We start from the raw sequence: 288,358 nt of genomic DNA, 5'->3' as shown, positions 1-288,358 counted from the left end.
TTCTAAATATGTGTTTGGGTTTTCTTTCTTTTAAAGTCACATCTTGCTTCTTCTAAATAGCCGATTTATTTTTCTTGCCCAATGGCTTGATGATGAAATCAAGAATGTGGTAAATGTTTGGGCTTTTTTCATCATATAATGTAATTAGGAGTCAAACCTGGCAAATATTTACTTGTCAGTCGGTATTCGCCTTTGGACTCATACAACCAAACACCAAAGCAAAGCAAGTGTCCCTCTTCTGGTGTCCCAGGGACAATGGAGGGAGAGGACAATCAGAGAGAGCTTGTCAACTAGGGCTGGTTTTTTTTTTTTCTTCATAGAAATCTAGGTTTGGTCACGGCCAGCTCGGCTGGCGTCTTCTCCCATTATCTGACCTCAAGATGGGGTCTTCCCTTAGCTTAAGCCCCACAGCATGAGCATGGTGAAACTCAGCACACACAGGCCTAAAGAGGATTAAGAGGATGAATGCAGTGGCGTTAAGGCAAATTTTCAGAGATTGTTATTCTAACCCCAGAAAATAGGACCTAGAGCAATGGCTCTAGTATCCCTTAAGACTGCTGGGATTCCTTGGCTCTAGCTTGGAACCTGCACTGGCAAGTGAGAACCGTCATAAAGTTTTTGGGCTGAAGACTTGTAAGACTACACATGTGCTCCGGGCACCGTGGCTCACACTGGTAATCCCAGCACTTAGGGAAGCCAAGATGGGCAGATCACTTGAGCCCAGGAGTTTGAGACCAGCCTGGCCCATAGTGAACCCCTGTCTCTACCAAAAATACAAAAATTAGCTGGGCCTGGTGGTGTGCACCTGTAGTCCCAGCTACTCTGGAGACTGAGACAGGAGAATTGCTTGAACCAAGCAATGAGCCAAGATCGCACCACTGCATTCCAGCCAGGGCAACAGAGTGAGACTCTGTCTCCAAAAAATAAAACAAAATAAAATAGAACCCAGGAGTCCATACTAATACAAATGAATAAATGAATGAATGAATGAGGGCCAAGGAAAAACTTTTCCTTGCAGTAGGATTCTAGCAACCTCATGCGCCTCCTGATATCATGCCCTGAAAAGGACACTACACCACTGCTGTGCTGTGCTGTGCTGTGCTGTGTCTGTGCTAAAGACTCAGAACTTCAATTTAACCACAAGAAAACATCCAACAAACCCAAATCTAGGGCTGTTCTTCAAAATAACTGACCAACACTCTTCAAAAGTGTCAAGGTCCTAAAAGACAAAGACAGACAGAAAAATTATTCCAGATTAAAGGAAACTGAAGAGACATGACAACTACATCTGTTTGAATCTGAATCGGCTCTTGAGCCAGATGAAGGACATTGGTGGGTAATTGACAAAATTTGAATAAGGTCTGTAGATTAGTTACTAGTATTGTTTTAATGTTAATTTTCTGATATCGTAACTACTATAGTTCTGAAAGAGTGTGTTCTTGTTTTTAGGAAATACATACTGAAGTATTTAGGGTTGAGCGAAAGAGAGAGAAATTGAAATTCTAGTTTCAGCTTTATTAGCTAGGGCATCTAGGACAACTTATTTAAACTCTCTGGGCCTCGGTTTTTTCATTTGCACTGGCTTAGTGGTCTTCAAAGTGTGGTGCTTCTAAAACAACATCATCTGGGAAGTTGTTAGGAATGCAAATTGCGCATGCCTCACCCAGACCTTAATCAGATACTGGGAATGGAGCCCATGTTTTAGCAAGCCCTTCGAAAGATCTTGATGCATACTCAAGTTTGAGAACCGTTGCCCTGGTTGATTTCTAAGGTCCCTTTTAGCCTTAATGCTCTGTGGTTCTCATTTGTCTCTCCTGCTGAGGACAACCCTTTCCCAAAAAGGGCACCCCTCCCCCAAGTCATTCATCATTTCTCTGGTGCTGACAAAGGGCTGGCCAGGAAGCTGGGAGTGCTGGAACTTTGGAGGAACAGTTCTCCTGGGCATTCAGACTCAACCTCTGCTTGCAATAGGTACAGATTAAATGTAGAACATTTAATAACCCCACTTAGCTCAGGAAACATCAGAGAAACCAAGTGATGCATAATTAAGTTCCACACAGTGGCTTATCTGCTTTGACTTCTTACTAAAATGCTGGAGCCAGTTGCTTCTAGGAGGAATGAGGCTGTGAATCACTCTGGCATGTTTCTGTTACTAGCTATAGAAAGGTTTACCTCAGACTTCTCTGCAGGATAAATGTTTCCTGGATTACTGGGTGGCGAGAAGCTCTCCTAGTGCCTTCTAAATCATCTGCAAACTCAGTTAACTCTTGTTTGTTAAGAGTCTAAGCCCTGGCCCAGCAGAGTATTAAGCTTGCTTCTGATTGGCTGATTAAAAACAAAAACAAGCAAAACCTCTCCCATCTTGGTGCCTGGATTACCACTGTGTCCGGGCTCCTAGAGCTTCCCATTCACACCTGCTCTCTTGTCTTCAACACCGCCTGACTCCCAAACCTACATTTTCAGTCCTGACTGTTCCTTAACTTTCATTTCTGATTATTTTATTTTTAAATTTTTATTTGTTAAACAATACACCCATATGATTCAAAACTCAAAAAATGCAAAAGGCTATTTAGTGCAAATCTATATGCACTATTCCCTTTCTTGCCCTGACTGTAACCCCTCCCCCACGTCGTCCTCCAACTTCAATTTCTAATTTTTTACCATCCTGGAGATCTACTTTTATGTGTGTTTGTTTGTTTATTTATTTTTTTATTTAAAGAGGCAGGGTCACATTCTGTTACCCAGGCTGGAGCGCAGTGGCACGATCATAGCTCACTGCAGTCTCGAACTTCTAGGCTCAAGAGATCCTCCCACCTCAGCCTCCTGAGAAGCTGGGACTACAGGCACAAGCCACCATGCCCTGGTGATTTTTTAGAAAATTTTTGTAGAGATGGGGGTCTGGCTATGTTGCCCAGGATGGTCTTGAACTCCTGACCTCAAGCAATCCTCTCATCCTCAGCCTCCCAAAGTGTTGAGATTACAAGCATGAGTCATTGCACCCCCACCAGGATTCCCTCTTAGAACTGACGTCCCTTGAAAGTCACTGTGTCCTGGAATGAACCCATCATCTTCCCTACTACCCGGAACCCACTTTCTTTAAGTCTCTTTGTTTTCACCAGTAAAGTGGGATAATAATAGCACTTTCTTCCTAGGGTGTTGTGTATGTTCCGCATAGAGCCAATACGTGTAAGCTTTTCACATTGCTGGAAACATAGGAAGTACTCAGTAAAAATTCACTATTGCTAATGCAGTAATAATACCGAAAATTTATCCCAAAATGGAATATTTATGTATGGGTTTTCCCCACTCCTTCCCCTCCCCACCTACCGTTCCCCAGTCTTCCAAACTGGCAAGCTCTGGAGTTCTTTTTTTTTTTTTTTTCTTCCTCTTTTCCTTCTCTGTTCCAGATGTTTGGCCTCATCTATCTGTATAGTGTCCCCTTCTCGATGGGACTTGGAAGGGGCAAGAAGAATTAGGAGGAAATTCCCTGGGAAGCTGCCCTTTTCTCGCAAGGGCTCTTGGACTGAGCTGCTGAGGAGACTTCTCAGCTCAAGGGTCACATGCCTTTGCCCCACGCCCCTCCCAGCGTGGACTCGCCCAGTCTCTCTGCTGGGATGTTGCTGGTAATTAGTAGTTCATTCCTGACATCGCTATTTCCCCCCGGGCCAAATGACCAAGATAGATATGTTTAAAAATACAAGGTTTCCCGGCTGTCTTTAGTGCATCGAATCTTTCTACCATAGCTTACATTTCCCTACCTTCCCTTGGACTTCCACAAACAAATGCACAATTATATTCACAGTAAAATAAATAAATATCTATGAGAACGAAACCTTCCGTCTGTCAAGTATTCTAGTCCTTAAACATAAAGGACCTCTGTGTTGACATCGGGGAGCAAAGGAGGGACGATGAATGACTGCCTCACTGACGACAGTCAGAAGTTGAAGGAAAACAAAGGTGCCGATGCTGCCATTTCTGCATTCCAATCTGTATTTTCTCAACTGTCTTCTCTCCCACCCCACCTTAGCCAATGAGGTGTTCCACACCAAGGACTGCATCAGACCTAAATGTATGAGCCATTAAAAATTACTCCGTCCCAAAAAACAAAAACAAAAAAAAAGTTTGTATAGTGTAGCCCTCGAGTTAAGAATATCTTTCACAGCCTGAGCAATGTAGTGAGACCTTGTCTGTACTTTAAAAAAAAAAAAAAAAATGCTGGGAATGGTGGCTCACGCCTGTAATCCCAGCACTTTGGGAGGCCGAGGCAGGCAGATCACGAGGTCAAAAGATCGAGAGCATCCTGGCCAACATGGTGAAACCCCCTCTCTACTAAAAATACAAAAAAAAAAAAAAAAAAAAAAAATTACCTGGGCATGATGGCATGCACCTGTAGTCCCAGCTACTCAGGAGGCTGAGGCAGGAGAATTACTTGAACCCAGGAGGCGGAGGTTGCAGTGAGCCAAGATCATGCTGCTGCACTCCAGCCTGGCGCCTGGTGACAGAGTGAGACTCTGTCTCAAAAAAAAAAATTAGCTGAGCGTGGTGGTGCAGACTGGGGAGGCTGAGGTCGGAGGATTGCTTGAGCCCAGGAGTTGGAGAGCAGCCTGGGCAACATAGGGAGACTCCATCTCTACAAAAAATTTAAAAACTACCTGGGCATGATGGTACTCACCTGTAGTCCCAGCTACTTAGGAGGCTGAGGTGGGAAGCTCGCTTGAGCCCAGGAGATGGAGGCTGCAATGAGCCACGATCATGCCACTGCACTTCAGCCTTGGTGACAGAGTGAGACCCTCTCTCTCTCAAAATTTAAAAAAAAAAAAAAAATTCTTTCTTATCCTTGTAATAACTTGGAAATGAGTACATGGATCTCTGACTGCTCTCTATTAAGCCATATTTAAGCTTGGCGGAGCAACATCTCAGCAGAAACTGCAGTCGATTAGCACATAGTAATCTTGCCAAACAAAGTGATTCAAAGAGAAATACCTTCTTAACCAAAGCTAAAACATCTGCAACCTGGTTGTAACATTTAATGTTTTATTTCGAGGAACATTAGATTTATTATGTCACATACTTCAATTTTGCAATGGATGCTTCCTCTGCACGAATATATTGGGCTCAGACGTTTCTACCTCCAGGAATCCTTTCTTCACGCTGCCTTCCATTCACTGGCCTCAGTTATTTTCCCTGGGTTCCCATAACCAATAAACAGTATTGTTCAGCTTTGGGTCCTGTGTTTTTAGGAGGCCTCTCTCTGACCACCTCCGCCCGCCTTTTTTTTTTTTTTTTTTTTTTTTTTTTTTTTTTGAGATGGAGTTTCACTCTGTCACCCAGGCTGGAGTGCAATGGTGCAATCTTGGCTCACTGCAACCTCCGCCTCCTGGGTTCAAGTGATTCTCCTGCCTCAGCCTCCTAAGTAGCTGGAATTACAAGCATATGCCACCACGCCTGGCTAATTTTTGTATTTTTAGTAGAGACGGGGTTTCCCCATGTTGGTCAGGCTGGTCTTGAACTCCTGACCTCATGATCCCCCCACCTTGGCCTCCCAAAGCGCTGGGATTACAGGCATGAGCCACCGCATCCGGCCGACTCTCTTTTTACTTGACCCTCCTTACAGGACAAATAGTTCATGGACCAAGGGGACATGCCCACCCAGAGCCCATGCCCTCCCTTTTGGCCCATACTCTAGGTACCCAACACCCCAGAATACCCTCTTCAAACAGCCCAGAGCCCTCTTCTGTAGGTCCATCCTGAAAGTGGCCCACACAGCTGGTGAAAACACCTCTGGAGGACTGAAGACGGCCCAGGCCAAAGCCATCTGCTGCCAGAGGGCTTGGCTCTGCAGTCCGAGGAGTCCACATGCGCCTGCCGCTGTGGAACAGGATGGAGCTGGAGACAGGAAAGCCCCAACGGGCTGAGCTAGGGAATATCTGATTATCTGACAAGGTAGGAGGAGAGGACATATTTCAGTGATAGTTTGTTAGCTTGGTTTATAACTTTTAAATACTTAGACATATAGTCCACGGGCCTCTCTTTATACTCTTGCCCTGGGCCCTGCAAATATTAAATGCGGGCCTGCTCCTAATACCCTGGGAATAGCTCTAGGTTTGCAGTGCTAACATTGTATTTAATATACATCTGTTTTCATGACTGGCAGTTGCTACATACTCCCCCCGACCGCGGGGCCCTTGCACACACTTTTCCCTTACCTGGAATGCTCTTTCCCACCGATCCCTTTAGCCTAGGAAACTTTTAATGTGTCTATCAGATCTCAGCTCAAATACCATTTTTCCTGAAAAGTCTTTCCCGACTTCCTAGATAAGATCAGGACCTCTGGTTTTCACTCTCACATCTGCCTCTGATAAACACTGAGGAGAAAATACAACAGTCACATAATACCAGTGGTAATGGTAAAGGCAGTCATCGATACTAAGGGCCAGACATTATGATAGGTGCTTTACTTACGTTACTTCATGTATTCTCCATAAGAAGCCTAATAAATTAACTACTATTATATCCCCATTTTACAGATGAAGAAGCTGAGGCTTGGAATATATAACAGGTTATTATGCTGATGGTTCCCAAATGAATGAGGCTTCCCAGAATTCACATCCTCATGCAGCCCCCTCCTACATTGATTCCTGGCTTACCCAGGTGATTTGCTTTGGCCAATGGCACATCACCAAACAGGACTTAAGTGGTAGCTTCATAAATTCTTCCTTTTGGAAGCTAGACACCATTTAAGAATCCTGGACCAGGGCCAGGCATGATGGTTGATGCCTGTAATCCCAGCACTGTGGGAGGCCGAGGTGGGCGGATCACTTGAGAACAGGAGTTAAAGACCAGCCTGGCCCATGTGGTGAAACCCTGTCTCTACTAAAAATACAAAAAAGTAGCTGGGCCTGGTGATGGGTGCCTGTAATCCCAGCTTCTCAGGAGGCTGAGGCAGGAAAATCACTTGAACCCAGTGGATGGAGGTTGCAGCGAGCTGAGGTTGCACCTCTGCCCTCCAGTCTGGGCAAAAGAGCAAGACTCTGTCTCAAAAAAAAAAAAAAAAAAAAAAAGAAGAATCCCAGACCAAACTGATGACTAAAAGAAGCCTATGGTGAGAGAAGCCCAGCTGGCCCAGCATCTGAGCCCCCTCCACTTTGCCTGGGTATGCAGCCACTTAGGAGAGGACAGTAGAAGAACCACAGTCAGCAACTATAGAAGTATTGTTGTAAGTCACTAAGTTTTAGGACAGCAATAATAGTACATGTATACTATGAAATAGACATAGTAATAGATAACTGATACAGAGAAGGTAAGTAATTGGCACGAGAACACAGAGCTTATAAATGATACATATGAATATATCAACAGTACTATGTTCGCACAGTGTACATTCCTGTCCAGCTATCTTCTGGATACTGGTGGGTATTGTGACTGGATTTCCACTTTCTGGGCTCCTCTCCTGAACTATACTGCTATGCTCGCCCCCTCCTCCTCAACCTGGCTTCCTCTGGCTTCCTGTTGTCTTGAGCATGTCCTGGATGAGACAGGACCATTGACAGCAGCAAAAGTCCCTGAGTAAGATGGGCAGATTCTCATCACAGTGTGAGATTTCTCCCTGGGCCTGCGTGCCCACCGCAGCCCCTGGGCTCCTCCCAAAGGGAATCTCGTAGGCACCAAACCAGCCCCTTCCTTTCCCTAGGTCTCTAGGGCACTCACTCCTCAGGCCTCCACTCAGCCCTTTCGCATTCCTCAGGCCAGATTTACCCCACAATGGACTTAAAAATAAGCTTGTCTTGCTCCCAGGAAGATTTTTTTCATCAGCAGCCTGCAGAATTGGCCCTTCCCATTCCAGGAAGCAGAGGGTGGACTAGGGAACAAAAGTGCTGATCCTTTCTCTCTCAAGTACCAACCAGGATTATAAATCTTTACTAGCTCCAAGCCGGAAACTAGAAGGGAAGAATACCTTCGAAAGAGAGAAAGACTGTGAAGATAGCTGACACCCAGAGATTGGTTCAGATCTTAAAAATCCCTTATCATGTGCAGGGTTTCTAAGGGCCCTTAGAGGGCTTGCTGGTTCCCAAAAGATGTGCATTACTTTCTTTTTTAAAATAGCATTATCGAAGGATATTACTTTCCATTTCAGTTGTATAATTCACTGATTTTTACTTTACCAAATGGCACAGCCATCTCTTTAAATCGGTCTTAGAACATTTATCTTCCTTGTAAGGTCCCACATGCCCTCATCCCTATTCTCATCCTAGCCCTAGGCAATCACTGTCACTGTCATTATAAATGTGCTTTTTCCAGATGTTTCATGCAAATGGAATCATACAATATGTGGTCTCTTGTGTCTAACTTATTTTACTGACTGTAATGTTTCTGAGGTTCAAATAACATAGCGTGTGCCAGTAGTTTATTCCTTTTCCATTTCTGAGTAGTATTCCATTACATGAGTATAGCACATTTTATGTACCGATTTACCAGATGACGGACATTCTGTTTCCAGCTTTTGCTGATTATGAATAACTGCTATGAACATTCTCATGACAGTCTTTGTGTGGTCATATTTCATTTCTCTTTTTTCAATGTTTTTGTTAATTTTTTTTGAGACGGAGTTTCACTCTTGTTACCCAGGCTGGAGTGCAATGGCGCGATCTCGGCTCACCACAACCTCCGCCTCCCAGGTTCAGGCAATTCTCCTGCCTCAGCCTCCTGAGTAGCTGGGATTACAGGCATGCGCCGCCATGCCCAGCTAATTTTTTGTATTTTTAGTAGAAACGGGGTTTCACCATGTCGACCAAGATGGTCTCGATCTCTTGACCTCGTGATCCACCCGCCTCAGCCTCCCAAAGTGCTGGGATTACAGGCTTGAGCCACCGCGCCCGGCTTGTTAATTTTTTAAAGACCAGGTCTCACCATATTGGTCAGGCTGGTCTCAAACTCCTGATCTCAGGTGATCCACCCACCTCGGCCTCCCAAAGTGCTGGCATTACAGGCGTGAGCCACCGCGCCCGGCCCATATTTCATTTCTCTTAGGAAATTTGGGAGTAGAATTGCCAGGTCACTTTATGTAATTTTCAACTGTAAACTGCCAAACTGTTTTCCAAAGTGGCTTTATCGTCTTACATTCCCACCAGAAACTGTGGGTTACTTCTCCTCCCTAAGTCATAAGGCAGGTATCCGCTAATCTTTCATCCACTTCCAGTTGTTTTGCTGTAAGATTTAATGAGGTTACTGAGAATGTTTCAGCTATGTTCTCCTGGGTTGAATGATGCTTTTATTCTCTGCAGTTACCTTGAGTAGTCATTTATGAAGTGTACACTCAATATACACACGTGTAATGACACACGCTTATTTAAAACACCTCGTCCGGTTGACTCCAGCAACCATTTGATTTTTAACTGTCTCAGGGGATGGTCATGCAAAGGTATTTATGCAAACTCTGAGGCAAACAACAGTGTACAGCTCAGAAGATTTCCCAGGACACTGAACTCCTCCAAAGTAGATTTCATGAGTGTAACCTCAGGTGGTATTTTCAATGAGAGTACATTGGTTCCAAATGTGTCTACATGAAACTCATTAAGGTGAAAATTTAGTACAAAGGGCATGTATTTAGAAAACCTCAGAGACTAGAGGAAACAAGTTTAGGGAAAAGCAAAACAAGTGTAGGGTTAAAAGAAGGTATACACAACACATTGCACAAATTTACCTTAGAATGTTTTGTAACTATGCAACTGTAGTTAAAGAAACTGGTCAGAGATCCTAGCCTTTTCAAAAAGCCTTTTAGACTGTTTTCACACGATAGCAAGAATATACATTTAAAAATTTTTGCCAAATGACAAAAAATATTAAGATTCAGAAATAAAGCCCAAGATAATTAGAGTCTAAAAATTGCCATTGAGGCCTTGGGAATATTAAATATGTTAAACAGAGAAGGAGGTTGATGAGGTCACAACTATTGTCCCTGGGGTCATTTGCATAAGTTGGCTGGACTAAGATTTGTATTATAACACTGAGAATAGAGTATATAAAGAAAATCACTGGTTATTCAGGAATAGCATGATGAAGTTTCCTCATGTCTTGATTGTGGAGTTGGTTTCTCAATCTACACATGTGCTAAAATGTCAGAGAATGTCCCCATCACACACACAGTGAATGTGAAAACTAGTGATATCTGTATCGTCTGCACCTGAGTGAATATCATCCCATTGTAATGGATGATAGGTTTTGAACCTGCACTATGATATGTGAATTATTTTCACTAGGGGAAGCTGGTTGAAGTGTACATGAGAACTTTCTATACTATTTTCGAGACTTCTTTTAAGTCCTTAATACTTTAAAATAAGTCATTTGAAAGAGAGAAGGAAAAAAAAAAAAAAAGGAAGAAAACTACATTTAAAACGTATGTTTTGGTGGGGAGCTGTGGCTAACGCCTGTAATCCCAGCACTTTGGAAGGCTGAAGTGGGTGAATTATTGGAGGTCAGGAGTTCGAGACCAGCCTGGCCAACATGGGGAACCCCTGTCTCTACTAAAAATACAAAAATTAGCTGGATGTGATGATGGGCACCTGTAATCCCAGCTGCTTGGGAGGCTGAGGCAGGAGAATCGCTTGAACCCCAGGAGGCAGAGGTTGTGGTGGGCTGAGATAGCGCCACTGCGCTCCAGCCTGGGCGACAAGAGCAAAACTCCGTCTCAAAAAAAAAAAAAAAAAAAAAAAATCTTATGTCTTACACTATTTTAAAATAAAATGTATTTGAAATACCTCAAAATAAAAGAAGGGGAGGGGAGGATAGAGGTAGGAAACACCAGGGATTATTTTCTCCCTTTTGTAATCCATGTAGGGTAAAGATACCTGACAGCAATAACTTAAGCACACCCTTAGAATGACCCTGTATGGCAGATGCAGCCAATGGGTGTTCTGAGCTAGAGAATCCAGCTGTGGCCAACTCGAGGCTTTATTTGTGGTCTATGAGGACTATCTGAGCCCTGCCTGTCCCCGCCCTGACCACTGTTCCGTCCTGTGAAACCCAGGCCGTACAGGAGATGGAGGCCCCAAGTTTGGGTTGCATGAAGGTTGCCAGGTGGAGGTTGTTAGGGAAAGGGTGCTAAGTGAAAACACTACCTCAATTACATGCCTTTTGCAAGCGGTTGTGGTTCTTTTGCCTGGCCTGCCCCCACTGGGTCCTGGGGTTGTCTTGTCCACCACTGGACTCTCTCCCTTGTGTGTCAGTAAAACTCCACATGTCTCGTTTCTGGCTCTGTGTCTCTTCTTTGGCCTCTTGAACCTGGTGCCTTCTCTGTTGAGGTTAACAGGGCATAAGCACAGCAGTTGGGATGGACTAGAGGAAGCGAAGAGGTGGGCACAGTAAGGTACTTCCTAAAGTTGAAGACATATATCCCTTCTGAGAAGGAAATTATGAAACATCAACACAACTAACCCACCTTAAACTGGAATCTGTATGTGGCTGACATTTCCTAATGGAAGAGCCTCAGTGTAGCATGAGGAAATTAACACGTCTAAACGTGGGGTCCTACTGTTTCCACTGTAACTTTCTTTGGCAAAAGTGGTAACAGAAGGAGTTAGCCTTCACTGCATCCTCAAGCACAAACACCAAGAATTGTTCACAGGAAAGGGCCTGGACTGGCTGTTCCAGCATCCTTGGCAGGACTTATCCTCCACAGCGGAGACGATGCAGCAGACTATCAAAGCTTGGCGACGAGAGCCATTAAGACCGTTCTCGAATTCCCTCCTGTGTGATTCCATCCTCACTTTTAATTGTGCTTTGGCGGTCTGTGTAGCTTTTGCACAGCAAGATAATGAGTGATCAGCCAATGCAAGGATTTTAGTCCATTTGACATTATTTCTTCTTCATAAATTAGTAATTTGGCATTCTGGTTCATATATCGATATCGTGTGGGTTTTGTAAGTATGACTGAGCAACTAGAGAGGAGTTCTTAACCTGGAAACCGAGGGTGGGCTTCGAGAGATCCATTAAGCCCTAAGATTCTGTGCATATGTGTGTGTGTGTGTGCCCTTACGGTGTGCATTTATCAAGGAGAGAGGGTGATAGCTTTCACCAGATTCTCATAGAGAGTTTCAAGTCTGGATGCACTGGCAAAATGGTATTTCTGGGCTTATAAAACTGAAGTAATCTCAGTAAGATAGTATGCTGCAGTGTGCTGTAAAACAATGCCTATCAGGCAGGAGTACGCTTTTGTTGTTCTCACTCTAACTATAATATCTTAAATTGAGGGCATTATTCATAACGTGGTTTCGTTTTTCTTTTCACAGAATACCGTGGGAATATTTTCTTGTGCTATTCTTCTTTTATGACACCATTTTAAATAACTTCACAGAATTCAGTGGCTCAAATTCATCTTATGAGAAATATTTTAAAAGCTTATTCACTAATAACCCCTAAGAGGCTTACTGTTTATGCGAAATGTAGACTTGTTTTATTAATAGATACCCAAGTGTGAGAACTAATTACAATCACTATTATTGACAGCTAATATTTTTGACACTCCAGCTCCATACCAGGCAATGTGCTAACTGCTTTGCATATGAAATCTGGCTGTGAGCTTTACAACAGCCCTGGGAAGTAGGTCTTATTATTTTCACTCAAAAACTGAGAAAACTGAGATAGGGAAGAGTCAAAAGAACTTACCCAGGTCACATTGCACTCGACAGTGGAGCCGAGCTGCCAGGTCACACGTGGCTGCCCTTCCCCCTCACCATGATGCTCAATGCCTTTATCCTCTCAGCTCCGTTTGGACGCACTTCAGCCTTGAAGCTTTATTCTCACTCAAAGTCATTTCTTCCTTTATGGAAGTCCTCTGGTTCTTCAGCTGGCTCCAAATCACCCCCCCTTAGCACCCTTAGAGATGATCTAACTCACGGGTAAGCAAACTTTTGCTGTAAAGGACTAGATTGTAAATATTTTAGGTTTTGTGACCCATATGGTCTCCGTCACAATTACTCCACTCCGCTGCCCACTGTAGCATGAAAGTGGCCACAGACAATTAGTAAATTAGTGAGTGTGGCTGTGTGCCAATAAAATCTTGTTTGTGGACATTGAAATTTGAATTTCATAGAATTTTCACGTTATCATAAAATTTGTTCTTCTTTTGATTTTTTTCAACCATTTAAAAAATAAAATATCCTTAACTCATGATATGCAGCAAAACCAGGTGGTCAACTGGATTTGACCCATAGGCCAAAGGTTGCCACCTGTTCAGACTGCGTCCTGTGTGTTTTTATTCGCCACAACTGCGTAGAACGTCTTTGAGCTTAAACACTGTATCTTAACCTTTTCTCACTCTCCACAGAATCTGTATGCAGGGTTAGACTCACAATTAAGTACTCAACAAATATGTGATTAGTAGTATTGATGTTTTTCACCCTCAGAGTCGTATCTAGGTAGAAATAAGTCCGTTTCAAAACATGCGGCATCTTTATTTTCTTCACCTTTTTCCCTCCGTAATGAATTCTGTATCTCTAAAATATCACAGCAATTTTTTGGTTCCGAGTGCTGATAAGTAATACCCACGTGCTTGGTTAGCTTAAAGGTCGGATGGCATCCTGGCCAGGGGCCAAGGAATACAGCTGGTGAAAATTCAAGCTGTCACACACTTGTTGCTAGCCTGGATTTCTAGTTCCTTCATCATCAATTATTAGATTGTTCATCATAATGATTTGCTGCATGAACAATCACTTTTAAAACCATAATCCCCAACCAGGAGAGATGTCATGACTCGATGGGCTACATTTAGGACCATGAGAATCCCGGGGCAGGACCGGCCGCCATGCATCTTCTGTGGGTCTTCATCTGTCAGTGGAGGCTGATCATGGGCATCGTGAGGCTGGGCTGATTGGGAACGACTCTGCACATACAGCGGTGATCGTTGTCTGAAGCAGTGCCAGGGAATGGTAGTGTAAGACAGAGAAATGTGCTGTACCCCGTTATGTGTAGAAATGAAAACCTCTGCTTTTAAATTTGCCTTAAGGCCATGACAACAAGCTGTGGAATCAAGCTGATATTTACTACTAAGTACACAGTTAGAAATTATGCAACACATGCCAATGAGCTTTTTCTTTTATCATCTCAGAATGAAGTTGCTGAAACCAGGAACTGTAATTACGGGAGTCTTTTGCTGTCCCGATGCTGGTCAAATGTCACTCCGCTGAATAGCATAGGAAAATGATTCGTATTGTATTTTTTTAAGAATGGCCCGTGACATGGTTTTCAGGATAGAATTTTGCAAATGCTTCTGAGTAACGAGTAAAATTCTAGGTTTTGGAGGAGTCAGCTGTGCCGCAGGGCTTGAATGTTATTCTGATTTATTTCTAAAAGTTTAAGGTGTTTTTTTTCTTTTTCACTGGAGTTAGTTTTCACCCACTTTACAAATGCCTTAAAATAATCTGGTGTTGAAAACTCTTCCAACAGCTGCCACCTCGCTTATGGGGTGAGGAGGCAGCTCTCCCAAGGGGAACAAATGTTTAAAATTTGTCGAAGACAGAAGACAAAGGAAAGCTTTATCGCTTGCTTGTTAACTGCAGCAAGGAGAAACTTTCCACTTAGAAACCCCTCAACATTCTTCAGCAGATTGATGGCTTACTGCTCCCAAGCAGACAGCAATCTCATACATGGTATGTAGTAAGAGGTGAAAAATAAATTGACTCACAAAGGATGTTCTTTCAAACCTCAAACTGCAATTACCATGGAGAAGGGAGGGGAGGAGGCATTTGGCTTTGTAACTGGGGCCTCAATAATAGGCCGGGGCTCAGAGGTAGCAGCTGCTTCTGCCCCCACATGCTGCCTCATTCCACAGACGGGTCAGGTGGCATCTAGGCACACAGAGTTTGTGACATTTGTTGGTGCTTAGAGTGCCTGGATGAAGGATGCTTGTAGGAATGTTGGCAATTGCTAATTATTACTATAATAATAATATTGTGGATAGGAGGTCGGTTGACCTTATATAAATATCCTGCTTTGATGTAACAAGCTCCCAAGCACCAGTGGTTGACATAATTTTGTTTGGGAAATCTTGCACTCAGCTGTGGTCATTATGGTGTCTCCTCTATTGTAAGCCCAAAGAGTAGCTCACATATTTCTCTGTGGGTTAGTCACTGGATCATTAATAAACCAAGAATGTACGGCTGATGGGGCAGATCTTGTTGCCATTACTAACATGCTGGACATGCTAGTGCATCCTCTCTCTACCTTCACTGACAGTCTCAGGGTAGAGAAGAAAATATTCTTCCCTAAATTTAAATGCATACTACTTGAAATTGAGAAGTTCATATACTATTACTATCAAAACCTTTAGAGGCAAGATGCGGTGGCTCACGCCTGTACTCCTAGCACTTTGGTAGTCTGAGGCTGGCAGATCACCTGGGGCCAGGAGTTCAAGACCAGCCTGGCCAACATGGCAAAACCTCGTCTCTAATAAAAATATGAAAATTAGCCAGTGTGGTGGTGGGCGCCTGTAGTCGCAGCTACTTGGGAGGCTGAGGCAGGAGAATTGACTGAACCTGGGAGGTAGAGGTTGCAGTCAGCTGAGATTGCATCATTGCACTCCAGCCTGGGTGACAGAGCAGGAGAAAGAAAGGACGAGAGAGAGAGAGAGAGAGAGAAAGAGAGAGAGAGAGAGACAGAGAGAGAGAGAGAGAGAGAGAGAGAGACAGAGAGACAGAGAGACAGAGAAAGAAAGAGAAAGGGAGAAAGGAAGGAAGGCAAGAGGGAGGGAGGGAAGGGAGGAAGGAAGGAAGAAGAGGGAGGGAGAGAGAGAAGGGAGGAAGGGGGAAGGAATGGAGGAAGAGAGGAGAAGGAAGGAGGAGGGAAGAGAGGAAGGAAGGAAGGAAAGAGGGAGGGAGGGAAGAAGGGAGGGAGGAGGGAAAGGAGGGAGGGCCAGAAGGGAGGGAGAAAGAAAGGGAGGGAGGGAGGAAAGGAGGAAGGAAGGAAAGAGGAAGGAAGGAAGGGAGGGAGCAAGAAAGGGAGGGAAGGAGGGAAGAAATGGAGGAAGGGAGGAAAGGAGGAAGGAAGGGAGGGAGGAAGGGAGGAAACCTTTAGTGAACCTAGAAGTAAAAATGGAAGGGAAGGGAAGAAATAATGGTTTGGGGAAGTCTGAGGTTAATTTGATTATTTTTAACAGTTCTTGAGCCTCCTTTCTGCCAGACACTGGAGATGGACACAGACAGAGCTGACGTCTGCAGGCTGGGAGGGACGCACGGATGAACCGACGAGTGCCATGAAGAGCTGTGTGCGGAGCGGCGCATGCTCTAAGATCAGTCGAGGCACAAGGGAGAAAAGGCCTTTTCTTTCTGGAGGGGAGTGAGCTGGTCAGAAAATCCAGAGCAAAAGACACGAGCTAAGTTCTTGAAAAATGGATGCAATGCATCCTCCAAGCTCACAAACTGCCCACATTCCAGGCAGAAGCAGCAGAAAGGCCTAAATCCCGTGAGTTTCTGTTGAGGAAGGCTTCTGGCTCCTTTGAATGTCTGTAGCAGTATTACTGTTGGTGTCATTTCTCTAGCACTCCCATCCCATTTCCCACCCTTCCTATTTCACTGTGCTCTCACTGCCCTCTTTGTGAGTAACCTGAGGGCAAGGATTGAGTCTTGTAAAAGAGCACAGTACCTTAAGCTTATTATTATCCCATAATCACTGGACTTGATTTGAATCGAACTGCTCAGTTTGATTCACTGTGGTCCGTGTACACAGAGATCCATAGTAGATACATTTTTCTGTTTTTCTGTTTTTATTTCTTATTTTTTTGAGATGGAGTTTCACTCTTGTCACCTAGGCTGGAGTGCAGTGGCGTGATCTTGACTCACTGCAACCTCTGCCTCCCAGGTTCAAGCAATTCTTGTGCCTCAGCCTCCCGAGTAGCTGGGATTACAGGTGCCCACCACGACGTCCAGCTAATTTTGGTATTTTTAGTAGAGACAGGGTTTTACTGTGTTGGCCAGGCTGGACTCAAACTCCTGACCTCAGGTGATCCACCCACCTCAGCCTCCCAAAGTGCTGGGATTACGGGTGTAAGCCACCACTCCCGGGCTATGTATTTTTTGAAATTTAGAAATTATGGAAAAATTGTAAAAATAATACTTGGAGTTCCAAATACTCCAAGCACTGGTGTTCACCCAGATTACCAATTGTGACCATTTAATCACATCTGCCTTATACTTTCTAATAAACACACACACACACACACACACACACACTAAAGTTATTTTTGTTTTTTCCTGGACCATTTGAGAAAAAGTTACTAACATGATGCCCCCTTACCCTTTAAATCCTTACAGTGTGTATTTCCTGTAAACAAGGACATTTTCTTACACATTCACATCATCAGTTAACATTGACAATGAACAAATCAGAACATTAACACTGATCCAACTTTACCGCATAATTCACAGACCCCATTCAAATTTCTCCTATTATTGTAATAATATCCTGTACAGGTACAGGCCTTTTATAGTTATCATTTGTCTTTACTGTCCTTCATTTTGGACCAGTTTCTCAGTTTTTCTTTCTCTTTCACGACCTTGACATTTTTTTGAAGTGCGTGCTTTGTAGAACGTCCTGCAATGTGGGTGTGTCTGATGTTTCCTCATGAATTATGTGTTTATAGCAAGAGCACCTCGGAAGCAATGCCTCGTTCTTCTCAGTGCATCTATCAGGAGGCACGTAATGCTGAATTGTCCCATCGCTGGTTTTGGAAAAGATGGTGTCTCATGGGTCTCTCCAGAGTCATCCCTAAGTATTTTATGAGGAGATTCGTTAAGACTTCTTTAATCAGACAGAGGTTTTCTTTCTTCTCCGTTTATGCATTTAATTTTCAGCAATGTAGATTCATAGATTCCCGTTTTATTCAAAGGGCTAAAAATCAGTAACTATCATTCATTGGAATACTCAAATTGCCCAGACTTGACCATCGGGGGCTCTTTGAAGGCAGATCTTGTGACGTTTTGGTACGTCCCTCCCATGCTTTGGACACTTCCTTACTTTGTAGTACAAGGCGTCCCTGTCTCATCTTTTATTTTATGTTCTTCCACCCTAGAGTCAACCACTTCTCTAAGCAACCGTGGTTCCTTTAAATGGAGAATAATATTTAGAAGCCAAGCCCTGTAAGCTAGGCATACTCATTGCTACCAGGTATCTTTCCTTCCAGCCCTCACACCACGTGGAACCAGGAAACATATATGTATATATCTATTTATATATTTGTATGAGTGGATACATGTATGTGTATATGTAGCTCTGTGAGTATACAGTAGTCCCTCCTTATCTGTGGGAAATGTGTTCCAAGACCCCCGGTAGTTGCCTGGAACCATGAATAGTACCCATTGTGATTGCTGTTGAACTCACTTCTGTCCGTGTCCTCCCTCCACAAATTTAATGCCGTCTCCGTTGTAACTAAACAACGTGGCTGTAACTTTTGCAGTTTGAGTTGTGATAGCAAAACTAGCAGTTTCTTTTTCCTTTTTCACGGTTTCACAGATGGAAGAGTCATCCTTACTATGGATCTCAGCAGTCTCACCATACAATTTTCTTTCCCTATTAAGGAGAACTTTCACTTTTTGCTCAAAAGCACTTTATAGCTTCTCCTTGGCATACCCCAGCTGCCAGCATTGCCACTCTGGTGCTTTGGGGCCGCTATTAAGTAAAATGAGGGTTACTTGAAGACAAGCACGACGATACCCGACATTCAATCTGAAAACCGACACAGCTGCTAAGTGGCTAAACGGCAGGAGTGTAGCCAGCGTGGATGTGTTGGACAAAGGGAAGATTCACATCCTAGGCAGGACAGAGCAGGATGGCGCACAATTTGAAACTCGTTAATTGTTTATTTCTGGAATTGTCCATTTAATATTTTTGGACCAAGGTTGACCACAGGTAACTGAAATTGAGGAAAGTGAAACCACAGATAAGGGAATATGCACACACTGGTACCTATGTCAATATCTATGTCTATGTCTGCATAAAGGTATGAGTTCACATTGGTTCCTCTTCTTCCGATCTAATACCACAAAGTTTATTCTAGCCATTCCCCTTTCAGTATTTATAACTCCCTTCTGACAGTGAGAAATGTGACTCTCATCATACTCAATGTATTTACCTCTTGGCTCAATCATCCCTCTATGTCATCAGTCATGGCTGCGATGGCAAAAGCTTGGCCCCTTACCATGGGGACAGGCAAACAGGCAAGTCCCTCTCCCCTACCGTGGTGGGGACTGAATGAACAATGACTGCAGTGATCAGAATGAACACTCTGAGGGAATTCTGCCCACTTCTGCCACTGCCTGGACTCTGAGAATTGGTGGAGAAGGATCACAAGACTGAGTTTTCCTGTTGTTGCTTAGCAGAGTGAATGTTGTTTTCTGCTTTGCCGTGGCAGTGACCCCTTTAAACGTGGAATTTTTTTTTTCTGTTTGCTCCTCTCTACTTCTCTGATTACTCATGGGACAGTAAAAGGATTAACTGAATCCATTCAAAGTTATGTCCTGCTCCAAGTTTCTCCCAGGAAGAGCACATGATAAATATTATATAGCTGTAAAAAACTGAGCTGGAGGCCAGAGGTCAGCTGATCCCTCCTCACAGCTGCCAGATGGTTGCCTCTTCTAGTACATTCTCAGGACCACCAGCTCACTTCCTAGATACACATCTCTAAGTCATCTTCCACTCCTCTGGCCTCCACCCCACTGCGTCCCCCGCCCCATGTCAAATTGTAACCTTGGAGGCAGCCAGCTCCTTCGAACTGCAGCTGCTGCATCAGTTTCTCCTTGACCAATTTGCTGTGGCCCTTGGGAATGACCCCTTTACAATGTCCTGCCTGTTCTTGTGGGCTGGGGAAATCCTTTTCTATGAGCTAAATCCTCCCAACTCATTTAGATGTTTCTTTACAGAGTGTTCAAAACCAGACAGTATGTGTCACACCATGTTCCCCAAATGAAGTTGAAAATCCAATTTATAAGACCAATTTCTGCTCTCTCACAATTTATATTATTAGGGAAAATGGATAATAATGAAGCCCACAGATTTTCACTCCAGAACCGACTTTGCTGTAGGGAAGCAAGGAGAGCTGCCTGGCAACACAGCGCATCGCTGTGCATGAACTTTGTTTACAGCCAAGGCTGGAGTAAAGGAACAGATGGCAAGAAAATCGGATTTAAAGAAAGGAAGGATGTGCCTGCATCTGGGAGCTCGGTAAATCTCCTGGCTTCTGGTGTGCATACAAGGGTGACGTCTAGCTACCCCGGCAGTCGCGTCCCAGTTTACTGTTGATTTTTGCCTGTTTGGATCTGTCTCTGAGGATGGTTAATACATCTTATTACAAGCATTTATCTCATCCCTCCCACAGGAAATGTGTTTTCCCAGGGATTTGTATGTTCCCTAACCTTTTATGGAAAGCAGTTTCTTGATCATCCATGCGATTGTGTATCTAAAATTTCGAGAATATTTAAGCTGTTAATCCTGCTTATCTGTAGAAGATAGGATTATATTTCTATGATCTGGTAAATATTTACAATGAGTGTGTATAACAAGGAGAAATAAGCGTAAGCATTTATGCTTGACACATTCGTAAGCATGCTTGTACACACAACAAAGCTTCATGCTTTATTGCCTCTCTTTGGTGCTTCTCTCTGAAGGCAAAACCATTTTAAGCAGCTGATTCTCCCAATATATGAAATAGCTATTATCAAGACTCACAGTAAAGCTGCCCAAGGCTTGCTTACCCCTCCCTCCTGAAGGAAAGTGTAAGTTACTCTTCGGGTAAGATATACATCTGCTCCCTTTGGAAGGTAAAGGGAGAGAATATATACATTTTATCCCAATGATGGAAACTTGCACTTAACAGCCCCAACTGTTCAATGCTGGCAACAAGTTATAAGCATTTTTATTTCAAAATAACCCCATCTACATTTATAGCAAGTCTAGGACCTTCATAGTTACCCATAATCAATCCCCTACAGAAACATGCACCATGCCAAGAAACTCCACCCCGCTCCTGCATGTTAGCAACCCGTCGTCACTCCCGAGCAACATCCAGTCTGTTGAAAGTCACTTCTTCGAATTCATTCCGAGCTGAAGATGAAATTACTTAAGCAAAAAATACCATATATTATAAAAATAGTTCTTTACAAAATAGTCACCAGTTAAAAAGCAAAGCATCTTCTAGGATTGACTGGCAACCACCACTGGTTTAAGTGGTTTAAGTAGCACTGTTAGAACTGGTTTGACCTGACTCATTGCCTCCTGGTCTGTGCCAGGCCACTTGCAACTGTTAGGCATAAGAGGGATTCTTTGGGTGGCACACAGCTTATCCTCTTCAAATAAACTCTCTGGGTATACCTCACCAGACCCCTGGAGTGCATCTGGGGCCACACTCTGGAACTTCCAGGCAGCCCTAGTGGCCAATGACCAGTGCAGTCCCCTTCAGCAACCTCTAGAAAGGCAACTGTGGGTTCAGAGGTCTATGGCCTGCTGGTACTCCCAAATCTCTCATATTTCTTGGGTTCTGGCTTCCTCAACCTACTGGCAGAGGGCACAGAGGGGGCTTGGTACAAAGGCCAAGCTGGGCACAGGGTACTTAGTGACAAGGTATCACTCTTTGTTGAGTCATGTTCTCTTACTTTACATAGCCTCTGAGTTGGCCACCACCTTAGATCCTCTACCTTCAACCCACTGCAGTAACTAAGTCAAGAGAAAAGTTCTACTAAGAAATCCCGGAAGAATCCACTATGACAGTTCACAAATGATCCCTGTATACCCCAGGTGGTTCCCGGTAGGGCGGTGGAAGAGTTCAGTGGAGGGACAAGGAACCAAGGCTGTGACCAATCCCATTTAAGTATCTTTAATTTCTGACATTTGGGGGTCCCACTGGCTTAGGAATGTTGCTATTCTTGATTCCGGTGTGCCAGGAACCACTAATAGATGTGCAGCTGTAGCTTTAACCAACCGCAGCCACCACCCAGGAGGCAACTCATCTCTCTCTCTTTGGTATTCTTTTTCTGACTGATGCGAATATACCCTTGGTTCTGTGGGGGTACATAAGATCACCTAGGATGCTTTTTCAAAATGCGGACTCCTGGGTCTCCCTTGCCTCAACCTTCTAGGTTCAATCGGCCCAGGGTAGGACCTGAGAACAACAGGTTCCACAAGTCAATCTGATGATGGTGGATTTGGGGGAAAGGCCCTGGGTAGTAACCTTTGTCTTCTTGTCTTTTCACTGAACACAATCCCCCTTCCCACTTGTTTTAATTACCTGGAGCTTTAATTATCACCTATATGTCAAGGGCTTCTAAGTCTCTAAACCTACAGCCTTAACCTCTCTATTGAATGCTAGGTTTAAATTTCCATTAGCCAGCAGATAAATCTCCCTTAATATACTATGGATAATTTCAAAAACACTTTCAAAATATAACTGTGAGAACTTATTTCCTCCTAAGACACTTGTAATTAGTTGTTACTCTTTGAGGTCTGCATAGGTAATGAAAGGCCAGTGTTGACCAAAACATGAAATCCACTCAGGATAAAGAAACATTTTGTTTAAATTTTTTGCAAAGTTAAAAAAAAGAAAAAGAAAAAAATGTTGCTAATGGCTGAATAACCCATAATACTCAGACCAGAAAGCAGTTTGCTTCCACAGTCTAAGTTTTTTTTTTTTTTTTTTTTTTTTGCTGTTTGATTTTCATTCATTTATTTATTTATTGCATTTTATGTTTTGGGGTACATGTGAAGAGCATGCAAGATTGTTGCATAGGTACACACGTGGCAGTGTGGTTTGCTGCCTTCCTCCCCTTCACCTATATCTGACGTTTCTCCCCATGCTCTCTCTCCCCACCTCCCCACTTCCATCCCTCCCCCATTTCCCCCCAACAGACCCCAGTGTGTGATGCTCCCCTCCCTGTGTCCATGTGTTCTCATTGTTCAACACTCGCCTATGAGTGAGAACATGCGGTGTTTGATTTTGTGCTCTTGTGTCAGTTTGCTGAGAATGACGGTTTCCAGGTTCATCCATGTCCCTCTTCTGTGGCAGATGTGAACAGTAATGCAAATATTTCATCCACTTTTTCCTTGTTTCCCTAAGACAACTAACAGCTCTGTAAAGGCAGTATTGGATAACTGTGAATACATATTGTCTGGTGATGTGATTCTTTATTGCTTTTCAAATCAAGGTGGCAAAGATTCCAACTTGGGAATCTTGAGTTGTTGTATTTACGTGAGGATGCAGTTCTGCAGGAATCCGGCTCCTTTCGTTGCAGGGAGCAGAAGGCCACTCGCTTTATCTCAGGTGATGGAGATTATTGTAAGGCTGCATTGCAAAGTGAAGAACACAGGTGTCATAGCCGCTGAGGAGAGCTGGACGCCTTTAGAGCACTGTGATAGCTCTGGCAATAATGGCTCTTGCACACGAAGGGCTTCTGCGGGCCAACCACAGCTCTGAGCACTGCCTGTGCTCGCTCAGTCTTCACAACAGCTGTGTAAGAGTGGGACTATCATTATCCCGGCTTTGCATTGCAGACATCGGGGCATGGAGCAGTAAAGGAATGCACCCCACCCCCCGCCAGTCTGGCTCCAGAGCCCATGTTCTCTCCCACGATGTGATGCAGCAGCTCTGTTGGTTGTACCCCAGAGACAGACCACCTGGGGTCCTTTGTGGAGGTGACTCGGCAGCTCCTCACTTGGCTTTTCCTGATCACGCTGCTGCCAGCTGACTCCATGTCCTCTTCCCGAAGGTCTTCACTCACTCACTTCCTCTGAACGTGTGTTTCCAGTGCAATTTCCTGACAGTGGCGAGCAGGACATATTTGGCAGGTACGGGAGGCAGCATTGGTACCTGTGATGATTCATTTTAGGGATCAACTTGACTGGCCTAAGAGACTCCTAGGTAGCTGGCAAAACATATTTTGGGGTGTGTCTGTGAGGATGTTTCAGAGAGATGAGCATTAGAATTGTTAGCCTGAGTAAAGATCTGCCCTCCCTAGTGTGGGTGGGCAATATCCAATCCATTAAGGGCCCGAATAGAACACAAAGGCAGAGGAAGGGTAAATTTGCGGTCTCTGCTTAAACTTGGGGTGTCCATCTGCTCTTGCCCCCGACCCTTGCCATCAGCCCTGCTGGCTTTCTCGCCTTTGGACTTGGACTGGGACTTTGCACCATTGGCTCCCTGGGTTCTTAGGCCTTCAGGTTTGGACTGGAACCAAACCACACCACCATCTTTCCTGGGCCTCCTGCTTGCACATGGCAGATCGTGGGACTCCTCAGCTTCTACTCTCATGGGAGCCAATCCCTCACAATAAATCTCTTTCCATATCTCTATATATCCTGTTGGTTCTGTTTCTCTGGAGAATGCCGAACAATACAGTACCTTTTGGGGGTGTGTGTAGAATTTTTGGCATCACTGAAGCTGATAGAAACATGGAGAGATCACCAGAGCATGGCAGCACAGAAGAGAAGATCACCAGCCAGAGGACAGCAAAGCAGCAGAAGCAAACACTCTCTCGTAGCCACCACTGGGAAGGCAGAAGGGACATCCCCAGGGGCTCTTAGAACCAGGTGGGGAGAAATTCGAAGGGGCTGAAAATACTATGTGGGAGGTGGGGGATTCAGGGAACCAAAGAAATGTTGCTTTTTACTATTTTGGCTTCAGTTTTTAATTAGTTTATTTATTTTTGAGACAGAGTCTCTCTGTGTTGCCCAGGCTGGTGTGCAATGGCGCGATCTTGGCTCACTGCAATCTCCGCCTCCCGGGTTCAAGCTATTCTCCTGCCTCAGCCTCCCAAGTAGCTGGGATTGCAGGCGCATGCCATGACACCCAGCTAATATTTGTATTTCTAGTAGAGACAAAGTTTTGCCATGTTGGCCAAGCTGGTTTCACACTCCTGACCTCAAGAGATCCACCCACCTCAGCCTCCCAAAGTACTGGGATTACAGGCATGAATTGCCATCCTCGGCCTATTTATTTTTTTAATTGAAAAATTGCATACTTTTTACTATTGTTTTATTCTCATTTTTCTTTCCAGGCTGGTATGCATTAAGTAAACATGGATTATATATTTCCAGCTCTCATAAATATAGCCCTAGAGCACCCCCCGCCCCGTTTAAATGTTCGTTATGTTTTTATTTGGTTTCTTTTTCTTTCCTTATCACGTCAAGACTAGGGCCTAAATTATTACCACCTTCTCCTCAAAGCACTGCCCTTATAACCCTGCAGAGTTACTAAGACCCTAGTATGTGTCAAGTTCTATTCTAAGCACTGAAGATACAACAGTGAATAAAAGAGACAAGGTCCCTACTGTCACATTTGGATTAAAACATACAGCACCAGTGGGAAGGTGCCTCGGAGAGCATCTAGTGTAGACCTCACCCAAGGCAGGAGTCCTTCCTGCTCAAGGCCTCAGCAGCGGGCAGCCAGCCTCTGCTACTCATTTCCAGTGACAGGCCACTCTATCAGTAGTCAGCAGTAATGCTGAGAAAGCTCTCGCCTAAATGTTGTAAAAAATCTGTTCTCCTGCTTTATTTATTGACCTTGGTTTCGCCTTCTGGAGCTAGACATCAATTGAATTTCCTTTCATCTGACAGCCCTTCAAATATTGGTCCATCTACACGCTCCTCATCCTCACACCTGCTCCCTCCTATCTCTCTGTCATCCTCCCTCTTCTCTACCAAGCACAGCTCAACCTCCTTCCCTATCTCTCCCCAGCCCCTGCTTTCCCTTCTCTCAGCCTCGTGATCTGACACTTTTGCACTTCTCTAACTTAGTCTTGATTGCTTCTTCAGTCTGTATCTTCCTCTCTTCCACTGCTATCTTAGCACCGAGCTTTAAGCCTATTGTTTCAACCTCTGTGCTTGTTTATTGTGTTCGTTTATTGCATCCTGGGCAATTGGAAGTGGACAGATCGTGGCAAGTAGGAGTTGCATGGAGGTGGCCAGTCTGCTCTTTCTTTTGAGGTTGGTTTTGCCTTTGGCTGGGTCTATTATCTGTTTAAATATAGATTACTATCATGCAGAATTATTCAAGAATCTGGGTCAGGGAATCCATATGTAGTCATTCTTCTGACTACTAAAATAAAATTTAATAAAACATATCTACCTGCAAACCCTTCTACAAAGAGCAAGCAGAGAATGCGTAAATGAATGAATGGATAGAGATTTTCCTGTCCAGAAGTCTTAGAACCAGTGTTGTCCATTTTTAGTTTGTTCCTACTCATACCAAAAGATATATAAGGCCAGGCACGGTGGCTCACGCCTGTCATCCCAGCACTTTGGGGGCTGAGGTAGGTGGATCACCTGAGGTCAGGAGGTTGACCAGCCTGGCTAACATGGCAAAACCCCATCTCTACTAAAAATAAAAAAGTTAGCCAGATGTGATGGCAGGTGCCCGTAATCCCAGCTACTTGGGAGGCTGAGGCAAGAGAATCTTGTGAACCTGGGAGGTGGAGGTTACAGTGAGCTGAGATTATGCACCTCAGCCAGGGAGATAGAGCAAAACTCTGTCTCAAAAAAAAAAGATAAATAAGATGAATGGGTTTTGAAATCAAAGTAACTAAGTTTCAGTCACTACCATTGCTAGTTTATTTATATTTAATAAATATATAATCCCATCACACTGTGCAACATAATTAGCGAGTATTGATGCTGTTGAATCGTGACCCAGTTTCCTGAAGACATCTGTTTTCTAAAAGGATTTTTTTTCAAACTGAGATTAAAAGGCACCACTTAAGTAGGGTTGCCAGAGAGAACACGGGACACTCACTTAAGTTTGAATTTCAGATAAATAGTAAATAATTTTTCAGCATAAGTATGTCTTAGACATGCAAGGGACATACTTTACTAAGAAATTATTCATTGTTTATCTGAAATTCAAACTTAATTGGGCATCTTGTATTTTTTCTTTCTTTCTTTCTTTTTTCTAAATCTGGACAACCCATCCTCCACCCCGTTTACTTATTTTTCTTTCTCTTCATGAAAAAGGCTAAGATTTCCATTCTCCTCAGTGTAATGCCTCAATTCTCTTTCAAATGGTTTTTAGATCTTTTTTCTTCTTCGACAATATTAAACAGGTGTGTCACCTTTGTTGATTTCTATTGTGTGATTTTAAAACGTGTATAAGGGCTGGGCACAGTGGCTCATGCCTGTAATCCCAGCACTTCAGGAGGCCAAGGCGGGCAGATCACCTGAGGTCAGGAGTTTGAGACCAGACTAGCCAACATAGTGAAACCCCATCTCTCCAAAAAAAAAAAAAAAAAAAAAAAAAAAAAAAAAAAAAAAAAAAATTAGCTGGATATGGTAGCACACACCTGTAATCCCAGCTACTCGGGAGGCTGAGGCAGGAGAATTGCTTAAACCTGGGAGGCGGGGGTTATTAGTGAGCCGAGATGGTGCCACTGCACTCCAGCCTGGGTAACAGAGTGAGACAAAGTCTCAAAAACATATAAATAAATAAAAAGTGTATAAGATAAACTGCTGGCAAAATCAGCTTAAGTAACCTCTGAACTGATGACTAATAGTTTAACAGCTGCAAACAGGTGAAACCAGTCTCTTTGTGCAAATAATGCAAATTCAAGCACCATTCTGGGTGGAGAGCTGTGACAGTAAAACCCGATTTCTTGTCAACACAAAGGAATTTGCTTAATGTTATCTCCTGTGATCTAAACGCCTCGGATATTCAGCATGTGTCTATTTTTCAACTGATAACTGGATTTATTTTCTTTCTTTTTTAAAAAAAAAAATACTCCTTCATTTCCCTTTCACCCCATAAGCTCTTGAAGGTCAGCAGAGAATAATCTCTGAGCGCTCTGGGACATCCCATGTATCAAAAGGCTGCATCTTTACTAGGCTGAAAAGTGCAAAGCTGAGACATGTCAGAGTACCACCTCCTCCCAGCCAGCAAGGCAAATTACCACCATGGAGTCATGCAAACTACTGCACTGGCCATAGGATTGATCTATTTCATTATTGTTTATGGATCTCAGTAGGCAAATGTGTCCAATAGTAAACACAGGGGAAAAAAGACACATTATTCTTCTTGAGAGTAGGGTGCAACAATGTCCATAATTGTTAGGTATTTATTGTCAACATATTAGACAAGGCAAGCTGGTTTAATGTGTGATCATATGCTTTACCTCTCAAAATGACAAACTGTGCAGTCAGTTGTTACCTATGTTTAACAAAATACTACCAAGAATAATTTACTTAAACATGGTTACTTAGAGATGTTAAAAAAAAAAAAAAAAAGTATAGCAAATATTAAGATTTTCCTGAGCTTCAAAGAACAAACTTGAGATCCAGTGAGACTTCAGTTCTCAAGCTTTCATATACAGTACACAAAAATGCTCCCAGAAATTTTTCTGAATACAGACTGCTACTCCTCCTGTGCCCCGTGTCCAGCGATTCTGTTTCAGCGGCTACATAGCATTGCGGTTGGGAGCGTGGAACTAGACTCATCTGCCCCTTTGCTGCCTATGGAATGCTTTCATGTCTGTTTCCTCATCTGTAAATTGTTGATAATATGACTATTGCATGGAGTCATTCTGAGGATTAAGAGTTGTCATTTGTAAAGCGCTTAATAGATAACCCAGGTACATATATATATATGTATATATGTGTATATATATTTATATATGTATTTTTAAGCAGCACTCCAGGTGACTGAGATGCTGGCAATCCTCAGTCCGTAGCTTAATAAACACTGCAGTGTGGCCTCAGGCTAGCTGTTGACTCAGTTTAAGCCGGGCATAAATCAATTCATCTCTCTGTGCATCAGTTCACTGCCAGGAAATGCATGGTAAACAGGGACTGGACCTTTAGCCCTGCTCTCGTGGAGAAATACGAGTGGTCTCAGGAAGTTCGCAGCCTTGGTTTTCATGATAAGTCTGGTGCACGTGAAACTATTAGCCCACCACACAACACCATGGCTGTGTCGAAACATGTGGGGTACCTCAAGGGCCACATGTTTGGAGTTTCCTTTCTAGCTCCTCCTTCCTAACCTCTAAATGCTGGTGGGCTCCGGGGTTCTGGCCTCTTCTTAATTTACATTCTCATCCCTAAGCTTAAATGAATTTCCAGCTTGTATCTCTAGCCAGACCACTCCTTGGGCTTCAAACTCTTACATATCCCACTGTCTACTCAATACCTACACTTGGATGTCTCAAGGGCTCTCAAATTCACATGTCCGAAGGGAAATTCTTGTTTCCAGATTCAGTAACCCCATGCAAATCTGCATTCACTTCCTTCCCCAAGCTTTCCCCGCCAGGGCTTGGCAACATCATCGATCCAGGTACTTAGACCTAACTTTAAGAACGTGCTCTTTGTTTTGTTTTTGAGACGGTGACTCTCCCTGTCGCCCAGGCTGGAGTGCAATGGCGCAATCTGGGCTCACTGCAACCTCCGCCTCGTGGGTTCAAGCCATTCTCCTGTCTCAGGCTCTTGAGTAGCTGGGATTACAGGCACCCACCACCACGAATAGCAAATTTTTGTATTTTTAGTAGAGATGGGGTTTCACCATGTCGGCCAGGCTGGTCTCAAACTCCTGACCTCAGGTTTTCTGCCTGCCTCAGCCTCTCACAGTGCTGGGATTATAGGCGTGAGTCACCGCACCCGGCCAGTTTATGGCTGATTTCTTCTCACAATTTAAGTCTCTCCTCAAATGCAAATATCTCCTCCTCAAAGAGGCCTTTCCCTAGATCACCACATGGAAAAAGATCTCATTCCTATGGTTGCACACTAGCCGTTACTCTGCCTTTTAATTTTTTTCTCACAACACTTGTTTCAGTCTGTTATACTACTTACTAATTTACTGCCCGACTGTCTGTCTGCTGTACTGGAATAAAATCTCCAAGAGGACAAAGACTGTCTTACTCTGCATGGCATCCTGAGTTCTAGAATGGTCACTAACTGTATTAGTTCTTGTGTTGCTATAAAGAAATACATGAGACTAGGTAATTTATAAGAAAAGTGGTTTAATTGGCTCATGGTTCTGCAGCCTTTACAGGAAGTATGGTGCTGGCATTGCTTGGTTTCAGGGAGGCCTCAGGAAGTTCACAATCACAGCAGAAGGTGAAGGCGGAGCAGGTGTCTCGCATGGTGGGACCAGGTGCAAGAGAGTGGGGGAGTTGCCACACACTTTTAAATGACCAGATCACTCACTTCCTCTCACGAAGACAGCACCAATCCATAAGGGATCTGCCCACATGTCCCAAACACCCCCCACCAGGCCCCACCTTCAGCAATGGGGAATCTGATCCACCATGAGAGTTAGACAGGGAAAATATCCAAACCATATCACTCATAGTGGATTCTTAGTAAACATTTGTTGCAAGAATGAAAGGACAAACGAGGAATGGATATCATCTATTAATAGCAAAGGGGTTTTGGGAATCAGAAGAATAGTGAGTGTTAGTACACTCAAAACAAAACAAAGCAAAACAAAGATTCTATGCAGGCCTTGAAGGGCTGGAAAGATTTGAGTAGGTGAAAAAAAGAAGAAAAGGCGTAGCATAAATTAGGTGGGGAAACCACAAGATTTGTGTGGCAATAAAAATAAACTGATCCAGGAGAGGCAGACAGAAAATGACAGATGCAAAAAGGAACTGAGGTTGAGCAGGTTAAAAAGGGTCAGATCAAAGCAAATGTTGAATGTGTCACATAGAGGAGTTACTTGATGGGGACGTGACTTTTTCCAGCGGGGCGGCAAGGTGTCAAGGATGAGTGTGGTGTCACGTCGTGATTGAAGCTGGGAATAAAGGAATGTTCTGCTGCCAGCAAAATACTCAGGCAAAGTACCGTGGCAACAGATAAAGGGTGCTACAGTTAGATTTCCCCACAGCCTAAGTAGAAATCCCAAGGAGAACCCCCTTTGTTCTTAGAAAAGTCTCAGAAGCTTAAAGGTCACGGCAGAACCTGGGAATGGGCCCAGCCAGGAGGACCTCACATACTGGTTAGAAATAATCGTTTGCTGCTACAGAATCCTGCAAGTATTGGTCCTGGGGTGAAGGTGTGGGACTGGGGGCTTTCCGAAAGCACCTTGGAGATATTGTTGCAAAAATGGTCGGTTTTTAGTCACCAAAAAATGATCGCAATTGAATTTCAAGTAAATCGTTTCCTTAGTTTCGCTGTAGCTGCCTTAAAAACATCCTTGCTTTTGGAAGTGGAATATTCATTATGATTCAAAGTGATACTTTGTAGCCTTGCTCTAACGATGCACACACATGACCTTTTGAGAAATCCAGATGTTGCTGATGTTCCAGCTGTGTAAAACTGATTTACTAGACTACTGCAAATGACCCAGATAAGCACAGCAAAACCCAAAGGACTCACTCATTTTTTTCCATTAAGATCAAGTGACTAATTAGATGCTTAAACCTGTTATAGTTCCCTGGCTTCCACCTCTCCTCAAAGATGAGAAAGGCATCTCATTATGCAGCACCAAAGCGACATTTTAAAGAGTGCTTCAGCATTGACTTTATTCCCAAGCTTGCAACTAGGCCATTTATTGCATTTGAAAAAAGAAAATGCTTCCATTGTGCCTCTTACTGTGTCATACACCACAGCATCGCCATGGGCGACGGGAACACAGAGCAGTGCCATCTTCCTCCACGCTGGCCTCAATACCCCTCCTATTTTCTGAGGCACTAGGAAGAAGATTTATATCTAGCAGCTGTTACATCCCTGGGTACCCACCTCTCTGCTGGGTGCTCAGTGAATCTTCACATGTGCAGGAGATAACATCACGCCTATGTTACATATGAAGAAAGTAAACTTCAGAGAACATTTACCCTCCACCATCTGTTTGTTTCAGCTAAGTAATATACTGACTTTTGGGGCTCTCATTTCCGGACCCCAAACTTTTGCGGTAAGAACAGCTTTGTCCGCTGGGCGTGATGGCTCACGCCTGTAATCCCAGCACTTGGGGTGGCTGAGGCAGGTGTATCACTCGAAGTCAGGAATTTGAGACCAGTCTGGCCAACATGGTGAAAACCTGTCTCTACTAAAAATACACAAACTAGACCAGCATGGTGGTGCATGCCTGTATTCCCAGCTAATAGGGAGACTCAGGCACGAGAATCACTTGAGCCCAGGAGATGGAGGTTGCAGTGAGCCAAGATCATGCCACTGCACTCCAGCGTGGGTGACAGAGTGAGACTAGGACACACACGCGTGCGCGCACACACACACACACACACACCCCCTAATAGCTCTGCCTAGTCACAAAGAAACCTTTGTAAAAAAAAAAAAAATTGCTGTATAACTTAGAAATGGTTAATTCTTACTTCTTTCAAGAAAAAACAGAAAAAATTCCAGGACAACAAAAGAATATGCAAAGGAACAAAACAAATGATCCCTTTCTCCTCTGGACAGAGGCCACATCTTCTTTGTCACTCTGTCCACAGTGCCTAGAATAAAGAGGAAATTGAGATGGTTCTGTGGGCCAAGTGAATTCATATGGTGACTTTCAGACCTGGCATTATCGAGTCTGGACTAAAAGATTCCTTCAAAGTCACTCTGGACCAGGTCGGCTGCTTCCAGGCACGTTTCCATCCAAAGTAAGCAACAGAAGGATCTGATCTCCCTCCCTAAGGCCTAGAACACAATACAGATAGACAATAGGAACAGCAAAGCAGGTTTAAAATAAACACGATCCCCTTTGCATTCTTGTCTTCTTTTCTTGTCTTTTCTAGCTGTGTGTGTGTGTGTTTAACAGGAATCTGTTGGTGGGAGAATTCCTGGATGTTTCCTACAAGCAGATGGCAATGTTCTCTTAGTCTCATAGGAACCAGACAAGAGAAGGGGATGGTGGAAAAAGGACTGATAGGAACAGAAGGAGACAAAGCACTTCTGGCCAATCAGTCACCCGCTAGTTCTAAAGACTTTTGAAAACAACAGTGTTAGTGAGAATTACTTAACACGATGATGACACTATCATTATAATCAGGGAGTGGGCTGATGAGAGATTTCATCTTCATTCATTATTTCAACAACTGTTTGGTCAGTGCCTAGCAGCCAAGCACTGGGCCAGTTTGTTTTACAAAGATGAACCACCTTAAAATTTTCTCCAAAACTGCAATGAAATCTTGTCTCTTCCGATTCTACTGAACTTTCACATACACAGTTTCTATTCCCCGCCCCCCACCCAACATTTCCAAGGAGAATCAAGCATGGGTCATAATGCCTCAGGGGAGATGTGGTATTCTGCTTTTCCTCCCCACCACAGTCACCAGACCAACTCCCTGAACCACACCTAGTGCTCCAACCATAGTCTTTGAGTTGGACTAGACTGGCCAAGCAGGACACTCATGTTACATGGCTGCGGCCCTCCTGTGCAAAGGTTGTCATGCTCCGTATCTCATGACCCCCGCAACTGCCCGGCCAGGAGGAAGATGGCAGCCGCAGCCATCACAAACACACACACGGAAGAGGAAGCAGAAACCCTAAGAAAACAGAAGCTATGAGCAAGCTGAAGACAAGAGGAAGAGAGGACTGGATGGAGAAATTAGTTGGTAGCAGCAGAAGCCAAGAGTAGTTGAGAAACTGAAAGAGCAGAACACGAGAAACAGGTGTAGTTGCCAACTTCTGTTCATAGGGACAAGGTACCCAAGTCAGCTGTGATGAATCCTGCGTTCTCCTCCATTCCCCTGGTGACACTGGACGCTCTGCGTGGACCAGCTTTTCATAGATTCTTCTTTCTCCCTAAGGCCTATGTATCATAAATCACATTTTTCTCTTGCTTCCTTTCTCTTGTACTTAAAATAAAATAACTTACAGAAAAGTTGCAAGAATATTGCAGAGAACTCATACCCTTTACCCAGATTCACCGATTTTTAACATTTTGCCACATTTCCTTTCTTTCTCTCTTTCTTGTGTTTTTTCTGAAGCATTTGAGACTAGGATGTATATATCACCACTTTTTCTCTTAATATTTCAGTGTGTATTTCCTTAGATTTTTTTTTTACACAATCATATTACACAAACCCAATTCAGGAAATTTTACATTGATAATGATACTTCAATGTTGAACTCCACATTTCTACTCCAATGTTCATAGCAGCACTATTCACAACAGCCAAAAGGTACAAATGACCCAAATGTTCATCAGCAGGTGATTGAGTAAACAAAATGTAGCCAGGAGTGGTGGCTCAGGCCTGTAATCCCAGCACTTTGAGAGGCTGAGGCAGACAGATCACCTGAGGTCAGGAGTTTGAAACCAGCCTGGCCAACATGTGAAACCCCATCTCTACTAAAAATACAAAAATTACGCAGGTGTATTGGCTAGCGCCTGTAATCCCAGCTACTCAGGAGGCTGAGGAAGAAGAATCACTTGAACCTGAGAGGTGAAGGTTGTGAGCCAAGGTTGTGCCACTGCACTCTAGCCTGGAAGACAGAGTGATAGTTCATCTCAATAAATAAATAAATAAATAAATAAATAAATAAATAAATAAATAAAAAATGTGGTATGTACATACAATGGAAAATGATTCAGCCTTAAAAAGGAATGAAATTCTGGCACAAGCTGTAACATAAATAGACCTTGAAAATATTATGCTAAGTGAAATAAACTGGATACAAAAGGACAAATACTGTTTGATTCCACCTACATGAGATACCTAGAATAGGCAAACTCCTAGAGACAGAAGTAGAATAGTGGTGTCCGGGCACTGGGAGGAGAAAATGGGAAGTTATCATTTGATGAATATAGAGTTTATGTATGGAAAGATAAAAACATTCTGTCCCATGCAACAGCTAGAAAAAAAAAGAAAAAAAAACATTCTGGAGATGGATATGATGATGGTTGCACAATATTGTGAATGCACTTAATGCCACGGAGCTGTACATCTAAGAAGAGTTCAAATAGTACGTTTCATGGTTTGTGTACTTTACCATATAAAAAACAGCAGCTTTTTAAATTGATGTTCTAATTCTGTGAATTATCCCAATAATGTACTCATAGCATTTTTTTCACTCCAATCCGCAATCCAGCTGAGAATCACATGTTTTATATATTGCATTTAATGATTATGCCTCCTCAGCAGGATGATCAAGCCATCAGTTCAGAGTAAACCTGTTTGCCCAGACCTTCTCCATTTTAGCACTGAAAGTCCTTCATCCTGGAGAACTACTCAGCCCTCGGTGAATGGGGACAGTTGGTCACCCTACTCTTCAGCCTCCTTTAATCTGGAACCGTTGCTCAGCCTTTCAATGTTACGTCTTTTGTAACATTGCCATTTTTAAAGAATTCAAGTCAGATACTTTACTGAACATCCCTCAATTTGATATTACCTAATATTCTCTCAGGTTATGCATTTCTGGTTGGAATACTACATTAGTGATGTTGTGTCCTTTTTGAAGTATCGCAATTGGAGGCACAGATGTCCGTCTATCCTGCACTGATAATGTTAATTTTTATCATGATCAAATTGTGGTCTAGTTTCATAATCATGTGCTTACGGTTTTCTTCCACATATATGCTTATAATAAACTTCTGTTACAGTATATGCATTCCTTGCTACCTGAAAGAGCCTAAGCAGAAGCTCAATAAATTATAGGAAACATCTGATAGCATCCTTGCACTTGACAAAAGAAAGCATTTCAAAACCCCTTTTCCATTGTCATTGCAGAGTGTAATAAAGCACTGTGTTCCTCACCTCTTCTGTCCTTGGCCACTTTAGGTTTTGAGGTGAAAGACTTTTCAAAATGCATATATTTCTGTATAATTCTTTCTTTTATTAAAACATCACATTTTTAGTGAAAAAAGCATGGCTTTCTGTTTCAATTATGTGTCTTGACACTTATTCTCAAAGAGACTATTGTCTGGGGAAAACTCATTATGTGCAGCAAGGACCATTACACTTTTTAATTGACAGCCCCAACTGCCATCAGTATTTGTTGTGTATTTAGTTGTCATATAGATCCGTTCAAAAGAACACGTTTTCTTTATTAATTACTCAGTCAGGTAACCAGTTGATAGGCTTTGGCTGTGTGCCCACTCAAATCTCAACTTTGATTGTATCTCCCAGAATTCCCGCTTGTAGTGGGAGGGACCCAGGGGAAGGTAATTGAATCATGGGACTGCTCTTTCCCATGCTATTCTCGTGATAGTGAGTAAGTCTCACGAGATCTGATGGGTTTATCAGGAGTTTCCGCTTCTGCTCCTTGCTCTTTTCTCTGTTGCTGCTACCGCCGAAGAAGTGCCTTTCACCTCCCGCCGTAATTCTGAGGCCTCCCCAGGCATGTGGAACTGTAAGTCCGATTAAATCTCTTTTTATTCCCAGTTTTGGGTATGTCTTTATCAGCAGCATGAAAACGAACTACTAACACACCAGTGAACTCTCCAAGTTCACTGAGTCTTCGAAGGTGGGACTTGGGAGGTGGGAGATAAGCAAGGGTCTCTGGACTATTTGAAAGATTCAGAAGCCTTCACATGCGGGGCACGCTGTGCCGCAGGACCTAACTGTAGCTTTTGGCACCTGCTAACATGCCACCTAATTTATTTATTTATTTACTATGTTTACTCTTCGTCTTCTGCCTCTCTTTGCTAGAATGAAGAAAGCTCCATGAAACCAGGGATCTTTGTTTTTAAGATCAGATAATATGCCTGCCCTATAGCATACACTCAACTGAGATATGTTGAATGAATGAATAAATGAACTTGTTATGAATGTAATTAATGCCACTGACTTGTATACTTAAAAATTATTAAGATAGGAAATGCTATGATATGTATATTTTACCACACACAAAATAAGTTTGTAAAAACAACAGCTAGTCCTGGATTGCGGCTGTATTTGAAATAATCTCAGTAGATCTACTCTGCTGAGGAATTGGCCCACACCAATTTCTCACCCCAAGAACTGATGGAGGATCAGTCCATTTCAAAACTCCTTGGTTCAAGTGTTGTTGAAGTTTTTAGTTTTTGGTGGGGTGATGAAAGGAAGTCATCCATTTGGTTTTAACATTTCCTGCCATGGTTTCCCTTATAGCAGAGATTAAAAGTGGATTTCATGCAGTTGAACTCATTTTTTTTTTTAAAAAAGGAGATTTAAAAAGTGGAGTCTCAGCCGGCCGCAGTGGCTCATGCCTGTAATCCTAGCACTTTGGGAGGCTGAGACGCACGGATCATGAGGTCAAGAGATCGAGACCATCCTGGCCATGGTGAAACCCTGTCTCTACTAAAATACAAAAAATTAGCTGGGCATGATGGTGCGCACCTGTAGTCCCAGCTACTCAGGAAGCTGATATGAAAATTGCTTGAACCCAGGAGGCTTGGGTTGCAGTGAGCAGAGACCACGCTACTGCACTGCAGCCTGGGCAACAGAGTGAGACTCTATTTCACACACACACACACACACACACACACACACACAGAGAAAGAAAAAGAGAGAGAGAGAGAAAGAAACAGATAAAAGAAAGAACTGGGTGCAGTGGCTCATGCCTGTAATAGGAGGCTGAGGTGGGCAGATCACCTGAGGTCAGGAGTTCGAGACCAGCTTGATCAACATGGCAAAACCCCATCTCTACTAAAAATACAACAATTAGCCGAGTGTGGTGGCTCACGCCTGTAATTCCAGCTACTCGGGAGGCTGAGGCAAGAGAATTGCTTGAACGCAGGAGACAGAGGTTCTAGTGAGCTGAGATTGTGTTACTGCATTCCAGCCTGGGCAACAGAGCAAGACTCTATCAAAAAAAGAGGCCAGGTGCGGTGGCTCACACCTGTAATCCCAATACTTTGGGAGGCTAAGGCGGGCAGATCATGAGGTTGGGAGTTCAAGACCAGCCTGACCCACATGGTAAAACCCCATCTCTACTAAAAACACAAAAATTAGCTGGGCACAGTGGCATGCACCTGTAGTCCCAGGTACTCAGGAGGCTGAGGCAGGAAAATCACTTGGACCCAGGAGGTGGAGGTTGCAGTAAGCTGAGATTACGCCACTGCACTCCAGGCTAGGCAACAGAGGGAGATTCTGTCTCAAAAAAAAAAAAAAAGAGAAGGGAGGGAGGAAAGAAGAAGGAAGGGAGTGGGCAGGAGGGAGAAACTGCCCTTCGAGTAGCATGGCATGTACTGCTTTTCCTGTATTCAGTGAGATCCTCCTCCTTCCACGTAAGAGTCTATTCTTACCACTGCTGACATCTGAAGAGCATAGAAGCAAGAATTACAGCTTAGAGAAGTTCTGCAAGATAGAAGTAACAAGGAAAGACATAAGATTGTCTACTCTGGGGAGTTTTCTGCTTTAGTGTTCACAAAACATTTCATAATCTGCAGATAAATGTGCAGGCTCTGCAAAATAGAACATGCAAATGGTTCTTGGTAAAATCACTGGATCAAAGCTCTTTCTCTTTGCCCTTCAGATGATCTAGTTTGCTTTTTAAATATTTGAACATTTTCATATAAGTTGCGACAATGACACAAGTTTAAACACACCATGCCCTTTATAAATAGATCCTGACCTGAAATAGCTTCCACCCTGACTCTTGTCTGAGGTTTGAGAGGAAAAGAGAGATTTAAAGGGAAGCTAATTAATACAAATATTTTAAAACATATGTGAGGTGAGGAATATATTGAGTGCTTAATTAAAAATCAATGTTCTACTGGATTTAACACCTAAGTCAATGAATTCATATCAGCTGAGGAAGTAGTCACAAAAGAGGTTTTGTAAATACAGGCAGAATTGATGAGTGCTACAGTTCACAAGTATTCTACCATCCATTCAGATTTATTTAGATTCAAATGAAGATCCAACTAACAGGGGTTGGACTTGTACTTTGTGCCACGTTACGTGTTTTAACACATTTGATTTCCTTTAATTTACAGCCATAACACTACAGATTAGAAAATCACTGCAGATTTCTTGAGGCAAATACTTTGGTTCTCAGCTAAGAAATTTTCTTTTCTCTTATTCTCTCTCTCTCTCTCTCTTTTTCTTTTTTAAAACTTTTTTCTTTTCCTTTTTTTTTTTTTTTTTGGTTGTAGTGTGGGTCATTGCTGAATTACAGAACAAGAGGCCATTCTTACTTTATTTTAGTATGCTATTTCAAAGACTCAGATACTTTGAGGATTTGTCTAACAAACAGAAAAATTATGTTTTTGTTAAAGACCATAAAGTTAATTCTATCAACTCAAAGCCAGTATTTTTATAAGTATATTTTATTATAACTATATATTTTAGTTATAATGTCACTGCTGTATTTAGCTTATTTGTACATTTTGATTCTGTATTGAAACATAAATTCTGGGTTTGAGCTAAAACTGTCATAGGATTGAGCAGAAAAATTACAAAAGAAGTCAAGATGACAAATACCTACTGGGAATTAGGCTGTTAGAAAAATGGAATATCTGATTTACTCCCTCACCTCTAACAAGCTCAAGGCACATTTCCTAACTCTCACTTTTGCAAAAAGTGTCAATGAATACAATGGCTATTTTCAAATCATCCCAGAACATCACACTGATAGATGTTAGTACCCTCTTGTTTTCAATTTTCATTCTAGGGGAAACATTTTAGCAGAAAACATTTGGAATAGGGTACCATTTAAAAAACATCATACTAAATATCACATAAAGGTCATTTCTATATGGCCTTTTAAATAATACAACCCCACTCAAGAATTTACATATATTTGACCTGGCGCGGTGGCTCATGCCTGTAATCCTAGCACTTTGGGAGGCCGAGGTGGGTGGATCATGAGATCAAGAGATCGAGATCATCCTGGCCAACATGGTGAAACCCTGGCTCTACTAAAAGTACAAAAAATTAGCTGGGCGTGGTGGTGCATGCCTGTAGTCCCAGCTACTCGGGAGGCTGAGGCAGGAGAATCACTTGAATCTGGGAGGTGGAGGTGCAGTGAGTTGAGATTGTACCATTGCACTGTGTCTCAAAAAAAAAAAAAAAAAAAAGATTGCTTATGGATAGCATATAAATTCAGAGTCAGGAATGATGATGCCAAACAACTGTGATTGTCCACATGGGTAGCTGAGATAGTGACACCTGTGCTTTCTGATGGTTCAATGTATACAAATTTTGTTTCATGCACAAAATTATTCAATATACTGTATAGACCAGCATGGTGGCTCACGCCTGTAATCCCAGCACTTTGGGAGGCCAAGGCAGGCAGATCACGAGGTCAAGAGATCAAGACCATCGTGGCCAACATGGTGAAACCCTGTCTCTACTAAAGATACAAAAATTAGCTGGGCCTGGTGGTGTGCACCTGTAGTCTCAGCTACTTGGGAGGCTGAGGCAGGAAAATTGCTTGAACCCAGGAGGCAGAGATTACAGTGAGCCGAGATCATGCCACTGCACTCCAGCCTAGCACCTGGCAACAGAGCAAGACTCTGTCTCAAAATAAATAAATAAATAAAACAAAATATTCTATAAAATTACCTTCAGGCTCTATGTATAAGGTATATGTGAAACATAAATAAATTTTGTGTTTAGACTTGCCTCCCATCCCTAAGATATCTCATAATCTGTCTGGAAACATTTCAAAATCTGAAATCTAAAACACCTCTGGCCCCAAACATTCCAGACAAGGTATATTCAACCTGTATCTGGACGCCCATGCTCATTGGTCATTATTTACAATAGCCAAAGTATGGAAATAATCCAAGAGCCTGTCAGCAGATGAATGGATAAAGAAAATGTTATGCACATACACACACACACACACACACACACACGTAATCTAGTATCATTCAGTCATAAGAAAGGAGGAAGATCCCACCATTTGTTATAACGGGATGGAACCTGGAGGAGATTATGCTAAGTGAATTAAGCCAGATACAGAAAGATAAATACTATATTATCTCACTTATATGTGGAATCAAAACAAGTCAAACTCATAGAAGCAGGGAGTAGAATGGTGGTCGCCAGGGGCTTAGTTGTGGAGGGAGGTGTTAACCAAAAGGTACAAACTTTCAATTCTAAGATGAATAAGTCTTGGGAATTTACATGCAGCATGATGACTACACGCACATAAATATTTTTTGAGACGGAGTCTTGCTCTGTAACCCAGGTTGGAGTGCAGTGGTGCAATCTTGGCTCAGTGCAACCTCTGCCTCCCAGGCTCCAGCAATTCTCCCACATCAGCTTTCCGAGTAGCTGAGACTACAGGCATGCTCCACAACACCCAACTAATTTTTGTATTTTTAGTAGAGATGGGGTTTCACCATGTTGGCCAGGCTGGTCTCTACCTCCTGACCTCAAGTGATCTGCCTACTTCGGCCTCTCAGAGTACTGGGATTACAGGTGTGAGCTGCTGCACCCGGCCTATTGTATACTTGAACTTTGCTGTGTGCATAGATCTTAAGTGTTCTCACCACAGGTAACAACGTGAGGTAATGGATATGTTAATTAGCTTGATTGTGGTTATCATTTCACTGTGTATGTATACATATAAAATATATAGATAATCAAATATATGGATAAAATCATCACATTTTACATTTTAGAGATATAAAATTTTTATTTTTCTTTTTTTTTCTTTTTTTCTTTTTTTTTGAGACTGAGTTTCGCTCTCTTTACCCAGGCTGGAGTGCAATGGCGCGATCTCGGCTCACCGCAACCTCCGCCTCCTGGGTTCAGGCAGTTCTCCTGCCTCAGCCTCCTGAGTAGCTGGGATTACAGGCACGCGCCACCATGCCCAGCTAATTTTTTGTATTTTTAGTAGAGACGGGGTTTCACCGTGTTGACCAGGATGGTCTCGATCTCTTGACCTTGTGATCCACCCATCTCGGCCTCCCAAAGTGCTGGGATTACAGGCTTGAGCCACCGCGCCCGGCCTTTTTATTTTTCAATTATACCTTAATAAGGCTAGAAAAAGTTAAACCATTTTTCAAAATAAAAAATAAAATGTAAATGCTCATTTTAAAAATCAGAAAAGTAGATATAAGAAAAAAAGAAATTGTATCCATATCCTACTATCCTTCTTTACCTTCAAGTCTTTGTTCTAATATCTCTCTCTCAGTGAGGCTTTTCAGGACATCTGGTTTAAACTGGTTGCACTGCCACCTCCACAGACACAAATGCAGGATTCTTCTGATCCTTAGTACTTCGGGATATATGAATCACTGTTTAGGTATTTGTTCACTGTCTATAACCCTACCCAGAATTTAGGCTCCATGAGGTCAAAGACTTTGTCCACTTTGTTCACAGTTTTATTCCCAGTGCGTGTGTACATTGTTGGCCTTCCGTAAACATTTGTTGGATGAATCAAAACACGAGTACTGTTAACATTTATATTTATTTCTTCTAGTTTTCAATGCAGTGAGTTTTGTTATTTGTTAACAGGATGGAACACTAACATCTATTAAATGCCAGGCACTGTGCTAGGGATTTTACATACAGTATTTTATTTTCTCTCTCAAAAAGCCTCGAAGATATTATCCCTGATTTACAGATGAGAAAAACAACAAAGGTATTAAGTAATATGCTCAAGTTCACACCCTAGTAAATTGAAACTGGATTCAAATCAAAATCCATGACTCTAAATCTGTGCAATTTCACTGCATCATTGTCCGCCGAATAGTTGTACTGCTGGGTATTTTTTCATAGCTATCTTTTTCCACTTAGCTTTATAGCCTAAGTATTTCCTCATGTCATCACATTCCATTTCCTATTTTAATGGAAAAAGCTAACTGAATAAATGAGGGTCATAGCAGAGATAGCAGTAACGTACATTGGCCGAAGGTCATAAACATCTATCATTTAAGTGTTTCATTATGAACTTTCCTAAAAATCGTATTTAATCTAACCTTCGTGCTTTTGTCAAAAGCCCATCCTTACTGCTGTCTACCTACCCACATTTGTATTACTTGGGATTCTCAGGACCTAACCACTTAAGCTTTTTGGTTTTTTTAGGGAAGTTATTTATGATAAGACACTAGATTGGCTCACAGATTTGAAGCTGAACAGTTAAGCCTTGAAAAGGACATGTCCTCTGACCCTTGGCCATTGGGGATCCCTTGCCATCCCTTGCCTTTGAATCTGCCTGTTGGCATTATTCTCTCAGACCAGCTTTGAAGACACAGCTGCTTTGGGCATAGTTAGTTGCAGTTCTCTGACTAGAGAGAAAAGGAGTATCTTTCTCCTGCTCGAGTTTGAAAATCAGTGGTAAAAAGACACTGCATGACCTGGATGTGACTTTGCGCCTATCCAGAGACCAGTCAGTGTGCCCAGAGGAAAGAAGAACACTGATTACCTCAACTTGGGCATGAGCTGTAACTCTGAAGTACTTCATCATTAGTAGCCCCTGCATAGTTTTAAGGAGCGTTTGCCAGGAAAAAAAAAAAAAAAAAGCCTGTTCTGTACAAACAAAAGGTTGAATCCCCCTCTATAGGACCATATCAAATGCTGCCTCCTTTCTTGATGACTTCATTCATTATGAGAAAAGGTTCACGGAGCACCTACCATTTCGTAGGTATTGCTAGGTTCTAGAGACATCCATTCAGTCGGTCAACAATTTCTCTTCAGAATTCTGTGTCAAGTACTATACTGAGTTGCTGGGGGACACAGCAGTGAGGAAGACAGATGAGATGTCTGCCCTCTCAAAACTTAATGTCATGTAGGCCAGGTGGGGGGCCTTACGCCTGTATTTCAACACTTTGGGAGGCCGAGGCAAGCAGATCGCCTGAGGTCAGACACTTGAGACCAGCCTAGACAACATGGTGAAATCCCATCTCTACTAAAAATAATTAAAAAAAATTAGCTGCATGTGGTCGCGCATGACTGTAATCCCAGCTGCTAAGGAGGCCAAGACAGGAGAATGGTTTGAACCTGGGAGGCGGAGGCTGCGGTGAGCCGAGATTGTATCACTGCACTTTAAGCCTGGGTGACAGCGTGAGACTCTGCCTCCAAATAAAGAACTTGTATCATGTGGGCACAACAGTTAATGAACAAGAAGGTAAATGAAACAATTACGAATGGTGAGAAGAAATGAAGAGATGAAGAGCATACCTTTTTAAGAGAATGATGAAGGTGGGCATGGGGTAGGGTGTCTGCTTGGGTGGTGAAGGCCAGGCTCTCTGAAGAGCTGATACTAGAAAAGTTAACCAACTCATGTGTCCACCTTTTGAAGTCCTCACAGGTCTTAGCATAAAGGCTGAGCACATGCAGATCTGCTAAATTGAATGGGAAGCTAGGGAAATGGAAAGAAATAAGTAGCTTAGTGTAAAAGTAAAGATACTTCTGGGGCTGGGCGCGGTGGCTCATGACTGTAATCCAAGCACTTTGGAGGCCAAGGTGGGTGGATCACCTGAGGTCAGGAGTTCAAGACCAGCCTGACCAACATGGTCTTTAAAAAAAAAAAAAGGAAGAAATAAATACTTTTGGAAAATTGAAACCTGTTGGATAAAGAAGCTCATACTCTCTTAGAGTTTTTGAAAAAACACATCATTTAATAGTCATTAAGAAAAAATGTGTGACCACAGGAACTGCAGAGTTCACAAGGCTTCAATACATATTTCAAAACAAGCCTCAGAAATAACAATCCAGTGTGTCACTGCTGTACAACTTGTTCAAAATCCACAACAAAAGGGAAAAAATAAGACTATTTTGCGGGCCAGATACCTAAGCACTAAAGAACTTACAGGATCCTCTGAAAATCCAATAGCCATGTTTATGTCTTTATGGTGATCTTCTCCCCTGAATAAATTTGTTTGTTTTTAGAAAGAACTAAAAATGTCTATTTTAAGATTGCTCTATACACAGGCATGATATTTGACCATGTAGAGTCATGAACATGCTCTGTCTGTACATTTAGAGACATAAAGGCAGGGGCATGTGCAAAGGATAGGGATTTAGTTATACAGAACTGGGTCCCAATTCTGGCTCCACTACATTTTTTTTTTTTTTTGAGATGAAGTCACCCAGGCTGGAGTACAATGGCGTGATCTTGGCTCACTGCACCCTCTGCCTCCCAAGTTCAAGTGATTCTTCTGTTTCAGCCTCCCGATCAGCTGGAATTACAGGCACCCTCTGCCATACCCGGCTAATTTTTGTATTTTTTAAAAATAGAGACGGGGTTTTGGCATGTTGCTCAGGCTGGTCTCAAACTCCTGAGCTCAAGTGATCCGCCCACCTTAGCCTCCCAAAGTGCCGGGATTACAGGTGTGGGCCACCGTGCCTGGCCTCAAGGTGCTTTTTGACTGGACTGAACTTCACCTCTACCCATCGCAATTTCATTCATCCTGCTACCTAGTTATCCTCCTTACCTAGTTACTCATTCCATCTGCCATCATTGCTTTGGTTTTAGGGAAAGGAGATTTCACAGTTCTTTTGTTTCATCAACAAACAACATTTACTCTCAAACGTCTTAAATTTTTCTTGCCCTTTTCTAAGCAGGAATTCCCCCTTAAATTATCTCAGCTCATCTTTAAATCATGCTGCCTTAAACATGAAGTATTAGTATCTTATAGTTACTTGGTTCTTGTGCTTCCTAAAGTAGAAATCTTTAAAATATCCTACTTGAAAAGAGGGGGCAATCAATACTTGAAGACATAGCCAAGTCCTTATGGGTAGCTCTAATCGTAAGAAAGATTTTCTTTTCATTAAACAGTTCATACAGCCTATCTCTGGAGAGCAGAGATGGAGGAAGATGAGAGGCAGGAAAGGAAAGGGAAAGGAGAAAGATTTCCAAGTTTCATTCTATGCTCTTCTGTTATGAATGTATTTTTCCCCCTGTGGGTGAATTACTTAAATTTAATTAAAATCTGCCTCTCCATAATCATCAGTACTAGAATTACACAGAGTAAATCTAATGCTTCCTCCAAATGACACTTTTAAATCTTAAAATACCTTGCCCTTTTCATGTCTACTCGTCTTTAAGCTAAGGATGCTGTTCCTTCAAATGTTCCTCATATGATGAAGCACATACCTTTATTGGTTATCTCTGTAGCGTTTATTTATTTTTCTTTCCTTGACCCTGCAGCCCCTGATTTCTGAGTGGCGCTCCATCTGGTTCTGGAGAAGCTGACTCCGCCCCTGCTCCAAGGGTGGAGTACATGACCTATTCCTTTTTCCTGGCCACAGAAATGGCTTCAGGGGTGGGCATTTGACGTACGCATACCTAGTCCAATCAGAACAAATCTCGGAATTTGAACTAGAAATGCTAGTTTTAGAGTGTGGGATGAAAATGAGGATCCATGGAGCCTTGGAATTGTCGATGTTTATTTTGGACCACAAAGGAAAGAGCCTACCTGAAAAAGGTGCCAATATTAAAAAAGCAGGTGGAGAGGGAGAAAATCTGAGTACTTCTTGTATCATGTGAACTCCCAGAAAGGCCTTGTTTAAAGGCGATTCTACTTAGGAATTACATGATTTCAATTACAAGTCAACAAACTGTTTTGCTTAGCAAAGTTTGAGTCTAGTGTTTTGTTACTTGCAAATGAAAATATCCCTGCTGATATGTGTGAGATGGTTCTTCCCTAGAGTTCCCTTTCTTTGGACAGACTCCAGTTTGTCAATGCTTACAAGGTTCCCAGAACAGAACCTGCTATTGTAAATGAGATTGACCACTGCAGGCCACAGAAGTCGTCTAATGAGCCTGGATCAGAATGTGTTGCTGTTATGTCTGAACTTGAAACTGTACTGGAATTTTGATCATCCCAATTCCAACAAATCTTCCCCAGAAAACTATCTATTTTGCAAATCATTTGGGAACACAAACCCTAAACACCCAGGAGCTTGCAGGATAAAATAGAAAGTATATTTCAGAATATACTTTTGATTTGTTCCTTTTCTATAAAAAGTGTAATGTCCCTTCTGTTTCTGCTTTAATTTTCAAAAACAGAATTACCAACTCCTTGCTTGGTTTAATTTTGACATGTGTATTTAACAAATTGCAGGTTTTCAAATATAATTACTATACATAAGTACTGTTTTTTTTTAAAAAAACATTTTTCTAAGCAAAGTAACCACCATGTTTTGCAACCATGTTGAGTAGTTGCCATCAATGATGAAGTAAGAGCCCCAGGGATCTTTCCTGGGGAAGAACACAGCTCATGAACCCGCAAGAGGCCGCTGGGATGACATTTCCTTGGTAACTTTACCAAGGTCCAGATTCTGGACCTGAGTTTGGGCAGGTCGATAAACTAGACTTTATGAGTGTATTCCGGAGGTGCAAACTCAGTGGAACACTCACATGAGATGGACATGTAAATCAGAATACCAATGCATTCATTTTCCAATAGAGAGGACCCTTTGCAGGAGACCGATGACCTGAATCTCATTCTGAACACCTCACTTCCCTTTCCTAGGGGCCGATCATTGGAAAGCTGGATTAGTAATCAAGACAATTGCTGGGTAAGCATGGAATTAAGAGAGAGGTACTGGATTGTCTTGAGTACTATTTCACCCAGGTCATGATGAGACTCTGATAAAATATATCCTCACACATGGATGATAGTATGTATCTAGGGGGCTTGGCACAGTGGTTCATGCCTGTAATCCCAGCACTTTGGGAGGCCAAGATGAGCGGATCACCTGAGGTCAGTAGTTCAAGACAGTCCGATCAAGATGGTGAAACCCCATCTCTACCAAAAACACAAAAATTAGCAGGATGTGGTGGTGGGCCCCTGTAATCCCAACTATTTGGGAGGCTGAAGCAGAATTGCTTGAACCCAGGAGCTGGAGGTTGCAGTGAGCCAAGACCACACCATTGCACGCCAGCCTGGGCAACAGAGCGAGACACCATCTCAAAAAAAAAAAAAAAAAAAGTCAAATCCATCTAGGGGCTGAAGGGATTGTGTCATGGTCCACATTACCAAAATTTTCTTTGTAGAATGACAATAGCTAATACTTATTTATAGTAGTTCTTACCATGTGACCAATCACTATTCCTGACATATTATTAACTAACTTAATCTTCGTAATAAGCCTTTGAGACTTAGGCTATCATTAGCCCCATTTTACAGATGCTAACACTGAGTCACAAAAGGGGTAAATGATTTTTTAAAAGTTGCATTGCTAATCAAGTGGTAAAGTGGGATTCGTAGGTAGCCTGGCTCCAGAGTTCATGCCTTAAGCTGCTATGCTGTACTGCTTCCTGAATGCTGTGTTTTTCTGGGTTACACGCTCATCTCTGCTGCTCATGCTACATAACACATTAACTACTTTATATCCTATTTGACACCACCTCTATAGTTCTGATTCCTGATAATGCTATGTCTCTGAAATATTTTTATCTGTGTATATACACATACATGCATAAAATGTATGCAAATATGTAATTTTTCTCAAGAATATGTATATGTGTGTGTGTGTGTATATAAAACCCTTTGCTGTTCCCTCTATGCATACCAACAAATATGAACAAAACCATGTTAGTATGGGCTGTTGGCTAGGAAAGGAACTTTGTTATATTGAACCGGACAGTGTGATGATAGTTGTTAAAATAGGATTCTGCCTGTATTTAATCCTTCTCCAAAAAAGGAAATATTTCATTTCAGAGAAGTATTACAGCAAGAAACATTAGGGAATAATGAGGAACATGCATTGGCCTTCTATCAGAATGTAATTCTCTGGTCAAAGCCAGCTGTTCCTGCACCAGGCCTGAGGCAGCACACCCTCAGCCACATGGTCTCTGAATCTCTGCAAAAGAGCCAGGTTCAGTCTGGATTTTATTGAAGTGGTCATATCTTTCCTTCACAAGGATTGTTTTGAAACCACTATAATCTTAAGAAATGTTCCCTTATTTTCTTGTTAAAGTTACTTAAAAAAAAAAAAAAGGTTAAAAATTTATGATTCAAAAGCCTAAATGTATGAAAGGCAATTCAATGAAAATTCGAAAATTCACTGAATTGCCTTTCATACATTTAGGCTTTTGAATCATAAATTTTTAACCTTTTTTTTTTTAAAAAACAAAACCTAAAACTTGGTTTCCCTCCTGGGAGGCAATTATCAGTTCCTTCCTTCCTTATCCTTCCAGAGATATTCTATTATCATTTCCTTTTATTGTCACTTTTTTTCCCCCAGGAGATATGTAGCTGTGCCTTTGAAGCTTATTTTGCCATATTTCTTTTTCTTTTTTTCCTATCTCTTCTTTCAAAAGACAAGGCTAACCTCTCCTGTGGACTCTTCTTCTAAATGCCAGTCTGCCCTCAGTTGATACTAGTTTCATCCTCTTCCAACTCTGGTTTCTGTTCTAGCTAGGAATAAGTTTGTATGCGACAGCTGGTGGTCCCAGTTACCCTTCCAATGAATGATGGATAGGACCAGGAGGAGAAATGGTTCCTTAATATCATTAATTACAAGATTTTCGTTAGCTCAAAATTCTAGAACTGACAGTTGCTTCCAACTGTTACCAGCTATTAATTTGGCTGAGGTGGTGGGACTCTGAGTGCCTTTCTGCAAACAATCCGGGGCAGCGGCTGGCTCACTATATATCTTCTTCGAAAGCCTCCGTGACAGTCGATTCTGGATTTCTTTGGCCTAAAATAATATCCTACACCCATTCCCGAGTCCACATGTCTGTCACTAGCCATGTGACCTTGCAGGAGTAATGTACTCTAGGTACTTGGTTTCTTGTCTATTAGATGAAGGAATTGGGTGCAACGATCTCTCAGCTTCCAGTTCTAAAAATTCCGTAAGAATATGGGATCTGTTGTTAAATGGTGATAACCATAGTCCTTTTCTCTTTCCCCGAAAGCACTTAAAGCTTGAAGGAGTGAAGAATTTGACCATGATCTTAAACAAAAGCTGATGCATCCCTGCACAATTTTAAAGCAACTGCTAAGGGGTTCTATTCTTCTGTTTTGTCCTAGAAGGTTTAAGAACTGCTTGTCTCATACCTGGCAAAAAATAATTCTGGCCCCACACACTGGCAAGTAAATTTTAAAACTGATTTTTACTTATGAAAACAGAAGCATGGGCTGGGTGCAGTGGCACCCTGTAATCCCAATACTTTGGGGGGCCAGGGTGGGCAGATCACCTGAGGTCAGAAGTTTGAGACCAGCCTGGCAAACATGGTCAAACTCCATCTCTACTAAAAATAAAAATTAGCAGGGCATGGCGGTGGCACACACCTATAATCCCAGCTACTCAGGAGGCTGAGGCAGAAAAACCGTTTGAACCTGGGAGGCGGAAATTGTAGTGAGCTGAGATCACGCCACTGCACTCCAGCCTGGGTGACAGAGTGAGACTCTGTCTCAAAAAAAGAAAAGAAAATGCCAGGTGCAGTGGTTTACACCTGTAATCCCAGCACTTTGAGATGCTGAGGCTGGTGGATTACAAGATCAGGAGTTCGAGACCAGCCTGGCCAATATGGTGAAACTCCATCTCTACTAAAAATACAAAAATTATCCAGGCATGGTGGTGCACACCTGTAATCTCAGCAACTCAGGAGGGTGAGGCAGGAGAATCACTTGAACCTGGGAGGCGGAGGTTGCAGTGAGCCAAGATGGCGCCAGCCTAGGCAACAGGGCAAGACTCCATCTCAAAAAAAAAAAGAGAAAAAACAAAAGAGCATTCGGTATGTATTATTTATTTTTTTATTTTAAGATGGGGGTCTCATCTCACTCTGTCACTAAGGCTGGAGTGTTGTGGTGCAGTCTCCACTCACTGCAACCTCTGCTTCCTGGGTTCAAGTGATTCTCCAGCCTCAGCCTCTGGAGTAGCTGGGATTACAGAGGCACACGCAACCACACTGAGCTAATTTTTGTTTGTTTGTTTGTATTGTTTTAGTAAAGAAGGAGTTTCACCAAGTTGATCAGGCTGGCCTCTAAAGTGATCTGCTGGTGTCAGCCCCCCAAAGTGCTGGGATTACAGGCATGAGCCACTGCACCTGGCCAAGCATTAATTATTTTTAAAGTATGGAAAGGCAGTGGCAAAAGAGCAAACCCCTCCTTTTTAATCTCACCTGTGTAAGATCCGGTTATCTGTAATTCTCACCCAATTTGAATATTATTTTGAGTCTTTAGAGTGGCAGTTTTGCAGAATGCTTGCTGAGTTAAATGCATCTCCCTACAAAAGTTCAACCTGGTTGCAGTGACCTGCCTTTTCGAGTGGCAGTACACTGGGTGCTGCATTTCCATGTAGGCACATGGGCTTGGTAAATTCTAAAACTCAGTTTTATCAGGGCACTCAGAAGTGTCAGGTTCTCAGGTCCCCGCTACACAAACTCCTCATAGACTGATGATATTCAATCCAGATTGACAACTCATGTATTTGCGATGGGAGATGTACTTTCTTCACACCCAGGATACTCAGGCCTGCTGTCTGGGCACCACCTCTCCTATATCAAGATACCTGGGGAAAATTATTTTATTCAGAAGATTTGAGGAGCATGGAATTAGTAAAAGACGTCATACCCAGGCCCTGATAGATAGGATAAGATGAACAATTTCTACTCTACAAAAAGAGAATTCTGGGCTGCAAGTGCTTCACATTTGATTCATTTACTCATTCAGCAAACATCTACAAGCCCACCAGCAGATTTACTGGGCCACTAAAGCTTAAGGTTCATGGCCCTCACTTACAAGGGCCCTTTCAAGGCTGTTGGACGGGCCTTGGTAATATGTACATACATGCATACTTTTTGTAAGACTTGCAAAAGTGAGATATTGTACATGCAATTGGTTAAAACTACTATCTCTTTGTGTGCTGACCTCCTCCGTCACACTTTCTCTGGAGTAGGGTGGCATTCGAATATCTCACAGGCGGGCCGGGCGCTGTGGCTCACTCCTGTAATCCCAGCACTCTGGGAGGCCGAGGCGGGTGGATCACGAGGTCAAGAGATCGAGACCATCCTGGTCAACATGGTGAAACCCCATCTCTACTAAAAATACAAAAAATTAGCTGGGCATGGTGGCGCGTGCCTGCAATCCCAGCTACTCAGGAGGCTGAGGCAGGAGAATTGCCTGAAACCAGGAGGCGGAGGTTTCGGTGAGCTGAGATCGAGCCATTGCACTCCAGCCTGGGTAACAAGAGCAAAACTCCATCTCAAAAAAAAAAAAAAAACAAATATCTCACAGGCATTTTGGGAATCTGGCAAATGAGAAGTTGAGTTGGGGCTACATTTTGTTGGGGTTTGGAGGGCTGACTTCCCCATGTCAGAATGGCTTTGGGGAATGCTTCTACTGCCACTGAGCCAGCTCACCCAGTACTGAGACTCAAGGGTCTCGATGGTCAAAAAGCCAGATTGCCACATGAACATGTCCTGTAACAGTGAAGATAAGTAGAACAAAAAAGAAAGAAGGTTTGAAATGTACAGTCAGAAGCTAATCGGTGGGAAACCCTTCCAGCCTTCACATATGTAATGTTGTAAGCAGAAGTTTCAGTAATCTCGAATGCCTATTCAAATTGCAAGTTTTCTCCCATCAGGAAGAAATTAGACAATACATCCAATTATAAACATGCCATTTTTTTTCTTTCTTGAGAATGAGGAATAGTAGAACTTATTAGAATCTGTGTATTTGTGTTATAGTATTATTAACTATAAATATATACGTGTGAAAAATTAAATATTTTATACACCCCACTCATCAGTCAATAGTTTAATTTCTTTTTTTTTTTGATCAGCCAAGTGAGAAGACTGAATTAGCTTCCAATTCTCTCTCTATAAATTCAGAATGCAGTGATACCATGGACCCAGACTATGGTCACTTAAAAGCCAGCAGCATCCTCTTTCCACACACCCAGTACTCAGGTCCAGGGATCTTTGCTGAGACTGGGCCTCTGGCGCCGAGATCCCAGCCCTCAGATTCAACGTGCAGCCGGCCTCTGCTGATGCTTCCCGGGAACTGTTGCTAAGCAGTGTGCAATTCCCCTTGGCTCCCCCTTTCTCCATCCAAGGGAATATCTAGAGAGAATTACCATTTTTCTTTAAAAGTTAAAAAAAAAAAAAAAGAAAAAAAAAAAATAAGTATTTGCCCTTTCCTCTTTCCTCCAGGACACTCTTCATAATTCTCTTCAAAGGTCTTGGGATTTTTACAAAACCCAGGAGGAGACTTAGAGTCTATTGCTGGTAAATTGTGCCTGGGAAAAATCCCCAGGCCCAGGAATGCAGTGGAAGACGTACTTTCTCCCATTGAGAGAACCTAGGAACCCACTCAAAATAGGGAGAAGTAAAAAATATTGAAAATGCAAATTAATATAAATGGAAAGAGGCAGAAGGTATTATGGGAGTAGAATATAAAATGATGTGTGTGTGTCGGGATTTGACAGACACTACCAAATTCTTGCTCTCTGCATTTCTTTGATTGTTTCTTTTTAATTTTTATTTATTTATTTTTATTTATTTTTGAGACAGAGTTTCCCGTCTCCCAGGCTGAAGTGCAACAGCTCACTGCAACCTCTGCCTCCCTGCTCAAGTGATTTTCTTCCCTCGGACTTCCTATCTTTTTTTTTTTTTCTTTTCTTTTCTTTTTTTTTATTTTTTATTTATTTTTTTATTTTTATTTTTTGAGATGGAGGCTTGTTCTGTTGCGTAAGAGGGCAATGGCGCAATCTCAGCTCACTGTAACCTCCACCTCCCAGGTAGCTGGGAGCCTCAGCCTCCCGAGTAGCTGGGATTACAGGTGCCTGCCACCACACCCGGATAATTTTTGTATTTTTAGTGGAGACAGGTTCCACCATGTTGGCCAGGCTAGTCTCGAATTCCTGACCTCAGGTGATCTACCTGTCTTGGCCTCCCAAAGTGCTAGGATTGCAGGTGTGAGCCACCACGCCCAGCTCAGCCACCTGGTCATGCCTCAACCTCCCAAGTAGCTGGGATTGCAAGAGCACGCTGCCATGGCTGGCTACTTTTTATATTTTTAGTAGAAATGGAGTTTTGCCATGTTGGCCAGGCTGGTCTTGAATTCCTGACCTCAAGTCTTTAATGACCAGGGTTTTAAATAGATATATAATTAAAAATATTAATCATCTTCTTTTGAGTTTGTGATTTTAAAGACTGGTTCAAGAAATTCTTCCCTACACTGAGATTGTGAAGACTTACTTGTTTATGTGTTCGTTTTTTGAGACAGAGTCTCGCTCTCTCACCCAGGCTGGAGTGCAATGGTGTGATCTTGGCTCACTGCAACCTCCACTTCCTGGATTCAAGTAATTCTCCTGTCTCAGCCTCCAGAGTACCTAGGATTACAGACATTTGCCACCACTCCCAGCTAAGTTTTGTATTTTTAGTAGCAATGATGTTTTGCCCATGTTGGCCAGCCTGGTTTCAAACTCTTGACCTCAAGCGATCCATCCACCTCAGCCTCCCAAAGTGCTGGGATTAAAGATGTGGGCCACTGAACCCAGCCTATCCTGTATTATTTTCTAAAAGTTTTACAGTTTTGCCTTTTATTTTTAAGTATATAATCCACTTGGAATTGATTGGGGGGTGGGGCATGGTATGAGGTAGAGGTCCAAATTGATTATTCCCTGATGGGTAAACAATTGTCCCAGTACCACTTACTGACTTCCCATGACCTGCACGGACAGTGCGGACATAATTCAGTTTTTCACATCTATGTGGGTCTGTTTATAGGTTCCTTCTTCTATTTTGTTGACCTATTTGTCTACTCCTGAACTAACACCACACTCCTAATTACTTTGGCTTCATAGTAAGTCTTGCTATCTTATAAGGCAGTTACCCCTACTTTACCTGCAGCTGTGTTTTTCTTCAGACTCTTCTTGGCCACTTGTTGCTGTATACATATTTTTAAGTTAGCTTATTAAGTTCCAAAAGAAAAAAAATCCTGTGTTGTCATTTTGATTGAAATTACATTGAATTTTTAGAACAGTTTGGGTAGAACTTACATGGTGATGAAACTGGGACTTCTAAAACATAAAATTGTATGTCTTTCCATTTTTATAGGTCATCTTTATTTCAATAAACTTAAAAACAACTTTTGATATTTATTATATACTTCTCTTGTTACATTTATTTCTAAGTGTGTTTTTGGCTTAAACAATCGACGTTTATTTCTCACAGTTCTGCAGGCTGGGAGTCTGAGATCAGGATGTCATAAGCTTTATTTTTTATGCTTTTTTTTGAGATAAGGTCTTGCTCTGTTGCCCAGGCTGGAGTGTAGTGACACAATCTTGGCTTACTGCAACCTCCACCTCCTGGATTCAAGCAATTCTCCTGCCTCGGCCTCCCAAGTAGCTGGGATAAAGGGGCCTGCCACGATGCCGGGCTAATTTTTGTATGTTTTAGTAGAGATGGAGTTTCACCATGTTGGCCAGGCTGGCCTTGAACTTCTGACCTCAGGTGATCCACCTGCCTTAGCCTCCCAAAGTGTTGGGATTATAGGTGTGAGCCACCGCTCCCAGCCAGTTTAGGGCTTCTAAGTAGAGTCGAAGCCACAGACCTTTCAAAGCCTGGACTCAGAAATCATACAGGTAACTTCCATTGTATTTTATTGGTGAAAGGAAGTCACTAGGAAAGCTCACTTTTAAGGGAAGCAAAAATAGAATGGACCTCTTGATGTGAAGAGAAATAAAATATATGACATGCTTTTCTTTTTTTTTTTTTTTTTTTTTTGAGGCAGAGTCGCCCAGGTTGGAGTGCAGCGGTGAGATCTCTGCTCACTGCAACCTCTGCCTCCTGGATTCAGGCAAGTCTCTTGCCTCAGCCTCCTGAGTAGCTGGGACTATAGGCGTGTGCCACCATGCCCAGTTAAATTTTTTATTTTTTAGTAGAGATGGGGTTTTACTATAATGGCCAGGCTGGTCTCAAACTCCTGATCTTGCGATCCACCCGCCTCAGCCTCCCAAAGGGCTGAGATTACTTGCGTGAGCTACCACACCCGGCCTAGAATAAGTTTTTGAGTATTGGAGTGATGTGTTCCTTGAATGCTTGGTAGAAATGGCAACAAAACTGGTGGGGTAGTGGTGATGGTGTATGTTTGCTTTGATTTGGTTTGGTGGGAAGATTTCTAGGTATTTTTTATTTTTTTAAATAGTAGACTTAGTTTTCTTATATCTTCTTGAGGAAGCTTTGTTAAGTTATACTCTTCAAGAAATGAAGAAGTATATATTTCCATTTTCCGAAGTTTTCAAATCCCTTGGCATGTAATTATTCACGGTATTCTCTCACTGTTTAGTATCTGTAATATCTACAACATGGCCCCTTTTTCATTCTCAATATTGTTTATTGATGTTCTCTTTTGTTTTTCTTGATAAGCCTACCAGAATTCTGTCTATTTTACTCATCCTTTCAAAAAACTAAGTTTGACTCTGTTGATTTTATCTAATGTATTTTTCCCATTAGTTTCTGCTTTCTTAACTGAATTATTTCTTTTTTCTACTTTCTTTGGATTTGTGCTGGTTTAGCTGGGTGTTTAGCTCATTAACTTTCAAACTTTCTTCTTTTCTTTGAGTACGGCTGCAGTATTTCCACTATGATTCAATTACAAATATTTTCTCATTTTCATTGTCTTTGCTCTCTGAGCTATCTCAAAATGTATTTGTTAGTTTTCAAATGGGTGAGTTCTTACTAGTTATCTCCTTGATATTCATTAGTAATTTAGTTGGACTATATGAAGAGAATGAATAAATATATTATGCTCTCTGGCATAATATAGGCTACTACTATGTAATTATACTGTATTTTAATTGTGGCTATCTTTGGCTTATTTCTACCATCTTATTTTCTGCTGTTTGCCTTTTTTTTTCCACTGCGTTTTTTTCCTATCTTTTCTTGTCTTTTTTAGACTAATTGAATGTATCTTTCTCCTTCCATCTGTTTTTTTCTTATAATAATTAGAAACTTATACACTCTAATCTCATTCTTTTAGTGACTAACACGTTTTTGTCTGCATACTTAATTTATCAAAGTCTAACATTTATCAATACCCTTATTTCCCTCTCAAATAACATAAGAACGTTTGAATATTCTCTTTCTATTTATCCTTGACGTATATGTTATTGTAGATGTGCAGTCATTCTTTATTGATTTTGAACCCCAAAAGGTGTTGTTATTGTTTTGCCTAGTTTGGATTTATGTTTACTAACATATTTACCACATTTTTGCTTATTTCTTCTTGCATCTCAGACTTCCCGTTTAAAATGGTTACTTTTGCTTGAAATATATTCTTTAGAATATTCTTCAGTAAACTGGCAAACTCTCTCAAATTCCGGAAAGATATTTTTTGCTGGCTATGCAATTTTGGGTTGAAGATTCTTTTCTTTCATCCCAGTGAAGATACTGTTTACCACTTTCTGACTTTTCACTGTTGTTGTTTAGTCTAATTTTCATTCCTTTGAAGATAATGTGTTTTCTACCCCACTATCTTTTTTTTGAGATCCCTGACTCTGTTGTTCTGCAGTTATACTAGATGTGTAAATATGATTTTTAAATTTTTGATTTATCTTGCCTGAGATTTTTTAAAACCTCACACAAAGATGTGAAAGAGACCAAAACTGAAGAGGTGGTAGGGGATCAGATTATGAAGGGTTTTGAAAGTCAGGATTTTATTCTGTAGAGCAGTGATCTTCAAGCTTTGTAGTTTATACACGTTATATAAAAATTTTGAAAAATGTATTCTCAGCTGGGTGCGGTGGCTCAGGCCTGTAATCCTAGCGCTTTGGGAGGCCAAGGTGGGTGGATCACCTGAGGTTAGGAGTTCAAGACCAGCCTGCCCATGATGGTGAAACCCCATCTTAAAAAAAAAAAAGAAAAAGAAAAATGTATTCTCTTGCATGTATTTGAGTTGACATACAGTTTTCATCATAAGGTTAAATAAGTTTACTCCTTGCTAATAAGAGAGAACATATATTAAATATTTTATGAAATAAGGTGACAACCAAAATTAGAATACTTTTATATGCCTTGAATATATTTGATATATATTTGGATATGGTTATATGCTATTTGAAATATGTTGGTGCACTTATCAAACAAATCACGCCAATTTTAAAATAAATCACAATTTTTACTAGTTTTATGAAATGTGTTTTTAAAATTTCACACTTTAAAGTATTATAATTTCATTTAAAAGAATAAGAATTATGTGTACTGCCTCCAGTGTTTTGAATTTGGACCATCCCAACTTGAGACCAACACTGTTTCTAACTTCAAACTTCACTCTTAAAAAGAAATATAGGTAAAACATAAGAAGGTAGGAAGACCGATGGATTTAAGATGCTTTGACTAATCATTAAGGAAGCTTCCTTGGAACTAATTGTCATTCCAGGTAGGGCCCTTTTAGGCTGCGATCTTATCACACAAGAAGTCTAAACAAATTCTACAAAGTCACAAAGACTTTAGTTGCTGCCTGTGACACTTTCTCTCCCTCTCTCCCTCCCCGCCACCCCCCCCCATACTTTTAGGTATGCAAGCAAGCCTGGATGTCCCACATTGACTTTTTGGAAAGGGAATTATGCAGACACAAGAATTCTGGCCCACAGACAGCTACTTCAAAACGAAAGGGAGTGAGATCTTCTTTTTGGTGCAAAAATGATTACTTAAGGAGTGGTTTAGTCATAATTTTATTTCATCTGGAGGTGGGTCCAAATGACCTAATGAGCAGAGCCTTCTCTGCTTTTTACTGTAGCATTAAGCAGGAAACTGGCACAAGTTGGGTCAGAGAGTTTTTTCCCCAGGCACATGTAAGCATTACATGTTGTTTTACTGCAGTATTGTGAAATTAATGTTTTTGAGAAAAGTACACACAAATCTTGGCATATTTTACTTGAAAACAATAATTGTTACTACTAGTTATCTCACCTCCCACCCCCCCCCCTTTTTTTTTTCCAACAAGAGAATATGGGAAAAGTGGTGCTGTGGTAACTGTAGGTCTATAAAGAAGAATTTGACCAAAGGTATCCTAGAACAAGGCTTAACACATTTTATGGATAAGCATTAACTACCGTCAGTTACAGGCTGTGTATTTGATATTATATATACTGACCATTAAGCAGTTGTAAGAGGTAAAACAATAGTGGTGAAGAGTGTAAACACAAAACTAGAGCTAATAAGGGATAAAACTGAGAATTTTTTGTTTTTGAGACAGAGTCTTGCTGTGTTGCCCAGGCTGGAGTGCAGTGGTGCAATCTCAGCTCACTGCAACCTCTGCCTCCTGGATTTAAGCGATTCTGTCGCCTCAGCCTCTTATTATTATTATTTTTTTTTAAAGACGGGGTTTCACCATGTTGGTCAGGCTGGTCTTGAACTCCCGACCTCAGGTGATCCTCCCGCCTTGGCCTCCAAAGTGCTTGGATTACAGGTGTGAGCCACTGCGCCCGGCCTCGCCTCAGCCTCTTGAGTAGCTGGGATCACAGGCATGCACCACCATGCTAGGCAAATTTATATATATATATATATATATATTTTTTTTTTTTTTCTTTTCTTTTTTGAGGGGGAACAGTAACCAAAACAAAATTTTTATATTTTTAGTAGAGACAGGGTTTCACCATGCTGGCCAGGCGGGTCTCAAACTCCTGACCTCAAGTGATCCACCCGCCTTGGCCTTCCAAAGTGCTGGAATTATAAGCATGAGCCACCACACCCAGCCAAAACTGAGATTTGAACCCAGATTGCCTGGGATACAAATCTCAGTTGTATCCCTCATTAGCTCTGTGAACTTGGGTAATTTGCATAACTACTCTGAGCCTTAGTTTTCTCATCAGTGTAGAGGACTAACATGTTATCTACCCCAAATGACTGTTTTGAAGATTACATCAATACCCATTTCCTCACCTATAAAATGGTCTCTTTCTCTTAAGATTGTGGTCAGGATTAAGACTAATATGTGTACAGTGCTTAGCCTGAAAGCCTGGCTCATGATATAACTTCAATAAATTTATTTTGCTAGCAAGTAGGGAAGTAAATCTGACTTAATAATGTAAAATTAGATGTTTCATTTACTTTTGCATAGCATATTACAACTGGGATTTTGGAGATTTAGCACACTCTATTGATAGTGAATATGCTGGAAGAGAAACAGACAAAGCATTAACTTTGAAGCGAAAATCCCCCTGACATTTTTGTATTTCATTGCACAAAGGGAAAGGGAGTGAGACCTTCTTTTTGGTGTAAAAATTATTAGTTATGAAGAGATCCAGTCATAATTCTATTTCATTTGGAGGTGGGTCCAAATCACCTAATGACCTATATTCCAATTAAATATAGTGGGAAATTACGGCAAAGACAAAGACTTCAGTGATTTTCAAATTTTTAAATAAAGCGTATCTTGATTTTAGTTCTTTGTTCAACTCTATTATGGAAATGTAATGGCAATGCGATTTCTCCCTTTTATCTTACATTAGTTCTCTGGTTTAGCTCTAGCTTGTTGGGCGGAAACATAATATGGCAAGACAATAAATCACCTATTAAAATCCAATGTTTTTTAAATCATGTAATTATGATTCAGGGTTATATGTTGTAGAATTTAAATGGCATTAAGTTGGGTTTATATAGTATTAAAACATTCAGATTAAAAAAACGAGTCCGTCAATTATCTATATAATTTTGTAAGACACCAAAACAACTATTTTGAAACATCTTTATAATTGAATGACTTTTTTGCTTTTTATTTAGACATTTGTCATAGTCTGTAAGACAGACTAAGTACACAAAGTGTCATCCTAAAGCTGGTTCCAATTTTTTGAGTTATCCAACGTAAGCTATTATTTGTCCCTTTAATTTCCCTAATTTTCAAGCTACGGATAACATTGAATATTATAGTAGATAGCTATAGTTTTGATTACCAAGAGCCATCCAGCTTCATTAGAGCTTGGCGGAGTTGTCAGTCACAGTACTGTGCCACGTGCTCCCCACATCATGGTGTCAAAAAAGTAAACTAGACCTGGCTAATGAAAGAAATCCAACTCCTCAGGAGGTCAAGTGATTGGCTCTAGGGTGGACATACAACCCCAAATGAGCCAACCAAAGTCCTTCACTGGTACTTTTCAGCTGGAGCTGGAGTGGAAGCCTGTCCTCATTTTGAGATTTATGAGCTGGAAGGATGTGTATCCGGAGTGTCAACATACCAACAGAAGATCTGAAAGATGGAAAGAGGGAGCTTAATTATATTGCTTGGGTCCCTAGATTTAGTTCATGTCTGACATTGTATCCTTACATCCCAACACACATGAGTTTTACAGATAATTTGAGTTGGTTCATGGCGCTTGCAACTGAAGGAGTTCTAATAAGTACAGACGTCTTTCTAATTTATTCACAGATGCAACCGTTAACTTTGAAAGTCAATACATTTACAATGAAGTATGTTAAAAACATTGTTCAAGTATGACTTGAACCCAAGCAGGTTAGCAAAGCAGTTAAGAGTCCAGGCTCTGGAGTGAAACTGTCTGCTTGCTTGCCTACCAAATAACACCTGGGTCTGAGAAGCTGTTGTATCTCTAGAGAGGACACATGCTCTCTGGTTGCCACAGAGAGCCTCAGCACACCAAGGCACCCAGGCTGATTTCCACTTATTATTGGCACTGGTACTGCTGCCTGTCTTTACAGGTCTTTTATGAGAAATGTCAACCTTGTGTCTATATCTGTTTCAAAACTGGGAGAGAAAGGTGAATGAGAGAATCAAGAAACATAGGAGATAACTTTTTTCTGTGGATGGGAAGAACATTCCTATAGGTTGTGCCTGTGAAGAAAGACTACAATCTAAGCCACCAATGGTAAAGCCACCATGTATTCGTTTTCATCACCTACTTGAGCCCTGCAAAGCATTCTCAGTTTCCACTCTGGCCTTGTGCCTGCCTGTCCCAGAATATCTTCTCTAACACTACTTAAATGTTTTTTACTTCTCTGTTATGCTGCTTAAGATGTGGAGACTCCGTTGGGTTAAGCATTTCATTTTAAAGAAGAAAATAGCCTTCTTTAAAATGATCATAAGAGCACAGACTTGGATGTCAGACTGCATCGATTCAAATACCACCCCTACCACTGACTTTATAGCATTATGATCTTGAGCAAGTCACTTAACCACTCTGTGCCTCAGTTTCTTCATTTGTGGTATGCAGATAATAGCACCTCTCTCACGTGGTTGTTGAGAATCTAGCGAGTTGATACATGCTTAAAATAGCGCAAGGCACACAGGAAGCACTATGTAAATGTCAGCTCTTATTAAGCTTAGGTATTTACAGATCATTTAAATCAGATTTCCTTCTCCCTAAGCTAGCTGAAGACAGCTTCACTGAAGGAGGAGAAGTTTGATGGGAGGACAAGGTCGGGGGTAGGGTGAAGACCAGCAGGGTTAGAGATGGAGGAGGGCGTGGAGGAGCAGTGGGAGAATGGTGGGGTGGGAATGGAGAGGATAGAGAAAGTTAGTAACTTTGCAGAGTGAAACAGGTGTGGGTTGGAGCGTTTGGGTCCCTAAAGGACATTAAGAAGACAGAAGAGAGGAAAAGGAATGGGAGTGGGAAGGTGCCAAGGTAAACAGCACATATTTCAAAGTTTTGTCTAGTGTTGACTTGCATCCAGAAAAGGAGGAAGAAATTATTTTTCATCCCTCTTATGCTTGGACTGGTATTGTAATTTAACTACCTTTATGAATGAAGTAGATTGTTGTGGGCAAACCTGAGACTCTAGCCATCATTTGTAATGTTGTTACAACGGGGGAAATAGTTTCCAAGTTCCAAATAACAGGCTTCCATAGTCTTTTGGAACAGGATGCATTTGTAAGTTGGGGCCTGCCTGTCTGCTGAGCCGGGAGGTTGCAGCTGGGCAGGTCAGACAGAGAACCAGCATTTCACAATTGAATAAACTGGAGCTGGCCGTGGTTGACTTGTCTGTGCTAGTGACACCGCTCCAAATATAGCCCAGGTCCCCAGGTCTCCACAATTCTGGTTTCGTAGCTTCACCTTCGTAACCAATACTGTTCAATGAAATAAGAATAGTGATGTGCATTTAATGGGACAAACAGCAAAATATGCCACAGAAATACTTAATTTTTTAAAAAGATAACAATTTGAATTTATGAACAGTATCGGCCAACTAGAGATTGGTAATTGCAAACTGTCTTGTCTTCATGAGCTGCTTGGTGCGGGTAAAGCAGAGGCTGAGTGACATTTTGTCATTCTTTATAAAGGAATCCAAATATCAAGTAGGAGGAGGTAGAAGAAGGGAGGAAAATGGGGAAATCTTCAAATCTCCTCCAAATGCAAGATTATTTTGTTCAACACTGCTTAATTTTTGAATCGATCATAGTATCAATAACTTGTCTTTTTCCTTTTAGGTACTGCAACAACTCAAACCATAATAATTCCTCATTGACAAAGATCGATTTGTACAATCTGCCCTGAATTTTTAAGAGCATTAAGGACCTGACCAGGCATGGTGGCTCGTGCCTGTAATTCCAGCACTTTGGGAGGCAGAGGCGGGTGGATCACTTGAGGTCAGAAGTTTGAGACCAGCCTGGCCCACATGGTGAAACCCTGTCACTACTAAAAATACAAAAATTAGCAGGACGTGGTGGCTCACGTCTGTGGCTCATACTTGGGAATCTGAGGCAGAACTGCTTGAACCTGAGAGGAGGAGGTTGCAGTGAGCCGAGATCACACCACTGCACTCCACCCTCGGTGACAGAGCAAGACTCTGTCTCAAAGAGAAAAAAGAAGAAGAGTATTAAGGACCTATGAGACACAATTATAGACAGCTTTGCCTTAGGAGCATGATAGGAAATTTTTAATTCATGATTCCTTACGTTTGAGAAACATCCCAAATCAATGATGTCATTGTTCTATTTGACAGCTGTGGGGCTAACTAAGGAAGGTGAAATGACCAGCTGCCTCACAGCAAAGTCTCTGGAGTGAGGGGGATCTAAAGCAATAATATGCAAATCTACAAAGACACTATATCTTTTCACTGATTAATGGGGTGTAAGAATCTGTGAGATTTATAATCGAAGCAGTTTTAACAACAGCACAACAGAAAAACAGCAGCACCAGGAGACCCAGTGAGTGGGCAGATCTTTAAGAACAGCTCTATGTTGATCATTCTTGTGCAGCACCATTTTTATGAATTACTAAGAGGATAATAACAAGTACTGTTAACTCAGTACCTACTGTGTGCCAGAGGCTATGCTAGTTACTTTACCTACATCGTCTCTGAATCTCACAGTAACACTCATGAAGATTTTATTGTCCTTGGTTCTCTGATGAAGAACTGAGGTGAAGAGAATTTCAATGATTTACCCAAGTTTCCACAACCGAGGCCGGGTGCAGTGGCTCATGCCTGTAATCCCAGCGCTTTGGGAGGCCAAGGCGGGAGGATCACCTGAGGTCAGGCTTTCGAGACCAGCCTGGCCAACATGGTGAAAACCCATCTCTACTAAAAATACAAAAATTATCCAGGTGTGATGGTACCACATGCCTGTAAGCCCAGCTACTCAGGAGGCCAAGGCAGGAGAATCACTTGAACCCAGGAGGCAGAGGTTGCAGTGAGCTGAGATCACCCCACTGTACTCCAGCCAGGGCAACAGAGTGAGACTCCATCTCAAAAACAAAACAAAACAAAACAAAACAAAAACGTCCACAACTGGTAAGTAGCAGAGCTGAGACCCACCCTCAGGTAAATCTGTCATTTCTGTTATATGTGAGGCAGCAGCAGCAAGGAGCTTTGGGACTGACATTCTGAGACATACACAAGTGTCAGAAATGGCCAACCTGTCAAGAAGTTGTGGTGTTATGGATAAGTTGGTGGTGGTGCAATATTGTCCATGAAAAACAGGATCACATTATGGTAGTAAGGCAGATATTTTAGCAATATAAATAATAAAAGGAGTAAAGAGAGAAACAAAAGTAGCGGAAAGATCTCTTCTGTCTTACTACAGCACAAGCCACCATTTACCAAAAAGCATGCCTTTAATAAACTTTTTAGATTAAACCAGTTGTTCATGAAGCCACTGTAATGTGTTCTGTCTACTAGGTAATAAAGCAGACTTATATATTTTTTTTGTTTAGGGGCAGTAGAATGGTTAAGACAAGGGGCTTTGGAGCAAGACTGCCTGAGATCAAATCCTGGTGCTGCCACTTTCTGTCTGTGTGACCTTGAGTTCGTTATTTATGTCTAGTACTATAGTGTTGCCATGCGGGTTGAATGATCAAATCCATATGAAGTGTTTAAAAACCACCTGGTACCTAGAAAGCACTGGATAAATATTAAAACTGTGTACAGAATTGTGCATGAATGGTGTGAGGAAATGGAAAGTATGGTTCCTTACTTTCAAAAATACTTAGAAAGTAGCTGGGAAGAGAAAGCATCTGCTTACAATATGTCTTTGAAACAGGTACAACAGGCTGGGCATGGTGGCTCATGCCTGTAATCCCAGCACTTTGGGAAGCTGAGGCAGGTGGATCATCTGAGGTCATGAGTTCAAGACCAGCCTGGCCAATGTGGCAAAACATCGACTCTACTAAAAACACAAAAATTAACTGGGCGTGGTGGCATGCACCTGTAATTCCAGCTACTCGGGAGGCTGAGGCGGGAGAATATTTTGCACCGAGGAGGTGGAAGTTGCAGTGAGTGAGATCATGCCACTGCAGTCCATCCAGCCTGGGTGACAGAACGAGACTCTGTCTCAAAAGAGAAAAAGAAAAAAGTGTAACATTAAACAGCTTCTTTAGTCAAGTCATACACTGTTGTATCCCTAATAAAAATCAAGAAATAAGAATTAAGGAAACAAGGGATAAAAAAGAATGTTTTTTGGAGAAAGTGAGCCATGACCTGGATTTTGAAGGAGCTGTGGTTTATCATTATGGAAATTTTAATTTGAGGACTTTGGTAAAGTGACTTGTCCAGTATCAGTATCGTTCATCTTGATTTGTTATGTATGAAAACCTTTTAATGAACGCTTTCTCTGTGGAAGCCATTGGGATGGTGGTAATAAAGGACTGCAAATTTGAAGGCACCTTTATCCTCAAGGAGCTTATAGTCTATTATAAGAAAAATTAATGAAATACGAGATAAAGAGTGCCGTGGAAAGGCAACGCCAACTGGCAACACAGTAAGTGGTTAGTTTGTGGTGCACAAAGGAGCCCAGATGCCAAATGTAATAATGCGCATGAGGAACGTAGGGGAATCTGGTTCTTTAGGAAGGGCCTCATGAGGTACAATAGCTATTGGGACTAATTCTACCTTGCCTTTGCAGGATGAGAAGTTTAATCGGGCTGTTCAGAGGCTGATGAGCCTCTCCTGTTAAATGAGCAAGAAATGAATCAGAATAAGAATTTGTTAGGTTATGTAGCTGAACAACAGAACTGATCATCCATACCACCCCTGACTCTCCTCTCTCCATCTCCACCCCCCACCATTCCTGGAAGAGAGGTTCATTTTAGGAATAGATAATATATCAAGAAATTGCTTAGTATGAGTCAGAAAGATTGACATTTTCCACTGTAAGAATATTTGTATTAACTATATGATCACTTTTATGTCAGACGATTATTTTTCCAGACTCCTCTTTTTGTATTTTTTTCTATTATAACACATTCTTTTTTCATGTGAAGAGAGATTTTTAACATGTTACAGTTTCCAAGTTTACACTTTGAGTTTCTTCCCGATGACATTCAGGGAGGAAACTTAGTTTCTTGTCTGTATGTTCTAAATCCCACTGTAGCATGGGTTATGTTGGATGGTTTTCTGTAGAAAACAGTTACTAACCTAGTAGATGAATTATTTCTTTTCCTGAGGATTTCATCTTCTTCCTGACTTTTTATCTCCACCTCTTGTCCTAGATCTTGGATACTATTTTTAGACTTAAACTTCTGTTTGCTGGTTATATAACAAATTTTATACAGTTAATTGAATAGGAGTCATATCTCGTTTGAAACCTAACTCATTTGTAGATTAAGCATCCACTTGGCTGTCGATAGGGGGTTGTATGAAACCTGAAAAAATCATACGGGTGCCCTGTATAATGGGAAATAGCTGTATTCAGGTAATATCAAATTGAAATAAATATCCAAGGAAAAGAAGTCAGAAGAGAGCACATATTTGTAAGAAGGAAGAGATGGAGCTTTGTTCTTCCTGAAGGGGATAGATGCTGAAAGACTGTTAATTGTTCTGATACCATGAGGTGGCTGTATCTCTAAGATATTGGAGAGATGTGGCAGGAGAACGAGATTTTACAATGCGAGTTTGGAGCCTGACATGGGTTTATCATGTGAACAAGTCTGGAGAGAAAGGGGTGTGTCGATTAAGTGCTACCCAGGTTAAGTTTGTCTGAATTCCCTTTCTAGGCAAGGTGGGCCCACTTCATTTTCCAGGAGCCTGACCTGGACATGGGTAGGCCAGGCCTGGTGGCCTGTGGAAGGTGTCTGAAAGATAGCATTGAGGGACAAATCTGGAACAAGGCAAACACAGCCCAAGATAAGGCATGGTGGCTCAGGCCTGTAATCCCAGCACTTTGGGAGGCCCAGGTAGGTGGATCACGACAACATCAGGACATTTGAGCCCATCCTGCCTAACACAGTGAAACCCCATCTCTACTAAAAATACGAAGGGTAGGGTAGGGCAAGGCTAGCCAGGGGTTGGGGAAGCAGAGAATTGGAAGGTGTCCGACAGATGGTGTTGAGGGACAAATCTGGAACAAGGCGAACACTGCCCAACCTGCACATTGATGTTTAGGTCTGGGTCAGCGATTTGGAGACAAAGGACAGAAAATGGAGACAATTAAGACCCTGCAAGTCTTACCAAACGCTCAAATTAACTTCAGCGATTGCGGGAAGTGCTCTGAAATTGGCACACAACCATAATGCTACTTCTAATACCTGACATTTTCACACTTATTTCTTCTTTGAGACAGAGTCTGCCTTTGTTTGCTCAGGCTGGAGTGCAATGGTGCAATCTCAGCTCACTGCAACCTCCATCTCCCAGGCTCAAAAAATTATCATGCCTCAGCGTCCCTGGTAGCTGAGCTTACAGGTGCCTACCACCATGCCCAGTTACTTTTTGTATCTTTAGTAGAGATGGGGTTGTATCATGTTGGCCAGGCTGGTCTTGAACTCCTGACCTCAAGTGACCCACCCGCCTTCTCCTTCCAAAGTGCTGAGATTACAGGCGTGAGCCACCGCACCTGGCCTTAAAACACTTTTCAAAGTTATCTTAGCTTTTGTAACATTATGTAATCCTTAGACTAAAGTTATAAGTCATAAAGAAGACAAGGCCAGGCATGGTGGCTCACTCCTGTAATCCTAGCACTTTGGGAGGCCCAGGTGGGTAGATCATGAGTTCAGGAGATTGAGACCATCCTGGCTAACATGGTGAAACCCCGTCTCTACTGAAAATACAAACAACTCGCCAAGCATGGTGGCACGTGCCTATAATCCCAGGTACTTGGGAGGCTGAGGTGGGAGAATTGCTTGAATCTGGAAGGCAGCGGTTGCAGTGAGCTGAGATTGTGCCATTGCACCCCAGCCTGGGCAACAGAGTGAGACTCTGTCTCAAAATAAAATAAAAAAATAATAATAAAAAGATAAGGCAAATATTCTCATCCTAATTTTAAAGTAAAAGAAACTGGATATAGAAAGGAAGGTTTTTTATTGTAGTTTACTGCGGGGGGAACGGTAAGTAACTTCCACATCACCATGCTCCCAGTACAATATTATTTCTACCGGGATAAATATTAAGAAGTGTTAATAAATAAAAGACCAGTCTTTAATAAGGAGGCTGGAAAACATACATCTCGGCACTTTGGAAAGCCAAGGCAGGAGGATTGCTTGAGCCCAGGAGTTCAAGATCAGCCTGTGCAACATCGTGACACCCTTTTGTATATTAAAAAAAAAGTAATTTTTGTTTTTATGAGACAGAGTCCCTCTCTGTCGCCAGGCTGGAGTGCGGTGGTGCGATCTTGGCTCACTGCAACCTCCGGCTCCTGGGTTCAAGCGATTCTCCTGCCTCAGCCTCCTGAGTAGCTGAGACTACAGGCGCATGTCATCACGCCCAGCTAATTTTTTTTATTATTAGTATAGATGGGGTTTCGCCATGTTGACCAAAATAGTCTTGATCTCCTGAGCTTGTGATTTGCCCACTTCGGCCTCCCAAAGTCCTGGGATTACAGGCGTGAGCCACCGTGCCTGGCCAGAAAAAAATTTTTTTAATTTGCTGCCACTGTACTCCAACCTGGACAACAGAGCAAGACCAAGAGAGGAGAGGAGAGAAGAGGGAAAGGGAGGGGAGGAGATAGGAAGGAAGGGGAAGGGAGGGGAGGGAAGGAGAGGGGAGGGGAGGGAGAGAGAGAGAGGGGAAAGAAAGAAAGAGAGAAAGCAAGACCCTGCATCAGGATTGATTTTCTAGCTAGGAAATGGTTTGGCACAAGGGATAGAAAACTACTCGCACCAGCTTAAGAAACAGAGCAGACAAGCATCAGGATATACAAACAAAAAAAGGCCAGCGGATCTGGAATTGGAAAGACAGGAATCATCTCTCATGTGGTTTCTGTCCCTCATCAGCCTTGTACCTCTCTCTGGAGACTGGCTTTCTTTCCCTGCTCAGTTGTGTCTTTTCTGCCGTTCACTGAGCGCTACATAACCTTGCGGTTTGGCTTCTAAGGCTAACTGTTTCTCAGTGACCCTTTTCCAGATTCTTGGGAGAAGCAGGAAGATTGAGCTTAGCCTAGGTCCTCCATCACCTTTGCATGTCAGGGGAAGGATCTGTACAGATTCACAGTCACTCAGGGCCACCGTTTTAGTAGGGGCTATAGGCCATGGTAGAAGTGTAGGCAAAGAGGTACATGCAGAATGACTGTGATAAAATACAGGATTATCAGTTATCAGTACTGCCAAATAATTAAAAACCAAAAAGAGGACAGTATACCTGAACTGATTATAGTAAGATGCCACGTTCAATCCAAGGGTGTTGTTTATTATAGTTTAGGGTCTAATTTTGGAGGCTTTAGGAATAAATCAGATGCGAGTTACAAACTTTATTTTGATTAGAAATGAATAAATTGTAATGAAGATAAATAGAAGCATTAACTCTGTAGATTAAAAACAGTTTTAAAAAATAGAAAATTAAAAAGATACAAAAGGGCACACATTGAAAACTTACCCTCTTACCCACACCCCAGCCCTCAGTTCCCCTTATCAGAGGTAATCATCATTGTCAATTCTGGTATATTCTTCTAGAAATGTGCTCTCTGTATTTAAGCACAAAGTTCCATATCTTGCTTTTTCCAATATGCCTTAGAAATCATTTCACGTGGGTTCATCTAGAGCAACCTCATTTTTGAAATGGCTGCACAGCATTCCAGTGTATGGGTGTAATAAGATTTTTTGAACAGCCTCTTATTGAAAACACTTAGTATATTCAGTCTTTTACTATTACCATCTTTGCATATACCTCTTTTTAAATACAAATGAGTGTATCTGTAGGGTAAAATTCCTAGAAATGGAATTTACAACATTTTTAGTTTTGAGACAATTACCAAACTGTCCTCAGTAGAGATTTTACCAATTTCTTTCCCAGCAATTTATAATGGCACTGATTTGCCTACATTCTTAGCTCAGTGTAGCGTTACAATATGGTTAGGTCTAGAGTTTTTTTCTTTCTTTCTTTCTTTTTTTTTTAAGAGACGAGGTCTTACTCTGTGTCCCAGGCTGGAATGCAGTGGTATGGTCATAGCTCACAGCAGCCTCAACCTCCCAGGCTCAAGTGATCTTCTCGCTTCAGCCTCCCAAGTGGCTTGGATTACAAGCACACGTGACCACACCTGGCTAATCTTTGTATTTTTCGTAGAGACAGTGTCTCACTTTGTTGCCCAGGTGGATCTCAAACTCCTGGGCTCAAGCAGTCCTACCTAGGCCTCCCAAAGTGCTCAGGTTTTAAACCACCATGCCTGGCCTAGAGTCTTTTACTCTCTGGGAAACTTCAATTTACCTTCCAACTTCTTGTTAACATCGTTATGTTAGCTATTAATTTGTAATTTATAAGAGCCTTTTTCTTGTTCTTTGGTTGTAGCTTTTTCATAGCATCATAGCCTTATTTGAATGCAATGTTAATGAATGCAATGTTGTGTGTTTTCACAGATATTAACTAAACTTTAAAAAATTCACCGCGTTCCTGTCTTTTGTTTTCTGGAGGGGGCAGGTATGTCGGGGGTGGTGGGGGTGTTGGTTGGGGCTGGGAGATGCTCTCTACCTATCACGTTAGAGACTTTCCTAAAATGTTTGGTAGTCCTTCACTGCTTGCTCATAATTAGGAGTCAGACACCTCTCCTCAATCTCTTCGTTTTAAATCTCCACAGAGCATTCTCCCTTTGGGGTGGGGATGGCATGGTAGCTGGAGGGAGGACAGAGGCTGCAACTGTTCTTACAGACTTTTATCCAATCTTGTTTTTAGAGGCATTTCTCATTCCCATTTTCCTTAGTATCTGGCATCTCCAATTCCTAAAATTTCCTAAGTTCTGCTGTGCAAATCAGCTGGCTTATTTTTGCCTTTCACCTCTACAGGAAGTTGATTTCATTATTCTCTGCTTAGCTAAACCAATTATTATTTATCGTTTTTTTTCTCTGTCTTCCAAAATTAATCATTTGGTACCATCTTTTCTTCCATTCTTTTTGTTCTTTATTGTAATTTTAGAGAAAGTTTGGGAGGTAGCACAGATAAACATGTATATTCAATTTACCAAGTATAGAAGGTGGTCAGTAAATTTGGTTTTTATCTGCCAGAAGCTCTGCCTCTGTTGTGGGTATATTTCAAAATTAATAACATTGAGAGGAACAAAAAGTACTGAAATATAAGTAAGTCTTTGCAAGTATTTATGTTTAGATATAGCTCAGCCCTGGCTGGGCGTGGTGGCTCACACCTGTAATCCAAGCACTTTGGAGGCCAAGGCGAGTGGATCACCTGAGGTCGGGAGTTCAAGACCAGCCTGACCAACATGGTGAAACCCTGTCTTTTAAAGAAAAAAAAAATAGATATAACTCAGCTTTAAAGCCCATTAGTTTGAAAGTGATTTTATTTTAGGTTCAGTGTGTATGCTGTTAACACTTACAGTGTAATACATGTCAGTATGTTTATACCAATTTTTTGAAAAGTGACTAACATATCAGGGTATTTTTATTTTTGAAATCACGTTTTCTAACTAGAGTCGCAGTTTGAAAGTCAATTGATAGCTAATTGTATTACCACTTATATTTTCCCAAGTCTAATAATCTTAAATAATAACTGCTCTGTTATATAGTACCTTTTAGTGACAAATACAATTGCCAGTACACAACGATGAATATTAAACCTGTGTATGTTGGATTATATCATAATTAAGAAAGTCTCTCTTGCCGAGTGAAGTCTCAATTAAATGTAGTAAAAATTATATAAAATTTACTGGTTGATCTAACATAAGTGCTTTAAAATGCTTATGTTACTAATTTCCAGAAGGAGTAAGAATATTTCTTTCTGGAATGCGAAACCACAGATAGAATTGCATCTCTCCAGGGAAATAGACTCAGTGGTTATGCAGTAAGCCTTTCCCATCTGTAATGCGATAACCAACTTTATTACTGCGCTATTATGGTAGAAAATAATCTCCTGAAACATATATTTTTAATGCACTGGGGTGGACAAAATGAGGAATTGGACCTAATGCCATTTTTTTCCAATTTAACTTTCCCATTATTCTGAAAGTAGTAAGATTTTGAAACTAGTTTTACTCTGCGGAACTCTTGAATAAGTTTTTATAACAGAACTAAAGTATAGAAAATACTAACCATATATTAGACATGCACTTGGTAGCACATGTTGGATTGCTCATTGTTAGTGCAAAGCATATTATATTCAATAATTATCTTCCAAGCCTCATTGACGTCTGTGACATTGTGTTGTTAACTGATGAATACATGGGAAGTGAAGTTTTATGAGGAGGCAATAGAGCATGGAGACTGTGAATTGGTCTGCTTGGATCTGATAACTAACTTTGCCATTTCCTAGCAGCATGACCTTGAACAAGTCATTTAACCTTGTCCCACTACCAAAATGTGGCAAAAATATCTACCTTTTAAGGTTATTTTGAGAACTAAATATGGTGACATAGGTGAGGAATTCAGCGCATTGTCTGCCTATTACAAATGCTCAGTAAAAATGAATCCAAAGAAAGAATTAGGGATTGTGCTTTCCAGAAGTTTACAGTCTGTTGGGGGATATGAGAAATGCACACTTTGATAAAACTCGAAGGCATTCTATAATAAATTGCTGAAGTGAGACAGTATGCCAATGAAAACCTCAACGGGAGTTTGGAGAAGGGAGGTGTCAGTGTGAAATAGATGTATCAATCAGCACATCCTCTTAGAAGGAGTAAAGGCGGGTCTTAAGTCAGATCTTAGAGTCTTAGAACAGAGGAAGGGTGGGGGAAAGGTGCACTGGAATGAAATGATAGGAGTAGGGGTGTATTTGGTGATCAGAGAATAAGTGGTTTTTAATTGAAAACATAAAAGAATGGTTTGGCTAGTGTGTAGAGTGGTGATGAGGTGATTTAGTAGGGTAGATGGGTTATAGTAGTCCCTAGATACCACCTTACTAAATCAAAAGCAACAGCTGAGGATTTTTGAATTTGGAAGTGAGGAAAAGGTGTGTGAAAAGAAAGGCGTGGAGAGTTGCTAAATCTAAGAGATCAGTTAGAATTACCTTTCTACATATGTGGTTAGGGCTAATAATTGCAATAAAAATTTTACAAGAATCAGGACTAAATGGATCCATGATGGAGAAAAAAAGAGTTAAAGGTGATTTTAAAGGCGAGAGAGAAAAGAAATATTGGAAGCAGCGATGTTGGAGGGGATGCTGATTAAGGAATTAAATGTTTTCAGTTTAAAAAGAAAGCAACGCCTTTGTTTTTTGTTGTTTTTGTTTTTTTAAGAGACCGGGTCTCCCTGTGTTGCCCAGGCTGGAGTGCAGTGGCTATTTTACAGGTGCGATCCCACTGCTGATCAGCACCAGAGTTTTGACCTGCTCGGTTTCCGACCTGGGCCAGTTAACCCCTCCTTAGGAAACCTGGTGGTCCCCTGCTCCTGGGAGGTCACCATACTGATGCCGAACTTAGTGTGGACACCTGATTGGCATAGCGCACTACAGCCCAGAACTCCTGGGCTCAATCGATCCTCCCACCTCAGCCTCCCGAGTAGCTGGGACTACAGGCACTTGCCACCGCGCCCGGCACCGTTGTTGTATTTATAGAAGATATATATGCTTCTAGCAACAAAACTCTCCAACAACAACAAACAATGGACATGTGGTAAGGATGAATAGGTTTTATTAGCCGTTGCAATTTTTTCTTCTATGGTTCTTCCAATTTGAACCTGTAGAGGTTGAACTGATGATGAAATGTCCTAATATAGACATCATGGGGGCAATGAGAGATGTGCTACAGAAGCCTGGGTTAAGAACTACCAGCGGAGCAGTGATATTTCAAAGAGTAAGACCGTATATAGGTTCCTTATATAATCATAGAAAGAAGAGAATACAAAGCTGTTAGGAAACTAGAGTCAGGAAGGAGAAAAGAGAGAAAGTGGGGCCGGGCGCGGTGGCTCAAGCCTGTAATCCCAGCACTTTGGGAGGCCGAGGCGGGTGGATCACGAGGTCGAGAGATCGAGACCATCCTGGTCAACATGGTGAAACCCCGTCTCTACTAAAAATACAAAAAAATTAGCTGGGCATGGTGGCGCGTGCCTGTAATCCCAGCTACTCAGGAGGCTGAGGCAGGAGAATTGCCTGAACCCAGGAGGCGGAGGTTGTGGTGAGCCGAGATCGCGCCATTGCACTCCAGCCTGGGTAACAAGAGCGAAACTCCGTCTCAAAAAAAAAAAAAAGAGAAAGTGGTAGAAACTGGCGGTAGCAGCTTAGCAGTTGTAAAGATAGAAGTAGAATCAAGATTGTCCTCTGTCATAACTGGTTTAAGGGACTCTGAGCAAGTCTCTTGAATCTCTGAGCCTCAGTTCCCTCATTTATAAAATGAAAAGGTGAATAAGATTCCTTTTTGATTATAAGACATCTCGCTCTCTCTCATTGTAACCTGAGAGATGAGACAATTTCATGGAGGCAGTCAACGACTTCAGAAAGCATATGAGATCTTGCAGTAAGGTGGCCATTTAAAATAATTATGATGTTATAGTATATGGATTGCTTACTTCTGCTGTAACTGCTTCTTCAAAATTGTAACCTTAAAGAAACCTTTCTATTTTGAACTAATTTCAAAATTACAGAAAGACTGCAAAGAATATCTACTTTTTACCCAGAGTCACTTGTTATTAAAATTTTACCTTTTTATCATTTCTGTTTTCTCTCTCACTATATATATGTACGTGTATTTTTTGGAACCATATTATATATTACCTAAGTATATATTATCTTAGTATATGTTACCTAAGAATAGAGACATAACCACAGGACAGTTACCAATTTCAGTGACTTTAACATTGATGAAATATTTTAATCTAATTAATCTACCATCAGTTTTCCAATTAACTGAATAATGTTCTATATAGCATTTTTTTCTTCCTTCAGGGAAGAATCCAGTCTAGTATCTCATATTATATTTAGTTGTCATGGCTCTTCAGCTGGAATATTTTCACAGCCTTTGTCTTCTATGACACTGACATCTTTGAAGGATACGGAACCCCTGCCCCTTTTAAAAAACAAAACAGAACATTCCACACTTGGGATTTGTCTGATGTCTCCGCATTAGATTCCCCATTTCCTCATTAGATGCTGTGTCTTCAGGGAATCACATCTGGAGGCAAATAATGTCCATCTGTCCCTCATTTGTGATGTTAATTTTGATGACCTGGTGAGAGTTTTGTCCAATTTATCCAGTGTATGTATAGTTACTCCTTTCCTTTCAACAATAAGAAGTCTATGGAAAAATACTCTAAGATCATGCAAATATCTTGTTCCTCATCAACATTGCTTTCTATGTTTAGATATAATATGGTTTTTGCCTTACCCAATCTTTGCCCTAAATGGTTGCAACACGATGATTTTCTAACTTCAACAATCTCTCAACACTCTACCATAAGCAAGAGTATTTCCTTTTTCTCCATTTGTTTTTTCAAGTAATTATTAGTATGCATTTATGAATTCCTGTTTTTTTTTTTAATTCTAACCTATTTTAACATGTAGGATATATAAAAAGGAAACTACAGAGATGAACACTCGACCAAGATCCTTTCCTTTCATTAAATATAAAGAATACCTAAAAATGTTATAAAGGAAGTAGAATACAGTAATAATTCACTTACCTGGAAAAAAAGTTGTTTGGAAAATGTAATAATCTAAAATATATCAGAAAATATCAAAGCAGGTGAAATGTCTTTGAACTAAGTAAATGCTCCCAAAATATCAGAGTTGTTTCAGCCGTTTCTTATTTTATATGCTTATTTATTTATTTACTTATTTTGAGACAAGAGTTTTGCTCTTGTTGCCCAGGCCGGAGTGAAATAGTGAGGTCTACGTTCACTGCAATCTCATTAAGCAAATAAATACCTGTGGCTCAATACCCCACATAGAGTTGCCCCTGTGAGAAGCAGCTAACTGTAAATGTCAACTGTAAAATTAATATGGTACTCAGATTTGAATGGACTGTTGATTATCTTTGTTGCTGGTATCTTGAGACCTGTGGCACATCTCTCTTGATTGGGAATTAAGGCAGGCTCTCCTTGTACCATAGTGTCAATTTTCTGGAAAATGTCTGTCTAGCCCTTGGAAGTTCCCTTACCTGTCCTTTCCCTCAAAGTGAATTTTGGGTATGGGAACTTTGCCTCTATTTTAAATTGTAACATTGTAAACATAACCAACAAAGTTCTTCACAATGTCCAGCCACTATATATATTTGAAAAAAGAGATTAAAGGTTAGAGAAATAACAAAGGTATATGTTATTACTGAAATTCTTTTGGTTGTAATAGAATTAGGTGTTATTGAAAAAATAAGCCTTCTTACCATGCCAGTTTGATTTTGTTTTGACAGCTGTAATGAATTGTGCTGCTTGATGACTGGTTTATTGCAGTGGTGGTCTCTTTGAACTGTTTGTTCTATATCTAAATTAGTTCCTTGGCTTATCCCTTGGAAATAATTTTGATGGATAGTAATAAAACTATTACATAATGGTGATCTCTCTAAAATGACTTTTAAGCATATCGAATTCTTATTGATTCCTATTTTATATAATGGCATTTCTATTTTATACATTAGTACTTTTTGTTACACTAAGACTTTGCATAGTTCTTGTATTTTAGCAAAAGCAAATGGAATCCATAAAGCAATGTACAGGATTTAATTGTGATAAAAGTGCTCTGGTAAAGAAAATTTGGTGCTGGTCTTCTTTAAGCGTAAAAAGCCACTGCTTCAATTTATTTATCAATGAATGGGAAAGGACACTGATTTTATAAAAGATATTGAGGAAAAACGTTTTTCTATATTTTCATATACAAATTATTTTTTCTTTTTTTTTTTTTTTTTAGACAGAATCTCCCTGTTGCCTAGGCTGAAGTGCAGTGGTATGATCTTGGCTTACTGCAACCTCTGCCTCCCTGGTTCAAGTGATTCTCCTGCCTCAGCCTCCTGAGTAACTGGGATTACAGGCGCTCACAACCATGCCTGGCTAATTCTTATATTTTTAGTAGAGATCAGCTTCACCATGTTGGTCAGGCTGGTCTTGAACTCCTGACCTCACCTGATCTGCCCACCTCAGCCTCCCAAAGTGCTAGGATTACAAGTGTGAGCCACCTTGCCCGACTACATACAACTTCTTAATCTTATCAAGTTCACAAATTTGAACTTAACTCCTCCTCCTCCTCCTCCTCCTCCTTCTTCTTCTTTTTTTTGAGATGGAGTCTCGCTCTGTCGCCAGGTTGGAGTGCAGTGGCACAATCTTGGCTCACTGCAACCTCCGCCTCCGAGGTTCAAGTGATTCTCCTGCCTCAGACTCCTGAGTAGCTATGTTTACAGGCTCCTGCCACCACACACAGCTAATTTTGTACTTTTGGTAGAGATGGGGTTTCACCATGTTGGCCAAGATGGCCTTGATCTCTTGACCACGTGATCCACCTGCCTCGGCTTCCCAAAGTGCTGGGATTACAGACATGAGCCACCACACCCAGCCAACACAACTCATAAGGTTAATAAAAGTATTGTTTTATAAGTTATCAATGTGAGAAACAGATTTTGGGTAATTATTCAAACTCAAATTAAGTACGCATAATAATTTGGTATATCCATGGCCTTGCTCATGAGTCATATGGTTTTTTTCTCTTCAAAGTCCAAGTGAAAACTTCACTGCTTTTACAATAAACTGTGAAAATTATTGGCAGATGTAGGGACACTGGCTCATTTATATCTATGAAACCCTAATTCAAGTTTCAAGTAATTGTAAGACATTTAATATAGAATTCCGTTCCTCAGTTTTCCTATTTCTTAAAAGCAATTAATTATGTGTGATAATGGTATATATATTTGTTGTATGTATTATTGTTGGCATACAGCCAAAGACATTTTCCTTAATCTCTTAGTAACACTTAAAAAAGACTAAACATTTACCCAACTCAGTAACTGGAAGGGGTTTTTCCTCCAAGTGCTAATTCACTTTGTTGTTTCTTTGGGACTTGAAGCAATTAACATCCATGAGAAAACTTTCTGTATACATAATGCATTTCTCTCCTTTTTACCAATCATCTTCCTTTTTGTTTTCTTTTATGGACTCTTGCCATTTGAAATATTGTGTGGGGGGATTTTTTCTTCTTTTTTTGATTGCTCTGCTTCTCGTGATTTCATCATAATTCAAGACTTTCTCTGAAAATGAAATGGAATAAAAATGAAACAACATGAACTTTGTTGCCTATTCTCACTGTTTTTCTTTTTGACTTAATTTTGGGTCGGGGTGCTTTAAAGAAACAACCCTATTTTCGAGAAACGGGTTGAAAGGCATTCTAGCTTCCCCAACATAAAGGACTATGACACAAGGCAATCAAAGGAGGAAACAATTAGCATTCTTCAACGTTCAAGATTAATCAGTTCTATTTAGCGGTTATTAGAGGGAGGAAAGAAACCAAATGAGAATAATGAATTCTTGGTCCTTTCACGTTTTACACTTAATGCTGGTACACAGTATTCTTTCCACATTCTACTGCACATTGCCTAGAGAAAGAACCTGCAGATCATCAAAATAATTATCCATTTCCAAATGGTCTAATGACAGTAGATGCAAAGGCGGCTCACTTAAAACCTTCGGTTAACAGTCACGCTGCATCACATGGTGCTAGTTTTAAGTAGGCCACCCATATAGTGCACCCTCTGAAACAACACCTTTCCGCCCAATTTCTGTCATTTGCTCCTTAAGTCAAGGGTAGTACCCTGCGTAACATCTACAAAGGCCTACTTCCAACACCTCCCGAATCTTAATGTGTGAGGATATTGATCACTATAATTTATGATCTTATCTACTGCAGTGGGGTGCCTCCACATTTGGAGCCCCCTCATCTGTCCGCAGTGACTTCTAAAAACATCGCCGGTGTGGGCTGGATGTTTGATCTTGGGGCCAAGTGTTTCCAGACTTTGTTCTCTGGCCTTAAAGGTGAAGAGTCGGGCTGAAGGCCACAGACATCACGGCGGATTTCATCGCAGAGGGCCCCACGCCGGGAGCGGGTGGCCGGGAGCTGGCGGATGCCCCACCTGTCCGTCCATCCTCCCACCCCTCCCCGCCCCCTTGTTTGGCCGTTGGGAGCCCCTCCTTTCAGAAGGCGCCGGGCGGTGGGATTGCGGCTTGCTGCGCGCGCGGCGCACACGGACCCCCGGCAGCAGTTGGGCTCTGCGGGGCGGAAAAGCGGCGGGCGGGAAGCGCGCGGGGAAGACCCCACAGGCTGCAGCGCTCAGGGCCCTCGAGAGCGCGCCCCGTTGGTGCGCGCGCCAAGGCGCGCGGCCTCGCCCCTCCCGCTTGACGCGCGCCCCCGCCAGGTCCGCTCTCTTCCCCCACCCCCCGGCGCGGACGGGGTGGTTCCAGCTCACTCTCCTCCCCCGAGCGGCGGCGGCGGCGGCGGCGGCAGGCGCTGAATGAGAGACGGTGACTGTTCGGGTCGGCGAGCGCTATCCTCGGCGGCGGCGGCGGCGGCCGTGGCGGCGAAGCGTGAGGCCGGCGTTGTCTTTCCATCCTCTAAGGAGACGGCCGCGGCTGCACAGGTCGGTGGGCTCAGGCCGCGGGGCGCTGCGTGGGACGAAGGGTGGGTGCGCGGCGCCCCCCGGGCGACGCGGGGAATGGCGGCGGCTCCGGCGCTGCGGAGTGTGGTTCTTCCTGCCGCGGGCCCCGGGGCTGCTCGCCCTGCGCGCAGGGAGGGGGCTGCGGAGCTCGGGCTGAGGCAGAAGGGCGCTGGGGGGCGCGCCTCCCCCGGCCGCGGGTTCTCAGCGTCGGAGTGGCCTTGGAGTCCCCGCTCGGGGGCGCCGTCCTGAAGCCGGGGTCGCGGCGACCCCCCGAACCCGCCTCCCTCTCCCTCCGGGGTGGCGGAAGCCCCCAGCCTCCGCTCGCGCTGTTCTGGCGCCCAGCTGCGCCTCAGCCTCCCTTCAGGTGAGCCCAAGCCTGGACCTCGGAGCCAGGACCAGCCGAAGCCGGGCCACACCCCCTCCCCTGCCCCGGGCGGCTGCGCCCAGAAGCCTGGCCGCAGAGTTGGCCGCCCGCGAACCCGCGGACTCGCGGTCAGGGTGACCTGTTGCAGAGCGGCCTGCAGCCCGAGCGGCTCCGCCAGCTCCGGCCCCGGAGGGGCTGCGTCCTGAGCTGGCCTTGGGCCGGGCGCGCGGCCCGGGTGTGGGACAGGGGCCGCAGCCCTAGGTCGGCTTGCTGTACAGTAAAGAACCGGGCCACAGAAAAAAAGAGATTCCGAACGTATCTCATCAGACACTTGCAAAGCCGGGAGATCTGTCTGCAAATATCCGGAATTCCATTGCAGTATCGGATTAGGTAGGCTCATAAACACTGTGCTTTGGAGGTGATTTGGAAGAAACGCGAGCCACGAGCGAGGAGCTAATTTCTGGAAAATAGCCGTAAACCTGTGCGAAGCGAATCAGCCACCCTCCCCCAGGCCCCCCCCCACCCTGAAGCTCTTTTCCTGTAGCTGTGTGTTGTGTAGACGCAGGCCAGTTTCAGTGTACGTGGGCGTGTTTGGGAAGAAGCTGCGAGCTGATAGGAGGCACCTAGTACAAATGTTAATTTGTTTAAGCTGGGAGGGGTAAGGGAGGAGGAAGAAAGGGCACTCACTAATGTTAGCTGTGGAGGAGGGGCAATTAAAATACTAAATTTCTGTTTTAAAAAAAAAAAAAAACCACTCTAAGAAATATCTAATGCCCAATGAGTATTTAAGCCCATAAATTGGAAACACACAGGCAGCAGTTAATTGAGCTTTATTGTTTATGCTCCCTGGATTTTTTTTCCCCCCAACGCTTTAGTTGCTATAGAGAGCCTTATTTCCTTACCAGTGTTGCTGAGTTGACTTGGGTATTCTTCTGTATCCACCATCAGATCGACTCTGTTCAAGTTTCTTTGAAGATGAGCATCAGAATTTTAGGAAACTTTTCAGTCCGTGTTTGCAGAGTATTGAAGTTATACAGATCATAGCTTGCTCACTATGAAGCCTGTCCCACTCGAGATAATCATGCTTGTACAAGTGCTATAGAATCTTACGTATAAGTGTATTACTGTTACTGCTAAATGTCTAACTTTAGAATTATGAGGAAACTTCCGATACTGAACATCCAAACAGTGTTAATATCAAAAGCTCTAACTCAAGCTTTGTAGACATAAAGTTTATTTTATAGCTTCAAAGGTCTTTTTAGGTAGATCTAAATATCAAAATGTAAGGGCATTAATGCCATTTGGGATCAGTAATTTCAGTGTATTTATTTTGAACCTAGTTCATTTTTTCTTTTTAAAATCTAGCATAATTTTTAAACGGTAAGATGTGCATTTTTCCCGATTATATCCCACTTTCTTTCTTTCTTTTTTAAGATGGGTTCTCCTTATTTGGCTCAGGCTGATCTCAAACTCCTGAGCTCAAGCGATCCTCCGGCCTCAGGTTCCCAAGTAGCTGGGACTACAGACATGCGCCACTGTGCCTTACTCCACTTTTCATTGAATTAAGGAATTTGACTTTAAGAAATACTTTGGGGCACAACTCTGGAAGTACTATTTAGTTTGCCTAAATTTTTCCAGATTGCAACATAAATTTGAAGATAGCACTTGCATTGTCAAGACACAACATGCTTTTCTAATACTTATTTGTAATACTAGAAAGAATACAGCAAATTTTTCTGAGTGAAAATATAACTAAAAAAATTGGCTTTGTGAGTGAGATACATATGTGAGTAATGCATTTGTGTGTGTGTGTGTGTGTGTGTGTGTGTTTAAATACCTGGTATGAAACTTATGTCATTAGAGTTGAGTGTAGTGAATGATAAATAGGTGAAATTGCCCTGTTGCAATGTAAAACGCTTAAGCTTTTTCCAGAGGCTGAGTTCATTCATTCTACACCTGTTTATTGTAGGGCCAGTTAGTCCCCTAAAGGTTGGGGACACAACAGCGAAAGAGACAGGTCTGTGCCCTGATGGAGCTTAAATGATAAGTGGTTTATATTAAATATGTTAGTTTGAAAGTTTAAGAAGTAGAAACACCTCTGATAACTTTTTGGTTAAGGATATTGTTTTTTTCTTTCTGAAAATAATGGGAATTACTGCCTAGCAAACAAAAGCATTAAGACAGTTGTTTTTAAAATATGCCTGTGTTTATATACTTTGGGTGTCTGGTTCCCAAGTATATCAAAGGTAAATATTCTACCTGAAGTCAGATGATGCATGGTTTACATGTGGTTAGACAGCCTTATTCCTTTGGTTTATGTAGTTAAATGAAATGTTTGCTGAAAATATTCTCTCTTCGCACTTATTTATAAGGAAATCTAAATTCCTTTTTTGGTCTAAAATTTTAAAATACCACCGTTTTTTTTCTTCTGGCCTACTGAGAGTGAACCAATTCCTTGACAATCTGGTTTTTCAGAAAATTTTAAATGACTTTTAAACCTTAAACTATTAATTGTAAAAGTACTGCTTTTTTTTTTCTTGGCTATATAAAATAGACACATAGTTTGGTTTACTTTTAATTTTAATGATACATGGTATTTTGAGAATAAGATATATTAAAATGTATCCTTTTTTTGAATATGAGATTTTTATTGTGTACTAACTATTTGGAATAAAATTGTCACTCTAATCTTAATGCTTTTTTAAAGTTAATTTTCAATGAAGATAATTCAAATATCTTGAAACTACCTTAGCCTGAGTGAGGTTTCTTGGAGAAGAAAAAAGAATGTATTGCATTATTTTATAAATTGTTTCTTTAAATGTGTCTTAAATTTCCTCTTGATCCCTTTTTAGTGAGAGAATAAAGATTGGGTATGATACATTTTACTAATGTGGAATTAATCTGGAATTTTTTAAATTTAATGTCTTGAGCTTTTGATTTAGGAAAATTTTTAACTACATAAAGAAACACTGGAATTTAAAATGTGTTATATTTACCTATTCTATGGAAAGGAAAAGTTTGAATATAAATTTACATAGTCATTTTACTAAGTAGCTAGTTAGGGATATGGGAAGGATCTATGTATACACACAGGTATAGGGATATAGCAGTGTTCACGTGACTTAGCTTGAGGAGGCTTGGCAATTTATTTTATTACAGAGAAACGTTTGGTACTGGGTTTTGAATAATACTTTGCTTTTGAATGCGAGAGACTTGAATCTCTCATCTCGAATTTAATTGATAGTTTTCTGTTATTTCACTTACATGACCCTTTTTTCAGAACAGATTTTCTTTAGTTTAATTTCCTTTTGGTAACTTTCAAGAAAGAGTATATGAAGAGGTAAAATTTTTGAGATGTTTGTATTGCTGAAAATATTTTCCTTCTATCTTGACACCTGGTTGATAATTTGGCAGGGATAGATAAAGAATTCCAAGGTGAAAATCATTTTTTCTCCAAATTTAACAGATTATTATAGTTTTCTAGTTTTTTGTTTGTTTGTTTGTTTTGAGATGGTGTCTCACTCTGTCACCCAGGCTGGAGTGCAGTGGTGCGATCTTGGCTTAGTGCAACCTCTGCCTCCCGGGTTAAAGTGATCCTCCTGCCTCAGCCTCCCAAGTAGCTGGGATCACAAGCATACGCTGCCACACCTGGCTAATTTTTGTGTTTTCAACAGAGACAGGTTTCACCGTGTTGACTACGCTAGTCTCAAACTCCTGACCTCAAGTGATCCGTCCCACCTTGGCCTCTCAGAGTGCTGGGATTCCAGGTGTGAGCCACTGCGCCTGGCCTGATTTTCTAGTTTGAGGTGGTTGCTGAAAAGTCTTATGCCGTTCAAATCTTTATCCTTCATATGTGACCTGGCCTTAAGATCTTTTCTTTGTCATCAGTATGTCTGATATGTCCCTGATATATTATATATCTTGTATGGATTTTACTTTATATCTTCTGCACTGAGCTTAGTGGGCCCTTTCAACTAGCAGTGTCCATGATTCTATGGAGAGGAGAGATGATCTAGTTCAGAGGTCAGCAGACTTTTTCTTTGAAGATTAGGTAGTATTTTAGGCAGTACAATTCATTACTGCTACTCAGCTTTGCTGTTGTCAAATGAAAGTAGGCATAAGCAGTGTGGACTGTGGTTTGCTGACACCTGATCTTCTACAGGCAAAAGGATTAGCCTTTGCTTTACCAGGAGTAGGGAGAGTTATTATAGAAATAGGAGAGAAAACAAAATATATGGATGGGCACATAATGGTAGTAGATTGAGAGCGTTCTCATCTGGGTGTTTCAATTTATCTTTGTATACAGAAGCCAAGCTCATCATCTGAGAGTAAGGAAGAATTGCAAAATGTATTAGAAGTTTGAGAAGGAATAATCCATGACGTAGTCATCTCTCAGAGAGTAAAAAAGTAAAAAGAAGAGGAAAATAGAGTATAATTGTCAGGCAGCAGTAAGGCCTCCCTTGAGATACATGATTCTGAATTTCATGTTCCTGATTTTAATAGGAGTACCTTTAACATATCATCATTAATTGTAATGCCTTACTGTTGGTTTTGATAAATAACCTAATACTCTCGGTAGATATGATTAAATACTTTCTCATATTAGTTTTGTAAGAGATTTTTATTTAAAAAAAATCAAGTGCTGAATTCATCAAATGCTTTTTCTTTGAAGGTAGAGATGATCATCTTTTCCATTAATCTGTTAATAGGATGTGTTACATTAATAGATTATCTCCTATTGAACCATCTTTGCATTCCTGAGTTAAACCCTGTTTAGTAGTGGCGCATTTTTCTCCCTACGCTGCTTACTTTGACTTGCCAGTGTCTTAGAATTCTTTAAGATCTACATTTATCAGTGAGATTTGTATGGGTGTATTTTGAATTCAAAGTTAGGCTGACTTCATGAAATAAGTTGTGAAGCTTTCTTTTCCCCCCATTATCAGAAATAGTTCTGTAACATAGGGATTCTTTGCTCCTTGAAGGAACATAGATTTAATGTGAAAATTTCTAGAACAAAACATAGAAAAATACCTGTATGACTGTGTCGGAGGCAGTCTTTTTAAACTAGGATGCAAAAAGTACTAACTAGAAAAAACTGTATTTCTTTTTTTTTTTTTTTTTCTTTTTGAGACACAGTCTTGCTCTGTCACCAGGCTGGAGTGCAGTGGCGAAATCTTGGCTCACTGCAACCTCCACCTCCTGGGTTCAGGCAATTCTTCGCCTCAGCCTCCCTAGTAGCTGGGACCACAGGTGCATGCCACCACGCCCGGATAATATTTTTGTATTTTTAATAGAGACGGGGTTTCACTGTGTTGGCCAGGATGGTCTTGATCTCTTGACCTTGTGATCCGCCTGCCTCAGCCTCCCAAAGTGCTGGGATTACAGGCGTGAGCCACTACGCCCTGCCAAGACTGTATTTTATTAAATAAGAACATCTTTTCATTAAAGAATACTGTTAAGAGAATAAAAAGGCAAGTAACACACTAGAAAGGGCAATGCTTGCAATATTTAGATTAGAGGACTTGTATCCAGAGTATATTTTAAAATATGCAAATTAATACAGAAGAATTCAGGCAACTCAGTTTTAAAACAAATGGACAAAAGACTGGAACAGGTATCTAGAAGATGAATTGTTCAGATGGCCAAGGTTAAGAAGTACTGATACATAATTTTCAGAAAACTGCAAATTAAATCTATAGTGTGATACCACTACATACCCACCAGAATGGTATTAATAGAAAAAATCTGAAATACGAAGTGTTGACAAGAATGTAGAGCATTTGGAACCCTTACACCTTTCAAGTGGGTTTGAAAATTGATACAGCCACTTTGGAAAATTTTTTGGCAGCATTTGCCTAAAGCTGTATCCGTATATGCCCTGTGATCTATGTCTGGGCATAGACTTAATAGAAATCAGTATATATGTGCATCAGAAGACATGTACATTAGAAGAAAACATAGGGGTAAATCTTTATGACCTTGGAATAGGTAAACGATTTTTAGATATGACACCAAGTGACAACAAAAGCGGGAGCAACAAAACAAGAGGTAAATTGGACTTGAAAATTGAAATTTTTGTGCTTCAAAGGATGCCATCAAGAAAGTGAAAAGACAATACACAGAACTGGAGAAAATATTTGCAAGTCATATCTAACAAGAAACTTGTCAGAATGTATAAACACTCATAACTCAGTAATAAAAAGACAACTCAATTTAAAAACAGGCAGAGGAGCTGAATAGAAATTTCTCAAAGATAAACAAATGGTCAATAAACACATGAAAAGGTGCTTGATATTACTAGCTGTCAGGAAAATGAAATCAAAACCATAGTGAGATACCACTTCACACCACTAGGATGACTTGCATGAAAAAGTTAGATAATCAGTGTAGGCAAGAATGTTAAGAAGTTGGGATCCTCATATACTGGTGGGAATGTGAAGGGATGTAGCTTATTTGGAAGACCATGTGGCACTTCTTCAAATAATTTAACATAGAGTTACCATATGACCCAGGGGTTCCTCTCCTAGAACAGTGGATAGAGGTAGAAAATGGATTAGTGGCTTAGGGCAGTAGCAGGGGTAAGGGTTGGTAGCTAAAGGGTATGGATTTCTTTCTGAGATGATGAAAATGTTCAAAAATTAACTGTTGATGGTTGTACATATCTATGAATGTACTATAAACCATTGACTTGTACACTTTAAATGGGTGACTTGTATGTCAATTATATCTCAGTAAAGCTGTTAAAGGTAGGAAAAATAATTAGTGATGTGACAGTGTTGCCATAATATTTGAGAAGAGCAGGATGCGGAGGGATATGCTAAATATTTGTATGAAGCAAACAGCAGCAAAACTTTTATGTCTGTATGTATTTACACCATCTTGTAAGGTGGAAACTGTTGCACACTGAATGTAAATGTTCATTTCCTTGTTGATCTAAAATAGAGAGAGGAAGAGAAAAAAGGAAGAAAATAACTAAAAGAAAGAGTTGACTTAGACATATAACAAGATCTCAGTCGTGCAAACTATAAATGTTAAAAATGTTAAGAGTAGTTGTCTGTGTGGTAGGATAACAGATTTTTTTCTTTATTATTTTCTGATTGTTTGAACCTTTTTATTTTATTGATAGAAGTAGCTAAAATGAAATTAAGAGAATAAAATAAAAATAAGTTATGAAACTGCCAAAACCATAGCAAATAGGGCATGTCCATAGCAGCTTCATAATACTCCCAGCTGGAAACAACCCAAATGTTTGTCAACAACAAAAAAATGGGATAAATAATTTGTGGTATAGCCTTATAGTGTTAACACTGTACAGTAGTGGACAAGAATGAACTGTGGCTATACTCAGCAAACATGGGTGAATATCACAGATAAAATGTTGAGCAAAAGAAACCAGACACAAAAGAGTACATACTCCATGACTTCATTTACATAAAGTTTTGGTCAAGGTCAAACTCATGTATGGTGATAGAAGCATGAGCACGGTATTTAGGGGTTGGGGCCACAAAGAAGGATCTTCTAGAGTGCTGGAAGCGTCTGTATTTTTATTTGATTGGTGGTTACATGGGTGTCTATATGGTAAAATTCATCGAACAGAGCACCTTAGAGATGTACATTTTATTTGTAGATCTCAAAAAAAGTAAAACAGATAAAACTGTAAAAAAAATAAGCTAAAAAATTCTTGTATTTATATAAAAAGTCTTTGTACACTTCTGGGGATAATTGTATTGCATTCAAAGATAGTTTCTCTCTGCTATCATTTTTAATGGTTGCATTGTATTGTGTGAATTATCATCATTTAAACTCTTGATGAGCATTTAGGTTGTTTCTTTTAGATAGTATTAACAGTGATAGAGTTATCTTTTTTTGTAGCTCTTCTGTACTTACACAGTTTCCTTTTGATGAATTTCTAAAAAGGGAGTTATTTGGAGGTTAAGTATGTTTTCATACCTGCTTATGGTGTACACGTTTGTTTCTCTATGCCCTTACTTGGCAATTAGCTTTAAAAACATTACATAATACTATCTATCTGTCTGTCTGTCTATCTATACACACACACATATATACACAGATGAGTTCTTTAATAAGTGCCCTCTAATTGTTTTATTTATTTTTTTTTTTTGAAATAGAGTCTCTGTCGCCCAGCCTGGAGTGCAGTGGCATGATCTCAGCTCACTGCAGCCTCTGCCTCCTGGGTTCAAGTGATTCTCCTGCTCAGCCTCCCAAGTAGCTGGGATTACAGGCATCTGCCACCATGCCTGGCTAAATTTTATATTTTCAGTAGAGTCAGAGTTTCACCATGTTGGCCAGGCTGGTCTTGAACTCCTGACCTCAAGTGATCCACCCATCTCTGCCTCCCGAAGTGCTGGGATTACAGATGTGAACCACTGTGCCTGACCTTAATTTGCATTTTAAACGTTTTCAATGAAATTACTGCTTTTATATATGTGTTATTATACTACTTCAATTTCCTCTTCACCTTCTATGCCCCCCATTTTTTTTTTTTTTTTTTTTGCTCAATCTTTTGAAAGTCTTTTAATGAAATAGTTATATAAAAAAGTATACAGAGTCAGGCGCAGTGGCTTACACCTGTAATCTCAGCACTTTGGGAGGCCAAGATGGGTGATTGCTTGAGCCCAGGAGTTTAAGACCAGCCTGGGCAACATGATGAAACCCTGTCTTTACAAAAGAATGTGCATAAAAATTAGTCAGGCATGGTGGTGTGTGCCTTTAGTCCTAACTACTCAGAAGGCTGAAGCTGGAGAATTGCCCAAGTCTGGGAGGTCAAGGCTTCAGTGGCCATGATCGAGCCATTGTCCTCCAGTCTGGGCAACAGAGGGAGACCCTGTCTTAAAAAACAAAACAAAACAAAAAGCATATGAAGAATAATATAGTTAATCCCTAACTTAAGAAATTAACCAATGCAGTTGAAGCACCCTACTCGTTCACATTAATGTGTAAGAAGTCTATGTATTAAAAATATTAACTCTTTGTCTCTTGTTTTACTTTTCCCTGTTTTATCTTTTGTCACCCAACTTACTGTATTTCATTTAATCTAAAATGACTTCAATTGCAAGATTCACTATTTATGTACATCTAAAAATAAAAATGTGGCATTTGATTTTAAGAGGCATCCTAATTTCAGTGATTTTAAAAGGTAAGAAAATGTATGTCTAAGAATTGATGAAATATATGTATTTCACTGTCTTGCGCCTTCTTTAATCAGATGATTAATCTCTTGTTTCTGTTTCTACTGTGAGTCCTGGAAAGAATTCCTGTGTCAAAATATATTTTAAAATTCACCTATGTTTATTTATAGTATTTTTATGGCTTAAATATTTTTCATTTTTAATTCATCTTATTTTAATGTAAGATCTAATTTTTGTCTTTTTACTCAAATGGTTAAACAATTGTCAAAAAGTTAAGTGACATTAATTATTTTTTTCTTTTGAGACAGGGTCTCACTTTGTCACCCGGCCTGGAGTGCAATGGCACGATCACAGCTCATTGCAGCCTTGACCTCACAGGCTCAAGTGATCCTCCTGCCTCACCCTCTCAAGTAGCTGGGATTGCGGATCCATACCACCACACCTGGCTAATTTTTTTGTTTTTTGTAGAGACGTGGTCTCACTGTGTGGCCTAGGCTGGTTTCAAACTCCTAGGCTCAAATGATCCTCCTGCCTCAGCCCCCCAAAGTGCTGGGATTACAGTGTGAAGCACCATGCCTAGCCACATTAATGATTTTTGAACAAGTAGTGATGTGCTCAAATGTGCTGGCTAGGAAAACATTAATATGGTTAGGGATTTTGGTTGGGTCTAGTCAAAAATTAATCAGTTGTGTTTTCTAATAGATGTGTATCTTAAATGTGCATTGAAAGGAATATGAATGTCAAAACTAAATTTCAATTTTATGTTTCCTTAAATTGCTAATAAGTATCTACATGTTCTTGGGATCAGTCACATAATTTACTAAGTTAAAATTGAAAACATTTTTAAAGATAAAAAGTAGTTATAATTCTTAGATGGAAGTCTGTATGAATCTGGGCAAATTACTTAATGTGTTTAACATGAAGCTTTTTTATTTGTAAATGGGTAAATAATGCCTTCTCATAGGATCATTGTAAGGATTCTTTTACTCTTTCTTTCTGGATTTTGAAGATAAAGTGTAATTATACCCCAGATTCTCTTGCATCTGTGGTTATTCTAGATCTCTAGGATTACTGGAGTAAATTATTCGTTATACCTCTTCCATTCCTGATTTAGATTTCCAGGATTTGTCTAGAACATTCTTTGGCCTTCTAGAATCAGCTTAAATAACAAATCTGTATGTTTTCTGTTGCTTTTCTTAAGCTATACTTTTGTGTATGTACTGAAATCTTTGTAGACAGTTTAGGGATTTGTAGGTGGGTGATTAGTAAGTTTGTTTTTTTTTAATTTTGATATGCTGATATATTTTTGTATGTTTGTGTAGTTCAGATTCTATCTCTTAAAGTTAGAGGGACAGGAATAAGTACTTAAAGAGAAACATTTTGAGGATATCTTATGCATAAGAAACTCTGCTTCTGACTTGCTTTTTTTGGTCAATGGCATTTTTAAATGTTTTCTTTATGCACAGTACTTGAGACTGTTATCATAGAAGTATTGTTCTTCATGTCTTCTTGGTGAGAGACAGTCTATATGTGAAACCACAGTAAATAACATAGAACAATATGTTGCTTCATGTCAGATTGAAGAGTATTAGCATTTCATAGAAGAGGCTCAATGAGGACAGGCGTGGTCCTTCAGGAATGTGTTTCATTTAGGTGGAAGGAACATACTGATTATTGAAACAGCATGACTCAAGATATGGCAATAAGAACTAGGTTTTGTTGGCACGATTTGGATTGAGGGGTTTGTTTGCGATGTGGTCGGACATACAGTTACATTTGATAAGGCAGGACTAAATATTCAGCCCTGAGAAGTGAAGCAGGAAAAATTAGAATTGAAATGATAGTACATACTGTTATTCACTAACTTAGCTTGTCACGCTGTTTCCTTTCTTCAGGAGAGCCAAAAGGTGGCAGATAGAACTCATTGCCAAAAGGTTTTTAAAGATACCACTTTGAAGGTTTGGACGTAAGGGGACAAGCAGTACTAATGAAGCCATCTGTGCTGCACTTGCTTAGCTAAACGATGTGGACCACTGAACTGGCTGTTGTAATCAAGTCAACAAATCTAGTCCCCTCATCTGCTTCATTCCAACATAGCCTAACAGATAAAGCTTTAAGGATGAACAGGGTCATTGATAATACTTCTGACTCGACTCTCAACAGTATTTGAAATAATAAATGATGTGGGTTTTCCTCCTCAGTTGTGATATTCTTGATGAAGTATGGCAACCTTTGACTTAATAATCACTGGACCTGTGTTCCATTTCTTGTATGATGCTGTAAATTATATGATCCCCTTAGTAACAACCAAAGTTTGTGTTTATAACTACTTAATTACTATAAGTGGATTAGAAATCCTGGCAAGACTTTTGAGCCCTAGATTAGTTGCGATTTATCTGAGCCAGTATCTTAGATGTGTCATTTATAATTCTGGCTTGCTCACAGTTCCTTTGGAGGAAATCTGCTTTTTCTATAGTGCATTGCAGGAAAACAGACCTCAGTAGCTCTGTTTGTTTGTTTGTTTTTTCCGTATAAAACTATATTGCAGTGGATTGGTCCGGCAGTGGGCATTTGACCCAAGGACTGCTGATCCATAAACCACCTGAAAACCTAGGATTGTCTGGTTGAGAAATTTATAGTCAGTTATAGAAAACATGGAGTTAATTTGCTTTTGAGCCATGGGAACTGAGGCTAGAAAGATGTGTTGGCATAGAGTCCTGTAAAACTAAAGTTTAAAGGAATGGAAGGTAGATGTAAGCAGAAGACGTGAATTACAGAAATGATAAAGGAGATGAAGAAGCCATTTGGTAACTAGAAAAGAGTGGGGTATGTGTGCTGAGAGAAGTAAAAAATTCTGAGAGAACCCATGTGGTTTGAGAGAGAGGCACAGAACACCAGAGCACTGTAGGCACTGTTCTTCCTTTAGTACTTCTGTGACTCCTGCCCTTCTTGAAGACTACATTTATTCCTCCCCACCCCCAGGAAGATTGCAGGCTTTGGTGTCAGACCTATGCTCTTTTACCAGCTGTGCGACCTTCGGCAAGTTGCTTAACTGCTCTGTCTCATTTCTTGTCTGTAAAATGAACATCGTAACAATAGCTTTCTCACAGGGTTGATGTGAGGATTGAGAATGACACATAGAAAGCTTAGAACAATGGTAAGTGTATAACAAATGTTCAATAAATAGCATGATATATGTAATGATATTTAAGATAATTTGAGGGCTTTTTTTTTTTTTCAACTAAGAGTCTAACTCCTTGCTGGTTCACTTAGAGCAGAGTAACCTTGTGTGGGGGCTGGATAAATAAGATAATACATAGGGAGTTAGAAAATATTGTCTTATACAGTGTGAGTAATAATATATTAAGCATTTAATAGATGCTTGGTGTTCTAAGCATTTTACCTGTATTAAGTCATTGGACGTTCCTGTTACTTCATTGTAAATATGTAGAAACAGAGGCACCAAGAGGCTGACCAGCTAGCCCAAGATTATATAGTATGTAAGGGGCAGAGATAGAATTCAAACCCAGGTGGTCTAGTTTCAGAGTTTTAATTTTTAAATATTGAATTCCTTTTCAATTCTTTTTAAATGAAGCTAAGGAGGGGGGGGTCTCAGTTTGTTGCTACTATTTCTTTTATGTTTTTCTAGTACTTTTCTCCCATTTTAACAAACAGGTAGTATACTTCAGGTCTAGAAATTTAGATGGGCAAGATGTGATACTCGGTAAAGTTCCTGTACTGTACATGAAGTGGTATATCACTTGAAGGAAGACCATGGTAAGTTAAAGGTGTATTATAAATCCCAACACAATCTTGTAAAACAATGAGTTGTATCTAAGAAGCCAACAAAGGCGATAAAATGGATTTAGAAACTACACTTATTCAAAAGAAGGAAAAAGAGAAAAAAGTGGGACAAAATATCAAGCAAATAGCAAAATACTAGACTTAAACCTAACCGTATCAATAATCATATAACATCGAAATGATCTAAGCACATTTAAGAAGCAGAAATGGTGAGGTGGTGAGATTGGATTAAAAAACAAGACTTAACCATCTCCTGCCTGCAAGAAACCTACTTTAAATATTAAGATACAAATAGATTAAAAGTAAAGGATGGAAAAAGATCCACCATGCTTATAATAGTCAAAAGAGCATTATGTATCTATATTAGTATCAGACCCAAGCAAAGAGTATTTCCAGGGATAAAGGATGTCATTACCAAATGATAAAGAGGGCAGTTAATCAAGAGGATGTAATAGTTCTAAACATTTGTGCCTCTAATAACAGCATTTCAAAATACTTGAAACAAAAACTGATAGTATTCAAAGGAGAAATTGTCATGTCCACAATTTGATTTGGATACTTACTCTTCTCTCAATAAATGATGTTTTTCGTTGTGGGTAGTCACTTTGAGAAAACTAGGATTAGAAAGGAACTTCTTCAGCCCAGCGAAGGACGTCTCTGAAAAAACTCTGGGTAGCGTCATATTTAATGATGAAAGACTGAATGCTTTTCCGCTAAGATAAGCAACAACAACAACAAAATGGCAACTCTCAACCATTTCTGTTTCACAATGTACTGGAGGTTCATTGCAGCCAGTGCCGTCAAGTAAGAAAATGAAATAGTCTGGGCCTGTCATCCCAACACATAGGGAGGCTGGAGGGCGGGCCTCAGGATCACCTGAAGTCAGGAGTTCCAGACCAGCCTGGCCAACATGGTGAAACCCTGTCTCTACTAAAAATACAAAAAAAAATTATCCAGACATGGTGTTGGACGCCTATAATCCCAGCTACTCAGGAGGCTGAGGCAGGAGAATCACTTGAACCCAGGAGGCAGAGGTTGCAGTGAGCCGAGAGCACACCACTGTACTCCAGCATGGGCAACAGAGTGAGACTCCATCTCAAACAAAAAAGAAAGAAAAGGCATCCAGTTTGGAAAGGAGAAAGTAGAGCGTCTTCTTTGTAGATGACATGATGGTAGAAAATCTGATGGAACTTGCAGAGTTTCTGGAACTAAGTAAATTTAGTAAAGTTGTGGACTACAGAGTCAGTCTAAAAATAGCAGTTGCATTTATTTAGCAATGAACAGTTGGAAACTGAAATGTAATAAAACCAGTACCACTGATAATAGTATCAGCTATGAAATGCTGGAAACTACATAGCATTGTAGAAAGAAAGTAGACATGTAAGTGGGGAAATATTCTTTGTTTATGGGTCAGAACACTCACTGTTACTAAGATGGCACTTACCTCTATATTGATCTGTTGATTCAATGCAATTCCAGTCAAAATGCTAGCAGGCTGTTTTTTGGCTTTTTGGGTTTTTTTTTTTTTCTTTGGTAGAAATTGACGAGCTCATTCTAAAATTCATGTGGAAGTGTAAAGGAGATAGAATAGCGGAAACAGCTTTGAAAAAAGAACAAAGTTGGAGGTCTAATGCTCTCTGATATCACAATTTATGATAAATCTAAAGTAGTCAGAACAGTGTTGTATTGCTTTAAGATGGAGAAATCAATAAATGAAATAGAACAGAGTCCAGAATTAAGCCAGTACATAAATGGACAACTGAATTTTGACAAGGTGCAAAGGCAATTCAGCAGAGAAAGGATACTCTATTCTAATAATGCTGGCACAATTGGATATACAAATGCAAACAAATGAACTTCAGTCTATGTCTTTCACTATATGTGAAAATGAGCTCAAAATGAATCAAAGACCTAAGTGGTCAAGCCTAAAATTACAAACTTTTGGCAAAATTAGGACAAAATCTTTATCTTGAGTCAGGCAAAATTATTTTTAGTTACAACATCAAAAGCATAATCCATAAAACAGTAAATTGATAAAGTGAATTTTTATGAAATTGAAAACATGCTCTTCAAAACAGAGTTTTTAAGATTCACTCTCACCCAGGCTGGAGTGTAGTGGTGCGATCTTGGCTCACTGCAACTTTCATCTCCCAGGTTCAGGCGATTCTCCTGCCGCAGCCTCTCAAGTAGCTGGGACTACAGGCATGTGCCACCACATCCGGCTAATTTTTGTATTTTTAATAGAGAGGTGATTTCACTATGTTGGCCAGGCTGCTCTCGAACTCCTGACCACAGGTGATCCACCCACCTTGACCTCCCAAAGTGCTAGGATTACAGGTGTGAGCCACCATGGCCGGCGAAAAAGAGAATTCTTAAAAGAATGAAAAGACAAGTTGCAGGATGGGAGAAAATACTTGCAAATGAACTGTGTGATTAAGGTCTTGTATATGCAGTATATACTAATGAACTCTCAACTGCGTACCACCAGTCCAATTTTTAAAAATCTGCAAAAGATTTGTTAGATACCCCACCAAAGAAGATATATTAAGTATATGAAAAGATGTTTAGTCTTTATATTAATTTTAATGTTAATAGTAACTAGAGAAATGGGAATTAAAATCAGTGAGCTAGCACTACATACCTAAAAGACTGACCATACCAAGTGTTCTCAAAGATGTGAAAGACTGGAGCGCTATACTTTGCTGTTAGGACTATAAAACAGTACAGTTACTTTAGGAGACAGTTTGGTTGTCTCTTCAAATGTTAACATACAGACCGGGCATGGTGTCTCATGCCTGTAATCCCAAAATTTTGGGAGGCTGAGGCAGGAGGATCACTTGAGGTCAGGAGTTCGAAACCAGGCTGGCCAACGTGACGAAACCCTGTCTCTACTAAAAATACAAAAATTAGCTGTGCTCTGGCCGGGTGCAGTGGCTCACACCTGTAATCACAGCACTTTGGGAGGCCAAGGCGGGCAGATCACAAGATCAGGGGTTTGAGGCCCGCCTGGCCAACATGATGAGACCCCGTGTCTGCTAAAAATACAAAAATGAGCCAGGTGTAGTGGTACATGTCTGTAGTCCTAGCTACTCGGGAGACTGAGGCAAGAGAATCACTTGAACCTGGGAGGCAGAGGTTGCAGTGAGCTTAGACTGCACCATTGCACTCCAACCTGGATGACAGAGCAAGCCTCTGTCTCAAAAAAAAAAAAAAAGAAAGAAAAAAAAAATTAGCTGGGCGTCGTGGCACAGGCTTGTAATCCCAGGTACTTGGGAGGCTGAGGCAGGAGAATCGCCTGAACCTGGGAGGCGTAGGTTGTGGTGAGCCAAGATTGTGTCTCTTCCCTGTAGTCTGGGTGACAGAATGAGACTCTGTCTCAAAAAAAAAAAAAAAAAAAAATTAAGATACACCTACTGGCAGTTCCCATTCCTGGGTATTTACTGAAAAGACTTATACACTAATGTGCATAGCAGCTTGATTTATGATAGTCAAAAACTGGAAAAAACGGATAAACAAATTGTGACATAACCATACTATTTAAGCAATATAAGGAAATGAACTATTTTTTGTTAGTCACAACAGGGATGAATTTCAAAATAATTATGCAAAGCAAAGGAAGGCAGGCACTGGCTGGGTGCTGTGGCTCATGTCTATAATCCCAGAATTTTAGGAGGCAGAGGCGGGCAGATCTCATGAGGTCAGGAGTTTGAGACCAGCCTGGGCAACATGGCGAAACCCTGTCTCTACTAAAAATACAAAAATTAGCTGGGTGTGGTGGTGGGCACCTGTAATCTCAGCTATTCAGGAGTCTGATGCAGGTGAATTGCTTGACCCTGGGAGGCAGAGGTTGCAGTGAGCCGAGATGAGATTTCACCACTGCACTCTAGCCTGGGTGACAGAGTGAGACTTTGTCTCAAAAAAAAGAAAAAAAAAAAAGGGCAGGCAGGCACTTTGGGGGTAACTAAGTATGTTCCCTGTCTTGATTTTTCATAGGTGTATATATGTGCTTTGAACTTGTGTTGATTTATTGTGTGTCACCTGTATATAAAGTTTATTTTATTTTGTTTTAATTTTTTAATAAAATTACACAGGAAGTAACACAGGATTTTTTTTTTTAAATTGAGATGGACAGGGTCTTGCTATACTGCCTAGGCTAGTCTTGAACTCCTGGGTTCAAGCTGTTCTCTTGCATACGGGTACACACCACCAGCAACCCATTTAGTCTAGCATTTAATTGATAGACTAAAATTTAGTTTTTCTTTGTTTTTGGCCCAAATAAAGCTGTTTAAAATTTTTTTTTTTTTTTAATTCATGCGGCCTGGTACGGTGGCTCATGCCTGTAATCCTAGCACTTTGAGAGGCCAAGGTGAGTGGATCACCTGAGGTCAAGAGTTTGAGACCAGCTTGGCCAACTTGGTAAAACCTTGTCTTTACTAAAAATATAAAAAAATTAGCTGGGTGTGGTGGTGGGTGCCTGTAATCCCAGCTAGTCAGGAAGCTGAGGCAGGAGAATGAATCTCTTGAATCTACGAGGCAGAGGTTGCAGTGAGCCGAGATTGTGCTATTGCACTCCAGCCTGGGCAACAGATCAAAAACTCTGTCTCAAGAAAACAAAATCATACAATAAAGATTTGCTGTGGCTAGAAAATGATAAAAGATTGATTAAAAACTGTTTATATAACATGCATTGTATTAGGGTTCTCTACAGGGGCAGAGCTGATGGAATTTATATATATGTGTGTACGTGTGTGTGTGTGTGTCCATATATACATATATGGAGAGAGAGAGAGAGAGAGGAGTTTATTAAGTATTAACTCACACGATGACAAGGTCCCACAATAGGCCATCTGCAGGCTGAGGAGCAAGGAGACCCAGTCCGCGTTTGGGGAACTTGGAGTCTGATGTTCGAGGTGGAAAGTATCCAGCATGGGAGAAAGATGTAAACTTGGAGGCTAGGCTAGTCTTTCTTTTCACATTTTTCTGCCTGCTTATATTCTACTGCACTGGCAGCTGACTAGATTGCACCCACCCAGATTAAGGGTGGCCCTGTCTTTCCCAGACCACTGACTCAAATGTTAATCTCCTTTGGCAACACCCTCACAGACACACCCAGGATCGGTACTTAGTATCCTTCAATCCAGTTGGCACTCAGTAACTATCACATGCATCATTCCTTCATCTGTCATATACTTTAATATATACAAAGCAGAAAAACTTGAAAGAAATTTTTTTCTTAGATATCATTAAGAAATAAAATTCCTTTGCAGTAGTGGTTTTCAACTGGAGACTATTTGTCCTGGAGACATTTGATTTTCACAGCTGTTACTGGAATCAACTGGGTAGAGGTCAGAGATACTTCCAATAGCCTGCAATGCACAGCAAAGTCCTCTTCAACAAAGAGTTATCTGATTTCAGATGTTAGCAGTGCCAAGGTTGAGAAACCCTGATTTGGAGTATCTAAAGTCAATTTAGTTATTTTTGTTTGAATCCTGTGTTATTACACATTCATGTGTTGAAATATGTTACTGCCAAAACCTTTGGAGAAAATTGTGTATTAGGTTTTTGGGAATGTGTGGATGATGTGTTCATGAGACTCTTTGATTCATGAAATAATTCTTTTTGTATAGCCACCTAGAGTTCTGTTTGGACGTGTTGCAGCACCTGTTTTCATATCATTTGAAAAAAAATGCTGAAATATTACCACTACCATACACCAGTTCCCCAACCTAGTCAGATAGAGGCCACCAGTAGAGCTCAACTTTAATTGATAAACTAAAATTTAGTTTTTGTTTGTTTTTGAAATAATTGGTGGCTATTTGAAATCTGAAATTCAGATACAAGGTTTATTAATTTTGAATGCCTACCTTGCCAGCTTTTTTGCCAGTGTTGCATAACTAGGCCAAGACTCTGTTTCTCAGACAGACAACTTCGGCAGTTTTACTGGTAACACTTGGATCTTTAGTGTTTTTTTCTTTTTCCATTTTAAAAGAGAACCTTGAGGAGAGAGAAGGATATGACTGGGAGAATAGGGGTAAGGACAGTGATTTTAATTGGCTTGAAACATTGACTGCTAATATGTTGCTTTTGAGGAATGGTATTTTTCTAAATGGAGTAATACTTGGGATTTCGTAAATTCAACTTGATGAGGATCTTAGAAGTAGCTTGCTGCTATTGCAGAGTTATCTACAGCTGCTCCAGAAAGCTGATGGCCACATGGCTGGATTTAGTCCATGTGCAGAGGTAGAGAGTATCTTACTTTGCATGTTACTCACATCTATTGCACTAAAGCAGTAATCCCCTCACTTTGGAAGGCTGAGGCAAGCGGATTGCCTGAGCTCAGCAGTTCAAGGCCAGCCTGGGTAACCCGGCAAAACCCCATCTCTACAGAAACAACAACAACAACAACAACAACAACACACACACACACACACACACTGGCCAGCCATGGTGGTGTGCACCTATAGTCCGAGGACTGAGGCGGGAGGATCTCTTGAGCTTGAGAGGCTGAGGTTGCAGTGAGCCGATATCACGCCACTGTACGCCAGCCTTGGTGACAGAGTGAGGCTCCATCTCAAAAAGAATACTTTAAAAGAAAAAGAAACCGGTACTTTCTGAAGTAGAATGTATCCATTTTTGTTCTAGGCAAGAGGTTGGTAAACCTTTTCTAAAAGCCCAAAGAGTAAACAACATATGCTTTGCAGGCCACGCAAGTCTCTGTTGCAGCTATTCAGTTCTGCCCTTGTAGTGTGAAAGCAACCATAGATAGCACATAAATGGATGAGTAGCTGTGTTCTGTTAAAATTTATTTACAAAAATGGGGCTGGATTTAGCTTGTGGGCCATACTTTGCCAAACCGTGTTCTAGGCCATCAGTGTTTCCTCTTTGGGATGTTTGACATTTTCTGCTTAATTTCCCAGTGGTGGCTCATTGCAAACAAAAGTGGTACCCTTTCACTTGGAGCTGCTGTGCTGTATTTAAGGGCTTTTACTGATGATGGTATGTAATAAGTGAATGATGTGAACTTTAAGAAGCAGAATAAGGCAACCTTAGCTCTTTTCTCTCTCACATGCAGCTGGTTGACGAATTCAGGCATGTTTACTTTGAAAAGTCTCTGGAATTAGGTTTTTTAATGTTCGTATTTATAATTTCTTGGCTGCAGTAGGATAATAACCTTATTGCTCTTTCTGCATTTAAGGTTCTCAAATTCATCAGTGTCGGCAAATGTTACCTAAGTTACCTTTCTAAAATAAAAGTATTATGGTATGCTTCTCTGCCTATAATTATACAGGGACTCCCAGTCACCCAGAATGGTGGTTCTTAACTGCTCTTTATTCTTGAGTTCCTTTGAAAAATCACTACCTGTGAATCCAAGAAAATGAGTTTATTTTTATATGTGTTCATGTACATAGTTTTCCTCATTTTGGGGAATTGGACAGTATATGGCCCTAAAGTTTTATTCATGTCTCTTTGTTAGCAAACCTTGATTTATATTAAAGTACTTTTCTTCCCATGCCTTTAGAAGGCTTCATGATCTGGCTAGAGTCTGTCTTTGACATTTATCTTCCATGTTCACACACACAGACAAATACAACTCATATACCTCCTCCCCCAACCTTTGTGCTTTTTTCTACAACGAACCAATTTTCCTTCATTATGGCAATTTCTTCCATTCTTGTGGCTTTGCAAATAGCATTTCCTTGTGCCAGGATTGCCCTTACCATAAATTTCCCTTCCATGTGCCCATTTTCTACTTCTCAGGACTCATCTTAGATATCAAATTCTCTGTGAAGATATCGCTGACATCTCTTCCTTGGCAGACAGAAGTTAATATGAAGGAATTCTAGCATGTGAAAGAAATAGAGACACCTTTTTTTTTGGAGTGGGGAGGAAGATGGAAGGAAGATTTCTTGGAAAGATTTCTTTGCTCTTCTTGAAAGATAACACTATTCCATAACCTTCTTAACCACTCTAAGTCTCACTTTCTGAACTGATTGTCAGTTTCTTAAATTGATTACATTATTGATAAATAATAATATTTATCTCAGTGAGGTGTTAGAATAAATGAAGAACAGTGTTTCAATCTCCGTAACACCTCAATACTGATACAGGAAACTCCCTTTTGTGGTCATTGGGTGGCTTTCAGAACTTATGCAGGAAGGAGTAAGTGTATCTTTAGAGACCTAGTACTCTCAGTTCTTAATAAAAATGTTCTAATGAAAAACTAGGTCATAAATTTACTAGAACATTTCTTGAAATCCTTCTGGTGAAATTACTTTAAAGTGTGTGGGTAAGCTACAAGGCACTATGCAAATATTTATGTTGTTAATAGGTATTGTTACTTTTAAAGGACCAGAGGGATCTTTACTATTAGATTAAAAAAAAAATTTTTTTCTAGTCAGTTGCTGATTGGCTTTCACAAATTAACATTTATAATTGTGGGTTCTCACTATTCCATGAATGACAGGGAGGATGCGTGGCATATGATAATTTGTAATTTGCTGAGCCCAGATTTGTCCTGGTCTACTACCTAGTAGGCAAATCTCAATGGGATTTGCTAATCTCTACTTACTTGTGTAGTAACTTTTTTCTTTCTTTCTTTCTTTCTTTCTTTCTTTTGAGACAGGGTCTCACTCTGTTTGCCCATGCTGGTGTGCAGTGGCACAGTCATGGCCCACTGCAGCCTTGACCTCCCAGGGTGAAGCAATTCTCCCACCCCAGGCATCCAAGTAGCTGGGACTATGGGACTATAGGCATAAACCACCATGCCTAGCTAATTTTTAATTGATTTATTTTTGTAAAGATGGGAGGTCTCACTTTGTTGCCTAGGCTGGACTTGAACTCCTGGGCTCAAGTGGCCCTCCCACTTCCCTCTCCCAAAATGCTGAATTATAGGTATGAGCCATGTTGCCCGGCCATAGTCACTTTTGTTGCCAGCACTATCTTTCTGCAGCTGGAGCCAACTCCTACTGCTGGTGATCAAAGAGAAGCAAAAAGCAAAAGCTGTAGAAGGAGGAGTAAGTTAAACAGTAAAATGTAATATTTTGTGATGGCTTAAATTCGTGATACATATGTGTCACCTTTATGGTTTATATAGTAATGTGAATAATATAAATTATTTCAATCATCTTAGAATCATTAAAGGTTTGTAGGAATTAAAAATAATTATACTTGGCCAGGCATGGTGGCTCATACCTGTAATCCCAGCACTTTGGGAGGCCAAGGTGGGTGGATCACTAGGTCAGGAGATCGAGACCATCCTGGCTAACACAGTGAAACCCCATCTCTACTAAAAATACAAAAAATTAATCAGGCGTGGTAGTGTGTGCCTGTAGTCCCAGCTACTAGGGAGGCTGAGGCAGGAGAATCACTTGAACCCGGGAGACGGAGGTTGCAGTGAGCCGAGATTGTGCCACTGCACTCCAGCCTGGGCAACAGAGCAAGACTCCATCTCAAAAAATGTATATTAGAAAAATAATTAATTAATTATACTTTAATGTTTTATATGCTGTAGTAGTATTCTCCGATTTGGAAATTTTTCAAGTTGTCTTGGGAAAAATCCTTCATAAACTGATACTAAGGATCTATTGTAGTTGAAGTCATTGCTTAGGTATCCATTTGTTGAGACTTCTGAATTCAGTAGGGTCTGTCTCTCTCTCTTTTCTATCTCTCTTTCTGTTTCTGTATATATCCTTCCGAATGAAATTTGTAAGATATAGTAGTCCATTAATATGGACTCTGCCTTTTCATTGTGTACGGTCCAGATTTTTCTTTGATTGTGACAAATGTTGCCCTTTATTTCTTCAGATTCAGTTCCTGATGCTTCCCACCTCTGTTTACATTTGCTCTCCGTACTTGAACTACTGGCAGTCCACTGAATATGAGAAAGCATTTCACTGTTCCTTTGTACATACTGTTTTCTTTGTCATCTTATTCAACAAATGAACTTTTATTAGAAATGAAGGAAACTAAATATTTTACCCCTAGCCACTCACATGTTTCCACAGTATTTAAACATTCAGGAAGAATTGATGGAAAGTGCCAATGATTAGCAAACGGAAGACTTGAATATAAGATATACCTCTGCCATTAATTGGTTATGTGGACTTGGCAAGATCACACGACCTTGGCATTGGGATTAGTGTTGTCTTACGTAAAATCAGAATTGGAACAAAGCAGTGGGTTAGCAAATTTGCCCTTTCTTTTTTTCTGCCTTCCTTTTATTTTCTTTTATTTTTACACATTTGAAAGATACAGCACGTTCTCATCACTTTACAATGAATTCCTACAGCTGTAATTCTCTGTGGGGATTCAGGGGTGGCACATGGACCCCGAGATGAGGCAAGTATTAAAATGAGAGAAGACCTGGGGATTTGAAATGCACCCTAAATATCTCCAATAACCAGGCGTGGTGACTCACGACTGTAATCCCAGCACTTTGGGAGGCCAAGGTGGGTGGATCATGAGGTCAGGAGTTTGAGACCGGCTTGGCCAATATGGTGAAACCCCATGTCTATTAAAAATGCAAAAATTAGCCAGGTGTGGTGGCACACTCCTGTAGTCCCAGTTTCTTGGGAGGCCGAGGCAGAAGCTTGAACCCGGGAGGCGGAGGTTGCAGTGAGCCGACATGGTGCCACTGCCCTCCAGCCTGGGCAACAGAGAAGAGACTCCATCTCAAAGCCCGCCCCCCCCCCGCCACAAAAAAAGATCTCTGAAGTATCTTCCGTCTCTTAAATAATCTTCATTTGTGTTATTAGCATGAGGCAAAAATATTTATGGTTATATGAGCTTAGGTCCAAAGCTGTTCCTCAGCTCATTTTGTCTCAAGTCCAGATTGACGCTAAACAAGCGATCACTAACGCCCTCTGTTGGTGGTAACAGTTGTACTTTTTCTTTTAAAATTTATGTCGTAGCATAATGTTCACCGTGATACTCACAAAAAATGTTTGACACCAAGCGTCTCTGTCTTATGGAATGGAGTTAGAGATACTTATTTACCAAATACTTTAAGCAGGAGGAAAAGACAGTAAAACACTTCAGTTATATCATAACAGTACCTGCATTAGAGTTGTACTGTTTATTGGGTGTGTAGCTTTCTTGGTTTCTGAAAATTTGCAGGTTGAAGGTTTTTAAGTTGAGGAGCTTCTGTATAATTTGGGAGAATTCACAGTTTCCCTCCCTGTCTTTTAATTTGAAATAATTTCAAACTAATAGTAAAATTAAAAGAATAGCATATTAGGGTTCTGCAGAGAAACAGAATGAATAGGTTATGTATATATATTTTATTAAATATATAGTACTTATATAATTATATATAATATATACTGCTGTTAACTTTAATGTATAATTTCTTATGTAGTATAAATTATAAGGAATTGGCTCACATGATCATGGAGGCTAAAAAGTCCCAAGATATGCCATTGGTAAGCCGGAGACCCAAAAGAGTTAATATGTAGTTCCTATCTAAGTGTGAAGGTCTGAGAAGCAGGAAAGCCAGTGGTATAAGTTCTAGTTCAAAAGCCAGCAGGTTCTAGACCCGAGAAGAGGTTTGATGTTTCAGTCTGAGTCCAAAGGGAGGAAAACACCAATGTTCAACTAAAGCACTCAGGCAGGCAGAGTTCCTTCTCACAGCTTTTTTGTTCTATTCCTACCCTCAACAGATGAGGTCTGCCACATGGGGTGGGCAGTCTGCCTTACTCAGTTGTCTACTAATTCACATTTTTATCTCATCCAGAAATACCCTCAAAATACCCCCAAATGTCTGGACACCCTTTGGTTCAGTCAGATTGACATATAAAGTTACTCAAAATAATAAAGAGAACTTCTACATACCTTCTACCTAAATTCACCAGTTTTTGTTTGTTCAATTGTTTTGAGACAAAGTCTCAGTCTTTGCCCAGGCTGGAGTGCAGTGGTGCGATCTTGGTTTACACAACTTCTGCCTCCCAGGTTCAAGTGATTCTCCTGCCTCAGTCTCCTGAGTAGCTGAAACTACAGGCATATGCCATGATGCCTGGCTAATTTTTGTGTTTTTAGCAGAGATGGGGTTTTACCATGTTGGCCAGGCTAGTCTTGGACTCCTGACCTCAGGGGAGGTGTCTGCCTTGGCCTCCTAAAGTGCTTAAGTTACAGGCATGAACCACTGCATTGGGCCGGTTCACCAATTTTTAGCATTTTATCACATTTTCTTTTTCTTTTTCCCAACGCATGTGTGATTATTTTTCTTTTATAATTTAAATTTTTATTTTAGATTCAAGGGGGTACGTGTGTAGTAGATTTGTTACCTGGATATATTGTGTGATGCTGAGATTGCGGTGTGATGTATCCCATCACCTTGGTAGTAAGCGTAGTATCGAATTTCAGCCCTTGCCCCCTTCTCTTTTCCTCACTCTTCCTTCTAGTAGTGCCCAGTATCATTGCCATCTTTATGCCCGTGAGTACCCACTGATTAGCTCCCACTTGTAAGTGAGAAAATGCAATATTTGTTTTTTTTTCCCCCCTATGTTAATTTGCTTAGCATAATGGCTTCTAGCTGCATCCATGTTGCTGCAAAGGACATGATTTCATTTATGGCTGCGAAGTATTCCATGGTATACATGAACCACATGTTCTTTATCCAGTCCACCACTGATGGGTACCTAGGTTGATTCTACATCTTTGCTATTGTGAATAATGCTGTGATGAACATATGAGTGCAGGTGTCTTTTGGTAAGAACAAAGTTAAATATTAATTTAACAGATACATCCAGCATCTGTTATTTCTTGACTTTTTAATAATAGCCATTCTCACTGGTCTGAGATGGTATCTGATTATGTTTTTGAATTGCATTTCTCTAATGATTAGCAATGTTGAACATTTTTTTCATATGTTTGTTGGCCACTTGTCTATCTTCTTTTTGGGAAGTGTCTCCATCTTTTGCCTGTTGATTGCTTGTTCAGTTGTTTACATTCTTTGTAAAGTTTGGGTATTAGACTTTTGTCAGATGCATAGTTGGTCAGTATTTTCTCCCATTCTGTGAGTTGTCTGTTGACTCTGTTGATAGTTTGTTTTCCTGTGGAAGAGCTCTTTAGCTTAATTAGGTCCCACTTGTCAATTTTTGTTTTTGTTACATTTGCTTTTGAGGACTTAGTCATAAGTTACTTCCCAAGGCCCATGTCCAGAATGGTGTTTCCTAGGTTTTCTTCTAGGATTCTTATAATTTTAGTTTTACAGTTAGACCTTTAATCCATTTTGTTAATTTTTGTGTATTGTGAAAGGTAGGGGTCCAATTTCATTGTTCTGCATGTGGCTAGCCAGCTATCCCTACACTATTTATTGAATGGGAAGACTTTTCCCGTTGCTCATTTTTGTCAGCTTTATACAAGATCAGATGGTTGTAGCTGTTGGGTTTATTTCTGGGTTCTTCATTCTGTTCCATTGGTCTGTATGTCTGTTTTGTACTTGTGCCGTGCTGTTTTGGTTACTTACTATAGCCTTATAGTCTAGTTTGAACTCAGCTAATGTGATGCTTCCCACTTCGTTCTTTTTGCTTAGGATTGCCTTGGCTATTCTGGCCCTTTTTTAGTTCCATATGAATTTTAGAATAGTTTTTTTCTTGTTCTGTGAAAAATAATGTTTGTAGCTCTATAGGAATAGTACTGAATCTGCAGATTGCTTTGGGCAATATGGCCATTTTAATTTGACCATGTGGTTTACTTACCACAGGCTATTTGGCCTGTAGTTTACTTGTTTTGTTGTGTTTTTGCCAGGTTTTGGTATCAAGGTGATGCTGGCTTCATGGAATGAGTTTAGGGAGGAATCCCTCCTCCTCAATTTGTTTTATTCTTTCAATCCAGCAGCCTGGAATGTTTACCCATTTGTTTGTGTCATCTGTGATTTCTTTCAGCAGTGTTTTGTAGTTCTTGCAGAGATCTTTCACCTCCTTGTTAATTGTTAATTTGTTTCTATGTATTCCTAGGTATTTTTTTGTTGTTGATTCTGTTGTAAATGGAATTGTATTCTTGGTTTGGCTCTCAGCTTGAACATTATTGGTGTATGGAAATGTTCCTGATTTTTGTACATTGACTTTGTATCCTGAAACTTTACTGAAGCCATTTATCAGTTGTAGGAGCTCTTTTGCAGTCTGTAGGGTTTTCTAGGTATAGAATCATGTAGTCAGTGAAGAGAGAGAGTTGGATTTCTTTTTTTCCTATTTGGGTGCCTTTTATTTCTTTCTCTCGTGTGATTGTTGTGGCAAGGACTTCCAGTACTCTGTTAAGTAAGAGTGGTGAGACTGGGCATCCTTGTCTTGTTCCAGCTCTCAAGGGGAATACTTCCAGCTTTTGCCTGTTCAGTATGATTGGCTGTGGGTTTGTCATAGATGGCTCTTATTGTTTTGAGATATGTTCCTTTGATGCCTATTTTTTGAGGGTTTTTATATGAGTGGATGTTGGATTTTATCAAAAGCTTATTGTGTATCTATTAAGATAATCATAGGGTTATTTTAAATTCTGTTTATGTGGTGAATCACGTTTATTGATTTGTGTATGTTGAACCAGCCTTGCATCACAGGAATGAAGCCTGCTTAATCATGGTGAATTAACTTTTTTGGTATACTACTGGATTCGGTTTGCTAGTAGTATGTTGATTTTTACATCTATGTTAATCAGGGATATTGGCCTGTAGTGTACTTGTTTTGTTGTGTTTTTGCCAGATTTTAATAATCAAGGTGATGCTGGCTTCATAGAATGAGTTAGGGAGGAGTCCCTTCTGCTCAATTTTTTGGAGTAGATTCACGAAGACTGTTACCAGTTTTTCTTTGGATGTCTGGTAGAATTTGTGAGTCCATCTGATCTAGGGCCTTTTTTGGTTGGTAGGTATTTTATTACTTATTCAATTTTGGAATTTGACATTGGTGTGTTTAGAGTTTCATTTCTTCCTAATTCAATCTTGGGGGGTGGGTTGTGATTTTCCAGGAATTTATCAATTTTCTCTAGATTGTCTCGTTTCTGTGTATACAAGTGTTCATAATAGTATCTGAGGATCTTTTGTATTTCTATGGAATCAGTTGTAATGTCACTTTTGTCATTTCTGATGGTGCTTATTTGGATCTCTTTTCTTAGTTTATCTGTCTGGTGGTCTGCCAATCTCATATAACCTTTCAAAGAACCAACTTCTGGTTTCATTGATTCTTTTAATTTTTAATTTTTGGGGGTATATGGCAGTTTATATATTTAGGTGGTACACGAGATACTTTGATACAGGGATACAGTGCGTAGTAATCATATTGTGGTAAATGGGGTGTCCATCCCCTCGTTTATCCTTTGTGACAAGCAATCCAATTATAATCTTTTAGTTATTTTAAAATGTACAATTATTATTGACTATAGTCACCCTGTTCTGCTATCAAGTACTAGGTCTTACTCATTCTTTCTGTTTTTTTTGTACCCTGTATCCATACCCCCATTCCACCCCCTCTACTACCCTTCTCAGTCTCTGGTAACCATCCGTCTACTCTATATCTCTGTGAGTTCAATTGTTTTGATTTTTAGCTCCCACAAATAAATGAGAACTTAAAATATTTGTCTTTCTGTGTCTGGCTTATTTCACTTAATATAATGACCTGCAGTTCCATCCATGTTGTAGTAAATGACAGGATCTCATTCTTTTTATGGCTGAATAGTGCTTCGTGATGTATATGTACCACATTTTCTTTGTCCATTCATTCATCTGTTGATGGACACTTAGGGTGATGTTGAAAACTTTTTTGTATGCCTCTTTGCCATTTATATGTCTTTTTTTGAGAAATGTCTATTCAGACCTTTTGCCTGTTTTAAAAATCAGATTATTAGATTTTTTTTCCTGTAGAGCTGTTTGAGCTCCTTGTATGTTCTGGTTATTAATCCCTTGTCAGATGGATAGGCTGCAAATATTTTCTCCCATTCTGTGGGTCATGTCTTTGTTATTTCCTTTGCTGTGCAAAAGTTTTAACTTGATGTGATTCTATTTATCAATTTTTGCTTTGGTTGCCTGTGCTTGTGGGGTGTTATTCAATAGATTTTCTCCCAGACCAATGTCCTAGAGGGTTTTCCAGTTTTTTCATAGTTTGATAGTTTGTAGTAGTTTCATAGTCTGGGGTCTTCAATTTAAGTCTGTAATCCATTTTGATTTGATTTTTGTATAAGATGAGAGATAGGGATCTGGTTCCATTCTTTTCTGCATCTAGTTTTCCTAGCCCTGTTTATAGAAGGGACTGTCCTTTCCCTATTGCCAATGTATGTTCTTTGCATGTTTCTTGAAAATGAGTTCACTGTAGGTGTATTGATTTATTTCTGGATTCTCTATTCTGTTCAGTTGGTCTGTTGGTATGTTTTTATGCCAGTACCATGTGTTTTGGTTACAGTAGCTCTGTAGTATAATTTGAAGTCAAGTAATGTGATTCGTCCAGTTTTGTTTTTTTGCCCAGTATTGCTTTAGCTATACTGGGTCTTCTCATTTAAAAAACATTTTAGGATTGTTTTTTCTTTTTCCATGAAGAATATTACTGGTATGTTGATAGGGATTGCATTGCCTTGAATCTGTAGATTAGTTTAGTTAGTGTAGACAAGTTAAAAATACTGATTTTTTGAGTCCGTTAACATGGAATAATCTTTCCAATTTTTGACATCCTCCAGTTTCTTTCATCAGTGTTTTATAGTTTTCATTGTAGACATCTTTTATTTATTTGGTTAAATTACTTCCTACCTATTTAATTTTATTAGTAGTTCTTGTAAGTGGGATTACTTAAAAAAATTTTTTTCAGATTGTTCACTGTTAACATACAGAAATGCTACTGATTTTTGTATGTTAATTTTATATCCTGCAACTTTAGTAAATATTTATCAGTTCTAATAGTTTTTTGGTGGAGTCTTTAGGTTTTTCCAAAAATAATATTATCTGTAAACAAGGATAATTTCCCTTCTTCCTTTTGAATTGGGATGCCCTTTATTTCTTTCTCTTGTCTGATTGCCCTAGCTAGGACTACTAGTACCGTGTTGAATAACAGTGGTGAAAGTGGGCATCCTTGTCATTTTCCACATCTTAGAGGAAAGGCTTTTAGTTTTTCCCCATTGTCCTTTATTCTGTTGATAAGATGTATCACACTGATTGATTTGCACCTGTTAAACCATCCTTGCATTCCAGGAGTAAATTCCACTTAGTCGTGATGAATGCTCTTTTTAATGTATTCATTGTTTTTTTTTTATATGGATATTTGGGTTTCAATTTGTTCAGTTCTGGTCTGATTTTACTTATTTCTTCTGCTAGCTTTGGGGTTCTTATTTTTCTGGTTCCTCTAAGTGTAATGTTAGATAGTTAATTTCAGATTTTTCTAACTTCTTGAGGTAGGCCTTTCATGTTATAAACTTCTTTCTTAATCCTGTTTTTGCTGCATCCCAGAGATATTGGTATGTTGTGTCTCTATTCGCATTTATTTCAAAAATTTTTTAAATTTCTACTTTAATTTCATTGTTTACTCAAAAGTTGTTCAGGAGCAAGTTGTTTAATTTCCATGAAATTGTGTGGTTTTTAAAGATTTTCTGGGTATTGATTCCAAGAGTATTGTGGGTATGATTTTGGTTATTTAAAATTTGGAGCTTGCTTTATGGTCAAGAGTGTAGTGGATCTTGGAGTATGTTCTGTGTGCAGATGAGAAGAATGTATATTGTATGGTTGTTGGGTGGAGTATTCTGTAGGTGTCTATTAGGTCCAATTGGATCTGTGTCCAATTTAAGTCCAGAATGTGCTAGTTTTTTGCCTCAATGATCTGTCTAATGTTGTCATGGGGATATTGAAGTTTCCCACTACTGCTTGTGTGGCTCCTTTCTTAGGTCTAGAGGTACTTGTTTTATAAATCTGGGTGCTCTCATTTTGAGTATGTCTGTATTTAAGACAGTTAAGTCTTGTTGAATTGAATATTTTATCATTCTGTAATGCCTTTCTTTATCCTTTTTCACTGTTGTTGGTTTAAAGTCTGTTTTCTGTGATATAAGAATGACAAACCCTGCTCTTTGTTGTGTTCCCTTTGATGATCTTTCTCCAGCTCTTTATTTTGAGCCTGTGGATTTTATTAGATATGTGGTAGGTCTCTTGAAAACAGCAGATGGATGGGCCTTTTTTTTTATCCAGTGTGCCTCTCTGTGTCTTGAGAACTCTGCTGTTAGACTGATGGAATTCCGTTTGTATGTGATCTGACCTTTTTCTCTAGTTGTCTTTAAGGTTTTTCTCCTGGCTGGGTGTGGTGGCTCATGCCTGTAATCCCAGCACTTTGGGAGGCCGAGGCAGGTGAATCACAAGGTCAGGAGATCAAGATCATCCTGGCTAACACGGTTAAACCCCATCTTTACCAAAAATAGTAAAATTTAACTAGATGGGGTGGCACACGCCTTTCGTCCCAGGCTGCCCTGGAGGCTGAGGCAGGAGAATCGCTTAAATCTGGGAGGCAGAGGTTGCAGTGACCTGAGATTGTGCCACTGCACTCCAGCCTGGGCGACAGAGCAAGACTTTGTCTCAAAAAAAAAAAAAAGAAAAAAGATTTTTTCCTTAGCATTGACCTTGGACTGTCTGGTGATGATATGCCTTGGTGATGTTCATTTTGGATAGTGTCTCACAGGTGCTCTGGATTTCTTATACCTAGCTATGTATCTCTTTAGCAAGTTAGGGAAATTTTCTTGAATTATTTTCCCAAGTATGTTTTCCAGGTGGTTTTCTTCTCTGTCTCTTTCGGGAGTGCCAGTAATTTGCAGATCTGGTAATCTCATATTTCTCAAAGACTGTTCTTTTTTTTCCTTTTTGTTGAGTCTTGCCATGTCACCCAGGCTGAAATGCAGTGGCACAGTCTTGGCTCACCACAATCTTTGCCTCCCAGGTTCAAGCAATTCTTGTGCTTTAGCCTCCCGGATAGCTGACTTTACAGGCATGTGCCACCATGCCTGGCTAATTTTTGTGTTTTTAGTAGAGACAGGGTTTCAGCCACATTGGCCAGGCTGGTCTCAATCTCCTGGCCTCAAATGATCCACCACCTCAACCTACCAACGTTCTGGGATTACAAACATGAGCCACTACACCTGTCCCAACTGTGTTCATTTTTAAAAACTCTTTTTACTTTATTTTTGCTTGACCGGGTTTGTTTGAGAGTCTGGTCTCTAAGCTCTGAAATTCCTACTGTTTAGTTCAGTCTGTTGATAAAACTTTCCATTGTTTTTTGTTTGGTTGGTTGGTTTTTGTTGTTGTTACTGTTTTTGAGACAGAGTCTCACTCTTTTGCCCAGGCTAGAGTGTAATGATGCAATCTCAGCTCACTAAAACTTCCACCTCCCGTGTTCAAGTGATTCTCCTGCCTCAGCCTCCCAAGAAGCTGGGATTAGAGGCATGTGCCATCATGCCCAGCTATTTTTTTTATTTTTAGTAGAGATGGGGTCTCACTATGTTGGCCAGGCTGAGCTCAAACTCCTGACCTAAAGTGATCCACCCACCTCACCCTCCCATTTAAAAAATTTTAAAGTTATTTAATTCCAGAAGCTCTGATTGATTTTTAAATTTTGTTTTATTTTAGGTTCAGGGCTGCATCTGCAGGCTTGTTATGTAGGTTAATTGTGTTTTGTAGGGTTTGGTGTATAGATGTTTTGTTGCCTAGGTAATAAGCATGGTACCCAGTAGGTAGTTTTTCAGTTCTCACTTTTCTCCCACCTTCCATCCTCAGGTAGGCCCGGTGTCAGTTGTTTCCTTCTTTGTGCCCACTATACTCAGTATTTAACTCCAATTTATAAGCGAGAACATGCAATATTTTGTTTTTTGTTCTTGTGTTCACTTAAGATCATGGCCTCCAGCTCTATCCATGTTGCTGCAAAGGACATGATGTCACCTTTTTTTTTTTTTTTTTTTAGTTAGAATGTCATCCTGTCACCCAGGCTGGAGTGCAATGGCACAATCTTGGCTCACTACAACCTCCACCTCCTGGGTTCAAATGATTCTCCTGCCTCAGCCTCCCAAGTAGCTGGGATTACAGGCACCCACCACCACACCCAGCTAATTTTTGTATTTTTAGTAGAGACAGGGTTTCACCATGTTGGCCAGGCTGGTCTTGAACTCCCAGTGTCACTCTTTTTTATCACTCTGTGGTATTCTGTGATGTAATGTGCCATATTTTCTTTATTGAGTCTACCATTAATGGGCATTTAGGTTGATTCCATGTCTTTGCAATTGCAAGTAGTGCTGCAGTGAACATACATGTGCATGTCTTTATGGTGGAACCATTTATATTCTTTTGTGTATATAACAAATAGTAGGATTGTGGTTTGAATGGTAATTCTGGTTTGGGATCTCTGAGAAATTGCCAAACTGCTTTCCATAGTGACTGAACTAATTTACATTCCCACCAGCAGTGTTTAAACATTCCCTGTTCTCTGCAGCCTTGCCAGCATCTGTTATTTCTTGACGTTTTAATAATAGCCATTCTGACTGGTGTGAGATGGTGTCTCATTGTGGTTTTGATTTGCATTTCTGTAACGGTTAGTGATGTTGATCATTTTTTCATGTGCTTGTTGCCAGTGTTTAGGTCTTCTTTTGAGAAGTATCTGTTGATGTCCTTTGCCTACTTTTTAATGCGGTTGTTTTTTTTGCTTGTAAATTTGTTTAAGTTTCTTTCTTGAGGAAGATTCTGGATATTAGATATTTTTCAGATGCATAGTTTGAAAATACTTTCTTCCATTCTCAAGAATGGAAAAAACTATCATCTGATTACTCTGATGATAGTTTCTTTTGCTGTTCAGAAGCTCTTTAGTTTAACTGGGTTTCATTTGTCAGTTTTTGTTGCAGTTGCTTTTGGAGTCTTTGTTATGCTATCTTTGCCAGGGCCTATGTCCAGCATGGTATTTCCTAGGTTATCATCTGGGGTTTTTATAGTTTTAAGTTTTACATTTAAGTCTTTATTCCATCTTGCGTTGATTTTTATATGTGGTGTAAGGAAGGGGTCCAGTTTCTGTCTTCTGCATATGGTTATCCACTTATCCCAGCAGCATTTATTGAATAGGGACTCTTCCACATTGCTTTTTTGGTCAGCTTTGTCAAAGATCAGAGTGTAGGTGTGTGGCCTTATTTCTGGACTCTATTCTGTTCCGTTGGTTTGTGTGCCTGTTTTTGTAGAAGTGCCATGCCGTTTTGGTTACTGTAACCTTGTGGTATAGTTTGATGTCTGGTAATATGATGCTTCCCGCTTTGTTCTTTTTGCTTCAGATTGCCTTCTATATAGAGGCTCTTTTGAGGATATGAATTTTACAATAATTTTTCCTAATTCTGTGAAGAATGTCATTGATAGTTTGATAGGAATACCATTGCATCTTTAGATTGCTCTGGGCAGTATGGCCATTGGTCAGCGGTATTGAGTTTTCCTATCCACGAACGTGGGATGCTTTTCCATTTGTGTTCTCTCTGTTTCTTTGAGCAGTGTTTTGAGTAGTCTTCATTGTAAGAATAGTAAACCTCTCTATTTAGCTGTATTCCTAGGTTTTTAATTCTTTTTGTGGTTATTGTGAATGGGATTGCATTCTTGATTTGGCTCTCATTTTGGATATTGGTATATAGGAATGCTATTGATTTTTGTACCTTTGTACCTTGTTCTTACTAGTTTCAAAGAATTTCTTCGTTTCTGTGTTAATTTCATTATTTACCCAGAAATCATTCAAGAAAAGCTTGCTTAATTTTCATGTATTTATACAGTTTTCAGTGAGTTTGTTTAGTGTTGATTTCTATTTTTATTGCAATGGAGTATGAGAGTGTGCTTTGTATGATTTCAGTTTTTTTTAATTTGCTGAGGATTATTTTATGTTCAATTGTGAGTTGATTTTAAAGTATGTACCTTGTTCAGATGAAAAGAATGTATATTCTCTTGTCTTTGTGTGGAATGTTCTGTAAATGTCTGTTAGGTCTATTTGATCAAGTGTTGAGTTCAGGTCCTGAATGATCTGCCTATTACTGTCAGTGAGGTATTGAAATCTCCCACTATTATTGTGTGTTTATCTGTGTCTCTTCATAGGTCTCTAAGAACTTGCTTTATGAATCTGGCTACTTGCTCCTCTTTTGGGTGTATATATATTTAGGATACTTAGGTCTTGTTGAATTGAGCCCTTTACCATTATGTAATGCCTTTATTTTTATTTTTTTAATCTCTGTTGGATTAAAGTCTGTTTTATCTAAAACTAGAATAGCAACCTCTGCTTTTTTCTATTTTCCATTTGCTTTGTAGATTTTTCTCCATTCTTTTACTTGGAACTTGTGGATGCCATTGCATTTGAGATGGGTCTCTTGAAGACAGCATACAGTTGGTTCTTGATTCTTTATCCAGTTTGCCACTCTGTGCGTTTTAATTGGAACATTTAGTCCATTTACATTCCAGGTAAGTATTGAGATGTGTGGATTTATTCCTGTTGTCACGTTAATAGCTGGTTATTGTGCAGACTCGTGTGGGTGCCTTTATAGTGTCACTGGTCTATGTACTTCAGTGTATTTTTATAGTGGCAAGTAACCGTCTTTCCTTTCCATGTTTGGCACTCCCTGCAGGATTTCTCCTAAGGCAGAACTGGTGGTGGTAATGAAATCCCTTAGCATTTGCTTTTCTGAAAAGGATATTATTTCTTTGTTTATGAAGCTTAGGTGGCTAGACATCAAGTTCTTCGTTGGAATTTTTTTTTTTTTTAAAGAATGCTGAATATAAGCTGATATGATTTGGCTCTGTGTCCCCACCCAAATCTCATGTTGAATTGTAATCCCCAGTGTTGGAGGTGGGGCCTGGTGAGAGGCGATTGGATCATGGGAGGGCTTTTTAATGGTTTAGCAACATGCCCCTAGTGCTGTCTCATGATAGAGTTCTTGTGAGCTCTAGTTGTTTGACAGTGTGTAAAACAACCAGATCCGCGCTTCATGTACACGTGCTCATTCTCTCTCTCTCTCTCCTGCTGGCCATGTGAAGATGTATTTACTTCCCCTTTGCCTTCTGCCATGTTTGTAAGTTTCCTGAGGCCTCCCCAGAAGCAGAAGCCTGTACAGCCTGTAGAACCAGAGCCAATTAAACCTCTTTTCTTTATAAATTACCCAGTCTCAGGTATGTCCTATTTTGAGACAGAGTCTTGCCCTGTCGCTCAGGCTGGAGATCAGTGGCGTGATCTCAGCTCATTGCACCTCCACCTCCAAAGCTCAAGCAATTCTCCTACCTCAGCGTCCCAAGTAGCTGGGATTATAAGTGCCCACCAGCACACCCAGCTAATTTTTGTTGTTGTTGTTGTTGGTATTTTTAGTAGAGATGGGGTTTTACCATGTTGGCCAGGCTGGTCTCAAATTCCTGACCTCAAGTGATTCACCCACCTTAGCCTTCCAAAATGCTGGGATTACAGGCATGAGCCACCATGCCCAGTGAGGTATGTCTTTGTAGCAGTGTGATAACTAACCAATACATAGGCCCACAATCTCTTCTGGCTTGTAGATTTTCTGCTGAAAGGACCACTGTTAGCCTGATGGGGTTCCCTTTTAAGGTGACCTACCTGCTCTTTCTGGCTACCTTTAACATTTTTTTCTTTCATTTTGACCTTGGAGAATCTGATGACTGTGTGTCTTAGGGATGGTCTTCTTGTGTAGTATTTTTCAGGGGTTCTCTGCATTTCCTGAATTTGAATATTGGCCTCTTCAGTGACGTTGAGGAAGTTTTCATGGACAATATCTTGAAATATGTGTGCCAAGTTGCCTGCTTTCTCTCCATGTCTTTCAGTGATGCCAGTCAGTTGTAGAGTTGGTCTCTTTACATAAGCACATATTTCTTGTAGGTTTTGTTCATCTTTATTTTTTTGTTGTTGGTTTTGTCTGAGTTATTTTGGAGAACAGGTCTTTGAGTTCTGAAATTCTTTTCTCATCTTGGTTGATTTTTCTGTTAAGACTTGTTATTGTATTTTCAAATTCTTGAAGTGAGTTTTTCAGTTCCATCAGCTCAGTTTGGTTCTTAAAATGGCCATTTCATCTTTTAACTCCTGTATTACTTAGAATTTTTCATTTGGGCTTTGAGTATTTCCTGAATGTCATTGATCTTCATTCCTCTCCATATTCTAAATTCTATTTCTGTCATTTCAGCCATTTTGGCCAGGTTGAGCCCTAGTATGCTGTTCATGTGCTCCCTGGGAATCACAACATTGTGCCTGTGTATAGAGTTCAGGCAGAGGCAGGACTGCTGGGCTGGAAGCTGTTGCAGGTATGGCTTGTCTGGCCAGGCCAGGAGTGGATGAAGTCGACTTCCCTGACATCTGGGTGTTTCCAGGAAAACAGGAGGCTGTGCTCCTCAACAGATTGAGGCTGAAGTAGGACCACTGGGCTGCAAGCTCTGGCAGATGCAGTTTGCCTGGCTGCCAGTAGCAGAGGTCGATGGGGATGCCTGCCCTGCTGTCTAGGTGCTTTCTGGGATATCAGGAGGCTGTGCCATTCAGCTGAGTTCCCACAGAGCACAACTATGGACCAGAACTTGTCTCGAACTCCTTGGCTCAAAGTGATCCCTCCACCTCAGTCTCCTTTAGTGCTGGGATTATAGATGTGAGCTACCATATCCAGCCTGATTTCTTTTTAAGATGTTTATCTCTTCCTTTATTTCCTAGATTTCCTTAGAAGTTTCTTTGTGTTGATTTTCAACCTTGTCTTGGACCTTTGTTGAGCTTCCTTGCAGTCCATGCTTTTAATTCTTTATCTGTCACTTGGAGTTTCCATTTTTGTTAGGGACCGTTGCTGGAGAGCTGTGTAATCCTTTGGTGGTGTCATTGTATTCAGATTTTTCGTGGTGCACAATTCTTGTGCTGGTTCCGTCTCATCTGGAGACACTGGCACTTCTAATTTTTGTAATTATTTTTGTGCAGGTAGAATTTTTTTCTTCTTTCTCTGTGATATTATTGCTTTTTCCTTCTTTCCCTTTTCCCTATTGACTAGGGGGTGTGACCATAGAGAATGCTGGGTAGGATCTTTTGACTTTGCTTCTATAACCATAAGCCGTTTGGTTGGCAGGTTTTAAATTGGGCTGTACAGTTCTACCTACCAGCCAGTAGATAGTGCTTATGGGTAAGCGCTAGCTGTGGCCAAAGTGGCCGAGTGTGCACTTGATCCTTGTTTACTGGGAGCTGTTCTCTGTTGCCTCAGGCAGTGGGCTGATTCATGGAGTAAACAGTGGTTTGTGCTCCCTCCTCAGCCCTGGGGAGGTGTGGGGCGGGGTGGAAGGTGGACAGAGCTGTACCAAGCAGGTCCACCTACAGGTTCCCCAATGGCAGGCACGAGAACCAAGGCCAAAGGAGAATCCAGTGGGTGCCCACCAAGTGCCCAGAAGCGTGTCCGGGAGCTGAGAAACCTCCTTGACCCCAAGTTCTCTACACATGGATGGGCAGCCTAAACTCATAATCCAGGAGAGTGAGTGCTCCAGATGCTTGGAGATACGACTGGGCATGGAGCACAGATAGCCTCCCGTGCACCAGGATCTCTGCACAGGAATGGTAGGGTGGCTTAGGCTGCTGTTCAGATGAGCAAGAGCTCCAAATGGATGGCTTTTTTTTTTTTTGAGACAAGATCTCACACTCTGACCTAGGCTAGAGTACTGTGGCATGATTATGACTCACTGCAGACTCGGCCTCCCAGCCTCAGGTGATTCTCCTGCCTCAGTGTCAAGAGTAGCTAGGACTACAGGTATGCACCACCATGTCTGGCAGATTTTTTTTTTTTTTTTTCAGACACAGGATTTTACCGTGTCATCCAGGCTGGTCTTGAACTCCTAAGCATAAGCAAAGCAATCCACCTACCTTGGCCTCCCCAGGTGATGGGATTACAGGCTTGAGCTAACATGCCCTACCCACAGTTGATCTTTATGCACTATCTTGATATTTCCAAGTGGCTGAGGCATGCTAAAAGTCTCTAATTCACCATGTTGGGGGGAAAAAAGATGCCACATTACCTTTATCTTTCACTTTATTTTTCTCTGTCACACATATACATACTGTTTTCCTAAAATATTTAAGAGTAGTTTGCATACTTCATACTTTTTTTTTCTTTTTTTCTTTTTTTTTTTGAGACAATTTCACCTTGTTGCCCAGGCTGGAGTGCAGTGGCACAATCTTGGCTGACTGCATCCTCAGCCTCCCAAGTAGCTGGTACTACAGGCGTGTACCACCAGGCCCAGCTAATTTTGGTGTTTTTGGTAGAGACAGGGTTTCACCATGTTGGCTAGGCTGGTCTCAAATTCCTAACCTCAGGTGATCCACCCACTTCAGTCTCCCAAAGTGCTGGGATTACAGGTGTGAGCCATTGCACCTCCCCACCCTTTTACCTCTTAATATTTCTGTATTTCTTAAGAACAAAGGTGTTCTTTTATGTGTTAATAACTACAGGAAATTGTCATATTTAGGAAATTGATACAGTAATCTACAGTCTGTATTCCAATTTTGTGATTTACCAAAAATATCCCTTAAAGTATTTACTACCATCTAATACAGGACATTTAGTTGTCATATCTCTCGCATTTCATTTAAATTGTAATAGTTCTTCTGCCTTTCTCATAACACTGGCATTTTTTTGAAGAATATATTTATCGAATGTTCTTCAGATTAGGTTTGTCCATGTCCTTGAGATTAGATTTCAGTTATGGGGTCCCAGTTCAACTTCTTGTCAGTGATGTTGTGTCTTTCCCAGAGTATTGTCACATACAGAGGCACATGATACCTCTTTTCCTCATTGGTGATAATAATTTTGATCTACTCAGTTAAGGGATTGCCCAGTTCTTCATAGTATAGTTATTTATTTTTGTTTTCTTGTAACTAATAAGCAGTCTGAGAGGAAAAACTTTTTGTTTTTTTACTTTTTTCTAATTCATGTCTTTGTAAAAAATTTAAAAATATATAGGTAAGCTAAAGTTAGGGAAAAATTGTCTTATAAACCTAGACATAACCACATTTTGGTGTATATTGGTACATATCTTTTCTTTATGTTATAATAATAATAATAACCAAAAAGGACTATGCCTTAAACACTGTTTGGTAAATTGCTTTACTCATTTAGCAGTATGTTTTAAATATTTTTTTCATGTGTCACTAACTATATGATATTTTAATGGCTGCATAGTTTTCCATTATGTAACAGTCCCTTGCCTATAGATTATTCTGTGATGTTCAGTTTAGCCTCACATTCCAGGTACAAGAGATCCTTAATGGCTCTTCCCTAAGGCTTAGGGAATCTCTTATACCCAAAGGCCTCCAACCATGGAATCTTGATGTCTGTCTTTTCCCGTTAGCACGGCCATGTTGTTTTTCTTTTCCACTGTTCCATACTAACATACTATGTTCCTTTTTCTAACCATTCCTAGGTCCACAGTAGCACACTTTTATCATGTATTTAAACCTATTTCTGATTCACTTGGGATGTTTTCTTGCTTTAACTGCTAATGTTGTATCCGGATATCAATTTGTTTGTTTGTTTTATTGCGAATATATATGATTATGAGTTAAGTGAACTTTTATGGGGTAGTCTTTTGAGTAGAGCTTCTGGCCAAAATACCTTCATACCCACCAAAAACAAAAACACAAAATTTTTGGAGCAAAGTTTATCTTTTTATTTGGAACTTCTTTTTCTGTTACCTGAATTTCTAGTTAACCTATATTAATATTTTGGGTCAGGTATCTTAGGAGATCTCAGCGCTTGTCTATTAGAATTACTTAGCAAATTATTTTGAGTGAACTTACTATACAGAAGATAAAGCAAACCTCAAAATGCATTATTTTATAATTTTTCTCCCTTTAATACTTAATCATTTGAAAGTCTGTCTTCCCCTACACATTGTTTAGTTTTAAGCTGTTTAGGTATATTGGAAATATAAGCTCTCTGTGTAGGTGTGGGACAGTTTACCAATGAATCAGCCCATGCTTTCATAATTTAGTGCAATGTGACAAAATTATGTCTTGGAGATTTATGTGTAGAGTCTCTATTGACCGAAGGCAAGACAATTTTAACAATTTTAAGTGAATGAAGTAACTTTATTTTTAAACTTTTTTTTTTGAGACAGTGTCTCTCTCCGTCACTCAGGCTGGAGTGCAATGACGCAATCTCGGCTCACTGCAACCTCCACCTCACAGATTCAAGCGATTTCTCCTACCTCAGCCTCCCAGGAAGCTGGGATTACAGGTGCTTACCACCATGCCTAGCTAATTTTTTGTATTTTTAGTTGACATGGGGACGTAACGTCTGCGGTTTTATGGAGGACAATGTACATAGTGATACCCTGTCTCAAAAAATGTAAAAAATTAGCTGGGCGTGGTGACACATAACTGTAGTCCCAGCTACTCAGAAAGCTGAGGTGGTAGGATTGCTTGACCCCAGGAGTTGGAGGCTGCAGTGAGTTAAGATTGTGCCATGTGTTCCAGCATGCATGACAGAGCTAGACCCTGTCTCTTAAAGAAAATGGCTGCTGTGATGTTGGTAGTCACGTTGAAAGATTGTGTCATTTACAACACTAAGAAAAGTAAATAAAATATTAAAGCATATATTTGGTATATTTAATGTGAACTTTTCTGTGTGCAAAATATAGAAAGGTCTTTGAGGCACATACTAAAACAATAAACCCATGTCTCTGTCTTTTAGAACTTGTAATATTTTTACAGTATCATATAAGCCTCTCTGTTATACTTCAACATTATTAAATACTATTGACATGTACATTTTTAAATAGTCATTAAAAGTTTATTTGCTTTAAGGTATGCTTTGCTGTATTTTAAAATAAGTAATGGATTTTAATATGACCTTAATTTTCATGAAATGCATGAGTGACAATTTATTTAAAAAGCAGAGAAGGCCAGGTGCACTGGCTCACGCCTGTAATCCCAGCACTTTGGGAGGCCAAGGCCACGGATTATCTGAGGTCAGGAGTGCCAGACCAGCCTGGCCAGCATGGTGAAACCCTGTCTCTACTAAAAATTACAAAAAAGTAGCTAGGTGTGGTGACTTGTGCCTATAATCCCAGTCACTCAGGAGGCTGAGGCAGGAGAATTTGTTGAACCTGGGAGGCAGAGGTTGTAGTGAGCTGAGATCGTGCCATTGCACGCTAGCTTGGGCAACAAGGAAAATTCTGTCTCATTAAAAAAAAAAGCAGAGAAAATGTGATTTTTATTAATATTGTTCCTGGTCTGTATTACGTTTTTTAAAGTAATAGTAATGAAATTTATATTTTGATATGTAAAGTAAGTTAAAGATGTAACTCCTTTAACTATGAAATTAAAATCTTTTTCTTAGCACTAGGGGGCACCCCTGATTTATAAATTCATGTTATACTTAATCTTGCATAGAAAGTGGAGTGAAATGAAATTTTTGAAAAATATTTTATTACAAACTGAATTATTAGTTTTATTGTATAGCAGTATAAATATAAGTTGATTCTTCAGAATGAAGCTTATAGAATGAGATAGTTTAGGTGGGAGGAAATTAAAGTATTTTTGTGCTTTATTCATTTTCACATTGATTTTTTTATGTGGGTGCTTTAAATGGTTTTAAAACTTGATGATTTTGAATATATTTCTGTTTTAAAAGTTCCAGCAAGTGTTCTGCTCTTGTCAGGTGCTTAGGCCATATCTGAATAAATGAAGATAAATTCAAGATGTGACTGAAGGCTGCTGTCATTAGTTACAATTTTTAAGCATTTCCAAACCAAGAGCATGTTTTGCTACATCTAGGAAACATATCTTAGCCATTCTCATTCATTGTGTTTGCAATTAGGATTTTTAGTGATGCTCAGCAACAATCGCTTGGCAAAGGTATATTTCTAAGGTTTTGTCTTCATTATTTAAGAGACTATTGAATTTCAGCTTTATGGGGATTAAGTAAATAGTAACATCTGCATCATCATTGCATTACATTAATAGCATATTTACCATGGCCCAACACTGTTGTAGGTATTGCATATATTAACTCATTTCTCTTCACCACAACTCTATGAAATAGGTAGTTCTTATTCTCCCATTTTATAGTTGAGAAAACTGAGTACAGAAAAGTTAAAATTTCCTGGGTTTACACACAGGTAGTGTGGTTCCAAAATTTGTGCTTTTAAATCACTGTATCCTGTATGGCTCCAGAGAAAGGAAAGTTAGCATTGAAGTAATTGATACTTAAAACTCAGTTTTTTGGTTTTTGTTTTTTGGTTTTTTTTGAGGCAGAGTTTCGCTCTTGTTACCCAGGCTGGAGTGCAGTGGCACGATCTCGGCTCACCGTAACCTTCACCTCTTGGGTTCAAGCAATTCTCCTGCCTCAGCCTCCCGAGTAGCTGGGACTACAGGCTCGCACCACCATGCCCAGCTAATTTTTGTATTTTTAGTAGAGACAGGGTTTCACCACATTGAACAGGATTGTCTCGATCTCTTGACCTCGTGATGCACCCACCTCGGCCTCCCAATGTGCTGGGATCATAGGCATGAGCCACCATGCCCGGCCTAAAACTCAGCTTTTAAAGAGAGCATAGAATACCTAATTTATAGACACATAACCATTTCACTTATGAAAAATATCATAGATCTTTAAAGTTGAAAAGAGATCTTAAAGTTTATTTACCTCTACCATTTTACAGAGAGGAAGAAATTCTGTCCTAGAGAGGTAAAGTTACCTACTCCGTTTATATGGGAGGTTATTTTCGAAAAGATATTAGAACTTCAAGTAAGTACTGTGACTTCCAGTAAAGTGGAAAGAAATACTGTGTTGTGGAAAGAATATTTGACTAGAATTTTGATGGCTTAAATCTTGTTCTTGGCTCCTTATTTACCATCCTGTGTCCACAGAGGCTCTGCGTTTCTTTGTGTTATGTGGGTCTGACATATCTTACCTAATTAGTGTTATTGGTAGTTGTGCAAATCAACATAATGTATTAATGATATTCAATAAACTTTAAAGTCCTATACAAGTAAACATAGTGTGTATCATGGTACAGTAAAGCCGCGATATCTGTGGGTTCTATATCTATGGATTCAAACAACTCTGAGTTGAAAATATTTGGGGCAAAAAAAAAGGATGGTTGCATCTGTACTGAACATATACAGACTTTTCCTTGCCATAATTCCTTAAACAATACAGTATAACAGCTATTTACTTAGCATTGACATTGTAGTAAGTGTTATGAGTAATCTGGAGATGATTTAAAGTATACAAGAGGATGTGTACAGGTGATATGCAAATGCTGCACCATTATGTAAGGGCCTTAAGCATCTGTGGATTTTGGTGTCTGTAGTGGATCCTGGAACAAATCCCCCATGGGTACTGAGAGATGGTTATATTTTTATGACATGTATTCCATAATATTTTAAGTATTTGTGATACCTTGGTCATCTAGATCACTAGCTGTGATAAGCCTATTCAGTACTGTTGATTTATGGGTGTCATTTGGATCACTAAAAATTTATTGTGTTGTGGTATGAGTTCCTTTGCCATGCGTTGTTTTACACATTTTATTTACTTAAAACTAAGAAATTTGTGCATTTGATTTTTTTCCCTCACAATACCCAGTTAGCAAAAAGTTATGCTTTTGCTTTGCTTATGAAGAACATAATAGTAACATCTATTGATGATACTGTTTTTCTGGTGTTTCTGATTGTTTGAAAATAGCATACAAGAGTGTCCTCAATCTGGATTCAGTGGCTTAGCTAAAATAATAAATAGAGTTTAGTGAAGTTGAAGTATTTTGTTTCTTGGTATGGTGGTAGGCATGGAGTTATTTTCTTAAACTTTGAGGAAGATACATGCTTAACCTTGTTATTTTTTACAGGAATAATGTATTTGTGGCCTTGGACATGAGGCAATCAGTCCTCTGTTGCTGTTAACATAAGGTCAGGGACTGATGAGGAAAGCATGGACCTAATGAACGGGCAGGCAAGCAACGTCAATATTGCAGCTACTGCTTCTGAGGTAAGACATTTCAGAAGCTTAGTTATAAAGTTTCTTACCTGACTTTCTAATTTCTCAAGCATTATGTTTGTTCATATACTTAAATCAGAAGTGCAACACATATTTTAACTTTTACTTTAGTGATTCATATGTTTGCTCTGCATCATAGAAATGCTCAATCCTTATCTACTTAACTTGAAAAATAATGATAAATAGTGGTAACTCATAAAACTCCTTAGTTTTAAAAGAAACATAGAATTTCTTTTTAGAGTATTTTTACATTACATCATATTTTGCTTTTGGTTTTGTTTTGAGATGGAGTCTTGATCTGTCTCCAGGCGCCAGGCTGGAGTGCAGTGGTGCGATCTCGGCTCACTGCAACCTCTGCCTCCCGGGTTCAAGCAATTCTGCCTCAGCCTCACGAGTAGCTGGGACTACCGGCACAAGCCACCACACCCAGCTAATTTTTGTATTTTTAGTAGAGATGGGGTTTCACCATGTTGGCCAGGATGGTCTCCATCTCTTGATCTTGTGATCTGCCCACCTCAGCCTCCCAAAGTGCTGGGATTACAGGCATGAGCCACTGCACCCGGCCTCTACATCACATCATATTTGAGGGCAATAATGCAAGTAAGGCAAAGAAAGATTCTTTTACTTGGAATCACTAAATTTTGGACACCATCCAGATCACTTGATTCCATGTATATTAGAGGAAACCAAAGAACTGTTAGGCTGGAATATTGAAAGGGCTTACTCTACTGATGTTGTTTAGCATTTAAGATGGAGATGTCAAGACTGAACTAGATGCTCACCCCTCTAGTTAATATATTATGATCGTATTTTTGCCCCAACTTTTTTCTTTTTTTCCTTTGTTTATAAATCTAGGGAACTTACCTGCTTTCCTTAATAAGTTCAGTATCTAGCTTCTATATTTCTTCTTTATCTTAGTATATTGGATGAGAATAATGTTTATGACCCTTGAACACCTTGATCTCAAAGTTCCTTAATAGCCTCAACTCCTTTTTGTTTCAGCCAGTTACTTAGGCCTTAATATCACTGAAAATATTCTAAGTCTATGGTTTCAATTGTTTTTCTTATGTAGATGATTTATTTATTTTTATCTCTAGCCCTGGCATCCTTCATGAATTTTATTAAGCATTTTTGATGGACCAGACATTGGTAATATCCACAAAATCAATCTTATTACTATTCTGCTTCACAACCATGAAGAAAATAGTCCAAGTCTTTTCTCTAACTTAACGTTAATAACATCACATTTCAATAGCCATCTAAGTTTAAATCTTTAGAGGGGTGTGTGTGTGTGTGTGTGTGTGTGTGTGTGTGTGTGTGTTTTGAGAGAGTTTCGCTTTTGTCATCTAGACTGGAGTGCAGTGATGTGATCTCAGCCCACTGCAACCTCTGCGTCCCGGGTTCAAGCGATTCTCCTGCCTCAGCCTCCCAGGTAGCTGGGATTACAGGTGCTCACCACCATGCCCAGCTAATTTTTGTATTTTTAGTAGAGATGGGGTTTCACCATGTTGGCCAGGCTGGTCTCAATCTCCTGACCTCAGGTGAGCTGCCCATGTCAGCCTTCCAGAGTGCTGGGATTATAGATGTGAGCCATTGCGGTCGACCGATGTGTTGTTAATTAACTTCATTTTGCCCACCACAACCGTTGTCTCATCATAGCAGAGAGAGTCCGCTAGCAAGACAGAGTTACAGTTTTATATAATGTGATCATGGAAATGACATCTCATCCCCTTTTCCGTATTCTACTGGTTAGAAAAGAAACAAGTCACAGGTCCTGCCCACACTCACGGGGAGAGAATCACACAGGGGTGAGAATACCAAGAGATAGAGATCTTTAGTAGCTATCTTAGAGCCTGTCCACTGTGCTTTATCTCTGGGATCCAGTACTTTTCTCCTTATTTCTATGACTATACTACCATCTTAGTTTGGTCATTGATTATTTCTTGTCTAGATTAGTGCCATGGCCTTTTAGTCTGGCTGTTGCACTTGTATTCTTTGTTGTTTCTGATCCTTCCACTGAAATTTAAGATTAGTATTCTTAAAATGCAACTCTTAAAGTTTATCTTTTCCCAGAAGAAGCCTTCTAATTAAATTCAAATGCCCCCTTGGCCTTTCATTCAAGACTTTCTTCAAAACGGCTCCAAATTTTTGGATTTAACCCCCTACTGATCCTCTGCTTGAAACTTAGATTCTTACGAGAGTATACTACATTTGCTGGTGTCTGTATGAACCATTACATTTTGCTGCTTCTGTCTTAACTTTGCCTAGACCAGTTTTTCTAGCTGGAATTTTTATTCCCATTCTAGTGTCCCCTCCCCATCACTGCACACACAAAAAATTTGTCTTTCAAACATATTTCAAATGCTGTGCTTTTAATAAACCCTCCTCTAATCCCTTAAACAGATGGGAGCTTTCCTATTTTTAAAACTATCACTTAGAAAAACCTCTTTCTATAATTTTTTTCTATAAATTTATACCTAGCGTTTTTTATATTTATAACCATAGGATTATGTTTATATGTTTGTAATATGTGTTTGTTTTCTTCATCTATTTATAACCATATTTCTTGAATGTGTTATATGTATGTATGTGTATGGTATGTTTTTAACTATATATCCGGAAATACCTGTTCTAGTATCATAGGAAGCAGAATACAAATATTTGGCAAATAAAAGATCATTTCACTTGTACGAACAATTCTGTTGACTTTTCTAAAAGTGAATGAAGTACATCAGGCGTCAGAGTATAGTATATTAGCCAGATGTAAAGTAAGAATGAAAATCTGCCCTTTAAATTGTCTGATTATTGTGGCAAGAAAACAAAATTAAAAAGCTGTGTTTTCCACCTTCTCTTAAAATACAGATCTAGTAAATTCAAGTACAAATTTCTTATAAAAGTGATAAGCTTACAGAATGAATAAAATACTTCATCTGGGTTGGCTGTCTTCTCTTTTCTCAGTACCTTTTATATTTAACTTGTGCTTGAAGTTTCTGTCAGTAGGAGAATTACAGTGAACTTGTTTTCAGACATTTAGAAGTATCAGTAGTTTTTGAGTCATGCCTTGAATGAATTACTGCTGTTTAATAAATGGTGTTGGGAAAACTGGCTAGCCATGTGCAGAAAGCAGAAACTGGACCCCTTCCTGACACCTTACACTAAAATTAACTCCAAATGGATTAAAGATCCAAACATAAGACCTAACACCATAAAAACCCTAGAAGAAAATCTAGGCAAAACCATTCAGGACATAGGCATAGGCAAGGACTTCATGATCAACACACCAAAAGCATTGGCAACAAAAGCCAAAATAGACAAATGGGACCTAATCAAACTCCACAGCTTCTGCATGGCAAAAGAAATAGTCGTTAGAGTGAATCGGCAACCAACAGAATGGGAAAAAATTTTTGCAGTTTACTGCTATTCTCTTACTGGACATTATTGCTTAGTGTCTCATTACCAATTTATTACTAGTATTAGGGAAGCACGTCAAAATGCACACTAGTAATTTTTTAAGCTGTAGTGGCTAAGAAGGAAAAAAGAAGTGTTTATTCTTTTTGATAAGCAATAAAATAGTCATAATAATTTACTAACTTGTCTTGAATGAGTTAAAAACTTGGAGAAAATTACTGATTTATATTTATGAGTCATGTATTCACCTGACAGAATGCATCTAGTTATTTGGACAGCTATTGGATTAGTGTATAGTGCTTAACTGATGTCTATTTCAATACTTAACATTATGAATAAAATTTTGTATTAGTTTTGGAACATAAAATAATGCTGTTGACACACTATAAACTAGTCATAGTTACAGAGATTAAACACAAGAAATAAAACATTTGAGGGACCTTAGGTTTCTGCTTGGATTCATTCACTGGAATTTAGATTTCTGCTCAGATTTCTAAAGAGCTTAGAATTCATTATTCCTGTCGTCACAATAGGAAAAAAGCTAAACAAACTGAAAATCAATAAATCCTCTTAGCTCTGTCAGAGAATTGGTATCACAGAAGCAAACTAATAGGGATGCCCTGAAACCTGGAGAGATAGGCATACAGAGAATCACCGCTTATAGGAGCAGAAGTCAGTGGAGCCACGTAAACTCTAATTGATGAACTCTGGAGACTGTGAACTAGCTTGGGAGTTAAAAGCTCCTGGGAGCTGTCTTAGGTTCTTCTCACTTTTTGTGATTTTTGTTATCTCTAGGATGCCAACCAGCTTCTCACAGTAAAGACAGAGAAAAATTCCCTTCTGCTTCTAGCAGGGGGAGAAGTAGCCATTTTGAAATACACCCAGATAGAAAGTAACCATATTGAAATATACCCAGAGCATTCTGTTCTCCACCTGCCCTCAAGGGAAGCTACTTCACCAGAGCTTAACCTGCTTGGGAGAGGAAAAATCTTCAACTTCAAGCCCCTCTAGACTTCCTGTTTCACCTAAGCAGAGTGAGGCCGGCAGAGAAGCATTTGTGAAGGTCACAGACTGAAACCTAATCATAGGAGTATAGGACACTCTCCCCCAGCACCCCGTCAAACACACACACACACACACACACACACACACACACACACACACACACCCCTCTTTACCTTACCGCATCACATCAGCAGGGTTCCTGTAGAATATTAAGATTTCATCTGAAAGAACTGCAAGGCTCAGATTGTGAGAAGGTATTTGTAGGGAAACCCAAAGACAACAGAGGATCCAAAAAAAAGGATACTAGAGGAAATTGAAGACGCAGACACCTGTAACAACACCAAATTATAAGCACAGCATAATGCCTAGCATGATGGACAAAACCTAAAACCTTACAGTAAAGGCCTATTCAATCTCAGTTCCTACTACCCAATATACAGTTTTTAGCTTTCAACAGAAAATTACAAGCCATGCTGAAAGGCAAGGAAAAAACACAGTCTGAAGAGATAAATCAAGCAACAGAACCACACTGATATGGCAGAGATTTCACAATTATCAGACTGGCAGTTAAAATAACTGCAATTAATATGCCAAGGCCTCTAATGGAAAAAAAAAAAAAAAGCGGACAACATGAGAACAAATGGTTAATATAAGCAGGGATCTTGAAACTCTTAAGAATCAAAAAGAAATGCTAGGATTCAAAAGCACTGTGACAAAAATGAAGAATGCCTTTGGGGAGCTAATCAATAGACTGGTGACCAACAGACAGCTAAGGAAAGAATCAGTGAGCTGGAAGGTATGTCAGTAAAACTTCTCAAACTGAAATGCAAAGAAAAAATAGAATGGAAAAAAGAAACAGAATAGCCCAGGACTGTGGGACAAAAGATGTAACATGTGTATAATGGGAACACCAGAAGGAGAGAAAGAAGCCGAAGAAATATTTGAAGTAATAATAGTTGAGAATTTTTCAAAATTAATGACAGGTCCCTTTCTTTGTAATGATCATGGCTCAATACTTGGTATGTAGCTGCTACTAAAAGGGGTGGAAAGCAAAAATGAGGTATAATGACAGGGGCTCAAAACTGACATATATAATAGCTGGTGGGTTGTTCTGTGTATACTGTGCTAATTGAAATGTTCGTTAATTTTTTTGCTGTTATCTGTAGCCTCATATTCTACCACCATTTAATAGAGCCTGATCTAAATATTCTTATATTGATGTTCCTCTGAATTTATCCAACTGATATAGAATATATTATTATGTCGTGGAGGTGAGGTGGAAAATTTTAACAGTAATAAGATTTTCAAGGTCAAAATTCACCTTTCAATCTTTGTATAGCCACAGCATATTCAAACTTAAAACTCATTTTTAAGCAGAGAAAACTTAAATTTATAATATGATAGGAGGAACAGTATTAATTGTACTATCACAGACAGATCCCTTAACTACGAATGGATCATATATAACTCTTTAATTAACAGCATTCTGAATATTTTCTAAGTTTTAAAGGTAATTTGTCTTTTTCGTAATAAAAATTAGTTTTAAAAATTTTAAGTAGTTGTAAAGACTTCTCCCCTGACTTCCCTTTACCTTATTTGAGAATCACTGAATTAGTTAAAATCATTTATTTTTATAGGAAATGATAGGCTGTCGGGATAAAGACAGACACACAAGGAAATGACTCATTCAAGAACCCAAAAATTTAAAATCACAGTTTTAGATTTCAAGTTGTCTGACCCTTTATCTGGTGCTCTAAGAACTAAGCAGTATGTTCCGCTCAGCTTTTCTGCAGCATTTGTTAACCTACTGTTTTGTTTTCTCAGTTTTTAAGGCCAGGCTAGTTTGTGTCACTTGACTGTGAGACAGTATTTAAAAGGCTGCATTTTCTTTCACTTTAACAGAAAAGTAGCAGCTCTGAATCCTTAAGTGACAAAGGTTCTGAATTGAAGAAAAGCTTTGATGCTGTGGTATTCGATGTTCTTAAGGTTACGCCAGAAGAATATGCGGTAAGCCTCCTACCTCTGCCTTCTCCGGTTTTGCACATAATTTGCATGTTAGTTCTATTGAGTTAGAATTTGTAGGTCCAGCAAAAGAGATGGCTTTTAAGAAGCTGGATATGAGAATTATTGGGGAAAGTAGTATAAATGTGGGGCAAACAGAGGGATAAAGTGGGAAAAGTAAGAAAAACTGTACCTTTTTTTTAGGGCAGCTTTATAAGTTACACTTCAATTTGGTAAGTAACAGTACGTAATTACCATTATGGTAATTGTTTTCATCCCTCTATACCATTTCTCTAAGCCAACTGTATTTTAATTGACATATCTAAGAGCTGGGCATGGTGGCTCACGCCTGTAATCCTAGCACTTTGGGAGGCCGAGGTGGGTGATCACCTGAGGCCAGGAGTTCAAAACCGGCCTGGCCATCGTGGTGAAACCCCATCTTTATTTAAAAAAAAAAAAAAAAGTTAAAAAAAAAAAAGACATATCTAAGAAACATTTTCGCTCTTTTTTAATTAAACAATTGAAACATGAAATGTCAAGGTGTTATTGCAACATTATGAAAGGTATCTAGAAAAACATTTCTTAACTAACATAAATATATTTGTTTTCTCATTCTTTTTTAATTTGTTAGCAGAATATATTGATTTCCTAATGTTAAGCCACTCCTGCATTCCAGAGATTAAACCGTGCTTGGTCATAGCATATTATTTTCTTGATATTGTTGAATTTTGTTGTATATCTATAGCCGTAAGTGGGATAGGTCCATGACATATAAAGCCCTGAGATATAATGTGTTGGCTTCCGTGTAGTTTCGTTACTTATTTATAAGTTAGGAAGAAAAACTTTTTAGTAATAATCCGATGTTACACCACTGAGGAGCTGTAATTTAATCATCATAACAAGAACACTGCTGCATGAACTAATAAATATGGTTTTATTTTTTGATTATAATTTAATGTGACTGTCCAAATTTTAAAATTATTTTTATTTTTTAACTTTACATAATTTATCTTCCAAAAAAATACAAATAGACATTAGATAATTAGAAATAATTTTATTTAATGGTACAGGGGCTACATGTTATTTTCTATAAGCCCTTATAAAAATTGAGTATTCAGTAATAATTTTAGTATAGAATATAATTTTAATTTAGGTTACATTTCTTGGTATAGCATTCCAAAGAAGAAATTGTCATTTTTACTTTTTATTTCAGGGTCAGATAACATTAATGGATGTTCCAGTATTTAAAGCTATTCAACCAGATGTAAGTAGTTTTGAGAATGTTCCTTATTTTTAAGTATAGAAAACGATCAATCTCAAATTAAGATGTTTTAGAAATGTTAAATTATACTTCATATTAATTTTTAGATGTTTGAAACTTATATTATAACTTATATACATATTATCTGAGCCTCAGAAACCCATGTGGCATTCTTAGCAATACATCACTGAGTCATAAATGTGACTATACTTGACCCTTGAACAAAGCACAGGTTAGTAGCACTGACCCTTGCTCGGTGACAACTCAGTCTATGACTTTTGCTTCCCTACAAACTTAACTACAAATAGCCTGCTGTTGACCAAAAAGCCTTACTGGTAACATAAACAATCAACTAACACGTATTTTGTATGTTATATATATTGTATACTGGGTTCTTACAATAAATTAGCGAGAAAATGTTACTTAAGAAAATCATAAGAAAGAGAAAATATATTTATTATTCATTAAGTGGAAGTGGATCATCATAAAGGTCTGGTCTTTGTCCTCATTATCCTCCCATGGAGTAGGCTGAGAAAGAATAGATTTGTTCTGCTATCTCAGGGGTGGTAGAGGTGGAAGAAAGTCTGTGTATAAGTAGACCCATGTATTGTTTATAGGTTAGCTGTATTTGAATCATTTTTGTTGATTTGGCTTCATTACTTACTGGAGGAAATAGACTTAGGGAAGTTGAATGATTAACCTATTGCTTTGAAGCTTTTTTAATGGGAAGATGGAAATTTGAAACTGGGTTTCACCACTAACTCTAGTAAACTTTTCCCTTACATCTTTATTTTATGACTTCATATGATTGTGTTAACGTTTTGGAGAGAAGAGAAAAGATAAAGAAACACATCATTTGTTTTTAGCAAAAACAAAGGGACTAACATTATGCATCTATTCACTGTAAGGATGTAGTATGTGTGTGTATAGTTTTCCTATCATTTTCACATTCTGAGTATGATGGTATCTCTGTTTTACTGACGAGGAAACAGAGTGATAATTGTCTTTGGTACACAACTAAGTGGTGGAACTGGGTTTCAGACTCTAAAATCTGATTCTTTTTTTTCTTAACCTCTTATGTAGTAAGAATATCAATGTGATTTTGTATCCCAAAACAAAGTCATTGATAATCCTGAAATTCAATACTATAAAATAGATACTGTTTTAGTTCTTTTGGGAACAAAATATAGTATATTCATTGTGGTGTATATACAAGTTTATAGTAGCCCTGAACACTATAATGAGTATGAGTTTCTATGTATGTCCTATGTGATTTAGGCAGTATTAGTCCTGTGATTTTCAAATAAGTTACTTACTGTCTTAGTATCTCCAGTTCAGTTCCTATAAATGAAGGGGTAGGAAATGATCTCTTAGACTCCATCATTTCCACAATTCTGTGTTTTCCTAACTTTTCCCCCATACCACAGAGGGCTCTTTAAATAGAACCATTGGATTAGCAGTAAAAGAACAATGTATTCTGTAAATGAACAAATAAAAATGACTTTTGTATTTAAATTGAAAAAAAAAACCCAGAAATATTTATTTCCTCACCTCTCTGAAAAAAAATTTTTTTTAAATGAAATTCTTTATGCAAATTACATTTTTTGGCCTGAAATTCAGCTGTCTTCTCCTTAGACATATTTTTCCTTTTGAATGAACTGCAACAATTGTATTGCTGCTTTATATGAGATCACTACTGTCCAGTAGAAATACATATTTAGTTTCTAGTACCCATATTATGAGGTAAAAGGAAGATGAAATTGAATTTAATGATTTTATTTAACCTGCTACATACAAAATATTATTTCAACTTGTAATCAGTGTAAACAATTAGTGAGATATCTTACATTCTTTTTTCTCTGCTAAGCCTTCAAATCCAACATATACAACAATTACAGTACATCTTTATTTGAAGTAGCTATATTTCAAGTGCTTAGTAGCCACCGGTGGCTAGGAGCTTGGATATTGAAGATCCAGATAATAATACTTGAAGACATAAAATTCACATCTATGGGAATTTTTTATTCCCTTGGGGCATCTGACCAATGTACTTTGTGAAACTTAGAAATGAACCTTAAAATTCCCTTGGCCTTTACTCCACTTATCTTATCCCATTGATTTTTTTTAACCCCTTAAGTATCTTATCAGTCCAGTCTGCCTCTACTCCCAACACCCCAATGTAAGATACCGTCTTCTCTCAAGTGAATTATTGCAGTGACCTCTTACTTGATCTACCTGCATTTACTCTGACCCCTCTAAATGCTTTTTTAGATTGCCAGTAGCCATGATAATCTTTTCGGCATATGTATTTGTTCATGTGATCGCTCTGCTTGAAACACCTCATTGGCTTCCTGTTGCTCTGATGATAAAGAACCATCTTAATGTGATTTGTAGATCTGTTTGCAGTTCTACCTTTTTCTACCTTCTACAATCCCATCTCACATCTTTCCTCTCTCTTTCTGGTCTAATATACGCAAGCCTTCCTTTAGCCCCTCTCACCACTGAGCCTGTGCATATCCTAATTGACTCCTATCCATCTTTCAGTTCTCAGCTCTAGTTTGACTTTCTGAGGCAAGGCTTTTTTTGTCTTTCTACAGGGTCACCTAGCACTCTGCTTTTTCACTGGACTTGTCAATTGGAGTTTAACATTTGTGTTGTGATTCAACAGATACTTACTGAATGCCTACTCTATGCCTATTATATGTGATTTTTTAGATCTAGTTTAGTTGCTGAAGGTACAGCAGTGAGCAAACACTAAAATTCCTGCCTTCCTGGATCTGATATTTGAGTGAGGTGAGCTAGACTGTGTCATGAAAAACGTAAAGCAGAGAGAAGAGAATAGGAAATGTGAGGGTAGTGGATGAAACTTTAATTAGGATGATTAGGAAGACCTTACTAAGAAGATGACATCTGAGTTAAGACCTAAAGGAGGTGAGAGAGCAAGCCATGTGGGTGTTGGGGGAAATAGTGTTCCAGGCAAATGGAAAGCCAGGGCAAAGGCCAGTGAGCTACAGTGAGTGAGCAAAGGAGGGAATGTACTGGAAGATGAGAGGTAGGGTGAGGGCTAGATGGGGTGGGACCCTGAGCATGATTGTGAAAACGATGGGAAGCCATTAGAGGGTTGTGAGCAGAGAAGTGAAATTTTCTGTGTTAGGTTTTAAGTAGCTCGCTCTTTTCCTTTCTTTCTTGCCTGCCTGCCTGCCTGCCTTCCTTGCTTCCTTCCTTCCTTCTTCCCTCCCTCCCTCTCTCTCTCCTTCCTTCCTTCCTTTTCTCCTTTCATCCTGTCCTGTCCTCCCTCCCTCCCTCCCTCCCTCCCTCCCTCCCTCCCTCCTTCTCTCCCTCTCTCTCCCCCTCTCTCCCTCCGTCCCTCCCTTCCTCCCCCCTTTCTCTCTTTCTTTCTTTCTTTTCTTTTTTTTCTTTCTTTCACAATCTTGCTTTGTCACCCATGCTGGAATGCTGCAGTGGTATGATCTCAGCTCACTCCTACTTCCACCTCCCGGGTTCAAGCGATTCTCCTACCTCAGCCTCCCTAGTCCCTAGGACTACAGGCGCGTGCCACCACACCCAACTAATTTTTGTATTTTTAATAGAGACAGGGTTTCACCGTGTTGGCCAGGCTGGTCTCAAACTCCTGGCCTCAAGTGATCCGCCCACCTCGGCCTCTCTCAAAATGCTGGCATTACAGGCGTGGGCCACTGCACCTGGCCTTAAGTAGCTCTTTCAGACTGCTGATTAGGGTATGTGGCAAAGTAAGCATAGGGCAAGAAGAGGTGGGGTACCAAGGACTGAATCAAGGAGACCAGGTGAAAGATAAAGGTGGCTTAGATCAGGGTGGGAATGGAAGAGATAATGAGAAGTTGCCAGACATTGTATGTGAAACAAGAGTCAAGTATGACACCAAGGTTTTTGGCCTGAAGCCAGATGCATGTAGTTGATACTCTCTGGGATGAAAAATTATTGTTGTCCTCTACAACTCTTAGGGGTGCTATTCATTTAAAATACAATGTATAATGCACGCTTGTGAGAAAGGCTAGAGGAACAGATTTTGAGGCAAGAGCAAGAGTTTGGCTTTGGACATATTTAACATGCCTGTTAGACAGCCAAGGAGAAAGTTGAGTTAAGGAATATATACTGAGGCCGGGCGCGGTGGCTCAAGCCTATGATCCCAGCACTTTGGGAGGCTGAGGCGGGTGGATCACAAGGTCAAGAGATTGAGACCATCCTGGTCAACATGGTGAAACCCCGTCTCTACTAAAAATACAAAAAATTAACTGGGCATGGTGGCGCGTGCCTGTAATCCCAGCTACTCAGGAGGCTGAGGCAGGAGAATTGCCTGAACCCAGGAGGCAGAGGTTGCGGTGAGCCGAGATCGCACCATTGCACTCCAGCCTGGGTAATAAGAACAAAATTCCATCTCAAAAAAAAAAAAAAAAACGGAATATATACTGGCATATGTTTCCAATCCAGTCTAGAAATATAAGTTTGGAAGATGTCAGTGTAGAGGTAGTATTTAAAAGTGTGGGTGAGATTTTCAAGAGAGTGAATACAGATACTTGATTTGATCGCCTCTGCACTGGATTTTAAGCTATGTGAGGGCTTCCTGTTGCTCTGAGAATAAGGAACCATCTTAATGTGGTTTGTAAATCTCTTCACAGTTTTACGTTTTCTACCTTCTGCAACCTCAACTTTTGCTTACAGTTTTATCCAACTGGCACAGAGTGGAAGCTCAACATTTAGAATGAGAAGATTAACATAGTGTTTAGTAAATGTTTTTGCCCAGTGAGAGAATGTTTTTAAAAATTGACAGCAGTAACTATTGGAAGAAATGGTGTAGCACCAAAATACTTTTAGGTGTTTTTTGGAGACAGGGTCTGACTCTGTTCCCCAGGCTGTAGTGCAGTGGTGCAATAACAAGTCACTGCAGCCGGGACCTCCCAGGCCCAAGCGATCCTCCCACCTCAGCCTCCCCAACTAGCTGGGACCATACGAATGTGCCACCATGCCTGGCTAATTTTTTATTTTATCTTTTTAGAGATAGGGTCTTGTTATGCTGCCCAGGCTGGTCTCAAACTCCAAGGCTCAAGGGATTCTCCTGCCATGGCCTCCCTAGATGCTGAGATTACAGGTGTGAGCCACTGCTCCCAGCCAAATTATTATTATTTTTTTCCTAGACAGAGTCTCGCTTAGACACCCAGGCTAGAGTGCAGTCACCTAATCTCAGCTTCACGGCAGCCTCCACCTCCTGGGTTCAAGCAGTTCTTCTGTATCAGCCTCCTGAGTAGCTGGGACTGCAGGCACCCGCCACCATGCCTGGCTAATTTTTGTGTTTTGATAGAGACAGGATTTCACCATATTGGCCGGGCTGGCCTCAAACTCCCTGACTCTGTGATCCACCCACCTTGGCCTCCCAAAATGCTGGGTTTACAGGTGTGAGCCACTGTGCCTGAAACAGAATATTCTTAATGTATTAGTCTCATGTAATCGCTAAGAATATATTAAATCTGGCCAGCATAAAAAGACCTTTGTTATCTGGCAGAAAAATGCTTTTAAAATTTAGTGCCATATATTAAAGACATAACAAAGCATAGTAAATAATAAGGTAAACCCCTGTGTACTTAACCAGTACTGATAAAGCCCTTCTGCATTCTCCCACCAAGGTAATCACCATCCATTATTGGTCTATATCATTCCTGTCTATTTAGTTATATTTTTTCTTTAAGTATAGCTATCTCTTAACACACACTTTTGCAGTTTTAGTTTTTTTATGTAAATAGCATTCTATTGTTTTTGTCTTTTTAGCCTGCTTTTGATGTTCAACATTGTTGACTAGCATCTATGTTTCTATATACAATTTAGTGCATTAATCACTGGATTATAGAGCATGAACATCTTTAAATTTATCAACTACTGTTAATTTGTTTTCCAAAATGATTGTACAGATACTATTATGTCAAAACTCCCTACTGATAACTTAAAAATAGATTATTTAACCCTTGATGTCAGCCAGTTTAGTGTATTAATCTTTATTAACATAAATGATGTCTTGTCTCTTTATAAAGTATATATTAAAATATTACCATCAGTGGAGAATAAAGGAATTTTTATTATTAAATCAAAATTGAAACTCAGATACTATGCAAAGATAGTGGTTATAACTGAGTCTATAACTAGTAAATTAATTTTATGTTTCTGTCCATTATATCAGTATTCAAGTCTGCACTTCATATATAATTGTATATGAAATTTTATTAAAACTGTACATATACTTTAAAAAACTGTTTAAAAGATCTTCAGTGTATTTTGTTGTTTTTTGAGACAGAGTCTCGCTGTATTGCCCAGGCTAGAGTACAGTGGCGTGATCACAGCCCACTGTATCCTTGCTCTCCTGGGCTCAAGCAGCTTTTTCCACCTCAGCCTACCAAGTAACTAAAACTACAGGCATGTGCCACTACACCTGGCTAATTTTTTAAATTTGTTTTTTATTTTTTATAGAGACAAGGTCTTTCAGTGTTGCCCAAACTGGTCTTGAATGCCTGGGCTCAGGCGATCCCCCCCCGCCTTGGCTTCCCAAAGTGCTGGAATTACAGGCATCAGCCACTGTGCCCAGCCCAGTAGTTTTAATAGGTGATAAAGGTTGAGGGGCTGTCACAAGTGAAGAATGTACAGACTGGAGTCTGTCATCCCCTTTCAAGACTGTAAATTCCATGAGGGTGGGAATCGTTGTCTATTCTGTTCATTGATGTGTCTCTAGTACCATAAAACAATACCTTCTCACCTATTTACTATTAGAGATTGATAAATGACCATTTCAAAACTCCATACTACATAGCTTGCAGGCATATGATCTCCCATTGTTTATCATTTTGGAGTCATTTTTGCAGAAGTCTGTTATTCACCCAATGTGACTTTTATAATGGCGCCATTTTTATAGAAAGTTTTTTTTCTTCCCATAATTTAGACTGTATTTTCAGGTTTCTTCCCTAGTATGAATTTTCCATTGCTGAGTAGGGCAGAAGTTTTACCAAAGGATTCTGTGGTTTCGTTAATTTCTAGTATGATTTCTGGTATGTAGTCAAAGCTCAGCACTTAAAGTTTTTCCACATTTCTTATATACATAGTTCTCCTCAGTGTGATTTCTCTTTGATCATTAAGGTTTGTTTTTTCTTTTTTTCTCTTTTTTTGAGACACAATCTTACCCTGTCACCCAGGCTGGAGGGCAGTTAACTTGATCTTGGCTCACTGCAACCTTTGTCTCCTGTATTCAAGTGATTCTTGTGCTTCTGCCTCCAGAATAGCTGGGACTACAGGCGCATGCCACCACACCCAGCCAATTTTTGTACTTTTTGGTAGAGGCAGGGTTTTACCATGTTGGCCAGGCCAGTCCTGAACTCCTGACCTTAAGTCATCTGCCTGCCTTGGCCTCTCAAAGTGCTGGGGATAGGGCGTGAGCCACCACACTCAGCTTAGATCATGAAGGTTTGTTTTCTTTTAGAAGGCTCTTACACATTTATTTATAGGACTTCTTCCAGTATAAGTTCTTTCATGTTGAAGAAGCACTGACTGTATTCTGAAGGTTTTTCCATGTTACTACATTTATAGGATTTTTGTTTTAGGTTTTTGTCTATTATAAATTGTCTGATGTTCAGAGGGAAAACAAAATAAGTCAACGAAAACCTGATTTGTTTTCAGTTATTTTATATTTATTTTGTATTCAATGTGTAAATACTTTTATTATCTAGTACTACTTATGTCTAATTAGTGTGGCATTTAAAAGAAAGAAAAATTAAAATCTTAAAATCAGTGATTATCTTCTTCTAAATAAAACAACACCAGAATTCATCAGTTAAAAAAAAAATAAAAAATAAAAAATAAAAATAAATTGTCTGATGTTCTGTAAAGCTTGTATTTCTTCAGAAGGCTTTGCTACATTGATTATACTAACAGGGTTTCTCTTCATAATGAATTTTCTGTTTCTCAGCACAGGTTGAGTTATGACAAAAAGGTGGTTTACAGTCCAGTTTTCTTTCCTGTAGCAATTCTCTGGTGCTTTTGTTAAGTCTTAAGTAAGAGACCAACTGTGCTTGAAATTTGTGCTGTACTTACTACGTTGGGTAATGTTTGTGTCTTCTATGAGAGTCTCAAGTGTCCATAAAGTGACAGGCTATGCCTGAAAGTCTGACATATAGAGCATTCAAAGAAGAAAGTTTTAGGCTGGGCGTGGTGGTTTACACCTGTAATCTCAGCACATTGGAAGGCCAAGGCTGGTGGGTCATTTGAGGTCAGGAGTTCAAGACCAGCCTGGCCAACATGGAAAAACCCTGTCTCTATTAAAAATAGAAAAATTAGGCAGGCCTAGTGTTACATGCCTGTAATTCCAGCTACTAGGGAGATTGACACACAATTGCTTGAACCAGGGAGATGGAGGTTGCAGTGAGTAGAGATTGCACCACTGCACTCCAGCCTGGGTGATGGAGTGAGACTCCATCTCAAGAAAACCCAAAACCAAAAACAGAGAAGAAAATTTTACACTTTATTTTTTCTCGTAGATCAATAAGTCAGTCATTTAGATTATATCAACAAACAGACATTAAATACAAAGAATAATAAGCCCCTCTATATAACTGGGATCACTAGGATTTACTATGGATCAAGGAAGAATGTTGGTTAAATGAGGGAAAGTACATAATAGATAATTCTGAATCTTATTAAAAAGTGTCTTGGTGGGTTTTTTTGTTGTTGTTTGTTTGTTTGTTTGTTTGTTGTTTTTTTTTTTTGGAGACAAGTTCTTACTCTGTCACCCAGGTTGGAGTGCAGTAGCACAATCTTGGCTCACCAAAACCTCTGCCTGCTGGGTTCAAGTGATTCTCATGCCTCAGCCTCCTGAGTAGCTGAGATTACAGACATGCACCACCACACCTGGCTAACTTTTATATTTTTAGTAGAGATGGGTTTCACCATGTTGGCCAGGCTGGTCTCAAACTCCTGACCTCAGGTGATCTGCCCGCCTAAGCCTCCCATAGTGCTAGATTACAAGTGTAGCCACCACACTTTACCTACATCTTACTAAAATATTTTGAAAAACTTAATAATTGAGATATTTCTGACAGTACATATAAAAAGCTTCTCTATGCAGACCTTCTAGTGTATGCCAAGATAATCTCAGAAACATCCAAAGTTCCAGCATCAGGAATATCATAATTGTATCCTTGTTTTACTGATCGTTTATCTTTGCTTTAAAATTAAAATATAAACAATTCATAAATGTAGTGAGAGATTTGAAGAAAGCAAAGAAGAGTTGTAGACTTGAAATTTTTCTTATAGACCGGAATAAACTAATTGCTTTGTTAGAAGCAAGATGCAGCTGTTTTGTCAGTTGGTATTGTTGCTATTTATCACCATGAACTTATTTAAAATACAGTAAGGTAAGGCTTAGATGACGATTAAGGAAGGTAGAGAAGAAAATTGTTGTTTGGGAGTATAGTTGTATCTGACATCAGAGATAGGAGAAGAAAGCTGCTGCCTTTATCCGTGATCTTATTATATAGGCAGCTTTAACATATTGGGAGGAAGGAAAAGAAAAGAGGATGTGAGTACATCAGAAAATAGAAGGGATTTTTTTTATATATCTTAACACTTAGGAGTTAGTTTTAAAGTTTATTTTGTGGATCAAAATATAGGAATAGTAGTGAGTACTTCATGTGTGAGACGTTTTTGTAGGTAGCCCTGTTAGGCTGAATGTTAATGGGTATACCATGTTCCTTTAAAGCTGTCCTCTTTTGAGCACAGAGATGCCTCAGCAGTAATTATCCTATCTTTGTTAGGATCTGCCAGCCTTGCCCTCTCCCTGCCTCCAGTCACTTACAGATACCATTGCTTTTTCTTTTCTTCCCTCAATCTCTATCTTCATGCTAGTCTATATTAGCCTTTTCTGTCTTCTATCTGTAGGTATCCCTACAACATCACCCTTAGAACATTCCTTTTAAGAGTATTGGAAACTACAAGATGAAATTTAGATCAAGAAATTGACTTTGCAGAACAAACCTACAAGATATAAGGAAGCTGTGACTCCTGTGAATTCAGTAATTCTTTCATAGGGTAGGTGGTAATTAGTTGTGGGGTTTTGCCACAAAATCCCAGTTGTGGGATTTTGCCCTCACTGTGATTCCAAAATAAATGAAAGTAAAAATTGGGCTTTGTAGTTTCATAGTTTAATCAATGAATTTTCTTTTTTTTTTTTTTTGAGACAGAGTTTCACTCTTGTTACCCAGGCTGGAGTGCAATGGCGCGATCTCGGCTCACTGCAACCTCCGCCTCCTGGGTTCAGGCAATTCTCCTGCCTCAGCCTCCTGAGTAGCTGGGATTACAGGCACACGCCACCATGCCCAGCTAATTTTTTTGTATTTTTAGTAGAGACGGGGTTTCACCATGTTGATCAGGATGGTCTCGATCTCTTGACCTCGTGATCCACCCGCCTCGGCCTCCCAAAGGGCTGGGATTACAGGCTTGAGCCACCGCGCCCGGCCTTAATCAATGAATTTTCAATGAACTTTCAAATACATTTTTAATGACTGTTAAGAAATTGACTTTATATATATGATTTACTACTTAAAGAGTCTCTTTACTACCTGGTTTTAAAATTGCAATTTAAATCTATTGGAACAAATTTTAAGGGGTGTCAAGGCTGCTAAATTTTAGCCCTTACTAAAATGGAGGCTTATTTATGTAGTATACTCAAAACAGCTTTATTCCTAAGTCAGACCCTTGAAAAAAGCACCCTTTTAGTTGCTGAGTTTACTTCAACCTTTTGATGTTCATATGAGATATTTTAGTATAGACTAACTCTTGACCAGGCTGAACTGTCAGTATGCAAGATGGCACCTGTGGCATAGTTTATTTCCTGGATTGTATTTTAGTGCAACTTGGAGGAAGGTCTTAGAATCTGAAATAGAAAGAGAAACAAAGGGAAAAGCAATTTTTTTTTTTCTATCATAGAGAAATTTAGCAGCTCTTTAGAGGTAGAGGTGGGGCAGGGCAAAATTCCTTTAATGACAGATAACCATAAATGCATGTCAAAATTTAAGAAGAAAGTAGCAGGTTCATAGAATACCAGTGCAGTTTTAGCTTCATAATTCATTATGTAGTTCTGTTTTTAATTGCTGGTTTTTAACTTTTTATTTTGGAGTAATAATAGATTCACAGGAACTTGCAACAAAATAGTGCAGAGATAATTAGAGGCTCATAGGAAGATATAATAATAGTTCAGAAAAGTCCCATTTACTCTTCATTCAGTTTTCCTCAACAGTTACATCTTACATAACTATAATACATTATTAAAATCAGGAAATTGACATTTTTATAATACATGTCTGTATAATTTGTGATTTTTGTCATATATGTAGGTTTGTCTAACAACCACCTCGGTCAAGTTACGGAACTACTGCATCACCACAAAGATCTCTCCCTCTGCTACCTCTTTATAGTCACACCCATTCCATTGCTGCTCCCCTACTTCTCACCACCCTTAACCCTGGCAGTCACAAATGTGTTCTTCATCTTGTTGAACTGTAAGAATCCACTCATACACAGATTTTTTTCAATAAATTTTGGAAATATTTTTGAAGCTTTGTAACAATGTGTAAAAAACTTACCACATAGTTTAGAAATATCAAAAACTTAAGAAAAAGAGATGGCATCAATGTATAAAATATATGTAGATACTTGTCTATTTTATTTTTTACTTCCATAAAATACATATAAGTGTATTAATATTGGCCAGGCGCGGTGGCTCACACCTGCAATCCCAGCACTTTCGGAGGTTAAGAGATCAAAACCATCCTGGCCAACATGGTGAAATCTCATAAAAATACAAAAAAAGTAGCTGGGTGTGGTGGCATGTGCCTGTAGTCCCAGCTACTCAGGAGACTGAGACAGGAGAATTGCTTGAACCCGGGCAGCGGAGGTTGCAGTGAGCTGAGGTCACAGCACTGCACTCCAGCATGGTACCTGGTGATCGAGTGAGACTCTATCTCAAAAAAAAAAAAAAAAAGGAAAAGTTAATATTTATCAAGACTTATGCAAAGACCTTATGTTCTGCCATGTGCAGTTGAGAGAAATATTAACAAACATAAAGATGCAGTATTAAATCGTAACTGCATAAAATTAACTGTAGTACATACCAGTCCACTGTAATCATCTCCACATGAGCAGTTTCTCTCTCCAATAAATTATCACAGTAAAATGTGATCTGTCACAGCTTTCAAGTACTTTTCACTGTGTTTAGTGCAATGTCCTAAACCTTGAATAACACCATGGGACACACAAGAAGTACCACTAGTGATGTTGGAAGGGCTCCTAAGAAGCAGAGAAAAGTCATGACATTACAAGAACAAGTTGAATTGCTTGATATGTTTCTTAGATTGAGATCTGCAGCTGCAGTTGTCTGCCATTTCAAGATAAATGAATTCAATGTAAGGACCATTGTTTAAAAAAAAACAAAAAGGAAATTTGTGAAGTCATCACTTTTGATACGACAGCAGGTATGAAAACCCTGCACCTTTTGTGAAATATTCTGTCTTTTATCTTGTATTGAAAATACTGCTTTTTAAATGGGTGCAGGATTGCTTTAAGAAAGTATATCCATCGACTCTAATATGATTCAAGAAGAAGCAAAGTCATTATATGACAACTTAAAAGGAAGGTGAAGCATCTAAAGATGGAGAATTTTATGCCAGCAAAGGATGATGTAATAATTTTAGAAAGAAGTTTTGCTTAAGATATGTCAAGATAATAGGAGAAGCAGCTTCTGCCTACCAAGCAGCAGCAGACAAGCTCCCAGACACCATTGAAAAAATCATGGAGGAGAATGGATATCTGTTTGAACAAGTTTTTAATACAGATGAAAGTGCCCTACTCTGGGGGGGGAAAAATGCCGCAAAGAACATATATTAGCAAGGAAGAGTAGCAAGCACCACAATTTAAGGCAGATGGGAATAGGCTAGCTCTGCTGTTGTGTGCAATTACGGTTGGGTTTATGATCAGGACTGCCCTTACCAATAAAGTTGCTTTTAAACCCTGAGTTTTGAAGGGAAAGCATAAATACCAGCTGCCAGTCTTCGGATGTACAATAAGAAAGCTTGGAAAATGAGAACCCTTTTTCTGGATTGGTTCCGTTGATGCTTTGTCTCTGAAGCCAGGAAGAACCTTGCTAGTAAGGGACTGCCTTTTAAAACTCTATTGATTTTGAGCAATACCCCAGGCCACCCATAGCCCAGTGAGTTCAACACCAAAGGCTCATTACACAGAATACTTTTCTATGAAAAGGATTGTCAGTGATACGGAAGAGAACCCTTATAGAACATCATCAAAGTCTAGAAGGATTACATTATTGAAAATGATAAGTGTCATCACAGGGTGTTTGAAGGGAATACTCTCAACACTTGAGCTCAATATAAAAGCAACACAAGTTGGTTAAAAAATTAGTATAGTAGAACAGTATGTACTATAGTTAATTTTATGCAGTTATTATTTAATATTGCACCTTTATGTTTGTTACCTTTCTCTGGACTGCATATGGCAGTATGTAAGGTCTGTTTGTGTGTATTAATTTTCATAAATGTTAACTTTTAATAATATATTTCTGTGTATTTTATGGTTGCAAATGATACAAATAGACTAGTGTTTTATACATTCATGCCATCCCTAGCTTTTTCTTAATTTTTCAACATTTCCAAGCTATGTGGTTTGTCTGCAGTTTTTTTCAAATTGTTACAAATCTTGAAAACAAAATTTCCAAAATTTTTTTTGAAAAAAATTTATGTATGTGTGGACCCACACAGTTCAAACCCATGTTGTTCAGCTCTCAAAGCCTTGAAAAGGTTTGTACTCTTTGACCTCATGATTTCTTGTAGGACTGTATTTTAAAGAAATAATAAAAAATGTCAGGAAAGGTGCAAGGATATTCATTATTTGTAGTATAGCATTACTTACAATAAGATGATGAAATCAGCCTTTTGTGTAAAGGTCTGTAATTGAGTTTGAATTCTATGTCAAATGGCTCCTTTGAGTGGTTTGATAAGTTTAATTTGATACACACTTTGATTATAGCATTAATATAAATTTTGTAATTGTAGTAATTGGTTAAAAATAGATTCAGTTATTTAGGGATTTAATGTTAGGAATTTTATCCCAAAATATGGCATCTTTATGTAGTTGTGTTTGTATGCTGTGATTTTAGAAAGAACAGAAATGTTTCTAGTAGTTCGATGTATTCAATTTCCTTGTCATAGTACCATTTTTGTGTGGATATAATTTTTACTGCTAAATGCTTTCTTTTTTTTTTCCAGGGAAATAATGTAAAATGATCATATAGCTAGGCTAATTGAATATCCAGAAATTTTTATTTTTGCTATAAAATTGCTTTTATAATTTCATTATTTTCTGTCAGAAATTTTAAGTTTGAAAGATATGCTCTAATTTTAAGATTCAAAAAGGCAGTTTTTCTCTCCAGAGTGTTTACTGCTTATCTACTATGTGGAAATAATTGTCGTCTCCCCCCGCCACCTGTATTCCCTGTCATAATTGCTCAAGGCAGAAACCTGGAATCTTAGTACTTCTGCCGACTTCGGTTTTAGCTTACATCACGAGTCTAGTTCTTGACGAAGTCCTGTCTGCCTCCAGAATATCTTGAATCTATCATTTTTTTCAATGATAATGCCCTAGTTGAAGGAACATTACCTTTTTCTGACAGTACCCTAGTTGAGGGAACATCACTTTTTTCTTGAAGGACCATAGTATCATCTTAACTATTTCCTCAATCTTCCCCTGACTCAATTTATTCCTTTTGTTTGTTTGGTTGGTTGGTTTTGGTTTCTAGTTTAAGGTCTTATTGAAGATATGCATGTACCATGTTTAAGGAGTTAAATTTTCATAAGAGAGCAAAATACAGCAGAACTGTAATTCAGTTATTCTCATCTTTCCAACCTCCATCCTGGAGCCTCATTACCACCCAGATCTCTTAGCTGTTTCTCCTTAGAGGAATTTATGTCTGTTTTTCAAATAATATCTCTAAATTCTTATTTTTCCTTGATTGTTTATTTCAAATATGATATGTTGACTCTTTACTATAGAAGATGATTTCATTCTCTTATATTCTGCCCTCCCATTTACACAATTCACTTCACCTTTTGCACATAGTTATGTCACAGTTTTTACTAAGTTAACTATATTCTTTACAATTGAACTGTGATTATTTACTCATTTGTTTTTTTCTTTTTTGAGCTAAAATGTACTTTAGTTTTCTTTGTACCTATCACTAATTTTCTGCCAGAAATGAACGTACTGATTGTCTTTTCCCCCGCCGCCTCCCCTGCTTTTCAGAGACAGATATCTGTTGGAATTTCTGTCCTGTTGCTCCTTTCTTGACTCTTGTTCTTAAAGTCTGCTCATAGGTTTGACCCGGAATCTCCCATTGCTGTTAATCAGAGGATTCCCAATATTTTTCTTTCTGTATTGGCTCCTCAGTTTCCTGGGCCTCATATCTTCCGTTTTTCTTTGTTTGCTAGTTTACTTTGATAAAACACATACTCTGCTAATTCTCTGAGAGTAGGTGTATAGAAGGCAAATTCTCTGAGATGTTCACGTTTGAAAATGTCTGTAGTCTACTTTCTGTAGTCTAGACTTAATTGATATTCATGTTGGATATAGGATTCTAGAAAATTGAATTCTTCAAAATTGAAGACATCACTTCAGTTGTCTTTTAACTTCCAGTGCTGCTGTTAAGATATCTGATAGCTTCTGATCCCTGTTTTTCTGTATATGATCTGTTGTTTTTTTTGTTTTTGTTTTTGAATCTCTGATCAATTTTCTCTGTTCCCTCTTAAAATTCCTGTTATTCAGATGTTGACCCTTAGGGTATTCAAATTAGCTTAAAAACATTTTATTCCTATCATTAACTTTTGTTTAAAAGTTTTAGTCACTTTAGCTCACAACTCTTCTACTGACTTTCAGATTTGTATTATATTTTTTATTTCTAAGAGCTCTGTTTTTTCTCCGAATATTTCTTTTTATATATCCTCCTGCTTTTGCTCAATGGGTACAATGTCTTTTCTCATGTATTGAAAAATAATAATTATATGGTTGTGTCTTCCTCTGTTCTCAGTTTTCTTCGTTCCCTGCCCTAACTCAGCTTCTTCTGTTCTCTGCCCTAACTCTGTTTCCTCAGAGTTCTTTGTCTTATTTCTTGTGGTTTCTCTCTCTCCCTGGCTATTTTTGTATTATAGAAGTTTGTTAACCTATTTTCGACCTTGGACCCATGTGGCAGACTGAAGCCTATGGAACTCTAGCCCTTCTCTAAAATAAAAAGAATTCAGTTCTGTTAAAATATACTTATCAAAATATTTTTAAAAGCTGTTATACAGCAATACATGTGCTTCTTTGTTAATGCATTAAAATCTAGAGGTCAGCCTTAAATATTACCATATCTAGGTGTGATGATCCACGCCTGGAATCCCAGCATTTTAAGAGGCTGAGGCAGGAGGATTGCTTCAGTGTAGGAGTTCAAGACCAGTCTGACCAACATAGTGAGACCCTGTCTCTACAAAAAAATAAAAACAAAAATAGCTGAGTGTGGTGGTGCACACCTGTAGTCCCAACTACTTGGAAGGCTGAGGTGGAATAATTGCTTAAGCCAGGGAGGTCACAGCTGCAGCATACTGTGATCCCACCAGTATACTTCTGCCTGGGTGACAGAGGAAGACCCTGCCCCTAAAAAAATTAAGTATCTGCCATAAGTTTGAAATACTGATGATTATAAATGGTATCTGAATCAACTGTAATGTGATATGAAAATGTCAGTGATTTTGATTGATAACTACATCACATGTGTTGCCAATACCACTGTCATCTGTAGCCTACCTTTATAACTAAAAGGACTGCCTTATTTCAGTTAGAGGTTAGTGTATAACGAAAATAAATTTTTTTATATCTAAGTTCATGGGCCCTTTGTATTTTATTGACAGGCCCTTTAGGGGATCACGATTCCTTTTATTAAAGGTTTCTTCAAATGTCTGGGGTCCCTGACTGTCGGCTTAAATAGTGAGATGCTGGAAAGCTGATTGGGAGCTCTGGGTGACTGAATAGAGCTTAATAACTAGTAATCTTCACTCTTCGTTGTGGGATGCTCATCTTTATCTATGGATCTTTTCCTCTTGGGATTCAAATCTTTTCAGAGAAGAATCCGCCAGTATTCTGCCTATGGAATGTAAGAGTGCCTATGTTTTCATAGTCATTGTGCTCTCTTATGTCCTGCTAATCAAATTTGCTTTTGTGATTTAACTGAATGGATATAATATTACAAATGTTCCCATTAAATAAAGTGATTCTAGAAAAGAACATAAACTATCTTTAATGTTTTGAAACCCTTAACTGGGCAAGAAAACTGGGCTATTTCTTATATTTAATTTTCACCTTAATTTTCCAGGAGCTTTCAAGTTGTGGATGGAATAAAAAAGAAAAATATAGTTCTGCACCGAATGCAGTTGCCTTCACAAGAAGATTCAATCATGTGAGTTTATAAATTTTAATACTGTGTCTGAAATTCAGTTCTTCACTATATAATTTTTCCTTAAGAAATAATTTAACCTTTCACATCAGTTGTGGAATATATTCAGCCAGTTAGTTATCTCTCAAGTATTATCTCTGTGCATGACCTTTGTTTTCTTTCCTCTGTCATTCCTATTGAAAATGTGTTGGAACTTGACATTCTTTCCTGCTTGTCTCTTAACCTTTTGTATTTTTTGTCTTTGTGCTCCATTCTGAGTGATTTCCTCAGATCTACATTTCAATTCACCGATTTTCTTCAGTTGTGTTTTATCTGTTTCAAATCTGTATGCTTTTACACACCAGTCATGCTTTTTTCTTATCTTTTAATTTATTTTTAAAATTTATTAATTTTCAGCAGTTTGTATATTATTATTATTATTGGAACTTCTTGGGGTACTACTGCTCTATTTCTGTTCATTCTTAAAGTGGGTTTTTCAAAGATATGTAATGAATTTTGTATCTTTGGCTTGAAAGCTCATGTCTATTTAAGCTTTATCCATGAGAATTTTGCTGCTGCCTCAATTGAGGGAGTACATATTCTAAGAGGCTGTTTGCTTTTGTTAATATCCAGTGTTGTTGCAGATTTAAGATTATTTTTTATGTTTATTGTTGTGCTTCAAGCATCTTTGTACTTCTCTGTAGTAAAAATTTAAATACCAAATCCAGTTAAAGGTAGCCTGTAGTTAACAAATTTTTATTTTAAAATTATTATTATTATTATTATTTTGAAACAGAGCCTCTGTCTGTCACCCAGGCTACAGTACAGTGGTGCAGTCAGAGCTCACTGCATCCTCAAACTCTTGGGCTCAACCAGTCCTCCTGCCTTAGACTCTCAGGTAGCTAGGACTACAGGCATGCACCACTATGCCAGACTAATTTTAAAAAAATATTTTGTGGGCCGGGCGCGGTGGCTCAAGCTTGTAATCCCAGCACTTTGGGAGGCCGAGGCGGGTGGATCACGAGGTCGAGAGGTCGAGACCATCCTGGTCAACATGGTGAAACCCCGTCTCTACTATAAATACAAAAAATTAGCTGGGCATGGTGGCACGTGCCTGTAATCCCAGCTACTCAGGAGGCTGAGGCAGGAGAATTGCCTGAACCCAGGAGGCAGAGGTTGCGGTAAGCCGAGATCGCGCCATTGCACTCCAGCCTGGGTAACAAGAGCGAAACTCCGTCTCAAAAAAAAAAAAAATATTTTGTGGAGATGAGATCTCACTATGTTGCCCAGGCTAGTCTCAAACTCCTGGCCTCAAGCGATCCCCCTGCCTCAGCCTCTCAAAGCACTGTGATTATAGCCATAAGCCACTATGCCCAGTTCAAATTCTTATGAAAGAGTTTTTCTTTTTTTCTCCTTGACCACCCAGAGCCTACATTACTACACACGCACTTGTTTGTTGTCTCCCTTTTCACTGAAATTGTAGACCTTTGAGTAGCATTAGATAGAAATGGAGGAGTGGAGAGGTGTGAGGCCTTGTATTATGTCTTTGAAGTAGCATTAAATCGCAAGCCCCTATGTCACTGAAACAGGAAATCCTCCAAGGGCAGATACAGTACCCACTCTTATAAACACTGCTTTGCTTTTAATTTCTTGTTTTTGGTCCCTAGAGGAAATCCTTTATTTTTCTTCCAATTCAGAAATACATTTTTTAAAAGTTTGTTAGATGTAACTGAGCAATTCTAGGGGCTTAAAGCAAAAAATATTTTTTCGTGTGAGTCCAGCAATTTTATGAAATCATGTCTTGGTGTTGGTTATTCTGGGTCAGCATTCTTAAATGCGGTTGGCTTTAACGGACTGTCATTTGGGAAGCACGTACACTTAGCCTTCCAGTATGGGGGTCTCAGGGTACCTGGATATATTACATAGTAGCTTAGGGCTCTCCAAGTGAATGTTCCAGCAATCAAGGGAGGGGCTGCATGGTCTTTTATGACCTTATCCTGGAAGTCATTGTCACTTTTGCTAATGCTTTCTTCATCAAAGCGGTCACAAGCCTGCCCCAATTCAGTAAGAAGTGATACTCGTCCCAACTTTCGATGAGAGAGTGACAAAGAATGTGTGCTTAAAATCACCATCACCTTTGTCTAAGCCAGGTGTTGTAGTGAGTCCCTGTAGTTCCTGCTACTGAGAGGCTGAGACAGGAGGATCACTTGAGCCCAGGAGTTCAAGACCAGCTTGGGCAACATAATAAGATCTCATCTTAAAAAAAAAAAAAAAAAAAAATCACGTTGGCCAGGTAGAGTGGGTCACGCTGTAATCACAGCACTTTGGGAGGCCAAGGAGGCTGGTGGGTCACCTGAGCTTAGAAGTTCGAGACCAACCTGGGTAACATGGCAAAACCGTGTCTTGACTAAAAAAAAATACAATACAAAAATTAGCTGGACATGGTGGCTCACGCCTGTGATCTCAGCTACTTAGGAGACTGAGGCAGGAGAATCACTTGAGCCTGGGAGGCAGAGGTTGCAGTTAGCCGAGATTACCCCACTGTACTCCAGTCTGGACAACAGAACAAGGCTCTGTCTCCAATACAAAACGAATCACCATAGTAATTGTCCTAAAATTTGCCCAGCATTAAATTTAATTAAGTTGTTGAACTTGCACTTCAGATTTGAATTCATAGTTGGTATTTGGTAAGGTTATTATTAAGATTTCCATAGCGTAACTTGATTTTTTTTTTTTTTTTTTTTTAGGAGTAAACCTTGTTAGAATTGGGGAGGATTATTACTATTAGTAGCCCAAGTATAGTAACAAGTACTAAGGTGACTTTGTAAAATATGTACACTTTATAGTTGCATATATATTTGTAAAATACGTGTAAAATACGTAATGACATTTGTTTACACATGAAAATTCCAAGTAAAATCTGAAATATTTCTCATTAAAAATGTGAAGAAATATGAGGCAGTGGCATTATTTTTGCAGTGATTTTAAACTGTATTCTGTAGTTAGATTTGTGTAAGTTTGAACCAACTTGACAGTGCGTTGACTTTGTTTTCATAGTACATGAATTAAAATGTGCTAAAATGTGCATGGGCATATCATATAATAAGCAAATTATTCAGAATAGAGCATTTTAATATTGTATATCTAATCTGCCTTCTAATAGTTTTAATGATTTTTTTAAAGAAATCAAGAAGATGGTTTTATTTGAAAGAATTTCAAAATTTTTGAAATGCAGTTTTAATCTTAAAATGTTAGATATATTTTTGTTTCTTTGATATTTAGTTTTGTTTACAGCAAGAAAACCCTACTTGGGAATCTTCACTTATGATCCTACTCAATGTAAATAAACGGCCATGTAGAATTACCAGCCACAGAAAAACTTGCCATAAGTAGCATCTTTTACAATGTTTAGTTTTAGAGCTTACCTAATTCAGCCAAAATGTTTTAAAATACAGCAAAACAATATAACTTCTACAAATTAAAAATCATAGTGATGTTTATTTAAAATTTTTATTTACAGGTAAGTTTTTGGGTCGTTAGAGAAATTCTTCATGCTCAAACATTAAAAATTAGAGCTGAAGTTTTGAGCCACTATATTAAAACTGCTAAGGTAAGAAAAACTTGTGTTTTTATTTTTGTGTTCAACCACTCATAAATGTTTGCAAGTGAATAAATATTTGTAATGTTTTCTTTAGTGTTCATTGATACTGGAAAATTAAGGCTCATTGATTAATATAAGTCAGTTTTTAAAATTGGATGCCTACATTCTCTGTCTTTTCCTTTAGTCTTCCTGTTTTCCTACCCTTTCTTTTATATTCTTCACCTCACTCTCTGAGTAGTGAATTATGTGATCTGTTTCACTGAATAAGTAAACAAAGGTTAGATTATGGTAAAGTATGATATTTATAAAATTTTGGACTATTCTGCAGGTGATGAAGAAAGCCATGAAAGATTAAGTAGGAGAATACTAGTTCACTTCTGAAGTGAAACATGTGAAAACTTTATTTTTAAGAGAATAGTGTATGTGATGTTACCATATTATTAACCAAGCAATTATTGTGTGGCATAGATAATAAATAGAGCAAAAGAAATGGAGCATGGATTTCAAAAGTAATTGGAAATTAGAGAGAGAGATGAGACATGCTGTTCACAAGAGGATACCAAGATTTTGTTAAAAGTTGTAACAACTCTGAATTTAGCTGTAGGGGCAGAAAGGGAATGAGCCTTTCCCTCTCTATCATGAAGGCTTAGGGCCAGCAGCCCTATAACAAAAGACAGGTTAATGAGAGAAAAGCATAGCAGATATATTACATGTGCATAGAAGTCATACAAAGTGCGAACTCAAAGCAGGGCCAAATGGTTGATGCTTCAATATCCTCTTCACTGGGGAGAGGGGAGTTTTGGGGGAAGGGATGCATAGGAGTAAGTGACTTACAGGGAAAATGAATGAGCCCAGGGAACAAAGGCCTGAGACCAAGTTTCTCTGAGCTCTGGGGAAGGTGGCATCACAGGTTATGAGTGAGTGAACGGAGGAAACCATGTTAAGCAAAGACAGATACCTCAAGGAAATATCTCAGATAATCTCAGAGCTACCCTCAGAAAGGATAGTTGGGGTAGCCTGTGGTTAAGTTAATTGTTCCTGGATCTGGACAAGGGAGAGGATACTCAAGAGAAAGCCTAGCTGTTCATTTCACCAGTGTAGATTTTCTCTACAGGTGCGAATCTCCTCCACAAAAGGCAGCTTTTCAGGGCTATTTCTGTCTGTAGGCCCTCTGAATAGCCATCTCAAAATATGTCAAAGAAGTATACTTTAGGATGATATATTTTTGGTTTCTTTTAATGTTAAGTTCACTAAGAAGTATGGTAATTGTAGCCACGTTCATTCATTACTCTTGTCATAAATATAAAACTTAGCTTACCTGTAAATGAAAGAAGGTAGAATAAAATGAGAGTATCATGTTTACAATTATTGTAAGTCATAACTCTTCCATATTTTCCTTAAGAACATGGGAGCAATTGTATTCTAACATTCTATGGCACTAGGTGGCAGAGCTAGCCTTCTACAAATTTGATATTTTGCAAAAGCATCAAAATATTTTAAAAATTTTTTGTGGTGATGTGTTAGATATATGTATATATTTTTTGAGATGGAGTTGTACTCTGTGGCCCAGGCTGGAGTGCAGTGGTGTGATCTTGGCTCACTGCAACATCCATCTCCTGGGTTCAAGCGATTCTTACATCTCAGCTCCCCAAGTAGCTGGGACTACAGGTGCACACTACCACCCCCAGCTAATTTTCATATTTTTAGTAGAGATGGGGTTTCACCATGTTGGCCAGGCTGATCTCAAACGCCTGACCTCAGGTGATTTGCCTGCCTCGGCCTCTCAAAGTGCTGGGATTACAGGTGTGAGCCACTGCGCCTGGCCAATTCTGGTTTTTAACTAATAAAATTAATGATTCTTCTCCATGAATTCTACATTATTATTTTCTGATACTTTTAAGTATGTTCCACTCAAAACCACCAAATTTTGCTCAAACCTTCCACTGTCTTCATCAAGCAGTCATTTAATTTCAGTTCAGACTTTGAATTATTTTTGACAGCACTTACCTTCATACGAAGCTCTAAACCCATAATTGTTTTTTTCTTATTTTTGTCTCTTAAACTCTTCTATTCTGACCCTCTTCCTACTATATTGTTTGTTATAAAACTAACAGGTCTCTTACTTGAGTATTGTATCAGTTGGCATTCTCCAGCGAGATAGAACCATAGTATTCTGTATATACGTTTATAAAGAGATCTAAATATAAAATGTATAAATAGATTTTAGGAATTGACTTATACCATTGAAGGGGGCTGGTAAGTATGAAATCTGTAGGGCAGGCCAACAGGCTGGAAACTCAGGAACTTAGGCAGTGTTCTTGAGGCAGCATTTCTTTTCCAGGAAACCCCAGTTTTCAGTATTAAGGCCTTTCAGCTGAGCAGATGAAGTCCACACATTATCAAGTGGAATCCCTTAAAGTCCACTGATTATAGATGTTAACCACATCTATAAAATATCTTCATGATAACACCTAGATTAGGGTTTGATTAACTGAATCAAGTTGATAGTCTAGCCAAGTTGATACATAAAACTTACTATCACATAGATACAAAAGAATATAAGAATATTTAAAGTAGCAAAAGAATCATAATGTGGATAACCATGCATGCACCCACTTAGCACTGGGAATTTTCATATGCCTCTTCATATGCCACCTCCTTCCCTTCTACTACACTGGGAACTACTGCCTTGAATTTTATGTTTGCTTTTCTTTTACAGCTTATATGTTTCTGAATAATACATTGTTGCCAATGTATGCTTTTGGATTTTGTTTAAATTGAATTATTTCATATTTACTTTTATACTTTTATAACTAGGCATTGTTACTTAATGGTTTTAGGAGTAGCTCTGTTATAGAGCATCCTATTTGCATATATCACAAATTATTCAATGTGGATTATTTCAAGATTTTTGCTATTATAAGCCCTGCTGTCTTGAGCATTCTTGTGAGTCTCTTGGTATTTATGTGGAGGTTGAAGCCCTAGAAATACAGAGTTCATACTAGCAGTGAAATTGCTGAGTCTCTCTCTCTCTCTCTTTTTTTTTAAGACAGGATTTTGTTTTGTCACTCATGCTGAAAGCCAGGGGTACAAACCCTAACTCACTGCATCCTCGATCTCCTGGGCCCAAGCAGTCTTCTCACCTCAGCCTACTGAGTAGTTGGGATTAGCCACCACCCCTGGCTAATTTCCTTTTTTTTTTTTAAAAGACAAGGTCTCACTGTGTTACCCAGGCTGGTGTTGAACTCCTGTGCTCAAGTGATCCTCCCACGTTGGCCTCCCAAAGTGCTGGGATTACAAGTATGAGCCACTATACCCGTCCCCTCATCATTTTTACTTTGTTATAGGTAACCTCCAAACTGGTTATATTGATATACTCTCACTAGCAATTTATGAAGAAGCCTGTTGCTCCACATGCATGTCACCACCTGATACTGTCAAAATGTTTCATTATTGCCAATTCTGGTGGATGTGAAATGTATCTCATTTTAGTTTTAATAGCCTTTCATTGAATCTAAAAGGAGTGAACATCTCTTCTATATTGGCCATTTAGGTTTTCTCTCTCGAAAGGTCTGTTTAAGATCATTCAGCAGTTTCCTATTTTGGCATTGGTCTTTTATTGATTTTTTTTTTTTTGAGATGGAGGCTCACTGTCGTCCAGGCTGTAGTACAGTGGCGCGATCGTTCACTGCAGCCTCCGCCTGCTGGGTTCATGCAATTCTCCTGCCTCAGCCTCCCAGGTAGCTGGCATTACAGGTTCACACCACCATGCCTGGCTAATTTTTGTATTTTTTTTTAGTAGGATGGGGTTTCAACACTCTGGCCAGGCTAGTCTCAAATTCCTGACCCCAGGTGATCTGCCCGCCTTGGCCTTCCAAAGTGCTAGAATTATAGGGGTGAGCCACCACGCCTGGTAGTCATTCGTTGATTTTTATGAGTTCTTTATATGACTCTAGATGCTAGTTTGCATAAGCTCTGTATGTATATTTCTGTTTGTGGCTGGTCTTGTCACTTTTTTCATACCATTTTCTGATTTACATGTTCTTAATTTTAGTAGTCAGAGTCACTGATCTTTAATTTCTTTCTCGGTCTGTTCTGGCTGCTGTAACAAAAATACCATAAACTAGGTGGCTTATAAAAACAAACATTTAGACCAGGCACGGTGGCTCATGCCTGTAATTCCAGCACTTTGGGAGGCCAAGGCGGGCAGATCACCTGAGATCGGGAGTTTAAGTAAAGTACCATCTCTACTAAAAATATAAAAAATTAGCTGGACATAATGGCGCATGCTTGTAATCCCAGCTACTTGGGAGGCTGAGGCAGGGGAATCTCTTAAACCTGGGAGACGGAGGTTGCAGTGAGCTGAGATTATGCCATTTCACTGCAGCCTGGGCAACAAGAAGGAAACTTCATTTCATTAAAAAAAAAAAAAAAAAAAAAAAATTCTAGAGAACTGTGAGGATTAAAAAAAAAAAATTCTAGAGAACTGTGAGGATTAAATTTAATATCAAGATGTCAGCAGATTCATTGTCTGGTAAGGGCCCATTTCTCATAAGGCCCTTCTTGTTGCAAGAGTTCCTTTAAGCACTTTCCCAAACAACATACCCTCCATACTGCCGTGCCAACACACCCACTGCTACAATTCTGTAGATAAAGGCTGTTCTGGGAATTTATGTAAGTGGGATCCTACAGAAAGCTGTTGCTTGTGGCTGGGTTCTCTTGCTTACCATGTTGTTGAGATTCATCCACTTTGCATGTTTTCGGTAATTCTTTTATTGTTAAGCAGATTTCCAATGTATGGATATTCCACAGTGTTTTTTTTTTTATCATTTTCTTATTAATGCACAATTTGTTTTACCTTTGGCTTTTATGAATAAAGCTATTATGAACATTTTTGTGAAATATGCGTTCTTTTTTCTTGATTATACCTAGGAATGGTGGACCTGCTGGGTTATAGATTAGGAATATGTTTTAACTTCATTAGAAACTGCCAAATATTCTTGTTTTCCAACATAACCCTGTTGGTTTTACCACTTTAAATTTCAGTCAGCAATAAGAGTCTTCTAGTTACTCCACACATCTTGCCAGTACTTGATGTTTAATTTTTTTTTTTAATTTTTGCCGTTCGTTTGGGTGTGTAGTTGTATCTTATTGTGGTTTTAATTTGTATTTCTTTAATGATAGTGATGGTTGAGTATCTTTTCATATGTACGTGGATCATTTGGATATTTTGTTTTGTGATATTATCCTTTCAAATCTTTTGCCCATATTTTTAATAGGATTGTTTTTCTTACCAAGTTGTAGGGATTTTTTCAAGTATTCTGAATACAAACACTTTTCAGAAATACATATTTTTTTCCCAAGTCTGTGGCTTGCCTTTTTATTTTCTTAATGTTGTCTTTTGTTTAGTGAACAGAAGTGTTCAATTTTGATGAAGCCCAATTTGTTATTTTTATCTTTGTGGTGTTTTTTGTGTTATGTTTAATAAATCTTTGCCTAATCTACGGTCATAAAGACATTTTTCTTTGATCACTCCTAAGAGTATTATAGTTTGAAGTGATCCATCCTGAATTAATTTTTTTTTTTTTTTTTGAAATGGAGTTTATCTCTTGTCAGCCAGGCTGGAGTGCAGTGATGCAGTCTCAGCTCACTGCAACCTCTGCCTCCTGGGTTCCTCCTATAGTTATTGTCCTGCCTCAGCCTCCAAGTAGCTGGGATTAACAGATGTGCATTACCACGCCCAGTTAATTTTTGTATTTTTGGTAGAGATGGGGTTCCACCGTATTGGCCAGGCTGGTCTCGATCTCTTGACCTCAGGCGATCCGCACACCATAGCCTCCCAAAGTGCTAGGATTACAGGCGTGAGCCACCTCATCTGACCAAATTAATTTTTGTGTATGGTGGAAGGTGTAGGAGTCGAGGTTCGTTTTTTTTCCCTCATAAGAATATCTAGGCTGGGCGCAGATTACAGCTCACACCTGTAATCCCAGCACTTTGAAAGGCCAAGGCAGGTGAATCACCTGACATCAGGAGTTCAAGACCAGCCTGGCCAACATGGTGAAACCCATCTTTACTAAAAAATACAAAAATTAGCTGGATGTGATGGCACAGTCCTGTAATCTCAGCTACTTGGGAGGCAGAGGCAGGAGAACCGGGAGGTGGAGGTTGTGGTAAGCTGAGATTGTGCCATTGTGCTCCAGCCTGGGTGACAGAACGAGACTCCATCTCCAAAAAAAAAAAAAAAAAAGGGAAATAAAAAGAAAAAGAGTATCTAATTGTTCTATCCATTCCTTTCTCTGTTTAACTGCTTTGACATTTTGGTTGAAAATTACTTGGTCAAATATGTATGTGTAGATATAGTTCTGTTCCATTGATTTATTTGTCTCTTCTTATTCCAGTATCTCTTTGTCTTAATTACTATAGCTTTACAGTAAGCTTTGAAATCTGATAGTGTTCTAATGTTTTTTTCTTCTCCAAGATTGTCTTGGCTGTGCTATCTCCATTTTATGTCTATAGAAATTTTAGAATTAGCTTGTCAATTTCTGTAACATGGCCTGCTTGCATTTCTGATTGAGGTTTTATTGAATTTATAGATCACTTTGGGAAGAAGTGATGACAATATTAAGACTTTAAATCCGTAAACATGGTATATCTCTGTTTAAGTTTTCTTTAATTTCTCCCAACAGTGCTTTATTTTCAGTGAAGCACTCTTGCATATCTTTATTTCTCGATGGCCAGTGTTCTGATGTTAGTGTAAATGTTTTTCCATCTCATTTTCTAATTGTTTGGTGCTATATATGCAATCATGTAATCTGAAAATAAAAGCAGATTTCACTTCTTCCTTTCTGACTTTTCTACTTTTAAACATTGTATTTAAAAGAATGGTAGAGACTGGAGTAAAGATTCTCTTCTCCCAGGGTGCTTAAGACCAATCCTCTGTGAGGGAACGAGAACGAGAAGCTGATTTTTCTAGCCAGGAATATAATCCTAGTACTCTGGGAGGCCAAGGCGAGCAGATCACCTGAGGTCAGGAGTTCGAGACCAGCCTGGCCAACATAGTGAAACCCTGTATCTACTAAAAATACAAAAACTAGCCAGGTGAGGTGGTACACACCTGTAGTCCCAGCTGCTCAGGAGGCTGAGGCAGGAGAATTGCTTAAACCCGGAGGTGGAGGTTGCAGTGAGCCAAGATCAGGACACTGCACTCCAACCTGGGCAACAGACCACGTCTCAAAAAAAAAAAAAAACAAAACAAAAAAAACCGAAGCTAATTTTTCTGATCCAATTAGGAATTGAGGTGGATAGGATTGAGTTTCAGCTTTAGTTACTTTCAAATCACCTCTGGTTACAAATGACTCAGGGCAAAATCTGTACCTTGTATGGTATAGGCCGCTTCCTCTAGCAGGACCCTGTTATCTCAGTCCCAGAGATCCCTCTCTGCTTTCTAACCCAGCCGTCAGCCTCCAGCACTGACACACAGTAAAGAAAGTTCTATTAGGAGTGAATCAGTGGACACAAGAACCAACTTTAGGTTTGAGACTCCTGCAGATTCTAGTCTGTTGTATCAGCCCACAGGGTTGTAAAAACACTGGTTTCTTCTTACTTTAGCAAAATCTGGCCATTGGAGGCTTCATCTTTGCCTAGGCTTGTAGAGATTAATCATATGCCCTCAGGGGGAAAAACTGTTTAAAGGCTAGGTTTTTTGTGTGTGTGTGTGTTTTTTTTAATGGTGGAATTTATTTGTGTCCACAACTCTCCAGTGTCTTTAATAAAATGGTTTTCTTTCTAAGTTTATCTGTTTTGTTTTCTTGCTGTTATGGCTAGAACAATGATTTCTCATGCTGTTCTACATCTTAGGCAGAAGCTACGAGTTCAGCATGAGGTTTTTGTCGTTTCTATTTGTTTATTCTTTCTTTTCTTTTTTTTTTTTTTTTTTGAGACAGGGTCTTGCTGTATGGCCCAGGCTGTATAGCAGTGGCGCAATCATGGCTCACCACAACCTCTGTCTCCTGGTCTCAAGCAGTCCTCCCATCTCCCAGCCTCCCAAGTAGCTGGGACTACAGGCACATGCCACCGCGCCTGGTTAATTTTTTTTTTTTTTTTTTTTTTTTGTGGAGACAAGGTTTTATAGTACTATGTTGCCCAGGCTGGTCTTGAACTCCTGAGCTCACACAGTCCACCAACCTCAGCCTCCCAAAGTGCTAGGATTATAGGTGTGAGTCACCACAGTCAGCCTTTGTTTATTCTTACTATGAAGTAGTTATTTGGGCTACAAACTTTCATAATACCCCTTCCTTCTTCCATTAGCACCGTGGTTCAAAACAGGCATTGTTGCCTTGCAGTCTCTTGATGGTGGATGAGGATTACTTCTATCTTGCTCTTACACTCAGGCTATGAGTCCTTCAGTGTCTCTGCTTTATGCGATGAGGGTCTCTTATTGGAACCCCCACCATAGATAGACAAAGTTAGGGGCTGATTAGTCTGTACATTTATAGAACCCTATATATAATTTTATTCTAGAATTATGCAAATATGATTTGTATTTGGTTGTTTTCATGTCTGTCTCACTAGACTGAAGCTTCTTGACAGGTTTTTTTCATTTTTGTATATGCAGTCTAATACGGTGCCTAGTATAATAAATGCTTGAAATACATTTGTCAAATGGTTTCCCAATTAGATTATATAACCTTGTGTAAAGGTTTATATTATGTTTTGTGTTACTGATTTATTTTGTTTTTATCTGTTTTCTTTGGGTTTTCAATTAAATGTTCTATCCGTAGCATTTTCTAGACCTGGGGCTTACCTGGGAGCAGGATTAGGACAGTTGTAAAATGACTGGTTTTTAGACAGGACTTGTGGGATGTAAGCATCAGGTAGTATTAAAAAATCTGGGAAATTAGCGGTAAATGTCATGCAGATCTCATAGCAAATTGCTGGAAACTAGTGTTAGGAGTTTTTTGCATGCAGACTGTAAAATCAGTGTCTCAGCATCAATGAAAAAAAAAGATCTGGGGATTTAGGTAGGAGGAAGCAGAAAATTGAGGAAGACTGTGAAGGGCAGGTTTCTCCCTTGCCCTGGAATAATGGGAGTACTGAATAGGAAACCAAATAAGAATCCTGGATGTTGAACCTTTCTTGAAACTTGAAACATAAAGCAGAGGCTTAGTAACAAGGGAGACCTTACTAGAAACCAGCTTTCATGATCTTACCGTGTAAACTTAATGTGAGACATAACCTTGGTTTTCTTAACATGTTACTCAACTAGAGGTAGATTTATTCCCAGAGTTTGGAGACAATGCCAGGGTAGAAAATTTAAGTTCTGTTGTGCATCAGAAGAACTTCGTGTAAACAATGTGGGTAGTCGAAAGACAAATCTCAATAATGAAGGTAATATATACTGGAACGCTGTATCAGTTGCCAAGATTGTACTTGTTAGTCTAAATTTTTTCTTACATTCATGTTTCTTTTTCATCCCTCTCCCCCATTTTTTTTTTTAATCTTCAGAAACTATATGAGCTGAATAACCTTCATGCACTTATGGCAGTGGTTTCTGGCTTACAGAGTGCCCCAATTTTCAGGTTGACTAAAACATGGGCGGTGAGTAATTTTCTTTAATGAAACGTTTGACTTCCTGTGGGAAGGAAAGCTGTATTCATTTCCTTTATAATTATCATTATGGTTAATATAATGATAATAGATAAGGATTTTTAAATGGCTTTCTACTCTGTTCTTTGATACCTATATTTTTTTCTCCTTAAGCAATACACTGGTATAAGGTAATTTTGGGGTACAGTTTGGTGCTTGGTTTTTGCTCTTCAGAGAATCATTTTTGTTGAAACACTTTCAGTATCTTTGACAACATAGTGTTTAATACTCAGCTGATGGGAAGGTATGAATACAGAAAAATGCATTTAATCGTGAAGATTATGCTTTTGAAAAGTTTGAGGAGTATCTAAATCGTAAGTTTCAAAAAAAAATTTACTGATTACAATTTTCATTATTTTTTAATGAGTAAACCTTAGATTTTTTTCCTTAGGAACAATGGAAAACCTGATGATTAACATGGAATTATTTGCTGTTGCCGCACATGCTGATGTTGTTACTTTAATCATGTTTGGTTCTATTACTTATGTAAGATCAGAGTATGAATTCTGACCTCTGTAAATGTGTGTATTTTCTTAGTTGAGTGACATATTACTGTACTCAATCTTTTCAGGTATTTTTCACTTAGATTTTTTGTAAGTAAAAGTTTACATTCAATTAAGTTTATTTATATTCAATACTATTTAATGTTAAAGATCAATAATTTTGTTTAGAATCTATTACATTTTGTACAAAGGATCAATGTGTTTCTAAGGTTCTATGGTAAAATCATGAAACCTTTTAAAACATTTTTTATTACTAAAATATAAATGTTTTTAATTAAAGTGCTGCTTTTGCTTTTTATGGTATCTGAAGAGACAGATGTTTCTCATGAAAACCTGTATAGATTTCTATTTTGGAAAAACATTAGTGTGGAAAAACTTATGATCCTTTTTAAATTTCTTATTTTCTTTTTTTTAATGGAACCACCTGGGTGTGAAGGGTTTTCTGTAAAAATTCTTTTAAATAATTATGGCCTTATTGTCTTTTCTTAAAATTTGAATTTCATGGAGGAATGGAAATGATTATAAATATACAGTTATGAATTCTGTCTTTAAAGTTTCAGGGAAAAGAATTAGAACAGTTATGAATTCTATCTTTAAAGTTTCAGGGAAAAGAATTGTACTCTAATCATGAAAAAAATTATTTTTATTTTTTGAGCTCAGGCTGGAGTGTAGTAGCACGATCATAGCTTACTGCAGCCTCTAACTCCTGTGCTCAGAGGATCCTCCAACCTCAGCCTCCCAAGTAACTGGACTGCAGGCACATGCCACCATGCCCAACTAATTTTTAACAAAGTTTTTGTAGTGATTGTTTTCCAAGCTGTTTTCAAACACCTGATCTCAAGCAATCCTCCCACCTTAGCCTCGCAAAGTATTGGGATTACAGGCATGAACCATTACACCCAGTCCTATGCTCTTATTCATGATTTGGTTTATTAATGAGATACATTTGCCTGAAGTTAGTTTTTGTTTTCCTTGAAGATATTTTCATTGTCTCCCTTATGTATTTGCATGGACAATAATTTTTATTTGGTAACAGCTCCATTATTTATCTGAATAAAACTTTTGATGGTTTGTATTACATTTTAAAATATGTCATACTGCGCTATGTACTCTGTAATTGCTTGACATACAGTAGTGAATGGTCTAGACAAAGTTCCTTTCTCATACAGCTAACATTCTGCTGGGGAAAAAGAGACTGCAAATAAATAAATGACATATATATAGTGATAAATGCTCTGAAGAAAAATAGAAAGGCAGGCAGGACAGTACTGTGTTATGTATCATGTAAGAGAATCTAATATTCAGTAGAGACCTGAAGGAATTGAGGGAACCATTATTTGGATAGCTGGGAGAAGATAATTCCAAGTAGAGGTAATAGCAAGTAGAAAGACTCAGTAACGTTCAAATAGCAGAGTGGTCAGTGTTGACAGTAGAATAAGCTAGCAAGGTGCCTGGTGGTAGGAGGTGATTTCAAAGAGATGGCATGAATCAGATAATGAAGGTGCTGTTTACTCATATTCAGAGAGGTATAGAGACCATTGTGGGCTGGGGTTCTATTTTGCACATACTGTGTTTGAGTTGGATAGTAAACATCCATGTGAACTGTAATGTCAGAATTAGATACATAAGTTTAAGAGAGTGGTTGGGGCTAGAGAGAGATTTTTATGATCATCACCGTAAAGTATTTGAAGCTAGATGGGATCACCTAAGGAGGGAGCATAGATGAAAAGCCCTGGAAACCTCCAGGATTCCCTAGTAGAGATTGGAAAGATGAGAAATCAACAAAGGAAATTATAGGTAGGGCACAATTTTTCACAGTGAAGTAAAGGAAATATTCCAAGAAAGATTCATCACTTTTGTCAAATGCTACTGATAATTTGAATAAGGTGCAAAGTTTTAGATGGCCTGACAATTGGAAAGGATTGGTGACCTCAGGAAGAGCGATTTCAATAGAGAGGTGGGGTGAAAAACTGACTGGAATTGAGAAAATGGTGATGAAGAAGTGGGACAGCAAGTATAGAGAATGCTTTTGAGGAATTTTACCGTCAGGGGCTACAGCGTGGTGTTGCAGAGAAATATGGTACCTGGAAGGGAATGTGAGACCAAAGATTTCTGGTATTTTGTTTTGTTTTAGAAATGGCATCAATGGCAATATGTTTTATGCTGATGACAATAATCTAGTAGAATGAAAAAAATGACAAGAGAATGAGGGATTACACCAGTGATATGCTTGCTTAGATGAAAGGGAATTAGATATAGTCTATTGTATCAGTAAGAGTTTATCCATTTTAACAGCTGGGAAAGGGAATGCATTTAGTTACAGATACAGGGAAGTTGGTAGATTTGGTGGTGGGATTCTTAGAAGTTTTTCTGATTGTTTTGTTTCCTCAGACACAAAAAAGCAAGGTCTTTAGTTGAGAGTGATATGGGAGAGGTGTTGGAGGTTTGCAGAAAGAGGAGAGGATATGAAGGTCACCTGGAGAGTGTGAGAGTACATTAACTAAGAAAACGTACTAGGTTTGATAGACCTTATGAAGGATCCGTCTGCTTCAGACTTTTTTTTTTTTTATCATGCATGAAAAGTAAAACCAGTCAGCAGAGTTATGTATTTTCCAGCCAGGTTCAGATATTCAGCCTAAGTTTTCAATAGTGCCAAGGGTTACATTTAACCAGAGTTGGGATTTTTCGAGGCTTTTGTACCAGAGGGGTTAAGGGTAGCACAAGAGGTGAAAGAGGAAAAATATAAGAGTTGTTTTATTGACAGATGAGGAAACTAAATCAAGCAAAAGGAGGGAAATAATGAACAGTGAAAAGGTATTCTGGTCACTGGATTGGAAGCCACGGTGGAGTCAAATAATCACTGGATTCAGAATGAGAAAGGGAGTGCAAGCTGAGGGTGATAGAAGATAAGATGATTGGAGCAGGAGGTCAAGAAACTGAGAAACCAGAGTATTGGGAGTGTTATCCCCATGAAGGTGGCAATCACCAAGATTTATGACAAGAATAATTTTGGTTCATGAATTTTTTTCTCTCCCACTACTAAAATCTTCAAGATACAGGGGAAGAGTGACTTGTAGATCTGTAAATGACAGTTGTAATCTAGGGTTCTCTTGTTTAATATGGTAGCCATTAGCTGCATGTGGCTATTAAATTTAAATCATTAAAATTAAATAAAATTAAAAATGTAGTTCTTTGATCATACTAGCCACATTGCAAGTGCTCAGTAGTAACATGTGGCTAGTGGCTATCATATTGGACTGCACAGGCATAGATTTTCACCATCACAAAATTCTACCGGACAACACTGATCCTAGTACTTTCAATTTAATAGAGGCTAGAGGATTTTAGGGAGCAGAGTGAGATAATGAGCTGGAAGAAGTTGTGAAGAGCAAGGAGCAAAGATTACACCTGACCTACCTCCAGGCATATGTTACAAAGAAGAAGTTGTGAAGAGCAAGGAGCAAAGATTACACCTGACCTACCTCCAGGCATATGTTACAAGGTTTGTAAGAAAAGAAAGGGAATACTTGGAGAAAAGATTAAGGATAGGAGTTGTGCAGAGAATGGACCATGAGTTCAAGAGGATACAGTTAGAAAGGTTTGCGATGGTTTTGTTTTGTTTTTAACTGATAAAGGGAAGGTACCAAAAAGACTACAACATTCTTCATAGGGAAAATAATCAGGAGCATTTTCTTTAACATGAAGGAAAAGGATACCCAATTTCACTGTTTTATTCAATAACCAATTGCTATTGTATATGTTCTAATGTTTATAACAGAATTATTCACAGTAGTCAAAAGGTAGAAACAACCCAAACATCTATCATTGGATGAATGAATAGATAAAATGTAGTATATACATATAATGGAATAGTCATCTGCCTTAAAAAGCAATGAAATTCTGAGACATGGTGTGCCATAGATAAACCTTCAGACAATATGCTAAGTGAAATAAGCCAGACAGAAAAGAACAAATACTTTGTAAGTCCTGTAATTCCAGTTATATGAGGTAGCTAGAGTAATTAAATTCATACAGACAGAATCAAGATTGGTGGTTGTCAGGGATGGGGAGAAATGGATTTGGGAGTTATTGTTTAATGGATATGGAGTTTCATTTTGAGAAGGTTAAAAAGTTTTGGATATGGATGTTGGTGATATCCTTAAAATGTACACTTAAAAATGGTTAAAATGGTTAATTTTATGTTACGTATATGTTTTACCACAGTTTTTAAAAAATAGGTTTACTTACAGTGCTTGAATATATGAACAATATACAAAATAAGTTATATTTGAAACAGTTAATAAGTATTATTTAAAAGGGCATCATTTACAATATCAACAAAAGAAAATATCAAACAATAAATGCAATAAAATTTGTAAGACATATGCAGAAATGTATAAAACTTTACAGGAAGTCATTAAAAAGGAACTAAATAGTGGGAGCAATAGCCTATATTCATGGATAGAACTATTAGAGTTCTAACAGGCTTTTGAAACTGTATAATAAACTGAATGTTACTAAATAAATGAATTTAGTAACATTCTAAGATACAAAATCAACACACAAAAATCAGTTGCATTTCTATACATTAATAACGAACTGAAAAATTAAGAAAATCTCATTTACAATAGCAGCAAAAGAATAAAATATTTAGGAATAAATTTAACCAAGGAGGTGAAGAGTCTGTGCACAGAAAACTACAAAACATTAATGAAAGAAATTAAATAAGATACAAGTAAGTGGAAGGATATTCTGTGTTTGTGCATGGGAAGAATTCATGTTGTTAAAATGTCCATACAACCTAAAGCAATCTACAGATTGAGTGCAGTCACTGTCAAAATTTCAGTAACATTTATCACAGAAATAGAAAAAACCGTTTTAAAATTTACATGGAACCAAAAAAGTCTCAGAATAAACAAAGCAATCTTGAGCAACAACAAAGCTAGAGGCATCATACTCTCCAATTTTAAAATATACTGTGAAGCTGTAGTAAATCAAAATATTATGGTTAGCATAAAGCAGATATGTAGACCAATGGAGCAAAATAAAGAGCCCAGAAATAAATACACACATTTACAGTCAATTGACCTTCAACAAAAGTGACAAGAACATACAATGGGAAATGATAAAGAAAATTTGGTTTATACACACGATGGAATACTATCCAGCCTTACGTTTATAACAGCATGGGTGAATTTGGAGCTCATTATTCTCAGTGAAATAAGCTAGATACAAAAAGAAAATACTACTGCACAATTTCAGTTATCTTTAGAATCTTAACAGATTGAACTCATAGAAGGAAAAAGTAGAAGTATGGTTGCTGAGGGGCAGGGGAAATGGGGAAATGTTGGGTCAGTGCGTACAAAGTTTCTGTTATATAGAACAGGGGTCTCCAAACCCTGGCTGCTGACAGGTAATGGTCCGTGGCCTATTAGGAACTGGGCCACACAGCAGGAGGTGAGTGGCAGGCAAGTGAGCATTACCAGGTGAGCTCCACCCACTGTCACGTCGTCAGTAGCATTAGATTCTCATAGGTGCATGAACCCTATCATGAACTCAGCATGTAAAGGATCTAGGTTTTGTGCTCATTATGAGAATCTAATGCCTGATGATCTGAGGTGAACAGTTTCATCCCTGAACCATTCCCCATCTATGTTCATGGAAAAATTGTCTTCCACAAAACTGGTCCCTGGTGCCAAAAAGATTAGGGATCACTAATGGAGAGAGAGTAAGTTCTGGAGATCTAATGTACAGCATGATGACTATAGTTGACTATAGTTAATAAGACTATATTGTAGGGGCCGGGCGTGGTGGCTCATGCCTGTAATCCCAGCATTTTGGGAGGCCGAGGCAGGTGGATCACGAGGTCAAGAGATCGAGACCATCCTGATCAACATGGTGAAACCCCGTCTCTACTAAAAATACAAAAAATTCGCTGGGCATGGTGGCGCGCGCCTGTAATCCCAGGTACTCAGGAGGCTGAGGCAGGAGAATTGTCTGAACCCAGGAGGCAGAGGTTGCGGTGAGCCGAGATCGCGCCATTGCACTCCAGCCTGGGTAACAAAAGTGAAATTCCGACTCAAAAAAAAGAGAGAGGATCTTTTTTTTTTTTTTTTCTATGGAGTCTTGCTCTATCACCCAGGCTGTAGTGCAGTGACGTAATCTTGGCTCACTGCAATCTCCATCTCCCAGGCTCAAGCGATTCTCCTGCCTCAGCCTCCCAAGTAGCTGGGATTACAGGCGCCCACCACCACACCCAGCTAATTTTTGTATTTTTAGTAGAGACAGTGTTTTGCCTTGTTGGCCAGGCTGATCTTGAACTCCTGACCTCAAGCGATCCACCTGCCTTGTAATCCCAAAGTACTGGGATTATAAGCTTGAACCAAGATGTCTGGCCTAAGAGAGTGAATCTTAAATGTTCTTACCATATACTAATGCATACATAAGAAGTAACTAACTTGTCAGATGATGAATATGTTAATTAGCTTGATAGCTTGATAATTTCATAATATATATGTGTATTAAAACATGTACCTCAAGTATATACAGTTTAAATTTGTCAGTTATACCCCAGTACTGCTGATGGGAAATTGGTTATAAAATTTGTATGGAAATTTAAAGGTTCGGGAATAACTGAAGTCATCACTGGGAGTTGGGGACATAAGCACTTGCTCTGACAGATGTCAAGGTATACTATATTGTTTGGACAGTGTATGGTTCCTGCAGGTTTAGACGTATCTACCAATGAAACAGAATGAAGAACCCAGAAATACCTCCTTGTTTTTATGGAATTCTCGTATCTGTATGACAGTGATGGCATTGTAAGTTGGTGAAGTGAGGGGCTGTTTATTAATCGGAGCTGCAAATTGGTCACCGTTTGGGGGAAAAATGCAATCAAGCCTCTACACCATTTACAAAAATCTTGTGAGATGACTACTTAAGGACTTAAATGTGAAATGAAAAGAAGGAAAATTATATGTGAATATCTCTCTTGTTTAGCATAAATAGATTTCTGGCTTGGGATAAGTAAGGATTTTTTAGATAAGATACAGAAAGCTTATGAAAGCTTAAGATACAGAAAGATAATGAAAGAAAATAAAGTTAATAAATTTTGTCATGTTAAAGTAAGAATTTCTGTTCATCAAAAGGTATTTTAAAATTGAAAAGAGGATGCAGGGAGGTGGGGAAATATGTGCAACAGTTGTCCAACTAGAATACGTCCAACACAAGAATTTGCATCCAGAATATATAAAGACCTCTAACAAAGCAAAAAGAAAAAAAAAAGAAAAATTAGCATTATGAAGATATTTTGTAAAGGAGAAGATACACATGGAAGCAGTGAAAATGAGTGAACTATAGCTTCTTACAAATTCATGGATGAAGCCTTAATATCACAATGTTAGACGAACCAGGTAATTGCTGAAGACTAAAAATGAAATAAAAGTTAAAATGGAATAAAGTTTGCCAAAATGAAATAAAATTTGAGGGCAGTGATAAACAGAACATTCAGAGTAGTGGTTACTTGTTACCTCTTAACGGCAGTCAAGGCAATCGGATGGAAGATGATTTATGTCTGTTCGTTATAAAGTTTAAACCAGTTTAACAAAGTCTTACCACGCTCTAATAATAATTGAGTATCACAAACAAAAGATTATAATTAATCTGCACTCCAGGTCCAAGATAACATATTCATTTATGCAGATGCACACATTCGTACATATCGTGTGAAATTACAAATCAAGGTGATGAGGAATAATCTTTGAGAGTGTTTCCTGGGGTGAATTACATGAGCAGGCATTCATCCAGGCTTTCCCCAAAACAGCTTGTGGTGGTAAGGTGATATCAGATATCTGGCCAGGAACATCTAGAATTTTGTGGCTGTCTTCTTTCATTAATACCAATGCAAGTGTGAAGAGCCTTGCCCCCAGTTGTCATGTTCTGGGAGCCAAGGACATGTGGAGTTAGAACACTGTAAAGTATTTTGTTTCTCCCCTCCGTTTCCATTTTTTTTTTGGTGGGGAAAATAAAGTGACTTCATAAAGATAACATTGTAAATATCAAAAGAAGATTTGAAAAGGAAGAAAGAAAAGACTTCACAGTTAATAGAGTTTCTGAACTGTAAGGAAATACATATATTAATATCTGATTAGTTCTTTACATACACATTCTTCCTCTAGTCTTCTGCAAGCAAGTCTCTCCTACCACAACCCAGATTGAATTCTGTTTATCTGATTATTGATTTTTTTATGAAAATTACAAAATCATGTTATTTTTTATGTATTAGACCATATAGTTTGTTACAACAGTTTTGTGTTTCAGCTGTGACAAGATAGTTACGAGTTCCAAATAATTTGTTTCTCCTGATACTGTACCAGAGTTTTTTTTTTTTTCTTTGAGATGGAGTTTCGCTCTTGTTAGCCAGGCTGGAGTGCAATGGCGCGATCTCGGCTCAGCGCAACCTCCACCTCCTGGGTTCAGGCAATTCTGCCTCAGCCTCCTGAGTACCTGGGATTACAGGCACGCGCCACCATGCCCAGCTAATTTTTTGTATTTTTAGTAGAGACGGGGTTTCACCATGTTGATCAGGATGGTCTCGATCTCTTGACCTCGTGATCCACCCGCCTCAGCCTCCCAAAGTGCTGGGATTACAGGCTTGAGCCACCGTGCCTGGCCTGTACCAAAGTTTTTGAATGATTGACTTAGAGGAAGAAAAAAGAGCAGGTTTATCATTATCCTTATATCAGATAACTATATTTTGCATATCCCAAATACTTTCTTAAGTGGGAAAGGGATGGTTAGATTTACAGGCAGCAAGCAAGCATTTTCACCTAATCTTGAGACTGCTAATCAGGTATCTTGAAAGAGGTACCCCTATTTTCACCATGGAATATCCATCTAAAACATTAAAGCAAAGGACCGCTTAACATTGTATTTTAAGAGGGAGCAATACTGTTGAGACATTTTTCTAATAGAGATTATCTGAAGATAATCTTCGTCTTTGAGCATCTGAACAATAGGTCCCAACTGTACTACATATGACACTAGAAAGAGCAGTGGATTAGGTGTCAGAATACTCCTATCTCCAGAACCAGACAATGAGACCCTGAAAAACAAGGACATACAGCTTTGTGAGTGAGTGGATAACAGAGAGTATTAAATGCTGCAACTTGGTAACCTTGTGATCTCAGTCTCCTCAACTCCGAATCAATACTCATACTTTCCTATTAATCTCGTAGGAAAATTAGATGAGACTTATACAGGTGGAAGTGTTTTGCGTGTTGTAAAACACCACCAATATTTTAATATGAAATAAAATGAAATCTTAATGTAGTAAAGAAATAGAAATGTCATATGTTTACAAAGAAGATTTTTTTTTCCAGTCTTTCGAATGATTTGAAAAACTATTTCCTGAACCTTTTAGTGAACACCATTGCGGGTCACTGGCTTTGCTTTTTTTTTTTTTTTTAAACTCCCCTTGATTATTTCCATTGATCTCAAAGGGCACTTATTACAAATCTACCTCTCAAGCATCTTACAACAGTATCTTTTAGTTATGCTATATATGATGTAGCACTGATCAAAGAGAAGAAAATGTCAGAAGTCCAAAATATAAGGAATTACAGGACTTTACAGTTATTAGGACAATCCATGACTAGATTTATCAAGAAAAAGTGTTAATTAAATCATAAAATTTGGTGTTTATTTCTTAATGATTATGCAAGAATGATCTTTATCTTTGAGGTGGCAAGGGACAGTTCATTAAAATACTTGGACATTTCAGCTAAATACGAATGCATAATTTTCTAAAATTAGGAAGATGATTAATAAAAATTGATTAATTTAAAATAGTTAACATGAAAATGTTATAATTTAATTTTTTTAAAAAAATTTATTGCATTTCATGTTTTGGGGTACATGTGAAAAACATGCAAGATTGTTGCATAGGTACACACGTGGCAGTGTAATATGCTGCCTTCCTCCCCCTCACCTATATCTGACATTTCTCCCCATGCTATCTCTCCCCACCTCCCCACCCCCTGTCCCTCCCCCATTTCCCCCCAACAGACCCTAGTGCTCCCCTCCCTGTGTCCATGTGTTCTCATTGTTCAACACCCACCATAATTTATTAATTTTATGTACATGCAAAGGATATAAATTATAAATAATGAATTTGGATTATTAATAGATGAAACTGATTTTGTTTATATACTACGAAGATATAATTAAAGAAGATATAACTTTGAAATTAAAATCCATATTCACAGTAAATACAACTTCAGTTCAGGTCTTTGCTACAACAAAATGAGATTGTAAATAACTTAGGTTTTTCTGTTTGTTTTTTAGTTATTAAGTCGAAAAGACAAAACTACCTTTGAAAAATTAGAATATGTAATGAGTAAAGAAGATAACTACAAAAGACTCAGAGACTATATAAGTAGCTTAAAGATGACACCTTGCATTCCCTATTTAGGTGAGTTATGTCACTGTGTATTTTTTGTTTCTAGTTGTTACTCTTCCTTAATCAGTAATTTATGTGAAATTCAAGGTATTTTTTAAATGTTTGTATCGTTCAAATAAATTGCTTAAAGATTGGTAAGCTAAGAAAAATTGACTAAAGGTAGTTGTTACCCTATTACCGGGAATGTATTTTCATATTAAATTAGCCTTTTGCCCTCAAGGTTTTTCATAGACTATTATGTTTTCTTAGAGTAGGACCATATAGTAAAATGATATTTTTTAGTTGTTTTAGTAATGCTTTTAAAGAATATAATAGTTTGTAATTATGTTTAATACATTAAGGAAATGGATCAAAGTCCTTATATAATGAAGAGATATTTTAGTGTGAATTCTGAAGTAGTCTCATTGCATATTGGTATTGTTATTTACCTGGATGAAATGAGTTGATTTGCTGTGACAGTTTAGCTTCGTGCTGAGACAGTTCTGTATTTTGCATCTCATTTAACTAAGAATTTATCTCTTTATTATATATCTTATAGTGCTTATAAATTCAAGAAGTACTTAAATAATAACATTGTAAGATCATTTTTGACAAAATATGAATAATGCTTTGTTAGGTGTTTGAATGAAAAGAAGACCCAAATTGTTCTTTTGAATACATAAGGAAAATATGTGATACATACCTAGCATACATTAAAATGAATTGATTTGATCCTACAGAGAGAGTAAGCAAATGATGAACACTGGATACTTTCTGGTCCTCCCCCACCCCCCAGATCTTGTGTTTTGTGAAACTACTCACACTGAATTTCAAGATAGCTTTTTCTAAGAGTGATTACAGTGTCACCTTGAAGTCTTTAGTCCCAGTGACTGACTAGAAGACAAGGGACAAAGGCAGTCGATACATGCCGACTTAGCTACTATAGAACATCAACCTTAGTTGCCCAGAGAAGAGTTTAACTCATTTGAATATTGTGGGACATTCTAGGATTGCAGAGAATGGGGACCTATTGTGTACCTTGTGTTGAAGGCAGAATACCACTAAGCACAGTAGAGTTAATGGCCACTGCATCCCAGAATATTTTGTCCTGTTTCTTTGATAAACAACTTAGGACCATAGTAAGCATGACTCTTATCAGAGAGGCTCTAAGCTGGACATTAGGAGAAAGACATTCCGTATGTGCTTTACATTTTGGTTTTGTTGTTGTTGTTGTTGTTTGTTTTTTGAGACAATCTCGCTCTGTCGCCCATGCTGGAGTACAGAGGTGCGATCTCAGCTCACTGCAGCCTCTGCCTCCCAAGTTCAGGTGATTCTTAAGCTTCAGCCACCCAAGTAGCTGGGATTACGGGTGTATGCTGCCACCACGCACAGCTAATGTTTGTATTTGTAGTAGAAACTGGGTTTTGCCATGTTGACCATGCTGATCTTGAACTCCTGACCTCGAGTGATCTGCCTGTGTTAGCCTCCCAAGTGCTGGGATTACAGGCTTGAGCCACCACACCCGACATGGTGCTCTGTGTTTTACTATAGTCTTGGCTGTACTCATACTTGCAAATATAATTCAGGGAGAGAATAGTGAATTTTAAAAAAATAATGCCTTCACAATTCAGAAGAATGTATACTTTTTATAGCAAGAAGAACATTAGACTGAGAATTGGCAATCCTCAAGTCCACAATGACTACTGTCCTAATTTTTCAAGTCATTGAATTTTCTTCTTTGAGCCTTGTTGTCTTTACCTAGAAATAGCATGCATAGGATTAGAATCATGTTCTTCTTAAGACTGGATGGGAGCATAGTGATGTCTTTGTTTGTTTGTTTGTTTGTTTGTTTTAAACAACAATCTCACTCTGTTGCCCGGGCTGGAGTGCAGTGGCATGATCTCAGCTTACTGCAACCTCCACCTCCTGGGTTCAAGCAATTCTCCTGCCTTAGCAGTCTCCCAAGTAGCTAGGATTACAGGTGTGCGCCACGACACCTAGCTGATTTTTTATTTTTAGTAGAGACAGGGTTTCACCACGTTGGCCAGGCTAGTCTCAAACTCCTGACCTCAAGTGATCTGCCCACCTCAGCCTCTCAAAATGCTGGGATTACAGGCGTGAGCCACTGCCCCCGGGAATAGTGCTGTCTTCTAATTAACGTATTTTACGATTGAGAAAACCAAGATCCAGAAAGGTGGAAGACCTGGCTCATAGTCCTAAGACCTAGTTGCTGACAGATCTGCATTCTGAAGTCTTGATCTAGAAAGCTCCAATTATTCCTGCTGAACTTTCATTTTAAAATCTAGCAGTTTTATGATTGCTTTCTTTTTCTCATTGAAACATGTTTTTCTCAAACTAAATTTCATAATGTGTATCTCCTGGAAAAGAAAACTATTTTCCATTCAAAATGAGAAAATAACAAAATAATAGGAATCCTTATGCTGTGATTTCTAGTTGGGGACCTTGTTGTACATTTTTCCACAATAGAGACATCAGTACAGGATTGAAGCTGTGTGTGTCTTTGTACGTGCTCAGGTACACTGATGCCCTCTCAGGCACACACACAAAGAAAGTTGGGGAAGAAAGCACTAGCCAACTTAGAGTTGAGTGCAAAGAAAGTTGGGGAAGAAAGCACTAGCCAACTTAGAGTTGAGTAGAATCAGAAAGAGTTTTCTATTGGAAAATATACCTCTTCTCTCTCAGCCCGGGTACCTGAAACAAACTGTAATCATACCTGTGGGTAAAAGCAAATGAGGAAAATGTTGAGGCACAGATGTTAATTTGAAGAAAATATTACAAGCATTGTTTTTCCTGTATCTTCCATTTTTCTTGTCATTTCCAGTGACTCCTTTTTTCAGTTCCCTTTCATTTTATATGTTCTCATGATGCAGGATCTTATGTTTCACTCTTCTTTTTTTTTTTGAGACAGAGTTTTTTGCTCTTGTTACCCAGGCTGGAGTGCAATGGCGCAATCTTGGCTCACCACAACCTCCGCCTCCTGGGCTCAGGCAATTCTCCTGCCTCAGCCTCCCGAGTAGCTGGGATTACAGGCATGCACCACCATGCCCAGCTAATTTTTTGTATTTTTAGTAGAGAGGGGGTTTCACCATGTTGACCTGGATGGTCTCGATCTCTTGACCTCGTGATCCACCCGCGTCGGCCTCCCAAAGTGCTGGGATTACAGGCGTGAGCCATAGCGCCCGGCCCCGCATTTCACTCTTGCCATGTAGTTCTGCTTCTCTTTATACTTAAGCTAATTTAAAATTACCCTATTCTTGCCGTCTCCTTTTTCTTCATCTTCACTCTGAGACATTTTCCTAATAAGGTCACCAGTGACTTCCTGGTTAAAACATTTAATAGGTGTTTCTCAAGCCCCATCTTAATTGTGTGAGGATTGATGTCAGTTATTTCTCCTCCTCAAAATTCTCCACAAGTAGCACCAGTCTTTCTTGGCTTCCTTTCTACATTTCGGGCTTTTGTTTTATTAGCTCTTCTTACTCTAACTTTATCTATTAAGTGTACTCTTCAAAGGTCTCAGTCCACTTGTTTTCTTTCTTTTTTATTTTTATTTTTATTTTTATTTTTTGGAGACAGGGTCTCACTCTGTCATCCAGGCTGGAGTGCAGTGGCACAATCAGCTCACTGAAGCTTCAAACTCCTGGGCTCAAGCAGTTCTCCCACCTCAGCCTCTGGAGTAGCCGAGACTACAGGTGTGTACCACCAAGCATTTTAAATTTGAAAAATTTTTTTGTAGAGACTGATCTCAAACACCTGGTCTCAAGCAGTCTTCCTGCTTCAGCCTCCCAGAGTTCTGAAATTACAGGTGTGAGCCACTGGGCTCAGCCAGTCCACTTATTTTCTTACTCTGTATACTCGGAGTGGTTTCATTCAGGTTTCTCTATATATTGCCTGATCTTTCAAATTTAGACTGAATCTGTCTAACTTTGTATATCATTGTATATTTTATATCTGCCTGTATATCTTAGCTATCTGCTTAATCCCTGGGGCCCACTGATTGATTAAATGGGAAATCTGCAGGTATCTCCCATTCAACATGTGCAGAAGTGAATTCATTATCTCTCCTCCTTCCTCCAAACTTGATCCCCATCTTATCTCCTAGCTTACCCTGCCAGTGATCAGTCAGTATAGCATTATTGACACTGCAGTACCACACCACAGCCTAGTGTTTTAATGCATTTCTACTTCCTCCTCCTCTGCTTCTCCTATTCTCTAGTAAAATGCATGTGTCTGAGGGTTATCCAAGAATTAGAAATCAAAAGGGGGAAAAAAATGGAAGGAATTTAAGATATTAAAAGGGAGAACATATACTATAGCACCTGCATAATTTTAGATATTGGTATTCTTCATATAGTTCATCCCTATCTTGGTAAGAGTATGTGAAGAAGCATCTTGATTATGAGGTTATTGTGGACTCCTTGGCATAAATATTTGGTAGACATGGGAAAGGAAAATGAAACATTTGTCAGTTAAGTTCTTTTGACTCAGTTTAGTTCATTTCCAGTATGAAAATCATTCTTTTAATGTAATGACCATTTTGCCTATAGCAAACCTTGAGATTAAATATATTTATTAAAACATTCATGGTTTTCCTAAGAAAATGCGACACAAATCTCTTTTACAACTTTCTTTTTTTTTTTTTTGAGACAGAATCTCACTGCATTGCTCAGGCTGAGTGCAGTGGCACAATCAGCTCACTACAACCTCCGCCTCCCAGGTCCAAGTGATTCTCTTACCTCAGCCTCCCAAGTAGCTGGGACTAGGGATCTGCCACCATACCTAGCTAATTTTTTTTATATTTTTAGTAGAGACAGAGTTTTACTATGCTGGCCAGGCTGGTCTTGAACTCCTGCCCTCGTGATCCCCCCACCTTGTGATCACCTCGTGATCCCCCCACCTTTTGTAATCCAAAAGTACAGGGATTACAGGCGTGAACCACCGCACCTGGCCCTCTTTTACAACTTTTTGACTGTTTGATTTACATCATAGACATATATATATATATATATATTTTTTTTTTTTATTGCTGATCTTCAATACTGAAATACATTGAAGAGGGAAGATTTAACAGTAGTTTATATCTTGTTAATATTTATATTTTTCATGTTGTTTTCTAATTTAAAATAAATTTGGTTTAGTTTTTAAATTTAATTTGTCTTGATTTCAGAATCCTTTTCTATTTATATGAAGCTAGGCTTAGTACAGTTGCCAAAACTTCAGCATTTGTAAATGCTGTGCATTTGATAGAAGTTGCCGTAAAGACAATGAGGTAATACTCATTATGTAAGTTGGTAGCTTCATTTAACCATTTTTCTTCAAGTATATGGAATTTGCATAATACTATGCTTTATCCATTCTGTCTGCAGAGGTTCTAATGGAAAGAATATATCAATCAAAGAATCTATAGTGCATAGAAAAAAGATAACAGCTAATGATTTCTTAACATGATGGACATAGTCCAAACTAATCCTTTTTTCTTCCCTAAAAATAAGGACCAAAACGTATCATTTTTTGTGAAGCTTGTGAAAGTGGGTAGAGGCCTATAACAAAACTCTTATTTTGATACCGCCAAATTTATCTGTAGTTCAATGTGGATTAAATTATAAGAAGTAGAAATATTTTCTTGGCTCTCAACTCATCATTCCTTGAAAAATTGTCTCTTCTGTTGGTTTGCATTCAAGGTAAAAATTAGTCAGCTTGGACAATATAGTGAAAAATTCTTTGAATAAGGATATAATTTGTCTAGAGAAGAAGAGTTTGGCAAATCTCAGGGAAAAAATTGTTTTATAAGAGAATTATTGCTTTTAAATCTGAAAATCATTAACAACATTTACTTGTTCTTGTCATTGGAGAACAATCTTAAGAGGCTTGTTGAAGAATCCAGCATGAGAAGTTTTATTTTGCTGACGAGAGAAAACTAGAACATTGTGAAAAAAATAATTTAGTTGTATGAAACATGATATTCCTGTGCATTTTCTAAGCCCCGTTTCTACCTTATGTACTACAAAGATGCAGTAATTCAACCAAGAAAGCATATTTTGGCCAGGCACGGTGGTTCACGCCTGTAATCCCAGCACTGTAGGAGGATGAGGTGGGCAGATCACCTGAGGTCAGGAGTTCGAGACCAGCCTGGCCAACATGGCAAAACCAGGTCTCTACTAAAAAATTCCAAAAAATTAGCCAGGCATGCTAGTGCATGCCTGTAGTCCTAGCTGCTTAGAAAGCTGAGACAGGAGAATTGCTTGAACCCAGTACGTGGAGGCTGCAGTGAGCCAAGATCGCACCATGGCACTCCAGCTTGGGTGACAGAGCAAGACTCTGTCTCAAAAAAAAAAAAAAAGCATATTTTTTGAACTATGGAAATCAGTAAATTGTTGCAGTAGTGTATACTGCTTCCTATTAAGTAGAAGCAGAATGTTAGGGAAAAGTTTTTGTAAAATCTCTAGCCCTCTGTAGAATATGAGTATACTGTTTTGGTGGATCTAGATATGACTCAGTTTTCCTATTGGAGAGAGACTTCTCCTTCTCCTTCCCCATTTAATTTTTAATTTACTATGTCAGGGTTTCATAATAGGACTTTTTTGTTAGAAGAGAAATGCTGTTCTTATAACCCTCTATAATATAGTGTTCTTTGTCTATTGCTTTCTGAAACATACCCTGGTTTTGATATTGTCATTAATCTGTCTCCTCTTCAACAGAGTGTAAGCCTCTATTTGCCTTGGCTTAAGGCTTTTTATCCTTATAGCATAACATCTAAAACAAAAGTAGTCATATAATAAATGTTTCTTGATTCAACTAATTAATTATCCTTTTCTGGCTCTTCCCGTTATTTCAGTAATTTCGATTTAATTTCTGTTTAAACAATAAATGTATTTGTGTGGCATATTTGCATGGATCAACTCCTCCCCACCCCCCAATTTTTTTGTTTTGTTTTGTTTTTGGCCCCTCAGCTGGCACCTAGTATTTGCTTAGTACTATGTGCTTGGTACTAAATATATAGCAGGAGATTACAATGGGCTTTGTCCCTGCCTTTATAGACCTTAGTATCTCTGTAATAAAGGTCCAGGATATCATTACCTCATGAATAATCTCACCTCTCTCCTATATTCTGAAAGAGATGCCTATCATTGCCTTATGCCTTGCATTGTTAGTGGTGTCCTTATCATAGTTAATGACATTTTTAAAGCATATCTAAAATGATAAGAATCTTACAGATTGGTTTTCAGTAGTTTTTGCATATATTAAATTGTTACTCAGTAAATACAGTTACTTAGTTTAAGAAATGTCTAACTCATGTAAAAAATATTTTCAAAAATTATTAATAGTTTTTAACTCATATTTCTATTCAGATAATTTAAACAAAGTCTTTTTGCTGCTCTGTAGGAATTAAGAGATTTTTCCTCCCCTTTGATAGAATTTTTCTTAAATGTATAAGGCTCTGACACTGTTCTCAAAAATGCCTAATGATCAAAAAATGTTACTGGCTTTTAATATTTTAAGTTTCATTCCATTTTCCTTTTTTTTGGTTTGATTTGTCAATAATATAGATTATGGATTACCTTACTCTATCAATTATATGTTGTTATATATTATATCCTAAAACAGCAGTAAAGTGTCTTCACTCATTTTCTTTTGGATTCTGAGAATGAGCTCTGACCAAATGGCAGCTAGCACCTTTCCTTTAGCCAGAATTACATCCCATTTTCCATTACCTCATTTATAACTTTTTTTACCTTCATTCTTTTATATATTTAAAATTCCTCTAACTTCTTTACTGATATGTTTTCTGAAGTTTACTTTAGACCAAAAACTTCTGAAATAAAAGAGCTGGGGGTGGGGTTGTGTTAATTTCATCCCCATGTTCGTAGTGTTTTAAGTGCCTTGTCTTTCCAAAACAATAAGAATAGCAGCTATACAGATCTGCATGCTAATTGTAAACAGAATCAGATTCCCCTAACAGCAGTTTTGCCAGTAGTGTTTTCAACTGTGAATATTTCATTGATTTGTTTTGTAATTTTTTGAGCAAGCTTTAGCAGAAAAATAATTTCAGTAATGTTTATTCAACAGTTAGGCCTATATACCTGACACTGTACTTTATATAGGTTATGTAGTACGTAACAGCAGTTTTATAAGGTAAGTGATGTTATTTGTATTTTATAGGTGAAGAAACTGAGACAAGGAAGATTAAGTTGATGTGCTATAAAGATAATGCATTTCATTCACAGCTTAAACAAAGCATTATGGATTACATTAAAATTTTGGGTATCTGTGTTTAGGTTAAAATTTTGAGTTTATTCATCAGTCTTTCCTATAATTATAGGAAAATATAATTGAATATAACTTGATAACAGAGTTTATTCATCAGTCTTTCCTATAATTATAGGAAAATATAACAGAATTATAACTTGATAACAACCCCACTGATAAAACTAAGAAGTGGCCAGGCACAGTGGCTCACACGTGTAATCCCAGCACTTTCGGAGGCCAAGGCAGGTAGATTACCTGAGGTCAGGAGTTCAAAACTAACCTGGCCAACCTGGTGAAACCCTGTCTCTACTGAAAATACAAAAATTAGTTGGGCCTAGTGGCACATGCCTGTATTTCCAGCTACTGGGGAGGCTGAGGCAGGAGAATTGCTTGAACCAGGGGACAGAGGTTACAGTGAGCCAAGATTGTGCCACTGCACTCCAGCCTGGGCAACAAAAGCAAAACTCCATCTCAAAAAAAAAGAAAACTGAAAAGTGAACTGGTTTAAGATGGCCTTTTTTTCAGGGCAAGGTCACAGCATTGTAAATGTAATCAACTTGGTTGTCTTTTACAGACACTAGAATAAAAGACTAAAAACTTGTTAGGGTATAATAATCTTTAACTTACTACAAAGATTAATTTAAATATATGTAAACCATATTGCTTTAGTACAGATTTTTAAGTAATTTAAAATGTTTTCATGATTGCAGAAGATTTATTCTGCTTCTTATGTTATTAGCGGGAGTCCTAAGCAATATAATGCTAAGAAAACAGCACTCTAATATCATGACTCAGAGTTAAGTAAACATGAGAAAGAAAATTGATCTTTATACTACCAGGCATGAAGCCCAGAGATAAGTGTATTTGTAGGTGCCTTCTAAATTGCAAATTGCTGTCTACTTTTCGCATTTTCTAAAATCTCAAATTTTTAAAATCTACCTCAGAGAGGCCAAATGTTCTAGGCATTGATGGCCTCCCATTAGTATAGAATAGAGTCTAAATCTGTTGTAGAATAAAATTCATCAACTTATTAACCGTAACAACATAAAGAACCTTTCTGGATTGGACACAGTGTCTCACACCTGTAATCCCAGTGCTTAGAGAGGCCAACGTGGAAGAATCACTTGAGGCCAGGAGTTTGAGACCAGCCTAGGCAACGTAATGAGACCCCGTCTACAAAAAAATACAAAAATTAGCTGGGCATGGCGGCATGCACCTGTAGTCCCAGCTACTCAGGCGGATAACAGTTATATGCCCAGTTCCTTCCAGGAATCTTATAAGAGAGTCTTTGGTTCTGGAGTAGGTGGAGAGGGACTAAAAAGCCAGTTTAAGATGACCACAGGTAAAACAAAGAATAATGTCACTATGAGGTTTGAATATTTTGTTTAATTTGTCTCACCAGAAGTTTTATGTTGAGATGTGGCAGATAAAAAACATTAGTCATGTCGCCGGACTTGAGTTGTCCAAATGATTGTCTTCACATTAAACCATTCACATGCATAGTTTGCGTCACATTTCTAGATTTTCTTTTTGCTTAAGCAAAAGTTTCATAAGCTATCTTTAAAATTTTAACTTCACCAGTGAATTAAAGGAAGGTTACCTCTAAGCAGTGAATATATTTCTGGAAGGAAATTGCTCCAGAAAGTCTCTAGTAAAGTTGCTGACTGCAGAGATAAGTTAAAGACACTGTGAGACCAAGCATTACTCACACACACTGTACAATGGAATTAGCAGTTTGGACTAGCTACGCCCCTATGGGTTCTGCTCTGTAGCTGTTGAATCCTCAGTATTGGGAAAACAGCCAACAGTTCCTTGAATTTGTTTTAGTCCCACCTGCTCTAAGTATGCACTAATGCTTGTAAAGCTGTCCAGACTTTCTGATTTGAATTGCAGATAGGTTGGGTTTTTTTCCCCTTTGTAAGATCAGTAAATTAGGAAAAAAAAAAAAAAAAAAAGTAATAATTACTAAATTTATAATTGTAATTTGGATCAGTAGCACACTAAATATTCTGTGTTTTTGTAATATCAGTATTTTGTTGATTTTAGAACTACATAAAATAATTTCTGGAGATTTTGGTGTTCAGCATATCATTTGAAAATAACATTGAGAAATTCATTCATAGATTTGTCTTTATAAGTTGGCCATTTAAATGATGCATGCATTATTTGTGGGGTTTTTTTGTTTTTAAAAATGATAGGTATTTAATATGGGTCATGTTGTTTTGGGAAAATCAACGTAAGACGTATTGTTAAGAATTCAGATTTAATCATTACATGCGAAAGGCACAAATTCAGTTTGAAATAGCTTTTATTCAATGGAAGAAGTATTTTCTGTCGGCAAAACTAGAGGTTTCTCTCTAATTTTCTGTCTATATTTTTATAAATAAAATGCATTACTTGGCTGAAATTTTAAAAAAAAATTTTACTAGAAGTTAGAGCAATCTTAGATTTTAAATAAATTGTTAAGTATCTTGAACATGTTATTTAGTTATGATTTAAAATATAGCTAAGATTTGTTTTACATTGTGACAAGTATTTACATTTTAGAAAACAAACTGTATTTAGTCAACATAATTTTTAAAATAACTAGTATATGGATACACATAATTCTCTGCAGTAGCTGGTGGCAGATGAAACTACATTTATAGGTTCCCCTTTTATAGTTACAGTAAAATTCATTTGAAAAACTTTGTATGTAGAAATAAATTGTGCAAAGTAATATACAGGTAACATTTACATTTTTAAGAACTGAAAAGTACAAAGTTCTGTGTCGTTTAAATTGGTGACTGTCTCTCTTCAGTCAATAGGCTTGATCATCATCTGAACTGCTCTCAACGAGTATGACCCACCTCTGTATTCAGCCCAGAAAATTCCATCTTGGTGCTTGCTTCTATAATGGCCGCCTCTGTACCATACTCCGTTTAGGTTAGAATGTGCACAGGCATTGTACCACCAGCCTCCTTTATGAAAGTGAGCACAGTTTCCTTTGAGGAAAAAATACAGATATAAACATAAAAGTGTATTCTAGGTATGGTACTCTGCAATCATCAAAAACTTATCTGCCTTTAATTTGAACTTCTCTTTCTGATCCCGGTTACTTCTATCTTAGCAGTTTTAAATGTCTGCATTTATTCTGTTGCTGCTGTTGCATCAGCTACTTGAAAGATCACTTATATTGCCCTTTTTTAAATCTTGCTCTTTTTTTGCTTAATAATGTGCCTTTTTAAAAAGGGGGATTTAATTTCCTAGGTAGCAGAGTAGATGCAAGCAGTGTTTATATGTGAAAGAGTTACAGAGGGAGAAACTGGGAAGGAAAGGTACAGAAGAAGATAAAGTCTGAGGAAAATTGAATTCTCAAAATAGCAAAAAATAATACAAAGTAAAATAAAACCAGCAGCCAAATGAGTTTCTGTAAATAAGACATATGTTATGGTCATATCTCTCTTCTCTTTTCTCTTCGTTTACCAGTGTGAAATTGGTTAAAACAGAGCTGCTTGCCAAAATACAGCTGGAGAGAAAAACAAATCAATTTAGAGGAGGAGTGGGGGAGGATGGTGGGAGGGAATCTCTCTATCAGGATCAGAAACCTGGATTAAAAAATGAAAAGCATGTGAAAACTAAATTTAAAATTATATGAATGTTCTAATTGTGTCTTTCTAATGAAAATACTAATTTCCCTTCTGAATCGAGTTTTTTTGTTATTTCTGTACCACATGTCACAATCATGTTGTTTTTCCTCCTCAAAGAAATACTCTTACACCATGTATCCAAATGGCTTGCATCCTTCACTCCTTGTGAGTCTTTATTCAAATGTTGCTTTCTCACAATAGCTTTTCCTGGCAAACCTGTATGAAATAGCACCCATCCTAGGCCTTGCTGCCCACCACTTTCTATTTTCTTACTTGGTTTTATTTTTGAGAGTGCTTATTACCACCTGACAGATTGTTTTGTCTTCTGCAGTGAATAAGCTCCAAAGGGCAGGAACTTGGTTTACTCTTGTATCCGCAGCACCTACAACAGTGCCTGGCACATAGTAGGTGTTCAGTTAGTATTTGTTATGAATTTTAGGCACTTGCACTTTTTTTCCAGGTGAATGTGCTGCTGTTTTTTTCCCCAGAAATTTGTTTTTCACATAGATCACACTTTGGGATTGCCTTATAGAAGAGATCCCAAAAGCTCTTTCTTTGAGTAGGTTGTATTTCCTGTCAGAGTGACCAAAATTGACCTTTTTGAAAAGACTTTAATAGCATATATATTAATAGATTCTATTTAATGCATAGAAGGTGATGATTCTACAAAGAATGAAATTTTTTTCATACTTACCTGCATACATATCTTTATCTCTGTCCAGTGTGGTGAATTGTTTACCATTATGCCACATCATAGAATCCCCTGCATTTCCCTGGTAAGTTCCTAGGCGCAGTCTATAGAATTCATTTTCAGGTTCCAGACGAAAGCTGCTGTATTCTGCATAGACTTTTTTATCACTCCAGTCTTCTAATTCAATCAATAACTTGTAATTATCTTGATTGCTAAGCATATAGATATTTTCCAGTCCAAGCCAATATTCTCCATCAATGTTTCCAAACCCTTTCTAATAATAAATGAAGAAACATGAGTGCATAAATAAGTATAGAGATAGTAAACTTTTTTTTCTTTTTTTTGAGACCGAGTCTTGCTGTGTCACCAAGGCTGGAGTGTAGTAGTGCGATCTCAGCTGACTGCAATCTCCGCCTCCTGGGTTCAAGTGATACTCCTGCCTCAGCCTCCGGAGTATCTGGGGCTACAGGCTCACACCACCACACCCGGCTACCTTCTGTTTTTTGGGGGGGGTTTTGGTGTTTTTTTTGAGACGGAGTTTCACTTTTGTTACCCAGGCTGGAGTGCAATGGCGCGATCTCGGCTCACCACAACCTCCGCCTCCTGGGTTCAGGCAATTCTCCTGCCTCAGCCTCCTGAGTAGCTAGGATTACAGGCACGTGCCACCATGCCCAGCTGATTTTTTGTATTTTTAGTAGAGACAGGGTTTCACCATGTTGACCAGTATGGTCTCAATCTCTTGACCTCGTGATCCACCTGTCTCGGCCTCCCAAAGTGCTGGGATTACAGGCTTGAGCCACGGCGCCTGGCCTTTTTTTTTTGTTTTTTTAAGTAAAGATCATGTTTTCATGTTGGTCAGGCTGGTCTGGAACTCCTGACCTCATGATCCGCCTGCCTTGGCCTCCCAAAGTGTTGGGATTCCAGGTGTGAGCCACTGTGCCCAGCCTAGAGATAGTAAACATTTTTATAGGTAAGTGTTAAACATTCGATAGTGTAAAGATATTGGCTATTTATGTGGCAAGGTAAGCTTCCATTTTAGTTCATCACTTGAGTTTTATAAGCCACACATTGTCATTCTGTTTTTCGGTTTTTTGTTTGTTTTGCTTTCTTCTGATGTCAGTATTTATTTGCATAGCTAGCTTCAAATCCTACAAATAAGATAGAGACAAATGAGAATAAAATTTATCCATAGCTACTAAAAATATTAGTATACTACTCAGATCCTTAAAAAGGGTTTCTGGTATTCATCTAAAGAGCCCAACATTTTTTTCCTAATAGTAATCTTTGTAAAGTAGTAACGTAAGTCATCCAGACTGAAAGGGATCATTTTAAAGTGTATCTTCTGTTTTCTTTTTACATTTTAATTTTGACTTTAAAACCAGAGGTGAGAATCATTTTTTCCACAAGTATAGATAATGAAAAAACATATGGATAGTTATTTCTAACTCTGTATCTTATTTATTGCATGGAATCTTATTTATTGCATTATTGCAAGAGTGGGTTTATTTCACCTCCCTTAGGTTTGCATCACTGATTTACCTTATAATTTTCCCAGTTTCTGAAGAAGTTGACAGAGCCGTCTGTTCTTTTCTGAATAACAGTCCAACCTCCAGGATCCAAACTGTTTTCACACCATAGCTGCATTGGTCCATTGCTGTTTTCAGGTTTAATCATGTAAATCCCACTGACCGAATGCCCAGCTTCTTTTGCTTGCTGACAGTCTTTGAATGGTCCTATAATTTAAGTATCATTATTATCAGCAAACTTAATATGAGAAGAGACATATTAAAAGTTTTTAATCAAGTTATTTACAGCTACTACTTTCTATCACATACGTAATATTATATAAACTAAATAAAAGGGTGGCTCCAGTCCTGTTACTGGAAGATTAGTTTCATTTTCAACTGTTCTTTTCTTTGTCCATGTATGTATATTTTTATGTTGTTATATAATCCTAATACATGTAGAAAATTGGATTCTGTCTTAACATTTTCATGCACGCATAATCTCCATTCTAGCACTTATAGTTGCTGCACAATAGTCCTTGACATTGATATATGTTTATTCCTCTATCATTGGATGTTGAGTTTTTACAATTTTTGCTATTATAAAAACTCTGCACAAAGTATCTTCATTCTTATTGGATTCATTTTTTAATATTCTAAAAGTGCTGAGCGATCTGTCTACTGGATCAGGGGGGTATCAACTCTTTCATAGCCCTATATAGTACCCAATTTACAGCTTTGGAAATTTGATTTCAGTGGAACATGCTAGTACCTTGAGTATTTGTACTCATTGCAAATGGGGTACCAGTCAAATAAGTTTTAGAAATGCAAAATACTATGTTTCCCATTTGGAAATTCACAATATACATTCACATGTTAAAGACTGAGAAGCCCTGAAATAAACCAGAGATACCCAAACTCATAGAATCTTAAATTTCCCCCAATAACACTTAATAACAGCCCGTCAGGAGTGTTAGCATAAATGCCTATCTAAAGAGTTGTATCAATCTATATACCTAATAATAATTTTCTCATTTAATCTACAGTTACCTGGTGATGGTTTATAGGTGTTCTAGAGATAGGACAATTAACTAAGGTCATGTATCTTAGAAGGTGGTAAATCCTAGACATAAATCCCTGTCCAATCCCAGAGTCCCTGCTCTGCACTCCTGTGTTGCATGCATTTGTCATTTTATTTCATAATTTTAGGTATTCTCTATTTTTAATCCACTAATAAGTTCTTCAGATTTTACAAATGACAACACATTCTGTGAAATTACTTTTAGGATGTCTGACTCTTGAACCTGAAATTTCCCTATTTTTGGATCTAATTAATATTCTTCAGTTTCATCCTCCTCCAGTCTTTCAAGCCTTTTTAAATAAACATGCAAAATATATTAAGGGATTTAGAAAAAAGAGTTACCCTAAAGATCTCTTAGAACAAAAAATGTATAAAAATTTTGATTGTCAAATTTTATATTTTACTAGAAATTTTAAAATTCTGACTTGCATAATTTTTAGAAATTATGTGAGCGTTAAGTTCTTACAAGAATTTCTGTACTATAAGGATAATAGGATTGTTGAAATTTTGAGAAATGTGTTATCTATACTTTGCCAGATATGTACAATTTTCCTTTGGGGCCTTATTGGGATAGAATTAATCTCATTAGATAATTGTGCAACTATAACAATAGAAGGGGTTCTTAGAGACTATGAGCTCTTCCTTGTAGATTGTTCCCTAGGACAGACAATTTTTTTTTTTTTTTTGGCTTCATGTCATCAATGTTTAAACCATTAGGAGACTGTCGATAATTTTTTGTTAGTTAAATTTCTCATTTTAAATACAAGGAAATTGAAAACTATACACAAAAATCAAGAGAACATCAGTTTCTGTAGTCCACTTGTTTATTATGTTGCATTGATGTTTTTTCTCCCTTAAATTTTTAAAAATTACAATGCAATGTTTATAAATAGTACAAACTACTAGTAAAGTTTTAAGAAACTTAAAGACTTGTGTCTTTCTTGGATTATATTTATTTTAGGTATTGTACTTTTTAGTTCTGAAGTTTCAATTTGATTCTTTTCTATAGTTTTCATTTCTCTTTTGAGATGCCCTATCTTTATATTCATTATAAATATATTTTGCTTTAAGATACTGGAAATATCTATAACCACTACTTAAAAAAATTTTGTCCTTTCAGTTTCAGGTTTGCTGAGAGTTTTTATCATGAATGGACTTTGGATTTTTTGAAAGGCTTTTAAAATTATTTTTCTTTTTAAATTTTTTTCTAACTAGACACATCACAGGAATCAAAGGCTTTTTATCTGCCTACTGAGATGATGATAGGGTTTTTCATTTTGTTGTTGTTTGTTAACACATGAATTACATAAATAAGTGTGTGTTGTTTGGGGCTTTGAGCCTGTCGCCCAGGCTGGAGTGCAGTGGTGTAATTGTCATAGCTCACCACAGCCTCAAAATCCTGCACTCAAGTGATCTTCCCACCTCAGCCTCCCAAGTAGCTAGGACTACAGGCAAATGCCACCATGCCTGGCTATTTGTTTTTTGGGTGGGGGAGAGATGGGGTCTTGATATGTTGCCCAGGCTGGTCTTGAACTCCTGGTCTCAGTGTTCCTCTGACCTTAGCCTCCCAAAGTGTTGGTATTACAGGTATGAGCCACTCCACCAGCCTTTACGTTGATTATGTTTTGAATGTTAAACTAACCTTGTGTTCCTGGGATAGTCTTGACTTGGTGAAAGTATTCAGAGGCCTTAACACGATACCTAACAAAGTAGTCATCATCGGTAACTGTTGGTTCCCTCATTTCTGCTTTATTACTCATCTCAACATATAATGGTAGCTTATTTCATAATTTAGTAGAATATTTAATATCTGCTTTTTTAATAAATTTAATATAGCTCATCAAAGATTAATGTATAGTCATTTCTACTGCAGAGAAATATTACTGAAAAACCTCACGCTCTGCAAATTCATGCATTAAAAATAATAGTTAATTTTAGCTGTTAACATAATTTGTATTTAGCTGCAGTTACCTGTGGCATAAAACGTTAATATGCTTGGAAAAAAATCTCATGTAAACCAGTATAACCTCTTTGTTTTGCTAACACTGTTTTCCTTTTTCACCAGTCACATATGGGCTACTTCACATTACAGAAACATGCATTGTAGTCAAGTTGGAAGAAGGATAAAGAACCTATATTTCAGAAAAGATGAAATTTACAGAATTTTTATTTCCTATGTGGGAGTGAGAGGGAAAGAAAAGTGAATTATGACTGCAGGCTCATACTTAGATTATTTTGTGTAATTCAGGTAGTATATTTGTTTACTTACAGTATTCATAGGCAAGGACAGTTTAGCACACTTAGGAATTCAGATATGTAGATATAAAACTATATGATTACTAGTAGTAATGGTTCCCAGAATTCCCTTTTTTTTTTCCCTTATTCTTGCATTATTCTTTCAAGAAATGTCTTTTCTGCATCTACTATAGGCTAAGGACTGTTTTAAGCTCAGGTTGGGGGTGAGAGAAGTGGCAAGAGAGAGAGAATTCCACTATAATATACTTCGATGGAGTTATATAGGGCACATGGTAGCAAAGTCTAAGAACTAGCTTACCGAGATCTCTGAGGAGCATTTCTCTTATTTTAAAACCTATTTGTATTGTACTTCATGCACACATGAAAGTGGTTTTGTTATAACATACAAATACCACATTTTGTAAATTTACATAGTCTGTTACCTTTGTATTGGTTATTCTATGAATATCATTTTTGTAAATGTTCACATTCGTTTGAGTATAGTTTTGACAGTTTACATTTAAGTATATATTCAAAGGATGGACTTTTATTAGGTTATTTGCTTTGCTGCAGAAACATCAGTGTTTTGAATGTTGACAGATTATTTGTCAAGTATCATTTATGGCATAGAGTTATACTCATTGTCTGCTATTTAATGGACACTCAGATGATTAAAGCAAAATGGAGAGTTCTGGGTTTTCTGAATCCAGCTTTGATTTGATAAGACTTCAATTATGCAAATTTAAGATTATCTTCAGCTTTAATTTTCAACCCATTTTTGCATTGGGCTTTGTATTTATTGTTGGATGTCTGTTAGACTTAGGAAAGTATAGTTGAAGTTCTTTTTCAGAACATATGGATAAAATTTAGCAGTGTTTATAGCTACTTTTTTCTCCTCAGTAAAGATATTAAATATCAGAATTCAATATTTGTTTGTATTTATTTTTATAAACATACCATTAACCTGTCCTAGTCCACTGTATATTGTTGATCCTGGCAGAAATATTTTCTCATTATTACTTGCAAACCTTATTTACTTTCTGCCCTAAACTTAGATTAGATCTCTTGTCCCTATCTTAAATGTTGTCACTGCTTTTTCTGTAACATAAACAGCATTGCTTGATAGAAATTGTTAAATGACAAATAGAAAATTTTAAGCTTTGTTCTTGAGAAGTCAAATTTAATTTACAGGTTTGCATAATTTCAGAAATAAATTGATTGACATGTAAATCAGGAATTTGTTCACGATGATTCCAGTGGTATAGACTGGAATTACCTTTCTTTTAAAATAGGCATAGCAACAACTTTTTTTTTTGCAAGAGTCTTCTCAAAGCAGAAAACTGGAATTCTATTCTTTGAATTTGAAGAACCAGTCTCTCTGTTCCTCAGTTTATGTGAGGATTAAAGTTTATATGGGGCTAGTGAAATCATATTAATACCTCTGATTCACAGAAAGAAAAATGTTGACGAGTCATGCCAGATTATCTCCCAAGATGTATTTTTTATTAAGAAATAGTTTTGAACAGTGAGTTTAAAAAGAAAAAATAATTTCATACTTTGAATAGCAGCTTTACTGGGAGCCATCTATAACATATGTGTTCTTTTTCTCTAAAAAGAACTTTTTAATTATAAAATTACAAAGAAAATCCTTTCTGTGATATGAAACAGCCAATTCAGAGTTTTCAAATAATTGATTAGCAAGTAGAATCTTTTGAGAGGTAAACTTTTCCGTTGGGTTGTGCATTAACTTCCAAATTCAACATTTCTGGAGTGGGAAGTTTGAGACAAATACTTTCTAAAGTGACATTAGAATCTTTCTTGTAATGATATGAATTGCTTAATATCTGTATGTTTAAACTGCATTTAGCAACCCAAACTCTTATTTGTTTAATTATTAAAGAATTTATTACTTTGTTATAACTGGCTAATACAGTCATTTTCCAACAGCCCCTTGGCTTAACTAGTTTTTTTGTTTGTTTTGTATTAAATGTTAGTATAAGTATTCCACTGAAACCAATTATACCTAAAAAGTGTATTAAGAAGCATTATACATTAAAAAATATAAATATTTGGTGATTTAAAATTAGCCTACCACTAAGAAGCATATTTTTAATTTCTAATGACTACTTTCCAAGTAGTCATTACCTAATACCTAATGTGACAAGGAAAGACACATAAAGGGAAGTGTAGTAATTAATGGTGGTCAAACCATGTCAGATCATACACAGAGCACTTTTACCTGTGTTCCCTCATCTAATCGTCACAATTTATTTTACAAAAGAGGTAACTGGGCCCCAGAAAGCTTTGCTAGAATCCAAGTTTACTGATATTCAGATCTATGCTTTTATGCATGGTGAAGGAACTTTCTCCACTCAGCTCCCCTACAAGGAATAAACTTATATTTATAAACATGCTATTTTTGAGTAATTTTTTTACTAACCCAAAATGCAGGCACCAAATAACATTAACAGTTAAGACTTTCATTGATTACAACTTGTCAGGTGTATAATTACATTCTCAAACATTTTGTTTTTAAGGTAGAGAAGAAGGTAATGGTTTTGAAAAATGTTTTTTATCTAAATACTATTTTCTGTAACTTCATGGGTTTTGAGGTAGATTTTTCTTGTAATTGTTTTAAAAAAAAATTAAAAATTGCCTGTCCTAACACCTTTCATAAAATGTGGCATAAACGTACAGTTCACTGGCATTAAGAACATTTGTATTGTATAGCCATCACCACCATCCATCTCCAGAACTCTTCATCTTACAAAACTGAAACTATTAACTCCCCATTCACCCTCCGCCTAACCTCTGGCAACCACGATTCTACTTTGTGTCTATGAATTTGACCATTCTAAATACTTTATGTAAGTAGAGTCATAAAGTGTTTGTCTTTTGTAACTGGCTGAACACCTCTTAAAATATACGTTGTATATTTTCACCTTATGCATGTAGAGACTTTAGAATGACCATGTACCTCTATGTAAAGTATAGTAATCAAAATTTCTTGGTCCCAGGGCATACATAAGTACACCAGTAGCTGTCCATCTTTACCCTTTCTGTGGAAGCGCCTAAACAGCCTGAGACATTTTTTTCAGAGAGATGTAAAAATAATATAAGTGAATAATTGAGCACATTATGTAAAGAAAATAGCCAACCTGTTTGTTGTTGCTTGTAGTAATTTCATTTAGTAAGAATCACAGAATATTAGAATTTGAAGAGGATATCAGAATAGTCCAATCCAGCACTCTCACTGGACAAATGAGAAAACATAAACAGTGACTTACCCAAGGTCACATAACAAAGGTAATGGTGGAACCAGGTGTTCTTACTTCCATGCTCTTTCCCTTATATGTTCATTAATGTACTAATTAGTGTAGTAATTCTTATGGTGTAGCAAATTATGCCCTTGAATTTAAGAGACCAACATTTATAGAATAAAATAAGTAAAAAGTTAATGCTTACATAAAACAACAAATAATAACAGAAAAAGTTATCTGTCCTTAATTTTTACGTTAAAGAATCATTTATTGAAGATAGGTACACCATTTTTTCATTAAAACAAAATGTGTTTAAGAGGACTTTTGACATACTAAATCCCTAACATGAGGTTTAATTCTGTATCATTAGTGGATTTTTTTGTACTAACTCTGAGTGTATAATAAAACATAGTATGTTTCCTTTTGTATAAGCATTTTTTTAAAGAAAAGTTTGTAGACCCAGTGGATTACTTTATATACCACATTTTCCCTTTGGAAATCAAAAGGATTGAGTTTTTTGTTTGTTTGTTTTTGGAGACAGAGTCTCTGTCGCCCAGGCTGGAGTGTAGTGACATGATTGGCTCACTGCAACTTCTATCTCCCAGGTTCAAGTGATTCTCCTGCCTCAGCCTCCTAAATAGCTGGGCTTACAGCATATTAAAATGTGAATAATTATTTCTGCTAGAATTGGTTATACCATCTACTCAAGCTTTGGGATCACATAGAATACTTCATGGCAGTTGTTTTCATACTTACATAATTGTATACCTCATCAATTTAAAAATTTACACACCTCAATTCTGTTTATTTATAACTTACATATACAAACTACTGATAAATTATATAAAAGCTTTCATAAAACAAAAATTTTAAAGGATTTCAAAAACAAATTTTCTCTTTTTCTGTTTCTTCTTTCTATACCCAGTGGATCACTTTACACACCACATTTTCCCTTTGGAAATCAAAGGAGTTGAGCGTTTTTTTGTTTGTTTCTTGAGACAGAGTCTCACTTTGTCACCTAGGCTGGAGTGTAGTAGCACGATCAGCTCACTGCAACCTCTGCCTCCCAGGTTCAAGTGATTCTCTTGCCTCAGCCTCCTCAGTAGCTGAGATTACCACCACACCCAGCTAATGTTTTGTATTTTTGGTAGAGACAGGTTTCAACATGTTGGCCAGGCTGGTCTCAAACTGCTGACCTCAAGTGGTCCGTCTGCCTTGGCCTTCCAGAGTGCTGGGATTACAGGCATGAGCCATCATGCCCGGTGAGGATATTAATAATGATCATCATTTACCCAATTTAATGATACTCCAGGCTATTACTACTGTAACTTAGAACATTATAAAATGAACAAATCCAATATGATATACTAAAGTACTTTCATGAGGGTCTTTAGAATGATGACTTTAAGAAGCTCTATAAAAATGTTGCCAAATCAGCTAACACTTATTTAGCAGCTGCAGATAAGACACAGTAACCATCTACCAGGAAAGAGCTTATAATATAGTTGGAAGCCATCTTAGTTAGATGTATTATGAGTATATGTAAAGAAAATTGTTAATTCAAGAGGGGGTTATACGGAATGTCTTATGTATGTTACAGAGAGTAGAGATATTCATGGAGAGCAACAATCATTTCAAAGCTGTGAGAGTCAACAAGGGCCTCAAGGAGGAGTTGCACTTTATTTATTTGTTTGCTGGGTTGGTTGGTTGGTTGGTTTGGTTTGAGCCTTACACTTTCAATAGGCAGGAAGCAAGGAAAATATTTAGGGGAAAGTGAATGGATTTATTTTATTGAAACAGATGGGTTTTACGTAGGAAACTAATGGAAGGTCCACTAGCAAAGTAGGCTTGATTTTTTAGGAGGGAGGACATTATTCTTAGCCAGACTAAGCAAATTGAACTCTTTCTGTTTGCAATGGGAAACTGCTGAGCAGAAGTGTGATATGTGAGTAGTTTAAGAAGGTGGGTCTGCTTGCAATGTAAATATATTTTGATGGAGAGAGAAAACAGAGTTACGGCAGTTGGCAGGCTATTTGTACAGTTGTTAATAAGAACTAACATTTGAGTGCCAGGCACTGTTCGAAGCACTCTTCAGTTGTTAAATTGTACAAGGTAAATACTGTTATCATTCCCATTTCACAGGTAAGGAAACAGACACAGATCATTTTTTTCCCCTAAGATCACATGGCTGGAAGCCTAGGAAGTCTCTGTCTTCTAGCTGCTGTTGTGAATCATTTGAATCTAAACTAGAGTTCTGGCTCTGAATAGAAATGAGGGGCATGCACACAAGAGACCAGAAAGGGGACATGGTACAATTCAGTGGACTGTGTATGGGACAGGTGGGGAAGTTCAAAGATGAGCCTAGCTCATTTGGAAATGGGTGACAACATTAATCAAAACAGAGATGTTGAAATCAGATGGTAAAAAGACAGCTGACTGTCTTCCAGAAGCATTCAGACCAGCAAGGAGACAGATATATAAATAAATAACTTCAGCGTAATATCATACAGAAAACATGTTTGAGAAACAGTCAGTGATTTGGGGAAAGAGCCACCTAGGTATGTTTGTTTGAATCTGGGAATTCACAACATCAAATATATTATTTGAGTTAAGCCTTGAGATCTGCTGAATTGACAGATAAGCTAAAAAAAAAAAAAAAAAGGTGTTTCAGTAAAGGAAGATGTATGAGGTAATGGTGAAATATCCAAATGCAAACATCCAGCTTTGGTTAAATCAGGAGGGAGCACTCCGTTCAGGAATCATCTGAGCAGTGGTGATACTTGAGGCTAAGATATTCTAAAGTAGAGGATCTTGAAGAAAGACTTTTAAGGCATAGAAGGAAGAAGATGCCAGTGAAGTACCTAAAGAAATAGGAAGAATATTAAAATGTAGAAGGCCAAGAAAACAGGGCTATGAATAGCCAAGTGGTATTCACTGCTACAGACAGACGAAACCACTTCGTGATGTATTTCTTTCCAGTCTTTATTCTATTTATTGTTGTTGTTTAAAATTATTTCATAGTATATGTTTTATGTCCTGTCTTTTCAATAAGTGAATGAACTGTAGTTTCTTTACTCATTTTTGCTTTGTGGCATTTGGGTTTTCCCTTCCACTCTAAGGAAGCAAATCAACTTGTAAAGGATTCTGGGAATGGCTTATGAGAAAATAGTTGCAAGTGTAAAATAAACGTAAACTACTGGTGGGCTTAGTGAACTAAAACAAAGATTAGTTATTCATCTTTGTTTTCTGGACACCTAGATCAGTGACTGATACTGAATGCATGAAGAAAGGAAGAAATGAAATTTAAAGGTAGAGTTCAGAATCATGTATGATCAATGCAAGAGGTTTTTATATAGCAATGAAAATTTATGTTTCTTAGGATACACAGCACTAATTGTTGTTTGTTTAGCCTTGGAAAATAGAAGGAATACCTTTTCTTCATGAGGATGAGGGCAAGAAGGCATGGGTTTTGTAAAGATGCTTTCAAGATAAGAAAGAACAAAACCAGAATCTGATTAGACTTACTGAGTATAGTAGTAGATACATCATCTACCGAGAGTGGAGATAATTAGGTATAATTACAGCTTGAAGAGAGTGAAAGGAATATTTTACATGTTTCTTTTGAAGAAGATGGTGGTACAAGCAGCAATAGGTACATAAAAGAATTGTTGGGCAGCAGCAGTGACCCAACTGGGAGCTGATAGGATGGTTGTGGCGTGCAGGAGTGATTTGGAGTAGAGCATGGAGGTATTCCTGTCTCAAGACTGCTTTTTTCAGAGTATCCACTAAGTTTTTATAAACTCCTAGAACTTTAGAGCTGGAAGAGGAGATGTATTTAACTTCAATTTGTGATACTAATAAAAAACAAAAATAGACATTTTCTATAACATGTATAACATATATTTGTGTATAGTAACATCACAAAATGAAGAATGAGCATTTATTATGAGCATTGTTTCATAAAGCATAAAAATACTAACCTCATAACTCCCACTTCTAACAGTAAGAGGTAACTCACCTTCATTGATGAAAGTTACCGGGGGTATCTTGAAAGGGCTTTTGGTGGGAGAAGTTGCCAGATCAGGTAGTGGCATTAAATCTCTGGGATAACCTGGATCCCTCTGAATCTCGTTACCTCCCAGCAGACCAGGAGTATACTGATGGCTGTTAGGAATATGTTGTGGTACCACCTGGACAAGAGGGGGTGACACATGGGTGTCTTGTCGGGAAAATATCCTCAAGCATTGTTCTTCCAACAAAGTGATCATCACTGATTGGTTATTGACGAGATCAGTCAAGGAAGCATATTTCACCTCTAGTTCCCTGTATCTCGTTGCCATCTTCAACATTTCTGTGGTGACATTGAGGATTTTGTTTTCCAGTTGGGAAAGTTCAAGTGAATTATCCCTTTTACGGATAATCTCATGTAATAGTTGCATGTAGAGTTGAGTAACACGAGAGTTCATGTTACGGCTTTCCTTTCTCAGCAGCTTTACCTCATTCACAATGTTTCCATCTACATCCACCACCAGTTGCAGAACATCTATCTCCCGCTTCTGCCTGGAGAGCACATCCTTCAGGTTTTCAAGGTCCATCCTGGTGATCATGTCTTTAATGGTACTTGCATCTTGCCCTTTGGTGTTGACACAAATTGGCCCTGTTATTCTTTGTTCAGGTACCAGGAATGTGTATGAACATTTCTTTACTTCCTCTTTACCATCTGTGGCACGAGGGTATCTTCTCTGGGTTATTTTTTTAATTTTGAATTGTCCTCCTCTACAGTGTCCAGCGTCCACTAGCAGGAAGAATAGCACACCTAGGGTCCAGGTAAAAGCCTTCATTTTGAATGAGGTTGTAAATGATGTCTTTTGAAAAACAAATAAATGAAGGGAGAAAGCAGAAAGAGTTCATATTGACATATGTTAAAGTCAGTAATATTAAAAACTATCAGAGGGAGGAAAACTACTTATTGGTATTGATAAATTAGGCTAGAATTAACTTTATTAATTTCTTAAATTTAATATTAAGTTGTAGTACTTTGGCATTTGTTTAAAGATGAGGTTTCAGAGAATAGTTCTTCCAGCTGCCACCTTATTATAGTGCTTTTTGTTCCCCAGTTTATTGAGCAGATTTTGGTCAGTGTTACTCTGTGCAAAGGTACACTGCTAGGGCTGTTGAGGCTTTTGAGACCCTGATAAGATAGCTTTCTTACCTTTAAAAAGCTCCCTACCTTAAGACTATGAAAATGGTACAGTGTATGTAAGGCACTAATTAAAACATTCTTGCCTAACTAGTATTAAAATTACCAGGTGACCTTACTAGCCAAAGTTTTGGATTCATACTATGCACTTCCAGTTAAATTGGTCCTCTGTAATAAATTATGTCTTCTTCGTTAAAATGTTCAATAAAGTTAAACATTTCAGACAAATCTAAACCCAGATAGTTTTAGCATTGTGTTTTTTTATTTTTATAGCATCTCCTTTTGGGATTAGTGACAGGTTTTAGAATGATAGAATGCTCACAGTCATTGTGGGTAATTATGTTTCCTGAACCATGATTATATGTACTGTAGCTTATAGATGATTCAGCAGGTTCGTTCTTCTAACAGAAGTCCTACTGAACGGTATTTTAGTAAAATGTTAGTAATTTTCTACAACCATTAGCAAGGAAAGAAACATAACTGTAATTAAATACGAATGTCAAAGTTGGAAAATGCCTTAGAGACCCTCTCATTCAAGAATCTCTCTGTACTCTATGCATGTTGAAAGCTGAGGCAACACAGGATTAGAACCAGGTCTAGATCAGATTCTCTGACCCATAGTCAATATTTGTAACAGCAGCACGTATACTAAAATATGTGCTTGGAATGTTTCATTTTTGCTGTAGCAGATGAGAAATACTTGTTCTTTATAGTACGAATTCTTCTGAGGAAACAGCTTCAAGAGCCAAGAATTTTTCTTTTCTCTTTACTCCCACAAGAGTAGGAGCAGTAGAATGGGGTAAGGTATGTTCACTCCATTGGATCTACTAACGAGCTGGTCTAATACAGGCTACCTTTTCACTCTTGAGAACTTGATACCTGTCTGCCATTTTTGAAGGATGGCAGTTGATATTCTAAGACAGAGCTTTTCTGTCCAAATTTCCACATAAGTAACTGTTTCTTGATTTAAGAAACCAGCTTCTAGATCGTTTATGCCTGTTACTAATAATAATACAACAGTAACAGCAGTTAATATTTATTGAGTGCTTGTTCAATGTTAGTCATATTTTAAGCCATTTTCATGTTTTACTTATCACCACAACCCTATGAAGTAGATTATTATGATCCCCACTTTCAGATGAAAAACTTGGCATCCAGAAGTTAAGTACCTTATTACAGGAGTCATACAGCTTCATAGTGATGGAGCCAGAATTTGAATCCAGTCTGAAGACTTCAGAGTTCACGTTTTCAATTAACCAAGACATTATATGACAAGGTACTAAAGAAATTCCTAACAGCAACACTGTTGACAATCCCTTATATTTATGTAGCTTAACACATGTTAGCTATTTGCATTTACAACGCTGAAGTAAATGCTGTATCGTTATATAAAGGCATAAAATCCTTGAGAAGCTAAATCACTTAAATGGGATTCAAACCTTCTACTCTTCTAACTTTTCTAGACCTGTGATTTTTATCCTAGTCATGTCATAACCACAGAGGAGTCTTAAGTTTATGTTTCTTGCTTTTCACAGCCTTTTCCTGGTTTATATCCACTTTCATTGACCGGTTACTTAATTATGCAAAAGTATTTATGGATAATTTTTGGTAGAATTTGTGTCCAAATTCTGCGAAACCGTTTTTTACATCTCAGACTTCTCTGCAGTTATTTCTCTCCCTCCACATGTATTCTGTCAGTTGGTAGTGACGGATCTACCTATGATTATGGACCCCTCCCAAGAACAAAGGTCATGTCAGTGAAATATAGACTCTTCTGCTGTCGTCATGAAGACTGCTGCTACTCTCACTTTCTAAAACCATGTTCTTTTGTTTTTGGCATTTTTCAATTAATAGTGTCTTCAAAATGGGCAGATAATGAAAATAAGGCAAATACGAAGTATAGAGAATTCTTTTACTAACGAGAGGGAATGAAAACAAAAGATAGGGAGGACGTAATAATCTGTATTTCTATCAAGGCCTTCTTTTGCTGACTGATAGCCAAAGCACACATGGGTGAAAAAAATTTTTTTTTTCTTTTTATGTTTTCATACCTTGCTTCCTGACATCTATAGAAAATTTAGACAGAAACAGTCATCTATTTTATTTTTAAAAATAGACTTTTACTATACAGGAGATACCTATACCAAAAACCAATAAAACATTTATTATATGTCCAGGTTGATGGAATTTAGACATGGAATTTAGCCTGGGCTTTTATTTTCTTGTCTCTAGCAAATAAAAGTCATTCTCCTGGGCACATGTATATCATTTTTTCTATATATTTAACTTACCTACTGCTAAAGTTTGTTCATTTTAGTACTAGAATAGAAACTCTTAGATCATAAAATTATTTTACTTAAATAATATTTACTATGAAATAAACTACCAAAACAAGGAAAATGCAGGAAGTAATATAAAACTCCAAAACAAATACAATTTTATGAGCAGTATTCTGATCGAACAGCTTGTATTAATACCAGACGCAGATTTTTAGAGAACAGCTAAAAGCACATCATCCAAGACTGCTGTTAGGACTTTGCATCAGTGTTGTCATTGAAGAACAAAAACTCCAAAATGCTAAAATTTAGATGAATTAAAAACAACTTCCTTGTGTGTATTCTGGCTTGGCTCATTGTGGTTCCTATAAGAGTAAGGCATAAGAGATATCACTGCCTACCATAAGAGAAAGTAATCTAAATTAGTATTTAAAGGAGGCAACTAAAAGTTTATTTTTTTAATAAGTATAATAATGTAACATGTGGGCTGAACTTGAGTCTACTGAGAAAGAGGGAATCACTATTCAGGGGTACTGTATACACAATCTAGGTCAGCTGCAGCTGGCTACTGCATTTTTAATAAATGCGAAAGTATTGGCTTCATTGTCACTTAAAGCAGGGTAAGGACCCACATTTCTTAAGTAGTAGACTAGCTACGTCAGGAGTAAAGAACTAGTTTTAAAAATACATTTACTGTTATGTTTTCTAAAAACATTCTCTTATTTGATATTTTCTCACGTATGTTCAGTTTTGAAGTGAAAGATCCATAAATCTATGTTACCTCATAAAACCTTACTGTGTATGTTAAAATTTTCCTAGGCCCCAAGAGAATGTTATAAATTAGTTAGAATACTTAAGTTTAAATCTAGTCTTGGTGTTTTTAAAAAAGAAAAAAAATGCATTGGGTTAATTTTATTAGTAGCATTTCTCTTCATAGTTGCTTCATTGCTAGCTACTAGAGAGAAGAAACGAAAGTTAGGATTTGCCTTCTTTCAGATGGTAAACTCATAGAGGCATTTAGCTGGCTGTGTCATGCACTGAAAACAGTATGAGGCAATGAAGTAAATTTATGAAGCCTTCAGGATATGTTAGATAAAGAACTGCTAGATTGTGAAATATGTTCTGGGAAGAGACTTGGAACAATCTAATCCCCTGGATATATTTAAGAAAAGGATAAATAGCTATCTGTGTGATTTGGGGTTCAGATTAAATGCTTGCCTTAAGACAGCATCAGTAAGAACTGAGGCTTAATGAAGTCCGCACTTTCCATAGAATGCAACAACAAAAAAGAGAGATAGCAGTATTTCATATCCACTATTGCTTGGAAATTTTGTTAGAATTTCTTGTAAAATCTGTGTTGAACAGAAATCCTGCCAGTATTTACAGTTTTAAATCTTTAAAGAAAGGACATCAAAGCAAAGTTGGAAAAAAATTTTAGCTTTACCATTATTTGTTTGTTCAGGATTCTTAATCATTAATATCTTTAATTTTTATAAGGCCAGAGGAGCCCCAAATCTAACAAACCAATGTGTCTTTGGTTTAAGGCATGCTACTGGTAACTGGTGATTTTATCTTTAATTGTTTTTATAATGCAGGTAGACAAAGCTCCAGATAAAATATTTAAGGACACCTTTTAGGTGTGCTTAACGAACTTATTTCTATCTAAAAATATTATATATTTTTGGCCTTTTAGTCATGTATTTAATTAATTATATCTTCTGAGTTCTTATTTTCTATTGTTAATAAATATTGACTACTTACATAATGCTTTTGTGTGTATATCGATAACTTGCTTTTCCAAGTAATTCCAGTTGTAGTGAGTTTAATTTCTGTTATCCAAATTAAATTGCTATTATATGTAAGACTGGAAAGCTATTTAAAATTTTGAGTTGGAACAAGAAGTGTCATAAATCAGTCTTAAATCTGTACAAGAATTTCTGCTTAATATTTAGTTATACTGTAATTGAGATTTTGTTGCAAAGACTGTCAGCTGTTTTTATACCTTAGCTTTGTTTTATGACGGCGCGAAAGCCAACAGTTTATGTATATCTTCAGCACACATGTTGTAGCTTCAGGAAGAGAAACTAATTGTGTTTACAGCTATTTTCTTTAGTTTGTATTCCTTTGTTTTTAGTCATTAAGCTTTAAACCTTATACATTTAATCTGTTACTTGTTAAAATTTCTTTCTACTGTCACTAAAGCACTTGTTTTCAGCAACCCAGCATGGCATGCATGTATCAGTCTGTTATCATACACACTAACTGTCATTAAGTTGAACCTCAAATAATGCATTAACCATCACACAGTACTTAATGTTTTTATGTCAGGTTGCAGGCTAAATCCTTTTTCAGATAAGGTAAACTGTAGTATATTCCAAAGGTCTTTGTTTAGTAAAGATTCTGAAATTTCTACTACAAATATTAAATAGTTATGCATTTGATATACATAATATTTTTAAATAAAAGAAATATTAAATACCTTTTTGTATCTGTTGATACAGTGAATCCAGAAACTTGCTGCCTTATTCTTGATTTTAAAAATCAGTGTAGAAGTTTGTTCATCTGTTACTTTAATGGAAGCTGCATTTTTGTTTTGGACCGTTGAATCCACGCTGTAAGAAGGAACTTCTTTTTCCTTTTACAATACTCATCAATTGAATTTGACAAGCAACCTATGTAATTTTAAGTAGTATAGTAGAAGATCTGGTCTGTGGGACGTCTTTAATCCAGCAGAGAAAGCGTTGTAGCTTTGCTCTGTCTGCCACATGGAGAAATGCAGTAACCAGCTGCAGCTGACCTAGATTGTATATACAGTACCCCTGAATAGTGATTCCCTCTTTCTCAGTAGACTCAAGTTCAGCCCACATATTACATCACCAGAAATTGCTGGAGACTGGGGGCGGGAATCTCCTCCTTAGGATTTCCTCTTTGTAGCCTTACATAGAGGGGTGGGATCAGCAGGAGGTTGAATAGTTTTGAACAAGGAGAGATTGTGTGCAGGTTGAAGGAAGGGCACCATCTAGAAACAAACTATCATAGTTCAGCGGGCAATTATAAAACAAACATTTTAGTCTGCTGGCCAGAGATCTTTTAAGTTGAATACAGAAAAAAAAATAGTATTCAACTTCACTTAGAAGTAGTTGCAGGCTGGTGAGTTTGGTTTTTGTTAACAAAGAACAAGAGCTAGACTTTGTCAGGAGGCAGCCACCTAAATAATGTAATACTCTGTATAGTCTAGAAGAATTTGTAAACATTTTACTTATTAAGTTGCTAATGAAAGTTTTAAACTTACAAGATACTTGATACTGTTGTAATATGTTATGTCTTACCATGAAATGTGTCTTAAGAGAAAACTGCTTTTATATGTAATTACCAAACATAAGTCAAATTCTTTCAGATAGTTAATACTTTTAAATATTAAATTGTGGTGTTACATAATGTCACATCCTCCTATTCTACAAAATGACCCTTTTATTATTAATTGATGTGGTGTGGTTTAAAAACAAACATAACCCTGAACTGAGTGAAAAAACAAAGAAGCTCTGACTCTCCACTAACTATGTGAACTTAGACAAATGACTTTACCTACCTCTGTCCAGGTTCTTCTGCTATGAAAATAAGGTGCTGGAAGATTAATTAAAGTGTTGAGTACAACTATACTGTTTTATTTCATTGACTGAAGAAATGTTAAGTAATTCGGTAGCTGAAGAAACACAAATTTAGGCTTAAATAACTTAGCTTAGTACTTAAGTACAAGTAGTGGAGCTGGGATTTGAATCTAATGCCAAAGCATTATGCCATACTGTCTGTCATTGATTACCGTTACCTAGTTGCTGTAAGCTGCTTCTAGATAAAACTTTTGGGCTTTCTGTGCATATCTGTGCTTTCCCTTCCTTGTTGCTATAGCTCATGCTGTTTTTCTCTTTCTGTTAGGCCACACTGTTGATCCATATCCTTTATTTAAAGTCTGAGCTTATTTTCTACCTTTTTCACAGAATCATTTCTTTGAATTCTTATGCCATGTATAGGTATACCAGAGGTTGCAAACACAAGGGCCTAGAAAGGCAAATGCTCACAAGAAGAATGGAGCAGATAATATAAATCAGTGAAGTAAATCAGTAGTAAGATAATGGAGAGAAATGAAGGTTATGACAAGTTGGCATCCTTATGGTTAATTTAAAGGGACCTGCCTGCATCTTCTCAGCTATACTTGTTGTGGCCATGAAGGATTATAAGACAGTGTTTCCAGATCTGCCCATTTTACAGGAAAAAAAGAGAGCCATTTAGATTTTTCCTGTGATACTTTCTGAATTTAAAAAACATTGGGACAAATGTGCTGCCAGCTTCTGGCCTCTGATGTATTTTATTTATAATTTCTTGATTATTCAGTAATTATGTTGTAGTCACTAATGGTTTAAATCTGGGAAAAATAAGAGATAGTAAATTCTTCCTGAGCTTTTAAATTTGAGCAGTTTGGAGCTTTCTAACTTGAGCAATTAATAATATCCCTAAGCAATATAGGAATTTGGAATGACAGGTATTTAGGGACAAATTATGGTTAGATATGTTAAACTGAAAATGAAAGTCAGGAGCTCATTTACATAGAGAGATTTGAAAGTCATCAGCAATTAGGTAGTAGCTAAAGCTATGGAACTAAGATACTAGAGAAAGTACACATAGAATGAAAAGAAAGATTAATGACAGACCATGATTCCAGTTTCTAGGAAACCAGCTTCCAGGAAACAGGAAAAAGCAGAATGGTTGGGGTTTGAGGGAAGATAGGAAAGTTCAAGCTAGGAAAAACCTGGGAACTAGAAGAGAATGGTTACAATACAGCAGAGAGATTACGTAGGAAGGGGAAACCAAGAGAGATGTTTTAAGTCTTAGAATGAAAAAGTTATTAATGTCATTGCCAAAATAAGTGATAGATACAGATTTCAAATTATTTAGTGTGTTGAAGAGTGACTATATAATATTTAACTGACAAATTAGTGTGTACAATAGATTAAGAAATTAGAAATCAAAAAGAAAAAATGGACAGAAACATTTATTACATGGAAATATAAATGTTTAACCTTTTTACTAATCAAGGAAATAAAAATTAAGACACAAAGAGATACCATTTTATACTCAGAAGGTTGGCAAAATTGAGATTGTTAATACCAAGTGTTAGCACAAATGTGGATCAGCAGAAGCTTGTATACAGTTAGTGGGACTGCGAATTGATACAGCTTTGAAAAATAATGTGGCACCATCTTGTAAAGTTGAATATTAGTATACTTTAGTACTTGGCAGTTTTGCTTCTAGGCTTGTACATATATCCTGAAGAAATTCTGTACATGTGTACTGGGAGATGTGTATAAGAATGTCTATAGCAGCGTGGTTGAGGGTGGGATGGAAGTAACTCAAAAGTTTGTCAAATTAGTTATTGTAAGATAACCACACATTAGCTTGTTCTCATTCTCAGGAATTACAGCGGCATTTAACGGTGTGGATAAGTCTTAGAAACAAAATAGACAAAGCAACCACAGAAGACTATATTTTTAAATTTTATTTAATAAATCTTTACAAGTGACAGTATATACTAGACACTTTTCTAACATTACAAATACTGTCAGTTAATCCTCAGATGCTTAAAATGTTATTTTTAAAGCTCAAAAATAGACAAAGATTGGAATACAGACAAATGTGTAGGGGAAAAAATAAGGGAATGATCTTAAAGTTCAGGCTAGTGGTTATTTCTGGACAGGAAGCAAGGAGATGAAGTAGAAAAGGAACATACCAATAAATGCAACAGTATAGATGATGTTGTAGTTCTCGTTTAAAGAGTAGTATTTACCCCAACATATTAAAATATTAACATGTAACCAATAAAAAAGTTTATTAGATATTTTACATTAATTTTTCATATTAACCCTTCAAAATCTGTTGTCTGTTTTATACTCAAATACATCTCAATTCAGAATAAGCACATGAAATACTCAGTAGTCACATGTGGCCAGTGGCTCTCATATTGGACAGCACAGTATAGTGAATGACTATAGGTGAGTTGTTATCTGAGTTTAATGATAAGATGGAAAAATGGCAATAACTGGCACATTAGTACCCAGCTCAAACCCCACTTCTTCCTTGAAGCCTTCTCTGATCGCATCAGCAGGGAATGACACTTTTTTTGCACAGAATTTTTATGAAACTCCTCTTTAAGCTTTTCTGTGCTACTTTTAACATATTTTATTACTGTTATTGATATACATGTGCTAATATCCCTGTGCCATTTCCTTGAGGAATCTTGTAGGTCTCCTTAGCGAGGATGTAATAAGTTTCCTGGTCTTTCGCAGATGTTTGTTATATTGTTTGATAACAACAGATGTCACATGTGTTGATAATTTTTTTTTTTAAGAGGTGGGGTCTCACTGTGTTTCCCAGACTGGTCTCAAACTCCTGGGCTCAAGCAGTCCACCTGCCTCAGCCTCCCAAAGTTCTGAGATTACAGGCATGAGCCACTGTTCACGGCAACAATTTTTTTAAGTCAAATCATGATTCTCACACAAATATGAAATGAATATGTGTCCAAATTTTCATTTAAATTATTAAATTTATAAGGGAATCAAAAATGCATCAAGGAAGAATTCAAAGTAACACACATATGCAATCAAGAATGCTGAAATAAATTTAACAAATAGTTGCAAAATTGATCAACATTAATAAGTCAACATTCATTAGATCCCAATGGACATAATTCTTTGGCATTTTTATGCACAATAATGTGTATTACCAGTTTTCATCAGCTGTGCAGAGTTATAAAATAGCTCAAAATGATCAAACTGATGCACTGGAGACAGGATACCTAGTAATCTTTTTTTTTCCCCCGTCTCAAAGTCTTTTACAATTTTCCCAGCACATGTAAACTTTTTTGTGTATCAAATATTACATTAAAAATAAAATAATAAAGAAGTTTACTGCTCTGTGTTTTTTTCCAAGGTGCTTGTTGAAGGGAGAATGGCAAGGATGTTATCTTGAGGAGTGGGATCAGATTTGAAGGAAGAGTTGCTTAGATTTTGTCTTTTAAGTAGGGTAGATTTAAACATGTATATTGGGCCAGGCGCATTGGCTCACGCTTGTAATCCTAGCACTTTGGGAGGCAGAGTCGGGCGGATCACTTGAGAACAGGAGTTTGAGACCAGCCTGGCCAAGATGGTGAAACCCTGTCTCTACTAAAAATGCAAGAACCAGCCAGGCATGGTTGCGCACGCCTGTAATACAAGTTACTCTGGTGGCTGAGGGACGAGAATCTCTTGAACCCAAGAGGCAGAGGTTGCAGTGAGCTGAGATTGCGCCACTGCATTCCAGCCTGTGACAGAGCAAGACTCTGTCTCGAAGAAAAATGTCTATATTGGCTCTGGGAAAGGAGCCAGTAGGACGAGTGATAGTAGAGGCAATGGTGGTTGTTTGGAAGGAGGCAGCAACAATTGCATTCAAAATTACGGTTGAGATTTGGGAAGAAGAGAGGGATTCTTCTTCCTCCGAGATTGGGGAAAGTGGGAAGAACCGTAGCTTCATTTGGAACCTCTGATTCATTGGGAGTTACAGGGAAATAAAGTTGAGGTTGTCTAAAGAAAAGAAAGTATGATAGGTGGCTTAAAGAATACTGTAAAACTTTACTGAGTGGAAAGTGAATGATAGTGGGATGAGTAAAAAGATTGCTGTGCCAGCTTTTTATGGTGTATTAAGCACCTGTTGTCAAAACATTGCACAAGATTTTCTTTCTCTGTCGCAAGATAGGGCAACTGCCTTAAATGAGTTTGGAGTCTTGAATAGGTAAGATATAAATGTAAAAAAATCTAAGTAAGGAGATTTTGGAAGTCATAAAAGTTATCAAGTGAATAGTATGGACCAATAACATATGATTTTTTTAACAGAATGTAAGTAATTTTAAAAAAAAACAACAAAAAACACTGGGCTATAAGTGAGACCTGAAATCCAGCTCTGTCACTAACAGGTTGCATGGCATTAGACAGGTCCTTTTACTATCTGTATTTCAGGTTCTTCATCTGTAAAAGGAGGGAATTAGACTAGACAGTGTCTGAATTCCTTTCTTGGAATCTGTGAGAAAACTAGAGAACAGTTGACACTGAATTAGATAAGTAAAATATAGGATTTGGATAGGCAGAGGTAAGCTAGAAACATTTAAGGTATAAGAAAAAGCTGAGGAAAAGCAGTGCTTATTTAGAAGGCAGTAGGTGTGGCATTTTGGTTGTGTTTCCCTGAGAGTTCATGAACATGAAGTAATGGGGTAAAAGTAGGAAAGTATGTTTTTCTTTTCTCTCCAGCTATGATTGTCTAATACATTTCACATGTGCATAGTGAACTCTCCAGAAATAATCTTAAATGAGTGACCTTTCATCTTAAGGACTAGTACAACCAAATTTTAGAAGTTGTGTTATGTTATTTTTGGGTACAAAGCTCATAGAGGCTAAGAAATAGTTAACTTCAATTTGTAGTCACATCAACTATTTCAGAAATTCATGTGTTGATCTTTAAAGAATAAAACATTTCTACCAGATCGAGATAATTTTCAAAGTAGTTAAGACTCAAATGATAGTTATCAACTCAAGGCAAAAGAGTATAAAACAAATATTAAATAATTTCCCTTTGTCAGGCAGTGGCTGGGCAGCTAACTAAATTAATGTCTTCAAGCTGTAATACACCTTGGAAATGGATACTTGTATAGATTTTAAATCTGAGGTTCTGAGTTTAAAATAACCGTCTCCATTTGAAACTAGTCAGAGGCAGAGCCAATTGAAGAGCTCAGCTCCTTTCCATTAATTCCCATGTGTTCTGGAGTTTCTAACTGTAGCCTCAGACTATACTTGAAAATGAAATCACAAGAAGACATTTACAAAATAGCATATTATTACAAAAAAAAATTGGTATATATCTGACCCCAACCATATGGAAACCTCAACCCCAGTAATCATGTGTTACCCAGGCCCTCAGTGTATTAATAGCAATGTATTTTAAATGTGGCATACATTGGAATGTATCTATAAAAAACCTTTTTCCCCCTTTCTTTGTCATAGCCTCTCAAGCTACAAATCAGAAAACATTCATTTACCTAATTTTGTTTCAGGTATCTATTTGTCAGATTTAACATACATTGATTCAGCATACCCGTCAACTGGCAGCATTCTAGAAAGTGAGCAAAGATCAAATTTAATGAATAATATCCTTCGAATAATTTCTGATTTGCAACAGTCTTGTGAATATGGTAAGTTTCTGGGAGATAATGCCAAGCCATTAACATTGCTGTAATTCCAGTGATTTATTCACACATTGATGATCACTTTTCAAACAGCAGGGGATTTCAGTTTCTTATTTCCATCCTAATATAAAGGGAAATAGTGCTTCTTTTATTTAAAATCTTCCTTTTAAGGAATTTAAGTATTTAATATTTAAAATTTTTATTTTTATATTTTGCTTTTCTGCTATTTTGCAGCAACTTTCTCACAGTACAAGGGCATTGAGTATTTAGTATTACTACCTCACAGCTATTTGGCCCTTTATAGTTTACAGAGTTGTTTTCTGTTATCTTATTTGATCTCCCTGATCTATTATGTAAATAGTTTTTACATTTTTCCATTAGGGAAATGTTGCTGAGACCCTTGAGCCTTGTGTCAGTTGACCAACTTTCTTGAGTCAGATACTGAGTAAATAACCAATTTCTATCCTAAACATGTATTTTATAGAATTACATATATAGAAAGAGCTAAATAAGCCCAAATGATGAGAAAAGGTATTTTTTAAAATATTTAGATACTTCCAGTTTGATAGAGAATAAAGTTAGGCTATTAATATATAATTTCTGTGGGTTAAAAAACTGAGTTTGGCATTATATGATGACTTCAAGTAAATTTATCTTAAAACTGACTTTTATTTCGTGCATCTATACTTTTTAGAAAACCTCAAAAACTTCCTAAAAGTATCTATGGAAATAGAATCTTACTTAAAGTTAAATCAAATAATTCCTTATTCTGTTCTTTTCTCAGTATTTTAAACATAGCATCAAGTTGTGATGTTAAATTGATCTTGCTTGAAATTTATAAGGGGAGAAAATAGACCACATTTATAAATGGGAACGAGGTTTCTTTAAAAGAAAAATAACTGCCTTCGTGTCTTGTGTTTAGTTTAGAATAGTTCCTGATCATTTTCTATGAAATTTATCAAATATGTGAGACTTTATATTGGAGCTATTAAAAAATACAACAACAATCTATACAAACAGTATGCAACTTTAATTTTCTAAATTACCCTCAGTTTCACATTAAATAAAGTTTATCTCAGTAATGTCCTCCTAGAGTTAATTTAAATTTTGATACCATGTGGCCTTAACTTACCTTTAAATTATTTTCAGCTTGATTTTTAAAGTTCGGGTTAAGTTGTACTTTATCAGATAATTATTTATCACCTTTTGCCTAGATATTCCCATGTTGCCTCATGTCCAAAAATATCTGAACTCCGTTCAGTATATAGAAGAACTACAAAAATTTGTGGAAGACGATAATTACAAGTAGGTTGGATCTTCAAAAGTGGTTTGTATAACTTTGTCCTGTCCTCCACCTTTCTATCCCTATGTATTTAAACATCTAAATCCTATGTGGTATCAAACAAATGCCTAATCCAGTGGTAGGTTTACAGCAGTAAAGGTACTAACATATATGTATTTTTAATCACTTGTTAGGATTGACCCAATATACAAATACCTCATCTGTTATTTTTAATAAATTATTTTATCTCTCTGTTTGTAGAGAGCTAGCGTTTGATGGTTCTAATTTAAATTTCTTCCTTTCACCCATATTCAGTCATTGAATTCTTATAGAATTTATCATTTAATAGACAGAAAAATCAATGAGACAGTTTTTAAGATAGAAAAATTACTCCTTTTTAATGGTAATTATTGACACATCGTTGTTTGTTTTTCATTGTTTTTGTGGATTGAGAGAGTATTGCTCCATCTTGTCTCTGGAGAAGAGACATTTCTCCAATGTAGCACGACACATATTCTTTTCCCTAAATTAGAGTAAGTTCTTTAAAGATTTTTCAGACTGGGCACCGTGGCTCCCACCTGTAATCCCAGCACTTTGGGAGGCCGAGGGGGCACAGATCACTTGAGGTCGTGAGTTCGAGACCAGCCTGACCAACATTGTGAAACCCCATCTCTACTGAAAATGTAAAATTAGTTGGGCATGGTGGCTCGTGCCTGTAATCCCAGCTACTTGGGAGGCTGAGGCAGGAGAATCTCTTGAACCTGGGAGGCAGAGGTTGCAGTGAGCCGAGATTGTGCCATTGCACTCCAGCCTGAGCAAAAACAGTGAAACTCTGTCTCAAAAGAAAAAAAAAAGATTTTGAAGTCACTTTTGAAATAGCTGATACTCATTTTTTTTTTCCTGTTTATATCCACTGTACTGCCCAAAGATGGGAGAGGACATTTTTAAATTATTAACCCTTTCCTTTTTCATTGATATGCTTTACTTAACTGCTGGGGTTTTTTTTAAAGTGGGAAGATAAAGAGCTTATTTCTCTTGAAACGTCTCACTTTTCTTTTAGCTTCATTTGTTTGTTTGTTAGTTTGTTTGTTTTTAAAGTGTACAGTACTTAGCTTTATTATACCAGTTGTTCCCAAGCTTTCAAATTGAATTTTGCACTTTCACAAATATTTTTTCCAATAAAAGATCATGTTTCAAAAATTCATCAAAGTGAAAGACTAGATTATTTTTCAATGTTAATGCATTACATAGAAATATTTTTTATCTTCCTGTGGTAATGATTATTCACTTCCTTGTTCCAGATTTTGACAATTTTTTTTATTTACTTGATTTTATTTACAGCTTTTTTGTTTTTGTTTTTTACATTTCAGAGCATTACACAAACATTTTCTCATTTTCTGACCTGCAAACAGACACCTTAAATGGAAATTATTTTTTTAATTATCAAATTACGTTACATCCAAAATGCAACAATTACACAAATGACAATTAATTCATAAAGTGTAATTTTACTGGGTCATATCCTAAGAATTTAGGAACAGCCAGTCAGGAGAAATCTGACCAAATTTAGCAATCAACTATTACATATACAAAATCAAACCTATCTACACTCCCAAACCAGAAGCGTTTTGAAAGTATTGATTAAATCCCCACTGGACAAAAGACAGTGATGACTAAAACCTATCTAGTCTTGACAGTTTTAATCCCAAATACTGGGCTGTTTCCCCAGTCTGTAACTGAACAGCAAGCATCTGTTTGGGTTTTGACAATTTTCAAAAAAATTCTGAGGCCGGGCGCGGTGGCTCAAGCCTGTAATCCCAGCACTTTGGGAGGCTGAGGTGGGTGGAACAAGGTCGAGAGATCGAGACCAACCTGTTCAACATGGTGAAACCCCGTCTCTACTAAAAATACAAAAAATTAGCTGGGCATGGTGATGCGTGCCTATAATCCCAGCTACTGAGGAAGCTGAGGCAGGAGAGTTGCCTGAACCCAGGAGGCGGAGGTTGCGGTGAGCCGAGATCGTGCCATTGTACTCCAGCCTGGGTAACAAGAGCAAAACTCCGTCTCAAAAAAAAAAAAAAAAAAAAAAAAAATTCTGTAGAACAGAATTAGTCCTAGTAAATGGCTATAGAAATTCTGGAAAACGTTTAGAAATAATTTTTCTAAATTCATCTAAAATTTTACTAGTGTTTGAAAATAACTTTACTGGTATCTTCTCTCCCACAGTATAATATCAACACTTTATATTTCTGTACCAATTTTTATTCTACAAGAAGTTTGTACATGGTTACTTCCTTGAAAATACATGAAGTCAGTGAAGAAGCTGTTTAAGGCTAGAGTTGTTTCAAAAATCTGTTGCCCTAGGTTGTAAATTTTTCAAGTTTGATGATCTGTGTCTTACACTTAACACTATTTTCCCCTTCTTTCTAATACTGACATAGGTACTCATGCCTAATAAATACTTAGGTTTTGTCCAGTGAGGTATAGAACAGATATCTTAAAATTCAGAATATGAGCAAGTAGCTGTTATTTATCTGGCTCAAGAAACTTATTAAATTTAAAAGAATTTAAAGTCTTTTAGATACCAGTGAAATCTCAGAAAATGTTGCACAAGTTTTTTGTGACTGTAAAATCATAATACAGATTAAATCTAGTTTTTACTTTGCTAACAGGGTAGACTTAGCCAGTGAAGCCGCCAGGTAGTTTTGACATTCTATAAACTGATATATTATACACTGCCTTCATTTTTGTAGGAAAGTGGATGCTACTATACTGCATTTTTTGTTTTCATAAAGAGCTAGAACCAGAGCAGCCCTTTCATTACATTGACAGATATTTACTAAGGTTTTGTTACAGGCCAGTTACTGTGCTAGTTGCTGGGATTATGAAAATAAGATACTGTTCTTGCCCCCAAGAAGCTCAGTCTAATGTAAAATACATCCACAAAACAGATGATTATAAAACATTTCAAACAATTATAATAGGGTGCTAGGTAAGGGGAAACCTAACACAACTTTACATAGGAAAACTAAAAAGAAAGGAAATATGAACAGCTTCAGGAGACAATGTCATCTGAAGCTAAATCTTAACAGGTGAGTAGGAGTTAGTCTCATGTGAAGGGTAAGGAAAAGCTTGCTGGTGATGGAATGATCCAAGGAATGGGATAAGAAACTGTGTTTACTTGGGGAACAGTGAGTCATTTGGTGTTATTGGGACATCATACAGGACTAGAGAAGACAGATCGTTTTTCTTCTTTTGCTTTTCTTTTTTTTGTTTGTTTGTTTGTTTGCTTTGTTGTTGTTGTTGAGACAGAATTTTGCTGTTGCCCAGGCTGGAGTGCAGTGGCGCAATCACAACTCACTGCCACCTCCGCCTCCCAGGTTCAAGCGATTCTCCTGCCTCAGCCTCTCAAGTAGCTGGGATTACAGGTGCCTGCCACCACACCCAGCTAATTTTTGTATTTTTGGTAAAGACAGGGTTTCTTCATGTTGGCCAGGCTGATCTTGAACTCCTGATCTCAGATAATCTGCCTGCCTTGGCCTCCAGAGTGCTAGGATTATAGGCATGAGCCACTGCACCCAGCTGACAGGTTGTTTTTCTAAAAATGCAATTGCGTTGCATGAGCCTGATAATTTAGTGTGTTTGAAAAATAGAGCATTTTAAGATGTTGTTAAAATTATTAGAAAAATTTAGAAAAAAACATTTTGTTAGAAAAAATGTCTTTTATGATGAAAAACTTGTGAATAGAAATGACATGTCCCTTACAAAGGCCTGTTTTGGGCAACTTTATCTACACAGGCAGCCAGTATAGATATTACACATTATATGTCTTTTGATCATGATGAAAATCTTTCTGGGTGATTTTGTTTTAATACTGAACATATCTTCTTAATGAATCAGCATCTCTGTTATTATATGATGCTTTGATGATGATGCAAGCAGCTGTCACTCAGACTAGCCTTCACTGCTTTTTAAAGATGCTTCTGCTTTTTATATTGCTGTCAATTTCTAGTTGCTACCAGTAGCAATGTGATTCACCCAATAAGCTCTCTTTCCGTTTCTTTCTATTTTGGTGCCACTGGGAAATGGTAGTTATTTCATTTACTCCTTTTCTTTCGTCTGCTAGGTTGGAAGCTTCAGAAGGACAGGAATACCGTGTCTGCTGTAATCTCTGTTATATTTCAGTTCTGAGCACAGTGCCCAACTCAAGATTTCAGTAAATATTTGTCAAATGAATGAATGCAGTATAGTCTGTAGCCTAAATAAGTAAAGTAAACGTCTTTAGAAAAAGAAAAGAGAGTCTGGTTAATGTCAAATTCATCTTGTTCAATATATGCATTTTACGTTACCAAATAACTGGAATATAATTAATAACTTAAGAACCTACAATAGATTTATCATTATAAATGCTACTTGTGCAATTACTTTTAAAATTTTAGTCAGTAGAATGTTAAGCAGTTTTTATTAATTTTCAAAGAAGCTCAGCAATATTAGGATTCATGTATAACACCAAAGCATTTTCTGCAACTACTTTAGTATCCTATTTTCTGAAATAGCTTCCCCTGACAGGAATCATAATCTGTTTCACTGTGAAACTCAAAACTAGATATATTATCCTAAATGGAACTTAAGTACCGCCTAGTAAACTCTGGCTTAGGACAGGAACTTACTAGGAATTTTGCAGACAACTTTTTTATTTGTATAGATCTTTCTTTTGAAGAGTTGTGTAAGCTGATTTGTTAGATGGTTAGTTTTAAATAAGGTGTTTTTAGAAATAATTTGCATAATATATTTAATAATATATATGAAAGTTTATGAATTTAAGTGTCAAGTATCAGTGTTAGCTCTTAAGTTGAATCATTATTTAGTCATTCATCAAATATCTTTTAATGTGTTCCATGGTTTGGCAACTTCGGGGTAATTGGGGAGATTTTCTTATTTTTTAATGTATTTTCCCTTTCTAATATTTCCTAGAGTAACCATAAGATCAGCTTTTTCTGAAAGAGATAAGAATTAAGATCATCTTAATTAAAAATTGGGGCAGGCGCAGTAGCTCACACCTATAATCGCAGCACTTTGAGAGGCCAAGGCAGGCGGATCACAAGGTCAGGAGATTGAGATCATCCTGGCCAATGAACATGGTGAAACCGTCTCTACTAAAAATACAAAAAATTTGCTGGGCGTGGTGGCGCACACCTGTAGTCCCAGCTACTCAGGAGGCTGAGGCAGGAGAATCGCTTGAACCTGGGAGGCAGAAGTTGCAGTGAGCTGAGATCAGGCCACTGTACTCCAACCTGGATGACAGAGTGAGACTCCATCTCAAAAAAAAAAAAAGAAGTTGCTCTTCGCCAGGCTTGGTGGCTCCGTGCCCGTAATCCCAGCACTCTGGGAAGCCAAGGTGGAAGGATCACCTGAGCCCATAAGTTTGAGCCTTAAGTGAGATTCCCTGTCTTTAAAGGAAGATTTCTCTTGCAGAAAAATATATAGGTCAGATTATTTCATTAAAGTTGTTTTTAGTTTTTTGTGAGAAAATACACAACTTTAATCTTGTTTCATCGAATGTTAATTAATCGTGGTATGTATTTTGTCTTTTTAAAATTCAGGCTTTCATTAAAGATAGAACCAGGGACAAGCACCCCACGTTCTGCTGCTTCCAGGGAAGATTTAGTAGGTTAGTACATAGTTCGTTACTAAATCTACATCAGATAACCTAATGAGGAAGAATATACTCCAAAATAAATAAAAACTTAGTACATCTTATACTGCACATAAAATTTATTTTGATATTAAAATCTATCAGTCCTTTATGGATTTTTTGTTTTTTAATTTAAAAGTTGCTATGGTTTGTCAGTAGTGTACAAACAAATATGCTACCTGATCAAGGAAAATAGATGTAACAGGTGGAAAATAATAGACAAGTACTTATGGATATTCATTTTTAATTAAGAATGCATTGTCCTGGGCAGTGAAGGTTGATTATACTAGAAATTTCTGTGGTCTAAGGGGAAATTCTACTTAATTTAATTAGTAGAAGTTATTTTTAATGGCATGATTTTTTTTAATGTTGACTTTAATACTGGACCAAGTACTAAAAATATAAAAATCATAGTTTCTTCCTTTACCTGTTACATTATAATGGGAATATTATGTGTATACCACAAATAATTTTTGAAACAACATAAAGAGAATTGCTCATTATTTAAGAAATCACTGGTACCTTTTTAGGTACCTTTTTAAAAATTCCCAGTACAAGCCTTCGCACTAAGTTTCATGTATTTTCTAAAAGTATTTGACAACTCGTCTAATAAGATGGGAAGAAGTGAAAAAACAAACCATGACAATACCTATGGGGAAGAATATTCCAAGCAGAAAAAAACATTTTATTTTAAATTTCTTAAATTTGCTTTTCTTTTTATTCTTAAAGTGCTATTTTGCACTTTAATAATATTGTTATTCATTCCCATAAGCCCGAACAATGTCAGTAATGGATTTAATTTCTAATTTGAGTGTTTGACCTAGCCTACACATTCTTTAAGAGGAAGTTGAAACTAGGAACACAAAAGTAATGTATAAAATTAAAAGAGCACTGAACCTAGGACTCAGGAGACCTGGGTGTTGAGTCCAGATTTTGTCTGTGATCTGAAAGCTGATCTCTTTTAATTCTGCTGCTGCTTATGTAATGGAGAAAATATTTACACTGCCTCTACTTAGTATAAGTAAGATAAAAATGAATGGATTCTGTTTGGTTTGGGATTTTGTGTTTTAGGACTTGGAATATATTTCTCATCTTCAAGTCAGTTAAATAAAACTAACAGTACTCTCAAAATTTGAACCACATTTAGTATTTTATATCAAGGGATTGAAAAATAAATTAATCATATGAAATCATTTGAAAATCTCTTTCTCTTTACATTTAACCCTTAGGTCCTGAAGTAGGAGCATCTCCACAGAGTGGACGAAAAAGTGTGGCAGCTGAAGGAGCCTTGCTCCCACAAACACCCCCATCCCCTCGGAATCTGATTCCACATGGACATAGGAAGTGCCATAGCTTGGGTTATAAGTCAGCATTTTTAATTTTATCTTTCACATTTTTAAGTTGTTTGTAGTTGGGTTTATTATCTATTTATTAGTTCTGCAGAAAATGGTATCCTTGAATAGTTTTCTTTTTTCTTAACAACCTTTTTTTGATTCAGTAAAATATCTTGTTTGCCTAAACGCTTTCATTTCTTATTACCTGAATTTGGAAATGGGATTTTGTCAACAGTGCATTTATATTTGGAGACGATAAATGAAAATTATAGAGGACCATCATAAAGAAAATCAGGATAGCAGTATACCTTTTTTAAAAATTACAGCCTTTATATCAAGACATTGTTTGTCTTAACCAAAATCAGTCATAAATTAAGAGTTATAAAAATTATTTTCTTTATTCCTAAAGAAAACTGACTTTTAACTTCATTAGTTTTTACAGTATTCTTTTTTTCAAAATGGGGACACATGTTCACTTTTGCCATGATTTTTCTGGAAATTTAATAACTATTATCCAAAAGTGAATGTGGAAACAATTTTTTAACGGACATGAGGCTAAAAATGAAAATATTTTAAAGTATGCTCTAATTATATAGATACAGCCAGGTTTCCTAAAACATTTTCCCTAAACTGTTAGTTTGAGGCTTTTATGGTGAGATCTCAGTATGACAGCAGGTAAATCCCTTATATCCTAAATCTTTAAGAGCAGTTTTTATATTCTAAATTAGTAATAATAATAAAAGATAAGAACCTTTTTTTTCTCCTTGTTTCCAGTTTCATTCATAAAATGAACACAGCAGAATTTAAGAGTGCAACGTTTCCAAATGCAGGGCCAAGGCATCTGTTAGATGATAGTGTCATGGAGCCCCATGCACCATCTCGAGGCCAAGCTGAAAGTTCTACTCTTTCTAGTGGAATATCAATAGGTAAGAAAAACTTCTCTGAAAGGGTTGCAATTTAAATTTTTTTTAATTGGCTGGAGAAAAATTAACCCCACCACACATAGCAAAAATTTGGTTAAAAAACAAAGTAGTGGTTAAATACAGGATGAAGTTAATAATTTGTGATGGTTTTAAAGGTGCTTGCTGTTTTTAACTCCAGAAGGGGAAGCATTTGAAGAAAGTGGAAACAGAATATATGGGGTGGTTGAATTAGTTAACTGCATGTGATTTGGATATGGTGAGGAGGAAGAGTGTGGGGTCAAGGATGACTTCAGGTTATTTGGATATATGATAGTATGATAGTTAGATGATGATGCTATTACCAAGGAAGGAAAGATGAAGACTAATCATCTGTGGGCAGGGAAGTGTTTGTGAAGGGGACTGAGTTTGAGAAATCAGTTCTGTTTTGGACATGTTCTATGGAGATGTCAGGTAGGTTTTTGAATATACGAATCTGGAGTTCTGTGGGGTAAGGTCAGGTCTGAAGATATATGAGAAGTAGCATATTTATAAGCCATGCTTGGTTGAGAGTACCTAAAGAGAGAGTGTACATAAATGAGAAGAAAATATTCTCACATTTAGAAGTCTGATTAAATTATTATTATTATCTGCATATCAATCTTTTATTATTGAGGATTACTTTATTTTTTTATTTTTTTTTGAGACGATGTTTCAATCTTGTTGCCCAGGCTGGAGTGCAATGGCCCAATCTTGGCTCACTGCAACCTCCGACTCCCACATTCAGACAATTCTCCTGCCTCAGCCTCCCGAGTAACTAGGATTACAGGCATGCACAACCATGCCCAGCTGATTTTATTTGTATTTTTAATAGAGACAGGGTTTCTCCATGTTGGTCAGGCTGGTCTCAAACTCCCAACCTCAGGTGATCTGCCTACCTCGACCTCCCAAAGTGCTGGGCTTAAAGGCTTGAGCCACTGGCCCAGCCTGAGGATTACATTTTGAAACAAATTTAACTTGGCAGTTTCATAAGAATATTAAATTGATTCACGATTACTTTCTGCTGACTTGCCATCTCACATGTATGTCTAATATGCCTCTAAAAACATAAACCCAAAACAAAATTCTCTCTAAATTTCCTCCTTAAATTTCTATCTGCCCTGGCAAAACCTTTTTTTTTTTTTTTTTTTTTTTTAAATATACTTTAAGTTCTGGGGTACATGTGTAGAACCTGCAGGTTTGTTACATAGGTATACACATGCCCTGGCGATTTGCTGCACCCATCAACCCATTATCTACATTAGGAATTTCCCCTAATTCTGTCCCTCCCCTAGCCCTCCATCCCCCAACGAGGCCCAGTGTGTGATGTTCCCCTCCTTGTGTCTATGTGTTCTCATTGTTCAATTCCCACTTATGAGTGAGAACATGCAATGTTTTTTCTGTTTTTGTGTTAGTTTGCTGAGAATGATGGTTTCCAGCTTCATCCATGTCCCTGCAAAGGACATCAACTCATCCTTTTTTATGGCTGCATAATATTCCATGATGTATATGTGCCATGTTTTCTTTATCCAGTCTATTATTCATGGGCATTTGGGTTGGTTCTAAGTCTTTGCTATTGTGAACAGTGCCACAATAAATGTACATGTGCATGTGTGTTTATAGTAGAATGTTTTATAATCCTTTGGGTATATACCCATTAATGAGATTGCTGGGTCAAATGATATTTCTGGTTCTAGATCTTTGAGGAAGCACCACACTGTCTTCCACAGTGGTTGAAATGATTTACACTCCCACCCACAGTGTGAAAGTATTCCTATTTCTCTACATCCTCGCTAGCATCTGTTGTTTCCTGACTTTTTAATTATTGCCATTCTAACTGGCATGAGATGGTATCTCATTGTGGTTTTGATTTGCATTTCTCTAATGACCAGTGATGACGAGCTTTCATATTTATTGGCCGCATAAATGTCTTCTTTTGAGAAGTGTCTGTTTGTATCCTTTGCTCATTTTTTGATGTGGTTTTTTTTTTCTTGTAAATTTGTTTGAGTTCTTTGTAGATTCTGGTTATTGTCAGTTGGATAGATTGCAAAACTTTTCCCATTTATAGATTGCCTGTTCACTTGGATGATAGTTTCTTTTGCTGTGCAAAGGCTCTTTACACGGCTCTTGACTTTAATTATATCCCATTTGTCAATTTTGGCTTTTGTTGCCATTGCTTTAAGTCTTTGCTCATACTTACATCCTAAATGATATTGCCTAGGTTTTCTTCTAGAATTTTTATGGGTTTTAGGTCTCACATTTAAGTCTTTAATCCATCTGTAGTTAATTTTTGTATAAGGTGTAAGGAAGGGATTGTTTCAGTTTTCTGCATATGGCTAGCCAGTTTTTCCAACACTATTTATTAAGTAGGGAATCCTTTCCCCATTGCTTGTTTTTGTCAGGTTTGTCAAATATCAGATGGTTGTAGATGTGTGGTGTTATTTCTGAGGCCTCTGTTCTGTTCCATTGGTCTATATATCTGTTTCGGTACCAATACCATGCTGTTTTGGTTACTGTAGCCTTGTAGTATACTTTGAAGTCAGTAGTGTGATGCCTCCAGCTTTGTTCTTTTTGCTTAGGATTGTCTTGGCTACGCGGGCTCTTTTTTTGGTTCCATATGATATTTAAAGTAGTTTTTTTCTAGTTCTTTGAAGAGAGTCACTGGTAGCTTGATGGGGATAGCATTGAATCTGTAAATTACTTTGGGCAGCATGGCCATTTTCACGATATTGATTCTTCCTATCCATGAGCATGGAATGTTTTTCCATTTGTTTATGTCCTCTCTGATTCCCTTGAGCAGTGGTTTGTAGTTCTCCTTGAAGAGGTCCTTCACATCCCTCTTAAGTTGTATTCCTAGGTATTTTATTCTCTTTGTAGTGATTGTGCGTGGGAGATCACTCATGATTTGGTTGTCTGCTGGTTTGTTATTGGTGTATAGAAATGCCTGTGATTTCTGCACATTGATTTTGTATCCTGAGATTTTGCTGAAGTTGCTTATCAGCTTAAGGAGATTTTGGGTTGAGACAATGGGGTTTTCTAAATATACTGTCATGTCATCTGCAAACAGAGATAATTTGACTTCCTCTCTTCCTATTTGAATACCCTTTATTTCTTTCTCTTTCCTGATTTTCCTGGCCAGAACTTCCAATAGTATCTTGAATAGAAGTGTTGAGAGAGGGCATCCTTGTCTTGTGTCAGTTTTCAAAGGGAATGCTTCCAGTTTTTGCCCATTCAGTATGGTATTGGCCATGAGTTGGTCATAAATAGCTCTTATTAATTTGAGATACATTCCATCAATACCTAGTTTGTTGAAAGGGTGTTGAATTATATCAAAGGCCTTTCTGCATCTATTGAAATAATCATGTAGTTTTTGTCATTGGTTCTGTTTATGTGATGGATTACATTTATTGATTTGTGTATGTTGAACCAGCCTTGAATCCCAGGAATGAAGCCAGCTTGATCGTGGTAGATAAGCTTTTGATGTGCTGCTGGATTCGGTTTGCAAATATTTTATTGAGGATTTTTGCGTCGATGTTCATCAGAGATTTTGGCCTGAAATTTTCTTTTGTGTGTGTGTCTCTGCCAGGTTTTAGTACCAGGATGCTGGAGTTATAAAATGAGTTAGAGAAGTGTCTCGCCTTTTCTATTATTTAGAATAGTTTCAGAATGAATGGTACCAGTTCCTCTTTGTACCTCTGGTAGAAGTTGGCTGTGAATCCATCTGGTCTTGGGCTTTTTTTTTTTTTTTTTTTTTTTTTGGTTGGTAGGGTATTAATTACTGCCTCAATTTCAGAACTTGTTATTAATCTATTCAGGGATTTGACCTCTTCCTGGTTTAGACTTGGGAGTATCTATGTTTCTAGGAATTTATTCATTTCTTCTAGATTTTCCACTTTATTTGCATAGAGGTGTTTATAGCATTCTCTGATGGTAGTTTGTATTTCTGTGGGATCAGTGGTAATAATCCCCATTATCTTTTTTTTTTTTTTTTTTTTGCATCTATTTGATTCTTTTCTCTTTATTAGTCTGGCTAGAGGTTCCCTGCCTAGAGAGGAGGAATCTAGAGACAGTCTGAATACAGCCGCTTTGCTGAGCTGCAGAAGGCTCCACCCAGTTGGAGCTTCCCTCCAGCTTTGTTTACACTATGAGGGAAAAACCACCTATTCAAGTCTAATAATGGTGGACGCCCCTTCCCCCAGCAAGCTTCAGGCATCCCAGGTCGACTTCAGACTGCTGTGCCTACAGCGAGAATTTCAATCCAGTGGATCTTGGCTTGCTGGGCTCCGTAGAAGTGGAATCCACTGAGCTAGACCACTTGGCTCCCTGGCTTCAGCCCCCTTTCCAGGGGAGTGAAAGGTTCTGTCTCACTGGCATTCTAGGTTCCACTGGGGCATGAAAAAAAACTCCTGCAGCTATCTCAGTGTCTGCCCAAACAGCCTCCCAGTTTTAAGCTTGAAACCCAGGGTCCTGGTGGTACAGGCACCAGAGGGAATCTGGTCTGCAGGTTGCAAAGACTGTGGCAGAAGTTTAGTATCTGAGCCAGGTTGCACCATTCCTCATAGAACAGTTCCTCACGGCTTCCCCAGAGAGTTCCCCAACCTCTTGCGCTTCCCAGGTGAGGAGATGTCCCACCCTGCTTCAGCTCGCCCTCTGTAGTCTGTACCCACTGTCTAACCAGTCCCAGTGAGATGAGCCAAGTACCTCAGTTGAAAATACAGAAATCTCCCGCTTTCTGCATTCATCTTGCTGAGAGCTGCAGACCGGAGCTATTCCTATTCAGCCATCTTGCCAGGTCCGTTTTTTTTGTTTTGTTTTGTTTTGTTTTGTTTTGTTTTGTTTTGTTTTGTTTTCAGATAGTCTTGCTCTTTCACTCAGGCTGGAGTGCAGTGGCACAATCTCAGCTCACTGTTTTTATTTTATTTATTTATTTATTTTTTGAGACAGAGTCTTGCTCTGTTGCCCAGGCTGGAGTACAGTGGCACCATCTCGGCTTACTGCAACCTCTGCCTCCTGGGCTCAAGTGATTCTTGTGCCTCAGCCTCCCAAGTACCTGGGATTATAGGCACGTGCCACCATGCCTGGCTAATTTTTTGTATTTTTAGTAGAGACGGGGTTTCACCGTGTTAGCCAGAATGGTTTCCATCTCCTGAGCTCGTGATCTGCCTGCCTCGGCCTCCCAAAGTCCTGGGATTACAGGTGTGAGACACCGTACTTGGCCTGATTAAATTATTTTTTAAAAGAAGGGTGGGTCATCAAAGGAAATTAAAAAGGAGAGATCAATGAAGTAGGGAGAAAAATACACAAAAGCCCAGTAGATGAAATATCTCAAGGAGGAGGAAAATGTTGAATGTGTCAATATCAAATGCAAGAGAGCTCAGATGAGAATGGGGGATTGACTGAGAGATTTGGCCAGATAAAAGTTATTGGTGACCTTGTCAAGAGTTACTTCAATGAGATTTCAGGGCAAGGCCTGGATTGGAATAGATGTGAAAATGAGAAGTGAGGAAACAGAGATAGCTACTGTGAAGGAGAGCAGAAAATTGGGACTATGTTGGAAAGGGATGTGAGATTTATAGAGGGATTTGTTTTTACTTCCTAAACTTTTATTTTTTTCGTCTTCTAGATGAGCATTATTTCTTTTTACAATTAGAAATTATTCATACAGGCCGGGCAGGGTGGCCCACACCTGTAATCCCAGCACTTTGGGAAGCCCAACTGGGCCCATCTCTTGAGGTCAGAAGCTCAAAATGAGTCTGGCCAACATGACAAAACCCCATCGCTACTAAAAATATGACAATTAGTGGGGAATGATGGTGCATGCCTGTAATCCCAGCTACTTGGGAGGCTGAAGCACAAGAATCACTTGAACCCAGAAGGCAGAGGTTGCAGTGAGCCATGTTCACACCACTGCACTACCCAACCTGGACCATAGAGTGAGATTCTGCCTTAAAAAAAAAAAGAAAAAAGAAATTACTCATACACTAGCTCCTTTTATTTTTAAAAATAAATAAAGGAGGAATAATGTCTTCATCTGTGAGTAAGTACCAGATTGTTCAAGGGCTAACCCTATTATTACTGATATCTCAATCAATATTGGTGAACAGCTAATAGAAAGAAATGCAAAAGGAGATTTCTTTTTCTTGAACATGCTGACTTCCTTAGCCCTTGAGAGTTAAAATGAAATTATTTCAGAGCTCTCCATTACCATTCAGCAGTTGTTTATTCTGATAGTCCCCTTTTTATAAATGCAAATGATTAAATGATAAAATTTTTTAAAAAGAAGGTAAGTTTATCACCTGAAATCCCTCTTATTAATGTTCTAAGTTGCGTATATGCAAATACTAATCTCAGTCTGAAGAATAATTTTGCAAAGGAAGAACTTTTTTCAGTCAAAAATTTGCTACACATACAGAATTTGGCATGCCACTTAAAACAAAAAGTAATTTTTAAAATTACAGTTCCCAGGTGTATACTATTTGACTCTTTCCCATCGTGAGTGTTATAATGAAAATTATTCTGGAGTTTATAGCTTTTACTTTTCGTAGATGTCCTTTTACCACAAGATAGTTGTCTAGTTCTTTTACTGAGTTACAATTAGTGTCTCAGAGTGAAGACTTTTCTCTTTTAGAGCAGATTTTTGCATTTGTGTATGTGTTTTAATTATTCTAAGGCAAAGTAGGTAAACAGTAAGAGATTGTTGCATCCTAGTTTGTAAATTAAGACCATTACACATAGGCATTTACCTTCGAGGATTTTTGTTTTAAAGCTTTAACAGTATGAAAAAAGAATGAGTGTATTACCGTAAGATGATAGGTGTTAGTATACACACACAAGTTTTTCTTTAGTTTAACTCCTACATGCAATATTTATCTATGGTGAAGGCTTGGAAAATACTGTGGGAAAATTAACCAGTGCTTAAGAACAATGGCCTCAAACATTTTTTAATGTAGTGTCTATTCTAGATAATCTTGAGTAGTCTCACCTAGCCAATAACTAAGGGATATTCACTCTGAGTTTCGTGCTTACATTTTCTACAAATGAGTTATAGTAATTACGCTTAAATTTTCAGTTTTTACCACATAATGCCACAGATTAAAGATAATGTAGATAATGTACAAGACCCTACCACTACCACAGGTTACCTCTGGTTCTTCTTCTGAACCGTACAATACAGAAAATTATTTCAGTGACTGTTACCCCAAGTTATCCAAGGATGGCACATAAGTAGTGCCATTGCAAACCCATAAAAAAGGTATTAATCCATTGTCTCTAAGAGAGATGAGACTAACAGATACCTTACAGCAGGCGTCTCCAAACTTTTTACACAGGGGGCCAGTTCACTGTCCCCGAGACCGTTGGAGGGCGGCCACATACTGTGCTCCTCTCACTGATCACCAATGAAAGAGGTGCCCCTTCCTGAAGTGCGGCAGGGGGCCGGATAAATGGCCTCAGGGGGCCGCATGCAGCCCACGGGCCATAGTTTGGGGATGCCTGCCTTACAGCATCCATTACAGGTATCTGATGGAAACCTTACAGCATTAGAGTTTGAGTCTCTCGTAGAACCCTGCTTGATAGACAGTTTAACTTGACCTATTAGTTATCCTAATTTTATTAAGAGTCAGAATTATCTTTAAAGTAACATATTTAGGTCAACTAAGCTGTTTTAGACTCTAAATTTATTCCTCATAGTTTTTTGTTTTCCCCAACTAATTTTAAATGTTCTATTTGAAGACCATTTTATTTTAACTGATCTTTCAGCAAAAGAGAAAATTGTTACATTTTTATAGCACCAGTTTTTTTTTTTAATTTAGAGACTCCATCCTCTTTAATCTTGTCTCTAGAGACAAAGAATTGGATTTTATTAGGATTTTTATACTTAGGATAATTAGTAATGGACTTTAACACAAAGAGAAAGAAGTATGCCATGAATCTCCAAGGATTTTATAAATATATTGGTCCCAAATTATGATAAACCTAAAAAGAAGTTTTGCGTTATTTTATCTTCTCTAATGATAGGAAAAATTGTTTGTTGACATAATGAATTTCAACTGCAAGTAGACATGCAAAAATGTTTTATGCTATTTTGTTATTTTAGGTTGTCATGTCAACTATATTCCGATATATTGCAAAAAAAAAACTAACAGCAGTAATACTAGAATAAATAATATGTGAATATGTTTACCCACAGTGTGATTGTCATTTTATAAGCATAGTTAATGAATTTATTTTTAAATTGTGAAATGCAAAGTAGAGAGATAATTCTGATGTTTAAAAAATAGAATAACTTTTCATTCTAGGTAGCAGTGATGGTTCTGAACTAAGTGAAGAGACCTCATGGCCTGCTTTTGAAAGGTAAGGTAAATTTTCCATTTGAACTGCTTTAAGTTTATTTTGTCTGTGATAAATAATATGATAATAAAAATTTTAAGAGTTAATATTTACTACATATCCCTAAGGGATTATTTAAGTTTGCTGCTGTTAAAATAAATCAGAAGTTGATATTTAAGTTTGGATATGTAAGTAATGAGAATGAATGATAATCTTCTCTCTAAATGTTTATTTGGTGGCGTGACACATGTATTTGAATTTTAGTACATTTAAAATTGTAGCTTAAAAATAATCAGTGATAGACAAGTAAACTATTCAAAAAATTATTTCCTCAAGTTCTGATTCATTTAAGTAATTTTAAGGCATTTAGTGGAATGGTCAACTTTATTCTCTGCTACTTTGTCAAGGACAAAATGATTTAATAAACTTTAAATTATACAAGTAAAGCAAGTTAAGGTTCGAATTTAAATTGTCATAATTCAAAATTTTCAGAGTACACATTTATACTCAAATACTGTAAGCTGTGCTTCCTTCTCCTTCCTTTGTTACTTTAAGCTATAAAAGCTGTCATCTGCCTGTAGCAAATATCATGGTATATTGAGCTCCAAGTATATATAAGATCTGAAGAATGTGATCAAACAATGCAAATAATTATTTATTAAATGTCCTTTAGGATTCTTTTTATTTTTTTAGAGTCGGGTTTCCACCCTGTTAGCCAGGCTGGTCTTGAACTCCTGACCTCAGGTGATCCACCTGCCTCAGCCTCCCAAAGTGCTGAGATTACAAGTGTGAGCCACCACACCCAGCCTAAATGTCCTTTAGGATTCTTAGTTTTCTCTGGCCATTTCAGTTCTGCCGTTTTGGACTCATGAGTTATTTGGCTCTTGACCAAAATGATCACTCCCTTTTGTATCTGAACTAAGTAACTGAGTTTCTATAAATGCCTGTATTGATTATTCAACAAGAACATCATTTGAATTGAATGTTAAATATCATGCTAATACTGATGTAGAAAATATTTAGTTGCCTAACTCCGTATCAGTCACTTTTAGAAAACAGTTTTAAATTTTATTTGAATTAATGTCATGCTGTTTAATTGGAAAAATAGATTCTTATTTCTTATGTAACTTCATAAAGATTTCTTACTTTTAGGTGAGTAAGATTTTATTTATAAGTTTTACATTGCAAAGTACTTATGATTCTTTCTTGTCTGTCAGTGATTCCAACTTCTGTTCTCTTTGTTTTTGGGGATAATAATAAGTAAAAAATTGTTTTTATTTATTTGTGTATTATTTTTCTTCCAACCTTTACTTTTAATCTGTTCATTTGGGTTTGCCTGAAATGTGAAAAACACAAGAATTGCCTTTGACACGTTGTCTGGATTTTTGAATTGTCTTTTCTTCTAGAAAGAACGTAATACCATCAGAAGTTATCTAAGTGTATTGTAATCTTTAGATTTAAAAAATATTGATTAACCAAATAGTTTCTTAGATCGCTTGAATTGTGAATAACCAGAATTATTTGTGTTAAATAATCTGTTCTCCTCCCAGCAGGTTACTTATGAAGACAGTGTTTAATGGCATTACCTTCACGTCTGAAAACAATTTTTCTCTTTATAACAAATGTTTTGCTTTACAGACATTTGCAGCTAAAAAATCTACTTTTCCCATGCCAAGTTTAAATTAGCGGGCTCTTGGAACATTTTGAGAACAATGAAATGAATACTGCCCAGCAAGATTCAAACATGAAATAATAGAAAGTGAATAAGGAACTAGGATTTAAAGTACTACTCATGAATAGTGAACTTGAACATAGTACTCTGAATATTAACATACCATTTTCTGTTGTTAGTTTTCTAGACAGACATCAAATGCGTTGTTAAGTTGTTAAAATAATGCTTTTTCTTTTAAATATCATTTTTCCTAGGCAAAGAAGTATCAGCGTTTTTATGTGTCTGGTTTTTTTTGTTGTTGTTGTTTTTTAACTATTAATGTGTCATTTTGGATAAGTATTAACTTATCATTTTTATCATTTATTGGCTTTGTCAGTTAATGTAGAAATAACATAATGCCTATTTTACTCAATTCATTTCTTTTATTAGTTTTGGGGTTTTTTTTTTTTAACTTACTGTAAAGGATAAAGAGGAAAATAAAGTTTTCCTCATTAGTTTTAAGTTTTCAAGCCACATTGCTTTTAGGTGTCTTCATAGGGACATATAATAAAAATGAATTACTATTATAAATCCAGGCATGATATTTAAAATGGAATTCAAGAAATGGTATATAAACATAAAAATTTTTGAAGTATTTTTCAGGTTTTTTAAAAATTATTATTTGGCTATAAAGAGCTCTTTAATTCCTCTAGCAAATTTGTGAAAGTGAATGTATATATAAATATATGGTGTGTACCAAATACCTCTAAGTATTTAAAGTCATTAGTAAAAGAAAAAAATTTTGAAATCTGTTGCTTGCATGCTTTAAAACAGAAAGAGGAACAATCACATACTATCCTTTTGTAAGATTTAGAAAGCTATGTTACAAGAAGAAACTATTATACTGTTCTAGGTATTGATGATGACTGTGTGAATAAAAGTATATGTAATATATACGATTTATAATGGAATCCAACAGGAACAGATTATACCATTCTCTGGGCCCGGTGACAAGAGTGGCACGAAATGGCTATCGAAGTCACATGAAGGCCAGCAGGTACAATTCCCCTGCATTCAGGAGTCACAGAACTCCCTTATGGTGTTGGTGATTGGCTTACATGGGTGTGGTCTGACATTATTTCTCTTCTTTCTCAACTAACTGATTTTAAAACTAAACAAATTACCCAGAAAACCTTTCTTTTCAAGATCTAATGTGAAGATAATTTTCAACTATTCTTTCTGATCCACAGAGCTAAGTGTCAAAACTTGCATCTTAACATGGCATATTTTAAAATGCTTCCAAGTTGGTAGTCTTTAAACTGCACCAGTCTTTCTGTTGCTGATGGTTATTGAGTGATATAAAAATCTGCTTGTTATTCATATGTTGTAATCAAAGCATTTACTTTGCTAATAAATTTATATTTGATTTGTCTTTTTAAAAACTTTTCAGATAAACTGCAGGTCCTGAATGTAGACAAGTCTATTTCATAAAATAATAATTTGCATATTTAAACTTGTATTCGTTCAGTTGTTCATGTAGTTAAACCAGGTTTCTTTTTGCACTGTACTAGCTATAGAGGCAGATAAGGATGGTGTATTGACTGGGAAGGTAGGGTTTAATGCTAATGGGTAATCAACCAATTTATAACACAACAAAATACCAAACTTGAGAAGCAAACTTTACATCAGTTTGATGGTGTCTAATCTCTCTGAGTATACCTCCCTGAATATAAATAGCTTTAGCATGAAATTTCTACTGGCTTGTAGGGTTTTTTAAGTCACTTTGAAGACACCTAAATAATCACAAAGGAATAAACTGGCAAACTTCATTTTTCATTGTTCTTATAGGAATTCTGCAGCTCATATCAAGTCACCAGTGACGTTTTTATCAACGTGTATGTTTAATTGGCGCACATAGAAACCATTATTGTATTAAATATAGGACCTTAATTAGGGAAAGATATTAAAGTGTTGCTTATTTTGTGATGGTTTTTTTAAAGATACATGGAAAGGAAATTTTGAATTTTGGGTTTTTTCCTTTCGTGGAGAGTTATTAGGCCATAATCACTTATGCACTGATACCATTTAAATGTTATTAAAATGTATTGCAGAAAGCTTGTTGTGTAAATGTATTATTATTGACTTTATTACTTCTTTCTGCTATTTTAGAATTAAATTAAGCATGAGTTTTCTTTTTTTCTTTTTGAGCTTCTATTTTTATTTTCAGTTTTATATATACTTAAATACTTTTAACAAATAGAATCCTCATTTTTCCTACCAGGACTTAAAGTTTCTAATGGGGAAAATAAGGTTACAACAGTGATTCAGTATGACATGTTAAAAAGAAAACAAATCTTAAACTGTTAATTTGATTTTTACTAAAGTGAATTACTGCATTCTTTCTAAATTATACTTGTTCAAATACATAATAAAGTGTGATTTTTAACCATCTGCTGACTGTAATAACTTTGTAATTAACTTTTGTGACAGCTTATAAATTTCAAGATTAATAAAACTTTAAAATTGTCAATGTCTTCTCAGCTCTGAATAAAGTAACAAAGTTTTCAAATTGAGAGTAATTACATTTTATTTAAGTACCTACTTGATGACTGTTACAGGCAAAACCTCTCATGTGTTCTTTTCTTCATTATTATAGCTCTGCAGAATCGGAAGATTTAGCAGTACATTTATATCCGGGAGCTGTTACTATTCAAGGTGTTCTCAGGAGAAAAACTTTGTTAAAAGAAGGCAAAAAGCCTGCAGTAAGATTTCATCATATTATATTTTAATATAGCTGTCAAAATATGCCAATGTATAAGACCCCGGAAAGTACTAAAACAATTAAAATAAAACCTGATTATAGTAGACTTGAAATAATGTAACATAAGGTCCTTCCCCCTTATCCTTGGGTGATCCATTCCAAGACCCCCCAGGGGATGACTGAAACCTCAGATAGTACCGTACCAAATTACCATCAACTGGAACATGGTTCTATTCATGTCTTCCATCCACAAATTTAATACCTTTTCTATCTTAACTAAGCTCTTAACCCTACACAGTAGCTGTAACATTGGCAGTTTGAGGTGCAATAACAAAACTAGCATGAATTTCTTTTTCCTTCTTCACAATTTCACAGATAGAAAAATTATGCTTATCACGGATCTTAGCAACCTTAGCATCAAATTTTTCTTCCCTAAATCAAGAACTTTTCTTTTTCACTTAAGGAAGCAGTGGGGAGTGGGGCACAAGGATAACACACATAATGTGGAGGTGCTGGATGCAGAAAGAGATGATTATGTCCACAGAAGGACAGATCAGAACTGTGTGAGATTTTATCACACTACTCAGAACAACACATGATTTTAAAACCTGTGAATTGTTTATTTCTCAAATTTTCCAATAAATGTTTTTAGACTGTGGTTGCCTGTGGGTAACTGAAACCACAGATAAGAGGGAAACTACTGTACACATTTGCCTCACCATATTTTCTTAAAGTGTTATTGTATGTGCCATATAGATTTCTGTTAAATTGTATGTTAAGGGTGCTTAAATCCGGGTACTTTTTTTTTTTTTAACCTCCTTTTATAGTTCTTATACAAAATTGTTTCTTAGAGAATCCTGAAAGTATATCATTAAGAAATACTTTAGTATTAAAGTTTAGGTAAAATAGAAAACAAAGAATAACAACTCTAAAAAGTGGAATCTGATTGTGTTTTATTTTATTTAAATTTCTGTAATTCAGTTTTGTTTTCTATATAAAATAGAACCCAAATATTAAACGTTTACCAGACCATAACTATATGGGTAGGGGTGGGGAAGGAAGATTGGTATAACAAAGCTCTTTTTATGTATCAGAGAAGTTTATTCTTCCTCACACCAGCATAGTAGTTTGACTACTAAGGAACAATTTTTTTCCCTTTCTCGAATTCGAAATTTAAAACCTCTGACATATATCCACGCTTAGGCTTTTGATGATATGGGGGTTTCAAATAAGTAATTTTATTTTGCTGCTTATATCACAGCCAAAGGCATATACAATCAAGAAGCTCTTAGGTGGGCTAGTGAACTCAGAATTGCATGTCAGGTGAAGCATCACCATACCTTTTGTGTGCCAGATGCTAGAAATAGAGCAGTGAACGAGGTGAGGCAAAGTGCCTTTCTCCTGGGTTACGTTCCAGTGAGGAGAAATAGAGAATAAGGCTTTGAAATAAGGTCACAGAATGAGGAATGATGGGCCAAAGAGGAATCCCTCCGTGGCAAGACGTTTGAGCTGAGATCTGATTGAGGAAGTTGAGTTAGCTGTGAGAACATGTAGAGTTCAGGAGACAGGAGGGCTTGTATAGGTTAAGCATTGAAATTGGTGAAGGCGAAGGGGATAAGAGCTAAAAGCTAGAGTTGTTTGATGATAAATGTGATGTATAATAGAGAGAAAACGAAGATAACTTCTTGGTTTGGGGACTGAGGTGGGTTGATGTTGGGAACATTTATTGAAATGGGGGGCAGGTCAGTCTTGGCCAACTTCAGTTTGATATACTTATTAATTATAACATTCAAGTGGAGGTGTCATTGTGGCCCTTGAAAAAGTATGGATCATGAGGTCAGCAGAGAGGTGGCAGGGAGAGAGATCTGGGAGTCATTAGCCTACAGATAGAGAGTATCTGAAATATGGAACAGGATGATAGATTAAGAAGAAAGTCTATAGCTAGAGAAGAAAACAAGACTGGAGATAGGGCTCTGTAGTATTAAAGGTCTCCCGTAAAGAAGAGTATAAAGGAAAACTAAAGAACTGTTATCCCAGAAGCCTAGCAGTTACAGTACTTCAAAAAGAAAAGAGTGGCTAGCTGGGTCAGATGCTGCTAAGAGTCTGACGATGATAAGGGCAGAGGCTTTGCTAAAGTTACAGTCATCAGTGACCTTGATGCCCCAAAAGCCAAATGAAGTGAGTTGAGTAGAAAATGGGCAAAACAGAAGACGCTGAGGCAAGATTTGGAGACACCCATGCTGTTATGCTGAGAAAAGGAGCAAGAAATTGGTTGGTGTCTGGGAGTTGAGGAGATGAGTCAAAGGAGGAATTTTAAAGGTGGGAGTACTATTAACGTTCATTTGTGTAATGATGGTAGAGGGAGAGATACTGAGAAGCAGTGGAGTTAATTGCAAAAGCATACTTCTTAAGAAAGTGAGAGATAGTTGGAATCTTGGGCATAAAAAGAGAGTCGAGTTTGTCTTCAGATAGCATCAGGGTTAACCTGTTGTAGGAGGAAGAATGACTGAGTATGTGGTTCTACAAATAGGTAGGTAGTTATATAGAAGTGACAGTAGTATTTGAGATTAAGATTTCAGAAGTGACACAGTTCAACTCTGAGGTTAAGGCTTCGGTTCAAGTGAACTTGATCATTGGCACTTAAAATATAAAGCAGCTAATAAGCCAGGAGCATTTTAATAGTATACTCATGTGTTCGTCCTATCCAGGTAGCATCTTGGACAAAATATTGGGCAGCTTTGTGTGGGACACAGCTTTTTTACTATGCTGCCAAATCTCTAAAGGCTACAGAAAGAAAACATGTAAGTATTCATTCTCTACATTTTTAGCATAGTTTAACAGAGTGTTCATGGTTATAAAGAAAGCAGACCTAATGGGATGCAAGGGTTTTGGGGTTTGCTCTTGTTTTTTCCTATCTTCTAGTCCAAAATTTTTTATACTTACTTCTTTTTTGAATACCATTTTTCCATTGCAAATGTCAAGACTGCACATTACATTTATCTATCTTGTCATCAAAGCTTTCTCAGATCTGAATTTCCTGCTCAATATTCTTCAAAACTGTTGCCTTGGAGTTTCATTCCTAATTAGCAAAATGTGAAAATGTGGGACCAACATCTAATATTCTTTCCATCTCAATCTCTGGTTCCGTGATTATTCCCAACAGTGAAGAGGAATGAGCAATTGCAGCAGTTAGACTACAGTCACTTTCTCGTGCTTCATATTACTTGAAAGAAGCCTCTTCTCACCCTGTAGAATCTTTCTGTAAATCTCTTTTGCATGCTGTTTTGTTTTTACATGCCAGTGATCAAATCTTTGCAAGGAAGAATGATTTTCTATGTTGCATTAATCAAATCTAAGAGGAATTTTATTTCTAAGTCACGCATTTTTGGGGATAAAATTAAGTGATTTATCTTACTGAGGAAAGGTAAGCCAGTGAATAAAAATTTAAGTCCTTTTTCTACTTAAAACTTACCCAAATGATACTGTGTTATTCAGAGAAACTCTTCTTTATTCTCACAGTTTTAGCCCTTTAATCAAACCAAAGGTATAGAAAAGAACATTTTTGGTTTAAATGAATGTGGGAAGTGCCGTAAGATAGCATTGTCTTTATCAACCATACTCACTGCCTGCCACTGTCCTGAGCATCATGACTCATTGCCTTGCTTTTCTTTAGACTGTGAGCATGTGTGTGTCCCTAATTAATCCATGGTTTCATTTTTTAACTGTACCTTAGTGGGATCATTTGTATTCTTAAGCACTAGCTCTTTTGCTCACTATTATAATTGTTTACGTAGCTCTTGCTTTGAGATAAAGGATTTGAGTAAATGATCATGGAGATTTATTCTGTGAATATATATATTTTTTAATTCTAGTCAAATTGACAATAATGCCCAAATACCCTACAACATTTACACAGATTAGTTTTGCTAGAACAATTTGTAGAGTTAGTACTGTTGTTCTCAAAGGGAGAAAAAATTTGGATTCAGTTCAGTTAAATCCTTTATCTTCAAATATAGAAAGTACCTTTTCACATAACCACATTGAGATAACTTGCTGGCTAGATTTCACTTATTTGACTATTGTAAAAGTCATTATTCAAAATAAAAATTTTGTGTGTGTGTGTGTTTTCTTAGTTTCAATTAGAAAAAGTACAAATTAGAGAAGTTATAACTGAATTTGTCATCTAATTGATAAATATTGTTTTGTGCTTTGCATTGTTGCTTATGCATAAAAAGTTACTATTATGTTATAGCTTAGGTTTTTAATTACATGAGGTTTCTGATAGGTAATGTATGTAAAATGTTTACAAATTAAAGCATAGTGGGTTGTGAGAAAATCTAACTGAGTACCAAGGAAATTGACTGCATTTCTCATCTCTTCTAATTAAATTAAAATACAATTAAAGAATAAATTTGAACAGCAGAATAGAGGGTATAGAGACAGGTCTATATCTGTACTTAGTATTAATTCTGAGATAGAAAAGATATGGCACAGAACTAAAAGCAATGGAGGAAAAAAATTTGTTTTCAAATAAAATACAAATAAATTGGAGGAAAATATATGCTGTATGTAAGCAACAGATGAAGGATTAAAATCACTATTTAAACACAGCGCCACCTATGTTGTATTTTTGCCGAAATACTTAATGTGAATCTTATGAGGAAATAATCAAATCCAAATTGTGGGACATTCTATGAGACAGCTAGCCTAGAATCTTAAAAAAACCAAAATTTGACAGGTGGAGTAAAAGCAGGGGGACAGGAGGACTGTTATAGATTAAAAGAGACTTGAAAACTAAATGCAATATATGGTTTTTAGTTTAATCCAGGAGTTATATTAGGGGAAAAAATTTTAAAGCTATAGAGATTATTATTGGAACAATTGAAGAAAATGTAATATGGACTCTATATTGGTATCTATTCAGTTTCTTAGAAATGATAATTAAGTTGTGATCCTATAGGAAGATATTTGTGTTCTTAAAAAACACATGTGGAAGTATAGAGTTCAATGTTGTGATGCCTGCAATTTACTTGTGAATGTTCAGAGAGATCAAATACAAAAACATAGATTAAGGATATATAGCTAGTCATTGTGGCATTCTCTCAACTTCTGTACAGTTTGAATTTTTTCAAAATAAAAAGCTGGAGGAGAAAAAAAATCATAGATGAAAATATGCTTGTTGATGTATGTCTACAAACCCAGAAGGGGGACATATGTAAGCCTATATACCTTATTTTAGTATTCTATAAAGTATATCTATTTTTTGCCTGTAAGGAACAGAGTTTGCGAAGATAGAGTGATCAGCCTCACTAACTATTTAAAAATGCAGATTAAGGGAGACACTTTCTTGCCATTAGACAGAAGTTTAAAAGACTGATGATATAGCGTTGGTCATGATGTAGGGAAATAGACTGTCATCCATGGCTGGTAGAAATCTAAATCGGTACTGTTTTTGTCGTGGCCAGTCCTAGTCAGTATTTAGCTTGATAATAGCCAGAAATTCCTCATCTGAGAATTTATCCTACAGAAATCTTTGAACAAGTGCACAAAGATACTTGTAGAAGAATCTTTCTACAATATTTATGACAACAGAAATCTGGAAAAACCCAAAATACTTACAAATAAAGAAATGGTTACTGATAGGTGAAAACCACAAGTCACAGTGTAAATATATCCCCGATTAATACGTAAAAACCAGCAGCAACAATGACACAAGCCTCTGATATAATAAATGCATAGAATAAGGTCTGGTGATTGTCATCTCACATGATGATTATGTCTATGGAATGCGATGGGATTCAGCTGGTTTTTAAGGTGCGTTTGCACTCTATAGTTTCATCCCTGTTTCTGAAGCAGTTTATGTTGCTTGAGTTACTTTTTTTTGAAAAAGGAAGGAATTGAGGTCGAAGTTTTTAAGCTTAGGAAAAGAATATTAGAAGATCATACTATTCACATTGAAGTAAATTTTGAGCTGTCAAATTAGCAGTCCTGTGGTATTGCCAATTTCATCCTTCACAGTCTGAAAACTTACTGATTTCCTTAGCTTTCATATTTCACTCTCATGTTGTTATAAATGAGCCATGTTCATTCTTTTTCCCATTTCCTTTAACCGTGAAGCATATCATACATACAAAAGAAGATAGGTAGGATATTTGTACATTTTAAAGCACAAAAAATAAAATGAACACCTGTATACTCTCCACCCAATGTAAGGAACAGAATGTTACTAGAACCATCAAAGCCTTCCCAGAGGCATCTTCTTTCCTATCAATCATACTCACACAGCCTGTCACTGTCCTGAACTTCTTGTTGCCATATTTTTCTTTAGAGTTTTACCATGTATACTTCCTTATATAATGTACTGTTTCGTTTTTGAACTGTACCTGAATGGCTTCACATACATACTCTTAAGCACTAGCTTAAGCCAAACCATTCTTCTTTTATAACAGCTATTTCTCAGGGTTACAAAAATAAGTCATAGCTAAAATAATAATAATAATAGTTAACTACAAAAGTAATATGCTAAGAATACCGCTCTTTTTTGAAAAATACAAGTAAGATAATTACCATTAAGAATTATCTGGTTGCAGTGAGCTTAGATTATGCCACAACACTCCAGCCTGAGTAACAGAGTAAAACTGTCTCAAAAAAAAAAAAAAAAAAAAAGAATTATCTAATAGCACTGCTATCAGATCATCAGAACTAAGATAACATAGCTACTAAAATGCAAATATCTTTCCTATAAGGAGTAGCAGAGTAATTCAGGAAAAAACAAATTAATATGTCATATTCACAAATGTGTTATTATTCTCTCTGGGAATGGAGAATAGGTCAGTAAGGTTTTGATGAAGAATTGAAGCTGGGAAAGTCTGGGAAGTAGGAGATGATCTGAAGAGGGCATGCCTATGATGAAATTCAGCAGTAAAAGGCCCCAGGCTGACCAAGAACAGCATGAAGTCTCAAATCTCATCTCTCATCTTTCATTAAGAGAAACCGAAAATAAACTCCCTAACACTGAATTTTTGCTTAGAATAAACCATAAATTTTCTCTTTCCACTAATTATCTTTTTATCTCACAGTTCAAATCAACCTCCAATAAGAACGTTTCTGTGGTAGGATGGATGGTGATGATGGCTGATGACCCTGAACATCCTGATCTCTTCCTGCTGACTGACTCTGAAAAAGGTGAATTGTTAGAATAACTGGGGCTTAGCATGCTGCATCTATGTATATGTGTGTCTGTGTGTATATATGTCATATATATATGTAATGTTTTATGCCTACATGAAAAATTTGATGAGCCAAAACCTAGTTTCACTGGAATACTCAAGAGGGAAAGTGTTTATGTAGTTTTATCTGTTAGGAAATACTTTTGTCTTACTATGTATTTTAATAAGATTAATATTTTTGGAGCTTATTTTCTTTGCTACATGGGCATATGCTTGAAAATTAAAAGCCCAGCTAATCCCTAGAAACCTAACTAGGAAGAGGAGGGAATTTGAGAATATATACCCCACTGTTTAAATTTTTAGAGATTTGCCATATAAGCCATATTCCTTCCTTCATCAATACCGTGAAATAGATTGTTATTCTTAAGTTCTGAAAGTGGCAGAGTTTTCCTTTAAATATTTATTCTGTCACTTTAAATTATTCAGAACCAGTAATCTGCACTCATCCACACAGATCTAGAGATGCCACACAATTATTGTGTTTATGTAGATGCATTTTTTTCTAAACAACATTTAAGAACAAAATTATTGCCTCTAATTCATAAGCAGCAAAACTGACTCTGAATATATTTCTCTGAGATCACTTTCCAAGTTAATTATAATATTTTATATACAGTGTATAGACACTTATGAATAGAAAATAATTGGCTATTGATTATTGGAGTTTGTAAAATGTGTATGAGAAACTGGAGGATGGGCCATATAGAATTACATCAGACCTCTTTACTTTACCTGTGACTATAGTGAATACCCCAAAGCTCATCAGAAAATAGCCCCAAGTGATTGGCTTTTCTTCCTTTATAACAACTGCCAGCTGTTGACAAGTACCAGAGAGAAGATACTTTCAGCAGTTCACGACTGGAATACTATACTATGTTACCTTTTATTGACTTCACAACTATATTTTGACCTCTGTTTATTCAGATGCTCTTTTGTATCAAAAGATATCATACTTTTAGAATGTTTCAGAGTGTTAAGTAAACAAGTAAGCAAATATGTTGGATGCAGGAAAAAATAATAATACCAAAATGTCTTGTTTTTAGATTAAGTAGATTGGTTTACAGAATAAGCACAATCTACTCTGTTTTTTTTTTTCATAAGTTATTGGGGTGCAGGTGGTATTTGGTTAAATGAGTAAGTTCTTTAGTGGTGATTTGTGAGATTTTGGTGCACCCATCACCCAAGCAGTATACACTGCACCGTATTTGTAGTCCTTTATCCCTCGCCCACCTCCCACTCTTGCCGCCAAGTCCCCACAGTCCATTGCATCATTCTTACGCCTTTGTGTCCTCATCGCTTACCTCCCACATATCAGTGAGAACATACGTTGGGTTTTCCATTCCTCAGTTACTTCGCTTAGAATAATAGTCTCCAGTGTCATCCAGCTCACTCCAAATGCTGTTAATCCGTTCTTTTTTGTGCATAATATTCCATCATGTACATATACCACAGTTTCTTTATTCACTCGTTGACTGATGGGCATTTGGGTTGGTTTCCACAATTTTGCAATTGTGAATTTTCTAATTCTGTGAAGAATGATGGTGGTATTTTGATGACGATTGTGTTGGATTTGTAGATTCCTTTTGGCAGTATAGTCATTTTCACAATATTGATTCTACCCATCCGTGAATATGGGATATGTTGCCATTTGTATGTATCATCAGTGATTTCTTTCAGCAGTGTTCTGTGGTTTCCTTTTAGAGATCTTTCAGTTCCTTTGTTAGGTATATTTCTAAGGTGTTTGTTTGTTTGTTTGTTTGTTTTGCAGCTATTATAAAAGAGGTTGAGTTTTTGATTTGATTCTCTTCTTGGTCGCTGTTGGTGTATAGAAGCCTACTCAAAATTTTGAATTCAGAGCCCCAGCCTCCTTCTCATATCGAAGGCATAATTCCTAAAATTACATTTTATGCTGCTATGAACATGCACGTTCAAGTATCTTTTTTGAATAATGACTTCTTTTTCTCTGAGTAGATACCCAAAGGTGGGATTGCTAGATCAAATAGTAGTTCTGCTTTTAGTTTTTTGAGGAATCTCTACACTGTATTCCATAGTGGCTGTACTAGTTTATATTTCTCACCAGCAGTGTAGAAGCATTCCATGTTTACCGTATCCACACCAACATCTACTCTGTTTTTATTTTTTTATTATGGCTATTCTTGCAAGAGTAAGGTAGTATTGCATTATGGTTTTGATTTGCATTTCCCTGATCATTAGGGATGTTGCACATTTTTTCATTTATTCGTTGGCCATTTTATATCTTATTTTGAGAATTGTCTATTCATGTCCTTAGCCCACTTTTCGATGGGTTTTTGTTTTTGTTTTTGTTTTCTGATTTGAGTTCATTGTAGATTCTGGATATTAGTCCTTTGTCAGATGTTTAGATTGTGAAGATTTTCTTCCGCTCTGTGGGTTGTCTGTTTACTCTGCTGGCTATTCCTATTGCTGTGCAAAAGCTCTTTAGTTTAATTAGGTCCCAACTATTTATCTTTGTTTTTATTGCATTTGCTTTTGGGTTCTTTGTCATGAAATCCTTGCCTAAGCCAGTGTCTAGAAGGGTTTTCCAATGTTGTCTTCTAGAATTTTTATAGCTTCAGGTCTTAGATTTAAGTCCTTAATCCATCTTGAGTTGATTTTTATGTAAGGTGAGAAATGGGGATCAAGTTTCATTCTCCTATATGTGGCAAGCTAATTATCCTAGCACCATTTGTTGAAAAGGGTGTCCTTTCCCAACTTTATGTTTTTGTTTGCTTTATTGAAGATCAGTTGGCTCTAAGTATTTGAGTTTACTTCTGGGTTCTCTATTCTGTTCCATTGGTCTATGTGCCTCATACTATAGTTTGAAATCAGGTAGTGTAATGTCTCCAGATTTGTTCTTTTTGCTTAGTCTTGCTCTGGCTTTGGAGGGCTGTTTTTGCTAATTTCTGTGAAGAACGACGGTAGTATTTTGATGGCACTTGCGTTGAATTTGTAGATTGCTTTTGGCAGTATAGTCATTTTCACAATATTGAGTCTACCCATCCATGAACATGAGATGTGTTTCCATTTGTTTGCGTTGACAGTGATTTCTTTCAGCAGTGTTTTGTAGTTTCTTTGTAGAGATCTTTTGACTCCTTTGTTAGGTATATTCCTGAGGTTTTGGTTTTTGTTTTGTTTTGTTTTGCAGCTATTATAAAAGGGGTTGAGTTCTTGGTTTGATTCTCTGCTTGGTCGCTGTTGGTGTGTAGAAGCCTACTCAAAATTTTGAATTCAAAGTCCCAGCCTCCTTGCCACGTAAAAGGCATAATTCATAAGGTTACATTTTAAGATGAGAACGTATTCATTGGATTTAGTTAACAAATTCTTTGTTTTCTTCAGGTTTTCTTTTTAGCATGCCTAATAGAACTATTTCAGGTAGCCAAAATTTTATGACGTCTCTCTATACTAATGGCCTTTTGCAGGGGAGGAGTGAGTAGGTAAATTGTAGCTGTGACCAGCTTAATTGTAGATATGCCTTCTTTTCACATTGACCTAATGTCTTTGTCTGAGTTTAGCAAGTGTAACAATGTTACTTGACTAATTGTGCATTTGGTGCAGAAACAATTACTTCTGAAAGTGAAAAAGTTCTTTGAGTGTTAGAATCTCAAGGAAAAGCTGAATCATACTTAAATATAGTTAGGCTCTTGAGCCATTGAATGAGTTGAATAGAAATCTGCAAAAATTGTGAAATTAAAAAGAACTTAGGTCAATGAAAAAAAATAAAGCTTAATTTGGAACAGCCTATAGTACATAGATCCTTTTTTTTTCTCAATGTATTGCCTCCTCACCTTAATACATGTAACCATTTAAAATATCCTCATTATGTGTCAGTCGTGAATTAAAGTCAGTAGAGGAATTACTAATACACAAAGCACAGATGAATTTCTAATTTGCTAAAAGAGATAAAGTTGCCTCCTAGATTTTCCCCAAGAGCCCTCAACAGAACTGGAAATCTGTAATAATCTTGACAAATGTCTGTAACTAAAGACTGAAAGCATAGTCTGTCAGTGTTACCTGACTAATCCTTCATTCTCCTAAATAGCTAGTGTTTAAGTGTTAAAACATGTTGAAGCGTTTTGGCATGTTAAAACTTAACATTAACATCTACTAATATTTAGACCGGGCTCAGGGGCTTACGCCTATAATCCCAGCCCTTTGGGAGGCCAAGGCCAGCAGATCACTTAAGGTCAGGAGTTCGAGACCAGCCTGGCCATCATGGTGAAACACTGTCTCTACTAAAAATACAAAAAAACTTAGCTGGGCATGGTGGCACATGCCTATAATCCTAGCTCCTCAGGAGGCTGAGGCACAAGAATCTCTTGAAGCTGGGATGGGGAGGGTACAGTGAGCTGAGATCGCGCCATTGCACTCCAGCCTGGGTGACAGAATGAGACTCCATCTTAAAAAAAAGAAAAGAAAAGAAAATCTATTAATTAGATCATCTAAGTAATAAGTATTCAGAACCAATATTCTGCAGTCTTAACCACACATATCTAGATATGCCACACAGTTGTTTTCTTTAGATATATTTTATTCTAAAGAACATTTAAGGAGATAAAATTATTTCTTCTAACTCATTAGCAGCAAAAGTGACTTTCTGAATGTATGATAGCATGTAAATGTGTTGCAGCAAGCACTCTTTATTGTATTGAAAATACAATAAAAATAGGAAATAATAAAATGGAGGTGTTAAATGAATAGAATTCTAAAACTGAAACTCTAGTCATCTTTAATTTGCTCATTAATATCTGACAGAATTATTATGTGTCATTGTCCTTACAGTTTTATTATTTCCCCTTGTTTTGGATAATTTTAGGAAATTCGTACAAGTTTCAAGCTGGCAATAGAATGAATGCAATGCTATGGTTTAAGCATTTGAGTGCAGCCTGCCAAAGCAACAAACAACAGGTAAGCATTTCTCCTAATTCTCAAAATAGTCCATAATTCAGGAATATATGTAAAAGAGTTCCAAAGAGAAGTAAGCAGACTAGTTCTGAATTAACCAAGGAGAATAGTGGGGATTTTATTCTTGTTGATGACAGTCAGTAAGACATGAAGATCTACATCTTAGTGAGGAGGTAAACAATAAGCAAACAAGTAACAAAATTTCAAAGAGAACTTTATAAAGAAAACAAAATAGAAGCATGTGATGTAGCCCAAAAGAAGTACAGACAACTTTCGATAACATAAGTGTGGGCAGCAAAGATCTCCCTGAGGAGATGGTACTGACATGAACCACAGGAAGGAACGAGCTGTAAGGAGAGGAGAGCAGAGTGCTGTTTAAGGGAAGAGCAGGTGCATGGAGCCTGGAGCCGAAGCAAGCACAAAGTGTTCAAAGCAGAGAAAGGTAGCTAGTATGGTAGAATAGTCAGAGTATAGCTCTCTAAAGGGTAGAAACTAGCTGGCATATTAAATTAATAAAAATTATTTGAATTCATCTCTGTTTGATCTGGTGACCAATTCAATGTGGATTTCTGTGGTGGTAGTGAAACCAAAAACCATTTGGATTTTATTTGCTTTTATTTCACTGAACCAAAAATGGTCCAATTGGAAGGCTTTCAGCTGCAGAAGAGCAGGGATTTATTGTGGTGTTTTCCCCAAACCCTGTTGCACAGTTAAGAGTTGAACCACTGATTGGTAGGGCAGTCATTAAAAAGCATAGCTGCGGTTACAGAAATTTATACAGACTTTTTGTAGAACTAGTTTGTTAAATATATTTGAAAATCATTGGCCAGCATATTGATCAATGCAGAAGTATACAGTTAGCATTATCAGTAGGTAATATTGAATAATATGATGTACTATATAAGCTTAGAAAGCTTACAGAAGTATCTTTTACCCTGTCATATTAGGATGTAAGTTATTATCCTTTCTTGATAATTGAACCTAAGTCTCCATAATATGAAATGACTTACACAGATCACACTGGTGGATTCTAACTGTCTTCATCCTTTAAATCCGTTCTTTTTATTTGTTTGTTTGTTTTACTTTTAGGTTCAGAGGGTACTTGTGCAGGATTGTTACATGGGTATATTGCATATCACTGAGGTCTGGTGTATAAATGATCCTGTCACCCAGGTAGTGAGCAGAGTATCCACCAGTTTTTCAACCCTTACACCTCTCCCATCCCTCCCCACTCTGTAATGCTCAGTGTCAGTTGTTCCCATCTTTATGTCTAGGTGGATTCAATGTTTAGCTTCCACTTATAAGTGAGAACATGCAGTATTTGGTGTTCTTTTGCTGTGTTAATTCACTTAATGGCCTCTAGCAGCATTCACGTTGCTGCCAAGGACGTGATTTCAGTGTTTCTTAAAAATCACTGTGTAGTATTCCATAGCATTTATGTACCACATTTTCTTTATCCAATCCGCTGTTGATGGGCACCTAGGTTGATTCCATGTCTTTGCTATTGTGTATACTGCCAGGATGAGCATACATGTGTCTTTTAGGTAGAACAATTTATTTTTCCTTTGAGTATATGCCCAGCAATGGGATTGCTGGGTTGAATGGTAGTTCTGTTTTAAGATCTTTGATAAATCTCCAAACTGCTTTCCACTGTGGCAGAACTAACTTACATTCCTACCATTGTATAAGCATTCCCTGTTCTCTGCAGCCTTGCCAACATCTATTATCTTTTGACTTAGCCATTCTGACTGGTGTGAGATGGTATCTCATTGCAGTTTTGATTTGCATTTCTCTGATAATTAGTGATATTGGCCATTGTTCATATGCTTCTTGGCCATGTATATGGTCTTCTCTTGAGAAGTGTCTGTTCATGTCTTTTCCTACTTTTTAATGGGGTTGGATGTTGCTTGTAAATTTAAGTTCCTTGTAGATTCTAGATACAGACCTTTATCAGATAGTTTGAAAATATTTTCTCCCATTCTCTAGGAATGTTGGTTTAATCTGCCGATAGTTTATTTTGCTGTGCAGAAGCTCTCTAATTAGGTCTTGTTTGTTAGTTTTTGTTTTTGTTGTAACTGCTTTTGGAGTCTTCATCATGACATCTTTGTCGGGGCCTGTGTTCAGAATGGTATCTCCTAGGTTATCTTCCAGGGTTTTTATAGTTTTAAGTTTTGCATTTAGGTCTTTAATCCATCATGAGTTGATTTTTGTATACAGCGTAAGGAAGGGGTCCAGTTTTAGTCTTCTATATATGGCTATTCAGTTATCCCAGCAGCATCTATTGAATGGGGGGTCTTTTTCCTCATTGCTTGTTTTTCTCAGCTTTGTCAAAGATCAGATGGTGGTAGGTGTTAGGCATTATTTCTGGGCTCTCTATCTTGTTCCATTGGTTTTATCCTGTTTCATTGGAATCTGTTTTTGTACCAGTATCATGCTATTTTGGTTACTGTAGTCTTGTGGTATAGTTTGAAGTCAGAAAGTATGATGCCTCCAGCTTTGTTCTTTTTGCTTAGAATTGCTCTTGGCTATTTGGGCTTTTTGTTGTTGCTCCATATGAATTTTAGAATTTTTTTTTCCTGATTCTTTGAAGAGTGTCATTGGTAGTTTGATAGGAATAGCAGTGAATTCCTAGATTGCTTTGGACAATATAGACATTTAACAGTATTGATTCTTCCAATCCATGAGCATGGAATGCTTTTCCATTTGTTTGTGCCATCTCTGATTTCTTTGAGCAATGTTTTGTGATTCTCGTAGAAATCTTTCGTCTCCTGAGTTAGCTGTATCCCTAGATATGTTTTTCTTTTTTATGGCTACTGTAAATGGAATTGTGTTCTTGATTTGGCTCTCAGTTCAAATGTTATTGGTGTATAGAAATGTTGTTGATTTTTAGATACTGATTAGCTATCCTGAGACTTTGCTGAACTTGTTTATCAGATCTAAGAGCTTTGGAGCAGAGACTCTGGGGTTTTCTAGATATGACATCATATAGTCTGAAGAGAGAGAGTTTGACATCCCCTTTCTGTTTGGATGCCTTTTATTTCTTTCTCTGGTCTGATTGCCCTGGCTAGGACTTGCAGTACTATGTTGAATGGGAGTGGTGAGAGCGGACATCCATCCTTGTCTTTTTCCAGTTCTATAAGGGAATACTTCCAACTTTTGCCCATTCAGAGTGTTGCTGCTGTGGGTTTGCCATTGATGACTCTTACTATTTTGAGATATGTTCTTTCAGTGCCTATTTTGTTGAGGGCTTTTAACATGAAAGGATGTTGAATTTTATCAAAAGCCTTTTTTGCATCTTTTGAGATGATTGTATGGTTTTCTGTTTTTAATTCTGTTTATGTGATGAATCACATCTGGTGAACCAATCTTGCATCTCAGGAATAAAGTCTACTGGATTGTGGTGACTTAACTTTCTGATATGCTGCTGGATTCAGTTTGCTAATATTTTGTTGGAGATTTTTGTGTCTGTGTCATCAGGTATATTGACCTGTAGTTCAATTTTTTCATTGTGTCTCTGCTAGTTTTTAGTATCAGAGTGATGTTGGCTTCATGGAATGAGTTAGGAAGGAGTCTTTTCTTCCTCGATTATTCAGAATATTTTTAGTAGGATTGGTACTAGCTCTTTTTTTGTACATCTGGTAGAATTCAACTGTGAAATCCATCTGGTCCAAGGCTTTTTGGAGTTGGTAGGTTGTTTATTACTAACACAATTTTGGAACTCATTATTGATCTCTTTAGGGTTTCAATTTATTCCTCATTGAATCTTCAGAGGTTGTGTGTTTCTAAGAATTTATTCATTTATTTTAGGTTTTTTAGTTTGTGTGAGTAAGTGTTAGTCTTTGAGAATCTTTTGTATTTCTGTGGAGTCAGTTGTATGTCACCTTTGTAATTTCTGATTGGGATTGTTTGGATCTTTTATCTTATTTTCTTCATTAATCTAACTACCAGTCTGTGAATCTTGTTTATTCTTTCAAAGAACCAACTTTTGGTTTCATTTTGTAGTTTCATACAAAAATACAACTTTTGTATGCATTTTCACATCTCCATTTCATTCACTTTTGCTCTGATTTTGGTTATTTCTTTTTTTCTGCTAGCTCTGGGGTTGGTTTCTTCTTGTTTTTCTAGTTCCTCCAGGTGTGATGTTAAGTTGTTAGTTTGAGCTCTTTCTAACTTCTTGACATAGGTATTCAGTATGGTATGTTGTGTCTCTGTTTTTCATTAGTTTTAAATCACTTTTTGATTTCTGTCTCAATTTCATTCTTTACCCAAAAGTCATTTGGAAGAAAGTTGTTTAATTTCCATGTAATTGTATGGTTTTGAGAAACTTCTTGTTATTGATTTCCAGTTTTATTGGACTGTAGTCTGAGGGTATGACTGATATGATTTCAGTATTTTTTAATTTGTTGGCACTTGCTTTATGGCCAAGCATGTGATTGATCTTAGAGAATGTGTCTTGTGCCAGTGAGAAGAATGTATATTTTTGTGTTGTTGGATATTGTCAGATGTTGAGTTTAAGTCCAGAATATTTTTGTTAGTTTTCTGCCTCACTGATCTGCCTGACACTATCAGTGGGATGTTGAAATCTTCCATTGTGTAGTTATGTCAGTCTCTTTGTAGGTCTCTAAGAACTTGTTCTGTGAATCTAGGTGCTCCACTGTTGGATGCATATATCTTTGAGATAGTTGAATCTTCTGGATGAATTGAACCCTTCATCATTATGTAATGCCCTTCTTTGTCCTTTTTATGTTGTTACATGTGAGATGGTTCTCTTGAAGACAACAGTTAGTTGAGTCTTGCTGCTTTGTCCAGCCTGCCACTTTGCCTTTTTAGCCCATTTACATTCAGGGTTACTATTGATGTGTAAAGATTTAATACTGTCATGTTGTTAGCTGCTTGTTACGTAGACTTCATTGTATAGTTGCTTTATAGTATCAGTGGACTGTATACTTAAGTATGTTTTTGTGGTAGCAGGTATTTTTCTTTCATTTCCACGTGTAGCACTTCTGAAAGGACCCCTTGTAAGGCAAGTCTGATGATCATTAATCTCTTAGTCTTTGTCTCAAGAGGATTTTCTGTCTCCTTCACTTAGGAAGCTTAGTTTGGTGGGACATGAAATTCTTGGTTGGAATTTATTTTCTTTAAGGATGCTCAGAATAGGCCTCCAGCCTCTTCTGGCTTATAAAAGTTTCTACTTTAAGGTCCACTTGTTAGCCGGATGGGGTTCCCTTTGTAACTGCTGCCCCTTTTCTCTAGCTGCATTTAAGATTTTTTTTCTTTTGCATTGACTTGGAGAATCTGATGATTAAGTCTCTTGGGAATTGTCATCTTGCATCGTATCTTGTGGGGAGTTTCTGAATTTCTTGAGTTTGCACATCAACTTCTATAGCAAAATTGGGATAATTTTTGTGGACTGTATCGTCAAATTTGTTTTCCAAGTTGCTTTCTCCTCTTTTCTTGCAGTAACACCAGTGAGTCATAGGTTTAGTCTCTACATAATCCTATATTTATCAAAGGTTTTGCTCATTTTTTAAAAATTTTTTCTTTATTACTGTCTCTGTTAATTCGAAGGAGTGCTCTTCAGTTTCTGAAATTCTTTCCTTGGTTTGGTCTATTCTGTTGTTAATGCTTCCAATTATGTTATGAAATTCCTAGGTTGGGACTGGTGGCTCACACCTATAATCCCAACACTTTGGGAGGCCAAGGCAGGCAGATCACTTGAGGTCAGGAGTTTGAGACCAGCCTGGCCAAAATGGTAAAACCCCCATCTCTACTAATAATACAAAAATTAGCCGGGCATTTTGGTGCTTGCCTGTAGTTCCAGCTACTAGAGAGGCTGAGGCAGGAGAATCGCTTGAACCCAGGAATTGGAAGTTGGAATGAGCCAGGATCATACCACTGCACTCCAGCCTGGGTGACAGAGCGAGACTTCATCTCAAAAAAAAGAAAAGAAAAGAAATTCCTAGAGTGAATTTTTAAATTCCAGAAGTTCAGTTTGGTTCTTTCTTAAATTAAATGGCTGTGTTGTGTTTCAACTCTTGGATTGTTTTACTGTTTTCTTTAGATTGGGTTTCCGCTTTCTCCTGTGTCTCACTGAGCTTCTTTGCTAGTCAGATTCTAACTCCCATGTCTGTCATTTCAGTTATTTCAGTCTGGTTAAGAACCATTGCTGGGAAACTGTTGTGGGTTGTTTGGAGGTAGGAAGACACTCTGGTTTTTAGAGTTGCTAGAGTTCTTGCACTGGTTTTTTTTCGTCTGTGAGGACTGGTGTTGCATTATCCTTTGAAGTTGCTGACTTTTGCATGGTGCTTTTTGTTTTTATGTTGTTTCCCTCAGGGTTTGACTGTGGTGTGAGTTAGGTATAGTCAGTTGGCTTCATTTCTGGATGCTTTCAGAGAGCCGAGGTTCAGCCTGGCACTCCTGGGCTGTGTGCTATAACTCACAAGGGGCTGGGACCGGGCCTCTAGCTTTTTCCGCTGGCCTCTTGCAGTCAACCACTAACTGCACTGGGTGGACCAAGGTGCTCTCAGGCTGCTGGCAAAACCTCTCCATTAGGGGCTACTGCCAAAAGCACTTCATCAGGGGTCAGTGGTGAACATGTTCCAGCAGGTTAGTAGGGGCCACTGGTAAACGCACTATGGTGACAGTCGCCGGCTAAAGCATTCCAGCAGAGTAGTGGAAGCTACACTGTGCCTGCTCCCATAGGAGTGGCCAGGCACGGACCTTGGAAGGGGCCACCAGACAATGGGACATGCAGCTCAGACTCATCAGACTCGCCCTAGTCTCATGAGAAAGACAGCCCTGCTCTCTCCAGATATGGCAGTTAACAAAGGTCAAAGCCACCTAGAAGAATATGAAGAGCCTTGGTGGATGGGCATCTATGGCCGTGTTCCTTTGCAGCTTTCCCCACGTCATACCCCCTGGGCTCCGTGTAGAGTTAAGCCGTGTCTGTGGCAGCTCTCCAGGTAGTTCCAAACCCCTGGTAACTCAAATATGCAGGAGGATCATGGGATCTCCTGCCACTAGGATCCCAGCGGTTTGTGATAAGAGTGGGACATTTTTAAAAATATTGTTGGAGTGGGCTTTGTTATCTCAAAATTTTTATTGTTTCAAATACATGTGAAACACCGATAACAGTATTTAGTACCATTTTTAGCAGCCTCCGTAAAAGACATGAAATGGCATAGAGCAAAATTATTTTTTTGCCTTGTCAAGTTAGTGTCGAGGGCAGAATGAAAGAAACGGATCTAGCTTTGTCTAGACTTAGCCTTCCATGATTCACTTCTTTGCTATACATTTTCTTTAAATGTAATTTAAAGTATTGAGCCTCTTTTTTTTTTTTTTTTTTAGTCTCAGATTCCAAGATGAATCTAAACAATTTGTACATACCAGGTTAAAAGTTCAATTTATTTTACTGTATTAGTATTTCTATGGAACAAGTCAACCAGATGTGTATAAATATTTGTTTCTGTACTTGCAAGAATTAGGATAGTGGCAAATTTCTAAGTAGAACCTGTGAAAGTCTTAGTAGAAAACTCTGACTCACATGCAAAATACCTTAAACCACATTTAGGCAACTTAAAAAGAAATGAAACTTTTACTTTACTTAAATACGGGTTTCTTATCATCAGACCTGAAATTTATACTTTAAGCATTTGAGCATTTCTGTTGTATCTGATCTGTAATTCAGTTATGATTATATTGTCCAACAGAATTTTATTCAGAAGCTGACACTTGTAAGATATTCATGTTTTTTAGTATAATAGGTTTCAGAGAGAGGTTGCTAAAGTGTAAGAGCTGTTAAACTGTCTTAAAGACAGAAAAGACCACTGACATATTATCTCTACCAGTACAACTTTGGAAAACTGGTTTTGAGGATTTGTTTTAATGTGGTGAAACTCTCTTTAGTTATTTGATTAGAAGACTCATCAACTAATTTTTCAAGGTAAAAATCCTATTTTAGAGAATTATTGGATTTCAAAAAGAAAGCAAATAAAATCTCTAATCTTTAGGCAGAGAACTATATTATATAACCTATTGATTTTCCAGAGTCACAATGTGTCCAAACACAATGTATCTAATAAGGAATGTTGTTTTTCTGTACTTACTTTAATCATGATTTTACAAATAAATTTTTAGTAATGCTTGTTATAAAATTGTTTTTGCTGATTTTAAAAATGTGTACCTAGGATTTTTTGCAATATATAATGAGAAAATAAATAATGACAAGCAAGTGTTTCTGGAATCTCACCCGACCAGAGTCATACTTACTCTTGCTCATTTATACATTTGGTCGGCATCTACTGAGCTCCCTGTATTAGACAAGAAAGATATTGTCTCTACTCCTTCTCCTGTATAGATGTCATTTTACTGGAAAAAGAGTATTAACTCATTTTGGTGATTTTCTCTCTAAAATGTTCTATCATATTATTCATAAACTATTGAAGCTCCTTATATCAAATTCCTTTTAAAAGATATTTAGGCCAGGCGCGGTGGCTCAAGCCTGTAATCCCAGCACTTTGGGAGGCCGAGGCGGGTGGATCACGAGGTCGAGAGATCGAGACCATCCTGGTCAACATGGTGAAACCCCGTCTCTACTAAAAATACAAAAAACTAGCTGGGCATGGTGGCGCATGCCTGTAACCCCAGCTACTCAAGGAGGCTGAGGCAGGAGAATTGCCTGAGCCCAGGAGGCGGAGGTTGCGGTGAGCCAAGATCGCGCCATTGCACTCCAGCCTGGGTAACAAGAGCGAAACTCCGTCTTAAAAAAAAAAAAAAAAAAAAAAAAAAAAGATATTTAGGTAGGTTTGGGCTTGCCTAAATAACAAGGAAAGATAAGAAATACTCCTTTGAAAAACAACTTTTGAACTCAGTATGTAATGCTTATATTTTTTAGGTTCCTACAAACTTGATGACTTTTGAGTAAAAGCCTGAGAAAAAAAGAGAGGTGAGCTATTGCTCCTATGTGAGCATGGGGACCTGATAAAAGAGCGCCAGCTATAAACCATCCTGTGCCAGGAGGAGCCCAGAGGCTCTGTCTCAGTCTTTGGAGTTCTGAACCAAAAAAGCACTAATTTCAGGGAATGAATTGAGATATTCCCAGAGAACAAATTGGAGTTGCAAAACAAACTGCCATGAACCATGCTTCTTATCTCAGAACTGACCTGTGGAAACCACTGCCTTAAAAGAATGAAAGGAAAACCAACATGAAACACCAAATAGTGTGTGTGAATCTTCTGGCGGTGCTGTGCTTGGAATAGATCGTAGCTAATTTGCATTTCTTTTAACTTTGTAATAATTTTAGAGGGGGGAATTGCCTTTTTTAGGTACGCTTTAGAAAGGAAAAACATATTGTTGTGGACTACATCAGGAGCTGGTTTGGAACAGAGGTGAAGAGACTTGGCAGGGATTGAACCAGCAGCCCACCTGCAAGGTTTGCTCTCCCTCTTGTAGTCTGCAACCTCACTGGCTTTCTCACAGCAAGAGTGTAGGAATGAGAAATGTTGGTCATGTGAGTTGTTGGGTTTGTTTGGGATTGGGTGGGGGTGTTTTGTTTTGGATGAGGGGAGAATTTTTTAAACACTAAACTTCTGAAATGTAGTACTGTAAGAGGAACATAATTTCCTGCAGGAGTTACAAAGGCTGAGTGTTCTTTTGCCAGACACTTTTTTTTTTTTTAAAGTAGATTCCAGAAAGCATGGTGGTTTCTAACTAGGATTAAAGTTTAGCTTTCTATGTGAATTCATTGTTGGACCACGGATCTGCTAAAGTAAAGAACTATAATCCCAACCTAAACTTTTCTGAGGTTTTACAATAACTAGATCTTTTCCCAGGTTAATTTGGAATTTCTCTTCTCCCAGTCACAGGAGGTTTGTGTCAAGACACATTGATATTTTGTTGGGATATTTTCCTTTACGGTGTTTAATGTGCATCATGCCAGAGTTATTTTTTTATGATACATTTTCTCTGTTTTTGTTCAGTGTGAATGAGATTCAGGATCGTATTTGTTTAAAGGGTAACACATATAGATGTACATATGTATTTTGTTACAAGACATACGAAATAATTTTAAGAAGGATAAAGGTGAAAATAGCAGATTCTGGAAATTTTAAGTATTCTTAAACTTTATAATTCTTATATAATTTACCATAAACATACCAAAACATTTTTCTGAAAAGTTACTATAGGTCTCTGACATGAAACCATATTTTGTCAGTAGTTAACCAAGCAGTTTTTTGAGAACTCTTCTATGCAATAATGCATTTAATTTGTAAAATAAATGTTGAATTATTTAAAAAAAAAAATTTGAAGATGAGATGCCTTAGAATTTTAACGAAAAATGGCACTCGAACAAAGGCTACGTGTTGAATGATATAAACTCTTGAGACATCATAGATTTTAGCAGTGGCCCAAGTAAGGTAGTAATCTGTGACTGGTGTCTACTAATAAACTTGTTATTTTGGGCCTCACATAAAATTTCTCACATTCATATTCTTGAAGAATTTTATACTTTTTTATTATAAGTATTTTGCCCTTCAGTCCATGAAACTTAAATAGAAAATATTGCTTATACAATAATTAGCCTAAAATCTATCCAAAGGAAAAGAGAAGAGCTTTTTTGAGTGTTTTAAATTTAATTCTCTGTTTGGAAAAGATGTTCAGAGTTCAAATATGCTTCTTATATAACAGAAATACCATTATTTCTGAGATTTAGTGGTATAGGCTGGAGAAGGCAAAAGTTTCCTGTGCTGAAGGATTTTTCAATTGACCTTAACCCATGTTGGGTACAGAGAAAGACACCATCTGCATAGCCAGTAGTATTACTACATAGACCTTGCACATCTTACTTTTGTTTTGCATTTTTTTAAATTTCTCGATTTGTTTATTTCTCTTCAGAAACAGCGTTTTTAACAGTGTATGTGCTTTTTAAAAAAGTATTGTGAATGGAAACCCTGTGGATTTTTTTTGTTTGTCATAAATAAGCTAAAGTAGACATGTTGTAGGTTAACCGTATCTGTGGAAATATGCAACTAAAAATCAGAGCCTGACATCACATAGTTTTGCCAAAGGGAGAGAGCTAAGCTGGAAGATGTGTTTGATATTTTCAGCTCTGAACATTAATGGATGCTTGCATAGAGTAAGATAGTGTTCAAATTTGGTTAATAGTAGATAGCCTTGTGGCGTCTGACCGACTAACCCTCTTTACATAACAGTACAGAAAGAAGTCCTTGTTGTTTTTCTGACTTTAAAATTTATTCATCCAAAAAATTAGTCATTGCTTAAGATTATTTTAGCATTTCAAGCAAATTGAAAACAAAGTGAATTAAAATAGTGTAGGTGAATTTTTTAATCTATAATTCACCATATATCTCATAATTCAAAAAAATATGTCACTAAAATAAATTAAATATTTAGGTAGTTCATTTGTGGGAAGATGAATCTTCTCATTAAGCCTGCCCTCAACTGTAAATAAGTGACTCAAAAGCCCAGAATGTTCATCAGCATTAAGTTCAGTTGTTTCGCCCTTAGCCAAAAACTCATTTGAAATTCAATTATAATTTAAATTTAAGCCTGTTTATGATAAGCATAATGATTAGCATGTTATATGGCCTGTTGTAGTAGTGCACACTAGCCAATTTGAGGCAATCTCATTTAACAATTTATTTAAACATGGAGGTTTATTTTTCATATGTAAGTAAAATGTCAGCTTTAAAATTACAACTCTAAAAATAACTGCAGAATGACCTTCCAGAGCACTATTTTTGGCCTCATGCCCCCTCTGTTCAGGCTTTGCTTGTTTTTCAGAATATGATTTTTACCCCCAGACAGACGCTAAGAATTGAACAAGAACTGATCAAACACACCTTCCTATTTTGTTTTCTTCACTATGTAAATATTATTTGGGTAAACATTACAGAAAGGGATCCAAACAATTTGAGTTTAAGTATTTTTTTCTTTCTAGGCGTGTGCTTCAATGACAATTTTTCCGTGTGGAAAATGCCATGTAACTATTGCACTGCCTTCTGTGTGGACTCTGTTGGTATTGGATCTTTCTGTATTATCAAGAGTCAGGGTGTTTACAACTGCAAAGTTTGTATAAGTGGCTTTATTCCTCTTCTAGAAGATTCATGAGGAGCCTAGGAGGCACTATTTACCAGTACAGGAGGAAAAAAAGAATGGAAAGCATGTTTACAGACTCTAGTGTTCCTTGTTAGCTTAAACTGGGGCCCTCGAGGAGCAGCCTGTTGATCTTTTGGCCAAGTGACTTGAGCACGAGTCTTTTCTTTCTGAGGTTAATTCGTAAGCTGTATACCTTTACTACTGAAAACAAAACTATAGGGCATCATACTAATTGAAAATCAATAGTAACAGGCTTAATTCATTGGCCTTTTAAATGAATATATCTACTATTGGTATCCTTCCTGTTTTCTTTTTGAGGCACATTCCTTTCCAACCAGTTTTTAAACCACCATATAGTCATCTTCTGCAAACAAGGGGTACCAGTGTTGCCTAACAGAAGATAGTCTTTAATAAAGTAAATCCTCTGCTTCAAAGGCTTTTGAAATAATTGGATCCCTTTTTGAAAATGAAGATGAATTTAACTGTGTCCAGGTGGAATAATAGTACTGCTGTTGCATGAATAGATGATATAAAGCAAGTGATGAGGTTGGTCTGACTTCTTTGGTGACCTTTTAGGGTTTGCTTTTATTTTCCCTCTCTTTTTTGTATTATTTCTTTCAAAATAGTAAGTATATTATTTTACAGCCCAAGTGGTATTCTGTTTTTTCTAAGCTTTGAGATACAAATATTGCTTTTTAATCACATTGATGATGTATTACTTTCCATGTGAACCTTTTCAGAATGATTTAGGTACCTTTGATTTTGAGCCCCTAAAAATGGCTTGTGTCTAAAATGACATTTTGTTCCCCCTATTTGGAGGGTTCTAATGAAAGAGATCCATGCATAAAAACTCTTTTGCTTATTGTAAACAATTTGATTACACCTGTGTCTTAAGTTATGGTGTGGGGAAAATTTGGTCAGTGCCTTACTATTTGAAGAGCAATTTTAGGGCATCAAATATGACAATAATCATGTGCCCTCTTGCTCCTCTCATTTCAGGAGTGTGTGCTATATCCCTCTCTCCACCAGCTTAATCTTTGTCACCCCAAATCTAACAGAGTCATTGCAGAAACCTCTGTAGGTAACTGTTGCAGTCCTCCTTGGTTTTTGAGTCTTTTTAAACAAGCTCCCTCCCTGCTTCTATCCTTTTAGAGTAGGAGATTAAAAATAAACCCACCCGAATCAACCTTAGATATACACTCTTAAAAACAAATTTGAAGAGCACTATTCAGCCAAGTTCATTTTTATTTTGTTGATGTTTTGAGCATACATTTAATTGTAAGGCCTTTTGAAAAAGCCCTAAAATAAGATACAACCAGAAATATTTGTTTCGGTTTTGTTAAATGTACTGAAATCTTGTAATGAAAATCCCTTTGTCCAGAAGTGAGATTTATTTCCATTTATTTTCATATTTAAGTAACACTCAGAACAAACAAATAGTCACTTAACCTGCCAGTTCAAGAAAGTAAAAATATCACTAATATGTAAATTAAAGGGAAGTTAAGAGACTAAACTAGTTTTCTCAGTGAAAGCAAAGCTTGGCGATATTTTGCTTCTCTCAGAGTATCGGCAGACCTGGAGCTACTGGATGTTAACCTGAGTCAAGATGTTCTTTTCACGTTTTTTTTTTAAAGGGCTAGTATGTTCCAGAGTAGGCAAGTAGACATAGTCATTCAAGCCAAATGAAACAGTTAACTGGTCCTTGAGGATTATTAGCAAAATTTAAATTTAGACCCTGGCCATTTGTACTACAGAAGTGACGGTGGGATTAAAAGAATACATAATTAGACTCTTTTTTTCTTAATAGAAAAGCAGAAACTCCATAATTATTCGCTGTGCTTTAGATACCAGATAACAAATATTGTTTCCCCTGAAGGTATCACCTACTAGAACTATTCACATATATAGTCCAATAATTGCTGACTTAATAGGTATGGTGAAACAGCTGATAGTAAGTCAGCAGACTCTCAAGAGTTTCTGTACCTTGATGACTGAGAAATTCCTTGTTTTACATCCTACTGAATTACATGTGTGTGGGGAGGGGGTGGGGAACTGGTTGACAACATAATCTAAAAGAGATCAAACATCTGTAGGGACAGGTACCCAATGATAATAATATATCTGAAAACACAAGCCGTTTTTATTCTTTATCCCAAGTAACTTTGAGGTACTCTAATGATGAAGCACTCGATTGCACTATGACCTCCTTGAGTGATGTGCAGCTTGGTTCCTCTCTCACTTTTTGTTTCTGTTTAATATGCAAATGTGAGTGTGCGATCTTCAGTGTGGCTGCATAAGCTAACTTAAAATGAATTTAAATACAGTTTTCTGAAATATTTCTATTGAAATAAATTACTTAAAATTATAGATTGTGTGAGGATGTTTTTGTTACTGTATTTGCATTTTTATCATTAACTTTTAAGGTGCAAATAAACTGTAAGTTTTTTTTTTTTTTTCCCCTTTCTAAAGTCATCAACAAGGCTATTGTTGATACAGGGAAAGCTCTGAAAAAAACTCTGGTCGCTGTTCTCTAGCCCACGACAAGAATGTGCTACCTGGCATGTGGACAAATGGGGTTGTGGGGAATAGAGAGTAAGGGCATAATATTTCCAACTACAGCTCGCACTCTGAGCATGTGATACGATAGGATTAGTCCCCAAAGAGGCTCTCTTTGCTCATATATAACATTTATTTCTTTTTAGCATTTCTGAAAACAATCCATCTTCCAGCCCAAGGAGCTTTAAATTGGCAGAAGCACAGGAATACCTATGTTTGAGTCTCCTTTGGGTTATTGGCTGGGTGTTGATTATGCCCTAAGAATTCCACATTAGCTTAGCCTCTAAATCAGGCGTCCCCAAACTACGGCCCGCGGCCACATGCGGCCTCCTGAGGCCATTTATCTGGCCCCCCACTGCACTTCAGGAAGGGGCACCTCTTTCATTGGTGGTCAGTGAGAGAAGCACAGTATGTGGCGGCCCTCCAACGGTCTCAGGGACAGTGAACTGGCCCCCTGTGTAAAAAGTTTGGGGACGCCTGCTCTAAATGGTTTAGGAACCGCCAGCCAGGACAAGCCCAATATTTTGGCAAACCATAATTCCGTTTTCAGCAGTTTTCTCACCTCTATAGTGGCCTTTGAAATTTCTCACTGTCCCTTTACTTGAACTGAAAGAGGAGAATGGCGCTTCTTTGATGGGGTCAACTTGTCTTTACCTCAGTCGTGCCACCTTTGTCATACATCAGTTTCCTACATATGCAGAATATTCTAGGTCCGCTTTCCTATTTCAGTAGCTGTTTGTCCTAACCAACACTGCATTGTCTCCATTACTGTATAGCTGTATAAGTTGATACCTGGTGAGGTAATTTTATGGTCTTCAAAATTACCTTAGCTATTCTTGACTTTGTCTTTGCTGTAAATTCTGAGATCAGTTTTTTTTTTTATGTTCCGTGAAAACAGTGTTGTTTTTATTAGAATTGCTTTGGATTTATCGGTTAATTTGAGAACAGTTCTGAAAAGTTTGCTCCTTTTATCTGTAAACATGAAATGTGTCTCCTTTTATTTAGGGCTTTTAATGTCCTTCAGTAATGTTTTACAGTTTTCTCCCTAGTAGTGTCTTGCATTTTTTATTAGTTTATATCTAGGTAAATTAGTTTTTCTACTACGACTATGACTTTTTTGTTCTATTTTCTCATTGATTATTGTGTATAGGAATGCTATTGGCCTTTATGTTGATCCGTCTATCTAGCAACCTTGTTGAACTCTCTTACCTAGTTCTAAAGGTTTGTCCAGAGGTCTGTTGGAATTATATTAGCAGCAAATAAGAATCGTCGTTTCTTCCTTTCCAACCTTTGTACCTTTTTTTTTTTTTCTTGTCTTATCCTTATTTGGCTAGGACTCCAGTACAATATTGGATTAGAAGCAGTGGTAGAATGCCAAAGAACTTAATTACCCAGTCTCCTCAGAAAACCTCAGAATATAACACAGCCCTAGAATGAACCCTAAGCATGTTGTAGTGTAGCCCAAGTATAGTCTTCACTGTATTTTTAGGCCAGCTAATCATCAACTTAAATTTCTGCTTTTTTTTTTTTGTAAAGTATGTTTATACTCTTAGGCAGAAAATAAGTGGCCATTTGCTCTGAGCCACCACTTACAGTCAAAACTAAATAAAATAGTGGGTCACAGGGCTATTGCAAGATTTAGAGTATCTGTGTGTAATTAAGTTTCTTACTTACTCTATATCACTGATTCTCAACTGGAAGCAATTTTGTCCCCTAGGAGATAGCTGTCAGAGTCTAGAGACATTTTTGGTTGTCACAACTGGGAGAGGGTTATTCTGGCATCCAGCAGGTAGAAGGGTAAGGGATACTGCTAAACATCCTATGGCGTACAGGCCAGCCCCCTCAACAAAGAAGTATCTGTTCCAAAATGTCAATAATACCAAGCTTGTGAAATCCTGCTCTATGTGAGTGACTTATTATATCTCGTAAGTTGAGCATATTGAGATTGATTGTAGGAAAGAGTTCAGTTTGTTTTGGCAAGGGACTTTAACTCTCCCCTGAAAGTGAACTTTTTTTTTTTTTTCTTTTGAGGCGAGATGGTCTTGCTCTGTCACCCAGGTTAGAATTCACTGGTGCAATCTCGGCTCACTGCAACCTTCGCCTCCCAGGTTCAAGCGATTCTCCTGCCTCAGCCTCCTGAGTAGCCGGGATTACAGGCGCCCGCCACCACGCCTGGCTAATTTTTGTATTTTTGGTAGAGGTGGGGTTTCACCATCTTGACCAGACTGGTCTCAAACTCCTGACCTCATGATCCACCCACCTCAGCCTCCCAGAGTACTGATATTATACCCGTGAGCCACTGTCCCCAGCCAGAAGTTAACCTTTCTTACAGAAGTTTAGCCTACTGGCCAGAGGAGACAAATTAATAGCTTGGGAACATATTCATGGCCTGGACCATAATGTGTTATTCTTCAAGTATTTGTTGAGTTGAAAGCTACATGTTTCAACCTGAAGTAGACTTGTCAGGGACATTCTGAATGAGCGCAGGCCTGCAGAAATGTTTGTATGCTTTCTACTTCTGTATGGTTATTCCAAATCTGAAAGGATAATCCCAATAGCAATAGAACACAATAGGCTATTAGTACATCAGGCTGGATTATTTAGTTAACTAATCTGAGCTTTAATTAAACCAGAAGCTATTTTTGTTATTGTAACAGTGTATACAAAAATTAACTCAAAATGAATCAAAGACCTTAAGACCTAAGCCTGTAAGCCTTACTGAAGATAACATAGGGCAAAAGCTTCACATCGTTGAATTTGGCAGTGATTTCACAGATATGACACTAACGGCACAGGCAACAAAGGGAAAAACAAATTGGACTTAATGGAAATTTAAGATGTGTGTCAAAAGACAATATAAACAGAAGGCAACTGACAGAATGGGAGAAAGTATATGCAAATTATCTATCTGATAAGGGATTAATGTCCAGAATGAATCAAGAACTGAAACTCAGCAACATAATTCAGAAATGGGCAAAGGACTTGAATACACATTTCTCTGAAGAAGATTGCCAATAAATACATGTAAGAAAATGCTTAATAAATAAGTATGTGGTGAGGCTATGGAGTGTAAAGACCTGATTGGATTGTTAAAGCTACAAAGACGGCAAAAGGAAATCTTCGTGAACCTGAACAGGAAAGAACTTAAATCCCTCAAAGCCCTTCCATAAATACAAAAAAAAACAGAGTTTCTGTTCAATCGACAACACAAAGTTAACAGACTGGTGAAAATTTGGAAGAAAAATTTTGGAGTTTATAAGAGCAAAAGATTAATGTCAAGAAGATACAGGACATTTTTGCTAAATATATTCAGTAGAAAACTGGGCTAAAGGACATGCATAGACAATTTATAGAGAGAAGTCTAAACCATGAAAAAAATGCTCAACCTCACTAGCAGAGAGAAGTGCAAGCTGAGAGCTGTCATGTTTAGCTATCAGATTGATGAAAAATAGCCAGGTAATACCGGTTATGGTATGGGGAAACTGGAACCCTCATGCACTCAGGTGAGGTTATAAACTGGTAAGGCGCATGCCAAAGAACATCTGGACGGTATTAGGGAAATCGTGTATGTGTATGGAGCACAGGAATAAGGATTCTGATGCTAGAATTGAGCTGCCTGGGTTCAGACGCTGGCTCCGTCACTTAACTAGCTGCATGACCTGGAGCAGGTGACTTAACTTGGTCTCTCAGTTTTCTCATCAGTAAAATGTACACAGTGTCAGAATCCATGTCAAAGAATTGTTGTAAGCCTAATCTAGCTGGTAAATCTCAAGCCCTAGAGCAGTGCTAGCACATAGGAAACACTTGGTCAGTGTGAGGGAGAGTTAGTGTCATTGTTACACACCCTGTAACCTACTAGCTGCTCTTGGAATCTGGTACTGGGAGTGAGATTAGGAATGAAGGGGAAATTTTTTTTTTTTTTTTTTTTTTTTTTTGAGAAGGAATTTTACTCTTGTTACCCAGGCTGGAGTGCAATGGTGCGATCTCGGCTCACCACAACCTCCGCCTCCTGGGTTCAGGCATTTCTCCTGCCTCAGCCTCCTGAGTAGCTGGGACTACAGGCACGCACCACCATGCCCAGCTAATTTTTTGTATTTTTAGTAGAGACGGGGTTTCACCATGTTGACCAGGATGGTCTCGATCTCTTGACCTCGTGATCCACCCGCCTCGGCCTCCCAAAGTGCTGGGATTACAGGCGTGAGCCACCGCACCCGGCCCTGAAGGGGAAATTTAAATGGAACAGTTACAGAACAGTCATAAAACTAGTCACAAGACTCAGGTCTTTGCATGCAGTTACCTATGAATTAAGTCGCAGTGAACTAAGGAGTGTCTTCACCTGTAAACCGAATACAGAAATAAACTAGGCGTATTCCTTATGGACAAACTGGCAAGGAGAGAAAAACATGAAGAAAAACCACCTGTAAAACAATTCCCATTTGTTATTGACTTTTTTGGGAGGTTTTTGTTTTTGTTTTTGTTTTGAAATAGTCTTGCTCTGTCGCCCAGGCTGCAGTGCAGTGGCGCTATCTCGGCTCACTGAAACCTCCATCTCCCAGGTTCATGCAATTCTCATGCCTCAGCCTTCCCAGTAGCTGGGATTACAGGTGCACGCCACCACGCCTGACTAATACCCTGCACTTTTAGTAGAGACAGGGTTTCACCATGTTGGCCAGGCTGGTGTCAAACTCCTGGCCTCAAGTGATCCACTTGCCTCAGCCTCCCAAAGCGTTGGAATTACACGTATGAGCCACCATGCCGGCCTTGTTTTGTTTTGTTTTTAATAGAGACAGGGACTTGCCCTGTTGCCCAGACTGGGCTTGACCTCAAGTAATCCTCCTGACTTGGCCTTCCAAAGTGCCAGGATTACACACATAGGCCACTGCGCCCAGCCTATGGTTGATTATTAAGAGGAGTATTTCAGCCACATAAGTTAATCACTGCAGGGTCTTGTATAAAATGCAGACTTCTGAATGCGCCCCCCCGCCCAGGCAAATCAGAATCTGAGGCCAGGGCCTGGTGCACACTAAAATTTGCTCCTGATTTGCCCACAGCCCAAGTTAAACCAGAAGTAACAGTTGCTGAATTTGCTTTATTATTGCCTGATTGTCAGACCCAAGCTTTTCATTCAGTTTTAAGTTCAGAAACCATTGGCATCTGTGTTAAGCTGTTGTGGGAAAAAGACAAACAGGTTGTCATTTTTATTGCAAGAAACTATTCTGAGATTTTAATGTGAAAAATGGACATTTTTTAAATGAGTGTAGAAGAGAAACCTGGAGATTTGTAAGCAATTAACAGTAGGTGCAATCAACGAACACCCTGCCAGCCATTAAGTTCTCTAGTAGCCATGTTTTATGACTTTATGTAACCCAAACGATGTTTTAACAAATCTTTACCACACAAACATGGGGTTAGAATTTCCATTTTAAAAGAGAAATGACTACCCTTTTGAGTGTGGTTGTATCTCCCTGGATCTTTGAGTTAGCCTAAGAAAATATCCAGAGTGGCCTGGTGCAATTTGAATTGAGACCTCTGACTCTAGACTAACTTGCATTAACTTACCGTTAATGTAAGTTCTGTCTCATTCCAAATCAAAATGGTGTACTACACTTGAGTAACACATTCTGTGTGCTTCCTCGCTTTTACTTAAAACTGATTCCCCACTTGAAGGACTCACTTTGTCTCTGTTTTTCCTTCTCTGAAAAGAGCCTTTTATTCTGTGTTCACATTGGTTAAAGTGATCTCCAAGTGCCCTTTGGTCTCTGAGCTGACTGGTGGCAGGAGGGCTTCTGCCAGTCATGGGACTTTCCAGGGGCACATCTTACAATTGTTTGAAAGTGACATGAGGTTCCCTGTTACGGCACATCTTACTGTACCCACTCCCTCTCTCTGACCTCACAGAAAAGGGAAAAGAACGGTTAAGAGAACATAATCAAATGATGAGAGTGTTTCATAACATACTGAGCTGTGTATTTTGAAACAGTAAAGAGGACTTTTCCAGTAACACTGACCCACAGCAATTTAGAAACCATCAATATATACACCTGTTCCTGAAGGAGGTGATGAGCTTTCCAGGTTCATCTAAACATGGAAGTGAAATATCTACAGTAGTGCCTAAACCAAATAATCTCTCTTCCCTTATACTTCTGTTAGGGGTTTAATCTTCCATGTTAGCCTTTTTTTTTTTCTTTGTCAGTGTGTGTCTCACTTTTGGATTTCTACTTAATCTTTATTTACAGTGCAGTTGTCCCCCTTCATATTTTATTTAGATCAGTGGTTCTTAAGTTTGGCTACAATTTAGAATCACCTAGGGAGCTTTTAAAAGTTCCAGTTCTCAAGCTGTACACCAGATCAATTCTATCAGAATTTGTGGGTGGGAGGCTAGGCTAGGACCCAGGCATCATAATTTTTTTAATTGCATTTTAGGTTTTGGGGTACATGTGAAGAACGTGCAAGATTGTTGCATAGGTACACACATGGCAGTGTGATTAGCTACCTTCCTCCCCATCACCTATATCTGGCATTTATCCCCACGCTATCTCTCCCCACCTCCCCACCCCCTGCTGTCCCTCCCCTATTTCCCCCCAACAGACCCCAGTGTGTAGTGCTCCCCCCCCAACCCTGTGTTCATGTGTTCTCATTGTTCAACACCCGCCTATGAGTGAGAACATGCGGTGTTTGATTTTCTGCTCTTGTGTCAGTTTGCTGAGAATGATGGTTTCCAGGTTCATCCATGTCCCTACAAAGGACACGAACTCATCGTTTTTGATGGCTGCATAATATTCCATGGTGTGTATGTACCACATTTTCCCTGTCCAGTCTATCATCGATGGGCATTTGGGTTGGTTCCAGGTCTTTGCTATTGTAAACAGTGCTGCAGTGAACATTCGTGTGCATGTGTCCTTATAGTAGAACGATTTATAATCCTTTGGATATATACCCAGTAATGGGATTGCTGGGTCAAATGGAATTTCTATTTCTAGGTCCTTGAGGAATCGCCACACTGTCTTCCACAATGATTGAACTCATTTACACTCCCACCAACAGTGTAAAAGTGTTCCTATTTCTCCACATCCTCTCCAGCATCTGTTGTCTCCAGATTTTTTAATGATCGCCATTCTAACTGGCGTGAGATGGTATCTCAATGTAGTTTTGATTTGCATTTCTCTAATGACCAGTGATGATGAGCATTTTTTCATATGCTTGTTGGCCTCATGTATGTCTTCTTTTGTAAAGTGTCTGTTTATATCCTTTGCCCACTTTTGAATGGGCTTGGTTGTTTTTTTCTTGTAAATCTGTTTTAGCTCTTTGAAAATTCTGGATATCAGCCCTTTGTCAGATGGGTAAACGGCAAAAATTTTCTCCCATTCTGTTGGTTGCCGATTCACTCTAATGACTTTCTTTTACAGGCATCATAATTTTTGAAAGCTCCCCGGGTGACTTGAATATCTAGCTCAGGTTGAGAACCAATATTTAGATTGTTGGTCTGTAAGCATTACAGAGACTTTAGGACAGTGTTCTGAAAGTTTAGAGGGCAACAGAATCCCTGGAGGTCTTATTAAAACACAGAAATTAGAAATTGGATTAGAAAGGGAAGCATCAGAGGATCTATCCTGAGCTATGTGTGAATGTGAATAGGGTCCCATTGATATGACTGAATGAGTTGGGGAGATGGGAGGGCACAGAAGACACCACCCAACCCTGAGGAATCTCAGGATCTTGCAAAGGAGGTAGAGCTCACACCTGGGCAGCAGCAAGTTTCCTGAGCAGCTGTGAAGCAGCAGAGCAAGGCTGGGACTGACAATGTCTTTACTCCCATTCTATCATAGGTGTTTGAACCAGAGCAACTCCATCTTGAGTAGGGGCTGGGAAAAATGAGACTAAGACCTATTGGGCAGCCACATTCCCAGACAGTTAAGGCATTCTAAGTCACAGAATAAGATGGGCGTCAGCACAAGATACAAATCATAAAGACCTTGCTGATGAAACAGGTTGCGGTAAAGAAGCCAGCCAAAACCCACCAAAACCAAGACAGCCATGAGAGTGACCTCTGGTCATCCTCACTGCTACACTCCCACCAGCACCTTGACAGTTTACAAATGCCATGGCAATGTTAGGAAGCTACCCTATATGGTCTAAAAATGGGAGGCATGAATCATCCACCCCTTGTTTAGCATATTATCAAGAAATCATTAAAATGGGCAACCAGCAGCCCTTGAGGCTGCTCTGCCTATGGAGTAGCCATTCTTTATTCCTCTAACTTCTTAGTAAACTTGTTTTCACTTTACTCTATGGACTGGCCCTGAATTCTTTCTTGCACAAGATCCAAGAGCCCACTCTTAGGGTCTGGATCAGGACCCCTTTTCCTGTAACAATTCCATCTGGGGCAGATCAGCTCACCTCCCCTGAAGTTCCATGTGGACCTCTGCAAAATTGGAACATTAACAATGTTTTGACTGCTTGCAACAATGTAGTTACTCACAAAAGGGTTACTTGAAAACATCTATAATTCTCTTTCCACCTCCCTAACAGTAACAAAATATTCTGAAACAACGGGAAAAAAATTGTTTTGTATTTGAATGCATTAGGTAAGGCCATGTCCTCTCCAGTTCACTATAGTCCCTACCACTCCCTGTAATCCTTTTTTTTTTTTTTTTTTGAGACAGAATTTTGCTCTTGTTGCCCAGGCAATTGTGCAATGGCACAATCTCAGCTCACTGCAGCCTCCACCTCCCGATTCAAGTGATTCTTGTGCCTCAGCCTCTTGAGTAGCTAGGATTACAGGCAAGCACCACCACACCCAGCTAATTTTTTTTATATTTTTAGTAGAGACAAGGTTTCATCATGTTGGCCAGGCTGGTTGCAAACTCCTGATCTCAGAGGATCCACCCGCCTCAGCCTCCCAATGTGCTGGGATTACAGGCATGAGCCACCACACCCAGCCCCTACAGTCTTGACTGATGTTTCTTTACCAACTGAGGTGTTGTCATGTGATACCCAGAACTGGGCCTCCTGTCTTATGACCAAGAGAGAAGCTGACCTGAGAGCAAAGCTGGTCCTCAGAGAACAGAAGGGAGAGATGGCAAGAACCAAGGCCCATAATGATTTTCTTGTGCTGCTGAGCTAACCCTGTAAGAGCCTTACTTCTGGACTTTTAAGAAAGAGAAAAAAGAAAAATGGGAGAAGGATGGGGAAAAAGAAAAAAAAAAGAGAGAAAGGAGAAAAGGAAGGGAGAGTGGAGAGAGAGGAAAGAGAAAAGGAGGGAAAAAGGGGGAGAAAAACCAGCCGCCTTTAAGAATTTTACATGTGCTGGTAAGGAATCATATAGCTTTAAAAAGTAGATTTCTGCTTGTGTAGCCCAATTTATTAATTTTTGAAACTATAGTCAGACGGTATTGATCAGTGGTCTCAAGAGAGAGAAACACCTATTTCTTGTATTATTTTTATTAAAGCAGAGAACAAATGGGACCTTCACAGTCCGTAAAGATGAAATAACCCCAAACCAAACCAGGGTTCCCTGGCAAAGCAAAGCATCTCAGAGGGCCCTGAGTCGCCTCTGCCCGGAGCCCCACCAGCAGCAGCTCTGCTGGAGAAGGAACATTTTGTTCCTTTATTTTGGTAAACCAGACCCAGGACCCTGCTGGTTCTCAAGTCAGCTGTGGGGCTGACATGCTGCCTCTTGGGGTCAGTTTGGCCCCCTCAGCAGACCCTGGGGAAGCAGCCACGTCCTCTGCTCCCTTGGGGCCCTGCCTTCCATTTGTTAACAGTACCAGCTTCTTTAGAGACTCTGGAATGTCATAAACGGTAAAGCCAGATTGTTTCCCTCTTTGCTTTTGTTTTGATGTGTTTTAAAATAATTAGGCTTTTACTCTCAAGTATTTTCATTCTCCGTCACTGGCTGAGGGGCAGCTCTCACACCACACCAGGGCAAGCATGCTACTATGGTATCCAGTAAACAGTTGCCAAACAAAGCCAAAAGTTCTGTTTGGCCAAAGCCAACATCAAGTTCTCTTTTGTACTTGTTGTTCTTCCATCTGCCCTGAGCTATGTAATAGCTGTCAAAATATGTCACCCCTTGCACCTCTGTGCAGGGTTTAAGAAAAGCAGCTCCTTGGACTTTTGCCAGTGACTTCCTTGCAACATCTTAATTATCCATTTTTCACTTAGCAAGTCAGTCTAGAAAGAACTGCTTCTTTCGTTTATTCTTGGAGAGTGAGTACTTGGGAATGTTCAGTGAAAACCAGTATGTGCTGAACTGCTCCAGGTTCTGGGGAAGGGGAGGGGAACTCAGTTAGCAGGTAGTGTACCCTGAGGTCCCTGGAAAGAAGCAACACACTGCCCTGTCCAGTGGCACCTGCCTCCCCATCACCCAGTCCCTGCACGTGGAGCCCATACGCATCCTAAGCAAAGGCAACCGAGCAGCTATGCTCCTGTTCACCCTACTTCAGGTCCTCACTATACTCCCACCAATACCATTCTAACCTCCCAATGTATTTTATGAAAGTAAGCCAATTTGATTCATCATCTAGTCATTGGTTCTAATGTCTTGGGTTCTAAGCTTTTTTTATACATAGTATATCTCTCACTCTTTTTTTTTTTTTTTTTTTTTTTTTTTTTTTGAGATGAATGTCACTCTTGTAGCCCAGGCTGGAATGCAGTGGCTCAATCTCAGCTCACTGCAACCTCTGCCTCCCAGGTTCAAGCGATTCTTCTGCCTCAGCTTCCCAAGAAGCTGGGACTACAGGTGCGTGCCACCATGCCCAGCTAATTTTTGTATTTTTAGTAGAGAAGGGGTTTCACCATGTTGGCCAGGATGGTCTCCATCTCTTGACCTCGTGGTCCGCCCGCCTTGGCCTCCCAAAGTGCTGGGATTACAGGCCTAAGCCACCACACCCAGCCTATACATAGTATCTAATTTATTCTTTATAACAACCCTATACAGTAGAGATACTTCTTCATGTATTACAACCAGAAAATTTGGAGAGGTTAAAGAATTTGCCTATAGCCACCCACTAAGGAGGTGGAGCCAGGATTCAAACGCTGGTCTCATTCTCAGCCCTGGTGGACACTGACTTTCAGAACTGTAACTTGAATTTTGGTGCTCAGAACCAGCTGCACAAAAGCTCAGCAAATGGCTTTGTGATTTATTATGAAACCCAAATAACAACCCAGCAGCTTCTTACTTTAATTTTCCTTGCTAATGACAGTTTCCAGCTGAAGAAATCCTTGTACTGTCAACATGTAAATATAACTTTTTTTTTCAATGTCTGTTCCTGGGATGGAGCCTCCCAGGAGGCCTTGCACTGTGCTGCATCTGGTCCCTGGAGTTTTACAGCCTCACTACAAACACAAAACAGAGTGGTGAACACAAGCAATCCTGAGTTGCATAAATGCACTGGATGCCCATGCTGGACTAGGAAAGTTCTTCCTATTCAGGAGAAACACATTGGCCCTGAGAGGCCAGGGGAGGCCGAGGGGAATAGGAGAGGTTCATGAGTAGGTAGGATTTAGGACCAGAGGAGAAGAATTGCAGGCAAGAACTGGAAGTATACAGTTGAGGCTGGGAAGAGCTCACATTGAGAAGTGGCAACACATACAGGTGGAAAAGTAGGTTAGAGCCAAATTGCTCTGGACTTTTAAGTGCCGGAAGAAGGAGTTGGAGGATGGAAGCTGGGAGACCAGGCAGGAGGTAGTTGTGCTCCAGGGGAGAGAGAGAGCAGGAGTCTATCCCAAAGAGGGAGCACAGGTTAAGAAAAGAGTGAGAGGCATTTTGAAGGAAGTAGGCTCCTCTGTCTCCTGTGCCCGGGAGCCCTGCCCTCTTCGAGGCAGTGGGACTGGTAATGCTGATTACCTGATCTGCCAGAGGATGCATTGGGCCTCACTGATGACACGGCTGGGACCCGCTGTTGAGAGGGGCTATTCTCCGCTTTCTCTGTGAAACGTCAGACACTGGCAGACAACTGAAGGTGAAATCAAGCAAGTTTGAAGTGTGGTCTCTCTCTGGGGCTCCTTACCAGGTAAGTTGGACATAAGCAAACTTCCTAACAAAAGAGCCATAAGTTGTTTGATTCTGATGGCAAAGCATGACTTCAGAGTTTCTTACTCTATAAATTGTGCAGACAGACTTTTCTTCCTTCTTTGTGTTTATACTATGATACCTTGGGGCAAAGCTATAGCAGAGCCCATGAATGGGAATTTAGGATGCTTTTGGACCCCTTCCATAGAGGTCAAGTCCTGGGAATACTGGAAGAGTCTTCACACAAGAGCTCCCTTGTCCCATTCCCTTATGTCCTGGACTTAGAAAGAGAGGAGGAACTAACATTTAACTAGCTCTATACATGCCCTATGTGTGCTGTGGGTTTGATACATGTCATGTTACGTAACCCTCACACTAGCCCCATGAGATAGGGCTTGTTATCCGCATTGTTATAAATGAGGAAATAGCTTCGGTTGAAGGGTCTTACCCAAACTCACACATCTGGCTGTCATTGCAACCAAAATTGTGCCTCTGGCTGAAGCCCCTTATTTCCTGCATACACTCCTCCCAGGGCTCCTGAGGCTGCGTGTTAAGACTTGCTTCTGCTGTTACTATGAGTTTCCTTTTTCAGTGTTTTTGTTTGTTTGTTTGTTTGTTTGTTTGAAGAGACGAGGCCTCATTGTGTTGCCCTGCCTGGCTGGAGTGCCATGGCTGTTCACAGGCACAATTATAGCTTACTGCAGACTCAAACTCCTAAGCTCAAGCAATCCTCTCGTCTCAGCCTCTCGAGTGGCAGGGGCTACAGGTGTGCACCACCGTGCCTGGCCTGTCACCACGACTTTCCAGCTCAGCAAATTTTTTGTTACAGGGTGATTGAGAGGTCTATAGTTCCATAATGGTGACTGGCTTAAATGATTACCCATAACTATATAACTGGAAATAAATTTAAACATGTGCAAACTCTCATAAGCCCCAAATAAGATCTTAATAGCAAGTAGAGGCCAGATTAAATGGAAGCAAAGCCATAGGACAGAGTACAGAAAGGCATGGTGACAGGAGTTTCTTGTGTGTCTCTAGGGAAGTAGGATGGGATGGAGAGTCAATTCAATTCAGACAGAAACTGAAGATCAAACAACAGGACATTTTAGCTTCCATTTTAACTGTGTATTTTACAGTTAGATTTCAAAGAAGATAAATAAATTATATTTGCACCTACCATCTTTTCAAATATCTTTTGCCGGCAAAGTCATTCAATAGATTGAGCGTCCCTGTGGTGAAGACCTTACACATGTAATGTGTGGACGAGGAGAGACAGTACCCTGCGGCAGAAGGTCTCACAATCTGAGAGAGGAGAAATGGGAGGAAGGAGCTGTAGAAGAAAGACAAAATACACAGTAACGTGTCTGAGAGTGGGAACCCTGACAGCTGTGGGGGTGGGGTTGCCACACAATGATGTTCCATGGCTGGCAGCCCCATCAAGCGGAGCCTCAAAGGGCATCTGTGGCTTGGAACAGGCCTGGGTCCAGATCTGGTCCTTAACTCTCAAGTTTCAGAAACTCCATGTTGTAATCAGCCCACACCACGTTGAGCAGGCCTCAAGGAATGGACTCTGGCCAACCAAACTCCCACAGTAGACGGATGGGAAAACCAGCATGCGAGTTGAAGTAATGTACCACCAGAGACACACCTTTCTAATTACTATTCAGAAAAACTAAATTAGCATTTAGAAAATTGCTTGTTAAACAGGAGTCGGGGTAACAGTCTTCAAGAGAGTGTGGCTCAAATTGTGGTAGAGTCTGGAACGTCTTTACCATTCCCTGACACCCCCCGGGGAGACCCTAGCTAGATTCTTACTCTTCACCTCTCTTCTTCTAGGCTCCTTACAGACTCATGCCTATCCACTTTAATTCTCATCAAATAACATGACTTACTACAAGTTATCTTGTCATTACTTTTTGTAATTTAATCTTCCAGTAAACTTTGGGTTATCTAATCTTGATGTAGCAAACCATGATATCCTCAGCCATGCATTTGCAAAATCACCCCAAGGGCGAGTTGCATCTGCAAGTGTTGAATCTCAATTATATTGTGAAGATTCTTATGGCTTCCCCTTCAAATCCTGACACCCTTTGACCTTGTCCACAAATTCCAGAGGTGCTGTTATCCATATAGACAACAAATATGGATTCCAGAAGTGCTGGGAGATTCTGGAAGATAAGAGGAACTGAATTCATGTTGGTCTGAAACAGGTTGCACAGAAAAGCTAGTCTCACACCACTCCTCTTTCATGTCTGATGTGGCACAAGTGTATGGACAGCTCATCCCTGGAGCTCATGGTAACAGAGTTCCTTCTAGCCTGCTTCTGTTGTAGTTAGACTGGGTGGTTTAAACAACAAATATTTATTTCTCACAGTCTTGGAGACTAAAAAATCCAACATCAAGATAGCAGCAGATTCTGTTTTGGTGAGGGCTCTCTTCTTGGCTTGCAGACAGCCACCTTCTGACTGTGTCCTCCTGTGGTGGGGAGAGTGAGCTCTGGTCTCTTCCTCTTGAGGACAATAACCCAGTAATGGAGGCCCCACTTTCATGCTCTCATTTAAATTTGCCAGAGGCCCCGCCTCCTAATAAATACCATCACACTGGGGGATTAGGGCTTCAGTATATGAACGGCAGGGGCACATTCAGTCCATAGCAAATGCCCAGCAAGTTCTGCTCTACCAGATATTTTCTATTAAGTGGGGAAAATATGGATAGTTTTCAGTACACATACAACTGTTTTGGTTTTGGGGGCCCAAATGAATGGTGAGACAGAAAGTTTGTTTTCTAACCAGCTTATTAAATGAGTTTCAAGTACAGGGTAAAGAAAATTAATGTAACTAAATCTTGGGACATGATTTTACTGAGGACTGTCCAGGGTCTTTTGAGGCCGCAATTAGAGACGAGACCAGACCTTTCCGTTCCTCTTCTGCTCTGCTGGACTCTGGAGTGCTGCCTTTCTCCAAAAAGGAAAATTAAAAACACAAATTCTCAAGTGGGTTGATAGTAATTCAGCCCAGCAAATGTTACTTTCCATTAAAAGTCACCAGCTGTCATGTGCTTAGCTTTAAATGGAAATAACTTGCTCTCAAAGAACATTTTTCAGTTGATGTCACTTGTGAGTTTTATTTTCTTCTAATGAAAAATGGATTTGCATTAGTGCAACTTTGGTGACAGGAAATCCCTGGATGGAGACCTGAGCTGGTGATGTGCCCCTGCCCTGGGGACAGCTAATTACCAGCCAGCGTGGAAGATTGACGCTGTGGTCAGGAGGGGCCCCTGGGGGATCAGAGGGGAGGAGTGGTGATAATGGTCTGTCTTCTTTGCAGTGAGAGTCCCTGTGGTGCTTCTTCCCTTAAAAAAAAAAAAAGAAAAAAGAAAAAAGAAACATTAAAAATGCTTTTAAGTGTTGAGATTTTGGAGAGGCAGTGCATATTTTAACGTGCTGAGTGTTTTTTAGGGAGGCAGCCCTCCTGAGCCGCTAATACTCCTGTGCTCAGAGCCTGTCACATCTATCTGAGGCCTCATCCCTACAGAGCTCTGGGCGGAAGAAACCTCTCTGTGGCCCTCCGCTGTATTCTGGTGCCTCCCAGACTCTCTTGTCGGTGGCAATTGGAATGATCTCTTCCTGACTGTCAAGAATAAAACAAGGAGAATCTCTAGCCTGAAGCTCCTTGAAGGCTGAACTAGACCCTTGTGGGGTCCTGACTCTATGGCACCTCCCAGGAGAGCCAGGACACTCAGGAGCCCCCTGCAGTGGGCCTGGCACACAGAGGAGGCAGGAGCGAAATGCCCGGAACACTCGGCTTTCCCTCCTGGGAGCCCCTGGACAGGGCGGGCAGAGCAGACTCTTCAAGAGTCATTCCAGCAGGGTCCTGACCCACTGAAAAGAAGGAACGGAGAGACCAGAGACACAGGGAGCTAGTGAAAGCAGGAAACAGAAAGGGAGACGCCAGCAGCCGCGGCATTCGCAGGCCCCAGACTGAAAGCTGGCAGTGTAGTTAAAACCGTGTCCTTAAGTGTGCTCTCTTGCCTAGCTGGTCCCCTGCATACATGCACACACATGCACATGCACCCACGGGCATCACACACCCACCTCTGGGGCAACATCCATGAATATAGCAGCACTTAACCCTGGGGCTATACCCAAGGGCCATCCCAGCCTAGGCAAAGCTTCCCTCCACCCCGTCTCCGTGCTCACAGCAAGGGCTTAGAAGTGTCCAAGAATTTTTGAATAATGTTCTTGACAGACACCAAAGCTTTTTCCTCCTCCAGAGCGTGGAGAGCTGGGGCTGCCCCCAGGGAAGGCTCCCCTGGCAGCTCCTGTCTGAGCATCTGGGGCCAGCTCCAGGAACACTAAATTCTGGCTGCATTTCCAGCCAAGGCCCGGTTACTTTAGAATCCCTCTCCTCCCCCCTTGTCTTTTCAAGCAGGAGCCAGCCAAGGTATTCGTCATGTTTCCGAGCTACCCTGCTGCTTGATTTATGCGCACGCAGGACTGGGAAGAAGATGACAGAGGGGGATGAAGGCTAGCCCCGGGGGTGAGGGGACGTGGACCGCTGGACCCTCCTGGCATCCCAGGGGCCACTGAAAGGGTCCCTGGTTTTTGGATCAACTGTTCAGCTCAAGGTCGGGATCACGTGGGCTCCACAGCCCCTGGAGCAGAGGAATGGAGATAGGGCGCACTCCAGCTCTCTCGCTCTTGCTCTCTGATTCGTGTCTCACACTGTGAGATCTTGGCCATAAAAGGAGCGAAGCTTCGCTTACCCTCTCACTGGGCTTCTCCTAAAAGCGCTTTCCGAAAAATTTCCAGCCTTCTCCTTTGGGACACTGGATGTGGTCTCTTTGGCCAAAGAGAAAACAAGTAACAGATGAAGCCCTTGCAGATGAGGAGGCCAAAACCGAAATGTTAATCACCTCAAAATATGCGTGCTGCTCTCTCCAGTGCCTCGCTTGGCTCTCCTCAGAGGATCTTTGATTGGGGATTTTCCCCCTGGGGGTGGGGAATTTGCTGTTAACATTTGGGTACATGTTTGAGGCTCCAACTTGCAATGACAAGGCAATTGTCATTCAGTGTCTAACGTGCCTGTTGTGGGGACTCTGAATGGCTGAAATATTGACTGCAGCTCTTGGTTAAACTAATACTCCTACAGCACTCCCATAAAAGCTCAAGATGCTGTCATCCAAGATGAATTAAAATGCCTCTTTTTATTCCACTGCATATGAAAACATGAGATCATTGGAATATATTTAGAGTGAGATTTGGCAGCCTATACATGTTTACAATTCTTGGACTCAAAGCTCTAATGTGAATCGGAGGCACTCTATCCTCCTCGCCTTCTTTTCTTTCTCTAAGAAGGTGAATGCTGATTCCAAGAGTTTATAATTCCTTTTCTTGGTATTACCCAAAGTTCACCTTGCTAAGAGACTAATGACATCCTCAGTGTCAATGGCCAGCTAGAGAGCCTGAGCCTTGACGCGTTAATGCAATGATTCAACCGCTGATGGGGCTCCTCACCATCCATCACTCAAGGCAAAGCCTCCCCTGGGCTTGAGCAGACTATCCAGAAGTACTGCCTTTTCCTCAGGTCTTTGAATCATGACTGGGTCTGATTCTTCTGGAGAGAAGTCTGCAATGCCTTAGGGTCAATGACTCTTGTTATTGCATGAATGTTGGTTCCTTTCTGAAGGAAAGCATGGACTCCATTCTCCAGAAGGAAGACAGGAACAGCATGGAATCAACACAGAAGCTGCCTGTGTGCCTCATCTCTAGGGGGCTGGTCCTCCATCCTGACTGCACGTACGATCAACAGGACAGCTTTAAAAACACTGATCTTCTGGGATTTGTGGTCCCGGAGAAGGGGCTGGCGGAGGAGAGAGATTAAGAGTTGTCTTTGCCTGCTTCTGTGGACCGTCTGGATGCCCCAGAGTGGGCCAACCCTGTTTCTTAGGAAACCAGGCATCCAGGGCGGGCAGAATGGCTTCCTTGGGGTGGAAGAAGAAAATTGTCAAGAAGATCTCAAAGGTCACTTTCCAGCAGTTTGAAGCTGAAGCTGCTGATGAGAAGGATGCAGTTGACAATGACAAAGGGAGGTGGCTTCATGCCATTAAACGTAGGAAAGCAATTTTTTTTTTGAGATGGAGTTCCACTGTGTTGTCAAGCTGGAATGCAGTGGCCCAATCTTGGCTCACCACAACCTCCACCTCCTGGGTTCAAGAAATTCTCCTGCCTCAGCCTCCCAAGTAGTTGGGACTACACGTGCGTGCCACCATGCCCAACTAATTTTTGTATTTTTAGTAGAGATGGGGTTTCACCATGTTGGCCAGGATAGTCTCAATCTCTTGACCCGGTGATCTGCTTGTCTTGGCCACCCGAAGTGCCGGGATTATAGGTGAGAGCCACCGTGTCCGGTAATAAATTCTTTTTGAAGGCTGTGCTGAGATAAGTAAACAGCTGAAGGACAAAGAAACCAGTCTGGCTGAAAATAAAAGATACCGGTAGGCAATTCAGAAGTGGGATAAAGTACAACAGTTAAGCCCAAATGATGCTACCCTATACAAGATTAAATCACAGATGCTAACGTCTGCATGAAATGTTCCCAGCAGTACCTGTAGCAGAAATAACCATGCAGTGAAATCCACATTCATGGGAGTCTTGGCAAACTTTGGGACGTGCTCAACTTGGATTAGGAGAGATAATCCTGGCAGTTCAAGTAGCCCTTCACATCTATCCAATGAACCCTGAAATATGGAAAGAAGACCTCTCTTGGGCAAGAACACTCCAGGAGCAGCAGAAGGTAGCACAGAGGATTAAAAAAAAAGTGAAGCACCAGCTGACGTAACACACTTTTCACCCAAGTCAATTCCAGACTATGACTTTGGAAGTGATGAGATTGTTGCTGTTTGTGCAGCTATTGCTGAGAAAGAGAAGACAGTTTCAGCAAATAAAACAATAGTGACTGTGTCCACTTCTGGGGCCATAGAGACTGTAACTGAAGAGGAAGATGGTGCTACACCACCAGGTGGCTCTGTATTTATCAGAGCCCCATGAAGCAGCGTGCAAAGGGTTATCTGAATCTGTCTTTTTGATGGCCACTTGAAGTTTTGACATAGAGACATTTACTCTGGAGATAGGTAGCAGAACTCCTGGTTGTAAAGTAAGTTTTTCAGATGAGGCACACAAAAACTAAAATGGCAGGATTATTGTATAGTGTTTGGAATATGCTTTAGTAAGTTATGATTTATATTTCTCAAGATTAAAATTCTGAGTAAAATTGTTTGATTAATAAACAATTTAACCTAAATATGTAAATGAATACATTTTAAAGACAAAACTTGAGAAGAATACTGAATAACTTGACCAGTGTTGTTGAAATGCTGTCTCAACTTTTGTTTTATGATAAAGGAAGTGTCTGATTTCCCTCCGTCTGAGAAATATACTGCTCTTACTATTTACTCTCTTTTTCTTGCTTTATGAGAGTAAGTCTGTCAGAAAGCTTGAATATTTTTGACATTCATTTTGATTCAAAGTTGTCATTTGGTTATATGTGGAATCTTTGAAAGTTTGGCTGGAAATGCACACAGATGTGTACATTCTGAATGTTTTCTGAAGTTTATCTTAATTCTGATTTGTGTTTCTGTTTTGCCTTTGAAGTTATAACAATGATAGATAGTTGTCTCCTTCAGTATTTGTTAGAAGTGTGAAGTTTTGATAAATATGAGAATGATGTTTTTTTTTTTAATGTGGAAAAGCAATTTATTCCATTTCAAGTAGTTACACAGTTAATCATGAAGAGTAACAGGTCTGCTGGTGAAACAGGTCACCCAAAATGGAGATGGCGTCAAACTAGTGGTCAAGGACTGACTCCTAAGAAAAAAACCAACTTTTTTTTTTTTTTTTTGAGACGGGGTTTCGCTCTTGTTACCCAGGCTGGAGTGCAATGGCACAATCTCGGCTCACCGCAACCTCCGCCTCCTGGGTTCAGGCAATTCTCCTGCCTCAGCTTCCCTAGTGGCTGGGACTACAGGCGTGTGCCACCATGCCCAACTAATTTTTGTATTTTTAGTAGAGACGGGGTTTCACCATGTTGACCAGGATGGTCTCGATCTCTTGACCTCGTGATCCACCCGCCTCGGCCTTCCAAAGTGCTGGGATTACAGGCATGAGCCACCGCGCCCAGCCTTAAAAGCAACTTTTATCAAGGATTAATTTAATTTTTAAAACAAATACAAGTTATTGATTCACTCTTCTCAACTTGACAGTCTACCTGTGGTATAACTGTCAGGTAAAAACATACATCTTTACAACTTGATGATCCCAAGTTAAAAAAAAAAAAAAGCAAAAACACCATTTCACAGAAAGGAAAGAAACAACGTGAAAACAGCTCAAGAAATACACTAACGAGCAAAAATACATGGGGAAAGAGGAATGTGTAGTTTTGACTTAACTGAAGAAACCAAGAGGAAACTGGCTGACGTATGAAAATGTGCATCCTGCAAAGTCAGGTGTCAAGATTTGAGTAGGAATCTATATGACTTGAATCTCCCCTATTTCCTGAATAAAAGTGACAAGTTTCAGTATTTATACTTCATGGTTCAGACACCTACCTCATTTGGCTCTATTCCTTATTCATTCTAGCCTTTACTTAAATGAATCTGAAAAACTTGGGGATATAGCATAAGAAAAATAATTACACATAATATTCCCCTTTCTGTAGCTACTTTAGACCTGGGTTTGTTACTAGAAAATTCCCGAAGAAAATTTCAGTGTAAGTCTGTGGCTTTGCTGAATCAAGCTCCCCTCCCCCATTAATATTTAGAAAACAGCCGCTGTTTGGGCTAATAGCATTACTGATGGTACCTATTATATAGAGGGATAGCTGAACAAAATCTGTGTCTCAAAACCAGTGTTAAGTCACTCTCAGAGTTGAGAAGAAAAAAGGGGAGTCTAAAATCACAAGAAGTAAAGACATATACATCTAGGACCCTTGTCCTTCTGGATCCACGCTTCCTTCAGGGTCTTCATCGTTATAAACGTTCTCCGCCATTTGCCACACTTGCGTGATGTTATCTTCTGATACAGAACAAATCATCCAAGGCTCATTGGGATTCCAGGAGAAATCAGGTATCTTGGCAATGTGGCCACCGTGAATAAACAACAACTCTGATGGCCCGTCTTCTGCATCTTCTGGGGATTGTTCTTCTCCAATTTTATTTAAATCCCAGACATTCAGTCTGCGATCAGTACCACTGAAAGCCAAAATAGTCTCATTGTGAGGTGACCACTGAACCTGGAATATTTCACCCTTATGTGATTCAAAGGAATGCAACTTAAGTTTCAGATTTCTCAGATCCCACAAAGCAACAGTCTTGTCAGCTGATCCTGTGGCAAGAATGAACTCACTATAGGGATTGAAAAAGAGGCAGTTCACTTCAGCAGTGTGAGCATCAACTGAGTGGCTTGGTTTGGAACTATTGTTTGAATGAGTATCCCAAATCATAAGTTTCTGATTATCAGCCACTGACCCAAACCGAGACTCATGGAGCAGCTGCCAGGAAACATCTGATAGTACTGCTGTATGCCCTGTAAAGATGATCTTCGCATCCACCACTTTCCCTCCTTTGGAATGGCGCTGATGTCCCACAGGCAGGTGGTGTGGTCATCTGAAGCACTAAGCAAGTGCCCCCTGAGATTTGGGTTCCAAGAAAGCCCATAGCCTTCCTTCTGATGTCCACGGAGATGCAAATCTGGGTTGCATTCTCCAGAAGGATCTGGTTTAGAAGTATGTTTTGTATAGTCAAAGACAAGAACATCACTGGAAGGAGTCTTTGTTGCAATGGTACAAGGGTTCTGGGGCATATAACGAGTGCTGTTTACTTCTCCTTCATGGTTGATCATTTCTTTTTTTTTTTTGAGACGGAGTTTCACTCTTGTTACCCAGGCTGGAGTGCAATGGCGCGATCTCGGCTCACCGCAACCTCCGCCTCCTGGATTCAGGCAATTCTCCTGCCTCAGCCTCCTGAGTAGCTGGGATTACAGGCACGTGCCACCACGCCCAGGTAATTTTTTGTATTTTTAGTAGAGACGGGGTTTCACCATGTTAACCAGGATGGTCTCGATCTCTCGACCTCGTGATCCACCCGTCTCGGCCTCCCAAAGTGCTGGGATTACAGGCTTGAGCCACCGCGCCCGGCCCATGGTTGATCATTTCTATTTCAATTTTTCCGCTAACTGAACCAAAACCTCCAAATTCTCCTTTCTCACTGTCGTAGTGTGATGCATCAACCTGAGCATCATCATTAGGGAGTTGCACGCTGGCTATCACAAGAGGGTTTTGTTCATCCGATGTGTGTGTCCCCAGCCCAAGTCGATGAATGCTGAAATCTTTCCCTTCTGGTCTGGTTACATCTAGAAGCCACTGGGCAGTTAGGCTGGGCCACTCCAGAGCATGGGTCATCACCAAATCATAAAGAAAAGGAGCGTTCTTTTTCCGTATTTTGTATTCCTCGTTGATCACTCCTCCTTCCACTGTGTCGTCGAAGGCTGCTTCCTTGTCAGCCCTGGCTGGGGGGATCCTGGGGTCGAGCGTTGGGGGAGGGGCGGGGAGGCTGCAAGCGCTCGCTCTACGAGCTCGGCCTCTAGTGTTTTCGGTTTTATTTTTTAATTGTTACAGTAAGTAATCCTTACCACAAATAAGTGATTTTTAAAATATGCATTTTTAAATGAATGGCTTTTACAGATAGGTTAATGAAAATTGTACTGCTATCTTATCCCAGTCGAAATCAATACTTTCTTTTCTTTGTTTTACAAAGCTTCAAAAACCCTGGAAACAACTTATTTATTGCTTGCGTCTTTCCATCTGATGATTGGGAATTACTTTTCTAGATAACTTCTTTTGCAACTACTCAGCGAAATGAAAAACAATTACAATTTTAAATAGCTAATTTTGTCTTTCTAAAAATAAAAAAGTAGGGCTATAGATCAGAGTGCCAGTGAGTAAATAACTTAAGCACAAAATACATAGATACTGTCACTGCTAATCTGAACTATTATTTTTATACTATATGTTATACTACCGTAATATAGGACTGTTGCGTTCTCTTACTTCTGATACTCAGGAAGATATTATTGGTGTAAAATTAATTTTGTCTTTGTTAGAGATGAAAGTAGCCAACTTTATGTTAAAGATCTCACTACTGTTGGAGCATGTAAGTAATGATCTACATTTTTATGAAGATGGTTTTCAAAACTTGTTTTATTGGAATACATATATCTCTTTTCAGAGTTGGAGAAATTAGCACCTGCCTTGAAAAGAATATTCTTTCCCTAAGTTATAGCATCAAAAAAGCCCTGGTTAGAGAGGTTCATTTCAAAGTGCTCCAGAAAATATATTAATTATTTTATTTTGTGAGTACTCAACATCTGGCATATTGTTTTGAGAAATGGATGTTTGTTTATTGTGTCATTTGTGAATAAATAGTCCTTTCTGGAAAACAAAACAAAAAGCACTGATGCCTGGCCCCCACCCCCAGCGATTCTGATTGTATTAATTTAGGGTACGCCTGAGCACCAAAAGCTTTTTAAGGTATTATACTCTATCCTAATTATGTGTTTTGTTTTTTGTTCATTTGTTTTTTGAGACAAGAGTTTCACTCTTGTCACCCAGGCTGGAGTGCAATGGCGCAATCTCGACTCACTGCAACCTCCACCTCCTGGGTTCAAGCAATTCTCCTGCCTCAGCCTCCTTAGTAGCTGGGATTACAGGCACCCGCCATCGTGCCCAGCTAATTTTTGTATTTTTAGTAGAGACGGGGTTTCACCATTTTGGCCAGGCTGGTCTCGAACTCCTGATGTCAGGTTGTCCACCTGCCTCAGCCTCCCAAAGCACTGGGATTACAGGTGTGAGCCACCACATCCAGCTCCTGGTTATGTTTTTTAAAATTACATGTGAGGAGAAAAAAGATTTGGAATTAATTGACTATCTCCGAGTAACAGAATTAAGAATTTTTATTCACTTGAGTATTTTTCTGGGTGTCCTGAAAAATTTTTTGCAGCAAAGGAAATTGCAATGAAACAAATTAATAGTATAGAGGAGGGGAAATACCATCTCCCACTTAAAAGGAAGGAAGTTCAGGATACTCAAAACAGAACTCCATCTCCCTAACCTGACTCTCCTCCTGCATCCCCAGTTCTGAAAATAGCACCAGGTTCTCACCAGCCCACATCCCACAGGCATTCCAGCCTCCTACCTTCCCTAAACCCATTCATCCAACTACTTCCTAAGTCTCCACGTGTAGCTTCCTTCATACTTAAATTTCCTGACTCCTGTTCAGACAAGTGCCGCTCCCACTGCCTCTCAGTCTGGGCTTCCACTACCGATGGGGCTGGGCCGGCTCTGCAGCAGGCTCCCCACCTCCGTGTGGGCACTGGAGCTGCGGTGATCTTCCCTCAACCCCACACCTACTTCTGCCATGCGCCTGTTAAAAACCTGCAGTGGGTCTGGGTGCAGTGGCTCATGCCTGTAATCCTAGCAGTTCGGGAGGCCAAGGTGGGCACATTGCCTCAGCTCAGGAGTTCAAGACCAGCCTGGGCAACAAGGTAAAACTCCGTTTTTACTAAAAATACAAAAATAAATTAGCCGGGTGTGGTGGTGCACACCTAATCCCAGCTACCCAGGAGGCTGGGGCATGAGAATTGCTTGAACCCAGGGGGTGGAAGTCGCAGTGAGCCAAGATCACACCACTGCACTCCAACCTGGGCAACAGAGCAAGACTGCCTCCAAAATAAAGAAATCCAAATCAAGGCCGGGCGCGGTGGCTCAAGCCTGTAATCCCAGCACTTTGGGAGGCCGAGGCGAGTGGATCACGAGGTCGAGAGATCGAGACCATCCTGGTCAACATGGTGAAACCCCGCCTCTACTAAAAATACAAAAAATTAGCTGGGCGTGGTGGCACATGCCTGTAATCCCAGCTACTCAGGAGGCTGAGGCAGGAGAATTGCCTGAACCCAGGAGGCGGAGGTTGCGGTGAGCCGAGATCACGCCATTGCACTCCAGCCTGAGTAACAAGAGCAAAATTCCGTCTCAGAAAAAAAAAAAGAAAGAAAGAAATACAAATCAAATCCTGCAGTGGCCTCCTTGTTTCTAGAGCAGACTGGAGCAGCTTGCAAGGCTTCCAAGGCCCTCCATGATCCGACCCTGCCCACCTTCACAGGTTCTGGCCTTGCAGCCCTCACCCTGCACCCTCCCACCTGCCACGAGTCACAGCAGGAGGTCCCCACACGCATTCTTGTCTCCCTGACTCAGCCGTTGCCTGTGCTGCTGCCCTGCTTGGAATGCCTCCAGCATCATGTTGCCCCCATCACCCCGACACCTTACCCGCTCCTCAACACACAGTCTCTGGCGTGCTCCTGCATGCCTTCACGCCTGTTTCTTTGCTTAGTGTTCGTTGTTCCTCGTCTTTATGTCCGTCTCCCCACTGCCGTTCAACTTCCTGGAGGGTCAGGAGCGTTCATCTCTGTCTGGGCACTACCCACGCTGCCCAGCATCTCCTAGGCATTCAGTAAATGAGTTAGGGAGTGGATAGTATTGATTCCTTACATTCCTGCAGCTCTTTATGATTTTTCTAAGTACTTTTTTATGTGTGTTTGCGATTGGGTTTTGTGCCCCTGAAATTGCTTTCAACAGTATTGCCTTCACCATCTGCATTCTCACTTGAGAATGCCGGCAGACAGGAGAGGTGGTGAAAGTGAGGTGCAGCGTGACCAGGAGGGGCCCTGCTGCCCCGGTCGCACAGCTGGTGCTGGAAGACCCGGCAGCCCTCCCTCTCCGTCTGTGTTCTCCCCCGCGCCCCGTGTCTCCCACACGCTGGCTCCACCGCGCCCGATCTGGAGTCTGCACTGGATAGTTGCCCACAAAGAGATGGAGATTGCCAGCCACTTCGAATCCTGGCTTCCCCCTTTTCCCATCATGCTTTTAAGCCAGGAGATACCAAGAAGAAGTGAGGGTAAAATTGGGGCAGGAAGAATTATTGTTTGAGGGACCGGGGAGATGGGGTGGTGAAGATAGTAACGGCTTCTCAAGCTGCAGTATCTGTGTGATTAGGTTGAGTCACATGAAATTGCTGATAGTCCCTTGGTAATGACCTACAATAACCTCGACTTCAGATGGTTCAATGTCATAATTCCTGGGTACAACATGGATGTGGGAAAACACAGCTTGTAGAGAAAAACCCAGGCCAAAGAAGTTCAGTGTCTGTCAGCAACTGGTAAACTTACACTAAGTTTACCTTTTGATAATGTATTGACAGAGATTGTATAGGGATGACATTTTCTACTTTCTCTAGGGAGTTGCATCTTTTCGTCTTAAGGCCATAGCGTGTTTTGATGGAGGCAGCAGGACCGTGGCCTCGTTTAGCCCCTGTTTTAGTCATAACTAGAAATGGTAGAAAGAAGACACAAGAAAACATGTGATCCTTGAGTTTCTCGGGTCAGAAGGACAAGAAGCTCCACATGACCCCATTCGGCCGTTTAGTTGCTTTCAGCCTCAGAGCAAACCTGGTGAGGAATTTCATATTCCCAGTCTCTCCTGGCAGGCATGCCTGGCTGTGAGATTTTTTTGAGCACAAGTGTTTCTGCAGGGTACCAAGTCAACCACCCTGGAGTGGTTCCCAGGAAAGCAGTGGTGATATCAGCAGCCGCAGGCTTGCTTGGGCACCAGAGGCTCTGGGCAAAACAGGTGCCCGGCTTTCCAGGAAGAGAGACTCTGGTCACTCAGAGGAGAATCTGAAACCAGAGGGGTAAGGCAGCTGAAGCCCACGTCCCAGCCAGGCACCTGGGCGGGACTCCTCTCTGCTGCCTCACGTGGGCGTGGGCGCTTACTCTCTTGGTTCCCAAAGCACTCTCCTGCTGGGGATGGCGACAATGCCCACCCTTAGGAAGACTGGCTTGTGTGTTTTAAAATAACCGTCGATACACGTTTGTAAACAACACGCAGCATTCTGAAGTCAGGAGGGTTTGTGATGGGCGCTGCTCTGATGAGAAACAGGTGTGAGGGACGGTCTCCGGCAGCCCCTCCTGACTGCTGCTTGTCCTTGGTGACCCTCAGGGAGGCAGGGCGTGCAGGGGCCGGCCCTGCCTTACGGTTCCTCCTGGAGCTGACTCAGCAGGCCTCTGCCGCTATTTTTCTCTTCATCTTCCCTCCCCTTCCCTCTAACAGGAATTGGTGGAGCTGAGGGCAGGAACAAGTTGTTGGGTTGTTTTTTTTTTTTTTTATTTTACTTTGGGTGCATACTATATCTGGCATTTCTCCCCATGTTATCCCTCCCCACCCTCCCCTCCCTCCGTACCCACTGTTGTCTCTCCCCTGCCCCCACAACTGTCCCCTGTGTGTGATGCTCCTCTCCTCGAGTCCACGTGTTC

The 288,358-nt window shown here is 38.7% G+C and overlaps 2 protein-coding genes and 3 pseudogenes across 6 annotated transcripts; 2 read left to right on the top strand and 3 right to left on the bottom strand.

The window, feature by feature from the left end:
• Positions 1-79,848: 79,848 nt before the first annotated feature.
• Positions 79,849-80,900, bottom strand: LOC104650969 (uncharacterized; annotated as a pseudogene).
• On the top strand, positions 79,935-269,588 carry RALGPS2 (Ral GEF with PH domain and SH3 binding motif 2). 4 transcript variants are annotated; one of them, XM_074390145.1, is made up of 21 exons: positions 79,935-80,023; positions 115,614-115,763; positions 125,169-125,308; positions 131,633-131,737; positions 132,945-132,995; positions 150,469-150,552; positions 154,049-154,138; positions 163,634-163,726; positions 174,622-174,748; positions 211,988-212,125; positions 213,334-213,424; positions 219,005-219,072; positions 220,326-220,461; positions 221,205-221,356; positions 229,666-229,720; positions 232,327-232,404; positions 234,004-234,109; positions 236,817-236,909; positions 241,188-241,293; positions 246,169-246,260; positions 255,151-269,588. In XM_074390145.1, the coding sequence occupies exons 3-21, from the start codon at positions 125,252-125,254 to the stop codon at positions 255,178-255,180; spliced, it is 1,752 nt and encodes a 583-aa protein (XP_074246246.1). In that variant the 5' UTR covers positions 79,935-80,023; positions 115,614-115,763; positions 125,169-125,251; the 3' UTR covers positions 255,181-269,588. The 4 variants fall into 4 exon arrangements, with proteins under 4 accessions (XP_074246246.1, XP_003925382.1, XP_003925383.1 ...); XM_003925333.4 differs by lacking the exon at positions 115,614-115,763; XM_074390146.1 differs by lacking the exons at positions 79,935-80,023; positions 115,614-115,763 and adding an exon at positions 80,711-80,795.
• Positions 185,271-205,708, bottom strand: ANGPTL1 (angiopoietin like 1). Of its 2 annotated transcripts, XM_003925335.3 has the most exons (5): positions 205,337-205,708; positions 199,400-200,246; positions 188,840-189,033; positions 187,304-187,574; positions 185,271-185,964 (listed from the first exon to the last, which is right to left on the bottom strand). In XM_003925335.3, the coding sequence occupies exons 2-5, from the start codon at positions 200,220-200,222 to the stop codon at positions 185,777-185,779; spliced, it is 1,476 nt and encodes a 491-aa protein (XP_003925384.1). In that variant the 5' UTR covers positions 200,223-200,246; positions 205,337-205,708; the 3' UTR covers positions 185,271-185,776. The 2 variants fall into 2 exon arrangements, with proteins under 2 accessions (XP_003925384.1, XP_074246248.1); XM_074390147.1 differs by lacking the exon at positions 205,337-205,708 and having other exon boundaries at positions 199,400-200,280.
• A 5,148-nt stretch (positions 269,589-274,736) lies between the features above and the next one.
• LOC101048306 (tetratricopeptide repeat protein 33-like) lies at positions 274,737-281,341 on the top strand (annotated as a pseudogene).
• Positions 281,342-281,872: 531 nt separating this feature from the next.
• Positions 281,873-283,412, bottom strand: LOC101047970 (histone-binding protein RBBP4-like; annotated as a pseudogene).
• Between the last annotated feature and the right edge of the window lie 4,946 nt (positions 283,413-288,358).

The sequence above is a fragment of the Saimiri boliviensis genome, chromosome 19, assembly GCF_048565385.1.
Source record: "Saimiri boliviensis isolate mSaiBol1 chromosome 19, mSaiBol1.pri, whole genome shotgun sequence".
Classification (NCBI taxonomy): domain Eukaryota; kingdom Metazoa; phylum Chordata; class Mammalia; order Primates; family Cebidae; genus Saimiri; species Saimiri boliviensis.
Note: the sequence above shows the minus strand (reverse complement) of the source record. Positions and strands in the feature narration are given on the sequence as shown.

What these genes read in the sequence shown, in the direction of transcription:
- RALGPS2 (XM_003925333.4), top strand. Translation starts at nt 125,252, where the DNA reads ATGGACCTAATGAACGGGCAGGCAAGCAACGTCAATATTGCAGCTACT. An exon ending in GGTTGACTAAAACATGGGCG is followed by an intron (nt 163,727 to 174,621) that starts GTGAGTAATTTT and finishes TTTGTTTTTTAG; the next exon opens with TTATTAAGTCGAAAAGACAA. An exon ending in GCTGACTGACTCTGAAAAAG is followed by an intron (nt 241,294 to 246,168) that starts GTGAATTGTTAG and finishes GGATAATTTTAG; the next exon opens with GAAATTCGTACAAGTTTCAA.
- ANGPTL1 (XM_003925335.3), bottom strand. Translation starts at nt 200,222, where the DNA reads ATGAAGGCTTTTACCTGGACCCTAGGTGTGCTATTCTTCCTGCTAGTG. An exon ending in GGTAACTTTCATCAATGAAG is followed by an intron (nt 189,034 to 199,399) that starts GTGAGTTACCTC and finishes CTTAAATTATAG; the next exon opens with GACCATTCAAAGACTGTCAG. An exon ending in GAAACTGGGAAAATTATAAG is followed by an intron (nt 187,575 to 188,839) that starts GTAAATCAGTGA and finishes ATTTATTATTAG; the next exon opens with AAAGGGTTTGGAAACATTGA.